Genomic DNA, 288,358 nt, shown 5'->3' on the forward strand with positions numbered 1-288,358 from the left:
GCACTCACAGTTGACTGTTGACCTCATGGGTTGAATGGCAAGGAGTTGCAGATTGCCATCAGGATCATGTACAGTAGCTGACAAAGGGAACTTGGGACTCGCCTTAGTCAAATAACAAGAATGATCAGGTAGAATCCATCATCAATACATCTCCAGCTTACTCCTTTAGTTTAGTGCAAAATGGAAAGGTGCCCCATTTTAGAATCATAGAATCATAGAATCATTTAGGTTGGAAAAGACCTTCAAGGTCATCGAGTCTAACCATCATCCATGCCCACTAAACCATGTCCTGAAGTGCCTTGTCTACAGACTTTTTGAATGCCTCCAGGGATGGTGACTCAACCACTTCCCTGGGCAGCCTATTCCAATGTCTGACAACCCTTTCAGTAAAGAAATTTTTCCTAATACCCAACCGAAACCTCCCTTGCCGCAACAACAGAGAACCAGATCTCTGCCACGGGCATAGCTGCCAGTCTTTTAACAGCATTTCTTCTGTTTTACTTCACTAGGAGCTAATGCTAAAAAAAAGCTAATGCTCAAGAAGCTTTTTATGTTGAGATAAGTCCTGATTGCTATGAAGGTAACAGCTACCACAGCTTTCAAGGAATGCTCTTTCACTAGCAGTGTCTGGACTTTTCTGTCAGGAGCTGAATGGCTGGGTAATCCCACTAAAGAATATGAGGAAAATTATTGTCACCCTGAATGATGTAGGGAGGAGAACTTTGAATCTAGTAGGACTTTTCTAATGCTGCTCTTCTAGACCTATAATCTGTGTACAGAGTAAAAGCTTTGAACTCAAATAGCAAGGAGAATGGCTGAATGGAGGCATCTATTAATTTTGCATTAAACAACTCACCTGGTATCTTATGGGGAGTTAATTGTGATTGAAAATGTTATTGCATGGCTACTTAATGAGCTGTATAAAAATCTCCTTGAGGAGTCTACTAATAAGAAATAATTTTTTCCTCTTCTGTTCAAATATCTTGAACTTGATTTACGGATGACCTGCAACTAAGATGTTGCACTCTATCCACTGTTTATTTCAAACAGTTTCAGTAACTTCACTTGTACCTCCCAGATGTGCCTAAAATGAACCACCTGGTGGTCTTTTTTACAGTTCTGAAAACCTGGATCATTGTCTATGTGATTTTAAAAATAAAAAATACCTCGATTGGTACTCTCAGGCACTCTAGTTGTTTAAATAGCTTTAAAAATGTGACCAAAAAGCTGTTGGTTCCTACCCACGCAATAATTCAATTTCTCTGCCTTAAAATGAAAATATAATTTCTTGTTCCGTGGCTTCTTTGTTAGCTATTTATCTAGCCTTACCTCTCTAAGCCTTACAAAAGATGGGCCATTTTATTTCTCATTTAAATTAATCTAACTGCATTTAGCAAGTGGGCAATATACAAGTCATATTACACTTGTCTTCTTGCTACTCCTTGCTTTCACTACTTATAGACACTCCTGAAAACACGTAAGAAGCTTCTCATTGGACACATATTTCACTTTTAGCAAACACTTGTGCAATTCCGTGATCTTTTTCTGCAATACATCTTCCAAAGATTTATGGTCTGTTTCCACCTCAACTGATTTCTGCCTGTAAACACATTTATGAAGTCGTTCACAATCATAAACAATTCCCCTACCTCTCCCCCTCAATTAGAGTATAGTCCTATTGCATTTCAGTCAAGGTTCAAGAAGCATTTGGAGTTAATTTGTCAAAAGAACAGATCCCTGCACATGTAATGTTAAGGTGACTCAGACATGATATCCCTTGTTACTTTCTAGCTGTCTTAGTAGTCTTGTTTAATTCCCCATAGTTTCTCTGCAGTACGTAACTAGTGCTGTCCTGCCCTGTTCACAGATACTACTCTGAATAAGTACTATGAAAAATTCAGGGTGCATATGTACCCATGAAACTCTCCAAGAGTTAGTTTGAGACCTTCTGTTTGGAATTTCTTGCAAATCTTTTGCTTCTACTTAGGAACACGTGTAATGGTGTTATGTCCCCCTAGGTCATCAAGTCCAGCCTGCTACCATTATAATTCCTCCTCTTCCTTGGTTCCTTCCTCAAATTTATCAACCTCTTTAAAGTTCTTGCTCCTACTACTTATATCAGTAGGCTATATCAGTTTGGCAAACTAATAGTCACGATAGGTAAAATTATCCATCTTCTGATAACAGATAAAATTTTCTAAACAGAGGAAAACATTTATTAATCCAGCAGGAAGTAACTTTAAAATCCCAGTTTGCATTTATCTCTTCCTTAATTACGTCCGTGCCTTCTACTATTGCTTCCTCCAGAATTTGTTCTAAAGCTTTGCAAGTTCTTGAGGTTAATTCTTGTCCTGATCACTCTCCTTCTTAAATACAAATATTTAATTTGCATTTTTTTGTGCCAACTGTCCCTCAAGTTTGTTAATTATTAAAAAAAACCCACTTAGTAGTGGACCTACAGCTTCCTAGGCAGGTTCTCTCAAGTCTTATGGTGGAGAGTATTTAGCCCATTTATCTTGAGAACTATGAGATGTAATCCAATCTCATAGCTGTGAGATTTGCTTCCCTGTGATGAAACAAAGCATCTTGTTCAATGCAAATATTGTTCAGGAAATAGTTTCCTTCAAGAACTTATTTCCATTTTATTTAACACCACGTATACAAGCTTTGGTTTTTCATGATCAAACTGAAGAATTGATTATACACTGAGATTTCATTTGAATCAGATAAATGCAAAATCTGGTTCTCATTTATCAGTGCAAGATAAATAAAATTATCTTTATAATTTACTGCCCAATTTATGGTATATGGCTGTGAGCATACATAGCTGTATAATATAAAATGATTTTTAGAGTTATGATTCTTCTGTTAAAACTGTTTTAAGGTGGTCTTTGAAAGAGAAACCTTACACTTGTCTATCACTCCTTACCTTAATCGACCCTAGAAATCTTAAACTGCCAAGGACCTCTCTGTTTCTATAAAGACAAATGACTGAAAAAGAAAATCTAGTTCTTACCATTCCCTTGTTTCCTTACAGGATTTTGTTACTAAAAGGAGGACTGATACCTGAGATGACATTTTTTCTGTTCCCAGCTGAGATTACTGAGAGTGGTGACGCTTGGACTACTGCAGCTGAGCTCATCAATCCTCTGGGCTTTGTCTCCTATTACCTCATTTGTGTCAAATATTTGACACCAACCAAGTATCAACCATTTCATCCAAAGCATCTAACATTCAAACAGCGAACAAGGAACACAGGAATAGTATGCCATGACTATTACACAGGAAGAGAAAGCAAAATCTAGAATAAAGACTCCCCTTACTGATCAAGTTTTTAGGTCCCAATAGCATATATTTTCTGCAGACTATCCCAGTCAAACTGCTCTGCTTGGAATTATGTTCAGTGTACTCTCAGTGCATTTTGAACACAGGTATTGAACTTTATTTCAAATGATGTGACAGCGGAAAGTATATTTTCACATTTAATTTAGTGTGTATTTAAAAACAACAGCAAACAAACCTAACAAAGACAGTACCACAAATCCAAATGCAATACATAGGGCATGTTCATGTTTGTGTTCTTAAAAGCTTTTAAGACACCATGTTTAATTAACAGGCCATTTCCGATGTTAACAACCAACTTACTTGAAGGTGTTCGTAGTATATAAACATATAAAGATTAAGAACCCTATGTTTCATTTTCTGAGTTGCAAAATGTGAAGTAATTCAAGCAGGAAGATTCTGGGGTAAGAGAATCACTTGTATTGCAGCTGAAACATGTTCTGTCTTTAGAGAGAAAAATATTAATTTACTTTCTTCATACTGAGCCATTATGTTGTATGCTTCCAGAAAATACATGTGTGCATACTTATTAACATTTTCTAATTCAGATTTTTAATTGAATAGAAACTGCTCCTCTGACTGCATCTGTTTCTGTCAAATACACAGATACTTCGCTTTATAATGCCCTTCCTCCACCAGAGATCCCTCAGCTAATTCATGACACTTGACATTAATCACATGCACAGATCAACAAAGACTTTGCTTTCATATAAAAACTAATTTAGAACATATTTCTAAATTACTGCTTGTTATTGCAGTCAATTTAATTAGCTAGTTAATGACAATATCTGTTCATAATCCAAGTAGTCAAAAATACCAAGTTCAGTAATTAGACCATATAATTCCTTAACAACTCAATTTTATAATGGAAAAGTGCTGTGCTTTAAGTCAATTTGCTTCTAATGCTCTCCTATATTCAAAATTAGAAATTCCTTAGTGTATTCTTTTGACATTTAAAGCTTGAGAGAAAATATTTGGGTTAGAAAGCTCAGCTCCCCTCTGTATTCCACATTAAATTGCATATAAGTTATATTGCATTTTCTATAATTTGCCCAGACCTTACTGAGTGTATCCTATTTATCTAAATATTGAGCTGAAGAATCTACTTCCAAACAATTGCAAAATTTAATCTTTGTTAGACAACTATAATGATAAAATAATTACAGACTACTGTAGCAAGTAATATTTGACCATATTATCAACACAGACATTGAACGTTATTTCAACCGATGTGACAAAGGAAAGCATAGTTTAGCATTTAAGACTGTTTTAAAAAATCCCCCACAAACCTAACAAAGACAGTACCACAAATCCAAACTGACACTTATAGTAACCCATGGCAATGAAGAAAATCCTGTCAAAAAAGCATTAGAATAAGCTAATTTCATTTCTCCCAGCTGCCTGCCTTTCAATTCTTTATCCCCGCTATCAGGTTTGAATAAATTTCATCTCTCACACTACAAGTAATGAGCAGGCAATGACTTATGAAGCAAAGAGACCGAGTTGAGACAGAATTAGAATACATTTTTAATGAGACAGAGCTGAGAAAGTGGAAGTGTTACTCTTTTGAGAGACTTGGCAAAATACCCAACATTATTTCAAATGCTCTTTTCTCTCTATAGAGAAACTGTCATTTTTTAAAAAATGGGAATACTCAGGAGAATACTTTTAGGGGTATATTGTTAATGTGATTTAAGTGAAGAACTAGTTATTAAAGAATTTGCTTTATAAAAGACCAAATAGGACTTAAAATACACTAGCACTCACACTGTATGACAGACAGACAGAGGAACCTGATGATCTGCTCTGCTGGTACCATTCTAGAGAATCAGTCTCTTCGAGGCCTTTTTGTGGCCAACTGAGTAAAAGTACATCATCCTTCAAGTATCTAGGGAAGGAGTACTCATAATTACATTAACAAGGCTTAGGATGTAATAAGCCTTTCTAGTTCTGATGACTCTGTGTCTCCAGGACCACTCCCACACCAACAATTTCAAAAGAGAAGGAGGCCTCAAGATATTGAGTCCCTTTGCCATCAAGAAAGCATGCAAGCTCAAGGAGTTACTTTATGAAGCTAGCAGAAATTCATCCCAAGGTCTAGCCACAAGAATAGATGCATTTAATATAAGAATGGATTCTGGCACCAAGGAAAAGTGACAGGAGACAATGAAGCAGAGTGGCTTTGAACTGAGGAAAAAAAAAAATATTTTAAACATGTGACAAAAGAAAATTAAAGACTTGGACAACAATTTTTTTTACTAACTTTGCCTAAGTCTTATGAACATATCCTTTGCGCCCTCCCTTCCAATGGTATTTAAAACCCCATCTCTCAGATGGATCTGCTAATGGAACAAGTTGACAGAATAGTAACTAGAATATACAAGTACTACTTTATTTCCTAAATATCCCTAATTAAAATCTGCAGTTCTCACATTTGCCTGCTCCATACTTCTTTCTTACACTAAGATACAAAACAAGTTTAGAGTACAGGTTAAGCCTGCATGTTTCAGGGATCTGAGACTCTGTCTATACTGCCTTTTCCTGACAAACCTGAGATCATCCTGGTTACACTCCAAGCTAGCTGGAGGCAAGCCAGCTCTGATCCAAAAATTGTGTAACTGCTTTAGTGCCTCTTAGCAGGGCTTATTAGCTTGGGCTCAGTGCCATGCTAATGTGGTTACACAGCTTCTAGTCTGGACCAAGTTCAGGTCTAGTTGGTTTGGAGTGAGTTCTCATGTGCCTGCCTTCAGCTGTGTAGACATAGCCCAACAAAACCACCCTTTGTCACTTTTTAGCACATAAAATCAGCTCATTCTCACTTTAAAATTGATAAGAATGAAAATCTGTTTTGAAGTATATTAAAATTCTTATGTAAAGTTAGTGAAACAAGTCACCAACTCAGACTATGTAAAAAGGTGCTTAGAAAGGGGTTACAGGAAAAAAAAATATCCAATCCCAATCTCTAATTTCACACAAATACAAATTATGACACCCAGTATCATTAATCAAAGGAGGGTGTATACATTTCCCACAGTAAAATTAAGAATTTTACAGCCTCAGGTAAAACATGACTCATTATTTCTGATAAACAGTTAGTTCATGCACTCCCTACCCAAGATTTACAGTGTTAAAAAAGAAGACTAAGATGTACATGCTATTGTATGAAGCAAAATTTCTAGAGTAGAACTATACAAATTTAAGGCCTCTTCCTTTTTGGACTCTTCTTTCAAAATGGTATTACTACCTCTCATTTATATTTATTTACCTGAAACTAGTCTGACTGTTCACATTGGTAAGTATTGACAGATATGCTGTTAAGGTTGAAGAAGCTTTATTTCATGATTATATAGATTGTTAAATGCCAGATTTATACAAGTTAATGAGGGTTACAGCAGTCATCTGCCTCCTTAACCTTACAGAAAGGCTTTTGACTGGGTTGAGTATGTATTCTTGAAAAAGTAGCTCATTGTATGGGGACAGTCAGTAATTTTCATGGATGAGGGTACTCTATAGAAACCAAGCTAAACATGTCACTTTTTCATTTTTTTCCTTGAAACCTCCTTCACAGATGAAATTGCTGACTTCATGATCTCAGCTACTTGGATCAAAGTTGCCTTCTGATTTTGCACTTGTGTTTTCAATTCTTGCTCTAAAAACAGAGATCTGTGTACTAATTCTTCAGATGTCAGAATCTGAAAGAAAGCTGCATTTATTTTTGCTGAAGAAAACCAAGGAGAATCCTGAAACCAGGCAGCGTGAAAGAGAAATATACTGCAAATTAAAACAGTGGAGATTTGCTTCACAGAGATATTTATCTTTGCTACAGCAATCTTCATGCTTAGCAAATTATACCCATAGATACTGTATGCACAATTGCATTGGTAGTGAATGGGCTAATGCATGCTATGATTGGAAGGGCACTTTTAATTGGCCCTGTAGAAGGGAGGCTACATCTCACCTGGTAGATTAGAGAAGACCCTTGAGTGGTCACTACACAGACACACTCTTGCAAACTGCTCACTCCGGAGAAGAGAAACACGCTTTACTTCAGCTGTCAGTAATCCCTATAGCCAGCAGGTCAATTAGATCAGCCTTGGGGAGATAATTATGTATTGCTGTGTATAGTGCCCAGCTCCCTTCCTTCGGAGATCTCAGTTCTGCCTTGAATGAAATCAGCACCACAGATGATCTAATCTGGATTAAGAAAAGTCTGAGGGAGACAGTAGCTCACACAACTGCAACACCCGAGATATTGGGTTTTCTGGCGGGCAGTCCACTGAAACCAGTGGTCAAGTATGTTTTACTACACCCAGGAAACCACATTAAAAGTCAAAAGCAGTGGCACCTTTGTTCCATATATTCCCATAATTTGTTCGACTTTTTACCTTGCAAGAGGCAGCAGTTCTATCTGCCAAGCAGATCTAGTGTGTTTGATGTCTGATGTGACAGAGGAACACTAAGGCATATATTGCCTCACGGCCTTCTTAAGGCAAAAAGCTTTCTTAATCTTAGCCATAGGAATATGGAACAGTCAGAAAAAAATTAGCTAAATAATAAAAGGTAAACAGGGTAGGGGGAAAACTGAAGCAAACGCATCTTCCAGGAGGTCTTCTTTGGGACCTAGAGATTAGATGCTTCTGACTAATTTTCTTTATTAACCCCGAGATAACCTGATTATATTTGCATGTCCTTGAGCCATTCTGAAGTTTGTATTAACTCCTCAGCTTCATTCCAAGCACACACTGATATGTGCTGTCACAAGGCATTCCTGGTAAAAACCTACTGAAACAGTCCTCCCACAAGTCTTAGCCAGGAGACTGTGGGCAATGATCCTCCAGACCTATTCAGCAGATCATTGCTGTGAGGTTGTTATAGAACAGCCTTGTGCTCATAGCCTTCTGGGGTACCTCCTGACTACACTTCCAGGGAGCTGAGACACTGTCTGTGTACAGAGCATATCCTGACAGCTTGACCAAGACACAGAATCCCCACACAAATAGGAGAAGCCCCCCCCAAAGATTCAGAGAAATTACGCTTCAATTATTTTGAAAAGGCAATGCAATGTTTAGAATATAAAGTAAAAAAAACCCCAAACAAACCAATACACACCCCCATAACAAACAAACAAAAAAAACCACAAAAAAAGCAGTTATTAAGTTTAGCTGCTATTTGTATAGTATTTGGTTTTCTATTAATAATTATTCAATCATCTCTGGCACTCCTTAGCAAAGTTAATATAGCTAATAAAATCCTGTCATCACTGGAAAAACTGTTTGATGAGAAGTTCTGCCCTACAGTATCAGATGGCATGTCCATGTGTCTGCGGCTTTCAGTACATCATAAAAAGCAACATTTTTAAAATGACAGATCATCTTTTTTTTTTTCTTTCAAGCTTTCTTTCTCCTTCCTAAGGGTCTTGGAGCTGTGATTCATATCCATCCCATATCCAAAGCTGAAATATACTGAATTTGCATGGAAGAGCTATGAGAGGCCAGGGGGCACAAGAGAAGGTTTTACACAAAATAAAAACAATATAGTGTCTGAAAGGGCATCTCACAAAGTATTTTCTCCTCTTGCTTAGCAGAGCTGTTGGTTGCCTTTCATATAGATCTCCACAGTCTGCTGGTTTTCTTCGTTCTACATAAATATAATTCAATCAGATATAACTGTATTAAGAGAGGTTTATGAACAATGAGAAAACTGGAAATATGAGTAGTTTTCATTGTATTGTTTTTATTAATCCATTGAAAAGAAAGCCAAACAAGCATTGCCTGCTTCCCACATCTCCACAGGAAAATCAATTATTGATTGTCTCGATGTTTGTGAAGGGAGAGCGTAACAACAGCAAAGTAATCCTGCATGTGCTAAGCAAGGTTTTAACTAAAAACTAACAGCAGTAGAGCACCAGATCACTGCTAAGTAAGAAAATACCAAGAAAATGTAATGCAAAGTTTCTTTTCTCTCCTCCTTTGCCCTCCCCCATTGCTTCTGCTTTTCCTTTAGTAATTATTTCCTGTCCATTTTTCCAGTGTGTAAAACATCTGTGATTTGCTGCAAGCAGTGTCTATTTATGTTGAGAACCACACAGCAGGTGCCACTTAAAAAAAAAAGAAAAGAAAAAAAGAAAAAAAAAAAGAAAATAGGGGGGAAAAAAAGAAGGAAAAAAAAAAAAAAAGAAAAAAAAAAGCAAGCAGCAACCCATGAGTGTTATCCCATGACCCCGGAGGGCCATTTTACTTGTTATTGCACAATGCACATGGGAAGGAGGTTTCCTATGAAAAGGCTGTGTAGCCAGCAAGCAGATACGATGACTTCCTTTTATAATAGGAAAATGCAGGTTTATGAAATACTTATCTCCCTGAAACAAAAATCTTTGCAAATAATTGATTATGTTGAATCTAGAAACAGGCCATGTTCAACAACTGTGTAATATAGTGTGTATTTTTAAGTAGAGATTATGAGATGTGAAATCTTTTCCATAGTTATCAAGTGAACACAAACTCATTCTCATAACTTTCATGCTTAATATCAGTACAGCTGTCAAAGCATGGTACTTCCCAACCAAAATGAAAATAAGACAATTTCATTCTGAACAAGTGTATCTGATTACCACAAGAATTCTTAATGCAGTTTATATTTAACTTTCCTCCGCAAAATAAAGGATGTACTTCAATACCTTATAAATACCCTGTTCTTTAAACATCATTTTTGGAATTCAATTAAGAGGATTTGTTGGATCTAATTGTAGTTCACCAATCCCCACCAGCCTTGTTTCTTCTTCTGAGTCATATTTATCAGGTTCATTGCATAAAAAGCCTGAAGGAACTTCCTTAAACTGGATATTTATTTAGCTCATTCAGTTCTGCTCTTTTCCCTTCCCCCCCTCTACTGTTTCTACTGCAGCTCATTGTGAAAACTAGAGCTGTGAAGCATGAAAGATTATGTCCTGATACAAGACAGTACTGGAGTTTTAACCTTCAGTGCTAATAAGATGGGTCCTAATTGTCCTCCCAAGTGTCCGCACCAAAGCTAATTTCAGAATGCCAAAGATAACCCCTGTAGATGACCTAATTAAATTCTCAGGAAAGCTATTATTTTTAAGATAAGGTGTTTCAGCTATTGGCTATTTAAAAACTGAAGTTTAAAATGTCTGGAAATAAGGCATCTGCAATTCCTACTCAGTCAGAATTTTCCATTCATGTTAGCTGTGGGTACCGAATTAGAAAAAGTGGACCTTTTGTCTCAATTTAGTATGATTCACCACGAATCTGTATAAAAACCAAAATATTTGTTCCATGGAAAACTATCAATTTGTTTAAATATAGGTAGTCTATCTTTTCTGTATGAATGAAATACATAACTGCATGAACAGGGTGAATTGTTATGTTTAAAATAAAATTAGAGAAATTAAAGATGGGAACTGTCTACCCTCAGGTCAAGTAATTGCGAAATTATGCATGTCAATTCATTAGCTATATTGAAAGCATTCCCAGACTGACCAAATCTCACTATGGTGATAGTGCATCTTACCCTTACAAATGTTGGCTAGAGTGCTGCACTTAAGCCTTTGTAAAACATGTGCAGTGTACTTCACCTAATGTTAAATGAATATTTGGAACTAGTATTTGGAAACTTTGCAAACTGAATTGTCTAAGAGAAAAGCAATTTCTTTACAGTGAGCATCTGGGTGTTAAGATAAGGAGTGGAGCCATTCCCCAGACAAGGTAGGATTACTCCGAAGAGGTGAAGAAGAAAGAGAAAAGCCCAAGGACAGCTCTGAACAGCTTTCAGCTATCAGGCCACTGAGCCTGCTGTTAGATCAGTCACTGACAGTGGCGTGTCTCCTTTGTAGTAAAGGAAACCTACACTGACATCTTAACTTGCTAAACTAGCCATGGTTGTCATTTCATGCAGGGGAAAGAGGGACTAGAGAAATGAAGAGAAAATAAAAAATCAAAGAGAAGGAAAAAAATGTCCTATTAGCACACCAAACCACTTAAGCAGGCAGTTTTCTGTAAATATTGTGCATTCCACTCACTTTGGGTGTTGCTGGAAAAGGGCTCCATCTGGCAGGTTTTCTGTGTTTGAGGCAAAAATGCAGGGTTCCCCAAACTCATTACTAAATGGGCTTCAGATTTTTCACACTCAGGTGGAGGTTTTCTTTTCAATATATTCTTTACAATTCTAAGAGCCCCCAGTGTCTTTGTTTTCCTTGATCCTAAAATAAGGAACTGTAGGAATGACTACTTATACCCTATATAAAAAGAGGGTGAACGTTTCTCTTTTATAAGCATTTCTAACATATTCCAACTGACTTTAAAATGTGCACATTTTAGAAGCAAATATGCTAATAAGCACATTACTTTAGATTGTACGTGTAAATCAAGAAAGTGCTTCACAGAACTCCTTTACCTCACTGCATAAGAGGAATGCAGAACTGAAAGAACTCTCTTGCTTGAGTGTTAAGATCCTAGATCAACAAGGCTAATACGGACTAAAGACTCTCAATCATCTTAGAGAATCACATGCTTTGTAGGACCAGATTAACACAGCAAGTAGTACCACAGAGATCCTCTCTAGTTTAGAAGAGATGGACTTGTCAGGTTTCCTATGCACACACTGGCCTTTGCAATCCTTTTTTCCATAATCAAAACAATGGCTTGCAAGAGGCATTGGTTCACAAGCCATTCTTAGACATCAGCCCTGCTTGCTGTGAGTCCTGCTCCTCATGCTTCACTGACAGATGATTTTTCCCCTCTAAAGGGAGTACTTGGTGCAGAAATTCTTGCAACATTCCCAGATTTGCACTCACACGGCAGTCCTTACTTAAGCTAGTGGGAATTTTGTGTGACAATTTCTAAGTGCATCGACTAATACGCTAAAGAGTAAACACATAACAAAAGGAAAAGCAAGATTTTTCAGTTGTGTCTTTGATAACTGAAATATAATTAATGAAAACAAAAGTGGGAATATTCAGATCTTTTAGCATTCCTTCTATAGCACAATTCGATTATGCAGTTCTGCGATGTTTGGGTATCCACAAACTCTCTTTACAGCCTTCAATTCCCACAACTTCTTCCAAGAAGTGATTAAAAAACATTCTCAAAAGTGAAGCTAACAAAACCATAAACCGAGGCACAAAAAGGCTCCCTTTGCTGAATTTGTTAGAGTCACATCAACCTGACAAGCAGAGGTCACTGAAGTTCAAACCCCAAATGTTCACATCCCCTAGGAGAATCGGACATTATTAATATTTTTGTATAGAAGAACTCCTGAGTGAAGCAGTCTTTCTCAATGATGAAATGAAAAGGGTATTCCACTGTGTACTGTGAAATATATTATATATCTTCCACATAGTTGGTTGGGGATCAACTGCCAGCTTCTTCACGGTGTGAGCTCTTGATTGAAGCGCCAGCTGTGTTCAAGGGATTGAAAGAGACCTTGAAAATGGCAAAGCAAGACCCAGCATTCAGAGCTGACAAAACAAAACTGACAAGAGAGGCAATAGCTATTCTTTCTGAGTGCTCATCATAGGAAATGTCATTGAAAAGAAAGAAGAAAGAGAAAGAGAAAGAGAAAAGAGAAAGAGAAAGAGAAAGAGAAAGAGAAAGAGAAAGAGAAAGAGAAGGAGAAAGAAAGAGAGAGAAAGAAAGAAAAAAGAGTATGGGTGGAAAAAATCAGAGGTTTTAGTATGACTTGAAAATGCTCTTCTGTTTTCTCACAATTTTATTTTTTAAATTAATAAAAAAGAAATGTAATTTGAAGAAAATTAAAATACAGGAGTTGGATGAGAAAAAGCTTCTCTCTGTCAAAAACATTCAGGAAGATTCTTGTTTGCTGCTTGTGTGAATTAGAATTAACCGAGACCATAGATCTGTGTTTGTGTAAGTATAAAAGTATAAAGCAGAGGAAAAAATTAGGCCTACTGCATTGTAAAACTCACAGAAGAATTACATTTGTAAGGGAGCTTTGCATCCTTGTAATTTGTACTGGAACAAACCAATCATAGTCCCACTTTAAATATAACTTCAGTTCTTAAAGTATGTCTAAGTTACTTATAACTCCTGGGAACTTAAAGTGGTATTTTTGGAGGGCACAAGTATCTAAGGTCAGTCTCCATCTGTTATGTAAATATGCACATAAAGTAAAATAGATACTCACTTTCCATTTACAAATGCATGGTAGTTTTTTTACTGTTCTTTCAACTTTCAAGACTTTTAACATTTTTTTCCCCTGTAACTTTTTTTTGTACAAGCCCGTTCTTTAGCAGCCAAAGTGTTGAAATGTCAATTGGTATCCCCTGGAGACCTCATTTCCACTGTCTGACACTGCCAACATCATCATGTGGTTCAGGGTTTATCTTTCCTGCTGTGACTGAGCTGGAAAATCTAAATCAGCCCTGCACAAAAGGTTGAGCAAAGGCCAGCCATAATCAGATAGATACTATATATTTTTTGACCAAAAGATAGGAGGAAGGGGGAGGGGAATAATTTAAAAAAGCTATATAGACAGCTAATCTCTCAGACTGGCTGCATAAAACATTCTGTTTAATAAGAGGCTTAGCAGGAAAATCAGAGAGAGAAAAAAGTGTTATTAGAAGGGCAGTGGTAAAGTCTTACCCAACCAGAAGCAGATAGATTTTCAGGGAGAAAAAGATGTGCAGGAGAAAGATGCAGAGGAATTAAAGAGGACATTTCAAATGATTTCGTGTGTGACTCAGTGTCATCACTTATCAGCCCATGTGGCCAAATGAATAGGTCACTGACTGAGAGTTGGGGAAATTTATGCTTTATCTCTAGTTCTGCCACTGACCTAATCAACACTGGGACAAGATTTTTCACCCCCCTGGACCACCTCATATCTGTCTATTTTGCGAGGTCTTTGGAAAAGAAACATTTTGTTTATAGATGTTTAGTGTTTTGCCTGTCTCTTTAAGAAGAGAGTTTCTAGGAAAGCTCACTCCTAATACAAACAATTTAATAATTATAACACATTTCAAACACAGATTAATAGTTCCACTCTGATACCAGTGTGACATTTTTCTGTGTTTGGTTTACAGGCCAACACCTTTAACAGCATATTTGTTCAGCGAAAGATAGAGTGCTAATCTACAGGGACTAGAAATGGCTTTGTCATTTTCTAGATGACAGCTCTTATTTTCCATTGCTTTCTGGCAGAAGAATTACCATGAGTCTTCCATCTTTCTTAGCAAGACACTTGCTTATCTAGCTGCTGGAAATGCTTTTGTTTAGAATTCCTCTTGTATAACTGCCACGGTTAGAAGAAAGGTTGCTTGGTTTACAAAACAACCTCACACTGCACTATCTCTCTGATGCATCTGTTGCTAAAAACAGTCAGAAAACAGCTGAGGAGCAAAATACAGTTATTTGGTGTAAGACTTTTACTTTTTTTTAATAAAGAAAAGGAATTACTTTTGCTAAGGGTTAAGGAACTCTTTTACTTCCTTATTTAAAAGGGAGTATAAACGTGTCAATATTTGAAAAGAATACATGAAAATCTGAAGCTTAGGCAAATTCTGGAGTTGGTGTGACTATTGGGACTCAGGCGGAACCAGGACCTAATCCATGTTAGATGCTTTGATTATCAAGTAAATACAGCGTAATGAAATTGTGCAAGCATATGCAAAGGTAGAATCAGATAGAATACAGGGTAGAAATAACAATTGTAAAGATCACCTTTGTGCCTATCTAATCCTGAAGCTATTCTGTGCAGTGAAAAATTAATTTACAGTGGGTACAAGTGACTTCAGCATGTCACTAATATTTCCTATTACATTCTGTTGATCCCAGATGATAGCTGTTAAAGATCCCCCCCCCCAAAATAATCTTCCTAGTTGGTTTGGTCTTTTTGTGACGTATGCTTGTTTTGGAAAGTATGGTCTTGAATAATCCATTGTGACAACAGCAACTCAGTCACTCAGTACATGTGCTTCAGATAATGTTACCCTAGGATGACATTTACTGTTAACTGTAGTTTGTCAATAAATCAACAGAATCGCTGATTTGAGAGCAAGCGTTGTGGACAATGAGAAAGGCAGAATTGACTGAAAGAGCAATGGGTGAAAACTAGAAATTCCCAACCTTATTTTCTTTTGTAGTAAGAGATGGCAGTAAAATGGTTTGAAATAGATAGAACTGTATTTGTGCCTAATGCACAACAATGCTAATTTATGAGGGGCAGAGGGGGCTGAGGTAAAATTAGAGCTAGCTAAAAGGTTCATAGTTCATTACTTCATTCCCCAAATAAATCAAAGGTAAAAAGGATGAAATCAGTCCAGAGCATTTACAATTTTAGATCTAATTATTTTTTTCTTTTTTTAAAAAAAGCTTTTCTACTGTACAGCAAGAACTAAAAACTCCCTTATTGTCACAGAAATGCAATTTACACACATAACTGTAACTCATCTTTAAGTGAACAGGCTTCATGGTATTTATGTAGGACCTGTAAATAGATTTCAAGGAGAGGGAGCTTATCTTCAGCCTCATAGAAAGGGCAACCCTTTGGATTCTGCATATTTACATACACACAAAATCACACCTACATTAGTTCTTGTGAAAGCAGTGAGGGTCTTTCCTTCTGCCCACAGAACTTGCTTGGGAAGCAGCACAACTTCTTCCAAGGACTCCTTGGCAGAGGTCACAGCTTGGCCCAGATAAAATCTGTTGGTGAATTTTTTTCAGAAAATGACAAGTACCAAAAACTGGTTCAGCAAAGCTATCTCTCTGTGTCATTTTCAGCTGTAGGAAAGATTTCATGGTTACAAGACACTTTCTACAACAAGGTGGGGTTAACAGTTTTATTTGGGGTATATTCTGAGTCTGTCCCCTTTAGCCTCTGCCTGGTTTTGAAAAGGGACATGGTTAGGCATCTTGCATAGTCAGCTGGATATGCAGCACAATCATGTACATTTATACATTCTGTGTTACTTGAAAAAGAAAAAAAAAAAAAAAGGAAAAGGAAAGATTTGTAACCATGAGAAATTAAAATTAATTCCAACTTTTTTGTAAATGAAGGTCCTTGTTTTACTCTGAGTCCCACTGGGAAGCTTTAGCTGCTCACCACGCTGCCCCAGCTACAGTTTTGACCCTTGCTAATCTTTCTAAGTATGATTTTTTCGGGTTCTCCATTGAAATCTACTATTCACCTTCTCTTTGGTGTATATCTTTCTTCAACGCATAGTATTTTACTTTATCAGTTGTGATTAATTACCTTTTCAAAGCAAAGTATTGTTTAGTTTCAACATAAGGAACAAACCAAGAATTAAAGGTACATTAACACAATCCACAAGCCTTTTGTAGACACCTACAACCACTAACCACTCAGGATGTCTGAACAGGAACAAGGGAAAATTTAGCTATTCAGTCAGATTTCCAAGCAGGGTAATTTGCAAGGGCTCTCCCTGTATCTCAATAGCTCTCCACTTCTCTGATAGGATGTTCAGTCTCCAGATGGCAACTTTTTTCTTTTGCTCTTTTCAGTTTGCTTTGGGCTGTCCTTCACCTCACCAATCAACAGATCTGTTCCCTGTGTAACTGCAGACAATCTGCCTGGCTATTTCAGCCGCAACAGAGCATCCACAGGCCAAGAATTTCCACCATTACAAACCTGCAGTTGTTTTAGAGATAATTACCCAGTGCCTGCAGAAGTTTAAGAACACTATTCTATGTGAATCTGCTGGGTTTTTTTTCAGGAATTTAGCTATTGCCATAGATGAAGAGCAATAATGAATTTTTAGAAAACACCTTCACAGCACTGACAGTTGCTCTTTGTTTTTTAATTAGTAGCATGGTTAGCTCAAAACACATCCATCAGCTCTTACTCAGCTGTTACATGGCAGCAACTCCTTTTTGGACCAGCAGGGCCTCCCTTATTTGGGCAGTCTGATTGTAGGTTGTCAGGACAGGATTTTCATGTGCATATCTGGTCTCTTATGAAGAAGTTCTGGAACCACCCCACATCAACATCTGAAGAGTGGAGGCGTTCTATCACACCTCTCTCCTAGCTATGACAGAACTGCTGATTGATACTAATTGCTTCACCTGTAACCCCTCTGAACACATCCTCTCTCCATTACAAAAGGCGGAACTTGTCACTGAAATTTGTACTCTGACTTTATAGACTTTTAACCTGTGTTCCTCAATAGCAGCTTATCATGAGTGGTAGAAGAACCCTTCCAAACAGACTGGCTTTAGGGGAGAATAATATAATCAAGGAGATGGAGTTTTTCTGCCTCAGCTGAAAATCTCAGTTCAACTGCAAGTCAGAAGTGCTTTACTGATTAGGAATAGGATTAGGATTAAGATCTGCCAGTTATCATGTTTGAGTTTGTGTGCTTCTGTGTGTTTTCTCTGTTCTAAATTTGATAGTAGTGTCATATTTCACAAACACAGATCAGATCTGTGAGAAAAAAGGTCTTTTTAGAAGCTACCTACTCAGCCATGAAAGCAGTTGTTCATTTGATACTATGCACTAGAGTAGAATGCCCCTGTACTCTCCTGAGAAAACTGTTTCACAAGAGACCGTCTGCTGGAATTTGTATATCTTAGAGGTTCTGAAAACCAGCCTTAAATTTGTTTGTAAATGCACACTGACCCAAATTGATCTCCTTTGAACCACACTCTCCACAGTTGAAAATCAGAAGGAAGTCTATATTTTTTATCTAGAAGTACCTAATATCAGTTTGAATTGATTTGTTTTACAGGGACATGTCTTTACAATTAGTGTCTATGTTCATGCAAATTCACCCGTAGTAAGCTGCTTGGCATAGGCCAACTTTAGGGAGAAAAAGAAAGGGATAGGATGTCTAGAGGAATATTTCTGTGTGACCCTTTATTTTCTTTCTCCGCCCACCCCCCAACCCAGTTTTCAGTATCATTGAAGTGAAAACTGGAAAAGAGAGGGGGTGGAAAGGTTTCATGCAAGTTTAGGTAGACAGACCCTGTAGGCAATCCTGACAATTCCTCCTTTATCCTTATTGAAGGTGAATTCTCCTTCACAATTGCTCTCCTAATAAGTCCCAGCTGGTTTTAATGACAGGATTTATAGGGTGTTTCTAGACTGTTGTGAATTGCACCCAACAGATCCCTGCAGAAATTGTACGCTGCATCGCAAGATCATTTTCACCAGGGGCATGAATGCTGAGGTATCACATAACAGGGGCTTTTTCAAACTTCAGAATAATTTTTATAAACTATGAGTGCCGCCTTCTCCCCCCACTCTCACCTCTCTTCTTGTGAGACAATTTCATAAATATTTATAGCTAAAGGACATGGAAGTTACCTTTCATTGCCCATCTGAGTTAGAGAAGGTTCCTCTCCCTTCCCAGTTAACAGGAATTTGGCAGTCTTCCAAGTTTCCTCTGTAATTGTTCTAATAGACAGAAGAACATTTTAATTTGTACTTTATATGTACAAAGAATATATAGTTACTGCCTAAAAGGGTGACAAAATCAGGTCGTTTATTTGTTAGGACTATAAGACCACAAAGGGAGGTAGAGACAATTCTGTCCTTATCGAGCATAATATGACACATCGGTTTAGAGTCCATACAGCTGGGGAAGACAACTGGTGATTAAAAACATACCTATTATCCTTGTATCGGGCCAACTGTTAAGATCCAATGCCTTCAACACAGACCTTACTGTCATTGTGAGGAATCCAGCTGGTTTAAGGTGAAAAATGCAGCTGATCATTCTTTTAAGTGGTCATCTTCAGGTCTGCATGTATAATAAATGATAAAAGGCAGCAGATCATATATTTATTTGAAAAGTGTCTGATGCTAAGTCAACTGGTAGTGTACTTCCTACATTATGTTACTGTATCTTTAAGGCTACAGTAAATCACAAGCATATATACTTTATGCAGGAGTGGATGTTTCATGTTATGGGAAATGTGGTAAAAGAAATACTTTCAGTAAGATAGGATTAATTCTGAAACTCATTGGGAGTACTGGAGTGATGTCTCTGTAGAATAGAGCCACCATTCAGCAATGGAAGGGCAACACAAATACCTGAAAAAAATTAATTCTACATTACACCTCCCCTCTTTTTTTTCAGGTTAAGAATGGTAACTTCACTTTTTTATTACACATGAAACTGTACTTTTGGCTCATCTTGTTGAATGTTATTGCCAACATATGTTGAACCACTATTTAAACAAAAACCAAAACCAGCACAGCCCAAAATAACTAATGCAAGCACATATGTGAGTTCCCTGTAATGCCTGAGAGAATAGCTGATATAAACTGAAGATATTTTAGAACACTGATAGGAAATGGAAGATGAGAAAAATCTAAATCCTGCTAGGCTTTACTATAGCAAAAAATGAGATATTTTCTTGGGATTTTTAATGATTTCTTAGTGGAAGTATACCTGATATGGGTTTTTGAAAGATGAGAAGCATCAGTAAAATAGGAAAATATGAGAGCAGGCATGGCATAGTAACAATCTCCGATAACTTTTCTTTTGCACAAACATTTTGTGTATGTGGCTTCACAAACTCATATAACAATCATTCTGTAAGCACTTTTATGTAGATGAACTAATTCAGATCTATTTCTGCAAATAGTAAACAATAAGGGAAATAGACAATTAAGTTTAACAGCTACGGAAATAAATTAACACGGCAGAATAAAAATGAGCCTAAAGGACAATATTGCTGTGTTTTCACATCTCATGGGTGAGATTCTGGATACTATTTTGGTGTGCCGTTTGTCTCAAAGGATGCTTGGGGAGCCAGTAACAAGCCACAGCATTTGGATATTTAATACATGCATGTCCAGAACTATGGAAACTTAATTCTGAATTTAATGCTACTTTACATGCAGATTATACTAGTTCATCCAGGGGTGTAGTATCAATAGAAATTTACAAAGTAACAAAGTTACAAAAGTCTCCTGACTTAAACAAAGATGGATTGCACAGATCTTCTACTTCCTCATTTTCTTGAATGAAATAGGAATTTGTAGACGTTCTTTGCTTCAATTACAGTGAATTTGGTAGTTTTTCAGCTGAATTTCTTTGAGTGGAACAGAAAAATGCATAAATGACTAGTACAGGATGGACTTTAAGAGGCAATATTTTCTCCATGCTGTGGCTTGTGAATGATAACAAACTTCTCATCACAAACCCTACCTCATGCCTTAACACATCCCCAGCCTATTTGTCCTTTTCATATTGCAGAGGTTACCTGCTGAGAAATCAGACTTCAAGATTCAAGAGTCATCTTACATGCAAAGTGAAATTCCAGTTTTCATTTACATCTGGGCAACAACACTGAGTCCCCCGGCTACATCTCCCCAGGGAATCCAGGGCAACCCAGACACCATCACAGCTGTAAATCCCTACTGGAGAGCACCTTGCCATCAGCCAGACCTTTAGCACCTGAAAGATAAGAAAGGTATTTGTGAGCAAAAAGTATTTCCAAGCTGAGGATGGGGGGAAGAAGATGAGGTGAGGCTTCGCTTCTTCAGATGATCTCCCTGATGGCTAATTCTTTGCTCCACCAGTGGAAGAAGAGAGGTACAGCTGTAGTGACTATGCCCCAATATACACCTTTCAACTCTCTCTGATAGTGGTGCTCCACGCCATTCACTCACACTGAATCAATGGGTGGCACCTTTTAATGCTATTTGCTTCTGTGAAGCTTCCTGCAAGTCACCAAAGACACTTACTCTAGTAATTCAAAGGCAACTGCCATATTTCCTCAAGCACTGTGGAATGTAAATATATGCACCCTCTCTGTGAAAGAGTATCTTTCCAGTGATTAATTATTTAAGTACTTTATCAATTATTTAAAATATCTTACATATTAAGCTTGAATTTAGCATTTCAAAATAGCTCAGTATGAATAGCAAGCCATAAACAGATAAAATCTTTTTCAAACTGTGTTTGATTGCATGATTGCTGCTTGCTAGAAATACACATATGGAACACAAGTACCATACCTGCTTGCAAAATTACAGCTGCGTGTCACTTGCAGATATGTTGTTACAGCCCTCTATTTCTATTAGTTTTACTAATTTGCAAATGAAGCATCTTCTGAAGAAAAGTTAATTGTTATGGTTGCTGCACTTATAGACTTACAGAACGGTTGATGTTAGAAGGGACCTCTGAAGGTCATTTGCTCCAGCCTCTCTGCTCAAACAGGGCCACCTAGAGCCATTTGCCTAGGACCATGTCCAGATGGCTTTTGAATATCTCTAAGGATAGAGACTCCACAAGTTCTCTGGGTAATTGCTTACCTTCAGAGTGACAAAGTGTTTCCTGATGTTCGGAGGAAACCTTTTGTGTTTCATTTTGTTGCCCATTGCCTCTGGTCCTGTCATTGGGCACCACTGAAAAGAGCTTGGCTCTGTTGCCCTTCCATAGAATCACAGAATGGTTTGGGTTGGAAGGGACCTCCAAAGACCAATCCATCTGCAATGAACAGGGACATCTTCACCTAGATCAGGTTGCTCAGAGCCTTGCCCAACCTGACCTTGAATGTTTCCAGGGATGGGGCATCTACCACCTCTCTGGTCAACCTGTTCCAGTGTTTCACCACCCTCATCATAAAAAATATCTTCCTTATACCTAGTTTGAATCTACCCTCTTTTAGTTTAAAACATTAGCCCTTGTCCTATTGCTACAGGGTCTGTTAAAGTCTGTCACCATCTTTCTTATAAGCCCCCTTTAAGTATTGAAAGGCCACAATAAGGTGTCCCCAGAGCCTTCTCTTCTCCAGGCTAAACAACCCCAACTCTCTCAGCCTTTCTTCATAGGAGAGATGTTCCATCCCTCTGATCAATTTTGTGGCCCTCTTCTGGACACGCTCCAACAGGTCCATGTTTTCCCTGTGCTGAGGACCCCAGAGCTGAATGCAGTACTCCAGGTGGGGTCTCACGAGAGCAGAGTAGAGGGACAGAATCACCTCCCTCGACCTGCTGGCCACCCTCCTTTTGATGCAGCCCAAGGTACAGTTGGCTTTCTGGGCTGTGACTGCACATTACCTGCTCATGTCCAGCTTTTCATCCACCAAGATCCCCAAGTCCTTCTCCGCAGGGCTGCTCTGAATCCCTTCATCCCCCAGCCTGTATTGATACCAGGGATTGCTCCAACCCAGGTGCAGGTCCTTGCACTTGGCCCTGTTGAACCTTATGAGGTTCACATGGGCCCACCTCTTGAGCTTGTCCAGGTCCCTCTGGATGGCATCCCTTCCCTCAGGCATGTCAACCACACCACTCAGCTTGGTGTCATCTGCAAATTTGCTGAGGGTGTACTCAATCCCACTGTCTGTGTTACTCATGAAGATATTAAGCAGTACTGGTCCAAATAGGGACCCCTGAGGGACACGACTCATCACTGACCTCCATCCTGAGCTGTTGACTACTACTCTCTGGATGCAACCACCCAGCCAGTTCCTCTTCCACTGGACAGTCCATCCATCAAATCCATTTCTTTCCAATTTAGAGGGAATGATGTTTTGGTGGACTGTGTCAAAGGCCTTACAGAAGTCCAGGTAGATGACATCTGTAGCTCTCCCCTTGTCCACTGATGTAGTCACTCCATCACAGAAGACCACTAGGCTGGTCAGGCAAGACTTGCCCTTGATGAGGCCATGCTGGATGTCTCAAATCACCCCCCTGTGCCTCCATGTGCCTTAACATTCTAGGATGATCTGTTCCATGATCTTCCAAGGCACAGAGGTGAGGCTGACAGGTCAGTGGTTCCCAGTGTCCTCCTTTCTACCTTTTTTAAAAAGGGGTGTAATGTTTTCCTTTTTCCAGTCACTGGGGACTTCACCTGACTGCCATGACTTTTCAGATATCATGGAGACTGACTTGGCAACTATATCAGCCAGTTTCCTCAGGACTCTGGGATGCATCTCCTCAGGTCCCATAGACTTATGTATGTTCATGTTCCTCAGGTGGTCTCAAACCTGATCTTCTCTTACAGTGGGAGGTGCCTTGCTCTTCAGTCCCTGCCTTGAGGTCCATCCACTCAAGAGGTGTGGGAAGAGAGATTGCCAGTGAAGACTGAGGCAAAAAAGCTGTGGAGTACCTCAGCCTTATCCTCATCTGTTGTTACCATTATGCCCTCCCTTCAGGTATTTATATATGTTGATAAAATCCCCCTGAGCCTTCTCTTCTCTAGGCCGAACAGTCCCATCTCTCTCAGTCTTTCCTCATGTAAGAGATGCTCCAGTCACTTCGTCATCTTTGTGGCTCTTCATTGGACTCTCTCCAGTATGTGCACGTCTCTCTTGTACTGGGGAGCCCAGCAGTGGACCAGATCATTAATGAAGATATCAAACTGAACTAAACCCAGTATTGACCCCTGGGGTACACCACTAGTCACTGGCCTCCAACTAGACTTTTTGCCACTGATCACCACCGTCTAGGCCAAGCCATTAAGCCAGTTTTCAACCCACTTCACTGCCTGCTCATTCAGCCCATACATCAACAGCTTCTCTATGATGATGTTATGGGAGACAGTGTTGAAAGCCTTACTGAAGCCTGGCTTAACAATATGCAACTGTTCACCCCTCATCTACCAGGCCAGTCATTTCATCATAGAAGTTTATTGAGTTGGTCAAGCATGACTTGCCCTTGGTGAAGCCATGCTGACCACACCTGATGATTTTCTTGTCCTTAATGTGCCTGGAAATGGTTTCCAGGATTAGCTGTTCCATCACTTTCCCAGGGACTGAGGTAAGGCTGACTGGCCTGTAGTTGCCTGGGTCCTCCTTCTTGCCCTTCTTGAAGATGGGAGTGAAATTTGCTTTCCTACAGTCTTCAGGTGCTTCTCCCAATCACCATGACTGATCAAAGATTTTTGAGAGTGTTCTTGCAGTGACATCTGCTAGCTCCCTCAGCGCTTGTGGGTGCCTCCCATCAGGGCCCATGGACTTATATATGTCCAGTCTGCTTAACCATTCCCTGACCTGATCCTTTTCCACCAAGGTTACATCTTTCGTGCTCCAGACTTTCTCAGGTCCCTGGCATTCCTGAAGACTGGCCTTGCTAGTAAAGAGTGAGGTAAAGAAGGCATTCAGTACCTCAGCCTTTCCAGTGTTGTGTGTCACCAGGTCCCCCTTCTCATTCAGCAGTGGGCCCATATTTTCCCTGGCTCTCCTTTTGTCATCTGTGTACTTCCAGAAGACCTTCTTACTGGTTTTGACACCTCTGGCAAGATTCAGTTCCAGCTAGGCTTTGGCTTTCCTAATCTTTTCCCTACATACTCAGACCATGTCTTTGTATTCCTCCCAGGTTACCTGTCCCTGCTTCCATTGTCTGTATATTTCCTTTTTGTGTTTGAGTTTTGCCAGGAGCTCCTTGTTCATCCATGTAGGCCTTCTAGCATTTTTTCCTGACTGTCTGCTCATTGGGATAGACTGCTTTTGAGTTTGGAGGAGGTTATCCTTGAATATTAACCAGGTTTCATGGGCTCTTCTTCCCTCCAGGCCCTTATCCCATGGGACTCTACCAAGCAGATCTTTGAAGAGGCCAAAGTTTGCTCTCCTGAAGTCCAGTGTTGTGATCTTGCTTTTTGCCCTATTCTGTCTTCTCAGGATCCTGAACTCCACCATCTTGTGGTCACTGCCTTTGACCTTCAAAACCCCAGTCAGCCCTTCCCTGTTGATGTGTATGAGGTTCAGCAGAGCACCTCTCCTTGTTGACTTCTTTATCACTTGGGTCAGGTCATAGTTGTCGATGTACTCCAGAACCTCCTGGATTGCTTATGCCCTGCTATGTTGTTCCTCCAGCAGATATCAGGGTGTTTGAAGTGTCCTATGTGTACTAGGGCCTGCAAATGTGAGACTGCTCCTATCTGTCCCTCTCCCCATCACAACCTTCAGAGGTCTCTCCAGTAACTCCAACTTTTGTTGCACACAGAGGTGGCTTAGGCTCAATCACTCTGAAATGGCCTAATTGTCCTCCTCAGGATAAGTTCTTGTTCTTCATGCCATGGGAAGAATGGAAGAAAAATTTGATTCCAGTAAAGAACAGTCATTGTCATTATGAACTGAAACCGAGTGAGGAATCTTCCCTGCTGTGCTAATGCCAAACTGATAGGCAACTGAATGAGAAGAAGCAGAAACCATATTTTTCTGGAAAGAATTTTGCAGTGGAAGATGAAATAGAGACAAACATCTTTGGTGCCTAGTGCATCTGTCAGGATTTCCACACACAGACACATGGCAGATGGCAGTGAAGACAAGTCTGCACTGCATTAGGAAGCACTGCTAACAGAGACCAAGCCAGTAACACAATATGGCAGTGTAGGCAACAACCTGAGCTGTGTGGCCCCTTTTTAGGAGGAACTGACACTGAACTCTTTCCAAGAGACCTTTGTACTTTCTCTAATCTCTGCTTGGTGATTTCTCAGACAGTAATGAAGATTTAGTGAGTTGCTGAATATCACTCATTATATAGAGTGAAGGAAAGGATTCAAGATAGGAATCTGAGGTCCCATCTTAGTGAGCTAACCTCAACTGGTCTTCACATATGCTCTCATACTTATTAAAGAAGGTTTTCTTAGAGCTGTTAAAGATAATTATTTTCTTCATGTGCACTGTCTAAACCTAGATAAATTATCAGCAATTAACTAAAAGCATGTCAGGAAAATAGTATTTACAAAAAACACTTTTCTCTCGACAACCGTGTTACAACACTTTAGAATTATCTTGCTCATGTTCTTCTGCAGTCTCCACATTATAACAAGCCCCAACCTAACTAAAGCAATGGCTGATATATTCTAGCGAACTATGGTGTGGAATGCATATTGAGAGTTTCCTCCAACGGAGAGTTCATGAGGAGTAAACCAGTGTTTCAAAGAGTGAGGAAAAACAGAAAACAAAAGGAGCCACTTGAGTGTAGCTAACTTCTCAGACTAAGCAAATATTTATTTATTTAATCATGATTCCTTCCTGTTCCTTAACATTTTTCTCCTACAGGAGTCTGACTCAGAACACAGCTGCCTTCCCACTTTACCAGTCTATCAGATGACTGAGGCCACTGCGAACCCAAATACTGGGTTCTGTGCCTGTTTACTTTTACGATGTTTGCTTCAGCTCTGATATGCTTTCTTGTAGGTGTCAGAAGTAAAGTTTTCTAGGTGCATTAGCCACAGCTGTAGGCAGCAGAAAATTAATGATTTCAGGAGGTTTTAATAGTAGCAAGCAGAGAAGCAGACAATTTAGAATGAACACCTAAAGAATAGGGAGAAAGCATTATATTTGATATATTTAAACTTAGCCAATGGGGAAGGAAAAGCAAAGTCTAAGGGAGGAAAACACTTCTACTTTTGCTTTGTAAATTACATGCCTGCTTGTGAAACATCAAATTTATGTGCAGATTGATAAACTTTTATACACCACATATTTCATAAGGCTAAATGATACCAGCAAGGTACAGCACTGTGGGAGTGAGCCAATGTCAGGAATCATGGTCTTTCCTGCATATTGGAGTATTTAGCGAGGAGTGTAAAAGCTACATTAGTGCACCTTTTCTCTGTTCCCTTTGGTGTTAAATGTTTTCACTGTGTGTATGGCAAGCTGTGGCCTTACAGGTTTTTGAATAACAGTTGCAATCTGTACTTGAACTTTCTTTGTATTTCATGTTCTTTGCAAAACAAATACTCCACAAAACCTGTTTTGCAAAATGAATTTCACTCTAATTTTTCTTACTTTTTCATTTTTAATTGAAAATGGAAACTGGATAAAAATGAAACACCCAAGTATGAGAGTTCACATAAAGCAGAACCCAGGTTTTAACAGATGTATGATGCAAAGCACCCTTCATCTCTGCTGTGTAGTTCAGATGTTTTATTGTTGCCCTCTTAGAAAGGAATTAATTTCTTTTCCTTTGGCTCTCCTGACCTGGTTATTTGATCCTTTTCGTTTCTATCCAGTCCCTTATAATATTCAAGGTCTCAACTCAGGCTTCTCATGACATTTGACCATATAATGTCACTTCTGCAACTGGCTCAAAAGGTTGTTCTCTTGAAGACCAGGGAGATTTGTCAGAAAAAAGGGAGTTGGAGGGGGACTGTAAACCCCTGCCTCCTCTGAACAATTCCTAGTGCTCTGCATCCTCAAGGTCCTGGAATGACAGCTTGGCTTAGCAGCAAACCTCCTTTCCCTCTCACAAGACAATGTGAACAATCCCACATGAAAGATGATGGAAGTCAATCAACTCTTTGCTGTCCAGACTAGTTGCCAAATATTGTGTTCAGTCAAAGATAGCCATACTTCTCCTTATCTTCATGCTCTTTACCTACCTGCTATGTACATAATAGAATACACAATTTAAAATTAATCTGGAAGATGTAGACACACATCTAACTAGGAAAGAGCATATTTTAGATATCATATAACCCTAACAAAATAGCATTAGTAACACTATATGCATAATTTCTAATACATTGGGTCAATTATTATTAATTTAGTCAGAGCTTTCAAGTGAAACATTTGCCATAAGTTTAAATGACTGCAACTCAGATACTTGGGTGAATAATTCTGAAGGTAAAGGTTTTGAATATTTATCCATACACACTCTCATATCCTCCTAGTTGTAATTTCAGCAACCTTACATTCTTAACATCAAAAAAGGGTTAAGTACAATGTTATTTAAACAAGATGGAGGCATTTGATAATGACTGAGTATGGAAAGTTGGAGGAAGAGGAATGCTGCAAGGGAATGCAACTGCTATGGTCCGGGCATGGGAGAGAACAGCAACAGCACATAAATCTACTTCAATAAAAATATTGCTATTATGATATAATTAATCTCTCCGAACTTTTCTGGTTTTCACCTTAGAAAACAAGTATATCTAGGGATGTTATTTCACCCTTTTTATTACACATTTGAGAAAGTAGCCAAGACTAGTTAGACTTAATTGCACCCATTAAGGCACTGTAGATGTCAAGCTTGACTAACTAATTTACAAGTAGATTGAAAGCAAATTTCTTGTTACTAGGCTTCAGCTTTTGATTTTTAAATTTGTTCAAGGTCATGGAATGGTCAGGATTGAAAGGTACATGAAATGATGTTGGGATTCCCCCTTTTTTCCCATGCTTGACTAGTTCCTTGCCGTAGTTAAGCAATTACATATTTACACAAGCAAATATGCCAAGTTATTTTTAATATGTAATTTTTTTTAAACAAAGAACTAACCACCTTCTTTTCAAGAAATCTTTAGCACAAGAACCCCAACCAGTTCCTTCTTGTCTATGAGCAGCAAATCCAGGAGAGCACTAGCCTTGGTTGGCACATATACAATTCAAGGCAAAAAAGTTCCTTCTATTACCCTCCACAAACGTTCTGGACTGTTTGAAAGTGAACAAATTTTAGCAACATAATAGGTTAATTTTACTGAATAAGAAACATAATGAATTGCTTAAAAAAAAAGACGTGAACTTTCTGGCGGTCACTCTGAGCCTTAATAGCATAAATTTCCAAATACAGAACTCACATTGACCCTAATAATGGTTGAAGCATCTGTACCAATGGGTGGTTGGAATTAGGCCCAAGGACATAATTTCATTTAATTTGATTACATCAATAATCTGGAAAAAATAAACACATTTTTGTCTTCCTGAGGGAGCTGTGGCTTGTGTTTGTGCTTAGTACAACAAAAAAGTCAAGCTGTCGATTCAGTAATGAACTTTTTGTGAGTGTTGGTTGATAACTTGGCAATGAAGTTAGCAAACATGGCAAAGGGGAAGAAGGAAACAAATTGATCAAGTTACTGCTTTTGATCTCATTGGTGAACCTAAGGTTACAGCATGGTATGTAAGCCAGCTTTCTACATGAGTGGGAAACTGAACAGAAGTCATATCAAGTGACAAACATTATTTTTGTGAAAAACACAAGTTCTTACCCAAGAAATCTCTGTTGGATGCAATATGCAAGATATTAGGAGCTCAAAAATCCTGCTATTATGCCCACTTCATGCTCTCATAAATCTCAAAGGCTTGAAGGTTAAATTAATTGTGAAATAGAAGGAATAAGCTTAATTCTCGCCCTACCAGGTAGGGAGAAATAAAGCAGGGCCCCTCTGTTTAGGCAATCACCATGATATAATGTATGGCAGAAAATGGCAAATCTGCAATCCCTAGCTAGTGTTCTAAGACTGATAAAACAGTATATGAATTGATTTAAATATGTAAATGCATGAGAGAGAGCAATCACAAGGTAACAGGGGGAGGGGTGGGAGGACTAAGACAGGCCATATGTTCCTCTCCTCTTCCTGCATTTGCTGCTCTCATACGGAGAATTCCCTGCCTGACAGATGGAGAGAAGCATGCTTTATGCAAGGTGCAGGCGGGTTTCTCTATGAAAGCATAAGAGCTAGAGAACAAAGCAGAGCAATTATGAGTTCTCTGTATAAAAATCTATGACCCTTATCAGATATATTACAGATGACTTCCACAGAACTACGAAGTAAATTAAAACAATTTTAAAAATTACTGAGCATTACTAAAAAAGTCACTTGATCATTGGCAATTTCTTATTTTAGTGTTAGTAGGAAATTGGTGCTAGCAAGAGAACACTCAGTAGTTCAAGAGGTTGGAAGGAAATAACTTCATTTTTTTAAGAACACTCTTTTGGCAGTTCAAAATTTCTCTCTGTCTTCTTCTTCTTCTTTTTTTTTTTTTTTTTTTTAATCTTCGGGTAGCTACAGACCTATCATGTAACAATATTTGCATGAATGTGTGGATTTGATAGATTTAGATACTATGGACGGATGGCAGGTTTTTCTTTACCATAAATCCTGTCCCCCACACCAGGCAGCATGGGAGAAGCATTTTGATAGATGACACAAACTGAAGCTTTTTGATAGATAACAAACTCATTAATCACAGTCCTCTAAGTGCCGTAAGAAGAATTTTAAATGTGCCGTGTTTGGCACTTGTAAAAGTTTCTCGCTTCCAAATCACAGCAGTTATTACTCTGTGCTTTTTGACTAGCCTGAGTAGCCATTTCACTATGAAAAAAAATGACCAGTGGGGGTTAAATTTAGTTTAAGACCAAGCAAGGACGAGCTTCACAGTGCTATCATTAATGTTCTCTTCCTCTTCCCAGAGAACATTGGCAGACTTCCAATTTATTAAAACAACAATCAAAGGCAGATCTCTCTGTATACAGAATGAGTCAAGGATGGATCATTTACTCAAACAGAGCTGTTCACTGAGGTATAAAAGCAAACATGCATTTCGGGGGAAATAGTTAGTTCATGAATCTTATGCAAAAAATGCTCCACAGTTGTGTCTCATACAAAAGCATTCCAATCATTATTAAATAAAACCAGAATACAATACTGTTTTTCTGAAAGCTGTAAACACAATATCAGGAATTAAAGTACCATTAAAAGATTAATTGATAATTATATGCACAAAGGAGTGTTAGCATTTGTAAGCCTATTAATTTAACTAAATGTGAAAAAAAATTATTTGCCTGATTGGCATATATTCTAATTTAAAGAAAAAGTTATTAATACAAATCTATATCTATTTACATGGAAAAATGTATGTATACGGAGACTGTGTACAATGACAGAAACATGAAAAGAATACAGTTTTATTAAATACAGGGATTAGAATTTTGTGTTTCTAGCTTGTGAAATAACTTTTTTGAGATGACAGGTTGTAAATTCATCTGAGAAGTCCTTTGGTTCACATCGTGCTTCAGTAAAGATGGGGAAGGGGAAGAAAGAATGAAAGAAGCAAACACAGGGCACAGGGAAAAAAAAAAAAAAAGCAATGAAAAATGGAGTTCAGAGTAAACCGAGTGGAAAACTAAATACACAGAAGTTGAAAACCTGACCCTATTGAAGTCACTGGGCACTGTGCCACTGGCTTCAAGGAAGCCAAGTTTCCATGCAGAGACTGCTAGAACAAAAATAAAAAAAAAAATGCAGAAGAAAAGAATAGCATATGAAGATACATATGCTGTCTAATCATATGTAGGTCACCTGTTGGTGGATCTCATTTGGAATGGAGAGCTGTTTTCCTATTTTCTATGTATAACACAAGTTTCTTCAGTCAGAATACAATACACACTTGTATTTTTATTTTCACTGAAATACTGTAAATACTGAATAAATAAAGAAATACTGAAAAACCCCCTGAAGCATCATTTCAAGGAGAGGGGTGCAGGGTGTTTGGAAATCTGATTTAGTCACGTCTAAATAGGTAAGACTGCAAAAGCTCAGCCTCTAGGAGATTCACACAAGCCTAATAAAAGCCCTTCCTGTTCTTGTAACACCTATGATTATGTCTCAAACAATAATTTTAGAGGTTAAACAGGATTGCTGTGCATCCAAATGGCAGCTAAAGATTTAAGGCACACAGGCTTCACACTTGAAGACTCCTCTCAGCTAGCAGAGCCTCAGGGAGAAGCATCTGTAAAATCTGCTTTGTTTGCAGGCTGTGTTTGGTAAATCCAAATCTTTGATAATGACACAATCGTATTGAATGGTGGCTGTGAGTGAATGCTTGTTGAACTTTTAAGATATGATTCAGCACAGCACTATGAGAACAGAGCACAATAACATTAAACACCAGATGGTATTTCAAAGCCCATCAGATACACAGATTCCTTTTTATTCTGCACAAAAGATCGGCGAGGCCTCATGTCTGAAAAAAAGCCCATTAAGATAAATGGAGTTGATTTGGTTTTGTCTTGCTAGGGCTATTATAAGAAAGTCATCTGAATGGGTCAAATTACAAACTGCTCTGGATCAAAGGAGAACAACTGCAGTAGCAGGTCAAATTGATCCAAGCTATGTCAACTGGATCAGCATGAAACTCTAAACTGCAGTGCAAAAACTCCTTAGCATGGGGCTTGACAACAATTAACGGAAATAGTGACTCTTTTGCACTGGAAGTTAGGAAGGCGTTAGCTGGATAGATTAATCAGAAATCTCTTTCACAGTCGCCTGAGCGGGAGAGATTTATGCAAACAGTGCCAGGACCCCAGACTCAACAGGGGCAAGCATCCCTGCAGCCCAAAGGACTCACTGTCAGGGCAGGTGAGGTGAGAGGTAATACAGCACTACCAATCTCAGTTACATATGCTTAGGCAACTGAAAGCCTGGCTGCTGATTTTGTGCCATGCTAGAGAGGACTTTTAGATTTTGAGTCACATTCAGCCTGGGACAAGTTCCTCTGAGTTGCAAGGAATTACCCCTGTGATTTACTTGGTCGATTGGCAACATTGCATTTGTTGTCTTGTCTCAGTGATCCATTGGTGCAGCACGGTTTGTATGAGCAATTGATGACGGTCAATGCCCATATTACAGGCTGGGGGCTGTGTGCGGGTACGTGTGTGTGAACATCATTGTACCGTAGGTAGCAAAACTTGCAGTGTTATATAGAACCTAAAGACAGGCTTTCAGAGCAAAAGCTGTAGTAAAAAAATTAGAAAGGTTTGTGAGGGAAAGGAGTGTAGGGGCCGAAGAAGGGAAAGCTCTCTTAAGTCAGCTAGTTATGTGACTGAAACCAGAAATGGTAACTTGCCCACCCCCTCCCCTCCCTATTGCTGATGGCAAAGCAAGAAACACCAAGAGCCTCCACCAGTTAACAAAGACTGCTACTCATAAAGCAGGATACGTACAAAAACCTGGCACAGCGTTGCCAAAAGCAGCAGCACTCTGAGCTTCATCACAGATGTCCAAGTGTCTCCTGCTGCCTTTCTTATACGTCAGCAACAAACGGTGCTAGTACATCAACCAAATAACTGACACATATATATATTCTTGAAAGTCCAGTTGAGCATTTTGCTTGCAACTGCATTAGTTGTCCTTGAGTCTAGAGAGGCCATTCACTGAGGAAGTAGTTACTAGGGACCATGTAAATACTCTACAAATTGCTGTTTGCCTTTTTTGTCCATTCAACACAAGACCTATGAAATTGTAGCATGTGTCCTTCTGGCAACAGCTGAGTCACTGAATTAATTGCCTCCTCCACTAATCATTACACTGCTTAATTCTGTCACACTGGAGAATTTTTTAGGATACAGGAGGATGCCTACTTTTTAATGTTTAATTCTAGCAGAGGCTTCAGGCACCAGAAGTTTACTGGGAGTGCCAGGTTTGATGTGAATAAGCAGCTTTTAGTAAGTGATGCATATTTCCTCTCAGCTGCAAACATTTGGGTTTTCTTGGGGGCTGGGTGCAGTGAAATGCTATGGCCCTTTAGACAGATGAGGGTGTCAAAACTCCCGATGATTCCTAACACTTGAACACATCACACAGGAGCAATTAAACTGACAAGGGGAAAAAACCTCTTCCCAGTCCAGATTTACACTGTGTTCCCATTCATGGACAAATCAGCAAACATTTCAAATGCCTTGACTGAGTAATGAATGGGTTCTGGGTTAGTTACTGTGCTGACAGCAGGTTTTAAATTCTATTGAGTCAGGCAAGGGGGAAGGTGAATAGGGTAGAATTACAGGAAAGGATTAATGAGGGGTTTCTTGCTGAACATACTGTTGCAGTGTTCTCTCAGTCACTATACCAAGCAGTCACTGATTTTTGCCTTAAGGACTGTACTTTTATAACCTAAATATGCCTCCTTAAACAAATCCACATCAGGCAATGTGTCAACACTTCATTGGTTTCAATAGAATTAGTTTCCTAAATGCTCTTTTCTGAGGCAATTTTTGTACTTGAAAATGCATTACAAGGAACATTTACTACAACTACAGTACAATGATGTATAATACGACAAACACAGTTTTAATCAGTGCAAGCTGTAACAACAAATATACTACACATATGGTCTCTCTTTCTTTCATTCCTTTTTGCTCCTCCTCATTCATAGTAAAAGTCCGTACAATTGTCTTTTTACAACCATTAGTTGCTACTATCAGATTTAAATATTATCTTGAAGAAAACAAATAAGAACACTGCAGAAGATGCAGTAACAACTTTTGGAGGATGACAGATGCCTGTTTATTAACGTTGTGTTCCTGTTGCTCATTATATGTAATAAAGCATGCCAAGTCATAAAATCATTTTCCTAGAAAAGAGAATGCACACACAGCCTCCACTGTACATTGCATGTGAAATCAAATGTCAGCGCTGTTTGCCAGGCTTAGCTGGGTCACATTCACTGAAGAGTCTTAGAGAGTGCCAAGGGCTGTCAAGATGCCACATCACTGGCTCTGGAGCACCCCACAGCTCAGTCAGCTGCTAAAATTACGTTAGTATGGAGACAGTGATCTGAAGGACCCTGGGGAAAATCCTTTTTTATTTGCCTGTACATTTCTGTTGGCCTTGTTTCAAAATGTCATTTCTGAAGGATTCTTCCCCCCTGCCCAAACCAGCATTCAATAGATTAGGATACCTACAGCAAATTACTTAACGTTCAGCCCTTGGTTTCTTTCATGGCTTTTGTTTAGCTTGGGCACTACACTCTTATTCTTGAACCCCTATCTTCTGGCATTTTAAAAGATGCTGGCTAGGAGTCTGAACCGCACTTCATCAAGGGCTGCCAGTTCCTGAGATATCCTCAGTTGAGGCAATACAAATAATGAGAAAAAAGGTCTTGTTTCCTTTATTCTCACCCACAGGCTACAGGTAAGTCCTGCCTCATATCCTGAAAAAACAACCTTTTCATACACTAGGAAGAGTTTCATTCCATCACTACAGGTACAGGTGCCGTGGTGTTGCCCTAAATGAAATGCACAGAATGATGATATTTAGTTTGATTATGGGAAGTGTGCCTTTGGTCTAAGCATATAAAATAAAATGCAAAAACACTCTCCCCAAAGTGAATTATGTCAAAACCATTCATTGCTGTGATCAAAATTCACAAGACTAAACTGAACACTAGAAAAAGACATATCATTTTACTTTTTTATTACTTTCACAAGCAATGAAGAAGCTTAAACACATGTTTTTCATTCTTTCCTCTAGATTGTCTTGGTAGCAGCACTTACAAAGATCTTGAAATGTGATACTTGCCCATTGGCTGGTTTTGGTTTTTTTTTTTTTTTTTTTTTTTTTTTTTTTTTTTTTTTTTCATGTCTTCTACAGAGAAGAGCAGAAGGAAGAAGAAGAAAAATAAACAAGCACAAAACCACACACCTGAATTGGAAGTGCACCTATTCTCCACCACTCCAGAAACTCCCCAGCTCTATAGACATGCAGAGCTATTGACTGTTTAGGCACCATGAGAGTATTAGAAGTACACGTTACTCATGCTGGCCTTGTTCTGCTGCCAAAGAAGACAATGATGATTCCTGCTTTGGTTTCCAATCAAAGTTCAGGTTGGCCTCTCTTGGTTTCAAATTCTTGCTAATCCTGCTGAACACTAGTGCAATAAACTCCTTTACAAGAAAGACCGCAGCATACTACATCTCTAAATGGCCTCATAAGGGTGGGAATCTGTGCTAATAGGGAATGTCTATGCTGTAGCTATCAAGAACTAGCTTTGCCCCCTCTGTTAGCTAAAGAGGTGCTGTTGTGAATATGGGAGCTCTGAAACTGAAAACTGAGCATTTCATAAAGAAGGCAGGTGAAGAAATATTTAACAGCATGAAAGCAGATGCACAGTGTCAGAACTAAGGTCTGCCTGGGTCCAGCCCACTGCTCTGTGCCTAACAGCCTCCGACAATGGCAAGACTGGAAAAATGAGAGCAACAGGCATCCTCCCTCCAGCATTTTCACTCATTATTGGCAGCTGGAGGCTCAAGGGCTTCTTCAGAACTGGCTTGTGCAGCCTAGTATTTACTAGCCCTAGAAGGACTTTTGTTCTGTGAATTCATCTGATCACTTTTGAAGCCATTTAAGTGGAAGGAAGAAGACAGTAGGTTTGTAAACAGTAGAGTGAGGCTTGAGAGGAAGTAAAGCCTGAGTATAAAAGCTACAATAAACCATAAGTTTCTAAAAAAAGGAGAGTTTTCAGTCTGCTACTAAGGGTGGTAGAAAAAAAATACTTTAGGATGGTGAGTTATAACTTTAATAAAAGAGCATGTATAACAAAATCAAATTACTTGAAATGCTTCTTTTTATTCCTGCAGGGATAGGTCTAAGAAATTTCTATTAAAAAACTTTCACTTCTATAATTTCAAATGGGGGTTATTCAGGCCCTGAAGTCCCTCCTCTTTCAGTTTTTCTAGGTGTGCAATAGGTGAATGTATATTTGCCACTTTTATTGGAAAAGCTAGTTGAATAATACAGGCTGACGAATGTGAACTTCAGTGTCTCCCAGGACATTAACAGAGTTTGCACCCATTTATCTGGGAAAAAAATAATTGACTCAGTAGAAATAATACCTCCAAAACCTCCTAATACAGATAAGTAACTTACTCAATAAAATATAAGGTTTATTATCTTCAGTTAGGACTTAAATGTCAGATATAACCAGCCCAGCAGGGGTGATGAAATTTCATATGAGAGGAAAAGGTTCTGCATGAATTATCTAGAAAAATTCCCCCATGTCTTCAAAATTATTATTTTAAATATGAAATAAAGACTGTTGGTGGAGGACACAATTAAAAAAAGATCAAAACCCCAGTAAGTTTGGTGAGCATAAGTTCATTTTAAAACTACACCTTTATACTTTTCCTGAAAAGACTGAATCTAAGTCTTAAGACCTAAGGATTATGACAATTACATATTATTTAAAATTAATATTTTTGCAAGCCAACAGAATAAAAAAATCACACATTTGTGTATTGTATTAAATGGACTACTATAATAGAGATCTAAAGCTTCTAATATATAAAGGTTTTGCAAGATGGCAAGATCTTTAGTTTTCCTAAGCCTCAAGGCTTGTATAGCTTCACAGCACACCATACCATGTACGTTGTTACATTACTCAATATCTACGTGTTTACTGTTATGTTTTCAGTATGTTTACACAATCTCATAATTAGGGCTGTGTGAACACATTTTTGTTTGGGGTTGAACCAATGGAAAAAAAGTAAAACACTACAAGGATCTAACATGAAATTTCACTTGAACTAGCACTGAACCTGAAAGGAAAGACTTTACTGCATAAGATAAAGGAGATGGTTTCTCTAGTCTCCTTGTTTAAACTTTAACCTAAATTTAAAATAAATGAAAGATTTCAACTCTCCCGTTAAACACCAGAGTTTTACAAAATAACTTGGTTACTTGTTTTCAAATCAATTTTATACAGTACTTGTAGTACAAGGCAAAAAATTATATACCTTACATGAGAAAAATGGGTTAATTTAACATTTTAAAGAAAAGTGTTGAAGATGTATAAATTTCAATACTACAGTATAAACATGCTATTAATTTAATGTATGCTTATTTTAAATTTAGTTTGATTATATTGAACTATTTTTCATGTAAAAATAACTTCCAAAAGTTTACAATAAGCCAATGAGATTGAGAACTCACTTGGGTCAGCTTCCAGTAATGGGTTTATAGAGTACTCATTATATTATTTCAACAGTATAAATTCTTTCTCTGTCAGAAAAAAAAACAATCAGTATCAGTGTTAGGATAGAAGGTTCTCAGATGTTCACACATTATTTCCATATGAGTTGCTGAAGTTGTACAATATTTAAATGAGCTACACCAGGAATGGGAAGACTTATCTGAGTACCCAGGACACAGATAATGACAGCTGAGATTAACTTTGGCTACAAATCAACAGACCACTGTAAGTAATACCACCTGTGGATGCTGGATGATGGTACTATTGCTTATTGGATACAGAAGTTAAACAAAATATTTTATATCTATTGAGCCAGTCTAACTGGTTTGGTATAAGATAAGAATAATTTTGCAAACACTAGTAACAGAATCATAGCATTGTTCTTCAAAAAGAGTTTGCAAACTCCCTGAGTAGCCCCTGTTTAAAAATTGCAGCTTCGTGCTCTTTAAAATAGCCGTATCATTGGATTATTATCAGAAAAGCACACATAGGCAGCTTCCCTATTGCTGCTGCTGTTGTAACCACACAAACTTTTCCTCTGAGAGACAGCACAAAGAGATATACCTTGCACTTTCTCCCAGAATTAATATTCAAACTGGGAAATGTCCCTCCTCTAGAAGAAATCATGTGTTATGGACTATCCATACATGAAGTTAGGAATGCCCACCTCTTCAAGCTCAGCAGCTCGCTGACACAATTATTCTATAGAATTGTTTCTGTATTCTTGTGATTACTAAAAAGGTGTGCTGTGTTGTGGTATTGTAAGCAAGAAAAGAGAAAAATGAAACATTGGCATAACTCCAAAATGTTCTCAATTTTCTTGAGCTCCCAAGAAGAGGGCACTGGTGTGTGGTGGTTTTTAAATCCAGAAGGTCTGTTCATTCTTTTCTGTCTGCATCTTACATGCATCTCAGGAGAAATATTATGAAACTGTTTTAATTTAAATAGGATTTAAAGCCTTTGAAGAGTGCCAAATTGATAGGACTTAGGACTGGAACCCCGTGTTTACAGAACAGGTTACAGTAATCTCAGCATAGATGTCAGACCCTGGGGCAGCCTTTCACTTGACATCCAGAGCTGTGATTCTGGCAGAGGTGATAAGGAAATGAAAGTTCTTTATCTCAATCTTGACTGCCCATATGAGAATGTATATTTATTATGAACTTAATCTTTAGCCTTTTTGCAAGGTGTACCCAAGAATTGGGAACTGGAAGCCATTTGTGGTGATGTTTCTTTTGTGTAAGATGGACATTACTACAGTGAAGGAAATGAATTATGAATATCATATTATCTCAAAAGGACTGTTCCTCTGATGTTAGTAAAGATCCACTCAAATCTTTCTCTCCCTGTTATTGCATTCCTACTGAGACTACATAGTGTGTGCAGAGAGCACCTTATAATCACTCACTTCAGATTCAGAAAGTAGAGACACTTGGGAAATACATATACCTAATTTGAAATTTGCAAATAGCTTGCTTGCAAAACAGTAGAATAGCCTACAGTCCATAGGAAAGGGCATCATTCCTACCCTGATTGAAAAGAGCACTTGTGTTTGAAAAGAGAGACACATTCAAGGAGCTCTGTGTAACGAACTGTTCGCAGCAGAGCCTGTTCCTTAGGGAAGCTATACAGATGGCCTCTGCAATAGCACTGGGAGGTCAACAAGGTCCAAACTGTTACATGGATATTGTAAAATTACTCAGAAAACACATCTAGGTTTTGAACAAGGACTTGAATTTCAGTAAACTCCATCCAATTGTTCATTGTTCTATTTGAGCTGGAAGAATTTCAAGGTAACACAAATTGCTTTCCTACATGCAGGTTATAATACCTGATACATACATTTTCTTAAACTCTGTTATTAAAATCATCCAGATGTTCTTGAACACAGCTGGCTTTTCACTAGCTCATCATTCCGCTAGGAAGTGCCAGTAATTTAATCTGATGTAACACAAAAGCCTGACTATTTTTAGTGCCATTATGCCTAACTCCAAAGATCCAGAGGCTAACATTAGCAGATGAGAGTTCATAAAACAGTTCTTTATCCCTGCAGTACACACAAGGATGAAAAGTCTACTAGACTCATGTATTGCCAATATATATCCTAGATTTCTACAGCTTGTGGCATGGTTTCTGAGTACATCCCTTTTTTCATTTCAATAAGCTTACATACTCTGTCATACGAAATGTAATATTGCTTGGATTAAATCTCATATATTCTTTGTTTTGCAGCAAAAAAAAGGGCAAAAGAAAGAAAGTTGTTTTTCTTCAACAGTACAAATGAAAACTTGAAAATTTAGTGTAGGCTATGTGTGCTGACAACATCCAAATAATCTTCAATTAGAGGTCGTGTTCTGTAAAACTCTGTTGACTTCAGAGGAGATTCACAAGGCAAAAACTGATGCATCATATCTCTCATGGGCTGAAAGTTCTAGGACACTGGATATACAACAACTATAGCATTGCTTGGTGACCAAAAGTTATCTGGAGGGTGTCACTAAAGTTATTGCAGGTCGTATAAGTCATTAACAATAGCTCAGCAGTGAAGTCCGATTTTCAGTTTCAGAATAGTTTTCTAGCACCTTGCTACTCAAAGTTATAGAATCTTGATCCAGATTAGGTTATTCTAAGACATTTTAAAAACTTATTCTATATGTCCCTCTATACTGTGTCCCTCTATACTCACGTAAGCTGTTATAATAAAAAGTGTATCTATGATTATGGAGGCATACTTTCTGATAACTACAAGCAGAATGTTGATTATAGGTTGATTTGGTGGTAGTTAACAATGTTTGCATCCTTTTTGGCATTAGATTTAAAGGTAGATGGGAAGTAGCCTTCCCCTCCCACACAATGGTTGAAATTTAAGTTTTTCCTTTCTGTGCTGGGATAAATCCCAGGCATTTCAAGACAAAGTGCATGTGTCTGTGTCAGAGAGAGAGAGAAGGAGGAAGAAAATGTGTGTGACCCATCTATCCCCATAGAGCAGAGGCTGAGAGTTTATATACTTACTGAGGTATAAAATATCCAGGGTCAGATCCTTTGACTGACTCTAGCATTAAGCAACAGCTAGTTTGGGGTGAGCATCTCTTTATGTCACCTACTGGAGCTGTTCCCCTTTGGATAAGGAAGTATGTATCCCCTGGGCCAGGGAGACATCAGTTGCTCAGCACAGGGCTTAGGAATCTCTCATGGGACATACCATCTCTTGGGCCAAAGACTGTCTGCTCATCTGGGAAGATAGTTTTGAGAAAGGTGTGCAAGAAAAGCAAGAGGTGAGTAGAATATGGCTGTTGCCTTAGCTGCTTCCAAAGCCTTTGCTATTTTTGTTTTTAATTAAGGTCTTGAATCTTTAGACCACTACAGTTTAACCCACCTTGGACCTCTTCTTGGTGCTCATCTTAGCATTGCTCCCTTTACCTTCAAACTGCCACAGAACACTCAGGAGCATGCAGTAGTCATCTAGACACCAGCTCTCAGGCAGTATGGCAGGTACTAAATCAGCAGCGTTAAGGGTAGACTTTGCCAGGGAACTGGTAAGTGACATTGTCTCCACTGCAGTGATTTGTGGACTGATGTGAAACCTTCATAATCAGAAGGGAGTTTTTCTTCAGGTTCATTTGTGTCAGGTGGGATCAAAACTTCTTTTCTCTCTGAAAAGGAGATACTGACCAAAAGTTCTCATTCCAGATCCTGCCTCTCTTCAACACAGGGTTTCAGAGCCTCAAGAACTCCCCTGTTATGAAACTGCAAATAGCTGTGGCTAAAAGTGTCCTTAATTTTTTAATCAACTTTTATGTCAAAAAATAAGTTAAAGTAGTGAACAATGAGCTTAAGGTAGGCTAGAGTCCTTTCTCTCGTGCCTCAGAAATACTTTCCATCAGCTAAAAATTCTTCATTACTTTCATGAAAAAGACTGAATACTGAATTTCACCTCTACCCAATGAACACTGTACACCCCACAAGGAAATTTGATTAAAAAAAAAAAAATCCTGTGAGTTTTTTAGAGCAAGAGTCTTTGCAAGCCCCTCAAATCTACTACTTCTATTGGTTATATATGGAAGATGTTCAAATACTCAGTAATGCACAGTAACGTAAAACTTTGACACAGATCTTAATACAGAGAGCAGTTCTGACATGTACAATGTAAGAAGTAATTGTAGTTCCTAGAGGATGGATTTATTATTATCATTAAAGGAAAAGCAGTTATTAAATGTAATGTATTTATTCTTTTCAGTGGTGTTTTTTTTTTTTTTTTCAAAGACAGCTTCAGGGATTTTATCAAGAATGTGGTCCTTGTCTTCAATTCCCTATCAAAGGCTTGGCATTTTTATTTTATCTGATCACGGATTTGAATTACACAGAAATTTCATAGTAGAAGCCTGATTCACCCTTTTTGTTTTCTCATGTAGCTAAACTAAACCAAATATTTTTTTTTTCTAAACAGCTATTGCAAAATAATAAATTATAATTTTGCAGCTATTCAACCTAACCAGTTTTTGTGCAAGTGCAGTAATGGATCACAAGGTTAGCTCTGAATTGTGATCCCTTGTGCAGTTTCTTAAATGAGGGGCAATGCCAACTCAGCTTTGCTTAGCTCATTTACTCTGCATCTCAACTTGTAAATTAATCATTGCTGGCAACATCAATTTGGTTGTAATTAATCATACAGGGAGGAGCAAAGAAATTGCACTGAAGTGAGTCATATTAACAACGTTATCTGATTGCTTTCGGTGTAATTTACTAGGATCCTTATGTGTGCAATCAAGGCTTCTGGCTGGTACTTTGGCACAGAAGAAAATTTGTAAATTGCTGTGTACGATACATAGAATAATGGGTAGCCCAACTAGCCATATATGTAGATTTCTAATGAGCCCTCCTTTGATGCATGACTTTTGTGCCCATAATTGCACAGGCTCTCAGCCCTTTAGCTCTCAAATTGCCAATGAAGGAAAGGGACCTCTAGTGCCCCTCTGTCATGTAATCAATAACAAAGGAGTCCATTTCCAGGCAAGCCAAGGAGAATACCACCCTGGTGAAATGCTGCTACAGTCAAAGATAAAATACAGAGGAGAAGACTATTGAATTTAAAGCGAAAGTTAACTGGAGAAAATGAAAATGGAAACCAACTAGCTAAACAGGTTTTCAGTATTGATAAGGACTTTTTTTCTCCCCCAAAAAGCAAACTAAAAGATTAGATGTTGATGGTCTCAGGAGGTAACAGAAAATTTAGTTCTACTATTTCAAAGGGATTCCTACGTTAATGAGATGCTTGAGATATTGAAGCACTTGAAGTTTCTTTAAAAGTCCAGTTAATCTCAAAACAAGTTAATGACAGACAATTTTATTTTTAAAACAATTAAACTATGGCATATTTTCCATCTTAGATGTATATGTCTATCCAGAGAGTAAACAGGAAAACAGTATAGCAGATAATCTTAGAGTAAAACAAAACCTGAAAGCCAAGGTCTAGAAGTATAAAAAAAGGCCTTTTTTTTGCACATTTGCATACATCTAATGCAACTGTATATACGTCCAAGCTGGATAGCTATTTATAGGCACATGCAGTCTAAACTTGAAACTTGAGGCTGTATTTCACCAGAGTGTTGTCCCAAAAGTGGGTTTTGGTACCCGGTGTGCAATAAGCCAATCTCACGCACAGAGATGAGATATTGTTTATTACAAAGTTGCACAAGTTTGGGTGCTAGGTGGTAACTCCACAAAGCTAGCACACCTCAGTATTCTCCAGAGTTCTTTTTATATACATTATTATCAGTTAGTAGGTTTCCACAGACCTCCCTCTAATACTGATTGGTTAATAATTTGCATATGGTTACACAATCTTTATTCTTACTACACATGCTCTATGAGTAAGGGTCTCTGCCTGAGCTGGCATTGCCTGCCCCGTGAGTGTGATTTTCAGTATTATAATGAGGGTAGTTTGCTTAAGGACGTAGTTTAGCTAACTATCCAAAATTAAATATAAACATGATAGTTAGAATATATGTATAGTTGATGTATTTTGCAAGATGTTTCTTCTTCAAGGATAGCCAACTCCTGATTAGGAGTTCTCTAACTCATCACCTCTAACAACCTCAGGGACGATCAGTCTGATCCTAGACATCATGTACATATTTGGTTTTCTTAGTATGTTCAACATCGAACTTCAGTAAATTCTTCATCAATTTTTAACCCTCTACTTGTTTAGATAACAAGAGGGTGTCAAAGTTTCCTAGACACATACATGACTGTAAATATATCAATTTTGGCCTGAAATGAACATGCAAAGGAAGACTGTTATTTCACACAGCATTGTACATTAAAGCTCTGAATACATTACAATTAGTTCTCCTACTTTAATGATCTCAGTGTTCAAAAGATATAGTTTCCATTAAATCAGCTTTCTTGTGGCAGAGCTTCAATGTCAGCAAATGAGAAAGGTCAGAGATAAGGTAGATTAGATTGGTTTCATGTCTGAGCGCAGCCCAACTTTTCCAGGAAACCAGATGACCTACATAAACCTGGCATCCAATAGTAAATGTATTTCAACTGGTGCAGTAATTATAGGAGGCCAATTAGCCAGTTACAAGAGGCTCTGCAGCAGACCACTGAAATAAACAATTTCATTTCTTTTGTTTTAAGTGGAACGGCAGAAGGAAAACAGGTTTCTCCTATCCTGAGAGCACTGAGCTGACTGAAAAAGGGAAAATTGAGGTAACAGGGAAAATAAAACAAATGCCCACTGACATCCTACATTTTAATTATTCCCCTTGCAACCTAGAGACCTGGATAGTGGTGTCAGGCCTCCCAACACCTCCGCTCTCCCTGTGAGAAGGAATGGTGTGGGAGTGATCTCCTGCCAGCCCAGGAACCTGTCCCCTGCAGCATGTGCCCAGGCAATGTGAGAGCAGGAGACAAGGACACAGTGACAGAAATTCTCCACCAGCCTCCAGCAATCTATGGCTCATGGCTGTCCCAAGCTAGCAGTTATATTGTTATGTTTAAACTAGAGGTATTTAACTTACAGGTGGTCCTGCAGAAGCAGAGCTGAAGCATAATTTATATGGCTTTTCTTTCTAAATCTCTGAAAAATAATTACCCATAATTGGTGCTTAACGCTAACTGAGTTCACTGCAAGCTGTCTAATGAAATTCAAGGCTAGCAAACATTTCCTGTGCTCTTTGAGAGGATTATTACCTTCATATTATGCAAAGCTGCTCTGGTTTGAACCCATAAGACTAGTAGGGGGCACTCTTAATCTCCCTGGTTTGGTTGTCAAAAAGTAAAATAGAGGTAATATTGCTTGTAACTTACTTGCACACCTGAAATTGCAGGGTAAGACAGTTTTTACCCCACTTGCAAGGCCTGGAGCAATAGATCAGCAGTCTTATTATGTATGACTTCTAAATCAGGCAGCAAAAAACCATAAAACAGTAGGAATAAAGAACTTCTCCAGGACACTCCGACTGCCACAAGAATACCCAATTGTTTTTCTTCAGAAAGGGGAAGATGTGGTGCTAATTGTAGGTAAATCACTGGGCACCAGTCTCAGCTTATATTACACACTGGAACAGCAACCGCAAAACCAGCAGATACCTTGGTAGCTAAACTTTTAAATCTGAATAGTGAGGTCGGCATTTCTACACACTGTAAATAAGTGTGTACTGGCATGTCACATTCACTCTGCATACTCTAAAAATGATGTTTAAAAGTTAGAAAGGACTTGCAAATAAGCATAATTAAAGTCTGATACCTGGAAAACAGGCCTTATCTTGAGACACTTAACTAGCTTAGCCTATTTATTTGTTCAGAAGAAGCAGTAATAGTGAGTTTATCATTGCATATGCGCATGTAAAGGGCTGAAGTGACAAGGTTTAAGGAGCAAGGGGCCACAGCTGTGACCTGCGTGGGAGGACAGATGAAAACCATTGCAGCTGGCTCTGAAACCTATTTAAGCAAGAGTGGAAGAAACCCAACAAACCTTTAAAACTGCATGCCAACATATATCCAATCCCAGCAGCCCTTAATGCCCTTCTCAGACATATTGAAGAGAAGCACTGTCAGCTGGTGGCAGCTGGAGATGTGCTGGTCCCTTGGCTCTTATGCCAAAAGGGGGTAGGTACATCCCTGAAGAGTCTGCAGCCTGTGGGTGACCCACACTGGAGCAAGGACAACAGGGAAGAGAGCTGCAGACATGATTACATGTGGAGTGGCAGAAAACTGAAACATCAGCCAGCAGAAAGGAATGATTGGGCACAGAACAAGGAAAAGCCATTGGGCAGAGCATCTTGGCCCCTGAAAACCACCCCCACCTTGTTGGGTGAACTCTGGTGGTCTGAACACAACTCACAGAAAACATACAAAAAGTTGAGTCTGCGGAGAGGGGGGGATAGATGTATAAGTGCTTGTATAATTGCTTGTGGGTTTTTTTCCCTCTCAACATTCAAATCAATGATCAGACATTTTTGTTTACTGGTAATGGGTCAAATACATTTCCCCAACTCAAGACTGTTTTGCTTGTGAGAATGTATCAAAAAGGAAAAGCGATATCTGATTACAAATGGCTCTATAACAGAAGAAGGCATAACAAAATCCAGTGGCTGGAAGATGTGTGCTAGTCAAATTCAGGTTGGAAAAGGCAGAGCAGCACAGACTGTAATTAATCAGGACTATAAGCAGAAACATGCTGGTCTGCTGCTGTGCAAAATATTGAAACCAAGAACAGATAGAAGGAAATCACAGGTTGGATTCAAAGAGCTCCATGTCTCTAGCCTTTGATACAGGAGACATCTGTCTGGATCATGATAGTTGTCCCTTGCAGGCTTTTAAATCCTGAAGTATCAGTCACTATACCTGAGACTAGAAACAGTGTATAATAGCAATAAGGAATAGGTAGTCAGTATACAAAAGAGTGTCTTGACAGCAAGAGCTTAAGAAATAGCTGTTTCCTATTCTCCTGCTTTTTGTACCTGTGCCCATGCTGTAATTATCTGCCAAGAAAACATTTTGCTGATACCACCATTTGTGGAGCCAGGCCACAAACTAGACAATTTAAGCAATCTGTGTAAAATATGAAACTCTAAAAAAACAAATAGCAAAACCAGTGTATAGATAAATATTCCACAAATAGTTCTTCCAACCTTTCATACATCTCCTGAACTCAGAACAAAGACTTCTCAAAAAGAACATCACAATCTCTGATCATTTTTTATGACCATGTTGTAACAAGCCCTGCTTATATTAACTTTTGAATAAAGACTTTGTAAGTGTCAAAGCAGCTTAGGAACTCAAATACAATTTTCAAAAGAGAGTTTCAGCAAGGTGCAGCACCTTCTGTAGCACTGAGATGAGCAGATGCAAGACATTTAAGAACTTTTAAACATTTTCGTAGAAAGTGTCTTTTAAAAGCAAGAAGGAGGCTTTGAACACTTCTGATTCTTAAAAATCAGTACCTTTAATTTTTTTGAAGGAGTTATTATGAAGTTTTGCAACCACACAAGACCAAGCTTTGCTTGCTCCCTGTAGTAATCCTGGCTTGAAACTCCACCTAATTTTCAATTTGTGTTTTGTAAGTTGCTTAGAAGCTTATAGAAGAACATGAAGATTTTAATAAACTGGCTTTGGTTAGCGTGTGGTTTCACTTGAGAAACATGAATATGATTTAAGTCAACTAAACACAGATGCTGGAGTTAGATGAAATCACAGCAAAACTATGTTTGCAATTGCATTAAAATTACAGGCCAACGAGTACAAAAAATGTTTGACTTAAGTGGGTGCCTATGTATAGGACTATGCCTCAAAAACATCTCCACTCTCCAGGATTATTGCTGATCAGTTCCACACAGAAGATGTTTTTACGCAATTCAGTATACTAGAAATTATACTTGTAACATTTGTGAATTTCTTGCCTTCCAAGTACATTACTAGCATAAGCTTATTTGAAGTTTATTATTTCTTTTGATTTTAGATTGTGAATACTTTGCCTATCTATAGAGTTTATAGTCTTGAAAAACCCTAAAACTATAAAGCTATCAATTCTCACCTTTTACCAAGTATCTCAAACCTGAACATTGCTAATGTTATGCAGCCCTGGACACTTCAAGCCACCAGCTGTTCCACAAAAGCTGGAACGTGATGGCATCATTATAAGCATCATATGTTCTCCAGGAGGAGCTTTGTAACCACATAAACTGATAAGGTGTATTGCTGTGCTTTAAATTCCTTTCCAGATCATCTCGAAGATTGCCACGTATCCAAAAAAGGTTTCCTAAGAAAAAAAAAAAAATCCCAAATCAGTGCTGGTTTGATAAGACCTATCATTTCTTAAAAGTGTATGAGTTTGCTAAAGAAACATTCTGCTAATAGAACATTAAGGACAAAGTCCAACATAAAGTCCAACATAAAGGAGGTACTAATAGGACTCTCATGTAAGAAAAGACTCTCATAATTTTCAAGTGAAATTTGCTTCAACTCAAATCAAATTCTGTTCTCCAAAATCAGCAAGACATTTTAGGAGAAAAATGTTGCAACTATGTATTCTGTGCTATAAAAGAAGGGATAGCTAAGTTTATAGGAAGAACTGCATCACAGCAAAAAAAATCTTGAAGATAGAACATTAAACTGCAATGTGAATTCTTATGCTTGTGATGTGTTGGAATCTGTCAGGGAATGCAACATGAGGCAGGAACTTGCTGTCTGATATATTGCTACATTGATGTTATTTGATATAGTCATATCAATTTGGTGTTTCTGCTGGCTGTCCATGGAGCTGGGAAAACCTTTATGCTTTTGATGCATTCACTGGGAGAGAAATATGATGGGTGAGTTTGTTTCTTCTGATGCTTTTGAGATTGGCTATAACAAAAGATAGTGTATGATAGGGCTCCTACTAACATTGGAATTTCTCAGTTGCCAGTTTGACATGTTTTTCCGTGTGTTCAGGGCTGAAATCATAGCCAGGTTTGGATTCAGAAGTTTTCTTTCCAGTCTTAATTTTGTTGTGGGAGGTGGTTATATGGTTTGTGACCACAGGTGTGTCACAGCACTTCAAAGGTTTCTGTGGATCCTTTGGCATTTATTGCCAGACATTTTATGGGTGTTTGTAACTACAAGAAACTGAACTCACTGTCTGAGACAGTATCTGTGGCACCAGCCTCGTGCTGACAGTTCCACATGAAATAGTATGATTTCACAAGCTGTTGCCATTTGCTGTTTCATGTTTTGTAAACTGAAGGCACAAACTTGCAGCCACAGCCATAAGTATGTGGCTGCATCTGTAGGTAAATCCATCATACAGAAAACACACAACTCTATTTCTGAACGCTAAGGGAAAATATACTGGTTTACTTCCAATGTTTGAAAAAAATTAACAAAAGGGTTACATTGTTCTAAATAGCTTCTTGTAATTCTCAAGCATACAAAATGCATAGAACAATGGAGCAAGCTGCGCTCAGGACACTGAGATGTTAATATTGCAACCCTTTAATTTTTTTAATTTTTATTTTTACGAAAAGTGTGTGCCCTTGATTCTAGCTTGGAGGAATATGTGGTGCGTTAGTTCATGGATACATGCTATACATTTGTTGGATAACTGCAGCATGCCAGAGTAACTCAAATGCTCCTTCACTGACAGAGCTGGGTGAGAAACAGTTAAAGTGGCCCTCTTGGCAATTTTCATCTTTGAGACAAATATTAGAATTGAAATAGTGCAACTATAAATTATAAATTCCAATCTCTAGTGAACAAATGGGGACAGTATCGTGTTCTGGAGGGTAAAGGAAGTCCTACACTCATAAATAATCTACTGAATGTTTTGCTTTTAATCTAGTGAAATAGCCAAAATGTGACACTACACACATGCCCATTACATCACAGGAAGCTAATTGTTCTAAAAATACATCTTTATGTAAACCCATCCAAATGGTGGTGATGCAGTGTCACACTTGCAGTTTTAAGACAAAGGAAGTCACAGCTGTACAAGTAAACTGGTTATCCTGAGGTGCAGGAAGGAGGATTATGGCAGCTGAAAGTTAGTTACATGAGAAGCAGCTCCCTTAGCTGTGTCTGAGCAGGGACTGTAAGGATGAAGGGTCCTTTAAAGAGGCATGAAATGGATTTTTTCCTTTATAAGCCTAATTTGGCCTGTCCTTCTCTTATGGATTGAAAGAGATTTTTATTTTGAGTTTCACCCACTTGTGAAGAAAAATTAGTGAGGCTTTCTACAAGTCTGTGTTTCTAAAGACCAGATGGTATTGATCTGAACATAAGGTAGATAGCGGAATTAAGGCAGAAAGAATATCACGGGGGGGGGGACGACAACAAATAATCCTTTATGAATTGCATAGCCTCTTATTATTGCTGATATTTTTTACACTTGAAAATCTGTATTTTTCAACCTAGGTGCAAACATGGTGTAAAGTGAAACCTTTTTGTGTCATGTGTTTTTCTCTTACATAAAGCAAACTAGTGACACTTGTTTTTTCAAAATGATTTAGTGTTACATTAAGAAGCAGCTATTACTTGTACTGCTAAGCCTTGCTACATATCTCTGAAATTCTCTCTCTAAATTTAACATGAACCTGAGAAGTACAGCAGGTAAGAAAGTCAAAGACCTATTCAGGTTATTTGTCATTGCTGAGAATGTTTTGAAGATGGTAGCTGTTCTCATATGCTGAATTAAACACACGTGAATATTGACTTTTTTAAAAAGGAATTGTATGAATTAAGATAAGCATCTTATATCGTTGAAGACACTAAATAATGTATCAAATTATTAACATACCCTACTTATCTTCAAAAATCGTGCCTGGATTTGAAAATAACTGCCAAAATGAACAAGATTGGCCTTAGAGTAACTCCTCTCTCAACAGAAAGTCCATTGCAAATGGGTTTCTAATATTTCATCTTTGAGAATTCCCAGGATTTTATGAGCTGCTTATCCTTCCAAAAGAGGTTAAGATTCTTGGTGGAAAATATAAAATAACATTCATAATAAGTACATGCGGTTGTGGGTGAGGTTATCCAGTCTGATTTTCTGAATACAGTAGATTTTCCTTTGCTTTAACTGATAGGTGACTCCATAATGAATCAAGTAACGACAGACTAAATAATTTACATTTTGTAGGGTCTACATGACAGGGAAAAAAGGAAAACCAGTGCCATTGATGCCCCTAAGTGCAGAGGCTGCGTAGGTACCACCTATGTAGACTGTTCCAACAGAGATAAGACCTACCAAACCCTATCAGTTAATGTGCTGGAAGCATTCTTTCCCAGTCAACAAATGTGGTCAATTTAATGCTGAATACACAAACAAGTCAGAACAACTATGTTCTGCTTTCCCCACTGGTCCTACTTCCTCCAGCATCTTTCCTCCAGGTCAGGAAAAGAGAAAAAATGCTGACAGAAGCCTTCTGGTCAACTACACAATAGGGAAATTTAAAAAAAAGAAAAAAAAGAAGAAAAAATAAGAAAAAAAATGTTCCTGGCCATTTGGTTACTTGTCTTAAAAAATCGAATTTTTACTTAGTGCAGGGCAGTAAGTTCCATGATGTTGTTGAGAGGAGCTCAGTTAAGGCCATGAAGGAATACTTTCAAGGCAAAGGTTCAGACATTCAAAGATACCAAAATGAGAAGGAACCACTAATGTTATCTTGCTTAGATATTTACAGATAATTCATACAATTTCTCCTGGAAACAGGTTAAAATTCACATCTAGATCATTTCAGGTGAAACTCAGACTCCCAGCTTCCTGATAGGAACTTTTCACCTGATAAATTCTCAGTGCTAAACCCCAGCATTTTATAATTGCCTACTCCCAGCCACTGGAACTTGTTACACTTTTGTCATTCAGATTGAGAAATTTGCGCCTTCTGCATGAGGTCTCTGGGCTAGGGTAGTTGCCTGGATAGAATAAGTAAGTGAACCTTTTTCCTCGGAGAATCGAACATCCTTATGCGAGGCTAGTTATACAGATACTAGTTCACCTTCACACCCTTTCACTTCCTTTATATTCTGAAAGTTGGTCTTAACCTTCTCGATCACAGCACTGCATGTTATCTCCAGCTATCCTAAAGCTCTTCCAGAGTCACTGCTTTCCAGCACATTTCCTACACCAGGTCATCATACACTGGAGTCATCATCTTCACATGCATTAGCTGTACTACAACAACTGAGTTGGACTGCAACTGTTTAAATAGGTGATTCAGGTCAGCTTTCAGAAAAAAATAATTCCCTTTTTATTATTTATTGCTAGACCAATCTTTGTCCCATCTGAAAATTGTTGTAGGAAAGACATGGTATCAACATTCAGGTTTGTTCATAAAAATATTGTTGGATCAAGAATTAGTGTCCTAGCAGAAACAGTTCTGTTGATTGATATCTCTCTGTTAACAACTATATTTTTGGAGCTGGCAGCAACAGAATAAAATTCCCTCTAAAATTTACTTCCCTTGTCAGTTGCTTTAAGCTTTGGAAAACTAGCCCTGCTGAAGATCCACAAATACACAGTAGTGGTTGGTGATGTGTTTTCTTGTCATAAGTAAACGCTGTAGGGTCATGATCAAGATATCTAAGCAGTTGCTAGTTTCAAGTTCACAAATTCAGAAGCAGAATGAGAGCTAAATTGAGTTACCTTCTGTTGGTTGCCAGAATTTCTGGATAAATAAGTTAATTTGTATTTCTCTGAGAAAATAAGATGAAATTTTGTTATTGAATGCTTGCAGAATTACAAAACGTCACACACACAAAAATCACCTGTCACTATATTTTTTCTTCAGAGGAATTACAGACTGATGCTTTAGAGCCTCCCACTCTGCCCCCCAACTCTCTTTTTTTGCTGTTTGGAAGCCGGGATACTGTGGCAAACAGTTACCAGTATCCTACTCCAGTCTGCACTGTGATTCTGAATTGCTGATGATTAACAAATGTCTGATATCTAGTATCCTCATCCTATCACACAAATTATAATAAATGATTTTAATGTTTTACTTACATACCACATTTTAGCGACTTTCAGTAATAACAGCTGTCTCACCTTTCATTTCACACATGAATATCTCAAAGGCCTCCTTTACTGCTTGGAGAGACAACGTGAAATACTGACAATGTTCTTGAAGAACACAAATGTAACCCTAGTTACAAGTGAAAATAACAATGCAACACAACATAGATCTTTATGATTAGGCAAAAACATTTACATAAGACAACTGATGTTCTTTTGCCAAGACGATATGTCTGTTTGCTGTTCAGTAAAAAAGACTGTGAGAGTCTGTTCTGTGCTTAAATATGTCTGAATTCATCTTCATATGGAAGAGGTTTGTCCATTAAAGAAATGACAGGAAATGGCATTTAATTTAGAAAATCTGCCCTCATCTTGTTTGTTTACTTATTGTTCCTGTTTATATACAAGCATATACAAAAGCTAACTGCACGCGTGTACACATACATTTAGTAAATCAAGCTAGATCTTGTCTGGCAAAAATAAATACACATTTTGCTCAGCACTGAAAATGTTATACAGATACATTACTGTAGGCATTTTTCCTCAGAAAAGAAATAAAAGATCTTCACGTGCCTTGCGTGCACAGACGGTTGTGATGAGAGCCTGGAATTTGGGAGACCTGTGTAAATGCCCTCAGGGGCCAGTGTGCTTATCTAACTGAGCGGTAGACAGATGATGACCTTTCTTTAACAGGAGACCTAAGCTTTAGTAAAAAGAGACATTGACTGGTCTGTTTCTGCTGATGTGCTTTAATTTTTTAAAACCAACACAGGATGAGTGAAAAAAAATAAATTGAAATTTTTGAAAGCTGCCCTGGCGAATCACCTCTCTCTCTCACTCTCCCCCCCAGGGAGTTGCATGTTGTACTTACCCGGGTGGAAGGTGTGCCTGTGGGCAGACCAGTGCTGCCAGTCCCCCAAGCATGCTCACCCAACTTCCCCGCCTGGGCTCCAGCTGCCTGCACCCTCTCAGTGCAGGCATGGTGCTAGCTGCCTCGCTGCCTGCCCTGGTTCCTCCACTTGCCCTGCCTGGTCCCAATCCCTGGTGATCCCTGACTGAACTGCTCTGCCGGATCACCCTTCACGCTAAGCTTTAGATCTCAGATGTCAGTGCATTTTTATGAATTTTTCTCACCTACTGTTACTTTGGATTCAAGAAAATAAAACACTCCCTCTTCCAGAAAAGCCTATAGCCAACCAGGGGGGCAGTGGAGGACAGAATTAAAATAGTTCTAGGCCTCTATTGACAGCACCTTCTGCTGTCATACAGAAAGATAATGTATAGACAGACCTTGTAACAGAGCCAAAGAATATCAGACAGTAGACTATGACTATACATATTCATATATACATATACATATACATATATATATACATATAAGGGTGACTACAGTGTCTCAAGAGTTGTTTGTTATTAAAGAATTGGACTACAGAGTGTGTTTCAGCTTTTTTTTATCAGCTAAATTTAACATGCATAGCTTGCTGCATGATGTCAGTGACTAGCTTTTCGTCACACTTCACCAGTTGAGAAGGAATCTGCTGGACACAGGCTGAAAACCACAGATAGAACACTTTCACAGCCCTTGCATAAGAGATCATTTGCCTACTGCCTTGTGTGTCCAACAGCTCAAACACCTCTAAAGAAGTCCACATGTCAAATGTTGAGGGTGAACTCCCTTTTCTTTTTATATTTCTCAAACACCCAGTGAAGTGACAAACACTCATTCGGAGCAGACTGTTTCCTCCCTTCCCTCTCCTCATGCTTCACAAATCCTTTACAACACAAAATTTCCAAGAAAAGTTGTAATACAACATTATGTGACATCTTACACCTGTTGCCAATGTTATCAGAAGCAATACAAAAAATGATGGATGCCACTGAGGAAAAGGTAATACTTGATTACTGAACCGATAGTCCCCACTTGAGGTGGGAGCTATATAAGGAGTATAACAGCAGTGCATTAAGATCACCAAAACAGTGGCACTCTTTGCAAAAATACTTGAAAACCTTTGCAGTATAACAATGCTCTTTAACAACAAATGTGGGATACAGAATCTCAGAGGGAGACTCTAACCCACATGAGCAAAACTCCCTAGGCAAAGCAAGTTGCACCTTCCTTGTCATGGAAGAATTTTACCTCACCTGTAAGGTAAAATTCCAAACCATGGAACTCTCAGAATAAAAATATGGACATAAAAATTTATAGTTTTATTTTAATAGGATTTTTTCCCAAACATTTTCAAACCATGCTATCTAGACCATATTAAAGACTAACATTATGAATTATTACTCAAAAACAAGTTTTGAGATTGAAAACTGAGCTTGATTTGTGTTTCAAGAGTAGAGAAGTGGAATCTAAATCCAGTAAAATTCAATTTTTCTGTGATTACAGAAAATTTATTGTTGTAAAATATTGTGGGTGCTCAAAAGAAAAAAACCCACATTTAAGGATGATTATGGGAGCCCTTCTTTGGCTAAGAAACTGCTGTTAATTCAGCTTAAGACTAATAGGAACATTTGAATTATGAACCTCAAATAGAGAGTTCATAATGGAAATGCTGACAGACACTTGGCTATATTGGCAGACAGAGTTCCAATGATGCAGCAAATACAAGGGAAAAGGAAGTATGTTTTGGAAAAAAGACTCCTCAGAAGTCAGCAAATACAAGGGGGAGCAGAACATTACTTTACACCAAACTGTTGATTTGTAGTTGGCAGTCAGTCTGTAAGTATACTGTACACAGTTAGAGATAGTTAAAGAAAAGAATCATCAAGATAGTTTTATTGTTCTTTTTAAATGATAAGGGGAGAGGAAAAATATGACAATGTTTATATAGAATGGATTTGCAGCCTGATCTAGGCAACTGCAATAACTGCACTACTGAAAAGAATATTCTCTCCCTACGTATATAAACAAGAGTTTTCTTACTTTTTAAATATTTATTTTCTTCTTTGCAATGTAACTTCCTGTGCTGCTGCAATCACGCAATCACACATTGCTGAAGACCACATTCATCTGCTAGCCCAGAGAAGAACTTTCAGGAATACTGTCACGCTGATTAGACAGATTAGGGAAGCAATGTTATGAAGAGATCATAATCTTCCACCAATTCAGTTGCTGAGCTGTGCCAAGCACATCATAGTGATCATTTACCACCTACAGCAAAGGGGAGAAACAAAACATTGTAACATTTGGTCAGCCTGAAAATACGGAAAACTAGTCTCCAAACAGCAATGCCAAACTCAGCTCTTAGTATAAATCGGCTCTGGGCTTCATGTTGCTCTCATTTTGGTTAACCACAAGACTCCATGCTTACATCAGGATCATGCTTTTAATGCTGAGATCGGCAGGCATCAGAATTTTACAATGTTCATGTCCTAACAGCTGTAAACTAATCAAAATTATGCAGGTGAAGTTCATAAACCTTTATGTGCTCTTCAGAGTAAAAGGCTCAGAAACTTAAGGAAGGTGATTGAGAGAAATCACCATAGATTTACAATGGGAAAGTCATGCCTGATCAACCTGATAGCCTCTCAATCAAATGGCTAGTTTAGTGGATGAAAGTAGCAGTGCATGTTGTTTATCTCAACTTCAGCAACTCTTTTGCCACTGTCTCCCATTACATTCACATTGACAAAATGAAGACGTATGGGCTAGATAAGCAGGCAGTAAGGTGGATAGCAAACTGGCTTGATTGCTGGGCTCAAAGATTTGTGATCAGTGGCATGAAGTGCAACTGTAGACTAGTTCCTAGTGGTGTACCCTTAGGCCTGATCCTAGGCCAGTACTGTTTAAACTCATAGTTAATGACCGAGCTGAAGGGATGGAGTGCACCCTCAGCAAGTTTGTGGAAGATATAAAATGGGGGGGGGGGGGGGGACGGACAGGGACGGGGACTAAACTGATTCAGATGGTTGTGCTGCTATTCAGAGTGACATCAAAAAGCTGGAGAAGGGCCCACAGAAATGTCATGTATTTCAATAAAGGGAATTGCAAAGTCATATACCTTTGGGGGAATAATCCCAGGCAGCAGTACACACTGGTGGCCAAGTGGCTGAAAAGCAGCTTGGCAGAAGAAGACCGGGTGTCCTGGTGGACACCAAATTGTACTTGACCCAGCAATGTGCATTTGCCACAAAGAAGGGCAAACAGCATCCTGAGCTGCATTAGGAAGAGTGTTGCCAGCAGGTTGAGGGAGGTGACCCTTCCCCTCCACACAGCACTGGACTAAAGACACATCTACATGCTTGGTCCAGTTCTGGGCTACCCAGTGCAGAGATACATGGACATATTGGAGCATGTCCAGCAAAGGGCCACAAAGAAGGTTAAGGGCTTGGAGTATCTGTCATATTAAGAGATACAGCCCTGAGCAGCCTGCTGTAACTGACCCTACTTGAGCAGATGGGTTGGCTAGGCAATCTCCAGAGGTCCCTTCCAGCCTCATATACTCTGTGATTCTCTGAGAAGTGACATTTTGAATTTGTTTGCTGAGATGCTTACACGAGCATCTCAGGAAAACAGAAATCCCATTTAGTCCCAGACATGTCAGATTCTGTGCTATGGTAAATCCAAAAGGAAGGGCCCAGATTGGTTGCGGTCCCTCAAGTGACTGGGTGTGGCATTAATGAGTAGTGACAAAAATGCAAATTACAATTTCTTGATGTGTATCTTTTCTAGTGATACACTGTTTTTCAGTGTATACCATTCAATACCTGTTTTACCTCAAGATATAATGAAGAGCTACAGAAACCAAAAATATTTTATGTCATTGCTTTGCTGATGAGCTGGAAACCACTTGTTCCACCCACATTCTAACAAGCTAACATTATGGAAAGAATAAACTTTTTGTAATGCAAGGCAGTATAATTTTGAGACTCTTCAAGCAACATATGCGATCATTACAAAAACACTTTTCTGAAATACCCTGAATCACCATCTAATACATTCATTTATCTAATTCCATAATTTACTAACATCTGAGAAGCAGAGTTATCAACAGTGAAAAAATAAGTCCTTAAGCAATTCAAAATTTCGTCTAAAGACAGACCTTTCCAGGTCTGCCCAAAAAATAATAATTGAAGCCTTCTTCTATTCACTGATTTTTGGTTATGAGCTTTCTTCCTGTAGCACCAGAAATGTAACTACTAAAACACCCTGCATCATGAATTCCAGCCTGGCACAACCACTGTGTTTAAATATCAGCATCCAGAATGCAAGTATATAACCAAACCTCAAGTACTGTTATAGACTTTGAAGATATATCATTGATTACTATACTGCCTAGTTCACTTTGGTGACTGTTTCACAAATTCAATATTGGCATGTGCTTTCTGATGTGATTTGGAGTTCCGAGCACACGCTACCAACATCCATCCTTGTTACCCTCATCCTCTCTTTGTTAGGCTGTTTGGCAGTTATTTATGCACTTGGGTTTGGATTTATAGATGCCATTGCATCAAGACTCTCTGACTGAGAATAGTCTAGTCACACAGATTTTCCTGTCATACAGTTCCCTTGCTTTTACAGTAGAACTTTCACATCCTTTATTACATTTTAAATTTCTTCTTGGGCTGGAGTTATATTTCAGATTTAATTTCATACTCATTTTATGATCACTAAAAGAGGATTTGGCTGTTTATCTCAGAAATATTCAGAGAGATTGTATTTTCTTTTTATTTACCATAGCAAACAAGTACAAAGTTACTAGTTTTTTAAAAGTAGTTGAAAATCTGTGGTTTTGTTTGCATACTCTTTACCTTCTTTCATTTTACTTATATGCTGTAACGCACTGCAAATTTCATGCAAAATTACAGATAATGTGGTGTAAATTTGCTCTGTATCAAGGAACATACTGCATTTACCGCGACTTCCAGATTACCAGAATATCTTTATGTACTCTTCTCTTAGACTCATTCAGTGGCAAGCCTGTAATTAAACTTTAAGTGTATTTAAATTCTATATTCATTAAATTATACTTATAAAATATGATAGTAGCATTACCTTTGGTCTAAATGCAAATTTTTTTTCCTGCTCATTTCTCTTTTAAAATAGTAATAGATTACTTTAATAGGACTATTCATGTGTATAAAGCCAAGCATGTGTTTTAAGTGTTTTCCTGATTGGATTCTTTGTATACAAAAAAGCCAGTGAAATTACGTTTGTATATCTGGCCTTCCCAATTCTCAGGACTGGGAGAAATGCAACAAATGGAAATTCATTTCTTCTCCAGGGTCTAATAAAAGTTAGCACCTGTCTCTAACAGGCTAAACTGAGCAAGCCTGGGAAACAATCATTGAACACTGGGGGTCTTTTCTGCATTCCTTGGAAAGGAGTGTTAAATCAATCATACAATATTTAAAATATCAGACAAATTAGAACAATACAGACAGTGAGAACAGCTAAAAAAATAAGAGGCTGTGCAGGCAATTCTTAGTGGCTTGGGTCTGGGTATTGTGGGTAATTATTATTAGGTATTATTCACACTGATCCTGAAAAGCAAAATCAACTCCCAATCATAAAGGCAGTATACCCTGCTTTTGAAGACAGACTGTAGAGTCTGACAGAAAACTCTTTGCTTCTCAGCTGTCTCCATTGTACATTCTAGTTAAAAATAACAAGACTGTTGCTGAATATTTTATGAATATTTACATGCAAAAAAATGATAAAAAGAAAACATAGTAAAAAGACTAGAATTCAGCACTTTGTTCTGTAGTTTATAAATTAGTTACATACATTTTGTTTTAGTTTTGTTTGAATTATACAGGGCACTTCTGGTTTTGTTCCCAAATTCTGCTTATTTCAGAAAATAGTCAAAATCAGCCACAAATGATTGCTTAGCCTTTTGCTGTGGTGATTACTTTTTGTATGACTGAAATACACTTACTGCCAGGTCTAGTTTTTCAAGTGTGTGACAGTGAGAAATGTAATGCCCTTAGCCTTCAGTCAGTCCGCAGTGATTCACAGAATTGGTGCTTGAATATCATACAATTTGGCAAAAAGGTTCTGAAACCTGGAGAGATCCTACCGCTGTGCTGCCGACATGGACCATGCAATTCACAAGGCTGCTTCACATAAAATGTTCCTGAGCTGAATGAGCTCCCTTATCGTCTATTAGGTAAAACACTACATAAAGACCATTTGGATAAATCCTGCGTCTCTTCAGAGTCCTCAGGACTTTTCAGGAACACAGCTGTTTCACAACTGTTAAATTGTTCTCAAGAGTCAAACTGTCTATATGTCACCTACTTGCAACTCCTGACCTCTTTAATTCCTTGTGCTTTTTTTCAAGAGGCTACCAACAAACCTGCCAACTGCACAATACTCACAGTGGAGATTATAAGTAAACCTGTGATCCCCTTTCAATAGATGTCACTGATTTTGACTTAAACTGTGTTATTAGAAGTAGAATAAATTACAGTTACAATAATTCATAATGAAAATTTGCAGTTGGTGGCAAAAAAAGAAAATGGTCAGTAGAGGAAAATCTAAATTAATAGAGCCTATGGATAGGGTCACATGTTGAAGAATAGAAATACATTTTCTACCTACAGAGGATGAATTTTTCTCTGCATGTATCTGTTTGGTGAATAGGTTTTAAGCGTCTGGGACCACAGACATGCAAAATCTGGAACACATGTTTTACAACAACAGTAAATCCAGGAGTGTAATCAAAGTAGAGATCACACCAAAAATAACTTAGAATTAGCTACAACTGACTGCATGCCCTCTTTCACTTTGAAATCATCAATTCTGCTTTAACTCACATGCTTATATTTGTAGCTTTTGCTGCTTGAGAAACACTTTGAGAACACTCTCACATACTGTAATCCCTTTAAACTTCTTGAGTTCCTTCCTAGTCCTTTAAAGACCTCATGGAAAGAGTTGTTTAGCAAAGCCAAAACTAGGATGTGGTCTTTGCTGTTTACAGATTCCTAGAACTGATATCTGGCAGCAGCTATGGAAACATGTGCAGGCTTGAAAAACAGCCTCACTTTGAAGCTTATGTAATTTTCCTGCTCATGGAAACAGCCAGTGGTTTTGTGTCTGCTGCTTGTATTTCCCCTCCTACCAGTGCTCATCTCTTTCCAGTTTAAGATATTTCCTTAAAGGGGGGATCCGGCTTAACAGCAGATGTGTCCAGTGTGCCTCCTCTTCTAATGGGAAGTTGTCATTCTTGGTGCTGATACAAAGTACCGTGGGAGCCTGTGAAAAAATAACCTGTGTTTGCAGTTGCTCTACATAATTCACAAACACTTTTTGTAGCAGAAATAGTGTTAAGAGGGACATTTACACTGGCTGATTTTAAGCCATAGGCCATGGATGCTAAGCTCCATAGACTCCCTACATAGCCAGCAGCAGGAGAGAGGGATTCCTCCACAGAATAATTCAGAGCATCTGATGTGAACTCATGGTTTGAGCCACCCTCAGAATATCTTATTTCTCTCTCTTCACTAGCGATACAGAAAGACAATGCAAATCAACTCGTTCTGGCAGGACCTGGAGTTCAAACCCCAGTCAGGGATGTGAAAGCTGCCCTTAGTGGTACACTAGTCTATATACAGAACAGAGCAGTGCAATATCGTCAGTGCTGGATTGGAAGATAAATTTCTAGCAATTTTAACACAACATTAAGTAAATACAACATTTGTCTGTAAAAAGAAATTAGATAGTTGATAAGTCATCAAACTACACAAATTCTGTACTATATATAAACACATTTATTAGAAAGGATCTTAAAAGATTTTCTTGAGCGGTAGTAAGTAGCATCAGATACAAGCTTTGGCAAGTATGTCAGTGGGGAGATCAAATACAGATAGCAGGAAGGACTGGTGTTATCTGGAGTAGCTGTAGCTGTACCGGAGGTAGAGAGATAGTCCACATTCCACATAGTAAAATGCAGAGATAGCATGAAGTGCAGAAATACCGCTACATCTGGAGAAGTTTTAGTGACCTATGCCTCTATCCCAGAAAGGGAGGGAAGACAAATGTTTGGAAAACACTAAGGGGGAGAGAGGAGTGGAAAAAACTCCTTTGGGCCTCTCCAAGCCCATTCACTACCAAAAAGATAGAGTCACAATCTTAACACTCTCAGATTCCTACTGGCTCCTTTTAGCCCTGGAAGCTATGCTGCTGCTGCTCCAAATTCAGCTGTGTTACTGCAAGCAACAAAAAACAAATTCCTGCGTCTGAATCCATGTCCTGGTTCTGTAACAGGATAAAACCTGGAAACACAGGCAAGGGAAAACTGGGATCTTTCTAGGCATACACCCAGCAGGTGATGTGAAGATGACTGGGAACTCAGGACTCCTGATCACAACGATGTCTAGGTTCAGCCTCTCTGAGCCCAGTTGCACATTTAACTGGATAGCTGCTATGCTGGGGCCTAACTGTAATACCCACGTGTCACCTGTAATTCAGTTAAACGCAGAACTTTTAATCCATCTTGTTTTCTTTTCCCCTGTGCAGCTCTGTTTACAACAGTTTGTTGCATTTAATCTTCTGACAACTAATCAAACATTTTAAACTTTGTTATTATTTAAATCTATCCTGTAATCTCATTCCCTGTAGGCTTTGAAAAAAGCATCGCACTAAAATTTGGATGTTTTATTTTTCCTCAACTTTATGTCTCCACTTTGTTTTCATATGTGTGTGTGTATATATATATATATATATAAAAATAAAATCATACACACACATTCGTTAATAACACACAGAGACTTCCCTAACTAGAAGTTTTAAAAAATGGACCTACTTATTCTGGAGGAAGAACACATGCATGTAAACTATCATTCATAACTCAAATGCTACCTGGGAATCAAGTTGTTTAAATAAACATTAGGGTCATTATAAAATTTTATGTACCTCTTGGAAGCATTAACAAATATGCAAGAACATGGGGGAGGGGACATTTGAAACAAGAAAGTGCAAGGATTTCTGTTTATATTCTTCCTTTGTGTAGGTTTCTAGTTTTGTTTGTCAACTTCTTGAAACCATGGAGAAGATCTGGGTAGGCAGCCAAACCTCTTGATGCTTATTCTGACTTAAACAAAGCTCCAAACCTTTTGAGATTTAACCAACACTAATTATTTTGTATCTTGTTTTGTAATCTCTCAGTCTCTTACGTAAACACACTGCATCTACCATCATCCAGCCTTCCTTAAGCTCCCTCAGCTTTAGTCTGTACTTTTCTTTTATGAAGTCTTATTTGGTCTGTTGACTAACTTTTGATTATTTCCATATTGTTCTGAATTGGCTTAATGTCCCTAAAGACTTTTCCCACTTCGTCCACTACTTTATCTTTGTTTCTTTTGTCTCTTGCTACTTGCATATAAAACTGATGACATTTTCAATTGTATTTAAATCTTGCAGATAAAATGGAGTCCTCAAAACCGATTGTTTCCATTTTCTGATACTTAGCTTAGCATTATAATTGCATATTCTCTTTATGGAATCTGTTTTGAATCAGGTCCTTATGATGAAAGTTAGGCAAAGTATTCTGCATAGAGTAGCATAACCACAGCATTAAGAGAACAATCTGTGGAGAAAAAAAACATTCTCCTCTCTCCTGACCTGGTCAGAGTTGCTGTTTTCTTAGGTAACACACTATGCTGGTTTTGGCTGGGATAGAGTTCATTCCCTTCATAGTAGCTGGTATGGGGCTCTGTTTTGGGTTTGTGCCGAGAACAGCGTTGGTAGCACAGGGCTGTTGTCGTGACTGCTGAGCAGTGCTCACACAGAGTCCAGGCCTTTTCTGCTTCTCACCCCACCCCACCAGCCAGCAGGCTGGGGGGGGCACAAGGAGTTGGGGGGGGACACGGCCGGGACAGCTGACCCCAGCTGACCACAGGGATATCCTGTACAATAGGACGTCATGCTGAGCATATAAAGCTGGGGGAAGAAGAAGGAAGGGGGGGACGGACATTCGGAATGATGGCGTTTGTCTTCCCAAGTAACCGTCACGCGTGATGGAGCCCTGCTTTCCTGGAGGTGGCTGAACACCTGCCTGCCGGTGGGAAGTGGTGAATGAATGCCTTGGTTTGCTTTGCTTGTGTGTGTGGCTTTTGCTTTACCTGTTAAAGTGTCTTTATCTCAACCCATGAGTTTTCTCAATTTTACTCTTCCCATTCTCTCCCCCATCCCACTGCAGGGGGTGTGAGCAAGTGTCTGTGTGGGACTTAGGTGCCGGCTGGGGTTAAACCACAACACATACTTCATAACAGAAAAAAAGATGACTAAAAGAACTGATTTTTTTTTTCCCACTGGATCTGTCTTCTTCCCGTGAGATGGAAGGTGGTGGATGGGACTTTAATAGGAAGAGTTTTAGAAGTTTTTTACTTTATGCACACTGTTGTTCTTTGGTGAAGTCCACCTATGCACTGTTCCTGCTAGCAAGGGCAGAAATACTACTCCCTTTCTTTAGTTTACTGTTCCAAGGTTATCCCTTTGCTCCTCTCTATGTATATTTTCTTTGCACTTCATAAGTTCTGGTATTGCTCATTTTTCAAGAGACAGGTCAGTTCTAAGGATACATTAGTGTTACAAAAATATTTGCTTTATGCTCCTCTGATTTATGGGGAGACAAGAGAGCTGCATATTCAAGGATACATGATAATTCTGAAGAGCAAAAGAAGAAAAGGAAACTGCATATGAAAAGAACAATAAATGAGGGAGTGATGAGGTATGCTCATGTCACACAGAAGTTTCAGCTTTTTGTTTTGTTCAAATATATATACTCTATCAATCAGTGACAGCAGGCTACATGAGGAGATACCATTCTGTTCACAAAAAAAACCTTGCATATAAGAAAAATGCTAGAACTAAGAAGTAAAAATTCAATGTCCCTGCCTCTTTCCCTCCTTCCCAAACAGAAAAGCTGAGAACTGGGTTAATTTTAAACAAACCATATTTCCCATACATTGTATTTAGTCTTCTGAGTGGGTAATTAAATATTTCTTATTAATAAAAAACCCAATTCAATTCACTGAAGCATCATCTACCAAATTTCAAGTACATTGTTTAAGAGGTTGATCTGAGTGACATATACACCTGTCCTTGTTAACTAAGCCTTCCAGCTTTCAAGGTATTGTGCTTCCAGTATTTTGGTAAAGCCCTGTTTCAGCAGCACCCAGATATATGTCCCCTACCTTGAGTACTAGACTCAAGTTCTGGAAAAAACAGGATTTTCTTTTCCTCATGTATGATTGCCTTCAGCTCCCTGGCCTTCTGCAGGATTCAGTCCTTATCCTTTAAGTATATCAGTCAATCAATAGCTATTCAGGAGAGTACAGCATTTGCCTCTGTCTTTGAATTGTAATCCTCTGAGCACATTGAAAAACTCTTGTGTTCTCCAGGGCATTCAACTGCAGGATTTCTGGCAGCCTCCTCTCTAGTAGCAATAAAGATCCTTCCCCTTCTTACATTCTAAGTAACGCAATTCTCAGGTTTGGGCCCAACTCCATTTGCAATAGGATTATTAAGTGGTGTGCATAGCTAAGTAATAGAGTTGCTCAGTTCCTTCCCCTACTTTGAGAGGCTGGCAACAGTTTCCTCCCACACTGTCCAACAAATGAGCCCATGAATGCACTGCCAATAAGGCTGTGCAGAGGTTCTTGGATTTCAGCTTTTTAGGCCAGGTCGTTAGCTACATTTTTTTCAAAAATCTTCAGGTAGTACTACCTGGCCCAAGTATTGTTTTCCGCTTCAGTAAGACAATGGTATGAACCAGTATTTTTATACCAAGGTGACCAATTGCAAAGCTGAATTTGCAGACCCTGTTTATATAAAGTTAAAATAGTACTTTTGCAATTTGAGTAGTTTAAGAAAGTGTATTAAGATGAGATATTTGTAATTCCCTTAAACCCTATATTTCTAATCAGGTTTGCTTTGTGAGTTGCTCATTAGTAAGATGAAAATGGTCTTCTACTAGAAGCAGCTTGGATTTATTCTTTGTATGCATTTTTTTTGTGCAATATTTTTGTCAAGGGACTCAAAATACGTACTAAACAAAGACTTAAATAAATCTGTGAAATAAATGTGATGCCCATAGAAATGAGATGCTGGCACTACCTAGTTAAATGTTTTTGTAGTCTTCTGTAATATGGAGTCTGTAAGGAAATCCTTACCATTTGATTGCCATTCTGGATGACTCCTTTCCAAACCAGGGAAACCAATCCTTGTTCTTGGGACTGATGGAAACATTTACATCTTCTACCAGACTCCTTTGTTCAGCACCAGTGAAACTCCAAAACCAACTGCCAGGTTTCCAGGCACAATCATTAGCTCCTGGATACCTTAGGCACTTCAGTACATAGTGACCATGAAGAATATGCATTGAACTTGCCCAGTTTTGTACATTGGTCACTAAAATCAGTGAATTCAGCAAAAACTGTTACCAAATCTGAAGTCAGGTGTGTTTCACTGCATTTGGAATTTTGTTGCAGGTGTGGACAGTTCTAATACAAAGACTGACATTAGTCGTCATGTCATATTATGGTACTGACAAAATGGAAAAAAGAAACCTATACATTTTAAAGAAAGGGGCTGTTTTTGCAGTCTAGCAGAGGTAAGGGAATGTTGGAAACCCTCACATTTTCTTTGAGTTATCAAGTATTTACCTAGTCCTGCAACATAAGTTGTGGGATAAAGAATATTTTTCCAGAATGGTTTCCATGACATCTCTACTCATTATTTTCTTAAGATTTATTAGAGTATCCTCTAAAGCTCTAGTGAGAAAGTATGCTAATTTACATCTGTAAGAGAATTAACATGATGTTAAAGGGATCAATTAGTTAATCGTTAAAACACTGAACTGAAAAGACTTAGGTGTGGAAGACCCTCACAGGCTTTTCATAGCACCAAAAAGTTATGTATTCCAAGCAAAAAATTACTATAATTTATTTAGAGGCACTGTGTCTTTATATTTTCAACATATTGCCTTATTAATGTAACCTTAGGACTTGAGCTATGTGAAGTCATTTCTCTGAAATGCAAAACCATGCAAGGTACAGTAGGGTTTAGGATTTCAGTTCAAACTGAGACATTAGGGTATTCAGAAATCTTCAAGGCTGGGCCAACACTACTTTCCCACCCTCACCCACCCCCCCCTTAACATAGAGTTTTAAAATAAACTTTTACCTGCTCGAGTCACAGTTCCCTAAGTGGAAGCAACATGGACATTGTAGAGGTTATGCCACTGCTGTTTAACCCTGCTCAGGGCTGTCTGTATAAGCAGGACAACAACAGGCCAGCACGAGACTGACCTGTGCTCTCACTCTTGCTGCTAAGACCAATGGCTGAACATTATGCCACTGTGAGAGACATCCTGGAGAAGCATCACGCAAACCAGCACGATAGCTTCCATTGTCTGGTGAGAGTAATTTCTCATTAACATGTGGGAGAGGCTCCCTCTTTCAACTTCTTTGGAACAAAACTCCCATCTCTCACTGCAATTGCCCAAAGGACACATGCTGCTTTTCTCCCTTCTCACATCAGTTTGATATTTAGTGAACAGAAAAGGAGGAGAAGAGTTTACCACCCACACTATCATCATGGCATAAAATCTTCTCACCAGTCTGCCATATACCTCACTGCTCCTCTTCCCTCTTGTAGAGTTGAATATTTGCCATACAGCACTGTGCTAAACTCAACTCAGTTTTGGGAGAAAACATAATAAGGATGTGTGTTTCATTAAAAAAAAAAAAAAAAAAAAGAATTTCAGGCCAAATCTTCAGAAGCACAAGCTAGCTGGGTGGTCCCAATATTTTATGAAAGGAGGCTATGTGGAGAGTTGAAGATTAAAGCTCTGATTAATTTTATCATCCCTTTTACACAGCAACATTTTTACCCTACAAGTACCAGTTTGGAAACTATAGTGCTATAACAATTTTTTCAGACCTATTACCATGTAATAATTAAACATGGATATGAATAATGAAAAGAGAATCGTTGGGAAATTTTTAAAAAGTGATTTGTTTTCCCTCTAAAATATACACCATTCTGAAAGTTAGACCCCTTCACTCCTCCCTTTCCCAGTCCTTCAGCAGGAAAACTCCTGAAATTAAAGCTGGCTGACAAAGATCCTTTGAAATACACTCTGATGAAGCTACATGAATACACAAAGATGGTGTGTATCTAAAAGCAGAACTGACTCCTGTATACGTCTGCCTGCTTAAAATTTGTGAGCTATTTTCATGGAGACAAAATTACCACAAACACACAGTAGCTAATTTCCTAAATGCATTAATGTGGTTATTTGCCATAATGGCCACAGGCACTGCATCAGTCCACATTAAAGACTAAGAGGTTAATAATTTTGAGTTTAAAAGAAGAAAAACCTGACTGGCTTGCTTTTGAGTTACAGGACTGTAAAATGCATTTGAAATTACCATTTTCATTTTTTTGGTGGCTTTATAACTTTTATACAGGCACATTTGTATTTATGTATTTATTTATTAAATCTTTTCCTGCCTGAGACCACATATGCTCAGTATGTGTAATTTTATAGGTCACTTATGAACTTCTATAAAGAGGTGTGAAATGAAAATATTGACAGCTGAGTTTGCTGGCACAATTATGACATTCTTCAAAGTAAAGGTCAAAACACTGAAAATCATGGATATTCCACAGCTCCAAAAATAAACAAAAACATCCGAACAAATGTTAGAATTTTCCTGGAGGTTTTAATATTTCTTTAGCTCACCACTTTTAAATCACGCCATTTCCCTTGCCAGACAGGCAAATGGTCTCATTTGCTTGTCTTCCTTTCTACCGCATTTCAGAAATATACAGAAAGGACAAAATCAGGAAACAAACAAAAAATCCTCTGTTGAAATAAAAGCTGGAACACACAGATGTGTGATTTTAGGAAAGCATAGGACAGAGCACATTTGACAAGTTTTCTCCAGGACCAGCAGGGAAATGAGCACAACTGCGAGGTATGAGGTGGCTGAGAAGGAAATCAGAGGACTACAGAGCAAGGACAAGAAATTACTCTCACCAGCACAAGGCCAAGGGCAAAAAGTTGCAATAATATAAGGTAGGTTAGTGTGTCACCCTCTAACACTCTCAGCTTTGCCTTTTAGCTTGGGGAAAAACCTGATCAACAACACACAGCGTGGGTGAAAGCAAGGTCTGTGTAAGAAAAGGAATAAGAAATCTTTTCCTGCCACCACCTGTCTGCTGGGAAATGGAGACTTCAACCACAAAACGTTCCCAGTTCTGGGGCAGGACATGTGTAAAGTGCAGAAAACCCTCTTATGGCAACCAATAGAGCCATTCTGCTTCTTTCCCCTAAAATGGAGTGCAGTGGTCTTGAGCAGACGTGTCTTTAAGCAGCAGGACAGCAATAAGGATGTCATTGGGGTGTGTGGTGGGGAAGGCACCAGTCTGAAGGGTTGGTCAGACACTTTCTGTGTATATTTATGGCTCTGTTGAACTATCACTTGAAATGAAATCCCAACCTAAATGAAGTCTATGGGATGTTTGGCTTTCAAGGGTAGCAGGTCAACAGACCATATAAACTTTAATATGGACTATGATCAGTTCAAGAAAGTTGTCCTGGAAAAACATAGGAAGGATGGGATTCATCGACCTGTGAAATTTCTCCCAGTTGCATGCTCAGCATGGCCAGAATTTCATCTCTGGCTCCTGGCCATCCTCATGTCAACGTTTATTTGTTTGTTTTGGGTGGGTTTTTTTTGTTTGTTTGTTTGGGGTTTTTTTTAATTAAAATTCTTCAAGGCGCAGTCAGATGTGCTGTGGCTACAGCTTAACTTGATTAAGAGGTTGCTGTCCTCATCTGCTCACTCCCTCCTCTGTCTCAATCCTGCTCCCTCAGCGATGCCAGCAGAACTGCATAAGCAGTGACACCTTCACCAGTCTCTGTGAAAAAAGTGTTACATAAAACAAAAAGCCTAAAATGTATACAAGTTAGCACAGCTTATTCTCAGCAGTTACAAATGCATTACAGCCAGAAAATCTGAACCAGCTGAGAATGTGCAAATGGAGTCACTCATCTCCTAACCCAACCAGCTGCAGCACAACAAGTATGGCCGGGTATGCCCTTTCACCAAGGGTTTAACCTGATTTAACAAGAAGCAGTGTTTTCAAATGATATTGTATATTCAGAGATACTGTGTGGCGGTTCTGGCTTTGGTTTAATGTAAGTCATTTGAGAACTGAGATTTAAAGTGGACTCAAATAAGCCAGAACAACAGCTTGTGTGGTTTTGAGTGGTGAAACTGAGTGCCTAGTGTATGCTGCTCTTCCTCCCCTCTGCCAATGCTGTGGCGCATGAGCGCATAACCCACACAAGAGGGCAAGGGGCACCCTGCAGATAATTCACACATGAGATAAGGCAGTGATTCAGGTGGTCCTTTTTATTTCAGTCGCCCAGCACATTAATATGTGAAACATGTCTCATGCAATACCAAGATCCAAGTCTGAAATGTGTTCCAGGACTTGATGATAGAAGACATTACAGAACATTAGCAGGGCCTTGAAATCTATCTTTTGTTGCATGATTAACAAGCCTTAAACAAGGATCGAGTTGGTGTCACGCTGCTTTTTTGCACTCTGACAGCAGAATTTCACACAGAGCTTGAAGTGTACTAAAACATTTTCCTAGGTAAGTCAACAAGCAGAGCCACCGGGCTAAGCTTGAGGAAATAAAAGCAGACAAGCTTTTTTGAATCAAACAGGCAAACCTGAAATCAGAAAGATTTTTTCAAATAATAGAGCCCTAAGTGCTTTGATGAATATTTTTTGAGCACAGCCTAGAATCTAAAGATCACCCAAATGGAAAAAAATTTAAAAGAACAGATATGATCTACTAGTCTTATTGTATTAGGATAGCCTTCAGCTGCTTGCAAAATTGTTGAAGACAGCAATTATCAGGAAATTATCAGTACCTGGGAAACCAAAGTCATCATGGACCACAATGTCAAAGGAACTATTCATCATTTAAATACCACCTGTGCCAGTAGTCCAGACACTGATGTAATTTCTAGTACAGCTTCTTTGGCTTTAGTCAGAATGAATGAGTAACTCTTGCTAAGCTGTCGAAAGGATCTCATGGTCCTGCATGAAGTTACAGAAGCTGCCAAAAATTGCTGGAAAAGAAGGAAAAGATCACTGTAAAAGCCCTTATAGCATAGTTTAAAAACTAATTTTCAGTAGTTGAGGAAAAATGCTTGGCTGACAGAGCTGAAAATGATAATTGTCTGTTTAGCCATACAGCAGATAAAACACTACTAACCATTCCGCAAGACCCACTTTGACTGTTCAGCATCACTCTGACCTAATGAACTAGATGAAATGATTTAAAATCCTATGGAGACTGCTGCAGGAAGGGCTCTGACTCCCACACTGGCACTCAGCCTTGGTGTCAGCTTGGGTCTTGGGCTTTTTACGAGCACTCCCAAGAAGAATGCCAAATGGCCGTGGGTTCTGGTTTTGGAAGGGGACCGACAACCAACTCGTTACACACAAGCTTCAGAGGGACAGCTGTTGTATGGAAATGACTTTTAGTTAACAGGCATATTTGACAGGCTGCAACAACTGGCAAATTATTTCATAGGTCTGACTGAGAAGAGAATCTGAGGACGGTTGATGAATGACAAAAGGGAACAGCAGGTGGGTTTTCATTCAGATTAATCCTTTCATGAGGCAGATCCTTAACTGCCCTTCAGTAACTCATTAAGGCATATAACACAAGCTGATGCCATTTGACTTCAATGTCAACTTTAAAAAATAATGAAAGTAGAGATACTCTGCGAGAATACTGTGAAGGGCCTTAATGCTGTGCACAAGAAGGATAGTATCTCCAACTCTGAAAGACAGCATTTGTACCTCCAAATGTTTATAAATACAATTATCTAGGGTAGCAGTAGAGCACTTTCAAAATCGAAGGCAGCTTTTCAAAGTTGGGCTTCTTGCTATGGGCAATAAATACAAGAAAAACAAATGCCTTCTCCTTTCCACATTCCATGTTTCATCCTTGTTTCCTTTCCCTTCAACAGTATGCAGAAGGGTGTAACAGATCACCAGGTTTTGAGACTCTCCCTTTAAGACTTTGCAATCCAGAAGATAAAGACAGCGAAAGACTCCAGTCACTCTGAGGCTGACAATAAATGAGAAAAGTTGAAAAAACAAAGCGCACCGCCTTTGAAGTTCAAGATTCCATCGCATGACTACTGGTCTTAAGAGTGGTGTTGCTGCTGGTAGCTGTGAGTGTGCTGGGATTGGACTATAGTGGGACTGAACTCCTACAGAGCAGACGTTATTTCCCGAAATAAGAGGTATGTGGCTTGCTGATGTGTTCAAAGATGTGACACTAAAAAATAAAGGCAAATGGAAGAAGTTAGGGGAATGCACTTGAGTGGAAGGAAGAAAAAACAGTCCTAATTTTGTGGATATCATTGCATTATACTCCATGAGGATGCATTAGCCAGTGTAAACCCCAACAAAAGAAAAATCCCTATCTCCTCTTCATTAAGCAAACCCTGCAACACACAGTCCAGCATGGAAATTTCAGTCAGATTCATCAGCCTCAGTAAATGCCACCAAAACCTTCTTGATGATGTCTGGAGAGAGAAAGAGGAAACTCACAAGCTAAGTATCTGCAGGAAACAGGGCAAATGAAAGGAAGCTGAAAAAAAAAATATCATTTACCTGCACTGCCAAATAGGAACAGATGGTGAGATCCAAGGGGAGATAAACATTAAAGACTGGAAACCAAGCAATTCATCCTGCCAGTTTTCAAAGATCTACTACAGCTGAAAAATCTAAGAACCATATAACAGCAATGTTAAACAACAATAAACAAGACTATAGGGCAGGTAAAATAGAGTGAACATGCTGAGTAGAGGGAGTTGAATGCTTTCGACAACAAGTCCATGAAGGGCTTTTGAAGTCAGATTGCAAGGAGTCGCCAAGCAGAAAAAAATTAAGGAAAAGGTGTGGTAAAGTGTATTAAGCAAAACCAGTCTTGTGTTGAGGTATTAAGCAGTCTCAGCAAGCATTTCAAAAAGCTCAGTGGAAAAACAGGGTCATTTTGGATATCAAGGCGGTGGATAACTTTAGTGGATAACTAAATTTCTTTTAAATACACTCTCTAATATAGATCTACAGACAGTAAAACATGAAGAAAAGCTGTTTGACAGTGCAATACTTGGCTCCACATAACACTTTTCAGGCCCCTTAGGCATAAATGTTGGCTTCTTGCAACTGAATTCTTCTGGCCCATGGAGTACAGATGTCATAAAGGAAAGGTCTAAATTTTTCAAGGTCCTCACACAGCTGCCATTTTGCTCAAAGAGAAGAATTTCTGTTTCAGAACTCTCCTTCTAAAAGCTCATCAGATAACCTGAAAAGCTGCCCTGGAAAACTCCAAGCGTATTAAGTGGAGATTGTACATACAGTTGGAAACTTGGCTTGGCACTGAACAGCTGTAGCTACTGCTTCTTTACCTCCCTTTTCAATTGCATTGCAATCCAAAGCAGTTTAAGACTCAAACCCTGGGGCAGAGTCCAATAGTACCAAACAGGAGGGAGGTCTCAGATTGAGCCTGAAAGGCCTGAGTCAGCTGCACCAGCGAACAGTGCTACTCAAGCCAGGAGTGCACACCAGCAGTCCCTCTGTGAAGGACAGCACTAGACCATCTTCTGCACACACCATGTGCACAGTACAAACAATAGAAAAGGAAAACAGGAATGTTTTCACAAGGTTGCCATGTTAAACTTAACCTCGACACATAAATCTCATGTTTGAACTACATCTGCTTTGACTTCATTAGATTACTAGCATGCTTTAGCCAACATTTGGACAACACATACATTTTACGTGAGCATGAAAGAGCCTTCTAACTCATCAAATTGAGCTGGAATAGTTGATACATTTAGAGGCTAAGAGAATAGATAGGAGGGAGACACAAATACAGTGTAGTTTCGTAAGTCCTTCCATTTCCTTGGCAAATTAAGTTAAACAGTTACAATTACAGACATGCAGAGGGCTTCTAGTTTAGCCGCTGGGGTGAATACCAGCTATATCTTGGAAGTCTTAAATATTTGTAACTGGAAAACAGATCCATGATGAACAGTAAAAATAAAATAAAAATGTCTCAAATTCTCTCATTCCCCAATGAGATTTCCTTCTCCACATTAATTAAGCAGATGGCCAAACTTCAGCCAAATGGCATCTCCTGATTCTAGCACATGTCCCTTTTTCCAGGTTCCTGATCCTCCTTTTCAAACATCCAACTATGCTCAGGCATCAGGAGGTGCGCAGGGGCAATCTCAGTGTCCTCTTGACACAGATCAATTTTCTTTATGACCAGCAAGATCCCCATTTTAGATGGCAAAGAGGATTTCAGATGTTTTCAGTACCATTGTGGTGCCATGGCAAACTGATCAAGAGGAGCACAAGGCAATTCTTAGTTGTTGTGTCTGGGAAGATTTTCTCCTTCGCTCTACAGCACTGGGAAACCCCTCCTATTCTGATGCCCGTTTGTTTCACGCTGTCGTCCCTTGCCTTATGAATGGTTATGGGGTGCAACTTGACATTGCTGTCTGAGCAAAGAGATTTTGGCAGGAGTTAATATGCCTTGGGCAGAGAACGGATAAGCTCCTCTACCCCTCCCTGCACTGCAGTAGAATAGCTGGGAATTTAACACCTCTGTAAAACAAGCACGCTCCAGAGTCCACAGTAACATTAAACATTTATTTAACAATACTCCCTTAAGTTTCTAATGAAAATAAATCTACTAAGCAATCAAGAATCAACACCAATCCTTGCCAAAATATAAGAAAAGAAAAATTTGGCTGGAGTCCCTGGGATAATGTTACAGACATTTCTTTTCTAAACATCCCTCTCTCCTCCTTAATTGGCTTTTTGGCAATTTTCAGGAGATTATGCACTTGCCACTCAGTTATGGAGACTCTAGACTGAAGCTTAAGAACCCATAGGTGAAATGATGGAGGACAACTTGTTCTTCTGCCTTTTGCCTTCTCCCAAGGCATCATTTTTTCCAGTGTGCTGAGGACAACCTGCCTTAAAAGGATGTTCTTTGGCAGAACATAAGGGGTAGCCTTGAGACAGAAGACCTGAAGTTACACTTGCTGTCAGAGAGTATAATTTCCAATTTGCAAGCAGAGATGAAAAGACCAGTAACACAAGAAAACCCTGGAATATTCTGGTTAAAACCAATAGGTAGCAGTTGTCTGAGAAAACTGGTAAAGACAGAAAGTCTTCTTTTCTGAACACTTTTTGCTCTAACATTTAGGACTGTCTGCTGTGTTAAAGGCTCATGGTAATCACAGACTTCTCTTTTATTGTCCCTGGAGACTTCTTTCCCTTCACCCTGCAAAGTGAGAATAATGCCATCTTTTGGGAACCCCACTCTGGAAAGTCTTTTGGGAAGCTTGCAAAAAAGCCAAATTAACTACACCCTTTTTGTAACACTTTTTGCTTCTGGGTCCCTTTAGTCTCCTCTGTTCTATTTTTATCCTTCTTTTATTGTGGACTGATCAGCCCGAGGTGAGCAGAAAACTTCACTACTAAGGAAGAACAAAAGAAAGATCTACAGAAAATGGTAGAGGTGAATTAATTATTCTGAATAGTGTAAAAAGGTAGAAGGAAGTAAAGATGGGAATTCTCTTTATGGAACGCCAGATTTTAAATGGTATTTAGACAACAGAGTCATATATAAGCACTGCAGGGGCTTTTAACACTAACAAGATGTCAGCATTCAGATCACTAATTATGTATTTTCTAACTCAGCCTATCTGCTACTTTTCATGCCTAAATAACCTTAAAAGCACAGCTCCAACTGCCCTGTGTAGGCAGGATGAAGAACAGCGTCAGTGTTGATGGAAGTTGTTTGTTTGTTTTAATTTATCCATGTAAGGAAACTATCTATCATCACCAGAGCAACCATGGGCAAACAAAGGCAGCAGTCATATGTAGGCCTCCTTGAAATATAGCCCTGTGTGTGTACATACACCATGTACATTCATCCCCCTCCAGCTTTTTTACGTAAGCCTGTTTGCATGAGAGAAAACAGCAAGGAAGCTGTAAGCATTGGGTAAAGCAAGTTATTTTGGCACACAAAGAAAAACCTTTGCTGAGGAAACACTCCAGCATTGCCTTCACTGCTGCCTCCCTCCCCTTCCTTGTGTGTCAGTACCTCAGCCTCTGCTTTAGATTACATTAAACTCCAGATCTGTAAATGGCCTGAGGGAGGAACACACTCGCATTTCCTTCTCAAGATTCAGATTTACAAATTAATCTACAGGAAACAATTGCTTGAGCAATTTAGAAATGCTCTTTTCCCTTACTGTAGTAAGGAGGAAAAATGGGAGGGAGAGAAAGAAAGAGAATAGCGGGCTGCTATTGTGCTACTCCCTGCCACACTGTATTGATAGCTTTCATTTTAGCTTCTTAGCAAGGTTAAGCGTTATAATTGAAAATGTTCGTAGCACTACAGCACTAATGCAACTGCATTGTAGTTCTATACTTGGTTCCAACATGATGAAATTATCAGCTATTTAACGGCCTTTTTATGCTATTCTGACTGCAGTACTTTAATCCATACCATAATGCAAATGCAATGCCTGTCACACTTTTTTCTCTGTTGAGCGATGAATAGAATTGTATACTGACTTCTACAAAACACTTTCTCATGGGGCAAATACCTTTTTCTCCCATTATAGAATTATGAAGGCATCTAAAAAAAATATATATTTTTAAATCTGGCACCTGTTGAAAATATTTGGCTCATAAACTTGTAACAAAAGACATGTCAAATGAAAGATAGAGTTACACTGGAAAGAAAACATTTTCTGTAAGCACAGCCTAAGCAAAAATACTTTTGATGTTTCCCATGCCACAGCATTGTGCAGGTTTATTTATTTTGTGTTGTGTACTGTGTGAGCAGCATAATTTGATGTAGTGAGAAAACTAACAATTTTATGCTAAAGCAGATTTCTCAGAAAACTCCAGTCAGTTCAGAAAGCTAATCCATTGCAACAGAAACCTCCAAAAGGAAATGTGGTAGCAGACAGAATGCATAACAGTTGCCACTTCACCTGATCCAAAATATAAATGGAGAAAATAATGAAGATATTAAAAAAAGGAGAAATTAACAACCTGCCCCTCAGGACCCTTCAGCAGCCAGGGGCAGATATTCAAAGGGAATTCAGGGGCTATTAGGTGCCTGTTTTCCACAGTGTTTTTGAGAGTAGCTGGGCTCTCACAGCTCTGGTGCCTAGAAATTCTTCTTGAAGTTTCAAGGGACTTAGTTCCAGCACTTGTCAAAGCTTATGTTCAACTCCTGAAGCATATACAGAAAAAGGTTTTTTTGTTTTTAAAAAGAACCCACCACCAACATCAGCACCAAACTCATCCATTGCCTCTGAGACTCTATCAGACTAATAAGTAAAATTAATCTTGTATTCTACTAAATCATTAGGTATCTCTTTGTTTAATATTCATGGGAAAACTCAAGTGGTAAGTATTACATGGCACCAAAGGCAATTTTTTTCATTCAGGGATTTATGCACAAGCAAAAGTGATTGAGTAAGGAAAAAGCAGAAGGATAAGGCTCTGAACACCTAGGAAAACAACAATTAAGGTTTCTGGAGCAAATCTTTGGCTGCATCTGTAATACTGTTTTTGTTCAAGCAACAGTGAAGTTTCAAAACTAATCCCTTGAGCTTCCCCACTTACCATGCTTTGCTTTGGTCCTCACAGTGGTTTTGGTGTACTTGAACTACATTCCTCTCCAAGGAAGCTGAGCCAGAAGTTCCACATCCAGCCTGTCATGGGAACACAGACATCTGAGTCAAAGATTGGTGCTTCGGACAGCTTTGACCCACGTGTGATGAGAGTATTTGGTTTGAGGAAACAGACTAAATTTAGTCTGACTAATACCCACAAACCACATAGGGAACAAATATTAGGAACTCAGCATCAGCTACATGAATCTATTGCTCCACTCCAGTTGCATCAAATTACTGTTCACGTAGGCATAGCCTCTATCCTTCAAAATATACAGGCCTGTCACCTCTTGCCAGAGTTAACTGAGAGGCTGCTGTGTGGACACACTTCCTAGCTTTATACTGCAGTTTTCATTTCTAAAGTTGACCTTTTGCTTGGATGGACAGTTTTCCTTTTTATATCTGATGTGTACACCAGGGAATGCAATCAGGAGATTTCTATTGATTGCTCTCAAGCAATTTAGTTCTGGTCATGGTTGTACTGGATTTGCAATTATACTGAGGAGAGGTATTATTGACTCTGCCTAGTAATTACCAGGCTGACATCGGATTCTGCTATAACTGAAACTAACTTACATCTCTCTGACCAAGTTACCATAATGAGATGCTGTTATTTTTTTTCCCTAAGCAAAAGCAAGCTTATCATTTTGTCTTCTAAGCAACATACGGAGGGAAATTTAACACTATATTCCTTTAAAGAGAGTTATGTGTACTTACAGCAGAGACTACATTTAACCTTAATTAGAAAAGGTTTGGGGATCTGAGATATTCTCTAAGTGCTAGTATATTTGTAGAAAAGCACTGCCAAAGCGTATGCAAGGTAAGGGAAGTTAGATCAGCTGTTATTTGAAGAAATTTAATAGCATTAGCTGGACTCCTCTAGAGGCTTGTCCTACATACTTACAGCCATTGTTATTAGTTAAAATGCTGTAAGAATCATACTGGCATCCTTGTCTCCTGTGCCCAGTGATAAATGAGAAAGAATGTCAGTATTGGGACTTCAGACATATCCATGGCCCCCTTTCTCACACAAACTGCAGGAAATACACATTGTAACCTGGAACAACTGTTTTTGTGGTCATACCAGGACTCTTAAGTGCAAGCTGGCATGTGTAATGCACACACCCACTTTACCAAAAGTAAACTAAAGCAAATTAAACCTTCAGGTACAATTTTTGCATCGTTCACTGTACTCCTCAACAGAAGCTATGAAAAACAGAAGCTGATGCTGGGCATGGCTTTTCGAATTTGCTTATTACTGTTTGCTTTGCAGTTATCGATGCAGTACTTCTGAGGGACAATAGCTGGTATATTGAGAAGTAATCTCTATTTCTAAGTCACTACCCTCTTTGCACCCTGACACGTAAAACATCTGAGTGACTTATCTGCTGTCTTACATGACCAACTTCTGAGTAGGCTAGAGCACAGGCAGATACAGGAGGAGAGTTTGGAAGAGGACAAGGACTTAGAGGAAAGGTGCCACATGATTGAAAAGAGCAGAGCTGATCCCTATGCAAAGGCAAGCCGGCAAACACCACTGTGGAGATGAAAATGCCTGGCAACAGCAAACACACAAATGCACGTATCAACTGCTCAAGAAAACTCTGGCTGCATCAATCCCCCCCTGTCCCATTCTGTCAGCCAGGGTGCATTACTGTACAAACACCTCCTAGCACCTTGTAAACAAGGCAGCAGCACCTATACCTTACATGCAAGTGCCAAGCTGTTTTGTTTGCTCACTCTTGTGGTCAAGCTTTAGGGATTTCTTGAACGATGCAGAGATACTTGGTCTGTCAACAAGCAGAGCAGGTGGATCCTTCTGGCACCAGCCCTGGATGTGGAACGGGTTGTGAATGCCTCTCTGGAGCACAGGAAACTAGTGACAGGGACAAAGGAGGTCCTGCAGAGAGCAGCCCAGAAAGAAGCCAAGCTCCAAAGCAAAACTTGGCAAGCGTGTTTGTTGTTATTTAAGTTAACTACAAAGGAAACCCCAGGGAGGGGGGAATCTGGAGCAGATCCAGTGTGCGCATGTGCTGTGCTAGGAGCAGGGTAAGAATGCCATTTTCCAAATGTGTAATGTATAGGTATGCATACACAAGAGCACACACACACACACACACACACACGCATAACTACTCACTGCAGTTCCCAAGAGCCAGAAAACAGCTTGCCTCTTGGCCCTGTACTTGGTGCTGCCTGTAACATAAGCACTGTTGATGAGATCGTCAGTGCTGTGCATTGCGTTTTGTGGAGGACAGCCTGATTTTGTGGCTAATTTGGCTTACAGTGCTTAGCGCTTCTTGCAGTGATAAGGTTTGTGTATTTTCCTGCTGTCTCTGCGCTGGAATGGGAATGGCTAGACCTGGAGCTTCTCATATTGCCCTGTTTAGAGTGTACTCTCCCACAGACACCCATCATCCATAAAGCACACTGATGTTTTGCAGCTACTCCCTAGAAATGCCAGAAAGTTAAGGCTGTGTGCGTAATCCTCAAACCATGCTTTTTCTTTCTTCCTCTATGGTAATCTTTTTAAGAATGCACAGAAAAGCTGATAAGTCTGCCATCTCTTTGGGGTAACATTTTCCAAAGCCTTTAAAATAGCTTTTAGAAATAGCTTTAACAAGAAGGAATCTAGCTCTCATCACAAGTCAATGGCTGCGTTCATACTAGCAATTTTCCTGCAGTAGCTGAAGCGAAACACTGAGGCAAAGCAATTGTAGCCGAGCTCTTTGCCTGTCCTTTATGATGGAGTGCAGTGGGGGGTGGGGGGAAGATAATTCAGATTTAAATACATCTGTGAAATGCTCAAGCCAGTTCTGCTTAAAGCTGCTAATGTAGACATATGTATCAAGATCTTTATAATCTACACACTTCAGTTGCGTTAGAATCCAAGGTCAATTTAGAAGCGCCTGTTTGCATTGTGGAAAAACAGATGAAGTGGCTGCTTCTTGTTATACACAACTGGCTGCTGCAATAATCCTGGCAGACATTAAGCAGAATGGGGCATAAAAATTCTCAATATTTTTAGTGAGCAGCAGCAGGATGTTTGTACCTACTGTTCCAGGAAAGCAGTAAAGCAGTAAAAGGTTGTATCATTTAGACTTGTGGGACCAAAGATGATCACCAGCTTAGTTTTTCTTGTAATTGCAATGTAATGAATAAAATTAACATCTTATAATGTGTCTACACTACTATTTCTCAAGCAGCACAACACAATCATCTCGTTTGTTTGGGATATTTTTTTTTAACTCAAAATACACAGGTACCACATATTGCAATACTATGTCTTTTCCATGCTCTGCCTGAGCAAAGTTCTTGAAATTCATTTATGCTACTTCCAGAATGTAACATGATTGAAACTAATTTTACTGTCATTGTTAAATGTACTGAGATCACACGAAGAGCGATTTTCCAAGGCTCATAACCTAGCCAAATCAAATCCATTTTTTTTCTCTGGAACACACAAAGAGCATGTCTGCCCATTATGATCTCTTTCGCTGCCAGGTTTTAACTTTCAGCCTCCAGCTGTTTTGTCTGGGGAGCTGCTTGACATAAAATAAATAAACAAATAAATACAAGATTTAAGATAATGAGTAAATTGTACTCTCTCTGTTTTCCTCTGGTTTCTAAATCGCTTTTCCACAGACTTCTCCTCAGGAAATACTGCTCTTAATGCAGAGAATAACCCTCTGAAATGCATAGCATTCATTGTCATACCTGAGCAATTGAAGTGTGTAGGCTGGTTTTATCATAACCTACATCAATGACAAGACAACGTCTTTATGCACTTTATACAGCAGAGGTACTATTGGCATGATTTTACTCACTGTTGGTCAAAAATGTAAATAAAAAAATCCTGTCTTTTTCACTCTAGTGTTCCAGGAAATCAGCTATGGAACAGTTCAACGCGAAAGCAAAGCAATTTCACGAAGACAGCTACGAGCTGCACAGAGAATTGGCTGCCTGACAACCTCTTTCTCTTCCTTCCCAATATAATGACAAAGTAAGGGTGGTGAACAAAAGCGAGACTAACTGGAAGATCTTAAAACCAGAGCAGCTCAGAGGCTACTGTCGCTGGCAAAACTCAAGGAAGGGGTGAACTTGTAGTTGCAAAGGAAATTGGTCCTAAACAGCTTCCAAAACTAGGAGCTGGCCAAATGATGAAGTATAGCTGGGAAGGCCTGTCCAGATTCTGTTAGCTGTTTGTATGTGTCCTGAATGGCATAAGTAGTTTTTTCAGGTGACCTTTGTCTCTGCAGGTGGGATTTTCAGTTACAATTAGGACAGGTTTAAGATTCAGGACTTGCTGATAGAAATTCACACTCAAATTCCCTCCATTTCTTGTCAGATTAACAGTGCAAGATGCAGGATCTCAAACACTAAAGCCAGTAATCACATTTTTTGCCTTCAGTTTTGTATGTATTTAATAGCAAAGGAGGTCCCCATTATGTAGCCAGGATTTTCTTCTAGAAGTTTCAGTAATTTTTACCACTTGATCACTAAATCAAATTCTGTTCTGAGTTACGCCAGTGTATCTCCATTGCAACTTTGCCTTGTGCCTGGCAAGCTATGCAGGCTTACATGAAATTCAGATGAGAATTCGGATGCAAGGATTTGGATGAAGGAAAAAAAGAAAAAGAAAATTAAATCTGCTCTCTGAAGTAATTTAACTTGGTTATGCAGACAGACATACAGTTAAAGCTCCCCACAAAATTGTTGCACGTACTCATTTAATTGGCTGTCTGGTAGTCACCTATCAGTCATATTAATCTGATTTTCAAGCATATGGAATGCTTAACCCTTTGAAAGAGTTTCTTGTTTTGTGACCTAAACACATCTGTACTGTTGAGGCAAAATGCTTAAAACAGTTCGACAGGAGTCTGAACTAGTAATTTTCTGTCCTGCTAAATTAGGCTCCTGGTTGATTTTTAGATACAGTATTTGCAAAAGAAAAATAGCATCCCAACGCCTCTGATCATCCCCTAGGAAACAGTTTGGGGATGGGGGGGAGAACCAGACAAAAGGAAATCTGAAAAATGTCCAATTTATGTTCAGATACACATGTGCATTCATATCTAGTTATATAGATGTGAAGAGACAGATCTACGTACAAATGCACGTACTTCAGAAAGAGACAGAAGAGATTTGTGGGTTTAGTTACCATAAATGTTTCTAAAATCAACTGCTGAGTTAAGTTGTGTTTAGTTCTCACGTGGGGAACTGGGAGGCCAGAAGTAGGCTGAACCCGAAATGTTGCTCTTGTCATAAAAGCTCAACTAGGCAGAAAGCTGGGAACATAGCGGCTGACAAAGATAGAGCAGAAAGCTCCACGGCTTATCCTTAATTAGGTGTTGGCACTGGCTCTTGTCAAACAAGGGGAAAGAGTGTATGCTGAAGCACACTGACACACAGAGACAGCACCAGTCACAGTTGGAGAGAATACAAAGTGCATTCAAGCTGGCATTGAAAGGGATTTAGATAAGTACTTGAGGTAACAAAAATCGAAAAAAGAGGATGATAGCAATGGAAGCTTTAGATGAATTGCAACGGAGTGCACCTTTATTACAGCTTATCAGTCTCCAGACAGCAACAAACCAGCCTTCCTAGTGCATTTCTCTTCCTGGTCTCCCGGATTAAAGGTCAAAGTAACTCAAATTTATATGTTCTGTCTCTCTTGCTGCTCACACACATTCAGCACACATCTCTGTGAATTGTTATACCAAGGATGAAAGCTTCAGCTCCTTGTATATAACAAAGGCCTTTTCCTTTGTCAAAAAGGCTCTGTTTTACCCCTCAAACAATTATCATCTGGAAAAGGTTGCAAACAATATGATATTAAAAGGTCACAATAGGACTGCTGCAATAAATACACATCTGGCAACATGCCAGTCCTAATCCTTCTTGTCTAGAATCACTGTTCTATTTTACAATCATTTGACATATTCAAATAGCTAATATGTGGGTTTATTAATAATACATATAGGCAGTATCCTAACATACACAAAAGCTGTGTGTTTTCACAATGTGTATAAGCACTTCAAGCAATAAGCTGGGCACATTTAGCTACCAGATGGTAGTTCTTATCACAGATAAAAGCACATATATGTTACTACAACTACACCCTCAAAAAGAAAATGATAACAAAAAATACTCTCTGCATCACAGCTTACATTATCCATCTACTTAGGCAGAAAACAGCATATGTTTTACTGCTAGGGAAATGGAGTCCTTGAGAGAAAAATATGATTGCACAGGGGGGAAAAAGGTAGAAATTCATGGTGACAGATTTAGTATGGGTGTTCAATGAAAGATTTGTTTGGTGTAATAATAATAGAGTGCATGTGTTGCAATTAATGTATTTAATCTCTGAACTGCACACAACGGGCAGCAGAAGATGTATCCATCCTAATCCTCCATCAGTTTCTGTTTTTTAGCACCATATGAGCTTCATAGGAGGTCTAAAAGTAAATATTTTGGGGAAATACTTTTCATTGGGATATCATAACATTTTGGTAAAAAAAAAAAAACAGAGAAAGAAAAGAAATGTATTTGATTCACTAAAAGCAATAGGAACATTACACAAAATCGTCCTTATTACCCAATCTACATCCGTTCAGAAGGTTATTAGCAGTTCACAACTTTGTTTTCTGTGGTTTATACTTCTTTTGTCTCACGCTTTCCATTTAAAAAACAAAACAAAACAAAACCAAAACAGAACGCAAAAAAACCCACCCCAACCCCAAACCTAAAAACTAGAGTAAAGAGGTTTCCATTTTCACAGAAAGATTCCCCTCCTCCTAGAATGCTGTGCAAACATCTGTGGATGAGCAACCTGGAGCGTATTTTGACCCAAAGCAAATTTAAGCGGTGCTCCCCACCCTGCTTTGCGAGGGCAGAGAGCGGCTCCAGCGCCGCTGTCGGTGCCGGTGGTGGGGGCTTTGGCAACCGCCGCCAGCCCCGTGCTCTTGGCGGGCAGCCAAGCAATCTCCCTTTCCCAATGAAGCCCTGATTCCATCTGCTCCAGCAGTGCAATATATTCCACTTCAGGTCAAAAGCAGGGAGCCAGCAGTATTAACATTACACTAATCTGTAAAGACATTTTCACTAGGCTAGATAGGCTAATGTTACACAGAGCTTTTAAAGGCTGCAAGGGATAAGGAACAGCAGTAATTGTCAGGGGAAGAGACAGTATGCAGAATATAGTCCAAGATGACAATAGATAGAGCATTGTCACAACTGAATAAAACAATTACTTGCTGGGGAGATTAGAATTTGAATATGGATACAAGCTGACAACTAATTTCACCTTTTGGGCACTTAAAAATAATTGCAAAAATATTTTCCCTTAATTGAAAGGAGAATCCTTCAATGTCATATTTGGAAAAAAAATGGAATATGGAAATAGGTCAATCTCAGCGCTACCTTCTGTAAGAGATAAACCTCGCATATTTCAAAGCAACTAAGGTTGTTCTTTGAAAAGGAGGCAGATGTGTCTTTTGTTTTTAGAAATCAATATACACTACACATTTTGCAGATACAGTGGAATTGTGATCAGGCACTTCTGAAATATACATTGTTATATTTTCATTATTACAAATACGCAGGAAAACACTTCAGCAATACAATAAAAGTAGGTTAACGCACATACAATTGAAATTCACTATTTGCAACTGGGACCTCCCCCCCCCCCTCCCCCCCCTGAAAACAAACCAAAAAAACCCAACTCACAACACATTTTTCAGTTTCTCCCTAACACATTTCTAAGAAAGTAGTTCAATATTCATGCCTTTAGGCACATCAGAAACCATTAAGAAGTACATTTCTGGAAATCATAATGTATAAAAATTCAATTTAGGCTGCTAGAGATTTTCTTTCGAGCTCTAAGGAAAAAAATATTTGGCTGCAAATGAACCATCTGCAAATCCACACAATTAAGTATATGACTGTATTTTAATATACTTCAAACCATGTGGCACCGACATGAAAGATAACTTAAATAATAGAACAAAAGAGATTCAGTAGATGGAAATACATTGTTCTTTAATTAAAAAAAAATAATTGCTAAAAATCCATCACAGTAGCGTAACATTTCTCATATGAAAGTACAGGCTTCATTTGTATTTTGCTAGTTATTAATTTCCACCCATCTTACTCCTTCATCTGCATCTTAATGAGCAGATGTTAAACAGTTGCTTCTTTAGCAGACCTGATTATCATCTCAGAAGTTCACCGATTGTTACCGTTTTGCAAACAGGATTTTGTCTTCATTTGTGGAATAGAGCTGTGCACTTCCTGTAATCTTATTTTTAGTTACATATAGCACACACGGCATCGATGTGTGTGCACACACGATGCCTGGGCACACCCATGTATCCTCACACAAATTTTTGGCGTTCCAGCCAAAGGAATGGTGGTCTACAAGACTTTTTTTCTGTCGGGAGAGGTCTGCAGCAAGTTCACACGAAGTGCACTGACTTCCACCCCCTCACCTCAGCCTTTCCAAGCACTTTGCATGCTAATCACTGTGCCCAGCATCTGCCCCTCACAGGCAGCCTGCTCAATCCAGCAGATAATAGATGCTGTCTGATGGTGGCTGGGCCCGGCCGTGCCACATGCTCCAGCAGCTACCGTGCTCCGTTCCTCTGATTAAACAGGCAGCCGGAAAGAGCTTACAGAGCTATAATTGCCTCCGTTATGAAACATCTTCACCTGTTAGCCAAAGCTAAGCTGAATCACAGCAGAAATTATTAACAGTGGCTGTTTTCATGCCAGCTTAATTTGAGCTGATGCTGCTGTTCACTTAGCACAGATGAATAGGTGTGTAGGACGAGACTTTAAACAGAGATGACACCCCAATGAATATTTGCTAGCAACTGTACTGCAGGGAGCTGGGCTGAGGAACAACAGACAATTGTTAAAAGCAAGTGGATGGGGGTGAGAGGAGGAGAAAGGAGCCACTGCCATCAGTGCCTGTGCTGACAATAATTTTCCAGCCCGATGTCAGCTTTTAATAGCTAACTCATTTTTTTCAATTAGTTTCCACAAACGTTGGCAAACACAAGCTGACTTTTTGTGCATACACAATGGTGTGAGAAAACGACGCTGCATCAAACGTGGCCAGAAATGTGTTACTCCGCCAAACAGGCATTAAATTTTAATAGTCTGCTTTCATTTTCACTGCAGTGTGCTTCAAGACAATTATAAATTACAGCATTCTGCTTACTTTTGACTAAATAAGGCATGTTTTAGCATTTGATTTAGAAGTAATGTGTGCTTGACATATGAAACAAATCTTGCAGATGTGATTTATCACATGGTGCTCTACGTTTCAATAGAAATTGCTGCACTACCTAGTCACCACTTTGATGAGTGGTTATGGCTTAGATGTGGCATTTAGATAAATGCGTTATTGGAGTCAGAATAAGGCCAGGATTTACCTGTGACCTTCAAAACCGAGGGGGCACTCCTCGTGTTTGACTTCCAGAACCATTAATCAAATACCTCATCAAGGCTTAGAGGGACGGGGCCATGAGTACAGAGCCTTTGTAAATTAACTTTACTGAGGAACCCCCACAGGTTGCAGGTGAACAGTCCTTGACCTTCCTGCTTTGCGCTCCCACCTCTGCACATGTGCTTCACATACCCACAATTAGCCCAAGTGCAGTGGGAAAGAGCTCTGGAGACTGCTGAACATGCTGGCTGCAAACCCCGAAGCAGATCCAAACACAAAAAAAGAGCTCTTGCCAGCACAGGCAGATACAGGGGGCCCAAGCACAGTTACGGATTTTGGCACTAGAAATGTGCTCGATTTTGTACAAGGTTCAACTGGTGCCTGAATTATTTACACGTAAATGTGTCATTTTGGTTCCTAACCATTACTACTGACCCATTGTCTCCTGCCTGCAGGAAAAGGAAATTACAGTGTAATAGCAGAAGCATTACTGAACGTTTTAGATTTGTCTTTCTTACCATTGAGACATGACAGATAGCAAGTCCAGGCTCAGTAGCCAATGCCAAAGCATTTGGGTGATTTTCTGCTATCTCTAAGCTGTGCCTGCCTAATGAAACAGGTCAAGATGCCTCTTACGGTCAGTCCTTACGTAAACAGGAACAGGAGGAATAAAACAGCCTGTTTATGGTTGTGGGGATGAACAGCAGATCCAGAGATGTGCTGGAAAAGTCCACTGAAAGGCTGAAATTCTGGTAGCCGTAGCTTTAGTACTCCTGTGAGGAGTCATCCTTCATTCTGAGCACTTTCCTTCTTGCATATGTACCTTTTCAGAGTACTTAACTCTATTGGTGTTGTGGTTTTAAAGGAATACAGACTTATTTGATATCCTAAAATGTGGTGCTGTGTTTACAGTTAAACTGCTGAACGGTTGCACTGACACGATCTCAGTTATTACAGATAGAGCTGTGAGGCTTAATTAGTTTGTAAAGCTTTTGAAACCTTTGGATCAAAATACTTTGGAAAGACTAAGTGAGTCATGTTCAGATTGTATCAGCCAAGAAAGCTTAGAGACTCCTACTATACATCCTGTCAAGCAACACCATCTACAAACAGGTTTAATTTTTAATGGTCTTAATATAAGGGGATGTGCTGTTTTAGAAAATTGGATACATTCATCTGTTGCACACAAATTAAACCTGAGCAAAACTGTGAGACTTGCCTTTTCCAAATTGTTTCAGAAAGAAAGGGATCACAAGTCTTCAGCTCAGATCATAAAGTATTGATTGATGGGGGGGGGGGGGTGAAGCATTAAAAAATGCAGCATAGCTTTTACAAAAGACAAATGGAAAAAAATACAGTGCTTCAGGTCAAAAGCTTTCCCTCTAAGGTAAAGGCAGATGGATCATCTTCAGTGGGAAAGAGGAAAGGTTCACATAGAACCACATGAGGGTTTTTCTTTTTTTCTCCTTCAAATTCTCCAACTTTTAGGAGCAGTGCAGTGCAATGTATTGTCTCCTTTGTAGCTTAACAACTGGGAACAAGAGCAGTAGGAAAGAAGGATTAGAAAAGGGAAACTGCGAACTTTTCATGCTCTGCCCTTTCTGAGAGCTCCTTTAGGTTCCCCCTTATTACCTACTATTCAAGGCCCTGTGTTTGGGCACTGGGGTCGCAGAGGGAAGTGGACAGGCAGAATTCACTTCCCTTTCAGGGCAGGCAGAAATAGTATCTGTACATTTCCTCCCCTCTGCCTTCATCCCAGCAGTTTTCCCTGTTTATTCTGCTCTCTAAACAGACCTTGCAGCAACCTGCCCATTTAGAAAGTCTCACGCAGGCAGCTCTGTACTTTTCAGTGTGCTCCAGTGTGTGGACGAAACGCTACAAAATGAAGAAATGTGACCTTGAAAGCAGCCAGCAGCACAGGTGAGTGAAGGAGCTCCTTCTCTGTTTTAGTACCTTTGCAATACAGAAAGATAGAGCCAGTGCTGGAAGGCCACGTATAAGCAATAAAGGATGCCTAGAAGACTGAAATCCTTTTAGATATGGGACTTACCATTTCTTCTTACTATCAGAGGATTGTTCTTCTAGCAGCTAGCTGTAGCTGTGACCAGTGAATATTTTAAGTGTTTAAATGTCTGTTAAGCTTTCTACTTTCCTCTGGAGAGAACAACAAGCAGAAGAGACTATAACAGCTATTTGAAATGTAGTTTTGCCAATAGGAGAAGGCTTCAAGGAGTGGGACTGAGGACGCAAGTTTGTCTGAAACCGTAGATCCAAAATTTCAGAAGGACTTACAAGCAGGCACTTCAAAAAAGCCCTGAGTTATACACTATGTTTTAATTCCGATCAGGAAAACCAACAGGAAGCAATTAAAAATAACTGAAATTATAGAACAGATAGCTGAGCAAGATATGTTGCAGGAAATCGCCTTCTAGAAAGGAAAATCCATCCCTCTTGATTAACAGATTTCTTTGAGAATAGCAATAATGTAGTTGCTATAGATATGATTTACTTGGGCTTTGAAACAGCCTTTGACAAAATACCTTACAAGACACTTGAGAAATTCAAGTGGTAAGGACCGAAGGGTTAAAATACTGCCAGGAAAGAGAAATCAGTTAACAGAAAAAGAAAAAAAGAAAAAAGAAAAAAAGGAAAAAAGAGACTAACGGTCAGTTTTCATCCTGACAGGTTTGCAATGGGATTCTTCATGTTTCTGTACTGGGATAAGACTCTGTTCTCTTTATTAATGTTCTGGGAAAAAGGGTGGGAAAAAATTTGCAGACAGCACAATTATTTAGATTAGTCATCACTAGAGAAGGTTAAGAAGGTCCAAAGGGACCTTACAAAACTAAACGAATAGGCAGCAGGGCTACTTACATATGAAGTTGACAAATGCAAGATAATGCAGATAGGAAGGAGTAATTAGAAGTAATCAGACTAAATTAATTATAAACATCTGGGCACCTCAGCAAACACCACAATGTGGAACTCCACACAATAGAGCCATTGAGAGAGCCAGCAACATTTTAACGCCTCTCAGGGCTTTTCCTAGAAGGCGTGGATGGATAGGGGCAGATTAACAAGCCGCCAGCTCATACCTGCCCACAAAGTCCGGTCAAGTTTTGTGGCTGAAGGATGGGAGAAGGCTGTCTTTCTCTCCCCCTCCTCTCCAGCTACCTCCCTGGTCTTCACTCATTAGGGGAAGCCGTTTCCAGAATCCAAACAAATATAATTTGTAATTTAACGCCTAAAAAAAGGTCTTAGGAGCCGTGCAGGATTCCAACAAGTGTAATTAATGTCAAGTTGAGTACAAAGCGGTGTTGCCCTCCCACTGCCCTCTCCACCTGCCGCCCGTCTGGTGTTGCCCCCCTGCTGCTCCATCCACCTGCCGGCTGTCTGGGATTGCTCTCCAGCTGCTGCGCCCACCTGCTCGCCCGCGTCCTCGTCCTCGGAGGCCTGCCGCGCTCCCTCTGCACCCCGAACGGCCGCGGCTGGAGCCGGCACGGCGGCACGACCCCAGGGGGGAGCGCGGGAGGGCTGTCAGGGTAGGACGGGGGGCAGAGGGGTTTGTGGGTGGTGGAGGACGACTGTGTCCGTCCGGCAGCACCAGCACCAGCAAGGTGGCTCAGGCGACGGGAGGTCTAAGGCAGCTGAGGAGCTGCTGCTCCGTCCCCAGCGCTGCAGGCTGGTTCAGCCCTACCGTTCGACCAAATTGCTTGTTCCCGATCCTTGCGCTTCACTGGAAGGGAAAGGAAGGGCCCCTGTCACAGGCGGACCTGCTGAGGAGGATTTCAGATACCTAGGCATCAACATTGTGTCTGGTTTCCAGTGGTCAGAAGACCCAAAGTACACTTAAAAACCAATGCCAGCACTTCAGTAGATTACTTTGTAATGGTAAGCTTCCATTATGGATCAAGGCGATCTGCTACATGACACAGTTCATTTCTCTGCCGCCAAGAGAAGGGAAGGATGGTATCTCTTTTTCTTTCACATTTCAACTTCTGCGTTGTACCAGTGAAGGGGAGCACAGTATCAAGTCACGGAATGACCTGACCACACACAAAGAAGTCACATCAGTAATAATGGTTAAGCGATTTCTACTAGGCTGTCTCTGTATTTATGTACATAGACACACATGCTGTATTTTACCATAATGGGACTTACTATTTTTATTTTAAAATAGATTTTCTTTCACATTTATAGCCGAATGCTGATAATAGCTTGATTTAGCTTCCTTGACCAGAATATCAGCATTTTGGAGTCCCTTGGAATAACCATGGATAACCATGATTCATACCCTAATATAAACACAGCATTGAAGAGTCAGTGGGCGTAAAAATAAAATATAAATCCTTTGCTTTCGATGAACATCTGTCCTCAGGGGGTCAAGGTGTTCTGATTGTTGTCACTCTTACTGGAAGTAAATATAACCACACCATCCCTTTCTACATGCTATATGCTTTCACATGTTTTCTGTCACCCCATTGCAAACTGAATATGCAATATTTTCAGCATGCCAATAGTATTCCCATTCACTTGACATGAAGGTCAGCTGGGAATATACACCTCGCTTTAAAAAGTATCCAGGATGGAAATGAGAAGTATTTTTTGGATAAAGCAATTTCTGTCAGTCAGTATGAACAACAGGATTTAGAAGAGTGTTTTGCTGCATCCCTAGATATTTTAAACCATTGGAATCACAGCAGCTAAGGGTAAACAGTAAAAAAATCTCATATGGTGATCTTCTGGATGCAGAGACCCTTCTAATCTCCAGAATACTTTGTCTATCCTAGGCCTAAAGCTACTAAAAAACTGGAATATACTGTGTAGTGCCACGTTACTTAGCTGTGCTTCTCTGTATTTCATATTCTGTGCTAATTTCTGGTTTACTTCCAGATGACACCTACAAGAAACTGTCTGATTAGATCTGATTTAGGCACAGGGACAAATGAACTTGTTAGCTTGCCGTCCAGGTTGGTTCTTTTTAACCACACTTGCCTGTTGCATTTTTTGTCTTTGCCATTCATCCCTTCTAGCTGGAAATAGTATGTGGAAAAAGCACTTGGGGCTCTTGTTTGAAAATAACACCTGAAACACAAAAGAATTTTAAAAAGCAGAACAGAAATAGAGGGTGGTTTAGAGTCAAATATGGATGGATATTCATTCTGTTCACTGTGGAGAAACTGGAAGCTCAGTCACAGATGGACTGTTAACTGTCAACAGCATTTTTAATACTGTGTCCAATAAGTCTTCTTAAAAAAGGTCCAGATGATGTTCCTAAAGAGGTAATTGGTGTTTATTTCTTTTTTTAGTTTTCTTGGGGTAGACAGATGCTAAAAAGCTGCTGCAAGCCTCTTGTTCTGTTCTGATGTTTAGCATTATGTGGGCTATTCAAACTAGTAACCCTCATGTTTGCATATGGGGGGTGGTTAGAGGTGTTCCTTAGCCTCTGTGCAGAGAGCCCAGATTTATTCAGCCTGAGCACACACTGCAAAATTTAAAAGTTAGTGCAAGCTTTTGCTGACAGAAGAGACAGTTTTCCTTTGTGCAGGAAGAGTAGGAAACCATTTAATTGACTTTGCTCTGAGAGCATTAATTAATTTACTTTTCTTTTTTTTAATGTCTTGACATCAGAGAGTATAAGTATCTTATAAATCAAATACAACTTACTTTTTAGACATTCTTGCAAGACAGAACTTTTCCTAGAATGTTATGAAACGTGTTGTTCCTGGGTATTAATATTAAACATGGCCACATGCTAATTGGGAAAAGCTTTGGGAAACGTTCCCTGTTATTTTCTTTCCTGAATGCATGGTACAGATAGAAACACTTACACCTCCTGAGCAATTTTTCTCAAGGTCTAACGGAAAACAAGCCCAGTAGTTATGTACAGGGCAGTATTACAGTCAAAGTGATACAGTTTGAGAGGCTTCCTGTAATGCTAAGGGATGAACTACACTTTCTACTACATTAACTAACTTTTAAAGAAAGGCTAGAAAGAGGCATATTAATTTTAAGAAAAGCAGGTATCCTCTAGCTAACAGTCTTTTTTCTCCTTTAGTGCTTGCGACGGAGGAACCTGCTGGAGCTTTGACACTGGTACTTAGCCTTCTCCCTAGTACCTAGCATCAGTGGGAGAAAGGCAAAGTCTGCGGACAGGAAAACATCCTCCTGCACGCTCTTCTCTAAGCGCTCCTTCATCTTCCCGGCTGCCACAGCTTGCTGCTTAGCTGCTGCCCTCCAAACGTGATGCGCTCCCGCTCAGTGTCAAGGACATGCAAGGTACACCCAGCCATGCCAGAGAATGTATTTGCCATTGCCATACATATCACACATCCTGCTCCACAGTGGCTCCATGAACCACGCTGGCACTCCTATTCATCTATGCAGTAGATTTTCTGATTAGCACTAAGACAGGGGAAAGACACACACCCTGGTGCTGTCAGGTTAGTGGTTCCAAAATGACAATGCTTTTTTAAAATATGTCAAACTATAGCCTTTTTTTCCAAATAGGGAAGGTGCTGAACTGATGTTTTTGACATAAATGCTTGGCATCCAAAGCCTGGAGCAAAACACACAGTTTCTACAGCTTTCTACTGTGCTACTTTGCTAAATGACCTGCTGAACTGGAGGGAGCTTTTTCCTAATCCACCACTAGCAGCTGGCTCCTTTTCCCCACCTGCAACTGTTCAGTCATTTTACCAACTTGAAGTTGTGGGAGGAAAATAAAATGTCAATAAATGAAGGTCTTGGTATTCATTCTGTGTGTTATTTGCTAGCAGTACTAAAAGGGGGAAAAAAAAATGGAACTAGGCTAGGCAGTCTAGAGGGAAACTGTGGAAATGACTTGTAACTAAGAGGATGTGACCCTCTGCATAATTCATAATCATTAGTCTAAGTGACACTTCTGCAGTATGTGCAGTAGTGCTCTCCAATATGACAGGTCTGAGCCCAAACGGCCCACTCAGCAGCAGTCCATTTGTGATCAGATTTCCCTGAAAGACAACTCTCAAAGCTACATTTGCTCTGTGTACGTGTATATGCATGCTTTTTTTTTTTTAAAGTAAAGATGCTGGCTCAGCTTCATCATGTGTACAATTTAAGGGTAGCTCAAGTGATTCTTTAAAACTGCATAAAGGCAATTCTGCTGTGCCTTGGAGACAGCATTGCTGTAATGTTCTGTGCATACATCTGCATGATTTCTCAAAGCTAATTCAAATTTAATGCATTGGTAATTCCTTTTCTGCAGAAGTCACCCAGCAGTAATCTGAAGGTTATAGAATGATCTTCCAGATCAAATAACACTTCTAAAATATTATAAACCATGAGGCAAGATTATAATGGGTAGAATTAGACTTTCAATGAGTCACTCCACTCTCTTTACAATCCTAAACATAGCAACCTGATGTCAAAAGTATTTTTAGAAAGTGCAGCCAAAAGAAAGGTATTGTGTTTAAATCAGCTACAAGACAGTTTACAGCCCTGTATTGTCAGAGGCACATTATAACAGAGGTTTGAATCAGTGGGAACTTTAAGAAGCAGGGGCATTTATGTGTTTAGATGTGCACAGAATTAAGGCATTTGGTTATTGATGTAATTTAAACAAAATATGAAGACTATCAAAATGGTTTATGGACAATGTAAATTATTCACAGTTAAATTTTGATGTAAATTGAGCCTAACCAAATGAACAAAAAAAAAAAGTACACTCCTCTTGGGGTTTAGACATCACAGTACTAATGGGCCATTAGTTTCTGTTTCATCCAGGCAGGCACTTGCTGTAACATGTTACCATGTTGGACTACACTGAAGTAGCAAGTTAAATGGGTTTACTTGACAATGTCCGGTTCTAAAGAGTACAAATCTTGTTCGTTTTGGACAGCCACGTTGCAATTTAGTCCTACTTAGCCTCATATTTGACCACCACAACAAGCAAAATATAAGGATATAATTAGATTCCTTGAAACCTGTGACTTTTTCCTGCAGTGTAGCTGGATCACTACAAACATGTTGCACCTAGCCCCTGTGACTTAGTTATGAGGCACGGATGGCAAGCTGGAAATAAAACCAAAAGCCAAGTGGTTATGAGAAATACATACTTGAAGACACAAAACTTAGTTATTTTTCATTTGGGCTGTGCTGCCCTCTCTGATTTATTTTAACTGCAATATTTATTTGCAGTTAAGTCCAGAAGATATTCCACAATGCCCTCCTCAACCCTTACTACATATCCTGAAGATCAGTGTAGCCCAGTTTCTTCACTGTCACCCATGTATTTCCACAAGAGACAGAAGCTGCATCTTTCCACTGCCTCTGCTGTTTGCTTATTGCTACTTACACAAACTAGTCTGTGATGTATGTGACAAGAGACTTTGGTTATCTTGGACTACTGTGAAGAATATTTAAGAGGTCAGTATCTCTTACTGAAAAAAAATATTCTGCAGTCTATACCAAAGGGATGTGACTTTTCAAGGGAGACTAATTCTAGCTGGCTTCTTCCAGATTAATACTGTTTGTGGAAACAGAAAAGACTTTTTCAGTTGAAAGAATTAAAGAAAAGATGGCTCAAACCAAGATCCAACACTGTCATGGGGTGTCCTATAAGTTTCTGAAAAGCATATTTCACTGTAGGCTCTACCTCCACACCTCAGAATAAACACACCTACATATGTGTTAAAATGCATTCACACTAATTGAGAATAACATGACTAAAAAATCCCTCTATTCAGTCACTGAAAGAACTAGTGTTTCCAGGAAGTGGCCTTTTATTTTTTTTTTTTTTTTTTTTTTTTTTTTTTGGCAGCATTGATAATGGTTGCCAGAAAAAATACCACATCTATTTCCACATTAAAATAATAATAATAGTTTTTTTTAAAAAAAGGTTTCCAGTAACTTGTGCTTAATTCTGCTTAGAAAAGAAAAAACCTTCTCCCTGACTTTTAGATAGCCTATAAAAAATAAAGAGGAATATAAAGGTAAGAAACTAACATTCCTTCCTCTCTTTTGTAAGTCACTTTTAAAAATTGACATAATTTACATGACAAATGTTTGATATTAATTATTTGCCAAGCTCCATATTGTGTGGGGTTTTTTTTAAAGATATTTTATTGTATCAGTTGTGAGTGTCAACAATGACTTATTACCTTGAACAAGTTTAAAAGGAAGGCTAATATGATTTTTTTATAGCAAAATGCCTATGACAGCTGCTCCATAGAGTCAATTACACTGCTGTGTGCTCTCAAGCAGACTTCTTTTTCATAGTCAGAGTGAATGAGGAACAAGGTGAACAAACATCTCCGTAGTGATTGAGGACTGACTTTCTTTGGTTTGCAGCACTTAGCATAAAGGAATCTTGCCTAATGGACTGAAACCATTTATCGCTGAGCAATGCAGGGCAAGCATTACTGCACTGTCACCCCCAGAAGAGTTAACACAGAAAACATGACTTGCACTGTCCACCAGGAGTTTTTTAGCACCAAAACAGCAAAACAATGACAAAAAAAGATTCTTCGCAGACAAAAAAATCCACTTTAAAATACAAACAGTTCCACTTTATGCTGGATCCTGATCTGTACCTTTTTGACACTCCCCTGTGAAAAAGGAAGGTTCAAAATTAAAAACACTGCAATGTGCCTTCTAAGCAGAGCTCAGTAACATCTGGGCTCAGTAGATGCAAAACAAGAAGTGTGTGATCTTTCCATAAAGATAAAAAAAAAGCAACACCCCCCCCCTCCCCCCCCTGCTTCCCCGAGATCTAAAAAAATAACTGGCTATCTCCAAAGGATAAATAAGTGCTAGAGAACAGCAAGGTAAGTTTTAACACTGCGAAGTACATTTTACATAATGGTGACTGTTTATCAAGTGGAACAATCGTGGTATTATAGATCAGATAAAATTCAATGTTTGCAAACATATTTTCACATTGTCTGTGGAGGTAGCAAGGCTGTATACAAAAAGGGCCTATGGATGGATATTAAAGAAGCGGTCCCTTCCCTGATGTTTGGTTTTGCTTTTTGCAAACTTTCATATTAAAAGTTATGGCTTGCATTAGTAATACTAACTGCTTAGGTCTACAGGTTTTCCATTGCCAGGGTTTTCTAGTCTGATCTATGCTGCCTGGTCAAATATACTGTTATATGATTAGTGTCCTGGTGTTTCCCTTAATTCATTAAAAATACTAATATTTTTAAGATCAAATCTAGGCTACTAAGAGCTATCTGTGTTCTTAGAATACTAAAATCTGTTAATCGGACTATATTTTTACTCATCTGTTCTTTCGATGATCAATGTCTGTTCATTTCATCTAGGCAGAAATGGAAGGAAAGAAATGAAACAAGTTTTTCTTGATGCACACGGAAAATGATTCTAAAATAAGAAGTTAGGTGCACGCAAGTTTAAATACATACTTAGTTTACTCTGTTTAGAGAGGATAGAGATGATAGCATGGTGTAAGATTTTATAGACTTGGGAGAGTTACACTGTAAGACAAGCCAGGCATATCTCATACAAATCATCACAAATAAAATATCTATTGTATCGTCTATCACCCCATGCTATTGCATGCAGTCAATGCAATTACAGAAGCAGAGTTTGGGAAATATATCACGACATTAATAAAATTATCTCTGGTATCATTTTTCAGTTCTCAGCTTTAAGGCCAGAGTCCTGTAGCCTCAGGATGTCTCCTTGTGAAACAAATACAGCATGGAAATAACTGTAAGCAATGCCTTTCCAAATTCACCGATATCAAGTTGAAAGCATTTTTAACATTTTTGAACACTGTATTAAAAAATGGACCCTAACTATGCAATAACTAGATAGGTGGCAACCTGGCTTGTTAATGGCAAGGAACACCTGCTTTTATCTTTGACTGATCATGTGATGCTAGGCGAATTCTTTACTGGTCCTGGACTGAATCTTACGCCATCTGCATGTAGCAGATCTGAGTAGTTTCTTTGGGAAATTCTATATTTGCATTCAGTGAAGGAGATGTGCTTTTCTATGAAAGCTGATTAATTGTGTGTGTTAGATGGTGCAACCAGGGTTTCAGGTCTGAGCTGGTGCACATCTGTGAGGGAGCTCCTTCCCTGATGACACACGGAGAGTGCTGACGAATCCTCCACAACTGAGCAAAAGCAAGTCTTGCTTTCCTTCCCTGGGCTGACTTGTGTCAGCATTTACTGCTGCTGCATAGTTACAGTGGCTTGCTGAAATGAGGCCTGTCTGGTGTAACTAACCTGCTTTTCCTGTATCTGGCACTGCGTCCTCAATTTAAATCAGGTTGAAAATTGTTTTCTCTCAGGTGGGTACCCCATAAGTATTAGAAAGGAAGGAGTCTGGAATTGGTTTTAGGTACATTACTCATTTTAATCACACTCTCGCTAATGTTTTTCATCTCAGAATGGAAATGAAAAGAAACCCAGGCTGTAATCTCATCATGGACCCACTGCCTCTATTTCTGCATTACTTAGGCTAAGTTACTGCAAAAAAAGGCATCATTGCTCTGAAAATCCCCACTGTTCCCCAAATGTATCACAATATATTTGGAGTGCATCAGCCTCATGTCACAAATCTGTAAAATTAATTTAGTAAGAATGACTCCTAATCCTAAATAGTTGGGCACTGAAAGCTTACTGAGCTCATCAAATGAAAAGAGGTGAATATTTACAAACACTTGTCTCACTGATAAAAAGAAAAATTGTCCACTGTAACTAAAAACACTTAAAATGTGGATTAGGTTAACATTCCAGTTTAAGATCCTGCAGAAATACATATCAAGAAAAACCTAATAAAAACCTTTGGTAACATCTTCCAATGCCTTTACACTTGGCTACAAAATGTGACATAGCAGAGATCATGCACAGCACTGCAAATAAATAGATCCCTTTAAGTGTCTAATGATTAAGCAAACTCTACAAAAATTTAAACTAAAACAAGATGAGAAATACAATAAAAGTTCCTCTCATTAAGCAGTGTAGCAATATTTATATCTTTGCTACCAAGACAGAAAAGATTAATTTCCCTTCACATCCCCTGGTTTACAAGCAGTTTAGTGGCCTCTGCTTGACGAAACAAATTAATGACTACTCTAGATTTTGTGAACATCTACAAGTAACTAAGAAAACACCAGTAGCAGTGTGTGCATGTGCATATGCACACACATGCAGCTTGATGGTCTTTGCACTAGCCAGCAATGGCTCAGGAATTCAGTGCACAAAATGGATAATACTACTGAAAGAGAGTAGCAAGAGCAGAGCTGAGGGAGAAGTAATCTGGCATACTGCATGATAAAATTACATTATTATCCAAAAGTAGATTGGTTTACTTGCCCAGTATTCACAAACCCTATCCCTTGATAATCATCTTCACACTCAGCTGCACTTCATTGCTTGTTTACCATGTTGCAGTGATGTTTACTCCCTAAGTTTATTTGATGTTGGCCATTTGAAAACATTATCATTTAAATTAGTTCCTGTAACTAATGAGCATATGTTTCATGTGTCTTCCACAGGAACAAGGAAATAAAAATGTTTTGAGTTAACATCCTCTTTTTTTGATCAAGTTTAAGTATCTTAGAAAATAGAGAACAGACTACAAAGATTTATTCTGACATAAGGTAATATAGCAAGGTTTCAAAGGAATGAACATATTACATTATAGCAATTTTAAAGAGTATTCAGACATCATAAGCTTATGATTTTTCCAGCAGAGCTAAACCTGATACATATGAAGGCTCTAAGAAAAACTAATTGCTTAATAGGTAGCGAGGCAGAAGGAACTCTGAGTGGAAGCTCACTTACCAGCTCATAGTCCATGCTATTATGTCTGGACTATAAATGTTGAAGCACCAAAACAACAAAGAAAAAAAGCTGTGCAATAAACTAAGAAAAGGAATAACAAAAATACAGTAACACTACATTTGAGGGGCAGTTGGTAGTGGCTCTCCAAAACTTCACCTGTTCTACCTCTGAAGGTAAAGGGAAGAGGTTTTAGTTTTTCAAAAGATCTGCCAGTCCAGTTTGCATTTTTAGTTTTCCTGAGTAATTTGGATCTTAGTATAAGGGTAGAGAAGAATATTGGATGTGAAAAGTGCTGAAGCAGCAGAAAAGATTATTAAAACACTGCACCAAGTTGCAATAAGGGTGTCATATGGGGAACAAAAGAACTGCAAGTGGGGAGAAAAAATGCTAGAGACTTAAACATGCTACTTGACCCTCTCTACCTCCCTAGCTAGTTCTGTATGTTTATAATATTGGAGTAATTTGGAAATACCTGCATTGCCTCCAATGTTTTTGCTTTGATACTTGCTAATTGAAACAGTTGACATCTAAAAAACAATCAGCATTTTCCAATTTGTGATGTGCTGATATTTTAGATACCAGAGTTTGTCTCAAGAAATATGTTTTTTTTAGGCAGTATGGGCATACCCATGGCAGGCTGGAGACTGCTCCATGCAGATCCTGTTTGGAACAGACTGGGAGGAAGCCCTCAGGCTCTGCAGCTGCCTTGTGGCCTTACATTGTTTAAAGATGAGGAGTAGACTACAGTTTGGTAGACTCATACTATTCGTACAGGTTTGAGAAACCTAACTAGAAATACTAGCATTTGCCAGCTTCCTAAATGTTATAAAAGTTAATGGACACTTTCTGGTTGGTGACTGCCATCAGAACTCTGGCATGAGACATTTCCCTGAACATCCTACTTGACTTATTGAGTTCTACATGCAGAGGACTTGAGAATGTACCATTAGGGTCTTCAAATCCACTCATTTTTTAAGAAGATTTTTTTATGATCTTGTTAGTCATCAGTCACTTAGTTTTCACCATTTCTTAGTGGCAAAATCTCATGGCCTTTCTCCCTAGTTTTATATATAGACAATAAACTTGAAAACTCTCTTTTTAATCAAGCAAATATTCAAAATGTGGAAAGTAGAATTCTTCTAATTCTCTGCTTGACTGAGAAACTCACAATAGCTCTTAGTCACACAAAAGCCCCTGATTATCACTTCAGAGTCTGCTGTCTGCTTTTTTTCTCTAATTCTGGTTAGCTTTTCAATTTTTTTATTTATTTATTTATTTTTTTTTTTATTATATATCCTGATGTTGTGATTTAACACCAGCCGGCAAATAAGCACCACACAGCCGCTTGCTCACTCCCTCTCCCCTGTGGGATAGGGGAGAGAATTGAAAAAAAAGTAAAATTTGTGTGTTGAGATAAAGACAGTTTAATAGGACAGAAAGGAAGAAAACAATAGTAATAATAAAAGAATTAAAATATACAAAATAAGTGATCCACAATGCAATTGCTCACCACTTGCTGACGGATACCCAGTTAGTTCCCGAGCAGTGATCCCCCCAGGCCAACTCCCCCCAGCTTATATACTGGGCATGATGTCACATGGTATGGAATACCCCTTTGGCCACTTTGGGTCAGCTGCCCTGGCTGTGTCCCCTCCCAACTTCTTGTGCCCCTCCAGCCTTCTTGCTGGCTGGGCACGAGAAGCTGAAAAATCCTTCACTTACTATAAACACTACTGAGCAACAACTGAAAACTTCACTGTGTTATCAACATTCTTCTGATCCTGAATCCAAAACATAACACTATACCAGCTACTAGAAAGAAAATTAACTCTATCCAAGCCAAAACCAGGACACCAAGTTAGAGATCTTTTAATCTTGGCCACTTGGATTTCTTCATACTTTTTAAGTACATTTTGAAGTACTGTTTTGGGTTTGTGTGGTGGGGTTTTTGTATTGGGGGAAGGGCTGCAGGGGTGGCTCCTGTGCGAAGCTGCTCGAAGGATCCCCGGCTCCAAGTCGGACCTACCTCTGGCCAAGGCTGAGCCCATCAGTGGTAGCGCCTCTGGGAGAACAGATTAAAGAAGGGGGAAAAACCTGCAGCGGGGGAGGAGACTGGAATGTGAGAGGAGCCCTTCTGCAGACGCCAAGGTCAGTGCAGAAGGCAGGGGAGGAGGTGCGCCGGAGGAGGGGATGCCCCTGCAGCCCATGGTGGGACAGGACGGCAGGCTGTCCCCCCCCCAGCCCATGGAGGGGAGCGGGGGAGCAGATGCCCGCCTCCAGCCCGGGGAGGACCCCACACTGGAGCAAGGGGATAACCTCGAAGATAGCCATGACTCCATGGGAAAGCCTGCGCTGGAGCAGCCTGTGCCTGAAGGACTGCAGCCCCTGGAAAGGACTCATGTTGGAGGAGTTCATGAGAACCATCTCCTGTGGGAGGGACCCCACGGTGAAGCAGGGGATGAGTGAGGAGTCGTCCCCTTGAGGAGGAAGGAGCGGCAGAGACAAGATGAGATGAACTGACCCCAAGCCCCATTCCCTGTCATCCTGCACTGCTGGGTGGGGAGGTGGAGAAAATCAGGAGTGGAGCTGAGCGAGGAAGGAGGGAGGGGTGGGGGGAAAGTGTTCCAGGGTTTGGTTTTACTTCTCGGTATTCTTGTTTTGATTTGATTGGTAGTAAATTAAATTGCTTTTGTTTCTTCCCCAAGTTGGGCCTGTCTTTTGCCCATGACCGTAAGTGGTGACTGATCCCTCCCTGTCCTTGTCTCGACCCATGAGCTGTTCTTTATATTTTTTCCTGCTGATCCCATCATGGTTGGGGGAGGGGGGGAGGAGTGAGCGAGCAGCTTCATGGTGATTTGTTGCCAGCTGGGCTTAAACCATGACAAGTACATTTATGATACATGGTCATTCTATGGTGTTTCACAAAACTGTTTCTATCTTACTGAATAAAACCTTCACGTGGTTCTTAATACACAGTTCCTGGTCTCAAAAGTGAAACCTTGGCCATGATAAGTCAAGTGGGGAGCTGTAAACAAAATGGCAAACTTTATTTTTAATAATTAAGCCTAATAATTTTGCTCCCATAATTGGTCCCATAATTCGGACTAGTACCAAACTAACAGCCAGCATGGAACAATTTTATTCTCTGATCTGAAGTTTGTCTGCAGCTAACTACCATAGGCAAGTCCCCATCACCCAAGTGGGTGCTTGGAAAATCATTTTGGTATAGGACAGAGAAACTTCAGGGAGAAGAAACAGAGGTAATTTTTCCAGTGAGAGGAAGCATTAACCTCATTGTGAGTTATTGGAGAAAAAAGCAACATAACACTTCATAGTTATGATAGGACAGTTATCCTTTTATTTTGAGTTTTCCTCCACTGTGGCAGAGAGATGTTTCTAAATGAAATTTCACCTGCAATACTTCTTCACGTTTCCAAAAATATTCTGCCTTTCTTTTTCAGTGGTGTAATTTTGTTAATGCCGATAATAAATTTAGAGCTAAAAAAAAATAATCCATCAAATAACTTATTTTGTGGGTTGCCTTTGATTTCATGGGTATTACTGTGTTTTCATGAGAGGGAAAATTATGGCAGCTGTTTCAGTTGCATCTTTGCTGGGACAGAACCAGTGGCTTCCTATAAAACTGAAATTATAAAACTAGGGAGAGACCCTGAAAAAGGACAACTTTGCACAAGAAGAACCAGAAATTCTGCAGGAGATGAAGTGAGCAGAACTGTCTCAAATGGTCCCAAGGAAGATGTATTCCTCACATCTGATCATTATTTTCCTTTTTTATGAATCATCTCAGCTCCTCTTCATATCAACTCTGCACAGGGTTTTAGCAGTAATGAAAAATTCCCCTGCCCACAGTGAATTTCAGGCTCCACACAGTGTCAGACAAGCAAAACAGGGCAGAGCATACTCACATAGGTCCTGCTGATAGCTCGCTATGGGCATGACGATGGTCTGTGGCGTGCTCGCCAACCCTGCGCCGTGGACAGCTGGGAATCCCTGCCCAGTTTCCACCACTGATGCACTGCCATGCTGCTACATACCAAGTGGCTGCCAGGTGGAAAGATTAGCACGGGACAATGAACCCCTGTGAGCAAAGGAGATCCAGAAACTACAGCCCTCTGACATGGACTCGTGCAAGCGAAAAAAGGTACACGTAAAAAGCAGCAATAATACCCTCCACAAATAAAACTTGTTATACAAAACATTTAATTTGTCTGAGTGTACCTTAATCCATTTCTAATACCACAAACAACATTCTCATAGTCGATTATGGGGACAACAGTTCTTTAATCAATTTAATAAACATAATCTTATTAAAGCAACTCTTGAGTCAACCATAGACCATGTCCTCAATTAACCTGAGTTATAAAATACTCGGCTAAATGAACAGACATCAAAGAGGCTGCTGAATTCAGAGATAAGCTCCACTGTTTGGGTAGTGAGAGAAAGGAGAGAAAACGCATTTTCTAGCAGATGCAGTTTAGCTGGTTTATGTTTGCTTTGAATACAAATAAGCAACAATATTAGCCACAGCTACCTGCAGGAATAAAAGGCGTCCTGGAAAAAAAACCTACCAGAACACGTGAATTTGAATTATTGCAGAGCTACCCAAGCCTGTATATTGTCTTCCCCCCCTGCCACTGCAGCAAGTAGATTAGTTTATTTTACCGATAGATGTCTCATGACACAGATGTTGTCCAAGACTCTCACTGATATTTTTTGCAGGGAACTTTAGGTATTTGAACCACAAACCTACTGGTCCTGTTTAATCTCCATTAAAGCCCTGCCCCACAGGAAAGATTTACAGACAGGACAGAGGGTAGGAAAGCATGTCTTACTATGTTAAATAATTACTCAATCCACAGTGACTTTGTTTGAAGCCTCCCCCAAAATTAAAATGTTAATTTCGTTGCTGTGCAACATCAGAGGTTTCTGCTGCGCTGTAGACAGGAAACAATGCAAAACTTGTGAATGTCTGCACATCTTCTCCCTGCTCTCTACCTGGCTGATAGCAGAGGAGGCTGCTTCCACTAGGATTCATATGGAGTCTCCCACAGCATTGCAATTCCTTCTTTCTTCCTGAAATGGCTTAAAATTAAAGGAGATAACTGCACTGTAGAAAAAGAATGTGGATTACCATACCAGTCTAGCTGTGCCACAGTATCTGAGCTGAGAACAACTCCAATAACTGATTACAGATCTGAGAATGCACAAATACCCGGAGACATGAGTTACCTATGTTCCCGAACTGTTAAGCATTCTGTCAACAAAAGCAATTAAAATTTTTTAACAAGCTATTTCCAACCCCCTTCTTCCAAGCCCTGATCTGAACCTTAAGTTTGTGTATTTTTACAGTAGTTGTTAGTAGTATTTATCAACACCTTGTGTATTATAAATGCATTTATTTGTAAACAAACAAATGCTCAGAGTATAGTCACAAAACCAGCTTAAAACTCTGTTCAAATACATATTAGTTTGCAGTTGTTTGCAAAACAAGTCCAGGGCTGGAATGGTAAGGGGAAACATGTGTAGGCAGTTGCAGTTTCCTGGTCAAGCCATGCCTTTTTAGACTGTTACAAAAGTGTAAACATTTAATCATATAACAGCAGCTTCTATATAGTGCTGCTTATTTATACATCTCAGAAAGCACAATAAAAGAGACCTTTAGCTTTATATACATGTTTGTATGGAGAAACAGAGCTGAAAAATTATTTCCCTATGTTTTTGCTTCAGGCCAGTGGTAAAACTTAGAAGATAAAACAGGTCCTCACAACACTAGGCCATCATCTACTTAAGAGGAAAGCACTGACTTAGGAATTGAGAGGTAGGTGAGTTCAAAATTAGGACATGAGCATAATTAATATAACTTACTACTTTCACATGATTTCTATGTAATCAGTTTGTCCTATTCCTCATTAATTTTTTAATTGTTTAACACAACGATTAATTTCCAATTTTACCTAAGGTTGTTTCGAAAGAAAAAGGACTGGAAAGTTTCTTCTTAAGGTGAGCAATAGATTTTTTTGTTTTAAAATTAATCATGGAGAAACTGTTAGCATTTTCTCCATTATAGCAGGAGACCATCATTTTGTTCTTATTAGATCCACAAAAGGAGTTAGATCTGGAGACAGGAAATCAAACATAGACCTAAGATTTCTTTATTTCTTCAGTTTTACTAAACATTTAAAAAAAAGGTGGGGGGTGGAGAAGAGAAAATATAATTACAGTATCATGAAGGGAAACAATAAACACATTAAATTATGAAGGCATGATAATTACCAAGGCTTACAGAGGAGATCAGGGTCTAAGTCAGGCATTTCTAACAAGAACATCAGCAAGGTTCATTAACTACCCTTACAGCTTTCTGAATATGGTAATTTACATAAAAATTGATTTAGTGACACCAATTGCTTATTACTGTCGGTTTGCTTTTAGCTTCATAAAGTATCATTGTAAATAAATACACTATCAATATATTTTGAAGGGAATATTCCAAGCATTGAGAAGGTTGAAGATTCACATTGTTATTAAGTATTATGCAGTTATGTCTATGCACAGACACTGCTAAAACAGTCTCCCAAGGCAAGTACTCCACATTCATTTATCTTCACATGAGTTGTGCTCTCTCTTAGACCCCCTCATCTTATTTTGTGCCAGAATTTTAGCCTCTGTTATTCTTTCCTGCACACTTATTAAACTTTGTGATTTATCTTCTGCTTATTACTTCTTTCTAGGAGTTGCTGTCTACCGAGTGTGTACTGGTTTAACTTGATAATATTTTAACTCAATTTAACTTTTTAACTTAATAACATTTTAACTTAGTAACATTAATAACATTTTAGACCAATGTCAAGTAAATCATTAAAGCTATGTAGGGATTCTAATTCAGCTTTTGAAGTAGGCATAGGCCACTTGAATTTAAGCACATTCAAACTGTTTAAACAAGTCACTGACATAAAGGTAGTAGTATTCCCAAAGAATACACAAAGTAGCTTAAATTGGCAAAGCAAGTCTCTTGGCCTACTCTGCTTCTTCAGAAGATGCAATTAGCCCAAAGGAACCATTGCACTAACAGTTTTCTTAGGCTACTGATCCCAAGCTGGATCAAATAAATGCATGCCAGCTAAACATTTAGCAGGCAAAATAATATTTTAATAAATTAAGTGATGGGAGAGGGAAAGGTTTATGGACAAGCAAGGTCTTTGGACCTGAAATGGAAGCAATCTATACTTCAGTGCAAGAAGGGACTAGAAACAGTGATTAACATTATTAACTTAAATGCAGAACAATTAGTATGATTGAAAGAGTACCTGTGCTGCTGAGGGTGATGTTAACAATGGGAAGGTTATTAGTGCCTTTGGGACTAAGAGCGACACATTTTGTCATTGCCTCTAGAAAGGTGAAAAGTTAAACTCAGGTTGCTATATGGCAAACAAATGTGCAATCAAACAAATATTTCAATTGATACCATAATTAATATCTTTAAAATAGACCTTAGAGGTAAAATTAACAATTTTATTAGTTATTTCCAAAGTCTTCTTTGCAGGGCTGGTCTGAAGAAAGCCGAAGATAAGAGTATTTTTCTATGGAAAATATGCTCCTTTTTCCAGGAGAAAATGGAACCTCTTTCATTTATCAGCATTAGTTTTCTCCTGTACACAATAGTTACCTGGTTTCACACATATAGTTTCTAAAAGGGTATTTTGTTTTCCTGAATAAAGAACCAGTACAGTCTAGACATACATATAGGAACTGTGATTTTTTTCTGGTTCTTCTGTAGGTGTTATATAAATTTGTTGTTTGATTCTGTATTTTTTTGTTTTGGCATTGTACTATTGGCACACCCACAATGAACACCACATTAACACAAAATACGTTTCTACATAAGGTAACTTCTCTTGCTCTTTTCTCCTTCTGAAGAGAAAATATTTAAGCATTACACTTCATCTTCTCATCCCCTCTGCTGCCCTCTCTGTCCTGTTTTCTCTTTGAAAATAACTTCCCTTCCTCAAATTGTCTATTTTTTCTACATTTCTTCCTGCAAACTCTACCATTTTAAATTCAAATATTCATTTATCTTTCTTTTCACCTCTCAGTTCTGTTCTGTTTAGTCCTTTAATTCTGCTTCTAATTTAGTTCTGGAAGTAATAATGCCAACACATGTTTTGCTAAGAATAATTGTAACACTCCAGACAAGTTAAGCAGTGCCATATGTCCTGAGCATAAGACAAAGTTTGGATCCGCAGAACCATAAGGCTCAAGATGAAACCTAGTTAGGTAGAAATAATTTTTGAAACAGCAGTATTGTACTCCCACAAATCTGTGTGGCTCCAGGGTGATATGGGTTATCCCAGACATATGTTGCTAACAGGGCATGAAGTTGAACACCTCCTAGAAATAGTTCAGAACAAAATAATTCCAGAGGCAGACAATGGTGTTTGTCCTACGTTTGAAATATTTTAGTCAGAAGCTACCACTGCTATTTCTTCCATAGCCTTTACATGAAGTCATAATCTACAAGTGCTTGCTGAAAGGAAAAGCTGTAAAGAAGGCGAATCGAGGCACTCATTTTCCCATTTATACAGAAGCTACTTACTTTTATCTATAGATAGAGTTGCCACAGGGCTGATATACTGCCTTTTTTGAAAAACGTACTCACTCTATTAGCAACATAATACAATTTAGTACTTGGGAAGTGTCCAAACTCAGCATATTACAGAAAACAGAAAATTTTCTCGCTGCCTGAAAAATCTTAGAAAAAGCAGAAGTTGAATTTTAAAAGTTATGTATACTACATCATGAATTCCCTGTTTGCACAATCTGTTTTAACTATACAAGGTTGAAAGTGACATTTATTACAATAGGGTCCCATGAAGGCATTTCCAATGACACCCAACTGGGTTAGTGATATGCAAACAGACAAAAAGACTATTCTAGCTTCGAAGAGTTGATGTTTAACCTTGCTTAAGCAGAGGTATGCTGCTGTAAAAATTGAGATACTGCACCATTTGATCTTGGAAACATAAAGCAAGAAGCCAAACCAAGTAACAATCAGTAGACACAGCTGCCATTTTACTAGAGGAAACTTTTCTCTGCTATGGAGTTCCAGCAATTCAAGTGTTACAGTTAAATACCAAAAAAACCACCAAACCCCAAGACAATCACCATCCTCAAAGTCTGAAAAAACCCCACCCCAAAGACCCTACTCCAAATGAGTTACTTAACACACAGTTTTGTGCTAATGATTGCAATAAACACACTCAGAGTGGAAGATGGGGAAGACTTTCCAAACATAAGCATGTATTATGTGAAAAGCTGAATATTGTATGAATTAAAGAGGGTTGGGAAGTTAAAGATGGGACTTTATGGCATCTTCAACCATTTGGCATTTCCAAAAATACACCATAGATATAGTTTGATGCAAAAAGCCTTACCTGGCTGTTTGTTCATTTTTGTTTTTCTCTTATATTTTTAAAATAATTTCTTTCAAGATCTAGCAGTATACAATAATAGGCTTGCCATCTTCAATACCAACTTTCTTCCTATTCCCTTGCAAAATTTTGAGACATAGTACATGACAACATGTACTCTATTTTACTTTAGACTGAGGTCAATTCTGATAGCAGGGTCAGAAGGTGAGGCTAAACAATATTTTTTAGGTCTTGAGTATTGCTAATAAAGTTGGAATTCCCACAATCCTATATTACAAAGCTATTCTTGGTAACTGCAATGGGATAAGAATTTGACCAATAATCCTGGGAAATCCCACTCTTTTGGGATATTTCCTATATAGCTTATTTTAAATTTATTAAAGAATAATTAATATGATTAATATTAATTAAATATTTTTAATATATTAATATGTTTATTTATGCAAGCGTAATATACCCATAATTTGACATACAATGAAATCTACCAACCTACAGATAATGGGGGAAAAAAATGCAGAAAGACAACGTACTTCTTTCTACTGGGCCATGCAAGTCCTATCGGAATCCATTTTTAGAAGATGTAGCTGTCAAGACATTCTCCAACACCAAGCAGAAAACTTCCAATGAGCCAGAATGAAAATATGCATCTCATACTGCAGGCAAGCACCATCTTCAGCAACCTGTGCCTAAATCTAGCTACTCAAAACCTGGGATATGAAACCACACATTAGTTTAGTCATTTGTAAGCAACAGGAAAAATGCACTAAGGTACTATGATTCTAAATGCACAGTATAGTTAAAAAAAAAAATAATAAAAAAAAAAAATCAAATTAAAATAAATCACATATGCCATTTAGCAGCCAGAACACAAATAGCTGCAACATTTTTTTCCCCATTCCACATGGTTAAGCAGTACTAGTAAAAAGTATTTCATTTGCAAATATTACTGTAAACACACATGGTCAATTTCATATTCCTTCCAAACTGTTTACTTAAAATATGTTAATGGCAGTGCAACACAAATCCTTTAGTAGATGCTTTATGGTTAAATAATGAGGCAGTATTTATTATATTGTTTGCTTATGAAAGCATTGCCTACTTTCATGCCAAAGCTTTCCTAATCAGTTGGGACCTGCTAAATATTCCCTATTTCTGAAACACAGTTCACCAACTTAGGATCCCAACAGAAGGTATTCTAAAATGACACTTAAATCCAGAATACAATCTCACTAAACCCAGCATGCCAATGCCTAATACTTTTTGCTGTATTTTTCAAAAAGCTGCTGGTCTATTTTGAGCCAAATGTGTTGAGAAAGGAGCATTTAGGAAAACTTTCAGTTCTCTGTTTGGATTTAGGCTACTGCTCTCAGCTTACATCATCCAATGAACTCTTTGTACATCAGAAACCCTTTGTAGATCAGAACATAAATTTACCATAAAGACTCTCTTAACAAGAAATCTTTTGACTATATGCCCACGATAGCATGCCAAAAATGGAGTGCAAATCTACATATTCTTTTTTCCTCTCAAGACAACTGGAATTTAGTCATTGACTTCACCAGTTCAAACACAGCCCCCCAGACATAAAAGTCACTCAGTCATGAGATGCTCTGCCTTTCAACCAAGACATAAATGGAAGTACAAGTTAAACAACTCAGGTCATGCATGAATTAAGCAGGAAAATTCACTGTGAAAAATGGGTCCCCAGATTAGGGCTTTTTAATGTCTAGTCTCTTAAAGATGAATTCTGAAGAACAATAAGAATTTAGCAGCTTAGATGAGAATTGTCATGTCATGTCTGAGAAGCTATCGGTAGATAGTTATTATGACATGCTTGGTTGTTATTTAGTACTTATTAGTGGTGCATCTGAAGTTTTGTTAGAAAAAAGATTTAGATTTATTAGATTTTTCTTTCTACCTACACATGAAAGGGAACTTTTTGACAATTTTTAGCACTATAAACTTTCAAAATCTGTCCCAAGATGCTTTTTTCCAGTCTTGTATTTTGTACAAAGACTGAACACGGTCATTTTTGATAAGCACAGGTATTAGACTACTACTGTTCCCCTGATAAGAATTACCTTAAGAAAACAGTTGAGGGAAGGGACATGTCTCGACCCACTGCTCTGAGCAACTCAGGAAGAAAGGTGAAACAGCCATCACCTGCATCAATTCTGCACATTGTCCCTTTTAATTCAATGGCACTGGGTACAAGCACTTTCATTGCAGATATCAGACTGTGCTATCCTTCAAACACTTCCAGAATAAGGCTAGTTTTGAGAGCTAGGTGCTCAGCTATTTTAAGGGCAGAAAATTTTTTCTTTGCTTGAAAGTACACCAAGAAATGGTCTTGTTGCAAGTGATTGAAAGTAACTAAACTTAAGAGCAAGCCCTGTATCTCACATCTCTGTCCAACTTCCACTTATCAGCTTAATCATATTTACTTTGTGCAAGCTCACTGGCATGGAAATAACAGCATACCCGTGCTGTAGATTAACAACATAAGGATCACCTTCAATGCTGGCTGCAGCTAAAGAGTTAATTGTGTGTGGATGTCAATCATCATCAGTCAGTCAATCATGCAACTAATTCCTTCAGGGGTCACAGTTGCAACAAGGACAGCAGTTGACAGGAGAGCTGACAGACTGAGAATCCTACCACCTAGGTAACAGTTTATGCATACCAAGTCAGTCTTTACACAAACAGATGGCATAATCCATTCAGCAAAAGGTAAGCCCTTGGGTATTTTTGACATTTTAACCAAAACAATCCTTTGAAGAATAGGAAGGAAAAAAAATGTCTCCATCTTTGTACTGCCATTGCATAAAATTTACCACAGCAAACTGATTTTGTCTTCCTTCTTCTCATCCCTCCCTCCACCACAAGTGTCTTTTGCCAACAATAAAATGTGAACAAAATGAATGCAATTGATTTTTTAAGATATTATTCCTTTAATTGACATACCAATTTATGCAAGCATACATGCAAGTGGCCTTCATCCTGTCACTTCTTTAGAAGAGATAATTGTATTTGCTTGGCTATGTATTTGTTATTGCTTTGAAGACAATTCTTATGTAGACAGACTCCCATCTGCTTCTATAAGAATGAAAATTTCTACTTAAGAGTCTGTCTTATCATAAAATGAGCCTAAAAGATGCTAACATGTTTTCTTAGTAGAACCAGATAGCTCCAAAATATTTTCCTTCACTTTCAAAGCAAAAAAAGCCCCAGTGGTCTGCTGCTAAGTCAGTAAGATTTGGAAAGGGGTACTAATGACAGAAACTTTGAAAAATAAATAGCAACAAACCCTTTGAAGACCGAGCAAAAAAGCAAGAAGTGCATATAACAGAGGGAAATAAATGCTCTTGTATATACTTAGAAACTCATCAACAGAAGACTGATAGCCATTACCTGCATCACTGAATTAAATTCTCTCCTTCCCTGCCAATTCTAAGGTGCCCATATGAAAGAGAGGTGGAATAAGCATTTAGTGTACACATACCACAAAAAATTTTCCAGCAGTCCAGTAACCCTCTTCAACAAAGAAGAAATGCTGTAATGCCCAAACCCACAAACTAAAGCAGTACAGGAAAGGAGAAGGAGAACTTAAAGGGTATCACCACTGTTCTAATCCCTGTAGTAGTCAGGCTGCTCTCCTAGGAAAGGGAGCACCTGCCTCACAAACCAGCCAGAGGTAGTTCACAGATTCCCAGTACTGCCTAGAAATTTCATGCATGGGAAAATCCTTTCTGGATTTTAATCTATCCATTTTTCCAATTCTGAGTATAGAAGGAAGGTAGTTGGGTTTTTTTGTTTGGTGTCGTCCCCCCCCAAATGGAAGCTGCTGCCCAACACTAACAGTAGCCTATCTCAGATACTTCAGCGAAAAGTCTAAAAATCTGCAGAAGCCAATTTATGTCTTTAGGGAAGGAGACGTCCTACTCTGCTTCTGCAGTTGACTATTAGAATCTCCAAAACAAGTGTCTAATATAAAGATGGTGCCAAAAATGCAATCAACAAGCAAAGGTTAAGTCCTTTTTCTGTTTTTTTTTTGTTTTTTTTTTTTTTTTTTTAATTATTATTTTTTTATACCATTAGCTTCATTTCAAGACTATTTCAAACTGCTTTTGTTGGCTTCAGAGACAGTGATTTCAGAAATAGCTCAAATCATTCATTAGCTTCATATTGTGCCACTATTGAAGAAAAATGCTTTAAATTGACTTGGATTGCTCCTCGCATTTTCAGCACAGCCATCAGATTAATTATAGCTATATTATGGTTTTTTCCTATTCTTTTTTTTGCTGCTAGTTACCAGCCAGAGATTAAAGCTTATATTGCATTCGTGGACTTGCTGCCTTCAGAGAGCTATAGACAAATTTTACACCAGTTGCAGCCAACAGGACTGCAATGTAATGTGAGCTGAAGGCAATTGTATGATCCAGTTATCGGCTTAGTTCTCTGATATTGTAATCCTGTCACCTTAAAATGAGTTTTTTTTATAGTGGTCTGCAAATCAAGCTGTGACCTTCAAGTTGTTACACTTTCTATTAAGGTTATGCACATGAGGCAGACAAAGAGTTAACAAATGCTGAATGATGTGTATAAGCAGGTAGTAGATATAAACATGAAACAAGTATAAGGTGCAGTTAAAAGTGATCTGTTGCATAAGTGGGCTACTAGTCTCCATGAGATGAGCAATGATTCATATATGGATTGGTAATATCGCAAGTTAATGTTCAGAAAGATTTAAAGGCTTTACTTCTAATCATTTGAACTTAAAGGAGCCAAACAGTGAAAACAAACTCTAGAGAAAACAGAAGACAAACAGTAAGTTCCAAAGTGAAATAACACATCACAAATTAAGTGCAAATTATGAGCCATAGTTGCTAACAAAAATAATGTCAACACTTTGAACGATAGTAGCAGTTTTCATCAGACAGCTTGGGAATTTTCTCCTGGAAATTCAGCAAAGAGGATCCCACACAAAAAGAAGATTTTTGATTGATGGAATTATTTTTTCCTATTGTATAATTTTGGTCTGATTTGGATCCAGACCAGACATTTTTTAAAATTTCCCATGAACCGGAAACTCTCTGAACTCTGCAGCTGTTATGTGAAATTGATGATCTCATCAGTTTCACTGCTTTTACCCACAACAAATTGACAAAAGGGCCGAGTATACTGAGCAGCTGCAGGAGGTTCCCATGGACAGTTTCCCCAGATGATTGCCTCAGACCAGGAACAAAATATTTCTCAGTTTTGTGACCACAGGGTGGACCCTCCAGGTCACTGCCCCAGGGTCAGTGATATGACAATTAACAGATAAATGAACAGCAGAGTCCCTTCAGCTGCTTAAAAATAATAATAATAAAAAAAATCTTTCAAGCTTTCAGCAAAGCAGAGAAATAGAATTGAGAAAATTGCTATCTATTTCAAGAGAAAGATCAAATCTCCACATAAAGATGCTCTTCATTACTTCCAGTCCTGCCTCCTTGGAGGATAATTGGCCAATCTCATCTCCAAAATAGCACAAAGAACTGCTGATGGATGTATAGAAAATATTGTTCTGCCTTTCCAAATATATTTCAAAGAGAATGCCCTCCCTAAAGAAATGTTCTGAGAAATTATTTAAGCATGTCCCTAGTTTAAAGCACATCCTTAATGATTTTTCCAAGAATAGTCTGCTTTTCTTACTCAGCTCACATCTGCATTGCTGTTGCATCAGGGTGACATGCACCTTTAAGAAGGAGGAAAAATGTTTTTCCAGAGACATATTTCACTAATATACCATATCTTACATAAACCATAAAATCCCCCCTTTTTTTGATACAGACTTTTACATTCCTTTTTTCAACTCTTTCTACCATGTTCACCCTTTTCCACTTCTAATGCAGCTTTTCTTGCTGCGGTACCTCAGGTACACTGTTCTGGAAGCGGGTGTGAGGCAGTGTGTGTGTGGGGGTGTGCGGGGGGTGTATTTTTGCTTACTCCACACGTACCTTTGCCAAGGCACATTAGAGTGAGGATAGATGTAATTTTAGCTGCTCCTTGATATGCTTGCCGTATATTTTGTGCCCCAGGAATATAAAAGAGGAATGGTCAAATATTCATCAACAAGTACTGTAACAATTGCCACACAGGTAAAGTAAGTGTCTTGGCAGAAAACATAAACTAGTAGCAAACCGAAAGAGCTGTGCAATCACAGATTTTTCTTTTTGATTTCTTTTAAAAGACCAATCAGCTCCTCAAGTCTCTAACTCAAGCTTATGGATTGACCCTTAATGGGTCCTGGCAGAACTCCAGTGCAGTACTTGGGAGATATACCAGTTTCCACCAAGGATGAAAACATTTCATATCCATCTGCTTGTTAGCCAGTTACTAATCTGCTATCTACATTTCCAAACAAAACAAAAAAGCAATGGTACAAAAATTCAAAAAAGGAATAACAATGCAAGAATGTTACCAATGTCTGGCTACAATTACCAAATGCAGCATGCACTTAAGAGGTAAGAGTGAGTAGTATTGAAGTTCTCTGAGAAAATATTTGAGAAAAGACTTCTTCCCCTACCTAGCTTGCAGTGAATCATGCATAATCTTTGGAATCCTACTTATTCAAGACAGCAGGCTAAACTAAAATATATTCTAAGGTGCTGCCCCTAAGGAATTGCTTTTGTTCAAAATTGCAGGTATACAAAAAGTGACAATCTTGTAAATTACCCTCCCTCCCCCAATTGCTTTACATCGTCCAATGCATAACATTTCATAACATGAAATTTTTAACTAAATAGCAGCTTGCTTTCAAATCTTTGAGGTTTGTAAAAAGTCTTCACATTTACAAATTTTGGGTGGGGGGGAAAGAGGGAGCAGAGGAAGAAGAGAAAAACCTATACAGTGATGTCTGTGGTAAATTCACACCCAACACTAAACATAAAAGGGGAAGACAGTTAAACTACTACAAAGAACAAGTGCAGTTGAAACCTAAAAGAGGCTTTCATAACTACAAGAATTTTATTTGCTTTCCAGAATGGAATGAGAAATCACGCAAAAAAAAAAAAAAAAAAAAAGAAAAAAAAAGAAAAAAGAGAATAGAAAAAACAACTTCTTCTGGATTCATTTTGATATACTAACCTTGCCAATAAAAATGTTTAAACCTCAGTTACAACTCCCTGGGGAATGGCAGCTATTATCCCCTATTGAGTTGGTGCTTACCATACAGAGCCTGAACAATTCATACAGAAAAATAAACCATAACATTCCTGTTTATTATTACTTCAGCTGAGAGGTGCTGACATTAAACAGTTCTGCACTGCTGCTATAAATCAGCATGCTGTGGATGTTCTCAGCATGGGACTAGGGCTCCCTGGTAACAGCTCTCATCAAGGCAACCAGCTGTCAGAATTCTTCAAATTAAACTGTTACTACTGTAGTATTCATTAGTCAGTTACTGACTATTAAGATATTTTTATATCTGAGCCATTGACATTGGATATTGCTTTATAATATGCAAGTTATATATAAACATGATTAAGTGATTCATGTGGGGTTGACGGCTTCTATTATAGCTTGATCTCCCCTTTGTAGGGACTACAGTGTTGGAGATAACATCCTGGTCTGTACTAAAATTAATTTTCCATTTAAAAGACTTGTATTTCTGCAGTGATTGATAGGCTGTTTCCTTAAGCACCAGCATTTATGTTGCAGAGGTAGAACACAATACAAAAGGGATGTGTAATACATTGTTTTGACTATGATATAGAGTGACAAAAATTGGTAATTTTAATTGCATTTCTGTCCATGCTAGACTTCTGGTCATTTTGTTTAGGTAAGAATCATGTAACTGTGGCTGCAAGAAAGATGAGATTCAAAAGTTTTAATACATGCTTTAGTTGTTTAATTACTTGATATAGCAATATAACTCATTTAAATAGGAGCATTCTTAACATTTCAGCAATTTTTTTTTTTTTTGCTAAAATATTCATTAAATTTACTGAAGTTTCCAACACGAAAAAGTCTTTCATCTAGGATATTTCTCTTACTTCCAAATAAAGATGTTCAATTTTAATTTTTTCCTGCCTTTCTCTACATTCACACGTTTGGGGACTACTTTGTATGGTCATAATCCTGCTTGCATCTCAGACATCCTCTTTGTTTTCTGCATTCTTTGGATAAGTCTCCTTTAGCTATAATATTGTTTTGATCCTGTTTCAAACTGTGTTCCCCATTTCATTCTATGTGGACATTTGTGAGGCATTGCAGAATTTACACCATCACTACTGTAGGGTTTTGTTGCCTTGACAAAGCTTCTTTAAGCTAGGAAAAGTAATTTTTCCTAGCATTACTCTATGCTGGCAAGCACAGAAAAGCTTTGTACAGGCCTACTCTTAAAAGTCTGTACGTATCTAACCAGAAAGCTTTCCCCATTAATTTATCTCCAGAAACTAGCAATGAGTTGTAAGTGCAGCAGTAACTAAGGCAGTGTGATATATGTATTTCCCTGTCATGCAAAACACATCAAAGCCTTTCTTAACCAGAAACGTATCATAAACTCACATACCAACACTCTGATAAAAACCTTCAGTTTCCTATTGATACAGCTAGAGATCATAGAAAAAGTGTCCTACTATGGGTTGTGCAACAGTGAAAATAACAGCAGAATCTCAGCCAGCATCTCATCTGCTGGGCATACATAACCCTTAGTTCCACAAACTGCTTCACATGTCCCTGGAAATCAAGGTACTCAGTGGTTGGTGCCAGGCATCCAGAGGAGCCACCTTCCTCCTCTCTGCCATTAGCTGCAAACACACACCAAAGCTTCCGAAGAAGCAAAAAACTGGGACATGTTGTGGTCACATTTTCTCTAGTGGAAATCTAGAGCAGTTTTACTGAAATTAATAGTGTTACTAAGATCAGAAAACAAACAATAGTCCTGAAAATTCTTGCAGTGAAAGCAACTCAGAGAAAATATCTTTTCAGAATGCCATAAAGAGGAAGGTGCACACCATTCTTGGGTTACCTGAAAGAACTTCATATACCTCTGTGGTAGTGAAATCCCTTCAGTACATATGACAATAAAGATTTTTGTGCCTTAACCATGCTTTGATACAAGGTTAACCATAGAACTAGTCAATGAGAAGAGATTCTTATGTCCTCCTCTTATGTCCTCCATTTTGATGGTTAAACACTAGTAGTAGTTAAAAAAGAGAAGATTGGAAAAATCATCCCAGAGAAAGAAAAAGTCAAGATACTTTATACATATCAAAACCCACACACAGAGTAAAGTTATGGCACTTAACAGTTGTATAAAGGAGTTCCCTGTTCCATACAGAGTTTAGCTTTCTGAACATCTCTGAAAATGGGTTAAGAGAAGTGGTGCTTAATCACTCTTGGGGCAGAGTCGTGAAGGTTTCCTCCTGCAGTTATGCTGGTGTATGCCAGTCCAGACTGGCATGCTGCTATCTGTTTTTAGCTTATTCAGGCACTTTTATAGCTTTCTACTCAGTTATCTAATTTGGATTTCCATTTGTAGTAGCTTCACATACAACTAGGGCTGTGTAATTATATCTGAATCCATTGTCCACAGGCATTGGTAATCTTTTTTAAAAAAATATTACGCCTTTAAATTTCACACAGACCTTACAAACTTATCAATCTTCAGTTGTTTCTAAACACTGTCAAAATGCCCTTGAATTTCTTTCTAAGGCTATGGGTAGTGAAAACTTCTATTACTACACTTAAGTTTCAGCAGCACACCAAGTAGGTTATAAAAATGCTTTTTAGATCATTTACAAGAGATGGAGATCTGAAGCCTCAGATGGGAAGAAAAAATCTAACATGCAGGGTAAAAAGATGTATCTGGCTAGTTTGGTCTCAGAATAGAAGTTTGCCCCACTGGGAGTAAGTGTACTGCCAGCAAGCCACACATGCATGATGAATGAGACAGTAAAAATGTGCTTATGGAAGTGTGATGACAGTTCTGTGTCCATAAGACATCCATCCCCAAGGTACACTTGTGCATCTGTTATATATTTTGGTATTGTTTCTTCTTCAGCTTCAAGTTATTTAAGAAGGTGAGAATCTATGCCCAAAAGGCCATAAAGAGAAAAAAGTTAGCAGAGGCCATAAGGCAACAAAATGAGTGGCCTGAAAGATTTATCATCAGGAAGAGCAGAGAATATTGTAAATACTCTAGAAGACTCTGCAGCAGATGAAGGCAGTTCTGCCACTCACTCTCCCATTACATCAAGGGTGAATTATGTTTTCCTCTTTATTGTGCATCCCCTCCAACTCAGTGCCCAGTCTGTTCTTCTCACAGAGCAGATTTTCTGAAGCACAGCAGCCTCCTCTCCAATACTCAGTTTTCTTTCTCACCATTTCCAAGACTGGCAAAAAGTAAACAGATAATAAGTTTTCTGCAAGAACTGTGAAGTCTGTATTAGAAGAGGCAGGTGCAAATGGGAGTAGAAGGGCAAGAAAAAAGGCAGCAAAAAACCACCCCTAACAACCAAACCACAAAAGAAAGTGTTTGAAACCCCCACATGTTATTATGCAGCATGCTGTTTATACAAACTTCTAAATTTTACTGACAAAGCTTGAGCCTAAAGGGTTACAACATTCAATGCTCTCCTACTCTTACCTCAGCATGACCTGTTGTTTGCATACAAATGAGCTGGTCTCTAGCCCAGTGTCTCGGTTAGCTATTTTCTGCTTTGAAGATAGCAAACACACAAAGCATAACATCCAGGACCATGCTGTAAAGTTTATCTGAAGCAACTGGAAAGAAACCTTGGTCTCCAGAGCTTAAACAAAGTGCTACAAGAAATGAAAATTCAGATCAAATGATACAGATGAAAGGAGTTCAGAAAGACAGAGAACATGACAGCATGAACGTCCCAGCTAAATGACACTCTGGATACATGGAATGTTTTGCAACATAAAGAACAGGGAAGTTCAGTATACATTGTTAACCAAGAGACATGCTTTGAAGCTGTGTAGTACACTATAAACAATGCTAAAGAGCCATATCCTGCCATGAAGCCAATTTGCATGTAGGGCAGTTCAGAAGCACATATTTACAGGAATTAAAAAGCTAGACATATTGCTACCTCAAACCAGGTGCCAGCTCAAGGTAAAATTGAACTCGTGTACATGATGGGGAGTTGCACAAGGAAAAAGATTTGATGCAGCCACACGTGACCCAGATATGACAGCTTTCTCCCACCTTGATTGTTTTTCCTTGCCTCAGCGGTAAGTATAGCAAAGTTTCTGTGGGTCCATTGGATCATGCTTATGCTGAAAAAGTTTCACCAGCTTAATCAGGATTGAGCTAAATGGTCAGTCCGATATGAGATAATTGTACTGCGCTAGATAGTCCTATCCATTCAGTCAGTGCATAAATGAGTCAGCTGTTGTTCAGACTTCTTCATGCTAAATAAAAGCAGCAGTGTCAAAATAACCTTCATCCCTACAGCCTGGAAGGATAAACTATTTAGGACCAATATTCAAACATTTAACTTTACAGGAGATGAAAAATAATAATAATAAAAAAAGTGGATGCATTTTGGCAGCTTTTGTGCTAGATGTGAACTCCAAGGTGTTTGCAAGTAGTCAATACTGCTTTAGGACAGCTTACATACTGTAGATGCCAAAAGAGAAACCCAGAATTTTTCCACATATTTATTTGCAGATATGGGAAATTAAAATCAAATATAGGTTAAGAACATCTATCATTCTCAACATGGCTGCTTCAATGTCTTAATGCATGCCATGCTGCCAGTTAATAGGAAAAGAAATTGACAACTCTTTTATGCCGCATTCACTCTCCCCTTCTTATATTTGGCGGGACTTCTCCTCACCTGGAAAGCAAGCCATAATACTCTATTGTTGTGCAGAAGCTGAAGATATAAACATCAGCCTTTACCTTCAACAGTTAAGAGAAGGCCGCAGAAAACACTCAGTACTGCTAACTGGGAGATGTAGAGCAAAGAATGATTCAACCAGCACAATGATTGGTGTGATCTGATGTTTACAGGAGCAACCAAAAGAACTCTCTTCTTAATGTTAAAAAAGATCCCGTTGGCATGTGCTTTCTAATGATTTGTTTACTGACCTAAAATAGTCTTCAGAACTGGACAGACTGTGGCCCATTGCAGAAATCACATATTTTCAGTGAAACTATATACTCAGTTAAATCAAGTGTGAAACTATTGTGTGTATTTAAACTACCTTCAACATTATTCCTTACTTAAGTGTCTGATATTGACCAGTGTGACAGAAAGACATGCAGTAGAATTTTATGTGCAGGTGTTACATATTCATTTCACAGCAAGTAAAATTTACAAAAGCTATCTGTGTCAAAAATACTAGGAGATACTACAGTAACTGAATTCAGTGCGTATTCCCAACTTACATCTAAAATGCTTCATGTACAGATACTAACTCTGCAAAAATGTGGCCTATTATACCAAGGCTTACAAGAAGACCATCTCTCCATTTCTATAAGCTATGAAACATGCAGATGGCAATACCCTTCAGGAAACTAAACAACAGTTTTACAACAATGACGTGTTAGAGCAGGTCATGTTGAGAAAAAACATGCTTTAAATAAGTTAGCACCAGTTCCTCTGGTCACTGCTGGACCCTGGCAGCCATATGTCTGAAGTTACAGACCCTCAGAGGGATACCTGGCTTGGGAAGAAAGAATGGTGTTACTACAAGAAGTGAGCAACTGGTCTTTATGAAACAAAAAAAATGTTTTTATCTCTATAAAAAAACCCCAACAAACAAAATCCAAACCAGGCTTTGTCTGATATGTAAAATACAGAGGAATGAAAATTCTTGACTTCTTTTAAGTCTATAAGTGGTATAATGGAGATACAAGGGCAACATGGGATGACTGTTGTTGATTGCTTGGATGGAATGGCACATTTTGAAGCCTGGTCCATTTTTTTTCTTCCAACCATAATCTTCCAACTAGGATCTTCTGGAGAAGGCAGCCAGTAGGAACTGGACTAACTTGTAACCATATTGCTAAGCCAGATACAGAACATGACTTTAATGCCTGAACACAACATTCTGCATGTGTTTTCCCTGCAAAAGTCAGAAAAACAAAAAATGAGATTCTTCCCAAATAAGTGAGGAAATAGTCTCAGTCTTGGACATTAGCAAGATCAAACAAAATGTATCTATGATGTAGCTTGGATTCAGTTTTTAAGGGGTTTTAGCATAGCATACATCTACTTCATTTCATGTATTCATCCAAGAAAACATCAAAATATTTTACCTAACCTAGACAAGACAGGGTTTTGCAGTTTTACTATGTCAGCAAATTTTCTCTCTCAGGAACTAGAAAAGTTTTTCTCCTCACTCTTAGACTGGACTAGGAGGTAAGGTTTTCCCCTACTTTCCTTACAATTCCTCCTAGAGGCGCTCAGCAAGTTAGTATAACAGTCATGTTAGCAACAAAAAATTATACATACAGAGCACTTTCTTATCGAGATGCCCATTCTAAAGTCATGTTAAGAAAAGCGATTGTCAAGGAAACTCTGTTTTGCTATCTTTTTAACCTATGTGTAAGGGGAGATTTGGTGGATCCAAGTGATACATTCACCATTATGTTGAATCAAAAGTGACTCTGTGATGGAACAGTTTACTGGGAAAAATTGGCTTGTGCTGGATAAGTTATTGACTGAGATTTCTCAAAACATGTCACACAATGAAGTTGCTGCTGTATCTGCAACTCACTCCTGGTGCCTCATCTTTTTTACGGTATACTCAGTAAAACAACATGGATTTTCTAAATTTAAGCTTTCTCATAGTGGTCCATGTTCTGGGTTAGTCAGATTTCTGAAGATCAAAGCCATTTATTTTTTTTTAATATGAAAAAAGTGAAGTGCTTGACAAGAAAGTGCAAAGCAAAATCAATATTTTGTTTCAAAGAATTGGGTTGTTCATCCTCTCTCTGCTAAGATTTCCTTAGCTTTAGGTACTCCTCTTTCCAACACTGTTAAGTAAAATACAGAAAACAAGGCTGCAGCATATTTTTTAACATAAGACTATTTATTGCTTAGAAAACTTCTACTTTTATTTGAAAAATCATTTAGAAACAAGGTGATGACAATGGTTGGTGTAGTTAATAACTATGTGGAAAAGATAACACATTCAGTGTTACTTTATTAGAGCTATTTAAACAGCCGTGGCAACATGCTGATCTCAGTCAAATCAAACCATGTTCCCTAGAGAATGTCCCAAAGTTAGGATTTTGTCTAGACTTCTAACACTTCGCAAGGTCAAGGACCTATTCTTTACTGTTTGTCACTTGGGATGTGTGACTACTCATTTTCAAAGAAACAGTTGTCTGCTTAAGGACATCTATATATGCTTGTTGTCTGTTTGCTTGTTTAAATGTGGGCATTCTCGGATGACTGCTTAGGACTATCTACTGAGCTCACAGTAAGTGAAATCTAGTTGAAGCTGAACGATTCCCAATTGAATCAGTTTAACCCAAAGCCATTTGTTCAGTTCTGGCTGACACAGGGTAACAGTCTTTCTTCTTCATGTAATGTCTGAGCAAAGGGTGGGGGCGAGAAGAAGAGAAGAAGAAAGTCACAACCTTGTGAGCATTCTCAAACTGTGAATGTACAATACTATTTTCATCAAACAGCTTATATTTAAAATATAAGGCAGTAACCACAGGGAAAGAAAAAAACCCCTGTGTAATCTCTGTGCTGTTTCCATGAAGATTGACTGTGACTTAGAATAGCTGGAGGTTATTAACACTGTAAATCTTTCTGAAAGAGATTTCAGTTACATTCAGAAAAACCAGCATATTGTGGATCTGACATAAATTACAGACTTTCAGGCTATGTTAGAATAATTAAATCATTTATTATACCCAAAGTTATATGACTGACCTTACAAGACACCCCTGTCCCCCAAGAAAATCTCTAACCAGTTGATCAAGTCCATCTAGTCCTCCAGTCTGGCAAACTGATTTTTCTCCTGGAACATTTTTTAAGTGAGTGGAATATTTTTAATTAATGCACGAGAATGAATCATTTTCATGTGGACAATTTTATGGATGAATCAAAATTCATCTACACTATTTGTAATAATTGGAAAAACGTTGTGACTCTTCACTATAAAAGAACTTCTTATTTTTGCTAAGGCCCTTAACCTGACCATACTTAAGTATGAATTAACTTTGTACCTGTGCATCCACTGTCTATATTTTTACTTGCGTATGAGATATAAGATCCTCAAAGGAGTCATGGTTAGAGGCGTGAATTAGACCTAAATGTTTTTAATGAATGCCACACTTTGTCATGTTGAATATTCCAATAATGTACAAGTGAAGGAAGGCTAGAAAGGCTAGAAGCTCTGCATATAAATTATTTCTCTTGCATTAAATTCCCAGTAAGTACTGTTACCTTAACGCAAAAATAACTAGATGGTGTGCTGGAGCCTGTGAGATTAGAAGTGTGTAAAAATTCTTTCAGACTTGAGATCCTAAGACTGTCCCAGTTACATTTTACACTTCCTCTCTATGATGTTTGGGATATAAAGCCATAATATTTTTGCAGTTCCCCCCAGAAGAAAAAAAAAAAAAAAAAAAGACATTTGAAGACATTATGATGTGCATAAGAGATATGGATAGAAAAATAAAGGTAAATTCACTGCAGGTTCCTCCCCTCCCCCACTCCCAACTGCTTCAGACTAAACTAGACTAACTCAAACATGTAGTACCTAACTATATTTTTTTTACAAAACCCTCTCATTTCCAAACACTTTATTGTACCATAAAAGTTATGTAATTTATATTAAAAAATTATTTGATGTTTATAACTCAAAATCTTACAAAATATGTAAAATATCATTGTAGTGGAACTCAAACATCAGTCGGACTAATAAAGTCAGTATGCTTACACATTCTATTTTATTTACTAGTAAATAATAAATGAAACATCTATCCAGGGATGCCCTCATGGCAGTTTCTAAAGGAGAAGAAACTTTAATTGTAAAGCTGAGTTAGCAGAAACTTGAAATGTAGTTTACTGATTGACTGAAATGGTGCACAAATTGCCACAAGTATTGCATTGTAATAAGTTAAAACACACTTAAAAAATATTGGTTAAAATCATACTGAAGTTTGATATTTTACTGCATTCTTCAGAACTTACAGAAATACCTGATTTTTTATACACCCAGTATGCTTATTTCCTATTTTAAAGTTTTCACAAAGGAGAAGACAAACTTGGAATGAAATCAGTACAGGGAAATGCATGTAAGGAGAGCTTATGCTGGGTTAACCTGTACGCACAAAAATGTTGACACAAAGAGAGGTTGGTAAAATTCAAAGTAGAAACAGCAAATACTAAAATACTGCCTCTTAATCCCATGTAAGTCTTCTCCAAACCACTGGGGACGTAAAAAGAATACAACAAGGTTACAGATAAGAGAGAATTTTACACACTTCCACACAATATAATTCTGGTATTTTGAAAGGTGTGACCTGACTTTACAAGCTGAGTACTGAGGAGTCATCAGCTGTGTAAACACTAGCCTTAACCTTTTGCTTGGACTCCCACAACTGTTGTTTCTTGTCTTTTAATTACCTGCTTATTTCTGTTCATTGATTTTCTAAATACAAAACAGATATAAGGGCTAAACCACAGGTCCTGTATTAAATTCTTATTACTAATATTTTAGGCCTCTGCAAAACTTCTTACTTCTCTTAACTGCCTGTGAATTTATTTTATTTTCCACCATGCTACAGTTAACTGTGAAATCTATCACACAGCAAAAATCTGGAAACTGTACATGAAAAACAATGAGGGACTTGATGTGTAACAGAGGTAATCACTGTGAATTATCGGAGTCGATAACACTTCAAAAATCAATAAGAGAAAAATGTTACTCTTTTTAAGTGTCATATTACAACAATGTTTTGCTGAAAACTGTTGTCTGCATCCAATTTAGGAAGGCATCTGCTCATGTTTGCTTAAAACAAAAGGGTGGTTGACTTAATGAATTATTTACAGGCGTGCAATATGGCAACAGTATCATTATGAACTCTCTTCTAAGATCTCCTCTGGCTACTCCTGGCAGGGTGTCAATTTGCTTGTTTTTATGGTAGGTGCATAAAATTATGGAGCTATTCTCTGAAATGAGATTCTGCTATTTTACTCGCTAAATGTTAGCAAAGTCAATGAACAAACCACATCATCACTATATCTCTGGAAAAAGGCTTATTTCTTATTAAGAGAACAGTGCTCACAAACACAGTTTTAAACCAAAATTTTTGAAGTAGATGGGCAGTGATTTACCACAAATAGGTAGTTTCCTAAAACTGCCAGGTTCTAGGGAGTAACCTTTATGGTAAGAAGATCTTGTCATTAGCTTTCAAGAGGAACCTTTTAAACAAGGATATTTTTTCATGAGCTTCCCTTATTCTGCAGCAGCATATTAAGGGCCTAACTGGCAATCACACCAGCATTACTGAATTACAGAAGCCAGAGGAAAACTATTTGCCAGCAAGGAGCTGGAAGTACGAGGACTTTTTCTGAGCAGCAATGGATACAACTTTCAAACTGATTGGGCTATGGAAGCATCAAGACCTCAGGTCTGCAAAGTTTAGGGAGGCCACCCCACCACTTTTTTCCAACAAATAAGGTAAGGAAAAAAGGGATTGATGAAAATATCCCACACTTACATGAACCCACCAAGCAGTTACTAACAGATCACTATAAGAATAGAAAAGAAAAATTAAGTGGGGATTCCCCAAAGCTCTGCTCCCAATCTCATAATATTTCAGTCACTAATGACCTAGATAATAACTTAGGGTATAATCAGTACATCTGAAGATGACACTAGGCTAAAAGCTGTTGCAAGTTCTGGAAGGCAACTTTGGAATGCAAAATTATCTTGACAAACTGGACAAATAGCTGGGGGGGGGGGGGGTGGGGTGGGGAGGGGAGAAAGAAAGAAAGAAAAAAAAAAAAAGAAGGATTACAGAACGTTATTCTCATCCTTTGGTAGGAACAATCAGTCACACAAATGTGGGACAAGGAACAACTGCTCAGTGGCAGTACTACACAAAAGGATGTGCAGGTTATGCTTAATCATAAGTAGAACATGAATCCACAACGTTATGTTACTGCAAGGAAGACACTTAAATTATCAGGATGCGCAAATTATAGCAGGACTATAGACAAGTGAAGTAACATCTCTGCTCAGTGCTGCTACTGTCTTAGCTCCATTTACCTCACTCCATAAAAGCCATTTTTCTAACCTGTCTCCAACTGGTCTGTAAGAGAAGACTAAAAAACATGGCTCACAAAGACTGAACTAACTGTATTACTTTATCCTGAGGCACAACAGACAAAGAAGAAGAGTCCAAACCTTCAAACCTTAGCATGCCGAAGTAGTTTTCATGCACATGAATAAATATAAATCAATATTCCATCTATCTAGCTAATTTCAACAATTTCTGTGGTAATTCTTGATTTAGTAATTATCAGATTAGAAATAAACATGTATTATAACAGATGTATAATTGAGCTGCTTAGGCATTCATCTGAGGAGACAACTGGGTTGTTAGAAGTTAGAAACTGCCAAAACCTAGTGTTTATATTATAGTTAGTACATTGTATGTAGAAATTAAACACTGACTATCAAAAAGTTACTTTGCTCCTTTGATGGCAAAGCTGTTTGCACAGAACTTCTAATACAGTATGATCCAGGAGACACTGCATCATCTCTCCTTAACAGCTGCTTTGCAGCAAAATACCTCACAGGTTAAAAAAAAAAAAAAAAAAAAAAAAAAGAATGTAGGGGGGAGAAAAAAAAATATGTGAAGAAGCCTCATCTCTTTCATAAGCCTAAAGAGCAAGGAAGCCATATTGCTTTCAAGTGCACCTGTTTGTAATTGGTTTAATAAACACTGTGGTTTTACAAATTACCTTTGTGTGTTCAGCTAGGGTGATAAATTGATGTTCCATATTAACACAGACCTCATTCATCTCATTTGTTCTCAATGTCACTTGTTTTCTGACCCACACAGTATGCTTGTTTCTCTTTGCTTTAAGTCTTCTGGGAACTATAGTATTTCCAAAACAGGTCTAAAGTCACATGGAAAAGAATTCAGGGATGCTATCAACTCGTTGTATAATTGGTTAATCTGGGCAGGTTCTGGGTGACATTGTGTTCTCTGTGCCGAGGTCTTTTGTCTACAGGGAGACAAGGACAGGAAAGCTAGTACTTGTGTGTGTCTGGCATCCAGAATGAACCACTTCCTCTGCATTTATTACACCCCACTTATGTACTGTGAGAGAAACTGCAAGTGCGCTTTTCCTTTGGGGGACAAAAACCTGACAACTTGACAAGTCTATGGTCAGTTTGAATAACATATGAGTAAATGGGTGTTTTTCAGAGCTATAAGAGGGCTTTAATTCTTTTAAGAGAGGCAAAGCTGAGGAACTGCAGTGGAATATCCCAAAACACAGGAAGAGGCAACTAGTTAGTTCTTATTATAGACTCAAAGGAATGATCTTTAATGTTCATGTGCAGTGCTAACCCTAGGAAACTCCTTGTTCTGTTAATTTGAAATATAATTTCATCTGAAATCCTCTTAGAGGAATCTTCCCTTATCTGATTCAAAAGGGAGACATTCAAACCCTAATATTTGCAACTCAAAAATTAACCAAATACAAGTTTTAACTGTGCTATATAGTATGTTTACCGCTGCAGTATTTCCATTATGTTCAAAAAACCCTATTTGAACATAAAGAGGCCAGAGGCTTTTTAGCTTCACAGAGTAGGGATGAGGCTAATGCTCTTATTTAGTGCAGAACACTTACAAACATAGTTTGCAATTTTAGCTAATCTCCCTGGCTCATAAAGACATGTTCCCATTTAGCACAGCTGATAGTGTCAGTTTGTGACAAGGGTAGGTAGACAGTAGGTTGGACTCAATTTATTAAGTGGGAGTCCAGCACATGCAGCCTTCAGCGGTTCCAGACTTTCTGCTTAGCTACAGACAGTGTAATCAGTCTTCCCCTTAGAACAGCACTAAACTTGGTGTTGGAAAAATACGTTGTATTTATGAAAAGAGAGGAAGAAGGAATAAAGAGAACTGTTTAAGAATAACAAATTAGATTATCTTTGTAGGTAGAGTGCAGTCCTGCACTTCCTGTGCTGTTTTAGTCTTAAAGGCATTCCTTGATCTATCTTCAGCGAGGAATTGTACTCTTCTAACAGTGTGCTTTGTCTGCACCGCCGGGGACCCAGGATGGCCATCAAGCATAGGCAATATGAACATCTGGGTGTATCTGACAGGGGTAAGCACAGAGGTGTGTGACAGGGCATTAACTACTTAGTAGGTTGATATCATTGCCTTCCCAGGGTTCAGCAAGGCTTTGCAGTCCCACAGATGCCACTGCCTTCCCGTAATGACCACTGCACTCCCTTTGTGCTCTTGGCAGCTATACTTCAGGAGCGTTTCTAGCCAATGCTTCTGTTGCCATTATCTATCTGGTCACATATATGGCAGTATATCAGAGAACAAGTCTTGAACTCTTTCAGACTGTTTGGTCAAGGTTATGCTGTTTGTTGATGAATATGCTTTCATAACTTGGTCTTCATCCAAGCTTTTATATGAGGCTGGATATAATGCATCCTGTGGCTCTGAACCATCTCCTGTATGCTTTCACTTCACAGCACAATGTCTGTCTATAAGCTGTTTTTCTCCCCCTTCCCCTCCCCCCCTAGCCCCAGTTTTGAATTTTCCACTTGAAGAAAAAGACATTTGATATTTTGAAGAAGCTAAATGGCCTGAATGTTATGGCAGAAGGAAACATTAAAATATCAAAGCCAGTGTTTTCTTAAGTAAACTTAAATCTTGCATGCTGCTGTCTCAGGTACTTAATTCTGTGACGTGAGCTGTGGCACCAGTGTAGTGGCTCCAGAGGACACAGGCGTTTTGGGAGATGAGGTGGAGACAGTGCCTCTACGTGAGCCTGGCTCAGCACGCATGATACATGCTGGTCCCCTGTTGCTGGTGGGAGCTGCCTGCACCTTGCAGACCCCTCCATCACTACTGCCACTGCACTCAGCCCTGGTGCAAGCAGCTGTCTTGGGTCAGGAAATTTCACTTAACCTACTGTCAAATGAACTTCTGGGCACCAACTTAGGTGTTGAGGTAAAACCAGACATAAGCATTTATACACGCCCACTGAGGTGAACACCCGTCTTCCCCTATCCCACTCTCAGGTCCCCTTGTTTTCACAGGTTGCAGGATCCTCCATGGCCACAGTTCCTCAGGGGTGTTCCTAGCCTGGTACAGGTTATGAATGGCTGCACTACCTTGGGGGTGTACCTCTCCTGGCATGTATGTCTCATGGCCACAGTCTCTCAGGAGCACCTGTACGCCTTTGGCACATTATGACCTCCCCAGAATGCGTCTTCAGCCCCAGCAGCTGGGGCCTTTCTTAAACACATCTTATCAGGGTCTGCCTGTGCTTCTCCAACTGACACAGTCATGGCTCAGAATGGGTTTTCTTTCCAGTGTTGTTTCCATCAGTGTCCATGGTGGCTGCATCCAGCTGCCATGGGCCCACGTGGGGGTCCATGGCCTCCTCCCACACCATGCACTGCTGCAGCCCCCACCACTTAAAGCTTGTCGCTCCTATTGGTACAAGCCTTGAGGGAGCCCATCCTGCCTCATATCAGGAGAAAAAAGAAAAAACATGGCTGATTTAATCCCTCAGCAGCTCTGTTCTGTTTTCCACCTTTCTCGTGTTTCCTGGGTGACCCTGTAATGGCAGTTGAGAACCTCCCCGGCACTGTGTGCAATACCACACATTGCACTGTGTGCAATACAACTTCCCAGGCAAATGAATAAATAGAACTGTGCTTCCTTATCCCACACAGGTATTTTGAAGATGAGTGCACTCCTGGGGATCTCTGACATAAGCACAGGTCGGTACGGGGAGGATGGCTGGGCACTGCTGCCCATCCCCATGGGAGGAGGCAGGGATCCCCAGCATGAGAGTCCCTTGCATGAATCCTAAAACTGATGTAAACCCAGGGGGTGGACTTCTGGTTTGCAATCTGAAAGCAGCCCCAACAAATGCTGTCAAATTTATATCTGCCATTAATCATGCCATTAGTTGTTTCTCAGAAGTCTGCAGGAAAGTGCTCTAGAGGGGCTGTCATAGCCCTGAGCTGTCTTTTGTCAGGGTATCTGTCTTTACATCTTTATTTTGACATGATGTGGATAAAATTGCTAACAGCAGCTAATGGTTTGACCGTTGTTTTTATATTTATTAAGCTTGCAGGCTCAGAAGCTGCAAATACAATTGGGTCCCAAAGAGGTGGAAATAGATGACGACACATTATTGTCAACAAAAAAATGCAAAGGGAAATAACTATTAACATGGATGTGAAGAAAGTAAAATATTAAATAAAGCACAAGAAAATTGCAAAACTAAGTTTTGTGTGCTTTACATATACTTCTGTACAGAACTATATGATAATTTAAAAAATAGTTAAATTATGCATCTCTAGATACTAATGTCCCTCAGTTGACCTGATAATTGCTTGTAGATGTCATTTAAATGGGCAGGTACTGTGAAGTCAATTGGAAAGGAAGACAAGTTCAGAGTATTCGTGTGACATAGAGATGAAGCTGGAGAAAACATGAAGCTGGTCGTGGCATGTGACTGAGAACGAAGGATTGTAATGGAGGAGTGCAATAAAAGAGAGGTGGTGGGAAATAAGGGAGAACAAGTATCAGAGAGGAAATTGTAGAAATTAAAGAGTGCAGGTAGAAGAAGTTATAACAATTAGTGTGGAAGAACATCTGGCACCACTTAGGAAATTTCTGTAAAGAAAGCGTTACATACCAAATATATTGTAAGCTAAATGTCATAAAAATTTTTAGAAGTCATCTACCTCTTGAATTAATCACTTATTATAAGTGTTTGATCTCAGTTTCTAAATGTGTAAGAATGAATTCATTAAAATTGATCTCAGAAATAGTATGACATTATTTCTATGCTTTCACTGGATATTTGTGAGAAAATACCTTCTGAAACACATGCATTAAAAAATCACTTTCACAAAGCTTTCCAGACTGAAATTAGCTTTCTACAAATATTTTACTGGAAATATCTACTATACAAGTATATGCACAGTCTGCTTGCAAAGGACGTCAGGTCTGTGTCATGCCTTTTTGAAATGCAGATACAAGAATACCCAAATAATAAATCAGTTCTTGTAATTTTGAAAATCTGAAATAGTCACAGAAATAATAAATCACTTCAGTGTAAAAGGCCCATAGATGTTACCAGGATGCCTTCTCTGCCATTGTTTCAATGTGAACTATTATTTCCTATATTTTCTATGAATCCAGGCCATGATAAAAGCAAAAAGGAAATGAAAGATGAGGCTGATAGATGAGGCCACGGATCCTCAAAGGTTGTTCTTTAAGAAAGAAGGAAGCTCAATTTTATGGACAAAATTGTATGATGCCAGAAATGTTTTGGCACCACAATTATTTTATAATCACTACTGCATTTCTAAAATGTCTTGTAATCCCTTTTGTTATCTTAGGTCATTATATGATATAACATATAATCTATGAAATAAACTGTGAAACAAATACCAATTCAATACAAATTGAATCCTATTCTGGTGTGTGGAGAGAAATAAAGGAGAGGGAGAAAGGGCCCAAGAAAGGGATTGCTGGTATGACAAAAGCTTCCATATTGTTATTCCCACTGATCACTGGATGTAAATGCATCTGCAACTTAAAATGAAGTGCCAGAGCTTTTAAGTAATAAGAACTGTCGAGACATCAGTCCAGCAGATATGACATAGGTTGTTATGATTTTACTAGTTTCCTAATTAGCATTATCACAATAATAATTTTGTCAGATTCCAAGATCTTGTTTCACATAATTATTCTCCAAACATGCCTTTTAATAAGGTTAGTCACAGAAACAGATAGTATTCACATAGTACATCATATTTAGCTCTCTGTACTAGAGTAAATATGCCACACGAATAGTAACTATTAGTACACAACAATTACAAAAAAGTCTATTGTAGAACAATGTATGTCATGCATTCTGCTGCTACAGTGATGAAGGCCATATCAAGAGAGAGAAATAACTGTTCATACTTTTCAGAAGTTGACAAATTAAAAAAAAAATCCTTAAAATTGTAAAATTAAATTTAGTCTTTGACAATATTCAAAGCACAGAAGCTCCTGCCACTAAGCAAATATACTGTACATAGTAAACCAGTGTCAAGGAATGGAGCTACACTGCCTGGAGTCCTGCTGAGAATGCGTTACATTAATCAGCTCTGTAGCCAAAATGCCATGCAGTACTGTTCCAATTTAGTCTTGGGATAAATAGAAACGTGGTCTTGTAAATGGCACTGATTAAAGAAGTGCTCTTGCCATGTAGAATACATTGCTTTTCAGGAAAATAGAGTGGTAGGTTGTGACATCAGGCTTTAGCCCCTCTCAGGAACACCTAAGTTAACAGTGAGAAAACTTCTTTGCAATGATATAGTACAAACATTATTCCCCATGGTTTGCAGCCAGGCTGCTCACGTAAAATATATTTGGAATATAGAAAAGAGTATAATGCTTCTTCCTAAGAATGCTGAAGTGTTAATATTAATGGAATATTTCATCTAAATGTAAAAAATAATTAATATCAGGTTGAAATTGTCTATTGAGGTAAAGAAACACATGTGAAAGCAGTTGACTTAGATACCTGTTTTGTCCTGTAACCAAATGTTGATAGTCTCAAAGGAATCATTGTAGCAAATGGTGTAAGAAAAATCAATATGTCCAAATCAGAGACAAGGCTGGTACCGAGAGACTGATGAAATATCTTTATATCAATAACTTCTCACAATATCTTCCAATAAATACAGGATTATTCTGATGAATTCATCAGGTAATATCAAGGCTTTATCTAGGCTTCAATGGTCAAGAATAGGATAGACGACAGTATTTCATCATAAAGATTATAGTTTCTACTCTGTTCAGAAAAGGTTTTCACCAGCCCACAGGTATTATTAGAACTAAATAGAAGAGCATAACCTTGAAACTGGGGCTGTGGAGGAAGGGAGAGACTGATGAAAAGAATGTCTGTCTTACCAGAAAGTAAGAATAAGGTCTTGCTCTCATGATGTAAAGATATGAATTTTTGACATCCTGCTCCATCCCTCTTGTGGGTGCTGGTCTCTTCTGTCAGGTGGCTGGTGATAGGATGAGAGAAAATGGCCTCATGTTGCAGCAAGGGAGATTTAGGTTGGATATTAGGAAAAATTTCTTTACTGAGAGGGTTGTCAGACATTGGAATGGGCTGCCCAGGAAAGTGGTTGAGTCACCACCCCCAGAGGTATTCAAAAAGTCTGTAGACAAGGCACTTCAGGACATGGTTTAGTGGGCATGGTTGATGGTTGGACTCGATGATCTTGAAGGTCTTTTCCAACCTAAATGATTCTATGATTCTATGATTCTTAATAATATGGAACAGCAAAACACCTTTCCATTTCTTCCAGGAAGAAAAGAGAGTGTTCTTTCTACATTTGAGGTCAACAGTTCATAAAAATTCACAGTGGATCAGGCTTTGTGACACAGAAACTAGTCATTCCAGTCTTTGGTCAGGTTTCGTTAGAACAGGCTCCATTGCACCTCTCCATTTTGGAGGATCAAAAGACAGGAATACCCAAGTTTCAAGGATTCTGCCTAGTGGAGGGTTTCCACTGCACTCTATTTTATATGGTACTGCTCATACAACTTACAACTGAGATCTGTTACTTCATTGACAATTTTTTCATGTTTTGAAGATCAGAAAAGTAAATTGGGATAACTTGGTCTGAGTCTGCTAGTGAAAGCTACTAGGAAATTTTTGATCCACAAGCTGGAGAAGGATTTATATCCTAACAATTTTGTGGTGAATTAGCAGGAACATATGGATGTGAAAAAAAAAAAAAAAAAAAAAAAAAAAGGAAAATAAATAAAAATAATCCTTAGAAAGGTTTCACTATGCTAGAACTTTGACAGCTTTGCTCCTTCAACATTTCCAGCTTTGCAGACTCAAGAGATTCAAATACTTGAAGAAAAATATAGTTACATTTGTTTTAACTTCAAACAATCTCACCTGCCACCATGCAAGCTGTGGTTCTGTCTCAAAAGAATTAAAGTAGATGTTATCCTCTTTTTGTTTATTTTCTAAACTGCAGAACTATGAATCTTCCTTTTAGCAGAGTGGTTATGTTTTCAAGTTTTCCGATATTTCCCACCCTGCCCCGCAAAAAGACCCACAAACTTGCTGTAAGAAGGAAGAGCAAAACAACAGCTTGTTTTGGTGTTTCTCCTTCCCATAACTACTTTGGAGATATTTAAGAGCTGTCTGGGCATGGTCCTGGGCAATCTGCTCTAGCTGACTTTGCTTGAGCAGGGAGCTTGAACACAATGACCTTGAGAGGTCTCTTCCAACTTCAACTGTTGTGTGATTCTGTAACTTCAGAGAGTGGGTCACTCAAAGGAATACCTGTGTGATAAAGACCATGCAGCTACTGCATACAAAAGAGCCCATGTGGACACGACATGCCAGCAAAATGCTGTCACTTCCATCAGGACAGATGGATCAGCAAGTTGTGACCAGCTGCGTGATAATACAACAATCTAACCATGGGTGGAACAGGACTACTGTAGACAAGTTGTGTCATGTCTATCAGTCAGAGGGAGGGGGGTTGTTAGTTTTTTTAAAAGATGTTTTGTGTATTTTATCTCTTCCATTCTGTGCTATGAAGGCTGGTACATTATACAAACAGATATTAAAGATGTTAGGAGAAAAACATCACCTGTAAGAGAGGGGTGGGGCCAAGATTTTTCAGTAATGATGAGTTCCACAGTGTTGTATCTTTTATCTCCCTCTTCAACTTCCTAATTTCTCCTAAAAAGGTTACCTATATTAGCTTTCTTTTTATGATTTTGTTTACCCATTTGTTTACGTGGAATTTGACAAAGGACAGTGATGCTCATGACTATTAATCAATCAATAAAAATTGGCCTCAATAGATCAGTATTTAAAAAAAAAAGAATTAAGCCCTTTTTCAGTTCACAGTATCATAATGCATATCATACTTTTATACAGCAGTGTATAATCACAAAGAAAAACCTTGATTGTTTTGTATTTCTGATTTTACTGCAGTTTCTGATGTCACTGGTATGCCCCACTTACAGCAGGAATTTGAGATGGAAGATATATGTTTGTCCCCTCTTCCTCTAGCAAGCAAAACTGAAAAATGCTACAGTATTAATAAATGCATTTGTGCTTCAAATTCTTCTCTTCATGGAACTGAGAGTTTTGAACATCAAAAAATAATTGCGTTGTTCCCTCAGATTAGGTCTGTGTCTTTGAAATACACTGTGTTAGAATGTTAATTGAGTTTGACATAAGCATGGATATAAAATGCATCATGCCACTCAACTTACCAGCAGTGAAACTGATTACCAATTATAATCATTCTCTGCATGGTGACAGCATACCAAGATGGAGATGTTGAATATTTCAGTTTGCAATATTATCTGGGTTGTTTGAAGTACTGACTACGTGTCCTGAAACCAATAGAGGTAATTGGTATGCATGTAAGAGCTGGCAGGCTGAGCACATCACTTATTTATAGAGTCTTTTGATGTAACTCTGTGGAAAAAAAATGTTAATAAAACATGGTTCAAAGGAAAATTTACACTCACCATTATAATATGACATAAAGTACAAATTATTGTACCTAAATAACTGTTTTCTAGTGAATAGTGTTTCTTTTTCTTTTTATTGAACTAGTCTACTGAAACCTAACAGAAGGGGGAGGGGAACACAAAGAACAAGAAGGCTATTAACTCTTTTCATTTTGTGATGCAGCTATCTGGAAATTAAGACACATACACGAGACAGAGAGTGGAAAATCACTGGGTATGTCATTGCTTTCATAACCTTCTAATTTGCTCCACAAATTGGTTTATGGTCCTCTTAGGGCACGTTCATCAACAAACTCCATGTCAACAATTGATGTGAAGCTTGAAATGGACCAGAAAACAGGATACAGGAAGTAACACAGTGACCTTACTTGAAAGGCAGCGAGCCAGTTAAATTAGCCTTCACATAAGTCCTTCTGCTGCAAGGACACCAGCAATCCTAAGTTCTCTTTGAACAGGAAGGCAAATGTAAAATCTTAAGATAATACTTACAGAATGCTTTGTTTTTGACAGAACTGGTTGTAAAGCTTATGGGATGTATGCAGAATCAAACTTTGTATCAGAGGCAAGAAAAACAGAACTTCTGGTCACCAGATAAGAAGTGAAAAGAGACACAATATTGGCAAATGCTGGTAAAAAGCAGCCTCATTACACTCTGAATTTATTTTCTATTGAGTGAGGAAAATCTTTAAAACTGGAGACAAAGGGGAAAAAAGGAGGTTAGAGTCTCCAGGGTATCTCATGAGTGTTAAATATTAGGGTACTATATATAATATTTACTAAGAAATCCCACTTAATCTTGTCATTAATGACTGAATTGTTATGTTCATGCCCTCATGGTGGCAAATGAAAGTTGACCAAGCACTGACCACTGTCATTTCCATAAAGCTGACCATCTGCCTTTCCTGCTGTTATAAATGCTTCACTGTGCGACTTCAGTGCTCTAGGCATGTATTTTTAAGGAACTGTTATCATTTCATGTTAAGCTCAATAGCAAATTAGTGATGCCTTTTTGTCTTTAATTTTTTGCCCTGTGATGCCTGTCCATCACGGCAATGAAAACTCCACACAAGTCCAGAGATTAGTCAGTAATGTCTCCCAAAAGCCTCTTAGCACCTCACTGATCTTGCCTTACAGAGAGGCAGATGCCAGTAAAAATAATTTATAGCTAAACAATGAATGAATTCCTAATAGAGAGTTCCATACCCAGGTAGTCTCATAATGTACGTTAAAGCTTTCAGTTATATATGGCATGGAAAGCTACATTTGTCCATCAAATATACTTGTTGATTTTGTGGCTTGTCTGCAGAGCTGCAATCATAAAGATCTTTCTGTCTCCATCTTGGTTCTATGGAATACCTGGGATCACTTTTCAACTCCACTTTAAGAATTAAAGTGGTTGAAATGAAATGCTTATTTACAAGCACATCTTCTTAAAACCATAATTTTGCTGAAGCAATATTTAATTACTTATAACATATTTGCATGATTATAGCATGAAGAGAAATACGGCAGTGAAATGTGGGTAAGGCCAAATTCCCTGCAACCTGACTTCTATCAAAATTGTAAATCCTGAAGAAAATACCATGGATTTGAGGTGGGCTGGAAAAAAATAAATTCTGCTAAACAGTATATGTTGCTGCTGGGCTAACCAAATTCATGTTTTATTTATAAAGCACATAATATAATGCTTGAATGTAGAGCATTATTTCCCTGGCACCAAAGTCCTCAACAGATGTCAAGACACAGGAGGAAGGAAGAACACAGTATTGCACATGCTCCGTCCCCTCTGAGAAGCTTTTTAGAACTGTATTGTGGGATCAAGTGAAGCCCAAGCACACTGCCAATAAAAGAAATTCACACAACATGGCGAGTTAGAGCCTCTTAATTGTGTAAGCATACGGCATCCTTCAGACAAGTGAGTTTGCACCCAAACTACAACTGTATAACCTGCTTTGGGAAGGAAAGCTCTAGTCAGATGACTTAGAGGTCAACTTTTTCCAAAGGCTTTTGAGATAGGTGGCTCTACCAATCAGTCAACAGGACCTAGATGAGCATACAAGCAGCTACTGCAGGAGTTAGTTTTAGAGAGGAGACTTTGTCCGGTGGTGGAGCATTGAAGTTAGTCCATCACTTACTTCTGCATCTGTAACTGGGGCACCGGAGACTTACAAGTTATAGCATTGTTTTGTTAATAACTGAAGTGAAAGAATCTTTAAATTCAGAGGCAAAACTCCCGTCAATCTCTGTGAGAAGAGAAATTGGATACACTGCTAGTACCTGTAATGATACTCATTTGGTACAGGTGCTGTAACTCATTAGTATTCATTAGTAACAGGTACAGCTATCACCTGTTAACCTCCCCACCCCTGCAGAGCTTTAATGTATTGTGATGTAAAAATTACTATTGCAGTTTTAAGTTGTTTTCTAACACTCTTCAATCAACATGAAGACTTACTTTTCATGGCATCAGTTGGGGTGATATCCCATTTGCTCTCATTGACTTCACTCAGCCAACTTTTTTCCCCCAGTGTGGCTGTCCATTTGTCACTGAGACCCTAACTCAAGTCCATCGCAGTGTTTTCATCACTACTACCTGCTCAAAACATACTCTTATGTCAGCCACTGCAGTCCACCACAGCTGGCTCTGGGTGCAGAGGCAGAGCAGTCAACCTCTGCCTGAGATCTAGAACCAGTCGAGTCCAGTGCAGCCTTTTCACAGGCACCAGGTTTCAAGGCTGGAACTATTCCTTGAGTATCATCAAGGATGCAGCTGTCAGGAGGGGAAAATTAGGTTGATTTACCCTCAGAGAATGCTACACTAATTCAGGAAATGCACACAAAGGACATGAGAAACAAACATCAATTAGAAGAAGAAACATGAAAAATATCTTTCAGCATCTGCCCTGCCCTTTATTATTATTCCAAGTGCATTCAACCAATCATCCTCTCAGTCTGCTTCTTTATTAGCAAATTGTATATTAAATACTGAGTATTTTTATCTTCCTGTTAGCAGTGCTGAATCTCATTTTCTTGGCAGGAAGATTTCCATGACCGGCACAATGGGAAATATTCTGTGGTGGTCACCTCATCCACAAAAAATGTCTTTGAAAGAATGTAAAGCACAATTTGGTCCTTTTTTAAATTGTAGAAAAAGGAAGATGTTAATGAAATGATAGCAGTACTTTATTAGGTCATCAAGTTTTGAGCTGAATATTGAAAAAAACACAACAAACTATTTAGTGAAGAGCCATAGGAGTAAAGAAAATAGAAAAAAAATATAGGTGGAAAGAGCTTCTTTTGTTTAAGGTTTGAAGTGTGATGACTACAGTTATTAACATATTAATATTGAAGAACATTACGGTTTCAGAGGCTACATATTATGTGGGAAAGAAACAGGTTTCTCAGTGACTATTTTGCTCCCATTTCTAGGTGATACAGTATACAGATAAGGTACCAAGAAATCAGAGATTATGTCTACAAAGCTCCTGAAGAGAGGAGTGGCTGTGAGCAAGACGTGCTCTTGATCTTTCTGTGGGCTCTGCACGCAGCCGCTCTGCAGCCTGCACGAGGAGGGCCCGTGCTGAGGGGCTGTCAGCAGGGCGGCACTTGCTGCCTGCGTGGGCAGGAAATTTATTTTCTTCCCTTTCATGTGAACTTCTAATGCCCTGGAAAACACAATGCAGACAAAGAGGGAAAGCTGAAGAAATCTCTCTCTGTACAAATGTATCTAATTAGTGGACACCAACCACTCTCCACCCCATATCCAGCTGGGTCCTTCATCTACTTCAAGTGTTTTTTCTTTATAGGGGATTGAGAAAGGAGAGTCCGTGTGCCAGAAAAAGAGAGAAGCAAACACAAAAAGGAAATAATGCACAATTTTCAGAACTTTATTCATCTTTTGAGTGATCATGCTCAGACTGGCAACTAGTTCCTGTTGGATGGCAGCTCCCTGTATGGACTCCTTACCTCTGATGTTCTAAATGACAAAAAAACTTCCTAAGAAGAACCCTCTGGTAGCCCTCCTCTTCTGAAAGATCAGCTCATTTTTCTATTGTACTATGGATTATATTCACCTTGAGAACCAATGTAAATAAATTTCTGAGTATGCTTTTAGGTTTAGGTGTTGCTGTTGTAATGTTTTCTCCGCTGGCTATATAGATCTGCGCAATGGTTGTTTTGCAACCAAGATGTTATAACAAAACTGGCAAAACAAAACAGGCAATCTGCACCCCTGAGTAACCAATTTAACCACAGATAAGAAAATGATGGATTCTAGTCTATCGTATTCCATAAACTGAAAATAAAAATAATAATGAAGTGGTCTGTAATAAAAAAGAAACAAATTACAAATATTACAGTATTGATTTTGAAGGACTGTAATTTTAGAGAGGTGCTTTCAATTCTGTCAGCATTATAGATCCTGAAAATGAATGGAGTCTGTTTCAGGAACACTGCCTTGCCAAAAAAACACCTCTCATTATTTGCAATGTTTTGAATAAAAACTAAGGTAGCACAAATGTTTAAACAGATGGCTCAATGATAGGCCTTTTTTCTTTACTAATCATAGTTATTAAAGCAACCACTTTATTTTTTATTGTGTTTTAAATGGGCATAGAAAATTTGAGTCTGATAATGACCTTTGTACATCATGCTGCAAATTGATTTTGATGACCTTTCACTCTCAGATAATTAGGCTTCATGCACATTCATCTTGTTCTCACTGCACTGAGACTGCCTACTGCAATGGGCCCTGCAAATTCCCCCCTTGCTACCACGTTGTCTCTTATTCTCCACCACTGATTTGTTGCTGTTGGAAAACTTAGTGTTTTTTCTGTAAAAATTGCAATTGCAATTTAGCTTCCCCTTAAATGTTAACACTTGTGCAATGCCACATTTGGGGTGAAAATGGTAACCATAGCTTGCTTTCTTTTCATAATGGAAGGTTCAAAAAAATCAGTGGCCAAATAGTCTTCTACTCATTGCCATGCCTACCTCAGGTTTATTTTCCCCTCAAAACTAAATCTAATTTGGATGGTTTGGTGATTCAGCTTAACTTCTCATTCAGTCCTCCACAAACTCCATGGATACAACATCGTAGTTAATGTAGAAAATACTGTGATATCCTAGAAAACACTGATTTCCAGCAGGGAAAAATCATCAAATGTAATCACTGAAGGGCAAAACCATAGCATACAGACAGAACACATGAGCTGTCTCCAATGGAATGTTTTTCCTTAGGCACCAGCTGCTCTGAAAGTAAATGTCTTATAGGGAAGTGCACCTGTTGAACCAAGACACACACTATGAGTATATCTTCAACATATTCTGTGAGTGATCAAAACTTTCTGAATGTGAACTGGTAAAAAGTACATCAAAAGCAGACATCCTGAAAGGTGAAATATATTAAGTCTTTCAGCAGAAAATGCTAAAGGAATTAAACGCCTCATATCAGGCTGTAGGCAATTACTTAATCCTAAACACATTATTCTAAGCAGGATTCTTTCTGTCTTTTGACAACAAAAGTTGGTCCTACGTTTCATGTCCAACACGCTAATACAGGTAACAGATGGAATAGGATAAGAGTTGTTTCCAGACTAATAAAAATCAACAAGTCAATCCTGCATCAGTAAGGGACCGTATGGACAAATCACCCAAAGAATCTATATTGCTTCTCTGTATGTTTGCATTACGGGCCTGAATAGACGACAAGGATCTGCAGTGCCAGAGTTCTGCAACCAAAGATAAAGGCAAAGCCTTTTAATCCAACCTGTCCAAGCAATTTGCTATACATGTGCAAAAGAAGGAAAAAAAAAAAAAAAAGATTAAAAAAAAGAGAGAATAAAGTAATCAAACAATTAATGAATACTGTTCTTTTGTAAAAGGGTAGCAAATTTCAGCTCCCTGTAAAGAAAGACAGAATTGTTTCTGTTGACATGCTCTGATGTCAACGCAGGCAAGTTCTGTTAACTTCAGTCCAACAAGATAAGAATATCTGTGTATTTCTGTGAGGAAAAGGAGACTAGAACAGGATATGAAGGTCTCAGAGAGTAAGAAGAACCTAAAAACCAGCCAAGCTTAACAGAACATTCATGCTGAGCTATTTTTATTGTTAATGTTATTGTTATATTTGTCAACAAAGGAAAACTCCAAGAGAGGAAAAAGTCTGGAACATAGCCAGAATGTGTTTACTATCTTATGAGCAGGATGGAAAAGAGCTTTCTATGTTTCTTGCTGCGTAAGATCCACAAGGGCAAGGACTTTGTGTTCTCCTTTATTCTGTACAGCTCTCAGCACAACGTCAGTTCTTAATAAATAATAAATAAAATAATGACTTGGAGAACATAGAAAAAGATGACTGGGGAGGACATACTAAATTATTCATAAATGTTCCCAACAATGTCACTTTCCAATTAAAGTGTCATCCTATCGTCTGTGTGGGTGAGACAACAACCTTCATCTCACACAAATGTGACAGCACGAAGAGCAAAAGGATTTTGTCACATATTAGTACTTAGTATATGATAAAACATTTAGAACAAATTTTCAGGAGTGGAGTTTTTCTATAATTGTCTTGCCTACACCACTGAAATTCTAGTTGGTTTTTTTTTTTAAATGAAATATATGGACTATAATTTGACAAAGATTTTATTTAAGTTTGAATAAAAAGGCTGCTACTTAATAGTTCTCTTTTTGAGCAAGTCACAATAATCAGAAATAATGTCGAAATTAATTATAACTACCTCCCAGCCAGTTCCCCTCTACAGCAAATCTACTGACCTAGGTTATAAGGGACTGCTTCTCTCCTGCCTTGGTCAACCAGGAGCAGTGTGGATTCTCATGTCAAGTTGTGCAGTCTAGTTTATGTCTTTGCCGTACAAGGCTGGCTATATTCATGCTGTATGTTAGATGAAGTAAAGTGTGAGTTTTCTCACCAACTGTTGTACTATACAGTGACGACCTCTCTGATGCCACTGTCGTGACTCCCCTGCCTCAGACATAACCACTAATACCAGCATAACCTATACAGCAAGGGGTGTACTCTGCATCTCTCCCTCTGTTCAGTGCTTTCCTTGGTTCCTAAAAAGACAGCAAGCAATAGGGTGAGAAAGGAGGAAAAGCAGGTGAAACATGTATCTGTTCTTCCAGCCCTGAAGAAATTGTTCAGAGCTGTGTGTTGCTCTTCTCCAGTGGTTCTATTCTGAGTCATGCAGCATTTAGTGTGGTTCTCATAATTACAGCACTGGGAGCCACGAAGCAGTATTACAATAAACAGTGAGATTTGCTGCAATGAATAGTAAGTTTCTAGCTATCAGAGCCACAAAATCTGAAACACTAAACTCTGGAAGACTCAAATGCAGAAAACAAAACAGAGCAGGTTGAAATGCATGTTGCTGAGTTTCATGATTCCTAAACACATCTTACCTGCACAAAGACAAGAAGTAGCTTGGGCTGTCAGTATTTAGGGAAGATTTCCAAGGCTGGATGACTGTAGGCAAAACTATCTTTCTTTTTCTTTCCCACTTGGTTTGGAGATTTGGACTCTGGTATGATATTTCCTAACAGTAATGCTGTGGTCATTTGAATGTAGTCGTCCCCTCCGCCCCCCCCCCCCCCCCCTTACAAAAATATCTCGTCTGTATAGAATTGATCAGTTCGTTATATAGACAAGTAAATATAGGTCTACATAGCCAGGTGAGGAAATATCGCTAATATTGGTTTGATTTAATTGATAATAGGCATAAACCAAACTGTTGGCAAATTTCAGGGACCTGATTTTTTATTTATTTTACAGCTGAAACTAATGATGGGATTTGAGCATGTGGCAGGTGAATATAAAATGTTACGGAAAGCACCAGTTTGCAGCATATTTCCTGGATCCTCTTTTTTATTTACAGCTAGGCTGATGCACAAAGCCTTTGAGCTGGGTTAGAGCATACTCCACAGTAATTCCACTCACTTTCATGTCAACAAGCTTTGGCTTGATAAATTAAAACAGAAAAATGCTGGGTAAAGCACTGCAGACCTGCACGATTCATTTTGCAGCAATTTTCTCAAGACTGCCTCAAGAATGACCTGCTATCTTCCTTCTCTTCTTATCATTTTCCCATCTGGAAAAGTCTGAGCCATGTGGTACACTGGGGAGTAAGTGGTCTGAGACTGCTGCATTCAAAGGCCATTAACAATCATAACTCTTAAAATCACCACCTGCCTGCAGACAAGGTTAATAGTAGTCTATAGAATAGGTAGGGAGGTCAGTAGTTAACTTTTACTAGAATAAATAGCATGTGAATTGTTTGATTTTCTTTGTTACCTCAGACATAAAACAAAAATTACAGGTTTTAGAGGCTGCTACTGAAGATTAGTGTTGAAAACATGGAACTTTAAACCTTTTAGACCTTAATAGTGAGTGAAAGACATCCTTTGTGTATATATCTTTTGGATTACTTTATTAATTTTCTTCCCCTAAAACTGAAATACAACTGTATTTTCAAAGAGCCTGGCAAGCTTGATTAATTTAGCAATTATCTTGGTAGTCTAGCCCAAGGTTTTGAAATCCAAAAATTTGGAGAATTTTAATAGAGAGGAACAAATCTGAGAAAGACACTAATTGCTAATAACATCAACTCTATGTCAGTCAGTGCAGTGCCATAAATGAAAAAAAAACCAAAAAAACAAACCACAAAAAACCAAACCAAAACCAATGCAGGTATCAAAAATAATATCAAATTTCAAAGTCTAAATTTCCTAATTAGTCCTTGCTCACTAAATGGAATTCAGAAAAGTTCTGTGAGAAGAATAGAAAATGCTGGAGTTAGATAAAGTTGGGTAAAAAGTGAAACAGTGCTGTCACTATAGACAAATGCCTACAATGGCAGATCATCTAGAAAAATAAGAAACAAACAAAAGAATTAACTTCTATAAAAGACACACATTAATCAACAGCTAAGAGGGAATTGATAATAATTATAGAGAATAAAAGAAGGAAAAATATAGTTCATCTTAATGGTAAAAACATACACTACATGTTACTGGGTGAAAATAACTGTCATTATTTGCAAGGTTAGTAAAACCACTGGTTATATTTCCAGTGCTACAGTAGACACGTCTATATGTGGCCATGTGTTCACGTGTGCGCATGCACACACACACACACACACACATGCATGTTCTACTTCAGATGAATGGCAAATGTCAGCACTAAAATAAGTCTATCTAATAGCCCACACACTATGGTGAACTAAATATACAGGTGTGTTTGAAAAGTTCCTTTTCTGTTCACATGAAAGGTTTAGGATTTTAGTATTTTAAATCCTTCAAATGGGTGACACTTCTTTGCTTCAAAAATTCTTTGCCTCATGAAATGAAGGAGAATTTTAAAAATGTATTTTGCTTCAATACATATCTGTTTGTAATGTTCATATTTGTCATTGCATTCTGCTCTTCTGTACATGTAGATCTAACTTATGGAATCTGGAGTAGTGAATTCTGCCAGTATATGAAAGGATAAAGATAGTATACTTGTGGTAAATCCTCTGAAAATTTTAGTTCCTTTTTTGAGACTCCTTTCCCCCCTCCCCTTCTCCCTGAAGTCCTTAGTGGCTCAGTGAATTGCTAAGGGTTTATGGAGCCTTTCACTCTGGGTCACTGATTTGATTCACGTCTAAGTCAGCAGTGAAACAAGAGCCATTACCATCTGAGGATGGGTTTGTGCTCCTTTAAAATGAGTTGATGGCTTGAGCCAGTTTTCTTTGTGGCAAGAGTGATAAGCACCTTCACAACTGACAATCTTTTGCTGCAGTCTTAGCTGAGACGACTGAATTTCTGACCCATGGACCAATCACTTCAAGTCAGAGAGGAGGGATGCTCAAGCTCCATTAAAAATGTCTACCAACTATTTTTCTTGTGTAGAAAAGGTGAAGAATTTGTTTTCCAGAGTTATTCTTCTCTGCTGTATTCATGAAGAGCATGCATGAAAAAAAGAATTAAGAATTTATGGGGCTGTATGGTCAAGTTGACATAAATGAAACTTTCTAAGAAAGGAAGAATGTTATCTTGCCTTCTTGCTCTGATTGTCCTCTGGGAATGAATACATCCTGATTAGGAAAGAAACGAAAAAATATTATTAAATCCCAAGAAATTGATAGGACTGTGGAGACGTTGGCTTTGCCATTGCCTGTAGGGCTGCCTCTTGTTTGGTGAGGTAACCTTTATTTTTTAATGGAATGATCCTTTCCAGTAGTCTTCCTCACCTACAAGTGTAGTTTTCCACTTCCTGCATTCTTTACAAGCAGCTTTAATAAGTCATTGCTTAGGTTGACAGTGTCCTCTGTGAAAAGATGGAGTATTTCTGATTTGTTTAAATTTTTTTTATGGCTGATAATAGATCTCCACCTGTAAACAAAAAGACATTTATTAAGTGATGGTGTTGCCTTTCTATTGGTGGTCCTTCTTAAATGAGGCTTTTCTCTATATTTATATAATCTCCATCTACATTCTGTCAGAAAGTCTGGCTGATTTCTAGTCCTGATCCTCTTTTCTCCTGTCAACACTATTTGCCCTTTACTCATAACAGCAATATAACTAAAAATGCTGTCTACTTCAGTCTAATCCCATTTCAGCAGGCTTTAGCTGGCAAAGTCTTCTAATTTACTAAATAAGGAAATCTCAGATTTACCAAATAAGAAAGCTACATTCTTATGAGTAGAGAACTCCTCCCCTGACCTTGGTGGAACTTACTCATATTATTTCCCTAAAACAACACGTCATTGGTGACTTCCTAATTTCTTTCTCCAGTTTTCCATTCTACTGTGTGAGGTTTTTTGTTGTTCAGTACCCATGAAAAATATACCATGCATGCAAAATATATATATTTTTGTGCATATAGGATTCTGCATATTGTAAAATTAACTTCTGCTGTTCATCAATTGCTGGTCTTGACATGCAGGTACCTATAGCTTAAGCAGACTGACTAGTGCTCCAGTGCTCCAGCTCATTGACTGAAACAGCAAAACTATTGACTGCTGTAGTTCAGAATCAATCTGAAGCCTCTTATTCTGCAAAACACCTGTACATGTAAGTAGTGTTACACATGTGTGTAATTCTATTGTGTTCAGAATAACCTCCCATCACCAAGTATGAGTTTGAAATTTAAATGATTGTTTAACTCTGAAATTTTTAGCTCTGGTCACTTAACTGTGAATTTAAATAACTCATTGGATATGATGGCAGAAGCATGCAGTTGATGCTACTGTTGATATTTGCATAAAAGTATCTGCTTCTAAAACAGGAGCCTATGAAGAACAGCCCATTTAAAATACCTACACTTCCTGTTAAAGTGTATTTATTTTAAAAAAAAAAACAACCTAATTCTTTGTGTTATAAGATTTACATATGGTATGCTCTAACTGGATGACTGACAGCAGATGCTGCAATAGTATATTATTTTATCAAATATATTTTTAAATGATTCTTCCACTGAATCAATCTAAGCTTGCTGCTAAAAGGCAGGGAGAATGGGAGGGAGGGGGGGCTAATGTGTAGAATTAATTTTGCCCTCTGGAGAAATCCCCATGACTGCACACAGTTCAAAACCCATTATGGTAGTTCCACAACCAAGCATTTGATGCACTGATCAGTGTCAAGAGTGGAGGTAGGCAAGAGCCACAAAATGAGACTGAAAAGCCTTGATGGTGCCAGCTGCTCTCTAACCTTGACTCAGCGGTGTGAGTATTAAAAAAAAAAAAAAAAAAAAAGAAAGAAAATAAATAGAGAAAGCAAGAGAAAAGCAAGAAAGCAAGCAAACAAAAATGAAAGTAAGAAAATAAGACAGACCTGAATATATTGCTCCTTCTAGATAGCAGCTTTCTTCTTTCAGCTGCTGAAGTCTTATTTTTTCTCTATTAATAAATCAAAATATCAGAGCAGTCTTGTAGACACCAGCTATGGGATCCCCAAGGGAAAGTTAAAATCTTTTCAACTCCTTGAAGCAATAAAAATGTTGCTTTCTAATTATTAAAATATTTATTATTATTATTAATTTTTTGGGGGGTGGTTTTATAAGAAAAACATTAAAAAAGACATGGTGAAATCTGTCTCTTTCTACATGCTTTTTGGAGTGGTGGAGTTGTTCATTCATAGGAGGCTTCACAGAAACAAGAAGAATAATAAATTGAAGACTTTCTATAAAAGAACAGTATCAGCATATATTGCTCATGAATCAGAGAGACTTACTGTTCTTAACACAAACATTTGGGAAGCAGACACGAAGCCTGGAAAATATTATGCAATGACTAATATTAACATAAAAAAGAAATTCCCACTAAAACATGTTGTGGCTAATGATTTAAAATACTACTTACTATTTAAGTGCTGCTGTCCCTTGCACCCATATATTTTAAACCCAAAGATATTTACTGGTGGATAGTTCTCCTTTTGGAAGCTCTCATTAAATACTTAATGTTAAATGCTGGTGTCAAAGGTTAAGAAAACACCCCATGACCTGAGTAAACTATGTATTCAAGTAGTCCTCTTTAAATTATTAATTTGTGTTCACGTTGATAGACCTTTCTAGATCTTTGACTCACACTTTGGTAAAAATACCACAGACTAACAAAGTTAGGCAGAGTCAAATGAAGTTTAATGGAGAATAAAAACATCTGAATACCCATAAAATGAGAGAGGCAAATAATGCAAATATTACTAAATTCAAAAGATAAGGCAACCTCCCAGCTTCATCACAACAACCTGAGATTTACCATTTCGACTGCTTGTTATTTATTTTAATTTGCTTTTTTATTGTGTGTTGTCTGCATCTTACAAAATTAGAGAAAATCAATATGATTATAAATTCATTGGGATTGGGAAAAAAGGTGTGGTACAAAATGAAAACTAATTGGAATCTTTGTTGCAATATACAACCGAACTAAAGAACAATAATTCTGTATTGCTTGCATTAGTTAAATTCACTTTCTTTCTATTTTGTTTCATCTTTCTTTGCCTCTGCATTGAGGGATTTGGCTGGAATGGAAGTACCAAGGAATTGAGCTGTTCTCACCTTCTTTCAATGGGACTCTTTTGTCATGGAAATTTAAGTAAGCTTTAAACTTTTTGAACATTTGGAGGCTTATTTCAAACCAAATCCTCTTGCAACTTAACTGCTTCTGGTAATGACAGAAAAGTAATTCAACAGCTGATACAGCATCTCTTAGTCAAGGTTACACAAGCTGGACACCAATCTTTAAAAGGAAGTTATCAAACTTGCAGTAAAATTCACACTGTATGGGGATATGGACCCCTGGAGCCTCCCTTTAAGCACTGTCACACTCAACACTGACTAGTGATGTTTCTGGAGCTCTGTACACACTTACAAATGTGACCTGTCTTTACCTGGCAGAGGAGCTGTGCCACCTGCACAATGCCTTTGCGGGATCCCTTTCATGGGAGATGGGAGGAATTCAGGGGCTTGGCCAGAGTATAATGTTATCCAGCTAGCCCTGCCTGGCAAACTATTTCTGCAGCAACTGTTTCAGCAACAATTCTGAATTTAAAACAGCCCTCATAATAGACAGGAGGACCTGATCATGAATTCATTGTCCTGAAATTTGACAGGGTATTTGATGTCACCCCTAGCATTTAAGTAGGTCATTTTTCCAGAACAAGAGATTCAAGGCAGCTGGGTCCAGCCTCATGGTTCACATTCAGTGGATTGCTTTTAACTAAGTTGTAGCCTCTCATCTTGAACTGACATTACATATCACTCATCACTATCTGTCAGAAGTTGTATCAGTATCTGTAGCAGCTGTTGCATCTTCTGGATGAAAAGTCTCAATGTTTACCTTTAAAATGTCAATCCTTCTGCAGTCTCAGCATTCACAGACCTGTTCATCAGTTTGTTCTCAGCTGCCCTGGAGATGTGTTCAGAATAAATGAAGCAAGCAGGACAATTTAAATACAAGGAAGAAGCTGCAGTCAAAGGCACCTGCAGGTTTCACTTCACAGGCCAGTTCTCAAAGGGATCCTTCCTGCGGTGATAGCACTTGACTGTGATGTACTATTTGCATCTTGTGTGGAAGGGACTGGCATAATTTTGATAACAGACCTTCTCTGCTGAGATTTAAAGACAGCAGAATTTCTTCACTTAGGTGACTGCAAAGAGGCAAGAGATCAAAACAGTGGCATGGCTGTTGTAGTTGATACTCTATCCAGCAATAACAGCTCTATTCAGACAGCACTATGCACAATCCATGGTGTAAATTAGGAAAGCATTCTAATCTTCAGTGAAGGCTGTCAAGACGCCTGACTGCCATCTCTAGAGACTAGAGATGTAAGGAAGGAATGGTTAGGCTGTGGTGCTCTATGGCCTGCAGAAAATTTCTGGGTGAGCCTGGGAAAATCAACATCCCTACTGCCTGCCTCAAATAGTGCTGAAACAGTTTCCTTCAAATAAAGCCAGCATGCTTTTCTGGTTGTTTTGCCCTCAGACTGTATTGCACACTTCTGAATATGAAAACCTAGCAGTTTGGATGCACTACTGAATAAATTACAGGCTGACTTGGCCTGCATCTGGCCATTGCCAAAATGTTTGTGACCTGATCATGAAAGGGTGTAGCAGATAATCATCATAACCCTTAGCCTCAGTGGATTAACTACTTACTATTGATTTGGAATTCATCATCATTCTCTGATAACAGTTCTATATCCGATTTATGTTATTCCTAGAAAATACATAAAACATTTGCTTACTTTGGTGACGTAGCTAGCAGAGCAAATATTGTATTTTATTGTCCAAAATGAGAACACAAAAGTCCTATAAATAGTGACTTTCACTGTGTGTCCACAGAAAGATCCATTGCATTTGAGTTTCTAAAACCACGTGGATATTTGAAGGAAATCCATGGATGCAGAACCTGTCTCTGTTCTATAGCCTCTCTGCTATGGCAGCATGTTTCAGGGCTCCCAGAGGGACAGAAATATATAGGTTACCGATAATAAGAAGTGAAAAGTTTTAGCTACGAATCACTTCTGATATTAACTGTGTGTTGTCCATGCCTGGTGTAGTGGCTTCTAGGGGCTGTCTGCAGGTAGTAACATAAACACCCCCCCCCCCCCCATCTATCTATCTGTCTATATAAGTATTTCTCTGTCTACCTCTTTATCTATCTATTTGCTACATGTACAGAGGAAAGAGAAAGACCTTAAAAGCTGTACTCTATCATCTTAGCAATTAGTACCCTACTCCACAGCTGGACAAAGCAAATAAATACTGAGTCGTGGAGGCTGCCTGCCACTGCAACTGTAAACACAGTCCTTCCCATCTGGGTCAGAAACCTCTGGGACAGGAAGCTTCTGTTTCCACTGTGCCCTTTGTGCCTCTCCTCTCGCCGAGTGGGAACACAGCCTCTGAGACTGCCAATCCAACACCTACTGAAAGTACAGCATTCACTAAAAAACAGAAAGAAAAAAATGTTTTCCCTTGATCTACAATCCATGCTCTGCCCTTCCTCTGCACCGTTCATATATATGCACCACATAAAACCCCCACATCTAGAACAAGTTCCTTTCTGTTGATCATATGTGTGAGCACGGGATTGATCATCCAAAAGAACGAGCAGGTGGGACACAGCCAGGATGTCATTCATTAAAATCACAGAGTTTTTATTCACTGCCTTCATTGACCCTTTTCTTGGAACATTTTTGCAAAGTCCTTGTGCCTTTGTTGTTACACTGGTGTGAGTTTTTAAGGCTATTTAGAAGTGGGATACTCACTGGTGAAAAGCAGACAGTTTCTGTCTGCCTCTTTATCACAGTCAGATCAGCAAACGGTGATGAACTTCCACACGTGCACATTCTCTTCCATCAGAGCTGGAATCATCGGGGAACAGTTGCACATTGTAAATGTTTTCCATCAGTAGGCACCTATGACTATAATCATTCATCCTAAACTGTGGATTTATGATAAGGTATTATAATGCAAACTGTGACTGAAATTTGATTTTGCTGTTGCAGAAAGAGAGGGAAAAATGGATTTTCTAAGGCAGACTGATAATTAAACTCGGGAGCACTGGCAGAACAGCTGAATGTAATGGATAAGTAGTTGCTATCCTGCAATTATATATTAGAGTATTAGCAATCTCAGAAGTGGTTTGCTGTTCCATCAATGAATCCATCTGGATCATTGAATTAAAAAAAAAAAAAAAAAATCTAATTTCATTATGAGTCTTGGGGGCTATTGTATGATGTCTGCTTTTGGCTCTGTGTTAACAGCCTACCTAATTTTCTTCACTCTCTAAAATGAGATGTGGTTTCAAAGGAGCAGCTTTTCAACATTTACATAAGTACACATAACATGCTTCAAAGCAGGTGGAGTAACTTCACTCCACAGAGAAGCTCAGTAGTGCCCAATACACAATATGTCACTATAAAAGTACATTTGAAAAATAATGTACTTGAAAAAAAGAACAGTTGTGCTGCTCCAGAGTCATTGTTAAGCCCTGTTTATGGGCATTTCACTGACACAAAGGAATTTTTGTTCCCCTAAAAGAGGAAGTTAACTTAGTTAACAGTGGAATCCTCCTGGGAAAGCAAAAAATCCTGTAAAAGATTTTGAAATAAAGTTTTCACATTTCACAATCCAAAGCACGTATCTAGAGATAGGAGCTACAGAAATTACAAATGTGTCTAGATGGTGAATATGTAAATGTATTTGGAATGTGTGATATCAATGTCCTTTTCGTGAACAGACTTGCATCTAAAAAATGACAATTCAGAAACTGAAGAAAACATCCGTTTGTCAGTACGAAAAAAGCAGGAAGGGACTTTCTTGGTTTTAAACAATTGAGAGAAAGAGAGGAAAAAACCACAAAACCCAGCCCCAATTTTATAAACCCTGACATTTTAGCAAGCTAGGACTGAGACTCTTTTGTAGTAGATTCCTAATTTGTTCATTTTACACTGTCTGAGTAACTAGATCAAAAAGCAGTGTCAAATGCCCAAAGCAGTGTTTGTCAGTAGTTCTTTTTTTATTTCAAAGCATCTGAATAGAGGAAGGCTAGTACTATATTTCCAAACAGACATAGGAAGGCTCTTGTTGGCAGCCCCTTGCTGCAGAATGAATACACGCCATGAGTATAGACCATTTGTCTGCTGATTACAGCAGACCCCGGGGGAGCTGATGTTAGCTCTCATTTTCACCTCTCTTTCTCTCTCGGTGTCTCCTTGCTGTGGCAATCCTGCTTCCCCTCCTCCTCCCTGCCTTCATTTCTCACAGCTTTAAGTCGATCTGATTTGGCAGTGGTATATTTAAGACTGTTTTCCAAATTAAAATCAGACTAGGATATTTGAAATGTGTTGACTTGCCTTGAAGGTTAACACAAAGAAGAAAAAAGGAGAAGCTATTCTCATTTGGAATTCAGCACTGATCATAATGAATGTACTTGGTATTCATGTGAATCTCACATGTATTTCCTTAAGATTGCCACGGTAATTTAACACTGGTACTAAAAACACTGGGGGGAGAGGGGCACTTAAAATAAAATGTCATGGAATAAAAAAAAAAAAAGGATATACATTGTGTCTCTGCACCAACTCTACAGTTTGTCTGTTGTTTTAATACTTGATTTATAACCTTTCTCTCCCATCCCCCACTCATTTCCATAGAATTTTCTCAGAGAAAAGATGAGAAATATTCTTTTACTGTGCTAAATATGTAGCTTTATGATTCAGTACTCCCAGGGGCAGTGGTGATGTATGTGCTATCAAATTACATGGATTTTACACACCTGTTTTCTCTGATATCCAATAAGAAATGTGTACTTACTGCAGTAACCTTGCATTACTCATGCTACACTTTGGGGAGACAGAGCACGCTGCACCAAACACATTCAGTAGCCTGCTGTCTCATTTTTTTTCCCTTACAGTATTTTAAAGGGAAAAACATGTGTTATACTCCAGCAAATCATTTTCTGAGATTCGTAATTCATTTTTAAAATAGGGTAAATGGCCATATCTCAGTGACAATGCACTTCAGAGCAACACACAACTACACCAGTTGAGAATCACTTCTTCTGATGTAATTTTACCATTTTTCCACTTTTCTCTCTTTATGCACACCCTGATTGTACTTGACAGTTTTCTCCTTTTTCATTAGATTGCTGTTGCTGGAGCAACACAAGGAACAACAGCTTTTAAGGTTTAATTGTGGAAAACTCTATGTATATTCCCATATTGTTCTTATAATTGTTATAGAGTCAAAGGGTGTTTCACTCTACTCTTCAGTGTTTTACATACTTACAACTTCACTCATCTAAACCTTTGTCAGAGAACACTGTTTTTGTGCCTTAAAATCAGGAGTTGGTTCCTACTTCTCAGGGGAACAAATGAGTCACAGAGAGTGAGCGAAGGTAGAGTGGATGCATGACGGAGTAAGGAGGGGTAGGATGTAAACAAGTTTCTCTGCTGTTAAGCAGAATCTCAGCTTTCAGGTTTTTTCAAGCCTTCCTGTTTCTAAGGGAAGATCTTAAAAATGAAAACCTACTTCAATTACCCTAGAAAAACATGCAGAGAGCCTGATATCATGTAAGACATACAGGATCCATTCACCTGCACAGAGAAGCAGTTCCCTTAAAGGAAGTCCCTAATTCCCTCTCTAATCAGAGAAAAGATGCTGGACATCTTGGAAGCTCCCTGATGGAGAATCTGTCCTCTTCAGTTAAGGATTGCGGGACCTCAAGCTGGTCACAGCAGATCTCTTTCTGATGTGCTCCAGAAACATGTCTCTCCACTGATTTTTACAGAATTCTTGTTAGGAAGACTGCCTCATTAGGGATCTACATAGTGCTTCAACGCATGAGATACAAGGACTGAATGTTACACTCGTGATCAAAATAGAGAAAATACTTCAAATTGTTGACTATTTCATTGTTCATCAGTACAGGCATGAGAGGAGACGAAGCATCATGTTATAAAATACATTCTGCTCTGCATAACTCACGATGGATTTGGCCAATTATACTGCATGGGGAAACAGCCAGGGGAATTATCTTTGTTATGAGACTTGAACCACTATGTACCTGCATGCATTTTACATACACAAGTAAATGTTTTAGATAATTTCTTTTTTTTTTTTTTTTTTTAATGTGAAAATCTGTTCTAAAATACAACATAATTACAGCCAGTCTGGTTGTGGTGACTTGGGGAATAGGTCTTGATTTAGAACAAACTATTTTTTCAGTATGATTTTACAAGCCCCAACTGTATTTTAGCAGCCACTGAAGTTAAAGGCAGGTTGATATATTTTCCCTAGTAGACACCTAACAAAAGGGAGTGAGGAAAGGTGAAATAGTTGAAAATGAAATAGACCCCCACATCATGAAAGAGGGATACAGCAATATGTTACTCTCTCAGTAGTTCCCTTTGACTGAGAGGAAACTGAAATGAAGGGACTAAGGTGGTAAAAACATTGCATAAAGTCTGGCTTCACATATTTCTTGTTCAGAGTGGAAGGTTCAGTGACGGTTGTTGTAGTAATACAGGAGCTTAAGTGAGCAGATATCATTATACATGAAAAAATATAGGACTCCTGACAAAGGCCTGCTTACCATATACTGAAGTCTTGGAAATAGCTATGATCTGAATAAATATTTTTACCATGGCTGTCCTTACTTTGTCTATGCAGACTTTGGAATTAAATTACTCTTCTGCTGTGACTATTGTACTATGAAATAGAATATTCCTTTGCAGACTATATTATAAATGCTACTCTTTAATATATACATAGAGATATGTCGTGAAGAGCATGTCAACTGAAGCTTTACTAATAGAATAGACATAATAAAAGTTAATTGCTTACTTATAGGCTAATTTTTTTCATTTTTACCTACACTGAGACTGTAATCTTATTGACATTTCCCCTAAGCTGTTACGACTGAAAGTAGTACTCCCTTTTCCTTGTCCTCCACATCCTCTTGTCAGATCATTTTCAACTTGGTACATGTTTGTAAGGATATGTGATGAACAAGAGGGTTTTTAGGTAGGAAAATGTGACTAGGCAAATGCTGAAGCTGGCACTGCTAATGAGAGAAATGTCCCTGGAAACACAACTGAATAACACAGAATTGCAGTGAGTCAGCTTATGTTCTTCTTTCAGACAATAGTAAATGGCAATGAATGGCCTCCTCACTTTCAAGGTGATATCAGCACATTTTTGTTTTTCCTTGCCTTTGTTATGGAAAAAAACATCCTTGCACTTCTTCAACTACTATATTTCATATGATCTATGATAGTTTTCAGCTGAGGACTGATAACTTGTTAAAACATGCTAGCTTGATCACTTGATATAAAGTTATATGATCAAAAGCACTACTTTACCCCACATTACTATTGCAAGTTAGTCTGAAAAAGTCCTTTCACATGCAAGAAGATGTAGAAGGCAATACCCATCTAGTTACTCAGAATTAAATAGCTTCTAAGAGAAAAGAGGAAAAGACTAAGATACAGAGGAAGACATCAAAAATGTTGTGCTGAACTGGAAATTTTCTATCTTTATAAAATATATCTTTGATTTAATGTAATTGGGAGGAGAAAAGAGAAAGCAATACTAAAAGTAAATCAGTAAGAATCATTTGCTAATTAAAGTGATTGAAAAGGGGTTACTTGACCCTGCAGACGTACATTAATGTGCTTAACTTTTTATTTAAGCTCAGGGATCTGAGTAGGAATGTGCTTAGGTTTGGACTGGGAGATGAATAATGTAGGAGCGTAACACAGTTACAAGAAGAGAATGATACAGTTCACTACTGAAAAACCTCAGTTCTTTTATCTACTTTACCTATATTTCCATATAAAGCTGGTGGTAAAACTGGGCCTTGAAGTCTCATTGTGGCAAAAATCTAAGTACCTGCTCAGCTTTAGGATTTCCAGCTGTCCTTTGGACATCATCAGGTCTGTTTTATTTCAAAACATGCATGTGTTTAAAACATTAGTGGATCAGAGCCTTAGAAAGAGGCAGCATCTTTTCTGCCAGGGTAGCCTTGTTAAATTTTAAAGATTAAATTACTATTTAACAACCAGGTGCCCATTCTGTTCTCCAGAACAGAATTGTTGCAATCTGACATGACACTTTGAGCTCTGGTGTCTTGGCATTCATTTGCTACCTTACAAAGCAATGGCACCCCATGGTAAGCAGCACTGTGTTAAAATATATGTTTTGGTGAGGCAACATCAGACTGCCAGATCAGTGTCAGTATCCTTAGTTTAGGAAGTTTTAAAACACCTCATTGATAGGGAAAATGTAATGTGCATTGCTTTATTGGTTTATAGAGAATAATTCTAAATTTCAGGTCCTTAGCCAGCCTTTTCATGAATATCCTGCCTGCTAGACAGGTAAATCCAGCTGAAAACTCCCCATAAGATGTCCTGGTATCATATGCGTTATATGTTTTGGCCATAGGAAAAACAACCTTACCCCAAGAGAAGTATAGTTTTCAATATATATATAGTAACTTAAGAGAGAAATAAATAAAAAATGGAACTGTAAGATTGCATAAATTCTCTTGCTTCAGCCTGCCAGATACTAAAAATTGAAAGAATGCTTTCCACAAACAAAATTTGCATCTGTAAGTCTCTAAAGTCCTTACAAGCACACAACTCCCAGTTTAAGTTGGATGAGTCAAAAAAGATGGCAGCTGCATTAAGGAAGATGGAGCCATAACTACAGGGGAACTGCTAGGAACTGCAACATTTTCCAGAGAAAATTTTTAATGAAATTATTAACCAGATGTATTTTACAGCAAATTCCAACTCCACTAACAATCAGAATTACTAACAATTCTAGGTAGCTTTGGAATGATCTGTTTTGACCAACCCTTACTTTAGGCCTTAAACTATTATCAGAATACACACAAATAAGAGTATAAATATGAATCATACTTTTATATTAAGTTATTGCTATTTTTACCATATTATTTTAAATTATTTCAGTCTATACAAAAGAATGAAGATTATTAGTCTGCATAAAAATAATTGGTTTTGAAAAAGAAAAATGTTCTTTGTGAATTACCTTTCCAGTCCAGAACATTTGGACCTACAGAAGAGCCTCAGCCTTGAGCAAAGGCTTTGACATGGCTCTTGAATTTCCAGGAAAGGGGTCTGCAAGAGCAGGTCTTGAAAACCTGTAATATTTACTATCTAGTTTAATGATCCGAAAGTCTGTGCTGAATCAGAGGTAGAAATGTTAAAGTAATTACCCTGGAAAGTCAATTTAATGAATGCCCAATATGTGAAAGCATTATTTCTGTAATCTTTTCTATTGCCCAATTTATCATTTTTATTGTTCATTTACCTATGTTATATAGTTCTGGTATGAATTATATTCTCTAATATTCGTTTTTCTTCAATATGACTTGTTAGATAGCTAGTGAAAAGATCCTTTTTAAAGAGAGAGACCTTTGTACTTGAGAAAACTTTGAAATATAATATGTCTAAACATAAATCAATTCCCATCTCATGTTTTTTTGAAAAATTCCCATGCTCCTTACTTTAATTATCAGAAATATTTGTTTGAACAAGGACTTTAATCTCCACTATTTCATTTCAACTTTCCAATTGATTTGAAATCATGGCAATATTACTGAATTTGTGGCTTCCAGTATCCAGTCTCAGGCCTTGATTCTGCAAAAAATTATCTGCATCCATAAATTTATTCACACCAGTAATTCGTCAACTACTTAGCTGAAACACAACATGAGATTTGTGATAATGCACACAAACAAGATAGCTGACAACATCTAGTTCTAATACAAGATGTTCATACAATATAAAAGCAGTATCCTGTCCTAAATTCAGGAGTAAAATGAATTAGCTGGTGGAGAAAATGTGCCTGATTAAGACTATAGGAAACAGCAAAGAAAACCCATCTCTCAGTATGCTATGACTCAGAAATTACATTTGGAAGAAGATTGTTGAAAGAGTCTGCAGGAACCTTGAATGTTTGGGAATGACTGTGTAACTTCTGAGCTTACATTTTTCTGTGATAATGTTCTCTCTAGTATTCATAAAAAAGCCCCCCCTTAGAAACCTTGAACTGGAATAATAACTTTTATGGTAGGCACCATAGTAAAGAAGAGCATAATTCTGCACATTTGTATTTGAAAAGTTTATCCAGCTACTCAGTCTGAAATAGATTGATGAGTTGATACTAAGAAGTAAGTAGGCAAGGTGCAACTTTTAAGAAGACATTGTTGGAAAACAAAACTAAGTAAAATGGAATACTAGTCAAACAACAGCCGGGGAAAATGAGAAGAAGAAAGGTGAAGATGACGAATGTTTTGACATCCACAGGGTTCCTTTGCTCTCTTAGAGTGGCTAAAGCATGGCCAGACACTGGCTTTATGGCCAGTATAAAGGCCTTATGGTAACTGGCATGACCTCTACCTCCCGGAAGGAAATCAGGGCGTACTTACAAATATTCTGTATCCCAGCACTGCAACCTCTCCCCAGGAGGACCCTCTGCATCCACAAGAAAAGAAGAGAGATTAATCTGCACCCAGTCAGAGAATTAGGGACTGTCTGGCATATTCTTAAGAGGGAGAGAGATTAGGTCTTATTCCTATAAGCTAATACTGGCAGTTTTAAGTCCAGGTTGAGGGCAGTACTAGTGACTGTGGAATCTGAGGCTGTGCCAGGAGGAAGGGTTTAATACAATGAGCACAGAAGGCACCTCCTGAGATGGAGAGGAACAATTTTGTACAGATATGTACAATTGCTGATGTATTGGGTCTGGCTGAGATGGAGCTGATTCTCCATATGGAAACCCCCATAGTGCTGTGCTCTGCATCAGTAGCCAGAAAGGTGTTGATAACACACCAGTGTCTTGGCTACTGCTGAGCAGTGCTGGCACAGCATCGAGGCTGCCTCTCCAACATTTTTGCCCCCTCTATGGCAGGCTGGGGCTGGGCAAGGTCTCGGGAGGGGACACAGCCAGGACAGCTGACCTGAACTAACCAGACAGATATTCCATTCCATATGACGTCAGCTCAGCATTAAAAGCTAAGTAAAGGGAGACGGAAGGTGTGGGGGGGCATTAGTTATTTTATGTTTGTCTTCTGGAGCAACCACTATGAGTACTGAAGCCCTGCTTCGTAGCAAGTGGCCAGACATTGCCTGCTGATGGGAATTAGAGAATAAAATCTTTTGGTTTCCTTTGCTTTTGTGCATGGCCTTTGCTTTACTATTTGCTTTATTAAACTGTCCTTATCTCGACCTACAAGCTTTTTGTTACATTTTCTCTCCCCTGTCCACCTGAGGTGGGGAGTGATAGAGCGGCTTTGGTGGGCACCTGGCACCCAGCCAGGATCAACCCACCACAGCTGATTTTGGCATTTCTTGGCAAGATGAATTCTCCTGAATACAAACCTAGCCCAATATTCACTTTACAAAAGGACATCCTGGTGAGTGAAATACTGTTGGTGTAAAAAAAACAAGACCAGTTTCTCCCTGTTGTTGCAGCTATGGCATGCTTCAGGCCTTGGTTATCTGCTCTATCTACATGGCACCCTTATGCAGCTCATGTGCAAAAGAAAGCCATATTTAAACCTTAAAAACATTGGTCTTGCCAGTAAATATTCTATGGGGAACAAAAATTCACAATGTAGAAATGTGAAGGGTTCATTCACACACACATGGGACAAATAAGGGCTTAGCAGGAATTGGTTTACAATCCTTGTGGACTCCTGTAGAGCTAATAAGTCAAGAAATACCACTTGAATAGAATCATATGATAATCACATGATTATATTTTTTGATACATTGCATAGTGCTTAAGCATAAAAATAAAAATGCATTTAGAGCTTAGGCTGTCCTTTATTGTATCAAATTAAATCGGATTTAATGCCTAGTTGTGTGTCATGCAGATCAGATCCATTTGTACAAGACTGTACAGTGTGGAGCTGGTTCAAATGAATGAATAGCTTTCTCATTACTTCACCCTATTCTGCTGTCTCTTTTCCTGTCCTTTGTAATGTAATGGAGGACAGCTGTGGCAGTGAAGTGAATATTAACTAACCTCAGCGCCTCAGCAGATTGTGACTTTAATCCCTGCAAATACCACTAAAATCAAAATTTAATTACAGTCAGCGTAGCTCTGTTAATGCCTGAAAAATATTTAACAATTAGCGGTTGGCTTAATTAAGCAAACTGCCTTTCACAAAGCAACCTGAAAAGTTTTTCCCTGTATTTTATCCCTCAGACTAATTAGTCTGATGTAAGCTTACAGCACTTCATTTACTGTTACTGAGTCTGCTGCATTACTCATCCAGTTTCTGGGGCTTAACAGTCTTTAATGGAGGAGATGTTGTTAAAAATAGAGATTCATTGAGCACTACTACCCCTTAAAAACAAAAAATGCTTTCTAGTAAGCCAGGAAGTTTCATTAGTTATTTGTTTATATGCAGTTACATAGTTAAAGTTGTCTTATCTATAACCATATTATTTACATGGGTTCAGTATTATTATATCCAAGCTTAATGAAAAGACTCGGCTTTGCGTGGCCTCATTCAGGTATTTGTTCTGAAAATCTCTGCTAAAAAGTAAGAACTACAATGTAAAAGGCTGCTCACAGCTGACTTTGACAATTAAGCCTTGTTATTTCAATTAACATGACATTGCTTTGATCTTGCTTGTTTGTGCTTTTATGGTACAAGATCCATTGCTCTTGTTTCTGTGGATTTTACTAAAGTTGCATTCCTGAATACCTATAATTACAGATAGGCTCTGTTTGTTTTCTGAAAATACAAGCATTGCAAGAAATTCCTGTAAACTGTGGTTTGAATTATAACATTGCCACCCAGTATCCTTGAAAAAATATTGTTCAACAGTTGAAAGAGCAAGATACATTATTTCAATATTTGAAATATTGTTTTGATGTTTTGATGGCACATTTCTCCATACTGTACTGGCTAGCATAGATTCATTTAACAGTGGTGAGAGATATTTGCCTGAGGATAGTTAACTATATACATTTTCAACTTCTCAAGATAAAGTCTTACAGTTCTTTACCTCTACAGCTAATGAGTACAAAATTAATCCACAGATATATGAAGTGTATAAATACGTTTTGGAGGAGTGAGTATAATCAGCTTAACAAGAAATGGTGAATGCCCTCAGTAAAGACCACTGGTCCACACAGAGAACAGATTTTTAAATCTTTAGAAAGTTACAATTCATACAACCCCAGTAAACACCTGGAAATTCATAACATTCAGTCTGAATCTACTGCCAAACCTTTTGAAAAAAGTTTATCATGTACATAAGTATATCACATTCAAATTATTTAGAAAAGTAGAGAATGCAGCTTTACTGCTGAACTAGCTAGATAGTAAGTAAAATGTGTTTGAGAAATGAGATTGCCTTAATCCAAGTAAACAAAACTGAAATACAAAACTGATTAAGACTATTTTAAATCAGAATGGTTTATCCATTTCACATGCCTGTCTGTCACTGGGATTTACAGGAACATGGTCTAGCTGTCTGCTTTCTTTTCTACAAAGGATAGATATTATGCAGTATAGCTGAATTATTTGTTTCAATCAAATACCTGTATTTTGCTCTATACATATAGGGGTTTTTTTTCCATTTTAAAGCAGCTGATTCAGTAAAAGCTCTCTTTTGTGCCAAAGACAAAAGAAATAAGAATTAAATCAATGAGAAACAGAATGTCTGAAAGAAAATGATGCATAGTTTGGTACAATTCAACATAATTGGCAACCTTTGCTTCTGGGCTCATGGTTGATTGAGGATGGAGATTAAATTACCATTCATAATACTGGAGAGGTAGTCCATTCAAGTCATGGCTTAAATACTGAATGTTGACTGAAAAATGTAGAGAAGCACCTGGCAACTGTATAAATCCTTTTCTGGGAGTAATTTAATTTATTATGAAGGAGACAAAAAAAGCTACATTGCAAAGCTGAAAGAGGTGTAAAATTTCTTTCAACTATCATGAAAAAAAAGTGTTTTCAAATGCTTTGTGTGACATTTAGATGGACTTCAAATGCTTCTGTCTACATCATCATGTAAAGTAACTATCTCTCTGTGAATCTACACCTGCTTTACTGTTAAGCTAATGTTCTTTCACCATCAAAGTCCATTCTTCCAGTACATTTGCTCATTAAAGAATGCATAACAATTCTCCTTAATGATAGAAATAATCCACTTATAATGGTCTATTATACATCTTTTTTCCAAAAGCAATAATGCTTTTGGTTTTTTTTTGTCGAATGCTGAAGAATTTCATAATGGTATAATATACTTAAATGGTCTTTGAATTTCACTCTACAAGAGCAACATGTGTTAAAAAACAAGCAAAGCTTGATCTAATTTTATTCACCTCAGATCCAGTGTTACAACTTTTACAAGAGCTATCTTCCACTGTTTTCACAAAAGGATCATGGTACAAGCCCTAGGCTTTACCTTCTACTAGGAAACATACTTGTAAACCTCAGGATTAGAGCTCAGAAGCAAGTTCATGAACTAGGGTTTTTTTTCCTGCTTTTCCCTCTCTTGAGCTGTAATTATTACAAAGCTGCAGAAATTTCGAAGCTAAGGACAAAAAAAACTTGGTTGTATCTGTGTGTATATGTACTTGTGTAAGTGTTTAAAGGTGAAATCCTGTCTATTGTAGCACTCATGATACTCTTGCTGAATTTAAAGGGAAGCGTGTGTATGTCTGAGGAAGAATGGTCATCTCTTCCTTATGCTCACTGGCGTATTTATATGGAGTCTATGGACAGAAGCACAACTTGGCATGGCTCTATTAACTCATTATGCTAAAATAAAAAGCAGCGAATCTCTGCTACATTAATGTGGTAGAGTACTATCATACAGATGACCATTATTAGCTCCTTCCTTCCTTCATGGAAAAGGAAGCACCCAGAAAAAGCTGGAAAGAAGAAGGGCTTCACTGGGGTTAAACAGGAATGCCTTGGGATCCATTTGGATGGAGCTCTATAAGACTCATGAGGATGCAGTTGGTTTGGTATCCAGGAGGTGTCTTTGATCCCTGATCAAATTTTCAGACTTGCAGAGCTCCAGCTTCTGCTGGGATTGATGTATATACATTCACAGGTTGTGTAACTGCTACTCTAATTTATTTTAACCCTCAACCCTGCTTGCAACACTATTTCCTGAATGAGGAAACGAGAGCCATATAACTCTTTAGATTTGAGTTTAAATAAAATCAAGCCAACCAACCTCCGTCTGTTACATCTCCCTTCTCCTATCTTGCACTTCTTCCCCAGCTGGACAAATTCCTTAGCCATTGATAAATTCCTAGGTTACAGTCTAGTAAAAACTGTGCCAGAATATAATAAGAGTTTTCCACTTCTTTATCTTTTCAATTAATAGTCAGCTCTAAATCCCGCCTTCCTTTTCTAACAGGTATGATTTCTTCCACAACATTGCAGTAAAGGAAAAAACACCCTGGATCTTAAACAGGCCTGAAATAATATAGCACATGTTGACAAAAATTAGTTCATCTATGTCTGAGTCTGAGGTCAATTTTGTTACAGCAAACACATAAATCGCTTGATTTAGTTCTTTTACATGTCTATTTTATTGTTATTTCTCTGGCATTTTCGAGTTGGCCAAGTGAGTCTTTGGCTCACACATATGTATGCTAACACAAGTGCTTGAAAAAAAATCCTGGATCTTTGCAAGTTGATAAATATATCTGAATAATACTAATGAATAATATTCTGAAAGCACAGTAAAACCAGCTGCAAAGATCAATAATGATAAATATAATTTTATATGCATGCTTAGCACAAAAAAAAAGAGACCAAAGGAAGCCCCAAAATGTCACAAAACTAAAAAAAAGTTGGCAGTCTTCAAGTTTCTTACAGAAAAGTAGGCTGAAATAACATGTATTTACACATTCATTTTGTATCTTAGAATTAAATCTGTCCAATCATGTAATCCACAGATGTAATAGGAAGTTTTGATAACTTTTGCAAAACATTACATAGCTATTAGGAAAGCTTCCAATCCTAGTCAGCAAATTAATAGGTCTAGGAAACTCATATTGGATTTGGCTTATATTTGCTTACTGTGATCACTTTTTATGAATATACCAGGCTTTTGCAAATGGTACAAATCAGTTTAATATATAGCAGAATGAGTTTGATGCTACAACAATAGTGTTATAAATCAGAAGCATTACAGTCGGTCATACTGAAAGTTACAGCTTTTTTCATCACTCTTTGTATTTGCAAGCAGAGTCAAAATCACGTTTTTTTCCCCAAGTCTGGTGTGTTTGAAAAAGTCATTGTTCATGAATGTTTTCCCTGTTTCCTAGTGACATTGTTACTAGTCAAAACTAAACTATTTCTCTTGTGCTGCCTAACTGAATCATTACGCATTATTTCTTGCACATTTTTGTCTGTGATTCAGGAGAGCTCTGTTTCATAAATGGGATACCAGTAAAATGCTTGCATTAGCTGACATCATACTTCGGGCCTTTATGACAAAATTTCCCTTTACCCATTATGAAGTTGGTTATTAAGAAAAATAAGGAGTAAACATTTTATTATATATAAATTGTACTTACTTGTGGCACAGAGTGACCTTAAAAAATATGGACTATGTATTAAGTTATGGAACAAATAATATCATGATCCCTGTGGAAAAACCTTTTGAAGTTAATTCCCTGATATCATCTGAAAACACAGCAAAACTGTAAGTGGTAAAATACATTGTTACACTGGTGTTTAGAATGTGTCATGTCCCATTATCATCAAAACTTTCAGGGGTCATAATGTGGTGTCTACGACATGTTCTTGGGATCAAAATGTGATTTTTTAACACAACACTTTACTCTCAGCCAAAATTAACTTGAATGCATTTAGGAGTGTGCAGCCTCCTAGGAGATGTTTCTGCAAGAGTGAAGTTAAGGAAAGGAAATTAAAGAAAGTTATAACAGAATTAAAGCTTGTTGTAGCTAATTCTTCTTCGTGTGATACCAGAAAGGGCTCAAAAACATACATCATAGACAGGATGGTATGAAAAAGGATGGAATGAATAGTCCTGACTAACAAGACCTACTCAATTTCTGGTTGACTGAGAACCGCACATTTCTTTGAAATGATAATTTGGTATACTCCATTGATTTCTGAGCCTTTCAATTCTTCTCCAAGCAGAGGTACAGAAAGGCAAATAAGGTTATTCCAGTGTCATTTCTGGTACTGTGGGCAAACTGGAATCTTATGAAGTCTATTTTCACAAATCAACAAATCCCCCAGTGTACTTTCCAATGTAATTTCCAGGCAACTATTGTGTAAACTATTTTAATTTATAAATTTCCTGTCTCTGCTGTTTTGACAAGTTTAGGATTACTGAGAAGTAATTATTCAAGAGTCAAAGAAATAACACCCAGTATCATTATACTTTTCCCTCTTAACAGCTGACCTTATGTAAAACCAGCTTATATCTACTGTATTTGGTCATGCTGGTTTTCACAGTTACAAATCATCCCTTGTTAGTTCTTTCAACACTAGAGTGAGAGCATAAAGTCTACCAGCAAAACCAAACTGTATCAGTTTTAGACTCAGCTTAGACGTGGTCATATTGATATATTCCATTTTTTATTAGTATGGAAGTAAAACCAAAATATAACATGCTGGAACATAAACATAGAGCTCACATAACCTCTGTGCACTCATGATGAAATGTATAACTACACTTTGCATTAAAGATGCTGTAATTTTTCATTTTAATTCAGAAACTGCATTCATGTCATTCAAATGAAGTGTTATATCAATGAGACATATGTTGCTGTGGTTTAGACTACTGCATCTTGGATGTGATTAGTCTACTTGCATAAGTCCCCCTAAATGTGCTTGTGTCATGGAACAGTTATGTGGGAAATGGCTGCCTTGAGTGTGGGAGACAAGCCCTCCTGTTCCCAAACCATAGGGTCTAAGGCAAGAAGAGAGGGATAGGAAAGAACAAGATGCAAAGGCACATCCTTTGCATTTACACTTCACAGCTCCTGGATGTGGAAACTGGGCATTAATAATGTAAAGGGGCAGAAGGCACTTTAATAAATCAAGGTCTCAGAAGTTTCAGTCTCTGGGCTGTGCAGTCTGGTATCTTTTCCTCCACAAATTTCCCAGGCCTAAACCTTTCTGGGCTCAGGCTTTGGATGCATTATGTGAATTACATCCTTTTGGCGAATTTCTCTAGCATATTGACATCGGGCAGGAGCCAATGAAATAAACATTATATGAAACCAAGAGACTGATGGTGACAGCAGGTAGCACAGTCTATGTGATCCTAAGACACAGATACAGACATCTGCCAACAAGGTTAAAGAAGAGAAAGGAATACCTTTATTTTGATGCTAAGAACATCATCCAGGAAGATGGACATTTGGACTCTGCAGATGTCCAGTTGTACTCATCACTAGGACACATACATGAGTAGGGAGTGATTTGAATGCTGTGCAGTTGTTTTCCATGTTAAAAAAACCAACCCAACAGCAGAGGTAACAAATATACCAAAGTCACCATGACTTTTTACTACTAAGTAGTATTTGGATGTGAATTTGGATCACAAAGAATACAAATCCTAATTACACTCTGTCCATATTTCATGTAGGGAGAACTGTGTTTTCCTTCTACGTTATTCTAACTGCCTTTTGTCAAGTTATTTTGTCAGATTTTGCATCGCCTGCACAGTGTTAAGTGCAACCAGCTGCTGGGTATGGAAACACAGTGCTGGAACTGTGCTTCATGAAATGCTTCAGGCAGCTGGAATCACAGACTAGTACAGACTACCCAAGCATTGAGTCCAGTGGTCTGCAGGCACCTTCCTGAAATGCCCTAAGAATGTGCATCTTGCTTGCTCTCCAAAAGCAAAAACGTTCCTTAACATGATATTTAGATCATCAACAATGAACAAAAAACTACAAGAGATCAACACCAAGAATGACCAGAATGTGCCTGGCAAAGGAAATGAGAAAAAATAACACCATTTTCCTAGGTCCTCAGGATAACCAAGATACCACTAGATAAATTTCCTATGTGAAGCAGAAAGTAGGTGAAGCATTGTGCTTCAAAGAAAGCTGGAGAAATCCCAAAGGGCCCAACAGTTCTATCTGCGAAAGGATTCCTCCTTGTCTTGAAATCTCACTCAAACCCCGAGAGATTTTTCACACTCTTAGGAATACCAATACACTGTCTCCGTCCAAGATCAATTTCTGATGCAAAAGAGGAAAAACATATCCTCCTGGAAACAAAACTCTGTATCCAGAAATGTGAGGTATGTAGGGAGGGGAAAGAGTAAAAGAAAAAGAAAAAGAAAATGAGAAGGAGAGAATTCCTTTTTTGCTGCCATGGGGAACCAGAAAAATCTATAGAGTAAATACATCTCAAAGACAATCATCTGCGAGCAAGTTTCTTTTCAAAATGCTTTAGAGATACCAGCAAATCTGTCCATCCTGTGGAAAATAAGTGCCAAAATGTCCTCAGAGTGATTTTAGCAGCCCTCTAGTACCCTGGAGGCTTCCAGGTGCCGTATGGAAAGTGTGAGGATCGCCTCTTTTTTTAGGCACTTAGGTTGAAGGATCTGATTTTTAACATGTACCACAAGACAACTCAAAGCTGACTCTTATTGTGGCATAGATTCATTTCCATGGAACTTTCAAAGTCTTTTTTGAAACTATTATGATTCTACTTTCCTGTGTGAAAGGAAAGTAACCATCTGATGGTTAGAAATATTTTCATTTCTAGTCTAAACATAGTTATGGCAAATTCATATCTTTCTGCCTTGTACTTGTGCTATCTTTCCATTTAAACATCTGGAATTCCCCCAAATATACAGAATGAACGTATGCTGTTCCCCACCTCCAGTCTCTGGTTTTGTAGGTTAGGCATGATAACCTGTTTTTAATCTCTCATCCTCAACAAACTCAAAGCTTTCCTAATATTTTAGACCTTTGTACTTCTTCTGGTTTAAATCCTTTGAATGTAAGTGACCAGAACTGTACTGAACAGTACAATGAGATTTTACTTTGTAGACTGGTAGTGGTATGTAGCTTACCTGTTTAAAACGCCTTACCTCCTGAATTAATTTTTTTCAGTTACCTCAACATAGCAACTCTTAGTCATCCCATGACCAGTATGCTTATACTTCATCATCACTGCGACTGATAAGGACCTCAATAACATTGAAAATTCTTGTTATAGTGTCTTTGCATTTTGTGCTCTGAAATTTCATTCCTGTTTCTATTCCTTGTCTACAAGGTCATACTGTACTTCCCTTATGATATTTTCCTCAGTAATAGTAGCACTTTGTTACCACATGCCTATACTTTTCACCCTGAGATTTCCCGCTAGGTTTTTTCTTTTTAAGTTGAATATTTATTGAGGATTTCTGCCTGAGAGGCAGAGCATAGAGCCTGGTACAAGTGCTGCTCCCTGGCTGCCTGAGCGAGGGAGATGTGACCCAGTGCCAGGTCTGCCCCGTCACTGGGGCCAGGATTGCAGGCACCCCCATTTCTCCTGTAAATCTGGGGGTGAGAAGCAAATGTAAAATATTACTTTCATATCTGAAGAAGGAACAAAGGCTGAATGGGTCTAAATTTGGTGATTTTTTTGTTGTGAGTGCAGTTCATACTAGTGTGAGTAGGCAGAGACCCTTTCAACTGAACTCCTGTTTCTGAGTTTAGGAGGGGTTGGGAGGTGCTGCAGCACTTGAAGGGACACCTCTGAGCAAGGGAATGTGAATTGCAACCAGGCAGAGCTGAGGGCTGTTAAACATCCTCTGCACAGGACTACAGTGTCTGGAGAGGAAGGCCATCATGCAAACAAGGACTCCCTGCTGCCCCCACCCCCCACCAAGTCCTATCCCTTTTAGAGATGCTACATTCCTTTATTTTGCTGCCAGGAATGTGGCAGTGAGCATGTATCATCCATATATTTCACCTAGAGGTGTCTACTGTTTAGTCCGAAATCACCATACAAAACAGAATATTCTGAATATTCTAAAGAAAACCCCTAGCCAGAAAGCTGATAATTATCCCCAAAGTATATGCTGTTTCAGTTTCCCTTTTAGTTTCTTCCCCTCTCATCATTCCCATATTAAGGGTCATCATCTCCATCTTACATGATGATTTACTATAGGACACTGTAGGATACACTTTACTTAAGATAGATTAGGTCCACTGGATTAACCTTGTCAAAGACATCAGTTATCTTAAATATGTATATAAAAATATTAAATTAGTCTCACACAATCTACCATTGAAAAAACTACACTTTATTTTATTATTTTCACTTACCTCCATGCCCTTAATCATGCTGTTCTACAAAAAACTGTTTAAGACTTTACACAGTCCCAAATAAAAACTTCTGCGTTAGAAAGATCACTCTCTGTTCCTCTCCACATACCACCTTCACCCTGTTGGTTAAAATACAGGTACTGTTCTGCCATTGCCTAATTCTAGTTTTCTCTAATACATTAAGTTTCTTGGTATGGCAAAGTTGTACCTTCGTAATCTTTACTAATACTTTCAATTTTTACTAATACTTCCAATATTTTACAGCAGTTTCCCCTCCTTCCCCAATGCATTTTCATGAAGCAGTGTAAATTGGTCCTGCACATTAGTTGTTGCAAACCCCTTATGCCCATTTTCTGTACTGACTTCCACTACAAAATCCGTCATTCACCATTTGGAAGTCCCTACTGTTTAGTGAGAAGCATCCAGAACTATAGGAGATTCTCTTATCCAGAGTGAATCCCCAGAAATAGGACAGGATCTGGCAAAATTTGTCTGCCAGACATTCACAATAATAAAACCCAAGCTTTTGCCAGATGGAGCTTTCAGTGAGGCTCACACACCTAACTCAGCAATAACTATCTACAGCATTGATTATGCATTTAGCAGGTACAAAACTTCTGTCTAGAACCTCTTTCAGACATCTGTGAAGTGCTACTTTCTGACTTGCTACTGACCTCATAAATATAATGGGAAAACATGGGCCAATTTTTACTAAAAGGTTATGAAACTCAGTGCACAGTTGCAACATAACAGAATTATTAGAAATTACATATGCCAGACTGTTTCCCAGTGGTGAATTGGTAGAGTCAGTAGTTAATGTGAAAAGAGCACTTACCTATATTCCTGACTAGTACCTTATAACATGTTATCTATAATCAAGTTTAAATTCCCACAGATAAAATATGATCCTACAGATCTTTCATCTGAAATCAATAAAATCAATAAAAATATTTTAAATATGAGTTTATATATCTTTATTCTCTACATTATTCCTAATCTACATCTGTAACAAGAAATTATTGCACATATAAGAAGCAATATTCAGGAAATCAAGATAACATATTTGGCTGGTCTTTCCAACCAGAGTCACAAAATACAGTGGTTTAGAAACATAAGTATCTGGAAATACATCTAAAACTAACTCTCATGGAGAGTTTTCCCCCAACACTTGTAGCAAACATACAAATGAATTATATACAGCTCTTTTCTTCCATTGATCTGAAAATGAGATCATGGTATTTTGAAGCTCCTAAAGGATCATATGTATGTTATAGGTCAATCTTAAAACAGTGAGACATATTCCTAACATTTCCCTGTATACAATGTTACCTTTACTTGCTTACAAACTTGGCAAGAACAAAGACATTCGGAGTAAAAGTTTCAGTCCTTTCTTCTTACTTTGCACTAAGCTTTCTTGTATGAGCAAGGAGGACTGAGAATGGCTCACTCATTGCTGAACTGTGCTAATGAAAGGCTATACGTGTTCACTTCCGTCACAGCTGGAGTGAGAGAGCAGACCCCTAACGTGGCTGGTCTCTAACACAGCAAGTCAAAAATGCTTAGATCCTGTATTTCTCAGAGTGTGCCAAAACGCACTCAGCTGTGGTTTCTGCATTTGTGGACCAGGAATTCTTCAAACACCTGAAGAACTGCACATTATATACCCGTAACTGGCTTGCTTATGTAAGAAAAAAGATTATTACTGCTCCCTGTCACTCATGAAGTCCAAACTAGAGGACCCAGATAGGGAATGTTGCAAAGAGCAAACGATGGATTCTCCTTCTTTTTTTTTTTTTTCCTTTTTTTTTTTTTTTTTTTAAGAAGAAATTACATTAGAAAACCTATAAAGAAAGAAGTAGAGAACATCCAGACTGCAGTTGCCTGAGCACAAAAAAAGGTAAAAGATATTTCAAGTTGAAAGATTGTGAGCTGAACAATTTAGTCATGTTAAATCTCTGCTATGCAAACTGAGGCCAAAAACCAAAAAATAATAAAAAATATTATAGAAGTGTTATACACATAAAAAAACCCAAAAACAAACCAGGAACAGGACAGGATTGCAGGGCCATGTAGGCAGAATTATCCATTTAACATGTGCACATAGTGACCATGGCTGAGATTGGGGTAAATGACCTGCATATATAACTGGTTCCTGTGAGCACTAGTGATATTATCACTACAAAAACAGGCACAAAAGCATACTTGTCCCTGTGCTGTCACTGATGATGAGCACTTGGATGTGCACATTTAGCTATGTCCCAATAAAACAGTGAGCATTGGTTAATTACAAAACCAAAAATCAAATTTACTTGTGGTTCCCGCTGCCTGGAAATTGTATTTAGAACTGATTGGAAGTATCAAGAATCCAAAATGTTGATAGCTGCAAAGTTCAGGCAGGTTTTTGATCATTTCTTGGAAGGCTGCTGAGAAGACTGAGTTTCCAGTATCCAAGACCCTGGGGCAGGCCCATTCAAGCTGGTATTACTAGCTTTTGTGTCTTGGAGTAGGGAGGCAAATGTTCCACTTCAGAGGAGGAAGCAGCAAGTTGTGGGCTTACAGCAACTGAGACTTCAGGCACATGGCTTCTGTGAGTATGTGAAGCCATGCATGACAGAGCTGCAAGACTTTCTGGCACTGCACTATCTAATCCTGCTCACACCACGGTGGGTCTAACCTGGACATAGGCAGATTTGATCAGCAGTCACTGGAGTCTCCTAGAACTTTGGGCTTTTTGAACACTCACAAAAAAGTGTTGAGAACATGTCTTCTAAGTACTTCCTAGTTTTGCTTTTAATTGCCTTGCAGAACTAAATGCTTGAAAAAAAGAATATCACTGAGATGAGCTGATTTAGAAACCAAGGGAAAAAAGGACATAAAGCAGCTTTTCAGCAGGCATCATTCTACTAGCCCGAACAGCGTAACATGCAATGATAAAAAATGTACATCCATGCTTGTCCTCAGTTCAGGGGGCTGGAAGGAGCATCAGCTGGTCTGCAGCCAAGAAAACAGCAAACAATTACCACAGCCTGGAGAAGTCTTCAGCTAACTTCAATTATTGCAGACCAATTTTCTGCCTATTGCTTATCTTTTTATACTGCCAGGCAAAAGGTGAATTGATGTCCATGGCTGTGGCAGTGTCCTGGTATTAATGAAGCAGTTTATGACCGACTTAGTGCTGTGCAGGGCTTTAAGAAAAGACAGACATTGCTATGATGCTCCACTAACTTTGGTGGGCTGGGGCTTACATCAATGTGCTATAAGAAGCATAAAGCATAACTTGCTAGAAAGCATCCAGGACTCAGAACTATTTCCTTCAGTTCATTTTAAGGAAGTCAGGGGTTTGATTTATTACATATTTCTTTATACATTTACAGAATGGAGATATCTATTGCAATGAAGGCTCTAAATGCATATAGAGAAGTTGGTTGTCTTACACATAATTTCTAAAATCTTTCCCAGGAGATAACTATAGTATATACTGATCATGGCAGGAAAAAAGAGAAGCTTTTCCACAAGGCCTGACTGCAGCAGAGCACAGCAACAGCTGTAAAAAGTCTTTATCATGGCTTTCCCTTCAACAATGTCACACTTCAGAAAAGTAGAGAGGAACAAAAACAAAACTTGCAAAGGCTAAGAAGTGTTAATCTCACATAGCATTAAAAGTGTCATGAACAGCATGGAGCAAGCAGTGTTTGCTCAGAGCAATTAGTAAGATCAGGGCTGGTGAAATCTCAGAAACATATTAACTTGTAAAGTTTAAAGGACTAGAAATAATGGCTAGCACTGATGTTGTAGGTCTTGCTGCTGTGGAATAAGGGGGCAAAGGCAGGGAAAGCTGAGTTTTCAAAAAGTTTGGACTATTTGACTAGTTGCCAAAAGTACACAGTACTTGGAAATTGCGCTTATCGGGGATTTAGCCGTCACTGCCTTAATTGACTATGGAGGCTAAGGGAACACAATTGATAAATTTTCTAAATTAATAAAAAATTGATAAATGGGCATAGTTTTACCCTCTACTGAAATAGAGAAGATGTGATATGACCAAAACAGACAGAATAGAAAATGTTGTTTAATTATTTATTTCTTCCCTTTGGATGCTTGAATATCTCCTCCTCTTTCTGGTGATCTGTTCTTCTCTAAACACTCTTTCTGCATTGGTAGGGAATTTGGGCATGCGCTAAAAACATGTTAAGGTTCCCTAGATGGGCATAGCTTCTAGATCTGACTATGAAAATTTTGTTTGGTTCCTCATTTCAGAGTAACCAAGCAAACACTTCCTGGTGGCTTAAGGAATTTAATTATTTAATTATTTGATAAGTACTTTCCCTGAAAAGCAAAGAGTGATTTGCAGCTTTTTTTTTTTTTTTTTTAATCTATTCATTAAAGATCCTCATATTTAAGAGTTGAGAAAGAAGGCTGACATATTTAGGAAGCATTGTCCACTGTAGATACAGAAATGTTATTAATGATGGACGGATCTAGTCATGTGTGTTAACTATTAAAATATATAACAGATTGTCCTGGTTTCAGCTGGGATAGAGTTAGCTGCCTTCCTGGTAGCTGGTACAGTGCTGTGTTTTGAGTTCAGTATGTGAAGAAAATTGAGAACACACTGAAGTTTTCAGTTGTTGCTAAGTAATGTTTAGTCTAAAGTCAAGGATTTTTCAGCTTCTCATGCCCAGCCAGCGAGAAAGCTGGAGGGGCACAAGAAGTTGGCACAGGACACAGCCAGGGCCACTGACCCAAACTGGCCAACGGTGTATTCCATACCATGGGACGTCCCATCTAGTTTAGGAACTGGGGAGTGGGGGCAGGGAATGGCTGCTCGGGGACTGGCGGGGTGTCGGTCGGCGGGTGGTGAGCAATTGCCCTGCGCATCATTTGTACATTCCAATCCTTTTATTACCCCTGTTGTCATTTTATTAGTGTTATCATTATCATTATTAGTTTCTTCTTTTCTGTTCTATTAAACCGTTCTTATCTCAACCCAGGAGTTTTACTTTTTTTTCCCCCGATTTTCTCCCCCATCCCACTGGATGGGGGGGAGCGAGTGAGCGGCTGCGTGGTGCTTAGTTGCTGGCTGGGGTTAAACCACGACACAGATAAATGTTTTGATCAGCGATTCTAATCTTACTGTCAAAAGACTGCTAAAATATATGTATTTTCTTTAGAAAACTACCACGAAGACTAGTAACACTCTGATTTCATGCAGTTCTCCCAGTGCTGACCCATGTGTGGTGGAATTCTGAAAAAGAAATCATGTCTTCTGTCTCCAGCTGGATCCTGAAGTCCATCTCCTTTTTTTATCAGCATTCAGGGTCTTATTTCCAACACTTCCCAAACACAAGTCCCTCAATGTAATATTCTTTATTTCCATTTAAAATTTCCCTTAATTATGTCAAAGATGACCCACAGAAATAAAATATATGAACAAAGGTAGAAAACAAACACTGTGCTAACTCAGAAGGTCCCCCTCACCTTGAAAATCTTACTAACCCAAGGTTAGTAATGGGTTGGGATCTGAATAAAACAAAATGATTGCCCATCCCATACCCTCTGTAAAAGGGGCCTAGCCATCAGCCTGTCACACTTTCTTTTCCTATCAGGCTCTAGGATTTATGTTTGCCAAGATAAACCTTTTTAATTTAGGAGAAAAACTTGGGTTTTCTCAAGTTTCCCAAAGGAAACAAAACCAAAGCTTTTCTATAGATGTAAACTTATTATTACTTTATTCCTGTCAATGGCTCTAAAGTAGTGAGATTAATACTGTTAAAATTATTCCAAACATGCATAGACAATTTGTAATGAAAATTTCCCTTGATTGTTTCTAAATTATTTGTTTCATGCTTTCTGCAGACATTTTAGACATTTTAGTACAACTCAACGAATGTTCTGCAGTCACATGTGCTGAAACAAAATAGCTTAAGCAGCTATTGTTGAATATTTACAAAGACACTTTCCAAATGAGTAGCAGTAAGTTTTACACAAAACATGCTTCTAAGAATGTAATATAGACAAGAAACATAACAATATAACCAATTGTTCAGGTTTTAAATACTGAAATAATCCATACAGCATTAATATTTTCGGTTAAGAGTTAGTGAGCAACCTATTATCCAAACCCAAGATTTTGCTGAACATCTAATCATTTCAAACACAGTGGAATTTCTTAAAAGTTTGTAAGAAAATTCAGTAAAATCCAAAGAAATGCAACATGGTACCACGCAGAAACCCCTCTCTCTGGGGAGAGCGACAAGAACTGTAAGAACACAGAGATGCTGAATAAAGAGAAATGTCCACAGGTTGTTTGAAAACAGCTGTTGGGCCAGAAGAAGATAACCTGGGCTGTGCTAAAGGATTAGTCTTTGGACTGGTTTAATTCAATAGTTCTGTTAATAATACTGATATAATATTCCAAGCAATATATTCCAAACTGGAGCACATGGCTCAAAGAGGATCAAATTAGGAAGCATTTATCATTGCACAGTAGGTTCATTAACAAACTGACTTACTCTGAGGACTGATTATCTGAAGAAAAAGATACAAAGGTCAAGGTCAAGTCACACCTGGAGCTAGAAAGAATTTCTACGACAATCTGTGGGCTCATCAGTATTAAGCATATGAAGAAGCAAAAATGTAAGTATCTATTTAAACAGAAAATGTCTACAAGTTACTAATATAAACTGTCTGTGAAAAAAAAGCAAATTAAAACCTAGTGTATTTCAAAATATATTCCTGTAAAGGGAATATTATTAATCTGCAAAGTGACGGTGAGACCTTATCTGGAAAACAATTCTGAACCCATATTCCCGGAAGATAAGTTTAGACAAAATTAATTCAGTCTTCTAGGATGGCATTGAAAATAATGTTTACTTGGTGGACAATAAAAATGGACAGTCTATCTAACACAAGAATGCTAAAAAGCAATTGGCTTCCTCTGCTTAAGGAACAAAGGCTGTATTCTGTAAATGCACTAAATACAACACACATGAAACACCAATGAGGGAAAAGAACTGTTTAAGCTAAAATAGAAATAAATAGACATAAATTGACCATGAATAGTTTAGAAAATCACATGATGGCAATCCTGCAGAAATGGAGCTCCAGAGGAGCACTCCCAAACAAGTAGTCAGGGTAAAAACAAATAAAAGAGCTAACTTAAAGTGATGCTCAATGGGCTCATGAAAGGCATTATCCAGCATGGTTTCCAGGAGTGTTGGGATGACAGACAACAGCTAGGAACTCCCAGTGTACTGAAATAAATTCCCTAGGTCTTCTTCTTTCATATGCATTTGTGTTAAACATAGATGACATATTCAAGTCCCCATATATTTTTTTCTAATTCACCTTGCAAAGTGGATGTTTGTAAAGCAGATATTTGCAGCAGGATAATAAAATCTGCACACATCTTCATGAAGAGGCTGCATGTAGGACTGCATAGTACTTCAAACTGTAAGTTACTTTTGCCCCATTTTATGAGCTTAACGTTTCATTTTAGTTGCTGTGTTCATTTTATATCAAAGTAAATATGGACACCACTGCCTTTCAGAACTACAAAAGTCTGGTGTTTCATTATTTCTAATTAGGGAGTTTCTTTACTTTCATGCCTGCCCATAACTTGTATTACTGTTAATGGGAATTCTGTTTGTGCACTGATCTGAGAACAGACCCCTCAGATATCATGTAAATAGCTTTACAGTTGACTGGTCATTGCTGACCAACTGAGAAAATTGATATCCTCATGCACTACTTATCAGAAGTTGTAGCTAGACTAGAAAAAATATTTTATGAGTTCTGAAGGTCAGGGTAAGGGGGAAATAAATAGTTTAAATTAGGATAAAGGTAGCATGAAGGTATTAGTTCAGTTCATCCTAAAATAATGACCACACTTAGCCCTCCCAAAGCTGTTCAAGTCACATGACATTTCACCCACTCTCAGTAACACAGAAAGTGGGATTTAATCCCAAACAGAATTTAGCTGTCTTCTGTAGGCTAGTTACCCTGGCTCCATCCATAACCAAGGAGGAAAAACACAGGGAATAAACCCCCTCTTGGAAACATGTCTCTTTTTCCAGTAACTGGATGACCAGCACAGAATGTCTTTCTTTTAATGACTAAAATAATGAGCTGAATCACACCCAGAGTGTGACACACTTTAGGTGAATCCTTGAGTTACAAACTAGCCCTCTCTTTTGTAGAATATATCTGAGAAAGTATCAAGAAGTTTCATTATCTTTTTTCTGATTTAAATTATAAAAAAATGCACATAAAAGTTCATTTTTTATTAAATAGACAATTTCTGAAATAGCAAATGTTGGTTAGAAGACACGATTAATGGAGGAATACAGTATCTAAACTGGAAATAATAATTTTAAGAAATTTGTATTCTAAAGGCATGTGGTTTATGTAGTATTAGCGTAATTATTTATAGCTATGGTACTAGAAATCAGTAATTACTATGGAAATAATCTAGATTTCTGTGCAGTAGCCTTACATGATTTCTCAGTAATAAGCTACTATGTTCCTTTTTCCAGCCAGAGTGGAAGCAGTCCCATGGCAGTAAATAATGTTCTTTTCTATTAGTGTTGTTATTTTGCTGTTTCGCAGATAGGACACAGCAGCAAACTGAACAGCAGTTGTGTGAATGTTGTTTAAAAAAACCACAAAATAAACAACAAACCTCTAAGCTTGTAATCCGACTGCCATATAAGCCTGCTCGTCATCACAAGCCTGAATGCACGCATAAGGCTTACAGTGAAATGTGAACCTATAAAATACATGGAGGAAACAAACTTTGCTGACCTAGAACATGGGAAATACAATCTGTCCCATGCACAGCTGTTAAAGTTATAAAGAGAACCAATGCTAAACCTCTGATGTGGCCAGGATACTGTAGCTGAATTTTTTTATTTTATCCTTTTTCTGTGTTAAAAGTAATAAATAAGCAATTAAAAAAAGAACAATAGCTTAACAGAGAGGGGGAAAGGTTGCACAGTAATTCATTTTCCTTCCTGAAAAGCATAACTACTTGTGTATATGATATACAAATTAATTCCTTTTTCATTCTAATGTGATGGCCCCTATTGTTTCGTGATTCATTTGCTTCTCACACCTTTCCTTTTTGACTGTGAGAAAACTAAAACCAGACAGCTTCATTAAATAAGACTGTTACAATAAAAGCTCAAGTACTCAAAGTCATGATAAGAGTCCCAAAATAAACAGAGTGATCATATGAAAACAGCCCCAAAGGGAGTTGAACTGACATTGGAGCTCTAAATAAAATGAGGATAAAAACATACTTGTGATACAAATATGTCTAACTTCAAAAAAAAAAAGGCTGTGCAGATGCATTTTGCAGCACAGAGCGACCTCTAATTATAAGTACTTTTCTTCCCCTTCCTGAATTTGAATGCCTTAATGTTCACACTGAGGGGAACATGGAACATATGTCTACTTGCATATATAAGCAACATATACATGTTGTTATGATTTTATCTCCTGAGTGTGATTCAATGGGATTTACTTCCACGTGTATGTGAGTCCCTTTCTTCTCTTTCTTTCAGTCACACAAAGAAACGAAGCCCCAGTGAACTTAGTCACCAGGTGGCTTTTGCTTTACTTAGTAGCAACAGCTACAGAGCCTTATCTGGTTTGGGTTTTCTCAAATGTTGGACTTGTTAACACTTGTCAAACAGAGAAAAAATAAAATGGCACATTCAATTTCTCTCTCAGTAAGAAAGGGATGTGCAAAGAACCAGCATGTTTCTAACTAGGCAGTAATAGGTACAGTGCAAAACATATTTATAACACTTCAAAAATCTGAAAAAGAAAGCACTCCAGCTGAAATATAACCTCTTTGCTGGGTCTCTTGGTGCATAATTGTCAATATGCTAGTGGGAAGAAGTAGTATAACCCAATGGGCATCTATTTACAGTAAGGCAACCAAATAATGATTGTTTACGAAAGATGTAGAGCCTGTTTTTGGAGAAAAGAATAAATACCATTCCACTGCCACCAAAGCAGAGTGGTGTGTACAGTTAGTAAATCTTTTCTTAGTTGCAAAATTAGTGCCAAATTGCTAAGGCTGTAAACTAAGTCAGCACAAGTCCTCTCATTAATTTGATGGGTGAAGGTAGGATTTTCAAACAGCAGGCTTCTCATTCTAGTTTTTATTTTAATCAGCTAAATAATGAGATGGGGGTAGAATTCCTTAACCAGGCCAAGGGAAGAAGAAAGCAGAATCATCTTAAAACACCAATCCTGGATTTAATAGCCTACAACAAAACACTAAGCAGGTCAGCTTCATGGTTCAGCAATTCCTAAAAGCCCTGTCTACTTCTCAACAGCTTATTGGCGGCCAGTGTGTAAGATGTCCCAATGAGATCTGATTTACAGCACTAAAGAGTTTGGCTGCAAAAATGAAGGGCAAGACTGGTACACTGTTTTCTGTACGTTCTGTCTGTGCACACATATATTAAAAAACCCCCCAAACCTCAGAAACTAATTCGGCCCTCACGATAACGATCTCTTGCATTTTTCATTGACATAAACAGGTCACAATGCCTGGAAAAGCTTATGTAGAACTCAGCAGCAATCTGGTTTGTTTTTTCTGGGTCAAAGTCAGAGTTTATCTTGTTAAGCTATCTAATTGAACACAGCCCATGTAATACAACAGGACTAAGTGCATTAAATGAGGAGTCAGTGGGAAGGGGGGAGCGTTTTTTTCTGTGTGGTGCTGGGAGGGTGCAGCTTCCTGGAAGTACCTAAATTACCTTTGAAATAGCTATTTTTGTGGCTGGAGAAAAAAAGATGTCCAACTTCTGTAATACATTTTCTGTACACGTACACACACTGTCCAAGGCTAGTTTAGTATGTTGTGATTGTGAGGTGGTATTTCACCTTAAGCAAAATGAACATGTCCTGATCTCCATTTGCCTGGGCTACATCTGAAATAATTTTAATGTTGGATGAACAATGGCAGATTTACATTGAGGTAACCAAGATCAAAATCAGACACCAAATGTCAAGTGAGTTAAAGCCACAAACAGCATGATTTAAACCACAGTTGCACAAACCAGGCCCTATGCAGATCTCGGTAAAGTGAATTATATATAATAACACTTACAGTTTCCTAGTACTATTAGATTTGTCTTTTTACATAAATGCTAAAGCTATGATAAAAAACAGAGCTGTGTCAGTTCTTTTCAGTCTCAGCACATTTGCTATTAGCATAAGAAATGCTGCTTATGGCAGAGGCAGCCGTGCTTGAAATTTCTGAATTAATGGATTTGATTTCCTCTTGAGACAAACCATCAGCCTTGCAGTAATGGAAATAGATATAGTTGGTAAAACAAATAAAAAGCTGGCATGCAGATAAAATGGGTTTCAGTTTAAAATAGTAATGTTGTAATTGAAGTGAACAATTACAGGGTTGCTTCCAGGCACAAAAGAAATACCAAGAAAATGAAGTAATGTTTTTGTTAAGTATAGTCATTTCATGAAAATGTAGAGCTGCAGATGTCATTGTCTAGAAAAAGGAAAACTATAGTTATTCTCCTTAGCTGAGATCCTCTGATAACATTTTGCTAATTTTAATAATAATTACTAATATTAAACCTAAATTTCACGTGGTGGGAGGGGAAAGAGAGAAGGAGACCAAAAGCTTTACAACTGGTACTAAGCCAAAAAGGCTTCCTTGCCTTTCAAGGGATTTCAGTTATCAAGGGTCAGAAGCCTGCAGTAAGAATTTTTGGAGGGCAGGGCGAGGGAAATAATTTTCTGTTGGTAGAAGAAAGCTCTCTTGTCTGCATCCTTTGTCAGGGCTACAACATTGGAAAGCCCGGGGCAGGAAGGGAGGAATGCTAGCCATGCTGGGTAATCACCAACGGGAAACTACAAGGTTCCCCTGGGGGAACAGAGGAGGAACACGCTCAGCATCAGATCTCTTTACCAAAGACATTTTCTCTAACTGGGTCGCGCTTCTGACGGTCTTTCAGCTATATACACCGCTGGGGAGAAGCAGGGACTTTCAGCGTATGAGAACCTTTCATGTTAACGTGTAAAAGTAAAAGTAATGAAGCACACCGAACGCCATCAATGTAAGTGTCACCTCAAATCTGAGAGTGCATTCATTAACTCCACCGCAACAAAATGCTCTGCTGTGTCCTATATTTCCTCTTGCTCTGTATGCATGACAGAAAATGTTCTCATTGCAATTCTTTGTAGAGATCTATTAATTAACAGATCATGATTAGTGACTTGACAGTCAGTAAAGCACACAGCTCTTCTTGCAACGGGGAAGCCACAGGACACTACCTGGCACAGCAAACGCTGTCCACTCATTACATTTCTATCACCAAGAGTTTGCATTTACACCATCATGCTGCATGATGCAAGGCATGGCCAACGGCTCCACAGCTATGTGGCCAATGCACGGTTAACATGTTTCATAGCTGTACTGGCTTTGTGGTTCCAGGAGCAAGTTTTTAGTTGTTTTCAGTCTCCTGTCCTGTTGGGGGGATACTGGTGGTGAGACATAAGGCGCTGGTGGACAGGCACAGTCTGGGCTGCAGGCCAGCTACCCAGGGTCCGGCAGGCAGCCTTCTGCAGGTCTGGGTCACTTGCCGAGGGCTGCAACTGCGTCTTCTCCAGGAGCCTTTCACGAGAAATCTCTAAATGCCATGATTTGTTATAATTCGTTATTTAATTATATCAGCTTCCAGTGTCCTGCGTGGTATTTCACACACCCAGGCGAAGCTCCTACATATAAATGAATTTTCTGCTGTAACTACTGTATCAGGCATGTCTGCACTGCAAGATATAATAGCAGCCTATTTACATATGTCACTTTAAAGTGCTCACTCTGAAATTTTACTGCTTTCTTCACACTCTTGCTCTTACATAAATACACCTACACAGGTGGATTTCTGAATCATCAAGTGTTTCTCTTCCATTAGGAGACATTTTTTGAAACAAATTAACACCAAACGCATTATGGTTTAAACGTGTTTATTACTTTATTTGGTGTTTTAAAAGCTCTTCTGATATGTTTTAAACAAGATGATGTGCACCCATGGAATTCAATATACACTTAATCTGTGGAGGAAATAAATGTCTGACATGAAGATTTAAATCTTTATTTTCCTCCCTTGACATGGTGGCTGGTGACACATAAATGTACTTTTTTTTTTTTTCCCTTTGACAGAGTAATAAAAATCTCATTATCTCTGAATAGGCAGCAATTTTGTTATCTAATCTTTTTACCAAAAGGTTAGTTAATTAATCAGAAACAAATCCTGATTATTATTTCAATAGAATTAGAAAGACAAATCACCAGAGTACGGCTAAATAGGGCAGGCCTGTGGTTTAACCTGCCTCATTTACATCCAAGTACAATGATTGTCAGGAGCTCGCAGTGAGCAAACAGCCCCGAGAACATAAGCCAGCAGATGGTTTTCTCTCGTTGCTAGCCTTTCGTCTCCTCTAATGCCTCTGATCCCATTACCTCACTGAATCTGTTACCAGGGTAACTGTTAAATTGCTGTGAAAGGCATGGTAATAAAGTAACCTGTCACACTGGCAATAAAAGCAGCAGAATTTTCCTGTTCACTGAACTTTTCAGCTCATCAATACTCACTTTATGGAGAAATTCAGCACTACACACAGGTCAGCTGCAGGAATTGTTCCGTGAGCCTTTTGAAAAGCAAACCAAAGTTCATGTAAACATGGAAAAGGTATAATTAAAGACTGGATTCAGAAATGCACACAGAGCTAATGCTTTGCTATTTACTGTAGAAGGTTAGTAGGAGCTTAGAGATATTCCGGTTGCTTCTTTTTTTAAAGCATGCTCTATAAATAACCTTTACTGCAGGCAGGAAGGTGATTAATCCAAAATCATTTTGATAGTGTTTAAAAACATAACCTCCATTGCATCAGGCTGCTTACCTTCAGCAGCTGTACACTGACCTATTTTCTAAAGTGGATTTTGTTATCACAGAATAATCTGATGCCGAAAGGATTTATTTAGAAGTGTTTTTCTAGCATTTTTCTACATGCCATTGTTTCACAGGTTTTTGAAGCAAGTTTGATATCTTTAACAGGTTTTTGCAATACGTGGCTGTTTCCGTTAATAAAACCTTACTGAATGTAATCCTATAGAGGAAAAAAGCATACAGCCACTGTGCCAGTCCTCCCATCTGAAAACAAATTTCCCAGTTTTCTAATGTAACATATCCTACTGCAATTTTGATCCAAAAAAAAGAAGAGCATGATTTTTTATTTTTTTTTTTTTTCCCTAGAAATACAAAGTAAGAGGTTTTTCCATAGGGGACATGCAGTGTTTGCCACTGATCAGAGCTGAATTTGAAAATGTCATGTGGAAAAACCCTTCTGACTTCAATTAGGCTCACAAGAAAGTGTAAGAACATGAATGAAAAAGAGAGTGAATATCTAATCCTTGTTATTAGCCATTTGCAGAATCTACACTTTCAGCTCCATTTGGTAATGCCATTAATTATACAGCAATAACCTTGGAATATATTGGAGTTTTCTTGTTGAGATGACTTCTCTTCCAGTCTCCTTTTTTTAAACTTGCAGATGCTTACAGCTTGTTATGAAAAATTGAAAGCATTTTTTTGACCGACAGCAAGCGTGAACTACAGCACCTATTGCAGCTGCAGGCCATGAAAGAGAAGTGTCTTTAAACAGAAGCCATGTTATATAGTCCTGAGAGTATGGATTAAAGTAAGTCTTCTTGAAGATAAACCTTTGCTGCACACTGTCTTCAACTTTTAGATAACCCTGTTCAAGACAATACTCTTTGTCAGACTGCTGTGGTCTGATTTTACCTTCCTGAATGAAGCCACATTTGCTGCTTTCCTAAAACTTCTCAGAACTCTGGGAGCTGTTTGGGGACGAAAGAGCTGGAAGATATGTCCTGTTAGATATTTTCACTGCATTCAGTGACCTTTTTTACAATGTCAAGTTTTAGTTCCTTGCACAGGCCAGGTTTCTTCCAAATGCTGGAAATCTTCAGGGCAAGTTTGTATGAAGAAGGAAAAGCTAAAACCGTAAACTCACAGTCTTCAGCAGAGATACATGTATTAACCTGCATAAAATAAAAGAATTTATGCCGTCTCTAAACTACAATCAAACTGGACCATTTCTAAGATTCAAGAAACTCTAAATCTCTCTGGTATCTGGTGTGTATAGCACCTTCAGTTATAGATAGAAGTGGAAATGTATCTTCAAATAAGCCAAAATTCTTGTTGTTTCCAGGGAACTAGTAGAGGAAGCAATGTTCCCATGAGTTCTGCAGACTGATTTGCAGGTGTAAGAAGTCCCAGTAAGATAGCCTGGGCAGAGTCTTCACTCTGTACTCTTTTATGTTTAAATAGAGCAAATGTGAGGATGGCTGATATGCACTTAGTTTCAATGAAAGAATCAAGTTTTTAATAGCTGCCATTGTTTTAATTTAAAATTTACTTTAAACTGTGTGCATACTGGATTGTTCACGATTACACTTTGGCAGAATGCAAACATAAATGAGATGTCGACACGGATAAATTCCTTCCTTTGAAAACGTGTATGAATATTCATGAGCAACATTTGTTAGCTCATTTTCCCAGCTCTGCTTTGACTGCACAGAGCAGGGTTTCTGTGCTCTGCGTGAGCCTGTGTGGAAAAACCTTCCTGCCACAAAGATTCTGGTGGTGTAATGAGGCACAGTCTTCAGATGGCAGCTCTCTACTCCAATTTGATTTCACCATTTCTGTAGCTGCAATTAAATATTCAAAAAAAATCAACAGTTCACACTGGGCTGAATTACAGCTGACTCCATTTATATTGGCACACCTTGGATTTGCCTCACTGAAAACTAAAGTTATGGCATCAGAAAAAAAAATGGTGTCAGAAAAGAATTAGATCTGCTGTCTTTGAAAGAGAAAGAGGAGTCGCTCCTGTGTCCCTCCTTCCACCAGATGCTGTGTCCTTATTATTGTCCTCATCAATAGCACGTTGTGACTAGACTGGCTATCCAGAATGTAGCCCTTTTCTCCTCGGATTAAATTCATCCCTGTGCAGTGGAGCATCACGCAGCCTTGGCACCACGTAAGATCCATGTGCAGTTCTGCTTTCAGCCCTTATGTGCTGCACAGGCCTTGCATGGGATTTGCACAGGTGTGGATTGTACCTTTCAGCTTTAATTCCAAGAAAAAAGGGGCTGTGAAAATACCATAGGCTTAGATACACCAGGCACTGCTGCGGATTTTCCAGCCTCACCGACTAAAGTTAGTTTCTGCATGCCGTGGTTAGCCATCAAATCCGAACAGGTTGCTCTGCAAAAATAGCCAAACATTTCCTGCTTCTGGTGAGGTCCAGACACACCACCTTCGACATTTTCATCCCACTCCTAGCTCAGTGACAAATTAAGGCCTCATATCCATCTGACCAAAATTCTTGCCCTGACTCTTCCAGTTTTTGACGTCTATTTTGGCTCTTTTGTCTGTTTGGAACAGGAGTATTTTCCTTATTCCATTTCTACCTCTGAACATTTCTCACTGTCTGCCATAGCTGCCAGTAATGAAGTTCAAGGGAGAAAAAGGAGCACAGAAACAAATTTAAAACATATTGAACTACACTTTTCATTGCATACTTCATAGTGGGCCAAACTCTACTGAGAACCAGATCCAGGGAGGAAAAACAATGCCAACACTGCTGCAGATTTCAATGGAGTTCTATTGATTTACATCAGTCAAGTAACAAAACTGCAGCTATTTATCTTCATGCAGTGAAAAAATTGGGAAGGACATCTGTCTCTCAGGGTTACGATATGGCTTATTTGATCTTACCTATATGTATGATTGATCCTGCTAGCTTATATTTTATGCATCTCTTATCCTATGACAGTGGAATAGTGTAAAAGTGTATCTTCCTTTGTTTTCTTTTTTAACATTTTACACCATGCTCCCTGTATTGTCCTTTTTTCATCCTCAAATTAAAAATTTACAGCTCTCATATCCAGCATGGGCAATTATGTATGAACATCAATCCAATCACTTACCCTGAAATAAAGGTTTATGATGCAAGCAGTTTTTTGTAGTCCTTCACATTGCCAGAGACTGGGGTAGTGATGGGAGGGGGGACAACAAAAATCCACATCAACCCTGCATTTTTGATGTCGCTGCTGTTTTGTGCTGTGATTTCATGCTCCCTGAAGAAACAAGATGCATCAAGCAGTGCCTAAAACACATCCTCTTCAAACATTGGGAATGATTATTTCAGCAAGTTTTAGCTTTCAGCAGCAACATATGTAGCGGCAGCTGTGCAGTAACGCTTTGAGACCACGGGTACTTTGGAACCCAGTAAGAAAACTGTGACTTGCATGTAAAGAGCAGGAAAAAAGAATTTTTCCTCATTCAAAATTGTGCTGAGACTTCAGAAGCTTAAAGGACTAACGAAGCAGCTTACTTCACCCACTTGGATCCAATGATCTGTCCTCCAAAAATTTTAATAGATTTTTTTTAATTATATGTGAAAAAATACAACAAATAAAAATCTTCCACAATTATAGCTGACTGGTTTGCATCAAAGTTTCACACAAAAAGAGCATAAGTGTCTTTGATCCTCAGCTAACCTCTTTTCCTGTCCAGCTCTTCCATTCATAATTATCTGTATTATTTTGCTTTCTGTATGTTATCAACAGAAAATTCATGGTCACAGCCTGAAGATCAAAGATGAAGTTTAATCTTCAGATTGTGCTGCTCATGCTCATAAACCACTCAAGCACCGCTCTTGCTCTCTGTGACAGCGGCAGAATCCTTGATTCAATTATAGGTTACAGTCAATGGGGATCACACTTTAATCTGTGTACAAACAAAAGGATAAAACGGAAATGTGTACCCATTCTAAGGATGATACTTTATTACAGTGCGACATCAGGCAGCATTGCAATAATACATGCTGGTTTCAGAAAATGGATGAGATAAATTGTCTGCTAGGTTATGTCTGCCTGTTATGTACATACTGGCACATGTACTGCTCTGCTTCTCTGTCATTTATCTGGCTCACAAAGACTCTGATCCACTACATGTTGTGTGATTGCACAAATTTCAGTGAGTCTGAAGGATTCCCAGCATTATGCAGGATTAGACCATTATTCTAAGCATGATAGGATTTTTCAAATACTACTCAAATATGAGATATTATACAGGAAAGTAATTCCATTCAAATAAACAACATTTTTGCTCAAGTGTTAGCACGTTTGCATAGCAGGATGTTTGGAATCAGTTCCCATGTTTGCCACTGCCTTTTTAACACTCAGCGTTAAGTGCTTCTTCCGAGGTCAATTTAAAGGAAAGGTAACTTTGCAGACAGCGGCCGATCCATGGCGATGTCAGCCTTCCACCACATTAGAGTAGGACTCCTTTATGAATCATGCTGGCATTCCCCAAGCTCCATTATTATAATTCCAGTTTTGGAAAACACTTAAATACATGCTTAATTTCAAGGCACATGTTTCAAATATCATGGGATTTTGGCATTTGCTTAAGTACTTTCACAAATTGATCAACTGAATGGTGAGGGAGGGACTGCAGCAGAGAGAGAGACTATTTCTGGGAGTAATAACAGTTCTTCCCTGGATAAATTTTAGCCCACCCATCTCACTCCCTCCTCCTTCCTGCTTTCCACCCCTCCAAGTGCTGTGGTCTGAGTGCTGCGACAGCATTTGGGTGAAGGCAGGCACAGGGGCAGAAGGAGCAGGCAGGGGCCTCTGTGTGCCTCCTCCCCTTACCTCTCGCCTCAGACAGCTTCTGCCTCTGCCCCTCTGCTACTAAGTACAGCATCTTGGCCTCTTACACAGAGGTTTTCCTGTCAAAAGAGCTTGGCTCATTTCACTGTGCCAGAGAAAAGTATATTTGCATTGTTGAGCCTTTTTTTCTTTCTTTCTTTCTTTCTTTCTTTCTTTCTTTCTTTCTTTCTTTCTGTCTTTCTTTCTGTCTTTCTTTCTTTCTTTCTTTCTTTCTTTTAATACACAGGTTTTTTGTATCAAGTGATGCAAAACAACTTGGCATAACTGTGTGGCGTAATGAAAATTAGAACAACCTCTTTTGGGAAGGAGGGCAAAGTGTCTTGGCATCAAGTGAGAGCAAATAGCAGCTCATTCAATGCTCATATAATCTATAAACCACCAGTAACCTTTGCCAACTATGGGAATAATTTTAACACACCTCAATAAAAAATTGTATTACTTTGATATCTAGTGTGATTAAGGTTCTAAGCTTGTACTTTATTAAATCTCTGTGCTCCTTCTTGTCATTTCCTTTGGATAGCAGTTATAAAAACAAATGTAAATTTAAGTTAATTAATTTAAAATATACTGGAATCAGTTTTCAGAGAAGAAATAGGGAATATGCCCTGAATAATGATGTTTTACTCAGAAACAAGGACGTTTCACAAGCTGCACTTCCAAAGGAGCTCCTATAGTTCTCTCAAGTTACAGACATTTCACACACCAGGGGAAGGCTGAATGGAAAGGTATATGAAAAAAAAAAATGGTTTGCTTCCCACTGGTATAGTTAGAGAAGGTCTTGAGGGCTTCCTTGCAGTGGGCGCCATTTAAAAGCCAGCATTTGTCAACAGGTACCACACAGTTACTGCAGTTGTTTCCTGCAAAACTCTGGTGTTTCACACACAGCTCGGTGACAGCGCTTGGCAAACGCTGACTTTTAAGTGGTGACCAGTATAATTACAGCATTCATGAAAGTGAGAGATGAACAGTGCTGACTGAAAAGGAGCCAGGTATCATATCATGTGGGCTAGTGCCATGCTTGCTTTCCCACACCGTGCTGCCAAGGCCGCTCGGTCCTGAGCAGCGGGAAGCCTGCTATCCCAGCCCTGCACTGCTCCCGAGCTGGAGCTGTCAAATTTTTTTTATTTTTTTTTATTTAAACTTTACAGTGGGTTTTATAATGAGATGGTTTTGAAAGGACAAGGATGAGAGGTCACCAAGCATGTTTCCATGCTTAACATAAAAGCGAAATTCATCTAATCCGCTCTCGTTGTTCTGTACACGTTTTTCTCTGGTCTGATGGAGATCAAGAAATTAGGAGGCTCACAAAGACGGGACGAATCTGAGTGGATATAGGTCAGGCTACGCATGTCATAAAGCGACTCGCTTTACAATAGCATCCGTTTGTCAGATGTATTGCGTTCTTAAGAGCAGGATTTAATTCACTTTATGAGCTAAAAATCACATATGAGCTAAAATTCTTATATAGGAAGGATTTTGTCATATGAGCTTAAATTTTACGCTGACATTCATAAAAAATAGTTGCACTGAAAAGAGTCCTATTTAATTTGCAAAGACAAGTTCTGTATGCTAGATTCAGTGTTATTCATGCATTAATGTTATCCATGTGTGTTCATCATCTGTTGTGAATGTTTCTGCAGTCCACAGGAAAAAAAAAGGACAGCGGTTTGTTAATGAAGACTATCCTCTGTGCTAAGGGGCTTAATTAAAGCTACATAGACCAGCGGAATTTTAGCACTTCATTCTTTCACCATGCTGTGAATGTAGCATGTTACAGTCTGTCATCGTACTAATGTTCAATATGTGAGTAGTTGTTCATCTGAATAGTTTCATTGAAATCAATGGGCCTAACTCACATGAGTAAGGTCTTACAAGGCTGGAATATATTTATATTCATACCAAAACCATGACTTCCTTGTTCACTGCTACTTAGTTTGCCTTATTAATCTGCTGGCATCGTCCCTCAGTTTCACTGAGGCATATCCAAAGCAGAGAAATGAAGCACTTTCTGTAATTTTGGGGGACTCCAAACAGTCACTTAAATGCAAATAGTGAAAGTCTGCTGAACCAAAGACAATTATCTGAGAAGCAAACTCATTGTTTCATCTATAAGTCATTATTTCTGTGGCAGCAGAGAAAATGAAAACTAAAATATTTATGGCTCCTAATACCATGCATTTCAGTGTACTCCTACTTGCCTTATTGCATGTTATACCTTCCCACGTTTAGCAGGCAAACCTGCATAAGAAAAGCAGTGCTTGCTAAGGATTGCTGGTGTATGCGTTTATGGATAGCCAGCACAGGTTTCCTTTCTGCATGGATTGTATTGTTCATTCACATTTGGCTGCCTTTGATAGGTGCTTGGCATGGGGAAGGGGTGGGGTTTTGTTCTAAATATTCGGGTTTTGTATGATTTGTCCAAGGTGCTGTGTGAAGTACAATTTTGCCCCATAGATCTACATTCAATGGATACATATGAGCACACGACACATGTTAACCTGTTTTGTCTATGCCATGTATGTATTGCATGTGCAATTGCATGTGTGTATGTATTCCATATATTATCATGGAAGTTGGTGCTATAGTTCTTGGATGTATGTTGTCATCAGACCCTTAGTTCTTTTATATGAGCATAATACAGCCAAATACAGCCAACAGGGAATTCCCCTAGCATAAGGCCAACCCCTGCGTAGTCAAAAGGCACCATGACAGCCAGTGTGCCACCACCTGTGAGACCATTAACAGTAAGGGAGGAAATACAGTCACCATATAGTACAATTAACCTAAGCATCATCTTTTGAAAACTTGGGCTGTGGCACTCTTGTTTACCTCAGAGAAAAAAGAAAATTGTCAGAATCATATTTTTCAGCACAATTTCAGTACTTAAGATCACTTTGAGATGGCTGGACAGAGTAACAGCAAAATGATGGGAGACAATTTTGTCTTAGATTTGTGGGGTCTACTTGTCCTGGTTAATTATCTCTGTCTCCTCTTTTTTTTTTCACAAAAAAAAGGAGAAAAATGAAAACAACAAGACAATAAAAAGAAGAGCAAAATAGCTGACATGAAGTAGGACAAGAAATATAGATGTAGGGATACCCAGGTTCCTCTTCAGATGAACTTATGAAAAATGGGACTGATTAGGTAAATATACACAGACAGTTACTTTGTTGTTATGTTATACTTTCAGTGCTGTAATAATATTTTAACTTTATGTTTATATTTTATGACATTATTATTATTCAAATTTTTAAATTTGAAAAAAAAACCACCACACCCCACAGCTCTCCACCAAAAATAAACAGTGTCTAAAAAATTAGGAAAAAAGGAGGTTAGAATAAAAATAATCAGTCTAAAAATCACTGAAAAAAAACCTAGACAAGCTGGAGAGGGAATTTAAGACTTAGATATTTTATAGATGGTTTTAAGCTTTGCTTAAAATGGTTACTCTGGCAGCATGTCTGAAAAAAATTATATACTATGTTTCTGCTATTTTGTTGACAAAGAACTAAAAGTTAATCCCATACTATCTGAATTTGATCTCTGTAGAAAGTTCCAAGAGCAAAGGTTCTGTTCAGCAGACTCATGTATCCTTCCACATTTTCCTGCCCTGGGAAAATAACAATAAAAAAAGGCTCCTTGTAGCAGCAATACAGCAATCATGCTGGGTCATGAAACTAATTATGTTTTGTGATGGTGGAAATTCTCCATTTCTGTGTGAAGGGGCACTGCTGCATGATAGATGAATGTTGGAAAGGCAGTACATTGTGCTCTTTCATCTCTGTCATTGCATATTTATTCTGACTGCTCCTAAATTATTCATTTTCTTTAAGCAATCAATATTAATAATCTGATTTGCTCCTTGGCATTTTTAGTCACACTTCTGTTTAACTGACTGTAAATAAAGGTCACTTGGAGGCTTCCTGCTGCTGTTCTGAAGGTCCTTGCCTAATTAATTCCCAACACTTTTTTTCCCTGTGACTCTGATTAGCAGTTGCAATCAAGTTCAGCAATTAGCTGCCTCCTTGCACAGTGATTTGCTCACTCCACCTCCCTGTATAAAGCTACATTTGGTCTCTACTGTACAAAGGCATAAGGAGGAATTAAAATTCATTTGTTTTATGTTCCCTGACCATGCAGAACAGATCAGATTTGTTACTGCTTGCAGATAACGCTTGCCCATCTACATCATACCTACTAATCATCCCTGATACCCCCAACAGACATCATAAATGTAATGAACAGCCTCACCAACAAACCCTTTGTGATACACCTAATCTCAGCCTCTTGTATCAACAGCTACAGCTCATCAAATCATTTGTAGTTATTTAAGAGCTCCTATGATTTAGCTTACATCAAATTACTTTTAAAAAAGGGATCTGTTTCACATTCAATGGATTGATCTTATTCTGCCTGGGGCCTAGGGACAAGCCCCTGATTTAAACACCTTTGGATGTCTGATTTCAGTTCACAAGATGACACAGATCTTACTTGTGCTAGAGCTTGAGAAATAACAATCTTGGCAAACCTTTTTTTGTCTTTGATTCCTAGAACCATGGAAAAGTTGTTGGAAATTCCAGTACTGTGTCAATTATTAAGAGAGACTCCAGTTAGGAGGGATGTCTAATTTGCAGTTGAAATTGCAAAGAGGAAACGATCTCCTCCAGGTACTCTTCAGCAAGTATGTATTTGAAAAGCAAGGAACAAGAGATAAAGAATTACAGCAAACATTACAGCAATATCATGAGCATTTTTTACAGGCCCCCCCAATTAGTCTCAGTGTTCTCCATTCTTATTATTGCATCCTGGGTAACAATTTCCAGGCAATCCCATTTAATGAAGTATTTCTGAAAAACAAACAAACAAACAAACAAACAAAAAACACCCAACATTTTTAGTTTCAGGCTTGTTTATAAATTCATTGATTTAAATGCTTCTAATTCAAACTGTTTCCATATGGATATTAATTCAGACAGAACTATTTCCATTGTCTGAACAGAAAACTACAGTGTGTGCACAAGAGAAATCCTTCTTTGGCTGAAGTCCATTTCAATGCATTCACAGTTGTTCAACGAATCTACAGGCAGATTTTACAAAGGTGATAGAACTGCATCTGTAAGAAAGTCTGTCATGTCAGTACTTGTATCCACAATGTTTTCTGTTAGTATTATTATTATTTTGTGCACCCCAGTCCTTGACAAATAAGCAAAGAGTAGGAATGAAAAAACACCACCAGAATAGAATGAATATCTCTAAATACATCTTTAAGACATAGCCAGACTCTAGAAGAAGAAAATGATAGGTCTAACTTCCCACATATTGGGCATAAGGATTTAAACTGTCACCTACCTTTCACAACTCAGTACAAAAAAGTGTCTTCATATTTCATTTTGGGCTTGGAGTTCTTGGAGCTTAGGGGAGTTTTGTATTGGTGAGTTTAAGTGCCCTGAAAAAGAGATGGCTCAGAACTTAACCTGGTTACTCTGTACTTACAATTTACTAAACATATGAAAGCAGTTCCTTAAACGACAGCCCATTTCTACCATCAGTACCTACATATCCCCTCTTCTGACAGCAGCAAGCCAAAGTATGTATGCCCTGAACAAGCAAATTTTCTTTTTCCTTTCTGTTCTGCCAAGTGTGTTCATTTAATCTCACAGGGGATCTGACAGCTTTCCCCAGCTCCTAAAGTAATTCTTTAGCACTCGTTGAAAAGTGCTTTAAGCAAAAGGCAGCAAAGCTGACTGGTGTTTGCGTGCAGAGATGGGCAACCAGGGCACTAAGCACAGTCAGTCTGCTTCCTCAACGTGTAATGCACAAAATTAAGGCTAGAAGCAACAGTTACATCACTCTTGGACTTATCACTTAATGAACATAAATACACAAAATAGGCCATTTGTTGGCATGATGATGTGTTGTGAATCATTATATAAAACATCCGGTGCTTTGGTATATAGGCACGTACACACAGTGAAGCACTTGTAGCTGCAGTGGTTAGGGCTGTAAAAACTTGCACACCCAAAATAGATCACTCATTTCTAGGGTGGCAACTTTCCACATTTGATGTCATCCCAAAAATTAAGATCTTGGAACAGTTTAAAAAAATTCCTTTCAGCTATTTGAGATTTATGACAACAAAATGTATTATTCTCATTGAAGAAACAAAACAAAACAAAACAAAACTTTTCCTGCGGAAATAAATAATGAAATCTATTAATGAGGAGTATATGCGTAAGGAAATATGAAAGGAACGCAAAGCTATTGTTACAGAGTCACAAATCTTTGAAGACCCGCTGTGGTGAATTACTCTTCAGTCAAAAATGTATGTGATGTACATGGCTTTCCTTCACCTACTCTCTCCTGTAGTTGTTCTAAATTTACACATGCAGACAACATGATAGCCAGTTCTTGCTTGTTTAGTGTGTGTTGCATGAGATCACATATCATTACTGTTTTCTCTATAGGACATAAAGTATCCATCAGATTTGGAGCAAAGCACTCACGGTAGAGAAACATGCTGTCTGTGTAACCTTGGAAAAAAGATTTAGCTCCTCGCATTTGTGTAATAGCATTTATAATTACTCATTGGGGAGGTATTATTTATGAAAGCCTTCCTGAATGTAATGCCTTGCAAACATGTAAAGGATTGAATAGATATTTGTTGCCTTGTGCTTGGACGAACAAAGCAAGCTGTGCAGGGAGAACGTTTTTCCTCCTGGCGTAGGTTTTGCTTCCTTCCTCTGAGCCCAGTATGTACAGCAGTGGCTTAGGCTGAGAAAGCAGAGAAAAAGCAGAAGTGATGGGTGGTCTGGAAGACACTGTCTGCACCATATCCTTTCTTCATAAACACAGCAGTTATTCAGGAGGATGGCTTACTGGAATGACACTTGAAATCTTTACTTTCTGTTAGGCGTTCACATCCCATTGAGATGTGAATTGACCCCTACTTTCATTCTCCGTGTGCCTTGAGGACAGTTTTATACTGTTTATTGTGTGAATTTTTCCACAACGTATTCCACAACAGAACTTTATACCTATCCTCTGATACTCTATACAGTTTATGGAGTAGATGGTGCAAGAGCAGCAATCTACCTGCATTTGCTAAACATTCGTCCTGTTAAATCCTTGAGACAGCTGGCTGTTCCTCTCTACAGAAGCAATGGCAGTTCTGTGATAATTTGTATCTTAGTTATGTTTGGAATGAAAGACCTTAAATATTGCATTTGAACATGCTATGGGAGATGATGTTGTCTCCCAGGATATTGATTTAATCTAATGATAGTGAATAGTAATGACCATTGCTTAACTGAAACAGCATTACCATGAATTTATCTAGTAAAGAATAGATTAATGGTGATTAAACTGGTACTTTTAACATGGATAATTTTTTAATAAAAAAGTCACAAAGTGAAGATGAAAGAGTTTTTTTGTTGTTGTTAAAAAGGTTCTAGATTGTTTTGTTCTGGCATTATTGATCAAAGGAAATTGAGTACTTGGACTGCCTGATACCTACCTTGAAAATTAAAGAAGCTGTAATAACATTATTTGCAATCTGTAAATCTTCAAAGTCCGTGTATACCTTGTAACTTACTCTGATTTTCTCCCTCTCTTGTACCCAATTGTTCCTGTAAAAAATGTTTTAAGAAATTAAGTGCAAAAAGAAACTGTGTTCATGTAACATTAAGTGTACATGGTGAACTACTCAAGCATCAAGCAATGCCAAAGATAAGGATGAATGCACAACTATTAAGACTGTCCTGTGTGTGTGGATTGTAACAGTCTTCAGTTACATGATCACACAGAACAATGTAAGTTATATGCCAGGCAAATAGGCTATGAAAGTCATCTGAATGAATGTTTCTCCTACCCTGGGCTATGAATAATATTTGATTAAAGAGACAAGGAAAATAAAACTACTTGGGCCCTAAGGAAAGGGAAAAAAAAAAAAAAAAAAAAAAAAAAAAAGCTTGACCTCTCAGGGCATTCCCCTGAGAGAACACAGATGATTGTGGCCCAATATCTTTGCTTCTGTCTGTTGCTACTGATGAAGTAATGGTAGTTGTGAGCAAAGCAGTTTGTAATTTCTTGCATCATTCTCCTTCCTGTACAAGAAATCTGCAGGGCATGCATTAATTCATTATCTGTGATCTCTCCCCCTCCATCCTGTAATGGAGAAGTAGTCTGAACTGCACTGGAAATCTGATTAGTTGCAAATTTGGGGATCACAAAGAAATGCCCCTTTCTGAGGAGTCTAGTAAGGGTACCTTATGGGTTCTTTTCCTTTCTTACAAAATCCTGAAAGCTTTTTTTTATCTTAATGAGGAACAAGAACAGATTCTTCTTTTAGTTTTACATTGGCATTGTAAAGTCACTGTACAATGTGGATGAAGAGTTCAAATGACCCATCTCCTAACAGTGGATAACCCAAGAGATCTCTCTTTGGATCTATTAGCTGGCAAGAAAAAGACACCTTAATTCTGCACAGCTTGAAATATTTGAAGGATAATCCACACAAAATCTCATTATTTCCCAACCCCTCTGACATTTGAATCAGGATGGAGCAGTGATTTGCCTTCAGCTGATACTGCATACAGCAGATATTCAAAATAATGATAGTAATAAAATCAACACCATATGATAGTTTTGTTAATGTAAATGCAGCAAAAATATAGCTGACCTAATGTATCTAATATATTTGAAGCAAAAAAAAAAAAAATGAAGAGGGGATGAGGGAAAAGAGTTTGGGAATGGCAGGAATATGATTCTTGGTAAAAGTAGCAGGGATGAAAACTTGTCATTAAAAGTCTATTTCTTTATTATTCTTGTGTATGCATGGATCGAGAAAAACACATAATATTCTTGTGGAACTATATTATAAGAATCTTGCGGAACCGTTGCAATGTAACTGTGGTAAAACACATGGTTCTGAGTACAGTTAAAACCTTCATAGGTGGTCTTACAGCACCAGGGCACTCTAACAAGTTGTGCAAAGTATTAGTGCAAAAGTTACAGTAATATAGTTTTTCCTGGAGAACAGAGGAAGCTAATTCTGTTCATAAGAGTTTCAATGACTATACTAAGATCTCTCTGATTCGTTGATTTTGGAATAAATGCAGACCAGGAAATACGCATTCACAGAATCACAGAATGGTTGAGTTTGGAAGGGACATCTGCATGTCACCTGGTCCAGCCCCCCATGCTCAAGTGGGTCTACCCAGAGCCGGTTGCCTAGGACCATGTCCAGATGGCTGCTGAGTATCTCCAAGGTTGAAGACCCCACCACCTCCCTGGGCAACCTGTGCCAGTGCTTGGTCACCCTCCCAGTGAAAAAGTGTTTCCTGATGTTCAGAAGGAACCTCCTGTGTTTCAATCCGTGCCCACTGCCTCTGGTCCTGCCACTGGGCACCACTGACAAGAGCTTGGCGCTGTCCTCTTGGCACTCTCCTTTTAAGTGTATATATACATTGATGAACTCCCCCTGAACCTTCTTTTCTCAGGCTGAACAGTCCCAGGTCTCTCAGCCTTTTCTCATAGGAGAGATGCTCCAGTCCCTTCATCATCTTTGTGGCCCTTCACTGGACTCTCTCCAGTATGTCCATGTCTGTCTTTTACTGGGGAGCCCAGTACTGGACAGAGTACTTCACCAGTGCTGATTACAGGGGAAGGATCACTTCCCTCTACCTGCTGGCAAAGCTCCATCTAATGCTTCCCAGGACACCACTAGCCTTCTTTGCAGCAAGGCCACATTGCTGGCCCACGTTCAACTTTGTGTCTGTCAGGACCCCCAGGGCATTTTCTGCCAGGCTGCTTTCCAGCTGTGTGGCCCCCAGCATATGCTGGTTCTGGGGGTTTTTCCTCCCCCAGTGCAGAACTTTGCACTTCTTGTTGAACTTCATGAGGTTCCTGTCAGCCCCTTTATCCAGCCTGTTGAGGCTGCCTGGATGGTAGCACAACCAACGCTGTGGGTTATTAGTCCCTCCTCCCAGTTTGGTGTCATTCATTTTTATTCTTGTTTAGTTAGAAAAAGTTTGTCTGTCAGTTGAATTTTCAGATGGACAAAGTGCAGCATGTTTTCTGCATATGAACTTTTCAGGAGCTGTGTAGCACTGGAGGCATCCAGATGTCCCTTAGTGGAAACCCACCAATTCTTCCTTCCTAGGGGGTATGTATACAGCCCTCTTTGAACCCAGCCCTACCCAACTTCAGGTAGCATTAGGTACTAAAGCACTTCAGTCACTCAAAAATACACCACAGTTCTCAGAGGAGATAAAATAACTCAGATTATACCATCAGTGACACAGGGTCAGGTGTAGACATTTTAAGGAAATACCTGTAAGTGCAAGCAACTCTCTGCTTTAATATTGAAGATACAGATGAGAGATGGGAAAGGTCAGCTGACGATCTGTTTTGCTCTTCCCATTCCACTGCTGTCAGCTCTTACTTCTGCTTGGCATGTTAGATGTGCTGGCAGCTGGGATTACCCTGCTGACCCAGCTGTCCCTTCCTAGAGTTTTCATGAGACACATGTTTATCAGACCCTGGCAAGCTCCTGTGTCTCAGAAATGTAAGGACAAGGAATAATCTCTGAAGCCCCATGGCAGAGCAAGGCAAATGCAGTGAACAGCTGGCAAGAGGGAGGACTCTCCTGACCTTTAAGTAAAATGATAAAAAATAAATGTATGCTTTAGATGTAAACCAGCAAGAAACAACCATGATTCAACCCAGAAGAAAAGGTATTTGAGTTGAATGTCCTACACAGCAAAAAATACCATTTACATACATAACAAAAACATTAGGAATACTAGAAGGAAAGCTTAAGAAGCCTAAGAGAAAAGTTCTGAAGCCAGGACATATTCACACATGGAAAAGTTTCCATGTTTCACATTAATGTTGCTAGATTCCCTTGATTTCTGGTGATAACTTTACAGCTCCAGGAAATGCATATGCCTAAATATACTGCTTCTCCTGGTCAGTCTCAATTACTTCCTTCTGTTTGTCAATATCCAAATAAATGCGATTTCAGTGACAGAATCTAAGAAGGAAACATCAACTGGAAGAGTATGAATAAAAATTTCATAGCTACAAAAGTAGATAATCTGCAAATGACAAATTAACCCTGAAAGACTTCCCACTTTATCCTCACTAGTGAGAATGAAATTGTTCCCTAACTGCAGTATTTAATCTATTCTTTGTGTGTTAATTTTACAAGACATCATAAAAATTATGTGACAAAGCTCTTCACTTTAAAGTTTTTACAACTGTATCCCACCTTATAGACATATGCCTATCACTAAATCTTTGATACTCCATTTGCAAAGAGAAATTAATATCCATTATTTTGAAAACATTCATTCAAAAATTCATATGGAGGTTTTGTTTAAAGCTTTTTTAGTAAGGTGACAAATATTTTCCTTCTTTCCTCAATACATAACACTAGGATGGCTAGCATGAATATTGTCCATTTTAATTCGACCATGACATGTTTAATAAGAAGGTACAGAGGAAATTTCCCCAATGACTGGCCACATAGACTGCTTGTAGAACCAGAACCTTCCTCAAGAACATCTCTTGTGGTGAAAGCCTGTTTGGTCCTCAACAGAAAGAATCATAGCCATTCTCACTTTCCTGACTATTTTAAACATGATAAACAAGGACTTTCACTTAATTCTTATGCTTGATCAAGCATTCATGGCTTTTATATCTGTAAAAGTACTTTAAAAATTCAATGTTTGTTTCATGAAGGTTTGAATCAAGTTTTTATCATCTGACATCTCTGAAGGTGTAGGTGCCAAGCATCTAGGAAACTGGTGATTGTCGGCCATTAAAGCTCCCTTTGTAGATAATGCACCTTATAATAAATTTTAATAAGCATTTTCTGCTTTGTGATGTAGATAGCTTAGTTCTTTAGCATGTGGGTTTTAGGGACATAAATGGCAAAGTACTTTTTTTTCCACTCCTGTGAAGGAAACAACATTTTAAAAGTAGATGAGGCGTGAAGTTGTATTCCAGTGCTCTGTATCCACTCTTGGCTTTCATCTACATAGGCAGTTTGGATTGTGAGAAAACATATAAACCCCCATTGTGACAAGTAAGAACTAGTGCGAGTGCTTTTTAACTTAAATATTAAAGTTAAAGCATTTGACATCTGATAAAGGTAATCTGTATGCAAAAGGAAACATACTCAGGGAAGTTCAAACTTTAAAGTTAAGGAAAAAAATGGAAAAGGTGGGCAGCCCAACCTGCTTGAGCAGTACAGTCCATTTTCATATTTCAGAGACATCTGTAGAACGTAGGAGGAAAAGGTCACACACCTCCCCCCGAGTTGTTTCTTTTTCAGGATTTTGTCTTTTAGAATGGTTGATCTTTGTTATGGGGTGGAAAATCTTTTATATTCGGTTTTGTCTTCTTTTTACTAAGTAGGTGGTAATAGTGCTGCCTCCTTCAGTGGCCTGCATGGAGGCTGTCCTCTGTCCTCTAGTCCACTCACAGCTCTAATTTTCACCTTCCATCCATCCCATTCATGTTAATTTCAATCCCTACTATAACAAGTGGTCAAGCAACATTGCTACCATCATGCTCTTCATCCTTCCTGGTAAATGACAACAGCCATTGTCCTGACCATTCCGTGGACTCTTGTCTGATTCACTCTGCTCTTCGCACAGAAAAGATCTGATTCAAAGCCTCATGAAGCTCAGGGAAAATCAGTAATGAAATTAATAGTGGTAGAAGGTGACAAAGGCTTGTGCTATCTCCTTTTTCCCAATGATTTCTGTCTTTCTCTCTTCACCTGTAACACTCCATTTGAACACAGACCACTCAACCAAACTTGTATGTCTTCCAAATAATCTAAAAATAAACAGTTTCTCATTCAGCCTTTTTTTCCTCCTGTCCTCTCATTTCACACTTTATTTTCATTTTTATTTCATTGACCATATAAATACTCTTAAATCTGGTTCTTGTATTAAAGAACTGTCATCCTCTCTACCTTTTTTTCCTCACCCTGACCTTCTTTATATCCCAAAGCTGAATGTAGTGTATCCCTCAAAAAGCGGTAATGTTCTCATTATCTTTCTGCCTATGCTTATCCTGTTTACAATTCTGCTTATCAACTTTTTCACTCTCCACATTCAATTTGCATACCTTAATTTTGCCTTCAAAATGGAGACCCTTGATTTGCACAGCTTTTCTGTGCTGCCTTTGTCTCCTTCTGTCATTCCCTTGTATTTCATCCAGTCTGTTCAGCATTAGATTCCTCCCTCACTCAGGCAAGTTTACATGGCCCAGCTCTCTTCTTTTTCAAATCATTCAACAAAATATTTTGCTCTGAAATCTTTCATTTCCTATAGGGTTTTCTAATAATGTAAAGACAGATGAATTAAAAAAAAAAAAGTACAGGCCATGGAACAACAAACCACATGGATCACTTAATCACTTAATTGTTTTCCTTTTCATGGTTCCTTTCTGCCTTCTATTTTTACATGTGTTGCTAACTAATGTAATATTTATTCACTTTTCCAATGCATCTACTTACATAGTCTGCGCATCATCCCTTCCTCCTAATCATTTTATACTTCGCATATAAAACGCACATCAATTAACTGGCATAGTTCTCCATCTAGTCTGTAGACTATATAGATTTCCATCCATGTTGCTTATTTTGTGAGAAAAAAGTGAATAATCCTTGACAGATTTTCTAGTAGGTAAATCTCAGCTGCCCCAAGCTTATATTAATTTGCACACTAATATAATCTGTAGATTTAAAAGACAGCGTTCTGATAGGATTAGAATTGACTTGTTTTTAGGGACAGTACAGCTGTGTTAATTTGTATGAGCAGGGCGGACAATTAAAGCAGAGGTCATTTGGACAGATTGCCCTTGTTCTCCAGTGTTTCTTGACTTCCAAAAACAGACCCTGGGGACAGAACCAAGCCTTTGGGTAGGCGCAATAGACTAGTAGGGGAGTCTGAGCAAAGAAGCATGGAGCGGAGAAGAACTAAAGGGCAGAGGAAGGATCAAAAAGCCATTTCCACCATCACCTCTCAGGGAAAAAATGGCCCTTTCCAAAGGTACAATCTAAAGTGAAAAGAAAAAAATATTTAAATATTACTTTCTACAAGAATTTTTTACAGAATTTGATACACATCTATATCCAAGAAACTGTATTTCTTAGTAACACTGCGTTTTGTAAGTCCTTTTCTATTCTGTACAAACCTTTTTGAGATTGTACTATATATTGCCGTCCAGCAAGGGTCTTCTTTCAATTTCCCAGCCACTGAATAACATCCTTGCCACAAGTTTACTATCAAGAGAAATGCTTCGGTCCAATTCTCACAGTTTCTAAGTTTGTAGACCCTCTGGACTGTACAGTTGCAAGACTTCTCCACAGTGTGTTTTCACCTCATGACATAAAAAATTAATAATAATAACACCTCATGACATAAAAAATTAATAATAATAATAATAATATAATAAAATCTACTACTTTTCAGTAAAGTACTACTTCTGGTTATTGTTTTGCTTGTGAAATTGCAATTAGCTAGAGTTACATTTAGGGGTTTGGCTCCTGGTTCTTAATCTCTTTTTTAGTTTTATTTCTACAAAGGAAAAAGGATAAAATAGAGGAGTGATCCGTATATCACTTTTTGATAAAATTTCTATCTACATAAATATATACACACAGACATTTATAAAATCAATTAAAAGCAAACAGCTATTTTAAAATTATTCTTAACTGTGGTAAAATTCATAGTAATTCTCTCCACTTACTAAAATACAGGGAGTAATATATATTATTTTCATGAATAAGTCTGTGAGTAAATAGTGATCTAACCCTGTTTCCCTATTTTATCCTCTTCTGCAACTCAGTCTGAAGCAACTCAAATGAAGAATGGCCATTTAGACAGACTTCAGTTTCAAGCTGGAGAAAAAATAGCTACACAGATTTTAATTTAGTGATATCCAGACTTTTTCTACACATCCATTAATATGTTTCAGATTATTCTCTTTAAAACCCCACTAGTGGCAAGCCTTCTGCCCATCCAACAGGCTAGACAGTGCTACTGTTTTGAAAAAAGAAAAAAAAGAAAAAAAAAAAAAAAGCTGCTTTTAAAGCAGCCAAGTCATTAACCTAGAAAAAAGACCTGGTCTTCAGCCGTCCCCTTTATGGGATCTCATAGCAAATTCTCAGGCTTGCTTAAATAAGTCAACAGGCTACAACAGCGTTTGACATCAGAGGAATATACTGGTTGTTCACCTTCACACAGTCTGCAAAAATGTAGGAAGATGCACCTTTGCCATGAGAACAGGGAGCCCAGCTCCCTGCCTCTGCCCCAGCACAGCTGAACAGCATGGGTAGAACCCAACCGCAAGTGGGGACAGAAGGACATCAGAGGAGACCTCAGGCTGCAGAGGTGATAAACAGAGGTCGGCAGTAGCTCTAACAAATGGGAAGAAGGAAGGAAAATTATGGAAGGGGGAGGCCGTGAAGACTACAAGACTTACAGCAAGCTGTGGGAATAGGGTCATGGGCACTGCTGTGGGTTTGCTCAAATGCCTTGTCACTTGGATAAGCATCTGAAGCATTTGGATAACTCTCAAACCCTAGACTACTAATCTGAGCTACATCTGTTGACTTTTGTCCACTGCCTATGTCTGTGCTCCGGAGAGCAAGTCTTGGCAGGGGATGAACTGACAACAGAGCAGGCTAGCCTCTGGCCTTCACATTAACACATCCTACACTTTGGCATCACACTGCATTCCTAGAGTGGGAGTTTTGGGAAGAGGCAGTTTTTGCTACTTGCCAGATGGGATTCAGAGGATTTAAAAAAATGTGAAAAGCCACACACAAATAAACAGAACAGTTTTTTAAAAAAAAAAGTGAATGAGGGAATTTGTTTGGGTTGAGAAATCCCCTTCTTCCTGCCTCTTCATCTGAGTTTGTTGTTATTAATCTTACCTGTTATGAAAAATGAGACAGAAAGAGGTCTCTGAAAATTTGTGCTTGTTCAAAAAGCCAAAATTTGTGGGTTTAGACCAAACACAGGAAACACAACTAGGCCACTTAGCAAACAAAACAGAGCTGAAGCCTACAGAGCTTAACAAATTTACTAATGGGGTTTATTTGGCAAAACAGTGTGTGGAATAATATGTTTTACTTTCTGACTGATAGATGGAATTAACTGGACACTAAGTTTGACTGTCACAAGGCCAGACTGGGTTCCTTCCCATGTGTCTGCCTGTCAGTGTATTCTTCATTTTCTTACACTCCAAGTTCGTGCCATGAGAATAAAATACGTGTCATGTGCAAGACAGTAATGTCTTTCGGTCTGTTGAAGCACCCTAACAACTGCTCTTATGCAGCTAGACAGAATCAGCAGGCAATTCTGTAGGATGCTTGGCACAGATCTTCACACAAGAGGTAATTTTTTTGTTTGTTTTTTGTTTATCCAATGTAAAACAAAACATGTCTATTCTTTTTCCCTTCACTTCACAGCCCTAGTGTCTAGGCTTCAGCCTGTGGATGCCAATATCCCCTGCTGTATCATGTAGCAGTTATCAAGCTAAAGAATTTCCCTGTCATAAGATTACCTTACTACAAAGACACTGTCACCCTCAGACTGCCCTTTGGGTTGCATGACTGTGTGCTGACCCTTACCATGGATCTGTGGTAAAGGCATAACTAGCTACACCACATAGCAATTGTGCTGGTCAAAAAAGCAACTACAATATGAAACAGGAAAAATAGCATCAATATAAGAAGAAGGGGAAAGGTTAGCATAGAATTGCATAAAACTTTGGAGGAGATAAAAAAAATAAATATTTTTTCTTTTCTTATCGGTGCTGTGCTTTTATGGTACTGACTGTCTTGAGCACTCATTTTAACTTCTGTGATTGCCATTTTAAAGAAGAAAACTGGGTGGGGTTTGTAAATGAATTACAAAAGTGCTATACAATAGTTAGACAAACAACTGAGGGTAGACTAGAACTGCAACTCTGTTTCCTAGGTTCATTATGACATTGTGGCTTTTTTGAACAGAAATTTTCACACACATCCTGGCTTTTTCCACCAAGAAAAAGCAGAGAGTTGTGAGGTTTGTGTGATTCTTATCAATTATTTTTATCATGGCAACATGACAGGGCTGGAATAGCTTAACTATAAAAATGGAAACTTCAGAGGGCAGGATGTGATGGCCACTGTTATAGGAAGAGCTCATAATAAAATCCTTCATATGATTTTGCCTGGCTGTAGGATGTGTGGCTTTCTGTTTCTGCTTCTTTCTGGAAGGACAGGACTCTTTAATACATATTCAACTAAAAACTCAAAATCATTTTGCAACCTAGTTACAGGCAACATATATAAAATACTGCAAAGATATGAAAAACGCAATATCTCACTATATTTCAGAATATACAGTTTAACTCCATGTCCTCTCATTCAAATTAAAGACCTTTTCCAGAAAGCACTTTGTCTCATTTTAGAATGCAATAAGCCAAAGCACTCTTGCATGCTGTGTAGCAATCAGAGTTGTACTGTAAAATGTGAGAGTCAGTTTAAGGATCATTTAATGAACCTAATTCTTTTCAAATATACATGAAGGCATGCACACATCTATATTGATACAAACACACACACATGTATATTACATAATGTATATATACACAAAGAACAAATCCTTCTTTTTTCCTCCCAGTGACTCAATACCTGATTAGACACAATAAAAACCTTGCCTTATAAAAACCATGCATTTGAGAAGGCTGTCAGTGATAGCTGTGCAGAGATATATCCCCTACAAAAGCATGCAATTCTCCCAAGTTTGCTCTCATAAAAGATTTATTTCTATCATAAACCATCACCTGTCTCTTGGTCCTCTGGCATTACAATGCTGTCACATTCAGCACAGTGGGGTGGCTGGTGTTTTTTCTTTTTTGCAAATATGAAGATTGACAGGTGGTTGACAGTGCTAAAGAACAAGATATGACCAAATATATAACATTTGTACCAGCTGAATAGCTACAGCAAACAAAGCAATAAACTCTTTCCTTTTTTCACCTGTGAAAAAAACTCAAATAGAGAATGAGCCAAATAAATGGGGTGTATGTAAAAAGAATTGTCCTGGCTGGGAACAGGCATCTTATCATAAAATCATTTCAATCTTTACTATAATTTAGTACTTTCTTCTCTCCTTCAGCTTTTTTCTTACATTTTGATGCCTATTCTATCTTGCTCACATAGATTGTATGTCAGAACAAAGGCAGTATTTGTACTGCCTTCTCAGCATTTAACTCTGGTGGTGAATTCTGCCTTGACGGTACCTGGCTCTGTTAACTGCAGAGGAAATTTAGGTGCCTTATTTGGTCCACTTAATTGTAACTAAGCAATACACCTAAAGTGGAATAGACATTATAAATACCCCCCAATGCATCCTGTGCTCTGAAAGTTGTTACGAGGCATTGTTGAGTGTGGTCCTTACTCTACTGATTTTTGCCGATATTCATTGTAAAGAAGAACATTAATGATAGAGTATTTCTACGGATGTCTCCTTATTGTGACCTTCTATATCCTTAACAATCCTGGCAATCTACTCTCCAGAGGTTTGCATAACCTAGTAAGTACAGATGGATTTCCTTTACAACTGAGGGTCAAAGGTAAAGGAGCCTGTTCTCAGATGTGTCACTACATGAATTAAAATGTAGTAATGAATTTGTGGTGTACTCTGTGACTTTATGTTAGACCTTGACCTTAATATCACATTTAACTGAGCACAATCATAGGTCACAAATTAGAAAGGTTTAAGCAATCTTCTGCTCTATCAAGGGAACCCGATTTAATCAGATCTGATTTAATATGCTGCTCAGAGTTTAGGGAACACTAGACTAATATTACTAAGAAAGAAACTGTCACCATAGTTACATCCATGCTGCAAAAGCACAGAAAGGCTTTGGGGTGTAATTCTAGCATTTTGCAGAAGCTTGTAGTCAAGCATTGGCATTTTTTAATGTTATCTTTTCTTTATTTTTTTTAGAGAAATGGCTCTTTGAAACTCTTCTAATAGCAACTGTTTACAACATAATAATTACAAAGAATTACATCATTGCAGTAATGTGTTTCATCACTCACTGGGAAAATACCCACAAAGAGGGAAGCCTTCAGTGTCAAAAAGCACACAAAAGAGTAGGAATTAACATGTAATGCAGAGCCAGCAGCTCAAAACCTGGCCATGCAACGGACTGCAGAGAGACCCTGACTACCTGACAGTGGAAGTAGAGGTGCAGAGTCACTTCAGCCTCTGAAAGTGGCAGCATGGGACAAGCACTGTCATCTAATTGTACAGATCCTTATCCCACTCCTTTACAAAGCAAAGGAGGAAAGAAGAGAAAGTGAGGTTAAAGTGTGTCAGCAGCAGGGGCGTGACTAAAGTTCAGCCCTGCTTTTTTCAGGTGCACTGTGACAACTGCAGATGTATTCGTAATTATTCAGCTAAAACTACTGGCACATAATTATGCACCATCCACATAAGCTATTTCTCACTGGAGATGAACCAAGCCTGCCCAAATACAAGATTGCACAGAAAATATAATACTCCAGAACTGTAAGTGTACCCTTCACACTGTGCATAGGAATAGAGAAGTTGACTCCACAGGGCTAATCAATTTGCTGATTTATCTGTCCTTAAATATGCATTTAGATTTAACATTAAAGACATACAGGACAGGTACAATCTGAACACATCTGATGAATCCAGATACTTTATGAGGTATAGTAAGATGAATAGACTTAGTTGCCTCCTACATCTGCTCCAAGTCTTTGCTGATCAAATGTTGATTTTATTTTTTGTTTAAAACTGTATCAGGTTTACTGTATCAAATTACAATACTTGAAGGTGTCAGGTGAAAACAAACTGACTGTTATCTACCAGTGTAATCCTGAGCTCATGTCCAGTAGTTCTAATGTTAACCTATTCCTAGGAAACACCATGTTTGCTTTTCTTTCTCTTTCAAATAAGGCGATTAACACTGAATCATCCCAGTGTCGTAAAAATGAGTTTGCAGCACTATAACAATTCTGCAGGCATTAGTGGAGCCTTAAAATAAAAGGAAAATATATTCTACCTTAAAAATGATGTTGAAAATAGAGGATATGGGCCTTAACTCAGAAAGCCATTGCAGATAAGTCCCCTAGAAAGTCAGTGGAAATTGTGTTTATGATCTTGCTTGCATAAAGATCTTGTTTAAGCTTGTTTATGTTCTTCCCTGTATACATTTGATCTATTCTTGATACTAGATCTGTCATTTCACAACAAAGAAGAAATGCGATTAAAATAAAAAAAGAGGTATGAAACTTTTGACAATTAGAAATTTTAGAGCATTTTAGAACAGTCATTTGGAAATTCCAGAAATCGTATTGTGGTACTACAGAATAACTGTACTTCTCTGCAAAATCAGATTACACCTAGAAAACATTTGAATTGAAAAAAACAGGCAAACCTTTTGCAAATTAAATACCACAGTTCATCAGATCAAAACTCTGGGTTAAATCATGTGCCCTACCACATATGACCCTTGGCTCCATATCACTGTAGAAGTAATTTGTCAGTTTTAATGCTAATGTTGAAATGGTTGAAAGACGAACACAGAAACCCATTTTCTATAATGGAAATAAACTTGATATGTCAACAAATAACATATCAAGTGATTTACAAAGGAGATCTTCCAATAATTTAGCTTCAGTCAATACTGTTGGAATAAGTCTGCAATTAGTAGGAGCTTATATAAATTCTCTTGAATGACAACATGAATCTCTTCCGTAAGGAAAAAGAGAAGCTGCCTATTTCACATGCTTTTTTGTTATTTATTTTGGCACGCCTAACCGAAACTCTTGCCATTTTTGGATGGGGGTAGAAAAAGGAGTCAACATCAATACATTGGGAGCTCCATCTGAGCAAAGTAAATGCACAACATTTCAACAAAAAGAGTCAAGAACTTAAGTTTCCCGCAGCCTGCTTAAATCTTCTCCAAAATTTAGAGGCACCTGACAGTAAACCAAAACAGCTCATAGATTCAAGGTAGAAGTAGGAAAAAGGTGGAGAATCATGAGTTATAAGCAGGGAGAGCCTTCTCCCTTGATTTCCTTTAATTTTATTCTTTGCATTTGAGATTACAAACAGTTAAGTTCTGAATGTTTGCAAAACCTCTCAAGCAGCTATCTTCCTGATAATAGTGAAATTCAATGAGAACATGATCTAGAAAGTCACAGTTTAGCATTTCTGTAGTATGAATCATCAAATGATGTGCAGTGAATGATTGGGATGAAATGAAGAATGCCCAGCTGTCCTTTAAAAGTCTTTCATTTGCATATAAAAACCTAGCAGTAATACATGTAACTTTTAATTTTGAGTAACAAAACCTACAGTGTCAATGAATGAGAAGTTACATCTGAGTAAGGAGCATGTTTTGTATATGTGATGTCATTTCCCTCTGAAAGTAGGGGGGACTGTAAGAAGTTGCAGCCTTCTTTATAGAGCTATTGTAAACTATCTACACTAGTCAAACTTCACATGGTTGAAAAGTGCAAACTGCTTTCCAGTCTATATTACTGGGATTTAGCTGTAACTTATTTTAGTTGTCTTTTCCCAGCCTTTATCTAACAATTCATAAAAAGCAGTCAGCTAGGTCAACAAGATGCACATTTGGATTGGCATATTTCCAAAACCAGAGAGCCTCCAAGAGGAAGGAAATAGGAAAAGTTGCAAACTATTTTATACTGTCCTTCATTCTCCCAGGTACGAATTGGATTTTGAACTAGTATTCAGTGCCTGAATTACTGCCGATTTTGAAAGGAGTAACAAAGCCAAATAACTCAGTGCCAGCTGATTTCTTCCCAGCGCTTTCCTTTCTTCCCAACTCTTCATATTTCCTCCCAGCTAAACGTACTTCCCAATGTTTACCTTTCTAATCCTGCATATTCCAAGGGCCTCATTCCATCAACAAAAAAAGAGATCTTAAAATACTTTCATTGACAATATAAAAAATGGTTGCTATTTACTGATGTCTTTGATAACTGACGTACAGATAATCTGAAATATCTGGTGTTTCTCAATTTAAAGTTAGAGCATAAAGATATACTCTTTATACTCTTTATAGAGTATAAAGATATACTCCATAACCAGAAAAGAAGAATAAGCTGTAATGCACTGTAACATTTTTTCAACGGGCTTTCCATAAATTAGGATTCACAGATTCAAATCCTCATATCAACAGCTCTTCATACTTCCAAAGCTGATACCATTTGTTCCAATTTCTCTGGTAGGCCTAAATTTGATTATTAAAAAAAAAAAAAAAGAAAGAAACAAGTGAATAGTAACCTCCAGACTGCATAAAATGGAGGTAACACTCCAAAGATCTAGTCTTCCTCACCTCTGCAGTGTTTTTGTCTCTTTTATTTATGTTCCTGCCTACCTTGTTTCTGTTAGTGCTTAAGAACAGGCCCTGTTCCCATGCTACCTGAAACAGTGGACACAATAATAAATAAATAACAGACTACATGTTTACCCTTATATCACAACGTATTGGGTTTACATGGCAAGGTTTTGGTAGCAGGGGAAGGCAGGGTTGCAGCGGTGGCTTCTGTGACAAGACACCAGAAGCTTCCTCCGTGTCCGATAGAGCCAGTGCCAGCCAGCTCCCAGATGGACACACCGCTGGCCAAGGCCAGGCCCACCAGCAACACTGTCAGTGGCTCTATGATAACATAGTTAAGAAGGGGAAAAAACTGCTGCACAACAGCAGCTGGAGAGAGGAGTGAGACCATGTAAGAGAGAGAGCCCTGCAGACCCCCAGGTCAGTGCAGAAGGAGGGGGAGGAGATGCTCCAGGCGCCGGAGCAGAGATTCCCCTGCAGCCCGTGGGGAAGACCCTGGTGAGGCCGGCTGTCCCCCTGCAGCCCAGGGAGGTCCACGGTGGAGCAGATCTCCACCTGCAGCCCGGGGAGGACCCCACGCCGGAGCAGGTGGGTTCCCGAAGGAGGCTGTGACCCCGCGGGAAGCCCGCGCAGGAGCAGGCTCCTGGCAGGACCTGCGGATCTGTGGAGAGAGGAGCCCACGCTGGAGCAGGTTTGCTGGCAGGACCTGTGACCCATGCTGAAGCAGTCTGTTTCTGAAGGACTGTGCCCCATGGTGAGGACCCAAGCTGGAGCAGGGGAAGAGAGTGAGGAAATAGGGACAGAGAGGGGAAGTGTTATGAATGACTGCAACCCCCATTCCTCATCCCTTTTGCTGCTTAGCAAGGGGAGGAGGTGGAGAAGCCGGGAGTGCAGCTGAGTGTTGGAAGAAGGGGACTGGGGAGGAAGGTGGTTTTAGTTTTGCTTTATTTTCCACTATCTTTGTTATTAATTGGTAATAAATTATATTAATTTCCCCAAGTCAAGTCTGGTTTGTCCATGACGGTACCTGGTGAGTGATCTCCCTGTGCTTATCTTGACCCACAAGTTTTTTCATTGTATTTGCTCCCCCTCCCCTGCAGAGGAGGGCTTGGTGGGCACCTGGTGGGCAGCCAAGGTCAATCCACCACACCCATGTAGGCTTAAGACCCACCAGCTAGGATTCTTGGGATCTAAGGTACCCAGAGACTTGCAAAATTTTTTCACTGCCTTTTCTCTCACTCACAATAAATTCAAAGTATCTGAACTCTTCAGAAATCAGTACCAAGAAAACGAGTCATAGCCTAACCATCTTCTCCGTAACAGCGTCAGCACCTTGTGCTCCAGAAGTAGAGACTTACTTTCTCTACCATCTTTCTCTTGTCCAGCAAGGTCCTACACATAGCTAAAAAAATGACCCATGTTTTACGCCCATCTGATGTTCCTGGGTTCCTAACAGCTAAGCCTAAAATTACATTACCATTTGGATATCTGTGCCCAAGTTTTACCTGACACCAAGTTCCACATTCACTAGATTATTATTTTTTTCATTTTTTAAAATTTTATTCCAGACCTTAGCCATTCATACATTATTTCATAGATAATTTCATTGGAAACTAGGGCAGTTTTCTCAAAGTAGCCTCTGCTAGCAGTGCTAGCTCCGTGTACCACCCCCTTGCTACAGCATGCCCCATTTGGCTGTGCCACGCAGCAAGCTGTACTGGAGAAATGATCTTTTGAAAAACAAATGCGTAAAATTTGCATTATAAAATGTTCATATCAGCTGTCCAAAGTCACATGAATGGCCATCCAGCACAACTAGGGAGGCAGCAAGGGTGCATGCTGGTGACGTGTCAGCAGTGAGAAGGAGAGTTGTTGAGCAGGACAGCCTCAAGCCTGTCCTGCCACTAAAGATTGCTTGTTGAAAAGCTGCAGGACCAAAGATAAAGAGGAAGCCTTGTTTTAAAGGAAAGAGGAAACAATAAAAATAAGATTGAAGAATAGCAATACTAAAATCCAAAGGCACAAAAAATTACAGAGGATAATGAAAATATCCATTTTAGAGAACAGGCAGATAAAAAGTCGTCTTTTACCAACAGGAACTGGATTCTGATGCCAACATAAATCAATGGAAACTCCACTGAAATCAGTATAATCCTGAAATCATTATAATTAGGCTGGTGCAAACAAGATCAGATTCCAGCCAACTTCACAGAAGCTCAGAAAATCCAGAGCAGTTTTATAAAGATAAGCATGCTTACTTGTGATTGAAACACATCAATGTCCACCAGAAAATACAAATATATATACATATCTGCAAAAGGAGAAACTCCACATTAATTATTACCAGCAGGAAGAGGCATGATAATTGAGGTATTAAAATGTTCTTTTGAATTTCTAGCTATCATCTATCCCCTTCCAGAGAAATCAGGAACATTTTCAATCCTATGATGTGATGAACACATTAAAAATATTTGCATTGCCTCCTTTGCCCTTGATGACCTTGCAAGTGTGCTTGACACAATGAATATACTGAAATTTATTGAGGTTCAGAATACTCACTTCAATGCTTCTGTGGCTGAGATGATTTTTCTATTAAGTGGTGTCTGTAATAATTTACTATCATTTTGAGCTAAACAAGTACATTGATTTCTTAAGCAGCTGCACAATTCCTGACACTTAATATCTTAGATATTTCACATCACGACTATGCCGTACTTCATAGGAAACATCTTGTTAAACTTAATGGTGGTCCAAAGAACTTTTTTTCCCCCCTGTGTATTAGCATTCATTTTAAAATGCCTTCCACTAGTCTAAAATATGGCATCAAAATTAATAAATCACAGATTTAGGATTGTTAGGATTTTGGGTTTGGCTTGGCTTGGCTTGGTTTTGTGTTAAATATATTGGCATAGGATTCAGGGCAAGAACATTAAAAAAACCATGAACACAATTAATTGATAAGATACATAATTACAATGCTAACTATATCACAAATTATAAACATGCCCATCTGAAATTCACTGCAGACACCATCATATTTAGAAATAAAATTCTAACCTAAACAAATACATTTTGACAAACTCCATGGGTTGCTAACCCCGTGGTTTGTGTAAATCTTGGAGTGATTTGCTTTCATATTGAAACACCTGGTTTCAAGTTGTAGCGTGAATGTTTTGCACAGTGTAACTCAAAAACTGCAAACCACAAGAACTCATGAGTAATATGCAGCACATAAGCGACAAAAACAAAACAGTAGTATAAATGCAATGCAGCAAATCAAGACCAGATGTAACACATAATAAATCAATCAAAAATGCCAAAAAATTACTAAATATAGTGAATTTAATTAAAGCCTCTGCTGTGTCTCTGGACAATTCGAGCATAAACATTATCATAGGCCTCCTGTTTTTTTTCCCCCTGCTTTTTTTAAGCTGTACCTTGGCCTGCTTTTCTCTCCTCATTCAAACAAAATCCATGCAAACTGACAGAAGACCACAGAGAAAATACTATGGAAGAGGGTGCCATGTCCCAGCCATACCCAGTAGGTGGAAAACACTGGTTCTGAAAAGGGGAACATAAAATCAGACTAGCTGTCTCATCCCCTGGAGCTAATCAGTAAAAGTTATCTGTTAAGTAATATTTATATTTATGTTTTTTTCCTCTTCTGTCTCCATGTATTGTTCAGAAGGCACTCTCCAGGTCTGATCCACACCGCATACTCTTGCTGGTGCACACCTGCTAGTCCCAAGCAGGGGCGATGCATAGACCCACTCAGCTGCATGGCTTCAGTGAAACCCCTGCCATGGATGCAATGGAGCTGAAAGAGGAGAGCTTTTGCCAAGTAAGCACCCATTGTTCACAAATCCATGGGAACGTGCCCTCAGAAAAACACAATAATGCACATCGTGTCTCAAGCAGGCACACGCAGTTCTGGGCTGTGCATGTGGGTGATGGCTCTGCAGCATGGTCAATGAGATGCAGCATATAGCAAGTCAGCGTGTCTCCATGGAGCTGCTGTGTTAAACCACCCTCACCATCTGCTCCAGCTAGTGTGTAGCACTGTGCAGAGCACCTCCAGGAGCATGTACTCCCAGAAGTGAAGAATAGTGCATTCCTTTACAATAACAAAATGTGAAAATGTCTCCACTTTATAGATTCATCCACCTGAAAGGGCAGCCAAGTTTTCAGACTCTGTCTTAGGAAAAGTTGGTGGAAAATAAGTTAATTTCCATTTTTAAAACTCAAATCTGGCTTCCAGACAGACACTACAATAATAAACCACTGTGGGATGTTTTTGCTAAAAAAACCTAATGTTATCTATCCAAAAAATTATTTATGATCCCATGAGTAGCATTTCACCTACTAGTTAGCACTGTGTATGCTTGACTACAACTTAAGATGGTGTTTCTTGCATGAAGCACTTTTGCCTTGAGTTATTGACACATTTTAAATTATTCTGCTTTATGTCCATCCTTAATAGAACAGAAATCTGCTACAAAAGATCTTTATTAACTGACTGCCTCAGGTGCTGCGCAGAGATTCATGATTTAACAGCTCCTCCAAACAGACAGGTGTATAGCTTGTTTAATAGGCTTGTTCAACCCTTTGGCATCTGTGAGGTCTAAGTGGATTATGGAGGTTTGTTTGTCTGGCTATCTTTTTACACAGCTTTCCAAATAATTGTCATAAATATTCCTACTTCCTTAACCCAATTAATGAAATATAGTAAATACCTAGTCTACCACTTCTATTGATTAAACAGTTGCTTAGGCAACATGTAATCATTGCCACCCAGTGCTACGTGCTGTGCTTCTGGTTTCGCAAAGAGAATGGAGATACATCTAAAAGGAAAACAAAATAAAAACTCATATAAGTCACACAAGAATTTCTTTTGTCACTGCTAATGATTTTTCTTTCTGTCATGAGTTTTCTGATGACAAGTTTAATGGGAAACATATGGATTCATTATTGCTGAAAATCAACCTCACTTCAGACAATCATTTATTTGCGTTCTAGAAAAAGCTATTTATGCAGAAAAATTACACTCTGGGAGTTTTAATAGCCATCTTGCAATCCTTGTAATGGTAAACTGGATCCTGCAGTAAAAACAGTCAACACAGGAGTGTTTCAGGAGCAGGATGAATGGAGATTACTCACAGAAGCAGGACTGGCAGTTATCAGACCAGATTGTTTTTTTCTTTTCACAAGCTAAGCAAAATCAAATAGCTATTAAGCAGACTAAACATTTTCATTTATAATAGGAAACACTTAAAAGAATAATAGTTTCCCCATTAAAAAAAAAAAAAAAAGTATGGTAACATCACAAGGTGCATGAAAAACAAAAAAAATATCCTATGAAAAGCTATTAAAATATTAAATATTTATGCTTTCAAGGCTTCATCTATTTCACATCCTCTTAACTATTTTAGCATGATTTTATGAATATTTCATGCTATAAAAACATTCCTTTTGTGATCCTGTTGAAATATTCAGCATAAAGAAAAATGTCATTTACACCATATGATTAATGTCCAGGATTCCTAAATCAACAAGCCCAGAGACCAGGCAACATGGGAAAAGCGAGTTGCAATCTAGAGTGTGAAATGGGTTTGCTGTGTCCTTGAGAACAAAAGCACTGGAGATACCCAGTAAGGATGCGGGCTGTATTACATTTAAAACCAAGAGGAGGCATGTGTTGTGGCACTCTGTGGGGGAAGATGTATGTGCAGTGTGATTCAGCATCACAGTGGCAGCGGTGCAAGGGAGTGGATGTGCTAGCTGAGCTGAACAAGAACGAACAATAGTAAAACAAATAACCCTTTGTGCAAAGGCAGGCGCAACCCAAAGCAAACAAACCGAGTGGAATTAGAGCTCCAAGTGAAATATGCTTGTTTAAAAAGGCCATTCCTCTCTGGAGATGGACATTGCCTCCCTCCTAACACTTCTGTAGCATATACCTTGCTGGAAAGTAGAGTATGTTACAAGCAGCTGTTGACACCAGCAGACAACACTAAATGCCCCCAATTTTTTCATTATTTATGAAATGTTTGCTGGGTGCAGTCAGTGGCTTCATGATGAAAAAGCTCCAACAATGAGGCCCTGTCAGATTTTTGGCAGAGACACATCCAAACACATAAAAACAAGTTTAAACACTATCATTTATGCATAATTCTTTCTTGGCATGTGTCCTTAGTTACCACAATTTGCAGCCAGAAAACACTTACTTCTACTTTTTTCCACTCTGAAATAATCTGGCCAAAAGTGTATCTAATTCCCCTCCTCCCCCAGAAGAGAAGCAGCTTTGTCAAGGGCTGGGCTGTATGTGTGTTTGAGATACCAAGGTTTCCATTTACCACACAGCTGCACCGACTCGGAGCAGCTCGGTCCGCTGCCAGACGCCTGGAGCCACAGCCCTGCAGCTGCCCACAAGCGTCACGGGTGGCCGGGTCTAGATTTCTCAGTTAGACCCAGCCTGGGCTCTGCTCTGGCCACTGATCCACTCATTCTGCAGGAAATCCTGTAAAGCACGTGCAGAAGAGCAAGCCATGGCGTGCCAAGAAATGGAGTCAGTGCAGGCAGGGGGGGGGGGGGAGCACAGCACAGAGCCGTGAACACCGTGCAAAGGTGCACTTCGGAGCTGATTTATGGCTGGAAAGCCCTCTTGGTGCAAATAGTTCGTAAAGCATATGACCTAAGTACTTGCCCACAGGGCCACAATAACATTTATGTAGCATAAATTAATGTGCTTCAACCGCTAATTCAATCTGGCTAGCTAATTCCTCTGGTTTTGGCAGAGTCTGACCTCTGCAACAAAGTACTGTGCTTGTGGTGATGACTCACAGTTCTGGCTGCATTGCGTTTTAGAGTCACACGCACCCTTACGAACAAAGAGTGCTATTCGTCGAGCAGCCGTAAAAATATACCTCCAGAATACGTTTGGATCACTGCTAATTGAAACTTCCTTTTTATAGCAGCCTGATCAAAACCAGCTGTGGGAGTCAAGCAGGAACAGATTTATATATTACATTAGAAATCCGACAAATTCAGAGAGAAGCAGCTGAGTGAATGCCTATGATTGGCTGGAGAGACGCATACAAAGACACAACGGTTTGAGACTTCCCCAGAGGAAAATCCTTCACTGGATGTGGACTTTTTTTTGCAAGCATCTTTCTTTTCTGGTTCCCTCTTCAGTCAAAGGCTATATTTAAGTAGTCCCCCGAATTCAGAGAGACCTTAGGAGTGCTTTTAATGATGCCACAACCACAGAATAAAAAGGTGAAGCAGATCTCTGAGCACAACATCCTTTTCTGTGCCTCTCTCCACAAAGTATGATCAGTAACATGCCTATCTATAGAAAATCAGCTGTGAGATGTAGCTGGCCAAATATAAATGTTGGAGGGGAAAAGCAAGTGGGTAGCAGTCCCATGTTCTCTAACTTCCCCAGCAATCAAGATCACCTGGTTTTAGACTGCTAATTCTGTTCAGGTCGTGAAGTCTTACTGAACTCTTGACACTGAATCCATTCTCTTTCACCTATGACTCGTCAGACGACTGTCTCCAACCCTTTCAGGTCCAGTTGTGCCTACAGCAACTGCTCATGGAGATCCACATATTCATAATCTTCATGGCTGATTACTGCAGCTCATTATGCCTGTGAATAAAGCCATATGCTTTGGAAAAATTCCAGGTGCACCAAGCCATAGCAGCCTGTCTGCTTAGCAGCCTATCGCTGTGGATACCTGAGCTCCTCTGCCTGCAGACAGGCTCCCCCTTAGAAACCAAATCCAGCTCCAGATTCTTCTCATGACTTTCAAAGTCACCAGCGTGACCTGCTGTGATAGCCTGAACCCCAATCTGTCCAAAAAGAGTGGGCAGCAAGAGACTTTAAATGCCAGTTCAGACAGCTTTATTACTAATGTGCTATTTGTGATCTTCACAAAAAAACTATACAGCATACATTGTGAGACTATCGGAAAGGTAATAGTTCCTATGACTTAAAATGTTTTCATTTTTACAAACACATGAAAATGTCAAAATGCAAATCATCTTGTGAGATGAGAGGAATTAAATGGAAGAGGAGTTCAGTCGCCCTATTGTGAAAATTTTACATATCCCAGTGTTTCCTCTTTCAAACAATCAGTCAGTGGCACCCAACCCTATGTTTAGCATGCATTCCCAGGGCTAAATGAAAGCATAGCATTTGTTGGTTCAGGTAAAAGTAAGGCTGTATCTGGAAAGGAAAAAAAAAAAAAAGGTGTTCTCAAAATATGCTGTGATGGTTCTGTTGCATTAGTCATCTCAGAAACCTCAGGTATAACCGGAGTAAAGAGGACTCACAATATCCTCTCTAAAGGCAACAACCTAAGCTGTTGGATTAGTTACAGCAATGAAGAAAGAGCCTAAACGCATCCTTGAGTGGCAGCTAGAACAAGACTGTGGTAGGCAAGGTGTGCAGAAAATTGTTGTTCTTCTGATTAGAGAAGCTAATTTAGTTCAGAAAAACTGAATATTCTTGGGTACCTAAAATCTTCCTCAGGTGAGAAACAGAATAGGATATACATTTTGGGGTGTCCTCTCTTGAGTCATGCTTCCAGTGTTGTAATGGAGATTCTAACCTCCTGTTCCACTAAAACGACACTAGACTTGTTCTAATGTTGATTTAAGTAAATCAGAGGAGTTGAAAAAATTGCTCATTGAAAGGCATAGACCCAAATAAAGCAGTGTTGAAGAAGAGCAAGTCCTTGGTTGCTCACAACTTAACTTGGTTCTAAGTCGTATAGTGCATAGTGGCAGGGGTCTATTTCTCATGAAACTTTACTCTGAGGCTGATAGCACCTTCTAAGAGGTTTTGGGGAATATTCTACCCTACTTGTGTTTATCCCATGGCTCTCTCAAGAGGGCCAGGCAGTAATCAACTTCACAGATAGAGAGCACCTGTCATGAATTTGGGTCTTGCTCTTTGCTCCTGCTCAGTTTATGTTGTAGTAAATGAAAATTTCTCTAGGCAGAAATTTTACACAGACTGTTTTTTTACTTGAAAGAGTTTAAACTAACTAATAAACTAGACAATTAAAAGCAAAATTAATTTCTCTAAAATAGCTTTATCTCAGCGAATTCCTAACACACCCACTCACTTATGAACACAAGCACAAACAAATAACCAGTTAACGAAGAAACAAATCAAACTATTTGTACACATCCTCAAAAAGAAACAGAAGTGAAGAAAATAATACTTCATAAGAGTTGTCGTCATAATGATATTGATCACCAAGGGATTATACATTTTGTCAACGTGATTGAAGAGAAGATGGTATGTATTATATTCCCATTTATGGAACAATAGACATTTTATGACCATTATGGTTTTTTACTCACTTGAGGCAAGTCTGTGAATGTAACCTGGCTGTATGTAGAAGACTGTACAATGAAAAATTGCTCTGGTAAATACTGTGAAAGATCCTAAGGAAAAGTATGGGAGATTTCTACCTCTTGCATTTCCTAATGCTATACAAATGCAGGTTTGCATTTTAGAGCATTTCCTGTTGTGATGCTAGTAAAAGAGTTGTTTTTAGTTTGCTGAGGCTGTGTAATTGTTTAGGCAATCAAAGATTTGTAGCTTCTAGATAAGTTTGCTACAATGCACTTGCATGAGGAAATGCTCCTGGAGAGATCTGGAAGCCGTCATTTAAACAAAATTATGTTCTTCTATAGGTATTGTATTATGCCAGGATTTAAAAAAAAACAGTCTCAATGTCTTATTTGTTTCTGGATACAGCTCTGCAGACAGAGCTAGATTTATTATGTGGATGGATTCTTATGTTTTCACTTACACCAGCAGGACTAGTACCATCCAGCCCAAGTGAGAGTTTCTTGTATCCCTAATTCTTCATTCAAGGTCTGCCACTGTGTTACACTTACTCATTCTTAAGCCACTGCTACAATGACATGATGTGGCCCACTTGCATCTGCTGGAAATTATGAATTCTGCCATTTCCAACATCTTACCAATCAGTACACAAGCTCAAAGTCTTTCAAATGTAGTCCAAAGCCATCTCTGATTCTCATACGATTTCTTGAATAGAAAGGAGTGGCAAAGGTAATTGATGGTTACATTTCATAACTTCTACTCCTTTCTCATAAAAACCCATATCTATGGATTTTTTAGTTGATTTATTGTACTCATTAACACTGGATTTCTTTAGGCGATATTAAGTGTAACTTTTTGAATGCAGAAGGAGACATTCTTAGAAGGAAACCAAGAAATTATCAAATTGCAGGTGTAATAGTCAATGTTATTATGGAGGCTGCAAATTTCATGATATCCATAATTAGTTCCATGTAAATATTGCATGAATGATGCACAATGTAGTTCTTGTTTGAAAATAAACATGTCCTCAGGCAGGAGAATGAATGTTGAATTTTCATAGCAATAGTAACTATACATTTCTAACACCAGACATAGCAACTAATGAGTGAAGCAGTCTCTATGACAGATTAAAATATGACACGTTGCACCCCTTAAAGACATGGATTTTAAAACACATGATAAGAGCGTCTCAATTTTTAAAAGCCATTTTTACCGTATAGCATTAAGAACTGTATCAATTAAGTTGGTTTGTGAGGCTTTTAAAAATCTTTACACATTAATTTAATGACATGTCAGGCTTGAAAGTGAAAAGTGTCAGACTGATTTGATAAGAAAGATATCTGAAGTGCATTTATTGAGGAATCTATACAGAATTATTTTATTTTATTTTATTAATTTTATTTCATGCTAAGAAGGAAGAGGTAGAAGCGGGGTAGAGAGAACTTGTGTAAGCTGTGTAAATTACTTTGATTTTGTGCTGTAATTCACTGATGCTGTGCTCACATAAAACATACATATGTTGAAGGGGAGGATTTTATGCACTTAATGTACTTATTTGCTACCTCTTTTGATCTGACTAGACCTTTTCTAGTTTCATAACCCTAACATGCCAGCCTCTGAGGTAAAAACATGAAGGAAGAATCAAAATGCAGTCCTTGAAGTTTCAGTGAAGCAAACGGAAGAAAATCTATTATAAAGGGTCACCACTTCTCACATCCTACATTACTCCTATATAATGCAAAGGGGTAGGTTCTCATTTAGAAAATAACAGATCTTTTTACTCACAAAGTAAGTTGCCTGCAACCCTGGGGACAAGAACAGTTGAGAAAAAAGAATAAAATCAAAAACTTTGTCTGGAACAGACTGAAGGCTGGAGATCCACTGCTTTTAAAGGATTTCCAGCAGAATGTTAAACAACTCAAAATGCCCAGGGTAGGGAATCAAAGGTACAATCCCAAAACATATGCTGCCCAGAGCTACTTCCACACCTGGTGGACCAAAGCAAGACTTATACAGGTTCCCTTTCATCAGTTTGGCCTCGCATCTTGTCATTTGGCCAGAGGGCTAGGTAGACTATTAGCAAACAACTTGGGCTGCCAAAGCTCTTTTAGTGATTTTGGGTTTGTGGGGCAAGGCTGAGCAATGTGGCATTATTCCCACATGCTTCACTGAGGTGCAGCATACACCTCAGTAACTCTGTGGTGCCAGAAGGCATCCTGGATTCATCACTTATGCTCAAGTGATGCTACAGAGAGATTCCTCCCTACTTGGCATAGGTGAGTTATGGGACTTTTTCATCCCTTACATTTCCCCTCAAGTAGTTTGATAACAGCTGGTAGATTTGTTGGACAAATATACATGAGATCTACTCATTTGTATCCACTTTAGTAGTTTAGCTGAATACCTGCTAACGGTACTGGAAGGCAAAACTGCCACTTTTCCTTTTTTTTTTTAACAGTATTGAGAAACAGCTGAGCCAGGCTGACAAAGGCAAAGGACAAATGTTGTATTTTAAACTGTCAGTGAAAAGGCATCTGAACTACTGCCTCTCACAGAGCATACATGGGTCTATTTTTTTCAATAACATGGCAATTTTGCCTGTCAGTTTCCCTCCCCACCTGCTTCACTACAAGCAGATCTAAAGGTACCTTCACAGAGGTAGATGGCACTTGAAAACAAATCTGCCAGAACGAAGAGCCCAGTTGGACAAACAAGCCATGACCAAGACATCGTAAGTCAACCATGTCAAATAAACAGGAGAACTACTAGCATGGACATACCAAGTTGGCGCAGACCCAGCAGGATGTCACTGTTAGTCTTCTTACACAGCCTCTGCTTGAATGTCCAGAGGATAGAGTAGGAAATTTAGGGAGCGTTTGGCAGGTGGAAAATCCCTGGAGAATGCCACTTGCACAGAGCAGCAGGTCTTTTTCCTTCATGCCATGTGCTTTTTGTCCCCTCCTCCAGCTCCACCACCCAACCAGGCAGCCTGCCATAATTTTGAAGAAACAATTCCTTGGTAAAAGTAGTCCTGAAAATGGACTTCAAGTAACATAAAAGCTGATCAAGCTAAGATGGCATAGTTTATAGATATTATCCCTTACAGTAACCTCAGGAAATTCATTATTCTCATGTAGTTCTGAAAAATGAAGTCTTCATCCCCACATTACTGTATTTTTAAAGAAATTCCTTCCCACTCCAAAATAAATTAAATTATGTTTAAGTTAAATCCTGTAGTTTTTCAGTGTTCTCACCTCATTCTTTAATTAACAGAAAACCTTTTAATTTTAACCTTATTAGTGAGCGATGAAAACAAAGACTCTCAGCAACTTTATTGCCACTCTTAAAATTCTTTTTCTGCCAACACTTTGGTGAGGGCTAGAAGCGCCCACTTTTCTTCTAGAAGAGCACACGACATGCTTACACGTGTGTCCACAGGAAAGGCTGCAACCAGCCACGTTCCTGGCCATGATTATCAGCCAACGTCCCCATACGTGAGCTCTGGCTCCCCTCTGGAGCAAGGTACTTCACAGAAAGGAAGTCTGAGGCTGCTTACATCTCTCTGCTTTCTCGGGGGTCAGTGAGAAGACTGTCACCTGGGAGAATGTTTTCCGATCACTGTTTTGCCTGACTTAAAGCAGGGACTTAGGTGCACAGCTGCCCAGGATATCCTCCATGCCTTCAAGCTGTTGACTCAATGTGATAATACTGATTAATTTTTCTTTTATCACAAGCAATAAACATTGCACAAGATGCCCATGCTTCCTCAAGGTTCTTCATGTGTTCTGTGAATGTCATCAGAGAGAGTAAGGGAAGTGCATGTCAACTTTTTGCAGATGTGACCATATTTGGGATAGAAAAATTGAAATTAGCAAACATTAATAACACACATTTAAACCAGAAAGTAAAACATATTTTCATAATAATATGAAAGAACTGACAGATTTTTATGCATAATTTGAAAATTATTATTTTAAAACTCTCATTTAAATTATTTATTAAGATACATATGTTTACGTCTTGACTTCCTGATCATCAATAAGCAGTGAAAATGTTATTCTTTCTATTAAAAGATCCTTCTTTGGGGGAAAGAATTCTGCCATTTTTGTGACATAATTTATTTCTCATAAATTCCTTTTATCTACTGTGTTTCCAAAATCTGTTTGAAGATCAGACAGCTCTAGACAGATGAAGTCACTGGTATGTATTTTAAAAAAATACCACCTTTGAAATATAATCAACAGTCTGCATGATTCAACAAGGGAGTCTCTAAAGAGGAAATACAATTCCTCTGTGTTCTCCTGCATTATACTTTCATCTGCCTTTGTGACCAGTTCTGAAGTTTGCACCTTTGACTTTCGGCAACAGAAATAATATGACCCATATTGCTCAATAAATCTTCTTCATGAAATGTAAACAATACAACTACTTTAGAAAAAAGATTCCCTTATAGATGATGTCCAGGATTCTGGAAACATTTAGGTCATTTTGGATATTTTTTGAGGTTTATTATATGTCTTTATTCTCCATTCTAACATATTATGTTCTAACATAACCTCATTATCATAATGAATGCTATACCTATTTAATGTAGCCTATCCTGTATTGCAGTATCTTGTGAAGTTTCATAGACAAATTATTAACATTATTTCTATTTATTAACAATGAATCTACCCACAACAAACAGTTTGTAGCTTAACTCTCTCTATCACACTGATCTCTTCTTCCAGCAAATGATATCAGCCATTCACTCCGACCAACCAAATGAAGAGTGAACATGGTGGTTTAGGTCATAGGGAAGCAGGGGAGGTGCTACTTTCCTCAGTACATGGTGCTCCAAGAGAAGCTGTGTAATTTATGGCAGAGTTAACCACAAAAGTAGTGTGATTTCCTCCTGGCTGGCCAAGCTGATCCAAGACAAACGACCCTTCAAAACCCCATTGTAAATCTCTTCCTAACAGAAGTTCTCTGAAGAAACATTAACCCACCATGGTCCTCCTTCACCCAGAGTCTACTCATTGCTGTCAATGTTCAGCTTCCTGACTCCCTTTCAGGGTGATCAGCTTCATCCCAAGCTGCACATGCTGACTCTTTTCTTGATGCTCTTGTTCTCCTCTGCCAGCATCATTACTCTCTGCAGCTTCTGCTGTGTTCTCCTTTAGATGCACAATTGCAACTTGTATGACTGCAATAGAGCTTTAGTGGGTTTTCTGACTTTTTGAAAGGCAGAACATATCCCTGAAGTGTTTGCACTCCTTTATTTGGGTAAGGAAACAAAACCTAAGTACTGGGCTGCAGGCCCAAATTGAGAAGATGCAGCAACCAAACTTTCTTGCATGTTAAATCAGAGGTCTCACACTGGAACTGTTTTGCTTCATAAGGATGCTCTGATTAGAGAAAACAGTTTGACCTCATGCCGTGAGAATGTTGCTAAAGTTCAAGAATTCATGAGTTAATGACAACTTCTAGCTTACCCTACTGCCTGGAAGAAATCATAACACCACTCTGCATTTCCCTGTCCTTTTCTAAAATATTGGGCTAAGATTCTCGCAATTTTTAAGCTAGGTTTGTGACAATGTCTCTCCACCAGCACTAGCAACCATGCTATTTTTCCAGTGTTTAGAGATACACAAATGAAACCTGCTGAAAATTATTGGAGGAAGCATTTTAATAACAAAGTGACATAGTAATATTAATGAGAGCTATACACAAGCATGAATGGGAGAACGTACTTTACATCCTCCCTGCCTTCAGGACATTTTCAACTAGCTTTCCCTGCTGTGTCGAATGACAGAGAGGCCTTCCCATTCAGTTTTGCATCTTAAAGTATCCAGATACAACACCTATTCCACACTAGAGTTTATAGCCATGAGAAAAAAAATCTATTTGGAAAAACATGAAGGCGAAATGTGCAAATATTTGATTTATTATGTTAGAGCTGGTATAATGGGATGAGTTGTGTTGGTCTCATTTACAAAGGGAACTTCCTTTCTCCAAGCCAGCTGGAATAATAAAGGCAACTGTGGAACAGTTTAAATGAAACTGAGACACTTTATGTGGATTTTATTTCTATTTCTAATGCTTTCTAGTCACAGGAATAATATCCCCCTGGAAAAAAAAATAATGACACCCCCCCCCAAAAAAAAAAAAAACCCCAACCAAACCCAACAAACCAAACAAAAATAACAAGCAAAAGAAACTCTTGCATATCATCTGTAGTCCTGACAAAAATGTCACAAAGGCTAAATGCTGCAGCTCAGGAGAAAGGATGTGCTTAAAGAAATTATTTATATTTCCATGTTTGAAGCATTTATAGCTTTTTCCCTTCGTCACTGAAAACCAAAGAGACAAAAGATATTATCTATCTCTGTTGTATTTTTCCTGACTATAATGTGGGTAATTATAATTAATGAGTTTTTGCTTTTTATGTAACAATGTAATATACTGTTTAAAATGAGTGTTGTTCAGATCAAATACAAAGTACGGCAAAACCGAACTGTGTCAACATATTCATATACTATCACAGGCATAGGCAGTTTCCAGAAATGTATTTGCCATACAAAAAATTTCCCTTTACTGCAAAAGGGTCAAGTAGTCTTCTACAGATGAGACACTGACTTTTTCTCTTGCTTCCAAATAGTGCAGTTTCAAGGGCATGATGCAACATAGAGCATTTGATATCTGTTAAAAGATGAATGTCATTACAGTATGAACCAAAATTAAAAGAAACATAGATTTGTGTGTGGTTGTAAATTTGGAATTCAGCCAGTTTCATTAAAAATGTCTTTAAAGTTCATAAACCTACACATCATTTTAGATGAGTTAGGGATGATTTATGATCCTGTATCAAAACTCATCTTAATATTTTAAGGCAAAACATGACAAACGATATTATTGTTTTGCATTCATTGAAAATGACAAATATTTTTTACAAAGACCAGTAAGTTTTGTCTCTTTGCAGCTAAAGTCTTTACAAATTTTTTTTATAAAAAAATTGAGTATCTGTTCTCCTAAGTTATCTATAGAATAATTTCTGTAAGTAGTTATTATCTTGTAAATGGTTTATAAAATATGCTGTGTGTTTGATATATAAAATCAGAGTTGTTTTGATTATTGTCTCTTGGACATACTATTAGCACAGATTATTTCATCTTCCTGACTGAATGAATAGGATTCTTAAAATTATATTTGTATTTTGCATAGTCACTGCTTTGAAATCAAAGCTAGTCTTCAGCAGTATTTATTAGTTTTTATTTTATGTCTTAGTATTTTCTTTCAAATACCTTCCAGTAATTGTGTATGCTTAAATTAAAAAAAAAAAAAAAAAATAAAAAAATAGTGAGTATGTAGAATGAATTCCTGGAAAAATTCTAATGGACACTAGTTTGTTTAAGCATGCCCCACCCCACCCCCAACTTAGAGATGCTACTGCAATTTCATGTGAAACAAAACCAAAGAAAATCTACTTTTAAGAGGTAAAAGTAAAATCTTTCTGATATTTCCATATTAGATGACTGGTTTAAAAGGTTGTTTCTAATGTTAATCCAACCAGTCTAGTAGACAGCTATTGACTCCCTTGTTGTTTTTTTTTTAATTTCCTCACTTCATCTGGGCTAGAGATATCATTAGAATAGCTTTGTATATGGTGATTTTGCTAACACTTCTTCCTGGATCAAATTAAGCTTGAAAGTATGAAGACATACAAAGAAAGTATATACAGCCAACAAACATGCATAAAAGAATAAACAATTTCTCACGAAAGGATATTATGATGATATAGCCATGCAAATAGAGAAAGAATGTAAAAGGTGTTCTGTCTATGAGGATGAATGTGAAATAATGATCAGAGAAAGAAATAAAGTTATTAAAGTGCAGATGAGGTATTGGTGATTTCCCTGGTTAGCATATATTTTGTAGATGTGATAAGGCAATCACAAAGAAGTCCTTTAAAATTTACTTTATTCTATTAAACAGGATGAGCAACACCTTTAAGATGGCTTTTTTATATTCTTTTTTTAGTAAAGAAGCAAATATCTGTACAGAAGGAATAACAAAACCAATGCAAAGGGTCTAAAAATCAAGACTCCCTTTGCACTGAGCAATCTTTATTAATGTGATGTGTTTATTGATGGTGCTGAATAAAAAAGAATCATCTCTGAACCCAATTTCCGGAAGGTCAAGGCTTTAGTTTATCTCCATTAGAAAATTACAGGTCTGACATTAGATTCAAACCAAAAGATGTTGTTCTTATACCTTTGGGACTATTCACAGTGAAGGTTTTTGTTTCAGCCTATTTCTAATATTTATGTATTCTACATTGTAAACATGCCAAACTCTTAGGAAAAGTAGACCTCTTGACTCTGTGCAACTTAATCTTTCCAGAGAAGTGGAAAGACATATCCAAGTTCCTTTGAACGAACTGTTAGTTTGTAAATTACTGACATGAGAATTTGTGTAGTTCTGCTTTATATTGAATTAACAGACAACATTAAAAAAAGAATAATTTTTGTTCTTGAAGATGTTAGGTTATAACATTTGAAGTTGTTACTTTATAGAATAATTTTTATCATTCATCTTATTATAGCCATGTGGGTTATTTTAAAATTCTAATCTAGTTTAAAAAAAGAAATTAATAGCTTTATGTAATTTGGGGTACAAAACACCATTAGTCTATAAAAAGGTTTTAGATTTATAAAAATTAGGAAGATAATGATGAATTCTATCAATATTTAAGTAGAAAATTGGAGAGCAATAGAATTTGAACATTAGGGTTTTTAACTTTAATCTTTGGAACCCAGTTAAAGGCTTATTCATGTCCATCCAAAATCTTACAGAATTTGCAACGGAAAGGCCAACAAAATGGATACTTGGGAAGATATATCTTTAAAGAAAAAAAAAGTTTTCAGATCTTGAAGAAGATAGTGCAGTAGCATAGCTTAGGACTATCTAATGGACCCAGATATAAACAAGATCCAGCAAAATGAAGTAAGGAGTAGGAGCACAGACATATTAGGTTAGAAACACCCAGTGTCAGAAGTGAGAGATATGATTGTGCAAAGCATGAAATCTTTCAGGCTCAAGGCAAACTCCAGGATGAAACAACCAAACCAGCACACTACAACTGAAGACAGTACCAAAAAAAAATCATCTGCACCAGAGCACAGGCGCACAGATACGCTTTGGGAGTACCTCACCAAGGGACACTGTCCCCATTCAGACCTCCCCACCATGCCCAGCCTCACGGCCAGAAGCAGCTTTGGACCTGTGTGTGGTTCAGCACCCAGCTGCAGGGGAGACCTCCTTGCTCATGCAGCACCACCAGACTGAGACCTCCTGAGGTCTGGTGCTGGGACTCCTGTGGACATCATCAAGTCCATCCTGCAAAACAGCAGGAGGCTGGCTGCTGTGGGACCCGGGAGGGAGCAGTCGTGATTTTGGAAACTGTTTCCAACCTGCATAAGAATCAAACCCTGTTTTTCCAAAAGGAGTGGATTAAAGAAATTAATCTAATGCATGCGACAGTAATGGGCTACATTGGACAGATTAGACTATACCACAACATAAAGATTTTCTTGGTTTGGATGTGGGATTTACGGTGAAGGAGAGGCACATTTTTCTACGGCATAAATAGGCAAAAGACAAATAAATGGAGTTAATTTTGAAAATATGCTTAATACTAAATCTGAACAGTAATTTTGTATAGGAGAGTCACTTCATTAGGAGCTATAGCATGTTGATAGATTTTTTTCACTTGATCATGTAGGAATATTTAAATCTTAAATATATAATATATTTTGAAACAAAAATAACTTCCAAATCAAATGTCAATACATCTTAACAGAACTCTAAAAAACATCACAGTACTGGAACAGTGAAAATCAACTGGGCAAGCTGCAAATACCAAATTGAAACTGAGCAAGATCTTAACAATTTGTTTCCATTTAGCTGAAACCTCCACTGGAAAGTGTTAGTGCACATGTCAAGTAAAAAAATGCTAGCTGACAGGATTTTAAAGTAAATCTGCTTCATAATGATCATTGTCTCACCAGAGAGCAAGAATGAAATAATTTCTTCCTTTAATTTTCCATCAAAATATGTAAAGGATCAAATCTCTTCCATCTTTCTCAAACCAAGTTTGCTTTCAATTTAAACTTATTTTTACATTACTGCATTTCTTACAGCAGTGCACAACCTTGTTTGCTTAGAACACAATTAGTAAAGTGCTTTGCTAATGGCACTATCTTTCTTGTTCTTTGGTATACTATTTCCTGCAGTTTAAACCTAACTAATCTAGATATTTCTCCTTAAACTGGTCTAGTGCACTTGTAAATTCAAAATGACTGAACAATCACAGCAGAGCTTGGTTTGTGTTTAGAGAATAGATTTGCTGTTAACACTTATTTTTCAATACTAAGGTCAATAACATTGCCCCAAGTTTAAGAACTGTGTCGCTAAAGTTAGAGTGCTTGATCAAGATTCAGGATTTTTACTTCAACATTGAAGATTTTGACCAAATCAATTGTTTATAACCAAGAATTATAACTGTCATGAGAAAATGTCTATTTGTGAAAAGGTAGCCAACAGAACTTGACAGAAATGTGCTCCAATATAAAATTCTTGAGATTAATCTGAAATCTTACCAATCCTACTCGAAGGGCTGAACCTTGTAGGTTTCAAGTAAGACAAAGGTACTGCATCTGGATTATGATACCTGCATTTTGTAGAGAGAATCGGAATGATGTTATTAAGCTATAACATCTATCTGTGTAGTGATCTTCTAAAAGTATGGAGATTCATATGATTATCTTTCTTTAAAATAAAACTGAGAATTATTAAGGATTATAATAGAGTGTAACTGAATGAACTTACAGTACTTGGCAGACTTCATTTTGCATACATTTATATACATGACCATACACACACAGGTATGTGCTTATAGACACAAAATACAATGGCTGGTGAGAGTCCTACAGATCAATTTTGAATTGGTGAGTCTAGTTAGCAGCATCATTGTCTATATTTGCAGCAGCTTTGGCTTTAGTTTAATAATATCTCCTAATTCACTCCCTAAGAAAGGGGCCATGGCTAATGAAACTAAAAATAGGAATGAAGATAGGCCATTGTATGCACACCCCAACAGAATCTTTCTTACATAGTAAGTTACCCCAGCAACCCAGTTTATGGCATTTTCCAGTTGAGTGGTTATTCTGCATGGTGCTTGGGTGTAGGCACTGCCCAAGCAGGGAAGGTTCTCAGCAGACGGCCCAGCAGCTTTGTTTGCAACTTGGGGGCAGGGCTGGTTCCTGGTCCCTATCCATCCAACACTACAGTTTTACCTGGTGATGTCCGTTCTGTATTGCCTGTCAAAACTTAAATACCTCAGAGGATTCATCTGACTAAAACTGCTTGGTGAAATGGAAAACCAAGGTTATTATAATTTGCATTTCATGCAAGTTTTGTATAAAGGGAGCACCAAAGGAACCAAAGGAAGTGAAACAAAACCAGAACAGAAGTATCATAAATCTAAGTGTAAGAAGTATTACCTCTTGCTTTATGGAAGAAACCTTCCAGTGATTGGGAAAGAAATCAGTGAAGCTGAGAAGTAACTTAAAGTCTGGAAAAATCTACACGTTATCTTCCAGGGTGTCAGAAGCAGTGACTTGGGATATGCATGTATCATATAGCACTTCCTAAAAGGCTGGAGGATAGAAGTTGGAGTACATGATGCTAATGTGCTAAGTTTTAAGAAACATTCTACATGTCAAGTAAATTCAACCCCTACATTAAGCCCTCCATATTTTCTCTGAAATATTGCAGAAAGTTTAATTACAACATTCAAGGACAGTGATTAAATAAAAATCTGTTTCTTAAAATATAAAAATAATACAAGAAAACTAGGAAAAATATCTACAAGATCACCCAGCCACCTGTCAGCAAAGACTCTTTTTGCAAGAATGGAAAAGTGGTACCATTCAACTGAGTGGAAACAACAGGCAATGCAACACCAGAAATCAGGTCAGATAAGTATCATGGGCAGACTTAGACCAAGATTGGTGAATGATGTTTAGGGCAAATCAGAACATGATGGTCTAAAAAAAAAATGGAATTCAGAGGTGAAAGCCATGACTTAAGGCTGAAAACAAATACAATGTCAAGGCAGTCTAAAGCCTGTTCTCAAAACCCACCATTGTTCAGGAAATCCTCAGTACTAATGGGCTGAAAATCAGGCCCAATTTGAGGAGATGGAAAACCAGCTGTTAAAGTCAGTTTTGAAAATCCTGCTCCAAACCTTTTATTGTTTTTCTGAGGTGATGACCTGAAAAGATCCCAAACACTGAAATAAAAATAAGAGATTTAGATACTTTACACATGCAGTTTTGCAAAATGGGATATAGCACAGATGATAGAATTACCTGATGAGGTTCAATTATAACCACTGGAATATCATCATAGTAGAGACACTTGCAATTTCTATTTTTTCAAGACAGCACTGACTTCCTCATTTAAGTTTCTCTGAAGCACATTACAGTCAGTCTCTTTTATATCTAACTAGAGCTGACAACTGTAGCAGTGAAGATACCCACATACTCTGGTCACAGGGGTTTTTGTGTGCAAGGGCAATTTTCAAGCAATCAGAAGTTTAACAGAACAGATGTCTGAATTTCTGTGGTATATTGAAGATCATAGGTGTTATTCACCGAGGAGATACAATTCATGTCTCACCAATTTTTGCCAATTTTACTTGTAAATCGCTATAGCCAATTTAGAGTGCCAACCACCTCCCCTTCCAAAGGAAAATCTGTGCAAAACAGCAGAAGAGTTTTTTGTTTCCTGTGCTATTATATAAAGCGTAACAATAAAATGATAAATTGAAAGGAAGCCACGTGACCAGAGGTGATAGAAAAGCAAAATGAAAACCCAGTTCTGCTTGAATAAACTTAGGCCTGGAAGATCAGTCTTCAGCCAAAACGCAATGTAAAAAAAAGTAGGCATAAATGAAAACTACCATAAACAGCATAAACATGTTAGTACAACTTTCTGCAAGGACTGCTGCAAGGATTACTATTTCTAATACAATAAAACAACTGGTGCAAGCATTGGTGTGGGATCACATCATAGCATCACATCGTGTTTCATAGACTTCTCCTTCTATGCTGATAATACCCTACAATTTTTAACACACAGGCACTGCAGTCCTAATAAGTTATCAAAATCCTAATATCTCTCTATATAAGGTATAGTAATACCTATATTCTGCAATCCTAATAAGATATCAAAACCTGCTAGAGTCCATCTATACTGGCATCTTGCATGAGAAAATGTGCAATGTTGCTAATAAGAGCTAAAACAATCTTTGAGCACAATTGCATTCAGTGCGGAATTTAATCTGATCATGTTAAACTGCAGCTTTCCCAGCGAAGAAGAACAATTTTGTGTGCTTTATTACATTGTCTATGTGCCATGGTTTGTAAGAATAAAATGGGAAAACAAGCCACAGTCCCTGGTTGTACACCCTCTTAAGTTCAAATCAGAAAAGAAAACCAAAATTAGCAGCAGACTTTACCACATGCCAGCTGATGACTTCAAGCTTGAAAGAGTTTAGGAAAATTACCAGCACTAGCCAGTTTAAACCTTCTAGCAGAAATTTAATACACTCCATCCTTTCTCCAAATTGCACAAAACCTCTTGTTTCAAAAACAAATAGCTATGATACAGCATTTGTGTATTAACAGAGAACAAGCTTAAAATACAACATGTACTATAAAATTAACAAGTAAAGAAAATTATCAATAGAGTTGTGTGTTAGACAAATTAGCTCCATATGAATTGCAGAAGTCTTAAATGTTCAATTAGCAATGAGTAACTCTCTAATGATTATGATATAATGCCATAAACTAGCTAATGGGTCCTAATGAGTGAAAAAGTTCACTGGAGATATATACATATGAAGAAAATCAATGGAGACTGTGGCACCTAAATGAGTTTTAGAGTACTGCTTTCCAGAAATGTGATACTATTAGGAGGAATTAACATTTTTTTAAGTAGTTATGAGGAGTTTTTTTAGCCATCTACCTGCTTTATGAATGTTCTGGTCCTGCAGGTCTCCCCAGGGAGGAGTGGGGGAGCGGGGCTGGTGTCACTGAAGAGGAGGGGATGAGCTGCTGGGAAAGCTGGAAGCATGCAGAATCCTGACCACACTCATCCCACAGAGCCCTGCTAATGGGAGACTGCACCCTTCCCCTGACCCTCATACAGCCCTCTGGAACAGGGGATGGGTTTTCCCCTCCCTAGGGTGTTTAACAGTATTTAACAAACCAAACCATGAAACTTGCAACAGGGTTGAGCTGGTCATGTCCAGAAGCGGTCACACATTCACTGCTCCGTCGATAAGAGGAAAAGGGCATTGCTACAGGCCCTACTTAACAGCAGTAGTCACATTAAAAAGGTCATCTGATGACCAGTTATGACATCATTAACCACTTTAAACAGAAGAAATATCCATTCAGCCCCTCCAAATACCTCTAAATGGAAATAGTTCAGCTATCCCAGGGGTTCATTTAGTTGCAGCTCAGCACAGGCAGTGGGGACAGGATGCTTGAAGACCGATACCCAGTGTTAGGCAGCCTCACTTATTACCGTCCTTCTATTCTTGAAAAAGAATCCAGCATTTTGTTCAATGGGACTTGTCAACCTTGTGTTACACAGCTGCTTTTAAGCACTGAGGTTGAAACAAGAATGTAGTCACTCTGTCACCTTTAAGGAGGGCAGACACATATGCCTGAAGTGATCAACAAGAGTTTTTATCCCTTGCTTTAGAGGAACTCCTGCAAATATGCAAATGACTTACTCCTCCCTCTTCAACATCTGTTTAAGATTATTTGTTGTGTATGCACACTATCCCCCATTTTCTAGAAGTCACAACTGTCCAGAATGGTTTATTTAGAAATAGGTCTTTAAAAATATTCTGAGAAAATTTCTCCCTGAACCCAGCATAATTTTCATTAAGCAGTACTCTAAGTATTAAAGAAAGGCAAACAGATGCTCACACTCTATCTTATGGTCTAAGAAAATGCTGAACCTTTCGATACATGTAGTAACAAACCCAGCTTTAAATAAGTGGAACATCCCAAATAATCTTGTTAAACTTCTTGTTTATTCTGGTAGGCAATAACAGGATTTAAACACAGAGTGCTGCCGAAACTGTAAAACACACTTCAGTGCCAGGGGAAGAAAATGTCATTACTACTCAACGCAAATCAAGGGAGATTATTTAATTAGGATCACTTCATCCTTTAAGCAAATAAAAGAACCTGAGTCTGTTTCCTTCTGCCTTACTTGTTTCTGCCTCCCACCATCAATTCTTTGAATCATTTTGATCAAAAGCATGGTTTAAATCCACATCATATGCTTTCACAACACCTACTTTACACTTATTAGCCGTTTCTGAACTACTAAAGAAAATAGGGGGAAATAATTTCTGACCACATCTTCCAGAATTAGGTTCCTTGTTAGCATTTAATCTTGCTTTCTCTCCTTTCCTATCTTCTCTATGGTCAATTATCTTGTTTTCTGCCCTGTTATTTCTTTTTCTAATCACAGCATTTTACAGTCTTGCTCTCAAGGCTATATTCTACACTGTTAAGATCTTATTATATCTTCACACTGCAGATATAAGACCTCTTCGGAGTAGGTTCTGTGTCTTAGCCATTACAGTAAATTCAGCACCTACTACTTTGCACCTTTTGTCCTGTAAATGCTTTGTCTTAAAATAGCAGTAATCATCACAGGTTTTTTATTCTTTAATGTCTTATGACTAACACAATAATTATTATGCCAATCCAGGTAAAGTATTTACAACAGTATCAGATACGCTTTATTACAGGGAAGGCTACTTATGTATTAATGATTATCAGAAAATACTCACTGGACCTTCAAAGGAATACTATCTCAATACACAGACACAGGATTCCTGTAAGTCTTTTCATTTCTGTCTTATTGTAATTATTTATTTTCCTCTTACTCTTTTGCTTTCATGCTTAAGTTCTGATCAATTCTGAGTAGTTGCTTTCATAATACTCTTTTCTCTCCTTTTCTTCTCTAGAAAGGAAGACAAATAATCCCAGAGGCCAAAATTTCTTTTCATGTTTTCTACATCACAGAATCAAAAAAGACCATTGCTTTGGTATGTATGAACACCTCTGTTGTACATCTGGGTTGAAGAACACATGACAGAATTTGGGTTGGGAAAAAAAGACAGGTATTTTGTGCAGTATTACTAAAACATTCAGTATGATTTTACCCAAAGGGTGCTTTTTCTTAAGCATTGCAGTAACAGCAGTCACTAACTACCACCAGTTAGTACCATTATTTCCAGGTCCAGGAAATTATGAATATAGTGAAGCTTATTTTCTTTAGTAATATGCAGTACTATGTACATGACATCCAAGAACCAGCTGAAAAGGGAACTGAAGTCAACACACTTATGTAAACAGATTTTTTTAAAGTAAAAAAACAAAAACAAAACTGCAGGCATGAAAATATTCTAATGCATAAGAAGAATGGAACATTGTGGAAGTAAAAAAAGAGAAAAAAAGAATAAGTGTTTGGTTCATGCCCAGAGCTTTTCTTGATTATTTTTTTCCCCATTGATCTAAAGTGGGGGTCCATGCTTCCAAAAATATTTTAGGAATTGCAAAGAAAAGCAATAATTTACAGAATTACTGTGCTATTTTTAAAAAATAAATTTTTGCACCATTTCCCTGCAATCATTTTTTTCAAAATAGCATATAATAACGTAAATGAAGTTAATATGGCAAAGATGTTGGTTTTGTGGCTACATGGTACACAATCATGCATACTAGGTCTATTGTGTAAGTAGTTGGTAAAGACTTTTATAGCCAAGATAAAAAGTATTGCCCAGATTTATATGGGCAAAAATTCTTATTCACTCAGAATAAGTCTTCTTGAACAATACCTGTCTACAAATGGATGGTGGTCTGTACCACCAGGATGAGCAGGCAGAAGACACCCTTACTGGTTTTTATAAACATAGAGTGAGCAAGACCAGTCATGTGATTTAATCTTTCTCCCACTGCTGCACACACCCACTCACAAGCAGATGCTTTGCAAGAAGCGTGATCCAAATGGAAAGCAGATACACGGCAGGGTGGATATTGGGCAGATAAATATATTGTGGACTGGGACGCTGTCGTGGTTTAACCCCAGCCAGCAACTAAGTACCACGCAGCCGCTTGCTCACTCTCTTCCCCCCATCCAGTGGAATGGGGGAGGAAATCGGGAAAAAAAGTAAAACTCCTGGGTCGAGATAAGAACGGTTTAATAGAACAGAAAAGAAGAAACTATAATGATAATGATAACACTAATAAAATGACAACAGTAGTAATAAAAGGATTGGAATGTACAAATGATGCTCAGGGCAATTGCTCACCACCCGCCGACCGACACCCCGCCAGTCCCCGAGCGGCCATTCCCTGCCCCCACTCCCCAGTTCCTATACTAGATGGGACGTCCCATGGTATGGAATACCCCGTTGGCCAGTTTGGGTCAGGTGCCCTGGCTGTGTCCTGTGCCAAATTCTTGTGCCCTGGCTGGCCATGAGAAGCTGAAAAATCCTTGACTATAGTCTAAACACTACTGAGCAACAACTGAAAACATCAGTGTTATCAACATTCTTCTCATACTGGACTCAAAACATAGCACTGTACCAGCTACTAGGAAGACAGTTAGCTCTATCCCAGCTGAAACCAGGACAGACGCTTTTGGAAAACTCAGAACACAGATGAAAGCTGAAGGCCTATGTCCAGATTACAACACTCAATGCAAAAGCCTGGCCTGAAGCTGAATTTTTGCAATATCTTTCTATAAATAAGAGGTTAGAGCTACTACAAGAACACCAGCATTCAAGTGCTCCCATATTTTGGTTTGCCAACTGGTTAGCTCAGAAAGAGCCATTATTCAGTATCTGTTTAATCTAGGTGGAGCTGACACACTTTTTTAGGTTATGCCTAATGCCATCTAGTTTGTCATGCCTTGGCTATGTACAGGGCTATAGCAGTAAAAAAATCACCAAAGATCATAACTTCTTCAGTAGTCTCTACAGTGGGAACCACATCTCCAAGGTTGAGAGCACCTGTAGTCAGAGAGAGATCCTTTGTGGCTTGCACTAGGCCTGTGATTTCTGATATGAATCCAAAATGAAAGAACAAAAGTTTGGGATGACAACAATAGTGCCCAGAACTAATTTGACATGCAAGGAGACAGTAGGAATCTGTTCAAGAAGTCAAAGCTATCATCTTGAGCACAAATAATAGGAGCAGATGCACAAATTTCTCAGGTTTCATTTTTGGCTTTGAATTTATTTTGTTCTGATACACTATTTCAGGAGCCTTGTCTGTGTCACAAGGATGCCTAAGAGCATATTCTTTTGGGTAGCACTTCTGCCAGGCCATGCCACCTTGTATCTCTTCTTTTCCACAACACCCACAACAAGTCAAGAGTGCAAACCCCTTCAGCGCCATTCCTCCTCCTGCCTCCTAGGAGCAGGGGCAAAGGATGATCAATTCTTGCATTGCTTGAGCCAGCATTACTTTGAGGTTCAGCACATTATCACTTTTATGCCATGGTACTTGGTATCAACAAATGAAAAAGTATCAGAGTATATATAAAAGAAAAAATTAATTTCTGTATCTAGAGCATAATCTAAAATTTTGCTGAAAATGCTAGCAGAGAAAAACCTACTTTTAAACTAAGCTTTCAAATGGAGATGAGTCTTACCAAAGAACATCAGAGAGCAGTGATAGCTGCTTGCTCTTCACTCACCCATGTGAAAGTATTGTTTAATTATGGATCAAGTTCAGCCTTTAGCTCCTTGACCAGTGTCGATTATTCTTTCCATTTTCTTCTGTGGGATCATGCTGAGCAGCAGTGATGCACAGATAAAATTTGATATTATTCACCTACCTATATTCTCTAGAGAACATCAAAAACTATAAAAGGAAGGAAGAGGAAATAAAAAAAAAAAACCTTGGAGCACTTTGAATTAGGAAAAAAGATAGAATAGCAAGAACTGGGTCTAAAACAATAAAGTACAACTGTCTCCAGCCAAGAGATCTGAGAAATACAGACAATGCTCATTTTTCGTAGGTGCTTAAATTAAAAAAAAAACCACCATAATTCTTTGATGAAAATACATAAAACAGAACTCTTGTATTTCTAACACTTTTATGGTTAACCTAAAGCAGTCTGTGTCTGAATAGACCATTTATTTTTTTATTTTTATTTTTTTATGGACAGTGTAACCTAAGGGGCAGTTCACTCTCTTGTTCATCTTAGCTTATGTCTCCTGTGTGGTGTATTTGGCCCTAAGAGGGTTATCTGGCACAAGAAAGCAACTTGTCACATACCAAGCATTTGGAACATTGTAACTCCTTGAAGCAATGAAACAGGGAAAACAAGGAGAATTTGCAATGTAAGACCAAGTTTTTTGAACAAAATTCCTCCATGCCTCACCAGCCATTGTCTGTGGTTTCAGAGCTTTGCATTAATTGACGGTCAAGAAATAAATGAGTTTCAATATGATATATCAGGATCACTCCTGTGCACAGCATCTTCTGGATAAAGACAGCACAAGAGATAAAACTGATACTGTGCACTTATCTCTGAACTGCATTGATTGCCTTTACCTTACCTTCAGTTCCTCTGTAAGAGTGTGGTTCAACATGATTTCAGCAGATGTGTTGATCTCCTGTGAGATAAAATATTTTGAATGATGCTTTATCCCAAACATATTTTAATTACTACAAGTGCAAGAAAATAACAAATTAAGAAAAGTTTCTGAATCTTAACCATGAGTAGTACATTTTTATAGACTTACTTGAACCAAAGACCATAAGGCATGATTAAGACTGTCAACTTGGCCTAAACAAGTGATGACAGTATACTGAGAGGAACTGAATAAAAGCTGAGTACAGGTCACTACAGCTGCCAAGCTGATGTATCCACCTGTACTTCTTGAAGAGTTTGTGTACCTCTCTGTCATTCTGGAAAGCATTGGTGAGAAAAGAAAGCAAATAGCAATGTAATAAACATAATAAAAAAATAGTCTCTATCTATTCAGGACAACAGGAAGTGTCTTTCTTATTGCATCTATGTGTTATTCTTTATCTCCCTGTTGGTCCCCTCTGTAGTTGTATTAGGCTGAAAACTCTTTAGAGTTTAAGTGAAAACATAACCAAAACGCCCAGCATCAGTGCAGCATTTGCTGTACAGTGTATACAGGTCATGATAAAGTACTTATTAATAAAACAAGAATTCTTAATTATTACTGTGATTACCACAGTATAACACAGTCAGTCTGTGCTGCAAATCCTGAGGAAGGTTTGCTGACGGACCAATTTTTTTAACCTGGGATGACATAATGGTATAATATAAAGAAGGCCAGGAACCTATTCTAAACAGCAGCAACCCCTATCTTCACCTGTAGCTTATGTCTGCCAAGCCACAGTGTGAATGTGGCAGATATCATTGGAGCCTGAGAGCAGAAATGTCTGCTTGAAGACCTGCATTAAGATTCAAAACATAAAATTCCAGAGATGTCCTTCATAGCTGTATATTTTTTTCATTAATACCATATTGTATACTTTGCAAATCACTCCAACAGAGAAAATGTTTTGCTTCACTGCAGGAGAAGAGCTATATCATGTTTCATTGTCACAACAGCAGCAACAATTCTGCAAGTTTTTTTTTCTGTTCTGCTATCACATCAAAAAGTGTGACTACACTAGCCTAGTAAACATCAGCCTAATAGAGGTAAATCCAGGGGCAAGATTTCACTGCAATTTATAAACCACTTCGGTAACATCCTTATTTTGTGGCGTCTCTGCCAGATGTAGTTACGGCCCACTTTCTCCACCTGTCAGCCACCAGATGTAGATCAGCTGCTGTAAAATGCGTGCCGCTTAGATTACTGACAACTAGGTCAGTTATTATTTCCTATGTAAAACTCAGTCACCTCAGCAGAAGTACATGAATAGAGCTAGTTCTTACCAGAAACTTAAAGAGTCTGAATAAATGTTATGACTTTCTCTGTAGAGGTGTACTTTGTCCTCTCTTAACATTTCACAAACAGCAGCTAGTTCAATCTTTTTTGCCATCCTGACATGCGTCCAGTTGCTAAATAGATTGCTATTTAGGGTATGTCTATTCTGCAATCCAAAAGTGTGACTGCTGGACTGCTGATGAGGCAGTCTATTTAACTTACCTTTTAGAGAAAAGGAAAGTGACAAATGTGACATCAATCTTTAGATGTGCTTCAAGGGTAATCCTGAAAACGACACACTTGAAAGTCAGATTTCAGGCCATTAAAATTCATTTCCAGAAAGAGGAAAAAAAAAGAATTAATGATCACTGGGATCAATATGACATACTGGGAAATAATCAATGTTGCTTTTGTAGCTGAAAGTCATAGCTAGTATAGCCACAAGATTTATCTGAAGAAATCGACTAGTATCTGTGACTAAGCATGAGCCAGCTGATAACACGTAGTTGGCTTTCAGCCTTGCTCCCTATCAAAGGCTGGTTCCAAAGATTTTACAAGATAGGAGAGAAGACAAGGCCAAGAAATAACAATGTATTAAAAATAGGAAATAAAATATAGAAAGAAATGGTCATTTTTATCAAAGGGGAGAATGCCACAAGATTGCTACTGAGATGTATGTATTTTACATATTTATAAATAACCAGGAAAAGAAGACAATTAGGTAGGTGATAAAACTTGCCAACAACATCAGAGACATGAAATGGATTCCATACAAAAAGAAAAAATCTGCCAGGGTGCTTTATCTTGAGTATAATATGACCAAAGGGATACAGCTGCAGTTAATAAAATTACAAATAGGGAATAATTCCAATGAAATAATCAAGGAGCAGGTTTAACAATCATCCAAACAGGAATACATTTACTTCTAAGCTTTCTATTGAACATGCTCAAGTTTTGCCTGCAAAAGCAAGGTTCTTGTGTGCAGATTCAGTCAAAAGTGTAGATGAATCTTCCTTAGGTGAGGAAGCTGGAAAGAAAATCTAGGGGTTTATTCACCTGATTAGATACAGGAAAGAAGAGAGATGCAATTACCATGGGGAATACTGCAGTGCCTCTGTGATTTTCCTCTTTGGACAGCTGTGGTCCTGCAGGAGTAACCCTGGTAAAGTACACTTATGGGACTGGCTGCATCAGCACCTCTCCCAAGTACTTAGCTCTGCATCCTGCCCTGTGCTATTAAAGATCAGGCGTAGATGCATGCCTTGGGAGACTGCTTGCTAGCTGGGCTGAGACGCATTTGGCATTGTTGATTCACCCAAATAATGTTTCCAGCACCAAGTCCTACAGCTCAGCTTCCACCAACTGAATTCAAAAAGTGAATCAAGCTTATTAAGTCTCTCCAGTAAGACTGGAAAAAGAGTAAGAAGGAGGATTAAATACCTAGTAATACCATGGAGAAATATAAACTCAGGGCTGGGAAACTTGCTCCAGCTCGTGGGAACATTTTGTATGAATATGTGGCCTTAATGGCCTTCTTTCGTAGTCCAGTAATGTAAAAGAACTGAATCACTCTCTTACTGAATAGTATCTACAGAAAATAACAAAATACAAATGTTTCTCCATACACTACATATGGGCCATCTGTAAGTCATATCATCTTTTTCCTTTCCTTAATGTTGCAGACTCTACTAAGAAGGACTAAGAGCTCAATCTTTCCCTTTTGGCTTTCCTCAGAGCAAGCCAGCTGCCTCATGGAGCTATCAGCAGGGTTTATTTTTCCTGGCTTCAATGCAAACCTCTAGTTATTAATATGAGAGTGAGCTCTGCTAGCTGACAATTTAAGATAAAGTAAATTGGAAGTGACATAAAGGAGCGTGTGGGTGTTAATGTGCGTCACTGAGGTTCTTTTCTGACATCCTGAAAGGTCTCGTCTGTATGGCCGACACTAGCAACCTTTACCAGTGACCCTGTGCTATTAAAGGCTAGGCACTCTCATTGATTTGTAAAAGTGACAGATGCGGCATGTGGTTGTAAATTAGCCATGTGAAGTCAGTCTCCAGAGATTTCCAAGCATGTTTTTCCCTTTGCAATGATTTGTGTTCTTCCATTTGCCAAGCTCCACAAAGTGAAGCACTTAACTCTTTTTCACCAGCCATCTCGTTGTACTTCACTTTTTTCTGAGTTTGGGGTCTTTTTTTCCCCTTATACCACTCTCCCTAAGCTATCATGATTCATAGGGCTAAACTTCTGATCAATTGTTTCTTAGGATGTTTTTCTTTTTCTCATCATAGTATTTCTGAAGATGTTTAGCAAAGTCATATCAGTATAAGATGAAATCTCTTTCAAATCCTTAAGCCCTAGCTTTTATTTACAAATGCTTATATACGTATGTATGCATAAATATGTTCGTTAATTTTGTGTATAATAATGTCTGTTCTGCTGAAGGCTTAAGCAAAGGCCTTTTAGCAGCGGAACTCGTGTACATTGCAGATACAGACTGCATGAACTTCCAAGTGCCTTCATCTCTTATGCAGAAAACCAGCTGTGACAGGATTGCACAACTGCAGACAGAACCAAGTCATCTTATACAGCAACAATTGCATAATGTAAAGGATGATAACAGGAAATTAATTATGTTCTCTAGGCTCAATCACATGATTTACCTCAGTCTTGTAACAGTGATTGCATGAAATTAAGACTTATGGGTGACTTGGAACCACTACATGGTCCACCCCCAACAGGCAGGCATTAGTTAGAGCACACGATCTGCCCTCTCTGTTTAGTCTACTTGAGAATTTCTTTCCATGGAAATTCGATCATGTCTTTGTAATGCTGATTTTAGATATGTACTTGCATTGTAATTTACCTGCTACAATAAATCAGAATTTCATTTATGTAAAGATTAGCTAGATAATCAACCTTCTAATAATTAAATTTAGGGCATCTAAACACTTATCATAAAAAGTATCTATGTGCCACTGCTACAAAGCCAAACCCAAAGCAAAACAAAAACATGTCAAGACAAATTATTCCCTGGACTAAATGTCGCCAGCTGTAAAAAGTACCATGACAAAATGTGCAGGTTAAAAGGTCATGACCCCATAAAACTACTATTCTAGCTCCTTATCCTAAATCACTTCCAATTATGTATGGTAAGGTCTTTCCATTTTGAAGCAGAAAATACTTTTTCTGAGAACTTCAAGCTGGGCATTCAGCATGGATCCAGAGGTGAAAGGTTCAGAGTTTTAGCTGCTAAGCCACCAAATCTCTGTCCTCTCTTCTATTGTCTTTCCTTCTGAAGTTATTTGCAAGAGCTATTTCTAGTGAGTATTCGCTCCATGGGGAGGACTTGTGCAGCAATCATGGTGGACTCTGAAACCATCTTCCAGGCTCTTTAGGTTTCTACCTGTTCATAACACTGCCATTCTTCTTTCCAGCTTTAGCCAAGTGCATATAAGCACCCCTTTAAGAAAGTGGTGTTTGAGGTTGACATGTTGGTCCCTAAAGTTGACCTTGGGGAAAAAACCAGAAAGTGCCTATTAAATTTACAAACTTTTTTCCGTGCAACTACCATGCAATCACTATTAAATTTTAGTGATTTAGATGCACTGAGATCCCTCCAATGCCTGCCCAGATCATGTCAGCGCTATCGCATGTGACTCCATCACAGATGTTGCTGGGGCAAGCTCACTTCCTGAGAGAAAGAGGAATGATTGCGGAAATGACAGGACTCTTTAGTGTTAAAATTTAGTACCAAGCTACACTACCATAATCTTCACAGTAGAAACCACTGTCTCATCAAGCTACCAAATCTCAGGTCACAGTGTCAATGATTTATGTGTTCAGAACTGCTGTTTGGAGTGGTTTTGGAAGGCTAGGTTAATACTGTAAGGGGCTGGAAAGGGTTTAAGGTTTTTCAGTCGTGGGGTTTTTTTCCTAGTAGCCTCTAAATGTTTTATAATTGTTAATTTTAAACCTATTTCCTGGTCAATCTTTCTGAAGCTACTCATTCCCACCTTTAGTAAAGTCCAAAATTGAGGGTTACTATGGAAACTGGTACAGATGTAACAGCTGCAATTCACAAGAAAGGGAAAGAAGAGGAAAATGGATCAAGAAGTGTCACTTGCATTATGCAAAATTTCATAGCTATGTATGAATTGCATACTGTGAATAAGGTCCTTTGTGAACCCAAAAAGTTAGAAAGGTCACCCTAGCATTAGAAGAAATTATTCCCAAGTTGGCAAATGAATTGCTTTCAAAATTCCTATGTGAAAAAAGAACTGTTTACAATCTCTCTTTCTGAAGTCCATCTGTCTTTTCATACGAGAAAAATATATTCCTTTTTTCTCTTTTAAGTATCCTTAGCTTATAACCTGATTTTGCACTCTTTTTTTTTTTCTTTGTTTTTTAAACAGAAAAGTTAATCCTAGATGTCTTTAGGTCTCGAGGTGCTTTAAGCACAACAGACATGCCAGCAGTGTTTGTTACAAAGTTGTCAGTTATGTCTTTTATTTGCATATTTGAAGGTATTTTCCCCTACTCTCTTGAACACATCTGTGTACTCAGCAAAAAAAACAGGGCTATGAAAACTCAAAAGAATAGAAATACTGTAGTAAACAAAAGCTGAGCAGGCATGTACCCAGCCTGTTTCTCTTATCAGCTACAATATTTTTATACCCCTATAAATTCCACTGACTGGAGGCAGGTTTCTGCAGATGTGGCCTGGAGAGCCTTAGAGAGGGAAGGGAGAATCAGGCCTTTTGTATAGTCCTCAGCTGCCATCAATTATTTAGGAGCAAAATTATGTGACATTTTTCTTTCAATTATGCTGTTTAACAAGGCTTGGGACTTAATACTGACCAGAAGATGTTTTATCCAAGATATGCTGTAAAATACTCTGCTCTCTGTAGAATAGATCTCCCTTGGCTCTCAATTAATGACTGCAGCCATGCAGCCGCACTAAACTGACTAATCTCACTTGAGTGGAGCTGAAAGCACCTCTGTGTTTTTTAAAAGATATTTTGCTCTTCTCCAAGTATATTGAGAAGAACTGTTTGTAATGGACATACAGTAATAAAAATTTGTCAAATCTGTCAGAAGACTTGGCCCCTAAATACAATTCTTTAAAGAGAGAAGTGTGTAAAAAAAAGAAGGCATGCTGCTTTATTATTACTGTGGGGACTGTGTGATCTTGTGCCTGACAAAGATCTGTTTAAGATGTATGAGTGGTGCTGTGAGTCTGTATCCAACACCATCCTTACTGTTTTTCATCCAGCAGTTTAGTTTTCAGCCTGGGAACTCACTCTTGCCTTTTGCCCTTGACTTCACAGTTCTGCATAAGTGACTAAGTACATTCCCAAGCTGTGCATTTTACACACTCTGAACAGTAAGCAACCATTTAAATATTATGACATCCACTGAGGCATGCATCAGATGTAAAGTGGAAATGCTTAACAAGTATATTTTTAACAAAGTCTTATTTCCACATGAAGCTCTGCCTGGCATTGCAGCTTCCGAAAAACTGTAACAACTCACTGGAAAACTCTGCAAATTGAAATACAGTTTCTGAATTTGGCAACTACCTACCCTTTACAGCTCCATTATTTGATATTTGCTAACTTGATCATAAATTGTGGGGCTCCTTTGAGAAATAAGTTCATTCCTTCTCTTCAAAACTTATTTCTTGCTTTTGTGCCCAACTATTGTTTTCTTTTCACATGTGCAAACAGCATCCCTATACTTATCTGGCTGGTTTTGCTGACTTTTCTTCACTGGCTGTAGCAGCAAAATGTGCAGCATAAAAGTTGCAAAGCTGTCCACTTGCCCGTCATTGCTTATTGTTCACTTATGTTCTACCACAGATTTCAGATCAGCACTGAAAAATCAATTCTGACACCAGCCAACCCAGTATTTCTTGATGTTCTGATAAACAGAGAGGCTACAGTTTCAGGGAAGTCTTAAAATCTGTGAAGAATATATGTCTACAACTCTGTTCAAACCATCTATCTTTTGGAGATACAGTTCAGCCAATTAAAAAAGATTTCAGAAAATCTCTAATCTGTATTACTTAGTTTTTTTCTATTTTTTCATCACTTGGAGTCCTGAATAGCCAGAGTGATTGCTTTAAAATGCTGCTTTACCTTTGAGCCATACTTAATACATATTTGTTTAATCCCAGATTAAGTGGCAAAATTGAGGAACTAGGGGGATTAATGTGATTCAGCAAAGCCAGAGAAACTTCATTCCATACAAATGGACTGATTCAAAGTTTAGAGCATGAACTACAACATAAAGAACTGAAATTGCAGGAAGAGCTATTTGCTCTAAAGGACTGATTCATACAACATTTAGAGTTTCCCACATTAGCAATTTGTGCATGTTGTTTGCTGTGATACTTCATCACAGACTGCATCCCACCTCCTGCCCTTCAACCAGGGAGGCACTTATGTGCATGCAAAATTGTTGAATTCCAGTAGTCACTTAGAACTGGCTGTTGCCTCAGATCACAGAACTGAGCTCTGCAACCATGTCCTGTAGAGGTGCAGCACAAAGCTTGCAGCCAAGGGAGGTGGCAGCCAGGACAGCCTTCAGCCAAGTTTTTGCTGGTCCAGGGATTGGAGGGGTCCTCAGCATATCTTCAATAGCCCCAAGAGCATGTCTGTCTTCCAAGAGACTATACACACCATGACCCATCCGCTCTGCTGCCTAGCAGAGGCAGCATGGCCCTTTCTGCTTGGTGCCTGACTCCAATCAAGCCCTTTTCACTAAACCTTGCCTGCTACAAGGAACTCTTTTGCAGTCTAGAAAGAGGGGTTTCAGGATCCTTTCATGGTATTCTGGCCCTTTCACCCTTAAGAAAAGGATCAATGTGGAATGACAATTTTGCTTTAGGAGTTGCGACCTGCCCCCACCCCCCCACCACCCCCCCGCCCATGATCCAAAGCAAAAATTCTCATTTCAGAAACATGAGTAAGGAATCGGCTCTTTCAAGACTTGTATCCAGAAAGTCAAATCCTTAGGAATGAAAGCCATGCTCCATTTCCTCTTTCTCAACTGAAATCACAGTACGTCCCTATCTTTCTCCAACTTGAGGAATTTATCAGCAGCTTGCACTGTGGCACATGATCTGTCAGCAGACAAGGCTCTGTGAAATCATATCTCTCCCTTCACAAATATGTCATACATTAAGGCTCCCTTGGAGTATCAGGAACACTGTTTCCTTTCTTAAAGAAAGAATGATTTTTATTTTTTCAGTCCTGTAGCAAATTAGAAATACATAGGAGCATTCCAACAGCCAGGTGGTCTAGATAATGACCTGTTTTTCACTTTTACTGATAACTCCTTCAAAAGACGAATTTAAAATGTGGCCACAATTCCTCTTAAGTGCCTGATCAGAACTGCAAAGCATGACATTTCACACAGAAGTGGCTTTTCAAACATTCGTATTATTCAATGTGAAAAATTTCCATTATCCCAGAGGAATTTTATGGAAGAGTGAAGTCTCAGGCGCACAAAATCACCAAAAATGGAATGGAAATCTTTCCCCCAGTAAATTTTCCACATAAAAATATCCCCTCTCTTTTAAAGACCTCTATTAAAAGCAAAGTGTAATAAAGACAGAAATAAACCCATGTGTAATAGTCATAGTTTAGGCATTTACCATACCTTATATTTATGAATTGTTGAGCTATTTTATTTTGTAATAAATGGTGAATAATTGATTTATCTCCATGCTTCCAGTAATTTGTTCCACATTCTGTGTACTTGCTATTATATTGCCTTTTCAAAGAAAAGCCAGCAAGGAATTGATTGACATGCTTTGGCTATGGCTACACACAGTTTTATCTAGGATGGATTTCGGAGACCACACACTTTTTTTGTTTTGAAAGGTTGTGTTCCTATTTGAAAAATAACATACATTACTGTACCTGTGCCTTTTTTCATTAAGGCCATTCTTTTCTGTATCATTACCATTTATTGGTGAAAAGCACTGTACAGCACATGCAAAATTTGCTTATCTTCACATATGTAACAAGAAATACTTATGCTGTCTCACATGGTGTGACAGCTGGGAAAAAAGGAGGTTTGCATGATGAGCTCAGCTGAGTTACATATCCATATCCATCCTATGAAATACAACTGAAAATGGAAAACAATGGCTATTTTATTTTAATGGTTCTGTCTATAGGATGGTCTTACTGCTTATTAATCTCCTATTATTCTCCTTCACATCAAGGATAAACTGGAAATGTTACTGAAAGTTGTTACTGAAACTATATCACTATCAAAAACACCTAAATAATTTCCATGTACACAAAATAAAGATTAATTGCAAGGCCCGTATACATATCGAATAAATGGAATATATAACTCATCAGAAGTAATCACAATAGAAGTTTTGATTATCCAGGAAAAATGGAATCTGAAACTAAGAGCAGTGCTTTGCTTTTCAACTGGTCTATGCTTTAAAATACCATGACCTCTTTGGTCACCCTCTAGACTTTTTCTCAGTAAATTAAACTCCATAAATAAAAATAAATTTTTTAAAAAATAATAAAAAGGCTACATATGTGGCCTTTCTTATGTGATTAAGAAAGTCAATTGAGTGATCAGAATGCCATTCAGCTGGGAAATATAGTAACATCTGACATGACCCAACCTAAAGAGCATTAAGTGGGAAACAACAAATTAGAGAAATCTGATGTGATTAATGAGGAATGGAGATGACTTTGGAAGAGAAACAGAACAACTGTAGGAATAACATATGAAGCCGTGATGAGAGAATTAAAATTTAGCAGCAAAGGTTTAAGCATATCTGACCTCTAACATCACTTGATGCCTTAGTTAATGCCTAGGAAGTATGAGTTTTCTAAAGACAATAGCTCAGTCACTCTCCAGATCTTTATAAAGGCAACCTCCCACGAAAACAGCTGATCATGTGACAGACACTTCAGCAAATGTTTATCTTCAAAAGAAATAAAATGAAGGTTTGGAGGGCATGTATTTTAAAGGCAATAATCTGGCTCTTTCAATCACAAGGCAACCTGTTACTATATCTGGTTTAGATTGCAGTGTTGTCTTCAAAAAGTTACAGCATTGGTTTAAAATTTGAGATAATGCAACTGTTGAAAGCTGCCTTGAATGAGTGTAATGTTTAGAAGAACAAATCATGACATAATTTCAAAATTCCTTTGAAGAAATATCCTATTTTTTTTCTTGCTGCAAAAGTCATGCACAGTGTTAGTATGTATGACCTTCTGATGTTAAAAGTTAATAGTTTAACAGAAAAGCTTTTTTTTTCCTGTTATTGATCGGAAGCTTAATTTAGTCATTGAAAGCCTATCTCCAAAGTAAAGCTAATATTAGAACCCCAGCAGAGTCAGTTTTGAAACACTTTTAACTACCAAATCACTACATGTTAATCTATTAAATCATTGCTCCACATATAGAAATTAAATTGTATTTCAAGTAAGAATCACCACTTGTTTGTGATGAAAGAAAACTAATAGGAGAACCCAGGACTTATGGACACCATCTGTTCTTTTAAAAAATGGAAGATGTTTCCCATGGCTGCCTCTATATGACTGGAAGAGCTCACAGACCGAGAAGTATAACTACATAGTTCACTTACAGATAAAAAAAAATCAAAACATCCCATATACTTGTGTGCAATGTTATGAAGCCTTTTACCTCTACTTGTCAGGCATTGTGATTCATGACAGACAGCAGAAAGGATGCATGCATGCTGTGTTATTGTGGGCTGAGAACAGATTGCAGTATTTAGATAGCTTTTATGTCCAGTCACGTACTGGTGACACTACATACCAATGTCAGGTTTAGGACATTGTAGAGATGCTCTGCCAGACTCAGGGAGAAATCTCTAGAGATGAAAAGCTGTTCCTTTATGTGTAATAATTATGAAAGTGACAGGTAATCTACACTTGGGCTGAGTCCACCCTTTACTGAAAATACAGGGTTAGCCCCAGAAGTTTTATGCTTCCATTGAAAAGGGAATAGACATGTTCTCTATAAAATACAGACTTCCTCTCTTTAGCAGTATGACACAAAAGGGCCCTGTCTGTCAGCTCTGACTTTTTTCCCCACTGTGTTCACAGAGGTTCAGCACCTTGACCATGTGTAACACTGGACACACCAGAGCAGGGACACAGCCTCCTGGCTGCAAGGTAACAGAGCAGCACACACCAGCCTACCCTGTGCTGTTGAAGCTGGTGCCAGGAGCACACATAGCAGGGATGACACAGAGCCTTTCAGGAAGGCTCCAGTGAACTCCAAGTCACATCTGTTTTGAGAATCCTTTGAACACAATCTTTTTCATATTTTTGTTGCATGTTACTAAGATTCAGCATTTTTCAGCATCACAAAACAGACCCAGGATCTGAATGTAACTAGCATGACCCAAACTACTGTGTATGAATTCCTGGCTTAAGAAGGACCTTTGCTAGAAATGCCTGAAGACAAGGCAGGCAACATGCCTTTCTGTAAGGCAAGATATGATCTTTGAGAATCACAGAATGTTGAGGCTGGTAGGGAGCTCTGCATTTCAACTGGTCCAACCTCCCAGCACAAGCAGGGCCACCTACATCCAGTTGCCCAGGTCCGTGTCCAGGCAGCTTTTGCATATCTCCAATACATAAGACTCCGCAATTTCTCTGGACAGCCTGTACCAGTGCCCAGACAGTGAAAAAGTGTTTCCTGATGTTCAAGGAGGAACCTCCTTGTCAGAGTCCACTACTCTCTGACCAGGTTCTTTTAGATATTCCATACTCAGAATGTATAATGTTTAATATCAAATTTACTTATTTGAAGATATCTGATGTTACATGGAAATTCTGATTTAGCAGATTGATACAAAATATATTGCTTAGTGAAAATGTAAGTTACACTTAGCAAAATACAGGTAGCAGTTGCAATAAACAGTTTAATCACCACAACAATAAGATTTCTATTACTGGTCTCTCTAATAAGCTCACCATTGCAACGCTGAGCATCCCCAATTGTCAGGAAAACATTTGTGAGTTGAAGGCGTCTCAAACCTGTTGCTCTCTATGAAATTCTTTCATTAGTTGTTCAGTTTTATACTCTGTGCACGCACACCCACACCCCCTCCCCCCCCCCCCCCCCCCATGCTGGCCTGTCTAACTCATGAAGACAGTCACACTCTTTGAATCCACTGATGGTGAAATCTTTCACTACCAGCTGATCACCATTAGGCTGTTGATAGCTGCCAATGTAAAACAAAGGCCACCCTAGGGTCCCCTTGGTGTTGAGATCAAGTCAGCTTCTTTGCAACACCTGTGTTCAGTCCCAGGCTGCATTATTCCCCGAGATTCCTGGGCCTGTTGCCCTGGCCCATCTCCTCTGAGCCTTTTTCCATGGTAGGCATCGTGGCAATACACTGAAAGCGAACAGATAAGGGAGGGCACCCCTGTGAACACCTCTGCACTGTGGAGACCCAGTCTTCCCTCAGGAGACCTTAGTACTGTGTGTGACAAGAGACACTCTGATGTGCAGAGCAAGTGGGGATGCTGGTGTAAATTTATATGTTAAACATTAATAAAGCTTAATTTATTTCTTGTTTGTTTTGGTTTGGTTTTATATAGACTAAATACAAATAGAAGTTCTGCTAGTTCCTCCCCATACCCCAGGGGATATTCTTGCTAACCCCTGTGGTTCAATCACCCTGCATTGGGGCCCACGGGATGAGAAAAGCAAATGAGGCACGATCTGCATGTCCTCTGCAGGAGACTATGTTACAAAGCCAGAGGTCTTCAATGCCTGGCTCAGTAAAATTTTGTTGGGTAGATTTTGGTAGGAAGTGTATTTCCACCTCTGCACCTTACTTGAACTCATGTTCCCACCTTGGTTTGCTTCTATATGACTTATGCAAACTTGGAAAGCTCTCAAATTAGATGAAAGATCTGGGATTTCTTAGAATCTGAGCTTGATTGTTACAAGAATTCATGTAATTGCTTGTGGATCAGTTGCTCCTGTGTTGACTGTTGAAACATAAACTCAGTCTGGGATTCGGGTGTAAAAGCAGGACAGGACAACTGGAAAGCATTTCTTATTGAAACAGTTTATTCCCAGGTGTCTGACACCCTGCTGGCTGGGTACCTAGTGTGTCTACTTGATCTAATCTAATGGGCGGTGGGGTCACAGTCTTTTGCCTGCACTGGCAGGGTTTGGGCTGGGATGGGTGGCTGGGATTTAGGTGTGCGGTGGCCCTGGCATGGCCAGAGCAGAGGCTGCTGCCAGCATGGACAAACATGGGAAACCACGGGTGCCAGAAGGGAGGCAGGGAAGCCCCGGCGGCCTGCAGAGCTGCTATCCCTAGCTCCAGGGGTGGAAAGGTGGGAAGTCCCAGCCCTCCTGTGCAAGGTGTCCGGTTGTCTAGGGGAGGTATGCTGTGGCTTGGTGAAGGAGCAGGTGCAGCAGAAGCAGCCTGCAGGAGGCCAGGTGGGGCCTGGCTGCACTGCAGTGATACAAGGGAGGGGGTGTGAGGTTTGACAGCAGCGGTTGCGCCACCCACCCACCCACCCCCGGCTGCATATCTGGGCTGCTTCTGGGATGGTTTTCCTTCAAAGCTGGGCCCAGTGAAAACGCAGCTGTTGCTCTCCTCTTGTGGACAACTCTTTGCTTGCACCTCTCGAGCAGGTGGGGATCATCTCTCTTGAAGCTGGGGTTGTAGGAGAAGAGCAACTAAAATATGCAAAGGAAGACTTAGTTGCCAGCCTTTGGAGATGGAAAAACACCAGGATAGGAGAACTGGGCCTTGCAATGGCAAAAGACCAGCGTGGGTCTTGAAAAGGTCTATTGGGCATTTGAAACCTAAAGCTCAGGCTGACCAAAAGGTTATGCTCTGGTTCTGTTAAGTAATGGCCAACCTTGTGTTTTCACCTGAGAAAGAAACGCATCTTTGAGCATTTCCTGTCATACTCTTCCTGTCATCTTCTTCCGCTCCTCCATCGCCAAGGCTTACATTACTGGAAGGTCATGCCAAAATCATTCTGAGAGTCAGTCCTTGTGCAGTGGAATTGATGTACCTCACGGAGAGCAGAAGGTGCTGCTGCTTCTTCTGCCAGAAATTCATCAAGCAAGCCAGCTGTTTTGGAGTCGCTATTGCACTTTGGTGAATCTGTAGAGGTGGAGCTGATGAAGGAAACTTTTCATGTTGTGAGTTTCAAAAACTCTGTGAGGTTCTCTCTGTGCCAGCACTTCCTTTCGGAAGGGTTCCTCACTGATGGCAACACAGATGCCATCATCAACCCACCGAAGGGACTGAAACAGGTGGCTTTGGTATGTTCTCTAGACCTTCTTTGGAAAAGCGAAGGATGTGAAGTCATCAGCTTCACCAGAGCTCTCCTCCAAATAGAATGAACTCTGCTGGTTCTGCAGTCATCACTGCATGCCAGGAAATCCTTTTCTTTCCTGATGGATGTTAGAGCAGCATCACAAAGTGTTCTTTTGTCCCATCCTGGTGGGACAGGAACAGTTGAGTCTGCCGACTCTAGGAACTCATCCAGAGCAGAAGCAGACGATAATTCTCCTGGAGACAGCTCCCTTTCAAACTCTTTTGTCAGGGTTAGACCAAAGTGGTGCTTAGCTGTTGGCATTTCCCTGGGCAGCTGGGCTTGGTCCTGCCAGACAGCAAGTGCCAATGAACTGGTGCCGACTGGCTCTGGGTGCCGAGGGAAGTTCTCAAATGTCACTGTAATAGCTGTGCTGCATGGTGGTTACATCACAGCCTGGCACCTGTGTCCTGGCATGCTGCAGCAGCAAGAGAAGAAGCTGCTAAATAGCAGTTGTTACCTGTCATTTCCAGAGCTGCAGGTGTTTGGACTCAAGAGTCGAGGAGTAAATCCAACTGTCTGGAAGTGTTGTAAGCAAAGCCAGGGCAGTGCTGTGTCCTGTTGGCTGCAAGAGCTGGTGGCCAGGTGGAAAGAGGGACGGGTTCAGTATTAGGGATCAAAGTACCCCATTGTGGAGGTTACCCAGATGGGCACCTCTCCCACATGCAGAAATGTCCTTGCCCTCTTTGCTGCAGTGGTGGCTTTGGAGCTCCTGCTTCAGAACCTGCTTGAGCAAGAGTTGTGATGGGCAGAGTTGGGGATGCAGCAGTGCCCAGCCTGTGGGGTGGGTTGTGGGGTGGCTCCTCCTCTGGACATTGCTTGGCCTTGGCCATGTGGTGCCCTGAATAGCTGCCTTCTGGCCTCCTGTATTTCCCTCTGGGCTCCCCAGCTGTGTGTAGAAATGCATTTTCCAAGCAGTGCGGGTCAAGGGAGATAAAAATCTCTGCCCAGTTCCGCCCCATTTTTTCTGTAGCTTAACAACGGCTCTGCGATTTCAGTGGCGCTCCTGTTCTGGTCAGTCCCTGTACCCAGGTGATACCCCCACATTTCAGCAGTCTCTCTGTGGCTGCTCTGCAGAAGCAATTGGAAGTAAAAGGCTAAGTACCTTTTGCAAATGATACGAGCGGGAGATACGGAAAAAAAACATTTCTTTGAATCGATTCCTATGCTTTTATTTTTAAAATTCAGGGAGCAAATGAACCAAGACATTAATTTTCTGTCAGCCTTCTGAGTCAACACCCTCTCCACTGGATCAAGTTTGTTGGTTTTTTTTTCTGTAAAGGACAGTTTTGATGTAGAACCAGTGGGAATCAGCACTACTGTTTCCTTCAGCATTTGGGTCAGGCCCCCGGAGGTTTGTGAAAGCCTGGTCTAAGTAGGAGGACAATAAGCCTTGGAAGTCTGTAGGCAGAGCAAAAGTGACAGGAGTTTGGGCAGAGCAAGCAGGGTCTCCTCCAAGTGCCAGAGCACCCCTGAAGGCCTGGCCCAGGAAGATACAAGCTGCAAATCAGCTGGCCTTTGCTCTTACCCTGCAGTGCTGTTCAACTCAATAGCTTGGGAAAGAAGCGCTATGTCTGAGGGCTGAGAAAGCATGGGGGGCTCAGCCAAGAAGATACTGTTAGGGACAGGTTTGTAGTAGCTACGGCAACAGTAACCAGTACAAGAACTGCATAAAAATAATAGCTACTACCAAAAACTGGTACAAGCAACTTGCTTGGCATAGTGGCTTTACTAAAGTTCATTGTGCAAATGTGAGCATGTAAAAGCAATGCTGAGGCACAAGGCTTTGACCATTGTCTGGGAGAACATGTCTTCTCCAGTACATCTTTCCTGTGGTGGCTCACCTCACAAGAAAGTAGTTCTTCATGTATTTCCTTATCGAAGCAGAATCTAGCAAATACCATGAGTGTCTTAGAAACATCTGTACATTCAAACAGCTGTGTAGCCAACCTCCCAGACTGCATTGTTTGTTCTAGTACTTGTTCATTCCAATTTTCAGCAATGTTTTCTAGGCATTTTCCAGAACTTCTCTCACTGTTAAGTACAAAACCTGAAAAGAAGCTGCTACAGATTTATCATTAAGGTTAGTGAAATGTTGTAAATATCATCCTCACAGTCAAAGAGTGTTTCCTGATGTTCAGAGAGAACCTCCTGTGTTTCAGTCTGTGCCCATTGCCTCTGGTCCTGGCACAGGGCACCACTGAGAAGAGCCTGTCTCCATCCTCTCACCACCCTCCCTGCAGGTATTTGTATACATTGATGACATCCCCCAAGATGAACCAACCCAGCTCTCTCAGCTTTTCCTCCTGGGAGAGATGCTCCAGTCTCTTCATCATGTTGGTGGCCCTTTCCTGGACTCTCTCCAGTATGTCTGTGTCTCTCAAACTGGGGAGCCCAGCAGCAGACACAGCACTCCAGGTGTGGCCTCACCAGTGCTGAGCAGAGGAGAGGGATGACGTCCCCTGACCTCCTGGCAACACTCCCCCTAATGCAGCCTGAGATACCAGTAGTCCCCTTTGCAGCAAGAGCATGTTGCTGGCTCACGTTCAACTTGGTGTCCACCAGGACCCCCAGTTCTTTTCTGCCAGGCTGCTTTTCAGCTGGGCGGCCCCCAGCATGTACTGGTGCCTGGGGTTGTTCCTCCCCAGGTGCAGGACTTTGCGCTTCTCCTTGTTGAATTTCATGAGGCTCCTGTCAGACCCTTTCTTCAGCCTTTTCCCCTGGTAATAAGTCATACTATAATGTTTTTAAATTGAACTAAAATCAGCAGCATTTTGTTAAACTCAGTCTCTCAGCTTGGTATAAAGAATACAGTGTTGACTGAAGGCAGTATCACTTTGATTTTGAAAGATAAGATTTTTATTATAATAAATTGTGTAGAATATTTTGCCTCACTTTCCTTAGTCATGACATTTTATTTACACACTATGATTGCTTTTAAACAAACACCATCATACTGTTAGTATCCAGCAAACAAATAATTACTTTTCTTAAGAGCTCCCTTTCTCACCTGTCAGGCCTTCACAAATCACAACAAATACGTATCTGACATTAATATTTTCCCCACCTAGAATAGTCACCAAGTTGATCTGAGAACCTTTTAAGCATTTAGAAGTCATCCTCCATCTATATCTTTGCCAGCACTGTACAAGGGCTTCTCTTCAATTTGCAGTTGTGCTGGGGAACTGTTTTGATTCTTGATTTAGACGGTGGTCTCCCAGAGGTTCCAAGGTTTCTGGCTGCAAGATAAAGCTTCATGCTTTATGTTTCCTTGCAGCAGAGCAGTAACACACACCACACACTGTGCTCCAGTCTGTAGGTTTTTGAAAGTAAGTCAGTCCAGTACTTATTTTGCAGGTCTGACACTTGAGCACTGGTTCCTGAGGGAACAAGTCAAGCTGTATACGTTTTCAGCTTCACTTTGTTGCACAAACTATGTGGCATTCTCAGGGAATACTTGCAGTAGTGTGAGATAATGGGCTGGAGTGTCTATGTAGAAATATCCGAATATTGACAACCGGTATTACATGCTGCAACATAAAGCCATGCTTGCATTCAAACAAATCCTGTGTCCTCCAGCATAACCTACTCAACACCGGGTGCAAGATTAAATAAAGCCCCTCAAATTAGGAACCACTGTTTGTTCTTTCCTGTGTAAAGTCAATTACAAATGAACATGAAGCTGAAATAATATTTTAACCTTAATAACTCTTCCACACTCCAGTGTATCTTGAACACTTGTATTGTTTCCAATAACAAGCTATAGCTTATCCCATGTGGAAAGGCACAGAGCCAGCACAGACAGTTCCAAGCAGACCAACATGCTTAGTGTTCATCTGGGAACCTTGTCCAAGCACTGACCTACTTGAAATTATGTGTATATTAAGCCTTATTTAATAAAATGCATAACATGGAAATTATCACCACACATCCTTCACCATCTTTGAAAATCTACAGTGATGACACAGTACAAGCAAGCCTAAAGCTACTTAAAAAAATGCTAATTTAAAATTACAGATTTGCAGTTGCAACCGCGGAAGTGTTAATCCTGGTCTTCTCTTTAGACCCAGAGAAGGTCTACATTTTATGCGCCTTTGCTTCCCCCCACCCCCACCACATGATTGGTAGGTTTGCAGAAATATGCTTTCTTTCCTTGTTTTTCCTTTTGCTTTTCAGAGGCCTGCTAGGTTCTCTTTTTTCTGTGTCAGTTCAGGCTATAACCCTGCAGTTTGAGTTTATCTTGGCCGTAAAACGCAACAGTAATTTATATGCTCCCTTACTTGGTGCTCCTCTGAGGCACTGCCAGCTGTCTAGCCAGCAGTTTAAAGAAAGAGCTGTAATGAGCACAAGTGCGCAGGGGGTAAGGGGAAGGCACACGCAGCACACAGTCATGTTCCTGTTTCCTTAGCTGGTGGTGGTTATGTTTAAACGGCATTACAGCAAACTGTCAGCATGGCGAGATTCTCTGCACAGGCACTGCACAACTCCTCCCGTGGATTTCTCATTCCTTTCTTTCATTCCTCAGTAAAGAATAGATTTAAAGGATGAGACAAAGCCTGGAGCAGCTGTTATGTGATACGGAACGTGAGTTATGAGTGTAAAACCTTGCTCCCTCCCGCCTTTTTCCCCTTTATCAAGAGTAAGCTCTTTGAGCAGGCACACAAAGCCTGATGGTGATCTTGATGTACTTGACAAGGGCTTTGATTTTAGCTTGCCTGAGCTCCAGTTTTTGATGTAATACAGTTGTGAGTTTTATTTCTTCCATAGCTGTGCAGTATGCTTATTTAAACCTTACCATCACTGTAGTGTTAAAAAAAAAGAAGAAAAAAAAAAAAGAAAAAAAAGGCATTTTGCCTGTAAGTGACTTCTGTCAAGGACTTTTTTCCCTGCTGTTGTCTCTAAAACGTTGTCATATGTATATGTAAAGCAAAAATTACGTGTTCACACAGTCCCTGTGTGTTGCAGAAATCCTTCAAATAGCCTCGACACTTTCCCTGAAGTCCTTTAAAAAATAGTAGGTTAGACTCTGAGCTCAGTGAGGCCAGTGTGAATCCAGAAAAAAATCCCACGTCATCCCACTAGGATCAGTAGAATTCATTTAGCATTACACTGATGCAACAGATGAAAACCTGGCTTAGTGCAACCCTTCCACTTATATGGCAAAATGCTTTCTTTTCCTATAAACTTTCTACAAAATCAAACCATCCAATTTTTAACTGGAGATTTTAGGCTCTTCAACACACCAGCAGAAAAATATGCCTTTGATTCTTACAGTATTCTTAAATAAGCTGAGAGTTATGATCTGATAAAGGAGACTTTCAGTGAAGAAATCCAGTTCTCCCTCAACTCCCACCAAGACTGCGTAACGTCTAAGTGGCCTTGAGCTAGAGTTTCCCTATGCAGTACACGAGGACAAAAACTAAGCCTTCTTTAAAAAGGCAGAGTCCCAGAAAATGCTGGTATCACCGTAATCACAGCAGAGCACAGGGTACAGGTCTATTCTTTCTTATGTGCTGTTTTTAATTATTGGTCCCGCACAAAAGGTTCCTTGGAAAGGGCAACTCCCCCTCAGTCACCACATTCAACCTGTCCAAATCCATGATATATAAAGGGTTTTGGAGTATCTGAACCCACAATAATGAGCAACTAATCTAGGCTGATCTAAGCTTCATTAATCAGAGGAATTATATGTAGATAACCCACAAGACCATATATATTTTGAAGTACAATTTAGAGTGAGATCCCATCTGGAAGGTCTTGACTCCTATGCTGTTTATTTTACTAAATCCTGGCTAAGTAGTTAAATGTAATAAAGCCCTCCCTCAAGGTGCAATTTTCACTATGATTCAATAAAAATAAACCTACAAATGCACGATCTCTTCTTTCATGGAGCCCATGAACAGGTTTGTTTAATCATAAAACAAAGTGTCCTAGAGGGGTCAGAAATGTAGGCAGGAAGTAACAAAATGAGATTCAACATGAAAAAGGCAAGTTAATGTGTCTGAGGGAAAATAAATTGAAACAGATATTCAGCAGGAGGGAGGCACTTGCAAAACAGTGAAGGTAAAAAAGCTTAATAAGGCTAATAGAAACCTCAAAATTAGCACAGAACTTGTAATAGAACAGTGGTGGCAAAAGAGACCAATACACTTTTAGAATCCGTATGAAAAATCCATCATTTCTCATATGCAAGAGGTGACAGTCCTCTGAAGAGCAGTGGTGTGATTGAACTCAAACATCAATATTCATTTATTAGCAACTCAGATAAACCAGAAAGTTGCTAACATGTCACAGAAAGTTCAGAGAACTTCCATAAATAAAGGATTGAGCAGCATGATCAAAAACACAGGTCCTGAGTTTTCTTCTACAGAAATGAATTTCAGTATTTTCACGGACTTAAAATGCAGCAAGATCAGCTAAATACCAGTTAATGGCTGCTAAGATTAACTGCAGGATGTGAGCACCAGGAAGACATCAGAATTACCCAGGTCAAGAACTGACTATGAGTGATCCTCTGAGCCCCTCTTCCTCTTGATCATCCTCAGAAGGAAACAAGCTTGGATCTGTAGTATACTACACGGTGGTCTGCAGTATGGAGCCGCACAGGTTTCTTGGTCCAAGAAGGTGTAACTGTGAGTCAGAAGATGGAAGAAAGCTGAAATAAATGTAGACTGACTATCAGAAAAAAACTTCCCTGCTCTGAAATCTAAGTCTAGCCTCCCTGAAGACTTGGAAGAAGGTACCACCACCTGTCGGATGATTTAAAACAAAAGAGTATAACACATTACAAAATACATATTTTAGCAATTTAGATGATGGTTCTCTCTCCACATGTCTCTTACTAGTTGTTTAGATTGTGACCTGATGCATTTGCGTCACACAAGCTGTGGCTGTGCAGCTCCCTGCTTTGGCTGTAACTGTCTACCAACCTGGCTTGGACTTCCAAGGACCAAGTAAATTCCCCCACGTTTTTCCTCAGTAAAATCATTGAGACAAAGCCCCTTCGCAATCCTTGTGTCCATGGGCTTATCCATAGAGGTCACTTCCAGTAATCTGCCTCCTTCCCAAACTGGCATGAATGGGAGAAATTAACCAGCCCCTCTCTGTTGAGGAAACTAATAGGTGTGCCTCATTCACCAGCATAACACGGGAGAAATTTCATATAAAAGAATGACACACTGTATTTTGGACTCAGAATTTAGGACTATGTGCATCCTGGATAGGCTAAAAGAGTTTAGACTTCCAGGAGCTGCTAAAAACAATCACATTCTCTGAGACTAATTTAGATATTTGCATTTCGTCTGAAAGCACTTTAACTTGCTGCTTGATTTATGGGAAGATGCCTGTGTGTAAATGAAGAAAAATATCTTTCCTTCCAACTTTCCCACAGTTACGGTTTTATTTACCTTATATAATCACTTTCTTCCTTGTCACCAGAAAGCAAGAAAAGACAGGACATAACACTAGAGCAGTGCACAAAAGGAGGAGCCACGGGATTAAAAAGCTGCTGTGCAGATACAGCAGCTTCATTAACATTTCCTTCCTCCTTTCTAAAAATAGAACAAGCAAAGACAGGATTGAACTTCAAAAAAAGAATGACAATTATTATTTTTTTCCCTCAGGTTCATTGTCTAGTTTTTCTCTCTGTATCTGCACCAGATCCCATAGATTCCTTAAACTTGACGTCTTTCGGGGTTTCCTTGGGCTCTTTGGATTCAATTCCAAAGAAATACAAACAAAATTGCTGTAAAGACTTCTGGCTACTGTGGATGGATTCAGAGATTTGCCTGTCCGGTTTACAATGAAGAAATTACAAAAATGATACCTAACTGCCAGCTGCTTGCTATCAAAAGATCCAACATTATTCCAGGAAAACCATGCATTCTATTCTTTCTCCTATTTTACATGTTTTCTTCTTTTTAATCAGGAATGAGTAGGTAAAATAGGCATTTAAACTACCTTTGTTGGGATGACCATAATTCATTGAACAGGAAGATGGCAGTTCCAGTAATGACAAGAGATTTTTTTTTTTCATGTTCTTGGTAGGTAAATACAAGGCATAAATCACTGCCTTCTTTGAAGAAATCGTGTTCATATCTTGAAGATTTTTATTCTGTCAGCTAAGAATTTCTAACTTGCAGATACTAATGATGCATTGCGAGAATTTTCAATACCTACTTTTTTATAATCAATACTCTTTATCAATACTCTTTATGTTAAGAAATTCCAGAAAAAACTACTGAGAAAGCTCTTTTTGATTTTTTTTGATCACCAATCTGATTAGAAGGTTGCTGGGTTTGGTTTTTTTTTTTTTTTTTTTTTTTAATGGAAACTGATTTATAGAGAAGATGGCAGTCAGCAAAGAAAGTAATGACACATAGAGCCTTTGAAAGAAAGCCCCTTTCATGCCTTGCAAGTACATAGCCAAAATGAGTAATTGGATGAAGAGCAGATGTCAAAACTAGAAACACCAAAGTCATGGCAGCAGGCGGAGAACAAAAGAGGTAGAGGTATTTTTAAAAGCACCAGCCACTTTTCAGACGGCCACCTGCTAAGAAAGCTCGGGTCCCCTGATAGTTGAGACAATCCACACAAAGACTCCTGACGGGTTTCTGAAACAAAAACTAACAAAGGATGCAGAACTGCCATTAGCCATCCCTGATTGGAAGCAGATTGCGGCCCCGCTCTGCTCTTCCCCCCCGTTGGATTTTGCGTCTTCTGCTGTGAGTCAGCCCCTCTTGACTCCTTCTCTTCAGGGCAGCTTTCATGAACGCTGGGAGACCCGCGCTTGTTCCCAGTACTCTGCCTGCTGCACTGAGAGCAGTTTTCAGTCCTTGTCGAATCCCTATAGTGTTTTTCAGTGGAAGCTGGGAACCTTGCACGGCGACTTTAAGCTACTGCCAACAAGCTTGCTCTTCACGTTTACCTTTGATGCAATTCTATGCCTATCGATACCTGCGGATTAAAGGTTGAAAACTGCTACAAAGGTGCCTTTCAGACTCCTGTGCTCTCAACAGAGCACCCACCTCCCACCAGATTTACAAATGCTTGGTTCAAAAATTTGGAAGCCAGCAAACGCGGGAGTTGATTCTGGCTACTCAGTTACTGCTCCGGAGGCAAACAAAAGGAAGGAAGTGAACAAATCAGGGGGAGGGGGAGACAGATTAAGTTACCAGAGACTCTGACCCTGAAGGCTCAAGAAGTAAAGTCAGGGAAAGCAGAGGCACTAGTTAGTTGGAAATTCCTTTGAATTCCTTTAATCCCTTAGGTCAATTTAAAGGGAAATGATCTGACCATTCTGCATCTGCTAGTGATTGAAGGCAAATAAGGAGCATTGTGTGATTTCCAGTTCAAGAAGTATATAGTACACACGGCTTTTATGAAAGCAAATACAGCAAATCTCAATTGACCTAGGCTGACTAATAAACCCTGAGATGCCTCTAACATATGGGAAGCTGATGCTGGTACAGACTCCCCGATATAAAACGAAGAAAGAGAAAGAGAAGGAAAAAAACCCCCACCCAAAGCCTCCAAGTCTCTAAAGTGAAGGAGGGAAAAAAAGCTAAATAATTTATTGCAAAGAATGTTTTTGGCTGAAACACTGTAGTCCCCAAATCATCCTCAATATTTAGTCTGCTATTATGTAGATAGAAAAAAAAAAAAGCTTAAAATCGCACCCTACTGGGCCTCTCAGATTAAGCCTTCTGCTACACGTCTGTAACTGGAAACAGTCTTCCAAGGCTTGTTTATGTAATGACACCATGCAATAAGAGCCTGGCTACAGAGGAAAGCTTTATTGGACCCTCTAATAAATATTATTAGTGTGTAGCACTGGAAATGATCCCATTCGGGCTTGTAATGTGCAGTGATTAAGGGCTAGACTGTGCCTGTAAAGCAATAGCTTGGCCGCGGGTGTCGATTAACACACAAAGGCATGCTTTCCAGAGACACCGCTCAGCGGCCCATCCTCTCCAGACTCATTTCTCTATCATTCCCCTTACATCCATCCCCACAGGCGCCGCGCATGGCAGTCCCACAGTGACGAGCCTGCCCCTTCCCCATTCTTCCCAGACTGAGGAGGTTCATTTCCTAGGGCCTGCGGCTCAGGAAATCTCCAACTGAGACTAACCTTTATTGAAAGGGTCAGAGGAAAGACTTTTCTTGCCTCCTCGCTATCTAAATCTGTATCAACGCATGGAAAATGCAATGCGTATTTGCAAACTAGCAGACACCACAGAGCAAGGATCAGCCAGTTGCTGGAATACACATCTGGGCTTATGCCATCCTTGTAAATTGGTTTTTAATGCTTGATAAATAGTAATAAACCGAGCTTATTTCACAAAAGATTTGACTGCTCCAGGCTGACAGTTTTAGCTCAGTCCCCTAAAAACTTCTGAAATACACCAGGTCTGACTGCAAAACGTCTGCTTCCCCCTCCTACCTGACCTTCTCCTTGTTACTAGCTACATTTTCAGCCTGAGAAAATAGGCAGTCTTTTCCCTCTGACTGTATTTAGTTACAAAAGACTTTCCTTCCACATTTATGTATGTGCACTTCGGTCTCCCGTAGCACATTATGGAGCTTCATCATTCAGATGCATGAGCTCTGCATGCTGACTGAGGCTGGACAGAATTTGTCTGTGTTGCCCAGCAGAAGAAGTTTGAAAAACTTTTACATTTTAGTTAATTAATAGCAACTTTCTCTACTTTTCTCTATTTTCTGTTGGTATGGCCCTTATAAAGTTTAACAATTTGAAGAAAGAGGAATTTTATAACAGAGCTGTTCTGCAACAATATTCCCTTGCCCCCTCTTCTAAATACATAATTTCTAATTCTTAAAGCCAAGTGTGGAATTCTTAAGAACTCGTTTAGTTACTCCTGGGATAAACTTCTCCATTCCTTTCTTGCAAATTGAATGATTACGGCAATAGAGTAAGAGTAACAGAAATAATAACACTAATAATAGGAAAAAGATTTGCAATGTTAATTTTAAATGTTGCATTCCCAAATCTGCTGAATTATTTTTCCTGGGATTCCAAAAGCTGTACTAGTTCTTGGCAATGCTCAAAACTATCCCCTTACTCCTTCATGCTGCTTTGTTTCCTACAAATCTGCTGACAACATCTTTCTAAACTGTTCCAAAGGAAACAAAACAGCATGTCTGCAAAGTTAAACCTCTTTTAAAACTGCCTTTTGAGTGTACAGCAAGATGATGTGCAGGAAGATATCCGTCCAAAATCATGTTGAAGCAAAGGAATTCATGTTCAAAGGGAAAAAGCAACATAAAACTGCACAAAAATAATAGGAAAAAAAAGTGTAATTTGCAATCAGAAAGTTCTAAGTGCCAGTAATGCTCCATAACAAGATGCTATATTGTTGTTGAGGTCAAAGGCATAATATAACTATCAGGGAAAAAAATGAGATCTTTCTGTACTAGAAGGATTTAAAACTTTTTTCTTCAACAAACAAAATTCACCTCTTTGCAAAGCACCTGCGTAAACACGTTTATTTGAAGGTTACTTATGGTAATATACTGGTCATATCAATTACAAGAGATAACTTGCCAACATGGGAATAAAAATTTAAAAATATACTTAGTACAGACTTATGCCTAGAAATGTAGGAAAATGTATCTTCAGGAAGTACTTACTGAAAGGAGTGTGAATATGTGAAGGAAAAAATGAAGCTTGAAATATCCCACTGTCTTGGCTCTCTCTCTCTCTCTCCCCCTTTCTCTCTCTTTGTACTTGGAAACACTGAACGTGGGGTCAGCAACCAGCCAGCTCCTGCAGGTGCATGAAATCAGAAACTAAGTACGTGGAGGGGGAGAGGAAAAAAAAAAAGAAAGAAAACAACAATTACAGCAGCATACCAAATTTCCCTCTCACGAGCAGATGGACACAGAAGAGGATGTGGTTTGCAACTGGACATTCTTTAGATGACAATGGGAAAAACCTGAAATTGCAACAGAGCTCAATACAAAGCCAAGCAAAGCAAGATCAACTGGAAGAGCTGTTACAGACAGCAAAGACTGCGATGTGCTCCTTTTTTATTTAAGTCAGTTGATAACAAAATGGAGTGGCACATGTAAAATTCAGAAGGCACACAAATAGCTTTACTATTGCCAAAAGTCAATCCTGAAGGATATCTTTAAAAAAAAAACAAAACAGGATGAAGAGCCTGGAAAAAATGTCTAAAAAAGCAGTATGGCATGACTGACTCATGCAGTTACCAAACTATACTCTTCACCTGTATTTTGTGATTGAAGTACTCATTAGAAGTCAAATAAAACTGTTAAGGAGGAAACATGACTGTCTAGGTTTAGCTTGTTTGTAACCTTGGCCATGTGACCTAGCAAGGTTCTAACTTTATCCTTTTAATTCTATTCTGGATTTTAAAATTTGTCTACTAAACTGAAGACCTCTGCATCATTGCTTTTGTGCATCATCTCTGTTACGGCAAACCAATTTGAAAATTCTGAGATTTTTGTAAAGGGGAATATTTTCCCACCCTTGATTATTTGCATGTCTCCTCCTTGCAGCTTGCACAAATTAACTATGTTTCTTGAACAGCAGGCAGCTGGACACAAATACCTGCTACATAACCTTTTTTACTCATAAAATGTATTTGCAAGCTCTGTTTCCTGTGAAAAACTACTTGTCCTTTTCATATTCAGTTTCAATTATATTCTTAAATGTCTGACTACATGTATGTGTTGAAGTTCATCTTCCTAGGAGCACAGGTAGCTTAACCAATTTATAATAATCATCCTTTTTCTGCCAAACAGTTGTGTCAACTGCATATTTAACAGTCATGATTGGGAAACATCTACCCAGCCATAAATAAAACAGTGAAAAAAAGAAAAAAATTAAGCAATATCGTGCCATGATCAAAACTCTGTTCCAAAAAAAAACCTGTAAAAATAATTTCCTCTCTTTTTTTTTATTATATTCCTTTAATTATTTATTCATTCTTTACTAATTATTGATAAGACATTACCAAAGTTTCTATTATTTTATTTGATAGACCCATAATTATACACAGCATCAAACGCACCTTTAAAAACATTGGTTGTCGTCAAATGATTTAGACCTGATGACTTAACTGTTTAGCATCCTTCAAAGTTACTTACAGAATGGTGAAAAAATATCATTGCCACTACTACCATGAGATATACAATACCTGGTTGCAATATAAGAACTTTTACTGAACACTTCCTCTCCTTTACTACTGACAATCCCATAATTTCCATGTGATAATGACTACAATTATTAGGCTTCACTTTGATTCTTGTAATCTTAAAACACACAGTTTGATTTTATTTCAAATTTTGTTTCAATCAAATTTTTTATGCTTCCCTCTAGTTTATGTGTATTTTAATTACTTTTTATAGTTGTTTAAATATTTAATAATCAACTCTAACAGATACTTTTACTTACCTCCTAATAGTTTGTATCTTAAATGGTCCTGCTTTGTTTCAATGCCAGAAATGTAGTTTGGGAGCATGTAGTATAATATTTTTGTAACAGGACCCAGCTGTCATTCATATTTTTTCTCTTTAAGACACACAGATATTTTATTTTAAAAAAATACTGGCATTCAGTCATCATTTTGTTTGCACAACAGCAATGCAGCTATATTTAAATAAGTACTATTTTTAAAAATCCATGATCTCTATCTCCTAAACTGAAGATTAAGCTCCCGTGTGTTGAACGCAACAATTTTCAGGTTAGCAAATTGTCATTAATAACTTTTAGGCCCTTTTGGGATGCTTCTATTCTGGCAGCATGAGACCCTAGATGTCAATCAGATTGAATATTTCACAGTAATGCAGGCTGATTTCTTCCTTCCTTCCTTTTTCCTATCTCAATAGACAGTTCGAATGCTGCTATCTTGTTCTTGAGTGTAATTTGGCGGCTTGTACTATACCACCCAGTGCCTGTTCTCCAGTGCTTTGTCACAACTTTGCTCCATAGCTATACTGTATCACCTGTGAAAAAGCAAGCAATGCTATTTCTCACAGATATCTGTTAGCTTTCCTTTCTTGCCAATCCAGTCAGAGTGGCCAGAACCACTGGTCCCTGTCCTGCAGACCTCTCCACCATGCTTCAGAAACAACAGGATGAACTTTTTCTGAGAACACGTAGGTCATTCAGAATTCACCTACTACAGTCACTCATTTTCAGTTTCATTTCTTCCTAGTTTCATGTGTTCTTGACCTCGCACAATTGGTTTCTCTTCCAACAAATATGGAGGATCATATAACCTAACTAAAACACTTCTTCCTACAGAATACCCTAAAAAATCAAACCCTTCTACTTGACATCTTACAACCAGTCTCTAGTTCATTTCCTTTGACATCTGAACATGAAAGATCTCAACTGTGGTAAGTTGGACTTCCGTTTGCTTCTGCATCCTTCAGTATCATATGTTGTCTGTAATTTGTAATTTTATTAAGAGGGAGTGAAACTTCATCAGGCTCAAGACTGAATTATCCGTTGAAATGAAAAATACCATAATAACTCTTGTAATGAAAAAAACTTTGTTGTAGTATTTTTTAAAAAATACTGGCACTTTTGAAATAAATGGTTTCATTTGGAAAATGTTGAAGAAGTGTCTAAACCTTAAATTAAAAAGTCTTCCTCTTGATCCAGAAGTTGTCTTAAATGAATTCAACCTTAATAATTAACTAATTTTAGTATTACATCCATAGTCCCTGATATCATTATTAACCAGAGAAAAAATCACACGCATTCTACTTCTGTATACTTAATACCAAAGAAAAATATTGGCAAAAATTAGTAGCTAAAAACCACAGCAACAGATGCCTTGCAGCATAAAGACGTTTGCAGCTGGGTACATCTTTTTGCTGAAACCTATAGTCAAATTTCGATTGCCAGCAAGCAGTGAGAACAGGATTTGCAGAAGTCAGCATTGTAAGCAAATATACTGGGACCATGTCTGTGAAGAGAATGTGGTACCAGCCATGGCACAGTGTCGCGTTCCAAAGTTGAAGCAACTCAGGTTCATGGATTTCCTTTGTCAGAATTACGGTGAAATGACACCAGGGGAGTTCAAACAACAATCAACATTTATTCAACCTAGCTAACCTTGCCCAAGTACAAGTGAACTTATCAATATAAACCTTGCAACATGTCATTAAGCCACTGTTTGAAAACAGAAGGGAGGTGTAGAAAAAGAAATGGAAAAAGGAACATGAAATGTATCAGAAGGAGATCCCACCCGTTGAGTCACAAGGTTCAGAGCAGACCCCCTTGCTTTCTGGACTCCTTCTTAAAGAGGAGCCCAGGGGCGGCTGGATCAACTCCTAGTCTCAGACTTGATCAATGGTTTATGTTTAAAAGGATGATGTGTAGGGACTGTGGAAAAGAGAGAAGGGAAAGAGGTAGAGAGAGAAAGAGAGAGAGTGCCCTGGTTTCAACTGGGATAGAGTTACCTGTCTTCCTAGTAGCTGGTACAGTGCTGTGTTTTGAGTTCAGTATGCGAAGAATGTTGATAACACACTGATGTTTTCAGTTGTTGCTCAGTATTGTTTAGTCTCAAGTCAAGGATTTTTCAGCTTCTCATGGCCAGCCAGGGCACAAGAAGTTGGCACAGGACACAGCCAGGGCAGCTGACCCAAACTGGCCAACGGGGTATTCCATACCATGGGACGTGCCATCTAGTTTAGGAGCTGGGGAGTGGGGGCAGGGAATCGCCGCTCGGGGACTGGTGGGGTGTTGGTTGGCGGGTGGTGAGCAATTGCCCTACGCATCATTTATACATTGCAATCCTTTTATTACTACTGTTGTCATTTTATTATCATTATCATTATCATTATTAGTTTCTTCTTTTCTGTTCTATTAAACCGTTCTTATCTCAACCCAGGAGTTTTACTTCTTTTTCCCGATTTTCTCCCCTATCCCACTGTATGGGGGGGAGTGAGTGAGCGGCTACATGGTGCTTAGTTGCTGGCTGGGGTTAAACAACGACAGAGAGAAAGAAAAAGAGAGAGAGAAAGAAAGAAAGAGAGAAAGAAAGAAAGACAGACAGAAAGAAAGAATGAAAGACAGAAAGAAAGAGAGAAAGAGAGAAAGAGAGAAAGAAAGAGAGCGAGAGAAAGAGAGAAAGAGAAAAAGAAAGAGAGAAAGAAAGAAAGAGTAAGAAAGAAAGATAGAAAGAAAGAAAGAGAAAGAAAGAAAGAAAGAAAGAAAGAAAGAAAGAAAGAAAGAAAGAAAGAAAGAAAGAAGAAAATAATTTTACCAGTCCTGGGTCTAGCATTGGTCCAGCCAGCGTAGAGATCCAGTTCTGGAGGGCACACACTGAGAAATAGTTCTCCCTTCTTTTATAGTGTGTTAGTCGATGGTCTCAACATGCGCAGTTCCCATTCCCGGGGTTCTCTGGAACCGGTCAGTGAGCTTTGTGGGGGGCAGGGTTCATTGAGGAGTTGCCTCTTTTTCTGCTGGCATGACCACTTAAGATAGAAGCACAGTCCCATCCTCCATGGGGCCTCCTCCTCTATGCTTATACACTGTGCTCCTTCTCCTGGTCACTTAAGATAAGGAATTGCAGCTTTGGAGAAGTGCGGTCCCACCCTCCATTGGGCCCTCTCCTCCGGTCACATTGTCCGGTTCACAAAACTCCAGCCTTTTTACAGACGCTGTTTTCTTCACCAAAGTTCTTTAATGAATGTTTGAGACATTGACAATAATTTGACAGACTGTCACACACAGCATGTCCATTCTCATATTTGCTTGCTACAGCCAGGAAACAGATAAGAAATTGAACAAAAATAAGAAAAATGCTGAAAGTAAGCACAATATTATCCTTGGGGTACTTTATGACTTCTATGTTTTGACTTCACTCCTGATGCTCATCCCTACAAAAGCAAATCAAGTGATTATCAAGGTTTACAAATGTCCCCAATATACAGCTGTCCTACTTACCATAGCACTGATCACAGTCATATCTTGACATTTCATGATGTGAACAAGCTAGCTATCATATATTGGCAGTGAGGAGCTACTGAGGGACAACTACTAGAAAACAGTCTTGGCTCTTCAGTGAAGGACTCTTGCACCAACAAAACATGAACATACCCAGACTTAAAAAGAATAACTTACAATAGTGTTTGCATGTAAAAAAAAAGATTTTGCAGTGTGCCCAAGGACAGATAATTATTTGCACAAAGATTAAGGACAAATTCTTAGAGAGAGCCTCCAAAATGGTTTTTCAATAGCATATGCTATTGAAGAGAATGTGATATAACAAAGGACCTGAATGCTAACAATACTGCCAAGAATGCCTCTAAACAGATCAAAAGTGACAATGAGCTCAGAGCAAGGGTGAAGGAGTCAGAGGCTCAGATGGTATTTTTATTAATCCTTCCATCAAGGGTCAAAGGATCAGACGAGGACAGATTCATCCTACAGATGAAAGTAGAGCTGCACAGATGGTTCACCAGGAGGGCTTTAGTTTCCTTGACTTTGGGAAGATGCTCCATAAGCCATTGGTAGAGGGTGGTTTCTGTGTCATGAAAAGGGCTTACACATCTTTGCATGACATTCACTAGCTTTACAGAAGAGACTCTACAGCTGTGACTCTTCAGCTGGGAACAAGAAAGTGCAACAGTCTGGATAAAGTCCCTTAGAGCAAGAAGGATAAAGTTATTTGTAGCAGCATCATTAAGTTCAGTGAACTGACTCACTGTTATACATTTGTGATTTCTGTGCACTGGTACAAGAAGATTGGAAAAAAATCAAGAAGCGACATACCTATTAGTTCAGGATGAAAGCTCTGATTTAACTGACATAACAGACATTTGTTAGGAAGAGTGAAGTGATTCAAAGGAAAGATTTAGAAAATGTTGATATGTGTCTCAAGAAGCAAGCAAGTCCTAGCTTTGGGGGAACACAGACTTTCTGACAGTCTATGATAATGGTTAAGGCAGAACGTGGCAGTCCAATAATCAACATGTTTAGATGAATGAACTGCAGGATTTCAAAAAAGGCATAGAAATTAAGGCAATTATGAAAGAAAAGATTACAGATTATCGAAAAGTTAAAGACTTTTAATTATGTAGTTGTGATGTGTTTCACCATTCTGGGCTGTCAGGGAAGCATCATCATCTGGGATCTTCAAGAAATCACAGAAGACAGAAAAGGCACCAGTAAACTGGCAAAGTCACATCTGGGCAATTTAGAAAGAAGAAGAAGTTACAGAAAGTTTTAGTGCAGACATGTAGCTTCAGTTCTGAGAAAAAAATATCGAACCAGACAGATATGTTGCCAACATCATCAGAAAATACCATTAAAAAAAAAAAAAAAGAAAAAGAAAAAAGAAAAAGAGTAAAGAAAAGAAAGAGAGATGAACAACAGTCAGCAAGGATTTGTCAGGAACAAATTATGTAAGACCAATCTAATACCTTTCTGTGACAGAATAACATACCTTATGGATACAGCAGAAGCAGAAAATGTCATCTTTTTAATTAAGTAAGGCCTTTGACTCTGTCTCATATAACATGCTCCTAAGCAAGCTAGCAAACCATGTAGAGATGAAATTGCTTAAGGTAGATGTAAAAATTATTAGAAAGATGTATTCAGACAGCAGTTGTTGTTCTCTGTCTCAAAGAAGGAATTTACCAAAGCTGAAGGTCTGGTCCTGTATCATCAATGTTTTTATTAGTGATTTAGATGAGAAAGCATGCTTATTAAATTTACTGTACACTTAGCAATGTGGTAGGGGCTGCAAATATTCTTAAAGGCAGAATTGAAGTTCAGAAGAATCCTCACAAACTGAATGAAAGAAAAAGAGAAAGAGGGATAAAAAAAAAGCAAGGAAGCTTTACAAGGTTGAAGTAGAAAGAGTCAGCTGAATAAATAGAGAATGAAAAGCTTTCTGGGCAGCAGTCTACTGGCTAGTCTGAAGGCTATAGTGAAATTGTAAGGTGAACTTCAGTCAATAAAGTTGCAAAAAAAGCCAAGCATAATTTGGGGATACATGACAGGACTATAATTTATATCTGCAGAATTAATCCCTCACTTTCTACCTCTATGGCATTACTGATGCACGGTGTAACATGATCACTTTAAGGCAACACAGATTTACAGAACAATTTAGGCTGGAAAGGACTTCTGAAGGTCATCTAGTCAAACACTCTACTCAAAGCAACAATAGCTTCCAAGCTAGGTCAGATTGCTTAAGATCCTTATCAGATGAGTTTTGAAAATGTCTCAGAGACCCTGTTTCAGTGCTTGACCACTCTCACTCCTCGTATTCAGTTAAAATTTCAGTTGTTGCAGCCTGTGACCATTGCCTCACAACCTTTCACTGGACATCTTAGAAGCATTTGGCTCTGTCTTCTCAATACAGTGTTAGGTCATTGAAGACAGCATCTAGTTCCCTCCAGCCTTCTCTTCTCCAGGCTAAACAAACCCAACTCCTTCAGCCTCCCCTTACCAGTGTGTGTGTATGTTGGCAGGGGGTGGTGGGGTGAGGTGGGTGTGGAAGCAAACAAATCCACAAAAAGACCTTACAGGAAAAATGTTTAAAAGTCCAGAGGAGAGCAACGGAGAATAATCAGATGTCTACAAAAAGTGGCCTGCGGAGAAAGATTAAAAGAAGTGGCATTGCTTAGCTCAAAGAAGATAAAACTGGTAGGGGAACATGGTAGCAGTGTTCAAATACATAAGAGGTAGAGAAAGGGAGAGGAAAATACCTTGTTCTCCACATCAATGGCAGTTGGAACAGGAGGCAATGGACTTAAATTGCGTAAAGGAGCATAAGATTAAATTAGGAAAAATTTCTTAAGGGTAAGGAAGGTGAAGTACTAGAACAGATTGCCTGCGGAGATTGTCAACTATTCATCACTGGAGAGTTTTTGAAACAGATTGGTATAGTTTGTCCTGACATGGAGCACAGAACAGACTAGTATTCAAGTCCTATTTTCTGTGCTTTTGTGTATACAGCTGACTGAAGAACAGTTTTGCAATCTAGAAATATGGCAACTGAACAGGAATAAAGGATCCTCAATCTGATAAAAAACATTGATCAAAGTAAGTGTGTGGCGGCTTCAAGGCAGGGACTAGAAATAATTTGAGGGGAAATAAACCATCAAGGTTTACTTTCTATCTTTATAAAAAATACAGTACATTTACAATAAAGGTCTCACTGCCATCATTCTGTCAGAACTGGTAGATACTATAGGAGGAGCTGCATCTGCTTCCTCAATGCACTGATGCTATTAAGACGAAATGAGTGTACAGAAGAGTATCATATATATGTGTGTGTGCATATCAGAGAGAGAGAGAGATTTTACTTCTCAGAAAAGGTGCCAAATCCATTCTGGAGTAGAAGTCTGTAACTGGAATGCTACAGACTCTGTACAGGGGCCAAACATGATGAAAGACATCAGCCAGCTAGGGAGCAATTAAGATTCATGTGGGAGACTGTGAAAAAAGCAGAAAGTCATCACATCACTCTGTCATAATACCACCCCAACCAACTGAAGAGAAAAAAATCCCCTGCAAAAGTAAAAGTTTAACTTGCTGAGATTCTATTAAAGCTATAAGAGGCTTTAATAGGCTAGTACATCACATGCATATATTGCAGATGTGTAAGACTTACATCTACCTCCAGAAATATTGCAAATGGCAGAGGTGGAAGGAATAACAAGACCAAAAAAAAAAAAGGCAGGGGAGCAGGGGGCGGGGGGAGAGGGAGAGAGAGAGAGAGATACATTACTAGAACTACAATCCAGATACCTTAACAAACTATTTCCTTCTGAACACATCTGTATGCTCAGAAGACAATGTCTTCTTGTGCTAAGCAGATCACTCCTGGTCAGACATATGTATCTCAGCAAATCCACACCTGTGTTTATCCAGTACAAACACATGGCAGGAACTGTGGCTACAGTGGACACCGACTTCTCAATTTGCAGAGAAATATTCATAAACTCAGAGAAGAAAAAGGACAATAAAAAACAGAGGTATAAGAACAACCCCCTGAAACATCACCACTTCAGCAGAACTAGAGGCAATGCAATCTCAGGCCATGCATGACAGGAGTTATACTTGTCCCACCTGCAATGTCCATTGAGTGTTTTACTCAATATATCAATGTGCGTTACGTAGTCTCCCAAAATCCCAAGGAAAATATCTTCTTTCTCAGAAAGGATTACTTAGCAACACATTTTTGTAAAATGCAGACTAAAATATGCATGGGTATCTTTCATCACACATACGTGTATATGTTGGATAAGATTCACCATGTGTTTAACAGATACCCACAGATGGCTTTCACCCAAATTTTAAGGACTCAGAGGTGTCCCCTGCTCACTGGTCATTGCTGAGAGGGAACGTGTCTCAGCTTTAACACCAAATCTGTACCCTGTGCAAGCACTGTTCAGAGATGAAGTTTAAAACTTTGTCAAGGTCATAACACCCGCTAGGTAAAATTCAGTGTGTTTTCAAGAATTTTATATTTCAGAAATGAGAGTCATTGTACAGCAATAAACAGCCATTCAAATTTTTGTCTGCATGGACCAACATTAGGCAAGTATAAATACCAAATTTTAAAGTAATTGCTGTTTCTCTTTGTTAGGAAGTTTCAAGTGAAGTCCCAGAAAAACAAGAAACTGCTTTACCTTTTGTCAGAGTCCCTTGAGACAAGGCATTACAACAAGCATTTTTTAAATTTCTTTTTTCTTCACAGAAAGAATTATACCAAAGAAGTGCAACGTTATTTCTGTCACAATAGAGATTATTTACAATAGAGATGATTTACTGATTATTCATTTTAGACAGCTACATCTTGGTCATCTACACTAACTTAAAAACCTAAGAATTGTGCATTTTAACACACGTATTTGAGTTGGAACAAGACAGTGACATACAGCATCTATTTAAGGTGTATGTTAAAAAAAAGGATGAACACCAGAATTTGATACTTCTTAGCTTCAGCAGTTCAAATCTTCCTAACATAAGCACTGTGTCAGCCACTGTTTTATTTGTTTTTTTTTTAAATACATGTTTGTATTTTTTCAAGTTTTTGAAAAGGCAAAACAATTTTATTGCTTAATGATCATCATATTGTCTCACATTGGTCACACAGCGATATAACATGTTTTTAAAGTGCTGGTATACTCTTCAAAGCAAGGTGCCATCGCTCCCTTCCCCCATTGCCCTCCCCCTTCTACATCTGGTAAATATGACCTTTCCAATCTACTGAATCCTACAATTCTTACACTCTTAGTTTCTCATATAACTTCCTCACCTGAATACAAAACCAGGACTATTCTTAGGTTCCTGGATATGAGCCTAAAATCCTGCCTTGAGTTTCAGCTAGAAAAGCTAAACCTCTGTTTTCTTGTCTGCATTCCCCTGATGCCATGAAATGGTTTACATTTTGCATTTCAGAGACTAAAAGGGTGCGTTAGAAATCCCTGCACAAGTAGGAAAAAAAAGTTTTGGGACTCTTCTGTATTTAAACTGATGTACAAAAACAGCATAGGAAATTACATAATTAATGTATTTGGTCCTCTTACACCTTTAAATTATGCTTATTCTTTTAAGTGTAATAAATAGGCTTACTTTATTTTTGTTCATAATTGGGTTTAAAATTATGTCAAAATATATATTTTTTAATGATTTGACCTAAAAAAAGTTATTAAACCACAATGATTTTTACGTTCACTTTGTCCCCTAATGTTAACATGGTTGTTGAGGGAGCCGGAAAAAGAAAAGAAAGGTCTGAATAAAATACTGTGACAACCCAAATAGGGTTGATAAATAAATTTATATACTTGTTCTGAAAGATCAATGTGAGGAGAAATGTTAGATACCATAGAAAGCAAGAAATAACGTAGACAGAGCTGGTGTGTGTAATATAACAATGGTTAAAATGAAGAAGTTACACTGTGACTTCTGGTTAGTGGAGCAGAACCTCATTAGAGGTCAATCAGGCAGCACGACACTAAGCAGCTGTTCATCAAAGGAGCAGGAAAGTATTGTATGCCAGTATACTCAGTCTAGATATGGACTTATGTGAGAATATCTGCTGGTTCATATTCTTGGTTGAGTTACATTGTACCTCGTTAATGGTGTATCTATTTTGTTTTATTTTCCTCACCAAAATCCTAAAAATGGGGCATGAAAGCATGATATTCATTTGCAGGGGGAAAAAACCAGAAACAGAACATACCAAAAGATACTCTTAAAAGAAACTGTAATTAGACCATCTGTATGATAAATATAATGGAAAGGATATGGCCCTCTGCAACGAATTTGTGTTTACGACAAATAAAACTCTGGTCACTTCTACATTAAGTATCTGAAGAGCTTATCACTGAAAACAAATGTCACAGTGATGTCTGTAAATTAACTGAACCGATGGTAAACCTGATACTCCTTTGGATACATACATGGCAAGATTATGAGCTCTTCTGCAGTAAAGGTGCATTAAATGCCATGTATCTTACATAAAGTTTGCAAAGGTAAATGTTCTGTTTAAGCAAGCATGTACCTATGTGTTGTTGAGAGCAGATACTTGCATTTGATGGTAATCAGTTAAGATGGCCAATGGCTTTTGTTGCTATTATAAAGAGGAATCTCAGTATCGGCAAACAGAAATTTATGGACGCTGTAAAGAGTGGCAACATACTGTTTTTTTTTCCACTGTGGAACTTCAACTAACAGTAGCAAAAAAGATGTGCCAGATTTTGATAATCCTTGTTCCTGTGTAAATTTGGAAAGATGCTTGGTCTAGGTTTTCAATACCACAGGTGATGCCTCAAGGATACTGTACATTTAAGCTCCAATTAATTTGTGTAAAATAAACTTTTAAGAATTATTAACAGGGTGAAATATTTTGATGTTCGTAGACTACTATTATTCATGAAATCATTAAAAGACATTCTAGGACTGAGCATGTGTTTTCAAGAACTAATATTATTTCAATCCTAATGAAGATCATGCAAGGTTTTTTGAATGACTTTTCCCCTCTTTTGTATTACTTTCCAGTACCCAGAGCACAAGAAAATGAACTCAAGTTAGCCAAAAATATTGAGGGGAAAAAAAAAGGAAAATATCTTCTTTCCCTTAAAAACACCAAACAAAGGTTTCCTGCATCTCCCCAGCAAAACGGCCCTCACTGTAGGACCTCTTTGGCTTTTGGCATGACTGTGTCCTCATCCATTTTCAACAGCCAGTAAGACAATGAGTTCATTGTTATGGAAATAAGCTTATTGCTGGTAATATGCTCTGACTCCTGTTCACTTTACAGAATACATTTTAAATTTTAAATAAGGTTTTAATTACAAGAAAGAAAAAAAAAAAGATGACAAATTAACAACTGTTTCATCAGATTTTTGATCTAGTGACCTCATATAAAAATGGAGTTATAAAGCATACCTAAGATGTGAAAGTTGAATAGATTGCTAAAAACGTTGGTATTAAGGTGGTTGATTCAGGCACCTTATACCACTGTACAGAATTTGTTAATTCCTGTTTTACACTATCATTTTCAGGTCATGTGAGGCATTTCCATGTAACTTTTCTTGCTTTATAGGGAAGGAGAGTTGATTTCTGGATTTCATCTACACTAAATTCAAAGGTGGTAATAGGACCCACTCCTAGCAAGTAAGCCTTTTCTCTTCATTCTAAACAGCCCATGACAGGTTACCCTCATGAAATGCAGAGTCGGCTGGAGAAGTCTTTTTCAGCTGAATCTTTCTGATTAGTTTCAGTTGAGATGGGAGTGTGATTGACATTGAAAAGACAGTGTCAGCACAAGTGTTAGGGAATCCCATGCTGACGGATTACAGAGAGTGAGATGAGAATAAAAGATTTGCTATCAAGTTGGCATCACGTCTGATCAAGAAATTCATGAAAAGACATCCTGACATGAAAATCTTATCTGGTTATACACTAACTTTTCAACTAACAGTTAGTACTTGCCATTTTTATATCTAACAGTATTCTGGCTCTGTTCTGTTGGCTCTTTTTTGAGTAGTCTAGCAAATTTATTAGCAATAATATTAGTTAAAGATATAGTCAATAAATTAGATTAATTAATTTTTGGAGGGCCGAGAATAAACCTATTAGTCACCTAAATAGGCTTCCAACTTGAAGAACTCATGAATTTTCTGCAAAACATAACTTCTGTTTCCCAGTCTGGGAAATGGATCCGCATATCACAACTAGGACATTTTAGTATGATGAGACAAAATCCATCCTCATCCTGTGGAAATAACAGAAAAAATCATCAGAGCTAGACAATGAAGGCCCGTTTCATTGTAAATATACATATAACAAGCTTAGAAAACCTAAAGTATTTTGAGTTAAAATTACTGAATTCTGCCTGAAGTCACCAGACTAAATTGGAGCCCACTATAATTCCTTGAAAACCAAGTTACATTGCACAGAATTAGTCTTACATGTTGCTTTTCATTTGAGCTGTGAGACACTTTACTATACACACATTTTTTCTTTCCTTAAATTAACCTTTTTCTTTTTTTTTTCCCACAGATACCTCAGTCTTGCTGCAACAGTTGACTGGGAACAATCAAGTGTGCAGTAGCAGGGTTCATCAACAAGAGATAAAATGCTTTGGCCTTGTTTCACCAACACTGCAGACTGGGCTGTGACAGCTACAGAGGAATGGCTGGGAGGGTGTTTCATCCTTCCAAAATGCTGGGATTGTCATCCTGATGGGGGTCTTCTGTTTGGTAGGTTGGTTCTGCTTTTCTCTCAAGTGATCATGGATGGTGAATGGGAAAAATGTAAGAGAAGGGAGAGGGAAAATCCCAGAACTACACTACCAGGGTCTGTAAAATGCCCACCTAGGAAACTACAAGGCTTCAGAGTCTGTCAAGGGTTTAGGGAATAAAAAGTAATTTGATTACAGGTGCTCAAGTAGCATTCATTTTATTCTTATTAGCCAAGAAATGTCTCTAGGGATTGCACGCTAATCTTCTCAAAAGCAGATAAATGGCTCTATTAAAAGTGGTGTACTTTGTTCATAGCTCTGCAGCATCAGACCATTTTATGAACCCAGGGAAACTGTAAGTAGAAAACAAGAGAGAGGAAACACCTTCCTCAAACCTTGTATAGATATTTGTCTTTGGTGTTTTGTAATCCTGAAAGGAAGTTTATACATAAAAAGAATTTTGAGGAATTGTGGCAATGTATTTCCCTTTATTTGCTTTAAGAGTCAAACATACTCAAAAATACAAAATGAAGTATCTTTATTTTTTAAGATTAAAGGGAATTAAAACCTTGAACCTATACTTTATTGTTTGATTTATGGTCTCCAAAACTTTTAAAAAAAAGAAAGAAAGAAAGAAAAAAAAGCTAGAATGCTAATTCAAACCTCAAAATGTATGTAAAGGATAAAATTTATATTTCTTTGTAGTTACATTGTAAATTGCATAATTTAGTTTTTATCTAATCAACAAAGTAACTTTTTTCAGGTTTTTTTAGTTAAAATATTTTGAAAAGAAACTTAAGAAAAATATAGGCTCAATTTTGTAACAGTGTGCAGTACACAAACGCCACATGCTGCATAGCAGTTAGCAAAGTAAAACATATTTTGAATACAAAGCACTGACTCTTCAGCATATTTGCACTTAAGGGTTATTTTGAACTTAGATAACAAGGCCTAAGACTCTGGTCAATGTAATGCCTTTAGACATGTGTGTGCTACTTCCATGAAAATGAATGAAAACAAAGCACAGACATCTAAAGCTAAAACTAGGTTTTAAAGGCCAGACATAAACATCACTGAAGTCAGTGGAAGGCTTGATTTAAATGAGCTTTGAATCAATGCCAAAAGTTTATGTTGTAAATGTTTCTCCAAGCGTTGTTCAGGGTGCAAAATAAGAATTTCCATACTATTTTTTTAATAAATGATTGCAAAGGTAAACTGAGAAGGTATTGTTATTAAGATGGAAGCAGTTTTGCACAGAATTTCCTTTCCTTTAAGGAAAATGCAGGTTTGGTTCTGCAGAAAACTTCATTTCATTAGTTTCAAATACCAGTTATACACAAAACACTATCTGATGGCTGAAGAAACTGAGCCAAGAACATAGATCAAGGAGAGATGTGTTGAAGCTGTTATTTCACAGACTCACAAAATGGTAAGTGGAGAAATGCCAAAACCACAAAGCTGCAATCAGGCTATGAACTTCTCTGAAATTCAAGGTCACTTCACCTGGGAGCTTCAACTAAACCCAGCCCTGCAAGTAGCTCATTTGTTTCTCACACAACATTTGGATGTCTAGTCCAAGCAATTTGCTGGTTTAGGGACCTAATCGTAAGTAAAATGCACGTTGGTCCTTGTGTGCCAGCACGGCTGGAGCACAGTGACCAAAAGTCTGTGGCTACCCCTGCACATCTTGTGTGTCTGTGGACGGTTGCAATTACATGTGTCAGCACAGCTGCGTATTCTTTTTTTAAATACTTCCCTGTCTGCTGCCAGTGACTGTAAATTTAATGAGAGCACCTGCTGCCCTCTTGCCTAGTTGATTCATAGTGATCTGCCTGAACTAAAGGAAATTTCAAAAAAGCCTCTGTTCTTCAGTAATAAATTACCAGTCTATATCATGGCCTAAAGGGCCTTTGATTCATGTAATATTACACTTATACTAAGCTCTGCTGGCAGCAGGGACATTTAGTTTTCCTAAGTAGACTGGGGGGAAGGGAAAAGAGGCAGGAGGGAAAGAAGAGGAAAGGAAGAGTAGTGTCTGGTGAGATTAAATAAAATGAGAAGATCAATTGCCTGAATATTGACAGCTGAGGGAGGTCTTTGTCCTTGACCTCCTGCCCTGAGATATTTATTCACAAAGACTAAAAGCCCTGGCTACTAAAAATTCACAATCTCCATTGACAAGCTAGAGTGTGGGGCATTTTAAAATCTTCTTCTCAAACAAAAATGTAATGACTTCTTATTCTAAATTTTGGATTAAGCTCACATTTATCAGTAAAATGAATGTCATTCTAGTTATATAGTAACATTGTAATCTGAAATCGGTAATGCCTGCACCAATCACCATTTTATGCATTTCTTTAAAACAGAAAAAATAAATCAGGAAGCTTCTGAGGAAATAATTCTGGAACAAAGAATTTATTGGGGTGGAGGAAGAAACGCAGGCAGTGAAGTGGATATAAAATAAAGAACATTGCAAAGGGGAATAGGTCAATTGTATTCCCCTGGAAAAGCAGGTGATGCAAATGAAAAGTTACAGTCACATTAAAAAACCCTGAAACTCAAAACAAGCAGTATCAAAAAAAAAGATTTATGTGAAAGTAGAAACTGTGGAAGTGCAAAGCATTACAAATAGAATACTATATATCCCACAGTTTCTGACTCCCTTAAAATTTTAGGGGGGTTCTGAATTCCACAATTTTAATGACTAATTTTTGCAGTTGCATAAGGCATTTTGTTACATAACTGGTAGGTAGTCTACAGCTTCTGTACTCTTTACTCACACCAAGTAGTATCTCCACACCTGGTAACTAAATAAATGTGCATATGCCTTAACTTTAAACATATGCAGGAGGATTTTCAGGACTGACTGGAGCCCATCTGAGTGGTCTGAAACACTGAGTATGGAACTACGCCAGGTACACAAGGTGGTAGAAACAGAGATAAATTAAAATAAAAATGTGTAAAAAGAAGCAGTAGGAATATCAATGACTTGCTTTTAATTGCCTCAGGCTCATATTTTATGCACTAGAGACATCCATCACAAAAAATAAATCCAAAGAAGCATTTTATCCTTTGAACAAATTGTTAATCCTAAACTAATCATATACTTAGATGATGTTACATTGTATGCAGCTTGAAAGAGATCTGAGCATAAACTTCATGGATGTTTCTGCATCTGTTTTCAAGCATCTTTCTATAATAATAAGGTTTTAAAAGTTTTCATGAATAAAAGTCAGGTTTCTCACTTTTAGCATTATAAGAACCAAAAAAATAGCATGAAACTCATAATTCATCACAAAAATTGGTAATTACAACTACTACTTTTTTACCTTCTGCTGTTCATAGGTGCTTACATTACTATAATGCAGGAGTGAAACATTACCAGTCTGGGCTGGTAACACGCCAAATCTACTTTTGCACTCAGAACACAGAGGTGCAAATGTCTGTAGCAGAACTTCATCTCACTTTTCATAGCACTCAAACATCTCATTCTCTTGACACAGAATGGTGTGTGTTGTGTGCATATGCTGAATAACATGCACATAAATATTGTGAGATTTTCAAGCTACTCTAAACCATGCCCTGTACCAGTCCCAAACTTAAGACCCTGACAGGTTTTTTTTTTAAGAAGTCTGGGATTTTTCTTTTTAATGAGGCTTGCTGGAGGATTAGCTCTCTTTTCAAACCAGAACTGAGATGTCATTGCACATAGCCATGGGAGGTTGAGAGAGTTCAGACATGTCCTATCATCACTGCCCTGAAGACTGTAATGAAATTACAAGAGTGGATGTGTAATGGGTAATTAGAAAGTGCAGTAAATGTAATCCAGTGCCCACAGATACTATCATGCAGAGCATCATAAGTAGATGAGGGTCTAGACATTAAAAACCTTCCTTTTACTTCACGTAAAAGACTGAAAATTTCTCTTACTTGTTTCAAGTACCAGTGGCAGATTTGACTGTCCTTGGCCCCTTTTTCATGAGCAAGTGAATTGTCATAGATGTGACATCAGATCCCTTTCCCTTGTATTGCACCAATATGCTTACTGATTTTTATGGAATCATTTCTGAAGTAAACTGAGAATGCAAGTATCAACACTTGTCTCATAGACAACAAAATGTGACTATGAACATAAATAAAGAAATTACCTGCATTGACAGTTGCACCCGTTCATCTACTTATAACTACTACGTGTGGAGAGCAAATACCTGGACACACAGAGATGAAATGTTAGGCAGATCAGATCTTGGTGTAGATACCAGCTCCCACGAAACAGCTTGATAAAAAGTGTTCTGCCCTCTTCTCTTTACACTGACCTCTCCTATTATATCACATCAGTGATATATATCACATGCAACTGAATCCCTGGCTGGAAGTCAGCCCACATGCACTACAGTGACAAATATGTCTCCAGAGTGAATGTCCTACTGGGAGACTCCAGCAATATTTATGAGGATGATGACACAGGGACTGTTATGGAAAAAGTGAACATTTAAAGAAATTTAAATACCTCTTTGCTGTCACTGCTGTTCCCCAATTATGGTCATCATACAACATAGGCTTTACATAGTAGTATTTTGCAAAGCACTAAACCTCTGGCATTTTTCCTTTTAAATAAAACATATTGGAATAGCTGTCATAAAGTCACCGACTTCAGCGTAATCTGCTTTCTGTACACAGATAGTCCTTTTTCATTGTTACTAGGTGACTAGATTTTATGTATACACTTTTTCTTCTTGAATGAATAAAGTCCCAAAAGACTAGGTAACCACACACTCTGTAATTCTACCCAGATAACAGATTGTAGAATTTATAGCTTGGTTCCTGCATGGTGCAAAGTCATACAGCACATATAGAATTGGGCTGAAAACTTGAGAGATTCTCAAGAGAGATCTAGTCTGGCTGACTGCTTTAGAGAAACCCTCTTTAAATATGTAATAAACTCATTCAGATCATGTAAAAGGTATCTGAACCCATTAAAAATTTGTCTTGACTGCTGGATGAAGTCTGATTTCTGTTCTTTCCAGCTATAGGTTTCTATGATTTTGTCCCCACTCTCTTAAAATGTTTCACTAGGAACTTGACTGACTTTCAGTCCTTTCCTAAGGTACACAAAACCAGTGGTAGCTGCATTGCATTTACACAACTGCCATCATTCTCTCAAACTGAAAATCTGGATAAGCATTAAGTTATCAAATTAGAAACTTAAAACCAAGAATTAGTCACAGTACCTAAACAGTAAGCCAATTAATAGGAACTTAATACAAAGAAACAAAAGAATACTAAGACAAATGATACACAAAAGCAAAACACTCATTAGGAAAACAGGTTGTATCAACATCAGTGTGTATTTACTACACATGGAAACACACAAAGGATATCCTTGTTGCAATACGTTGCAAGGGTTACTTCCCTTTCAGAAGAAAATTAAAAGATCAGCTGCCCTTCCACAATATTCCTTTTTTAGTAACATGTTAAATACAAACCTCACTTCCCAGTGGTTTCAAGAAGCAGAAGCTACCCCTCTCTAAATGAATGAAAAGAACAAGCTTTTCAGATCAATCAATTAATTAAAGTGAAAAATTATCTCAAAACTCGGAAATTATGTCAAAGAGTTCAACTTCAAACATTTCAGCACAGGAACTCAGTCTTTAAAGGACTAAAATCGACTTAACATTTTTTTGCCACTCTGGGTTTCCACGTGAAACCAACAGTCATGCACACATACACACACAAACATACACATATACACAAATTCTGTTTCCCTTTCTCATGAAAGCCACTCTCTTAGGATGTATGTTCTGTTTACATTACAAAGACTGATGTATATAGCAGTTGTGGTCTGTAGAACTGGATAGGCTCTGACTTCATTTTTCAAGGTACTTCACAGACTCACAGGGGCATAAGTCCCAATCTGAAAAAAACTGTAGTCAAAACAAAATTGGCCATACCTCCTTCTCCTTGAACCACTACTGGCATCTCTCCAAAGCATACATTCCCAACCTGAAAATTTATGCTGTAAGTTGCTGTGTAAACAAATCCTGTCAAGTAAATTGTTGTAGTATGTACTTCCTACATTTGTGGACTCTTTGCTCTTAGAGATGTAAGCAACAGTTAGCCACCCTGAAGAAGTTAATAGCTGAAGGGCTCCTCAGCAGGCCAGAGAAAAGGAATATGGCATAGCTCTCTGCAAAGAAAATAAAGCATCTACTGGAAAATCAAAAGTCTTCACTGATCCTTCTAGTTCATAGTACAAGTCTTTATTCCACATCCTTACATCTTTTCTTACTATTTTC

Source organism: Accipiter gentilis, chromosome Z, assembly GCF_929443795.1.
Source record: "Accipiter gentilis chromosome Z, bAccGen1.1, whole genome shotgun sequence".
NCBI classification, from domain to species: domain Eukaryota; kingdom Metazoa; phylum Chordata; class Aves; order Accipitriformes; family Accipitridae; genus Astur; species Astur gentilis.